We start from the raw sequence: 232026 nt of genomic DNA, 5'->3' as shown, positions 1-232026 counted from the left end.
CCCGGCCTCGCCCGTTCCGCTTCCGTCATGTGAGCGGAAAAAGGAAGCGGGTGAAGCGGCGGCGACCCCGGTGGGCGGTGGGGCCGCGGGGGTGGAGGGTCGTGCCGGGGGCGGGGGGTCTTGCCGGGGGCAGCGGCACAGGCACCGGCACCGCTCTCAGCCGCGGGCACGGCTGTGGCACCAGCGCCGTGGGCGCTCGGGGTGGGTGTCACATCCCCCTCACTGGGTACCGCCCCGTGCGGCGCTGCGGGCAGGGACCCCGCGCTCGCCCCGCTGCGACAGCGCCCGGTTCCCCCGTGCCGTCCCTGCGCTCACTCGTGTTCGCTCCCCCTGCGCCCTGTCAAACTTTTCTAACTTCATTAGTGAAGGTTCCAGAGAGGCGCGGCAGAACTGGGGCCAAACTACAGCGTTTCCCCGTGCTGGGATGGGGGGACGTGCAGGTGGAGAGTGGGAGCGTGTTTGGGGCATGTGGGAAGTGTCGGGGTCTGTGTGCGGGAGGGACAGAGCCGGGCGTTGCTGTGTCTCCCGCACTGACCCGGGTGTGTTGCTGTGTCTCCCGCACTGACCCGGGTGTGTTGCTGTGTCTCCCACACTGACCCGGGTGTGTTGCTGTGTCTCCCGCACTGACCCGGGTGTCCTGCTGTGTCTCCCGCACTGCCCCGGGTGTCCTGCTGTCTCCCGCACTGACCCGGGTGTCCTGCTGTGTCTCCCGCACTGACCCGGGTGTGTTGCTGTGTCTCCCGCACTGAGCCGGGTGTGTTGCTGTGTCTCCCGCACTGAGCCGGGTGTGTTGCTGTGTCTCCCGCACTGACCCAGGTGTCCTGCTGTGTCTCCCGCACTGCCCCGGGTGTGTTGCTGTGTCTCCCGCACTGCCCCGGGTGTGTTGCTGTGTCTCCCGCACTGACCCGGGTGTGTTGCTGTGTCTCCCGCACTGACCCGGGTGTGTTGCTGTGTCTCCCGCACTGCCCCGGGTGTGTTGCTGTGTCTCCCGCACTGAGCCGGGTGTTGCTGTGTCTCCCACAGCCCTGAGCAGCCATGGAGAGGATGCAGCAGGTCGTTGGGAGGGCGAGAGCCGCCTTCAACTCGGGCCGGAGCCGCTCACTGGAGTTCAGGATCCAGCAGCTGACGGCCCTGGAGCGGATGGTGCAGGAGAAGGAGAAGGATATCCTGGCAGCCCTCCATGCGGATCTGCATAAGGTCTGAGTCGGGGAGTTTCTCCCATCAGCTCTGCACAGACAGCTGTCAGCCCCCAAGGGAAAGTGGAAAGACCAAGGGTTGCCTTTGCTGTGCCAGGTGGCTTTTGCTCTTGTTCCCCATGGCCCTGGCTCCCACTGTGGGCTGCCAGTGTCTGCTGTCACCATTTTCAAGGAGGGGTAGTCTAGGGCAGGACTGCACAGACAGGTTCTGTCTGTAAGGTTTTGGTTTCTGTGTCACGCTCCCAGACTGAATGTCTTCTGCCAGGGATCCTTTGGGGCAGCACTGCCAGTGTCAGAGACCGAGCCAGAAGAATTTACCTTTTTTCTCCATGGTGGATGTGGGAGGTGGGTGCCTTTGCCATCCCCTCCCCAAGCTCCCTGTCATTGCAGGGTGGGCCCAATGCGTACAGCCACGAGATCCTGGGCGTGCTGGCAGAGCTGGCACTGATGAAGGAGAAGCTGCCATCCTGGGCAGCCCCTCAGCACGTGAAGAAGAACCTGATGACGATGCGGGACGAGGCCTACATTGGCTACGAGCCACTGGGAGTGGTGCTGGTCATCGGGGCCTGGAACTACCCCTTTGTCCTGGTCATGCAGCCTCTGATCGGGGCCATCGCAGCAGGTGGGGCGCGTGGCTTTGGGGCTGTGGGTGGGTGCCAGGGCAGAGGAGTTTGGGGGCTCAGGGGCTGTGCTGTGTCTGGGTTGTAGGCAATGCTGTGGTGGTGAAGCCGTCGGAGGTGAGCGAGAACACGGCTCAGCTGGTGGCTGAGCTCCTCCCACAGTACCTGGACCGGGTGAGTGTGACTGTTGTGATCTGTCCTGCTTCCAGAGGGCTCCTGCAGGTTCAAGTCAAAGCAGTGACTCGCTCTTTTTAAAGGAGCATAAGCAGGAGGCACAGGAAGAGTTTAATACTGTTAAAGTACAAAGGTATATTGACATATTCTTCCTGTGTTTGCATAACCTGATGTGCTTACATTACATAATGCTGCTACAACATGATAGTCTGACAGTCATGACCACATGAAGAGGTGTGTATGTACTTCCCCTGGCCACAGCTGCTCTTTTGGAGCTGTGCTGGGGATGCCCCTAGGTGAGCACAGCTTTGTTGGAATGCTGGCTGTGCCTGACACTTCCTGAGAACGGGGCACCCTGTGATCCATGGCAGCACATCCAGGGCTTTCATGTCCTGCTGAACCACACTCGTAGTAGGATGTGTTGTTTCTCCTCCACTTGCCTGAGTGTTCTGACATCCATTGCACTGTGTCACTGAGATATTATTGCTTTGACAGCTGTGCAGTTTCCTCCAGAGAATTAATGCACTCTCTAGGTGGGAGGCAATAGCAGAGGAAGGAGACAGTCCGTGGGAGAGCCTGACGATGCTTTATGCTGTAATTCTTACTGTGCAGGAGCCTGACTCAGCCCTGGCTTTAACCTCAATTTCTTTTAGTCCATGTGGCACAAAGTGGGAAGTGAAACTTCATTTCAGAGGCAGGAGCAGAGCATGTCTCTGTTATCACTGTCTTTTAGCCAGATTCTAAGGTATCTGACAAATAATCCTACACTCTGCCACGTGCAGAGCTGCTGCCTTGATATATGTGCTTTAAATCAAGGTAACTGTAAGGCTTTTGTTTGCCCTGCAGGAGCTGTACCCCGTGGTCACTGGAGGGGTTCCTGAGACCACAGAGCTGCTGACACAGAGGTTTGATCACATCCTCTACACTGGCAACACTGCAGTGGGCAAAATCGTGATGGCAGCAGCTGCCAAACACCTGACACCCGTCACCCTGGAGCTGGGTGGGAAGAGCCCCTGCTACATCGACAAGGACTGTGACCTGGCCGTCGCCTGCAGGTCAGGCCATTGCACCTTGAGTGGGACAGGGACCCCGTGAGGCAGGAGAACATCCCCAGCTCAGGTGCTGTCAGCTGGGCTGTGGGATGTGGAAGGGACTGACTGTGGAGAAACCATCTCCCTTTTCCTGCAGGCGGATAACGTGGGGGAAGTACATGAACTGTGGGCAAACCTGCATCGCCCCAGACTACATCCTCTGTGACCCATCCATCCAGGACAAGGTGGTGGAGAACATCAAGGCAACTCTGCAGGTGAGGAGGGAGTCCCTTGTGCCGTGGGAGTTGTGTCCAGTGTGAGTTGTGCAGGTCTGAGTTCCTGGAGCTGTGGCTGCTGGAAGGTGTGCTGAGCACTTTGTTTCTGCTGTGCCCTTTGTCAGGAATTCTATGGGGAGGACATCAAGTCATCTCCAGATTATGAAAGGATCGTCAACAAGCGTCACTTCAAGAGGGTCCTGGGCCTGCTGGAAGGGCAGAAGATCGCTCACGGAGGAGAGGCTGATGAGGCCTCCTGCTTCATAGGTGCTTCTGGCTGCCGTTGGGGAGGGGAGGTGTCAGCAGGTGCCCTTTGGGATCTGTGTGTCTGTGGCTTGCTCAGGTCACGTTGCACACAGGCAGTGCAGGGAGGTCCTGTGATGGACCATGGTCTGCTGTCCTGCTCATGCTGTTCTCCCGCTCTCTTGTTTGCTGCAGCACCGACCATCCTCACAGACGTTTCCCCGGAGTCAAAGGTGATGGAGGAGGAAATCTTTGGACCTGTCCTTCCCATTGTGACTGTAAAGAGTGTAGAGGAAGCCATTGAGTTCATCAACCGTCGGGAAAAGCCCCTTGCCCTGTATGTCTTCTCCAACAACAAGCAGGTGGGTCTGGACTGTGTGAGAGAAAGTGAACACAATGGCTTATTGTCTTGTAGTTCCCTTCCCAGTATCCTCACATACATGGTCTGATCTCTTCTGGAGCTTTGTATTCTTTTGTTTATTTTGTTTTCTTTTTCTAGTTAATCAAAAGAGTAATCTCGCAAACCTCCAGTGGGGGCGTGACTGGAAATGATGTCATTATGCATTTCTTCCTCTCAACCCTGCCCTTTGGTGGTGTGGGTAAGTTACTGCAACTTTCTGAGCATTAGAAATTGCTGCAGGGTGTGACCCAGGGAATAAATCGTATCCCTGTGCCTGTTGCAGCCCAAGGGCCTCTGTGAGGCAGATCTTGATAATCGTAATCCATTCCGGGAGTGCATTAGGACAGGGGCCAGAAAAGGGAAAACCTTTGGGTGTAGTTTTGGAAAGATCAAAGCATTTCGTACAGACTGATGTGAAAGGTGCATTAAAAACATTAGCTGTAATCAGAATGATTAGCAGTAATTGCAGGTGCAAGGGGTGGGAATTCAGCTGGGAGGGAATTGGAACAGGTTATGGATTAGCCCATGGAAGCTTTGCAGAAGAAGGTTTGGGGATGTCAGTGCCCCCGGGCTGGCAGTGAACCACTGTGAACAGCACATGCTGCCCTGGAGTGGGAACACAAAGGGGTACCCTGCACAGCATCTCAGGAAACCCTTCTCACAGCACCTGTCAGATCCCAGAGCCCTGGCACGGTGCTTTGAGAGGGACCTAAATCCAGGGAAGAGCTGGAAATACCTCAGAGGCCCAGGGATCCCAACAAAATACTGGAGAGTGTGTAGTGAAAATGAGATGGGAAAGAAGGGTGGAGTCCAGATGGACACTCAGAGACTAAGAAGTGCTGTGGGGAGGAAGGGTCAGTTGCCCTTAAGTGGCTAAAGGTTTGAGTGGCTGAACCCATGGGTGACCTGCCTGGGTTGTGTCCCTCAGGTCACAGTGGGATGGGCGCCTACCACGGCAAGCACAGCTTCGAGACCTTCTCCCACCGCCGCGCCTGCCTGATCAAGGACCTGAAGATGGAGAGTACCAACAAAATGCGGTACCCACCTGTCAGCCAGAAGAAGGTGGATTGGACCAAGTTCATCATCTTGAGGCGGTTTAACCGGGGCCGAATTGGACTGGCCATCCTGGCCCTGCTGGGGGTTGTGGCAGCGGTGATGATGAAGGTGAGTTTTGGGTCTCTGCTCTCTATGTGGGTGCACATGCAATTCACCTCATCTGCGAGTTCACTCATGGCAGTTGCAGCCCTTTCTTAAAGTCTGACCTCTTTTTCTGTCTTGAGACTTATGATATCTGTCCCACCTCAAATTACCAAGATCCTCTCACTCGTGCAAGTGGTCTGTAGAACAGGAATGTCCTCAGAGATCTCCCAGGCTGCTGTATTACTTGTTGCACTGCTCTGGTAGGTGACATCTGTGGGATACTCCCTCCAGAGGCAGAGGTTGGTAGTTTTGGACAGGTTAGGAGTGGTTTCAACTCCAGGGTTTCCTTCAGCAGGGTTTGAGCTGCTTCCCAGCCCTGGCAGCTGCACTTTGTGCCATGGCACCTGGGAAGGGAAGCTGTGTCCCAAAGCCTGGGTCTGCAGTGATCTCTTGTTCCTCATCCAATTGCAGCCCCTGTCTGACCTCAGCTCAGTTATTCCCATTGCCTCCCTTATTTCCAGCTGGGTAGTGCAGAAGGGTGGGATGTCCTCCCCTCGCTGCAGGAGGCAGAGGCCTGCTGGTGCTGGCTGGAGGCCTCAAGATGCCTCCTGAGGTGGAGGAGGAAGATCTAGATCTCCAAGTATGGTCACTGTTGGTTCTCTGTGTCTGACAAACCAGGTACTATGTGTGCCTTCACTGGCTGCTCCTCACAAGGCTCAGCTGTGCATCCCTGGGTTTTAGTGAACTTAAGGGAGCAGCCCAAGGGGACAGGAGGTGGCAGTCTGTGTTGTTACTGCTGTGAGGGGATGCACAGGAGCCCAGCAAGCCAGGAAAATAACCTACCCACATATTCCAGGAGATGTAAAAGCCAAGAACTGGCTCAGGCTGAGAGGCATCAGCCAGGGAGGCAGGTCCTGTCTAGGTGAATGAGGGGGGAAACTCACAGCATCTTGAAATCATTTGGGTTTCTCAGAACCACCAGTCTGTGCTGAAGAGAAAAGCCCTCTTGGTTGTGCTGGCTGTGCAGAGGCTGGGCAGGCCCAGCGGGTGGTAAGGAGGAGCAGGTTTCAGAGCACTGCTGTGGCTGGCACAGTGAGGTAGGAGCCTTTTTCTTCTCCTGTGTGTAGACCTAGTTTGAGATTGGGGAAAGCTTTGTAGAGTAGTGAATGTGGGGCTTGGAGAAAGTTTTCCGTAGAGCCAGAGCACAAGGCTTTCCCTGGCAGTGCATGGAGCTCGTATGGCATCCAAGATAACCATCCAGTGCATGCTGAGGGGCAGGAACAGGGGAGCTGCACCCTGGGGAAGCCACCGAGGGAAGAGGCTGTGCTTCAGGTGTTCTAGAAAGGGAATTGGTTTTGTCTCACAAATCCTTCACAGGACCTTGGTGTTGTTTTGCTTTCACAGGTGGTTTACTGATGAAGAGAGGAGAAGGCACGTGTGCAAGTTGTACTCTGGGTGCTTGCTTTGTGTCTGTTTCCTTAAGCTGGGAAGTCATTATTTTCTTTTGTTCTGGGTGATTTCAGTGAGCTGTCGAGCACACAGAGTAGCCTTAGAGAGGCACTAACCACGAGAAGGCTCAGACTCCTCTTTACTAAAAAGCCATGCTGGAACAGAACGATCTGAGGGGACAAGCTCTCCGAAGGAGGACTGCAGAGCAAGAAATTCCAGTCCCTCTCTCCGTCCCAGTGCTGCTTCCAGGGGCACACCAAACCATTGCCTTCCTTCAGTGACCGACAGGAGCCTCAGTTTCAGCAGTCCTTGGTTTGGCAGTGTTTTCCCTACAGATTTTGGGATGGCCTGTCTCCTGTTGTGCTCTGAACACCCTCCCTCTTGGTGACAAGTCTGAGACAGGCCGTGCTGGCTGATGCATTTGACCAAGAGTGATGGTTGTGAATAAACCCAGAGAGGTTCCCCCTTGCCATTTAATTGAGGTGAAATATTCATGGATCTCTGCAAACTGGAATCATCCACAGACGGTCAGGGGATGCAGACTGGTGCCTTTTTTGGGGGGCTTTGTGTTTCATCATATGGCTGTAACAATTATTTCACAGTTGGAAAATTACAAAGGTGATACCTGCACTGCCTGTATTGTGCCAATGAGTGTCTTACGCATGTGCAAAACAACTTTCAGGCCTGTTTAGAGAAGTGGGAATTACAAAGTACCTCATGGGTTAGCTCAGCTCCATGCAGTCACTCCCTTATTCCCAGTGGGGTGGGAAGACAATCAGAAGAGTGAAAGGGCGAAAACTTGTAGGTTGAGTTAAAGATAGTGAAGTGAAAGCTGGGCATGCAGGCAAATTAAAGCAAATTAAGGAATCTGTTCATTAATTCCCCTTGTCAGGCAGGTGTTCAGCCATTCCCAGCAAGCCAGGGCATCATCACACCTGATGGTGACTTGGGAAGACAAATGCCATCATTCCCAATGTCACAAATCCAAAAAAGTACCATCCTACTATGAAGAGACTTAGTGACTATAATGAAAATTAACTCCACCCCAGCCAAAGCCAATGCAAAGCTGTTCCTGGTCAGACTTCTCAAAGGGAAAACAATTACTGAAAGAGTGTGTGTTCCTTCGTGTTTGAACCTCTGGGGCTTCTGGAATCTTGCAATGAGGGATAATGTGGGACTTGTTCTAGCTTGGGGGAAGAATGCTGAAGGAATGGAAGGTGAAAGAGCCTTAGAAATATTAATGTTAAAATAAGGCAAATTAAAACAATTACTACTAAATACAATTAATATAGAGTAGAAAATTATATTTACTGTGCAATAAGTAGGATTTCTTCATGTCTGGTGAAAATCCATGTGCTAAGCCTTTTTGATGATATATTTTGCAAGTACTAAATAAACACTGAGAATTTAAGTAATAGACTGAGTGTGGTAAGTCCTTGGAGTCTGGAGGAATCTTGCTCATCCTCTGCCACTCCCAGCTCTGGCCATGGCTTGGCCAAATGTCACACATGTGTTGTGAGATGCCTCTGCTTGGGTGCAGGAGGACATGTTCCTGTGACAATGACCTCCCTGCTCGTGGGGAAGGGTCCCCAGAGCTCTGGCAGGCACTGAGATGTGCCTGAAGCCAGGCAGGGCATGGGGTGAGCTGGGACTGAGGACTGGCAGGTAGCTGGACTGCTTCTCATGCACAAAGCCATCCCTGATTGCCTCCCAGCTGCAGGCACTGCTTGGTTGGGGTTTGTTCGGATCCTGTGTCTGTGTGTTGGCTCCCAACAGCAGCTGTGGCACGTGGAAGGCGCTTCCTCAGCCTCGTGCGCACAACATGGCCAAAGCCACGTGGTCTCTCTTGCAATGCCTGAGCTACTGCTCCAGCTGGATGTGGAGATCCAGGGCTTGTGTGTTCACAGCAGAGGATATAGCTGGGTAAAGGGCATGGTGTATCCAGCAAGAGTCCTGAGCCAAGGCCAGCGCGTGGGAGGAGGGACCGCCCCAGCCATGGCAGGGGAAGGGCTTGCACCTGCTTGCAATCACTGCATGACACTGGTGGAGAGAGGAGCTCCTCTGCAGGTAACTCTCTTTTTTCCTTCATTTTTTAATGAGTTAATTGCTTTCTTGAACGGGACCAGGGGTGTGTCAGGCAGCTGTGGCAGCAGGCTGGGAAGGGCAGATTTTAATGGTTATAGGGGAACCTCACCTCTGGTTTGGTTGTGCAGGGATGCAGATCTCTGGTCCTGGCTAAAACATTAAATGCTGCTCCTGGGAAGGAGGTGAAACCCCTGCAATTTTTTGTCATTGTTTCTTCAAAGCCATGAGAGGGTCTTGGAGTTATTTATGGGGAAGTTGGCTGCAGACTGACTCTGGGCACACAGCTCTGCTTCAGCCAGATGCCCACCCAGGCCACGGTCATCTCCATGTTTTAGCTCTTTGGGAGCATTCCTGTGAGCAGAGGGTGGAGTGGACAGTGGGTTTGAGGGTGTCCCAAGCTGAGAGAAAGCACCCACAGACTGCTGTGAGAGGTGCCGTGTCAGACCCTACACTGGTAGGACAGGGCTCGGAGCGTGTGAGCCCTGAGCAGGGATCTTGGGGCAGGAGCTCCTCTCCAAGGAGGTGAACATCTCCCAGCCGTGCCCTGGGTGGGACATCTCATGGCAGTGGCCCCACATTAAATGTTCCCTCTCAGGGCTAAGCAGCCCTCGATTGCTCTGCACTGAGCTGGGTGTTGCTGTGTCTCCTGCACTGAGCTGGGTGTTGCTGTGTCTCCCACACTGAGCCGGGTGTTGCTGTGTCTCCCACACTGAGCCGGGTGTTGCTGTGTCTCCCACTCTGAGCCGGGTGTTGCTGTGTCTCCCACAGCCCTGAGCAGCCATGGAGAGGATGCAGCAGGTCGTTGGGAGGGCGAGAGCCGCCTTCAACTCGGGCCGGAGCCGCTCGCTGGAGTTCAGGATCCAGCAGCTGAAGGCCCTGGAGCGGATGGTGCAGGAGAAGGAGAAGGATATCCTGGCAGCCCTCCATGCGGATCTGCACAAGGTCTGGGTTGGCAGGGGGGCTCTCCCTTCTGCTGTGCGTGTACAGGGGGCAGCCCCAAGGAAAGCAGGAATGCCCTTGCTGTGACAGATTTTTTGTCATGTCCCCCACCATGGATCTGGATGACTTTGCTCTGACTCTTCAGGCTGCCACAGTGGATGTAGGAGGTGGGTGCCTTTGCCATCCCCTCCCCAAGCTCCCTGTCATTGCAGGGTGGGCCCAATGCGTACAGCCAGGAGATCCTGGGTGTGCTGACAGAGCTGGCCCTGGTCATAGAGGAGCTGCCATCCTGGGCAGCCCCTCAGCATGTGAAGAAGGACCTGCTGACAATGCGGGATGAGATCTTCATCAACCCTGAGCCACTGGGAGTGGTGCTGGTCATCGGGGCCTGGAACTACCCTTTTATCCTGGTCATTATGCCTCTGATCGGGGCCATCGCAGCAGGTGGGGCGTGTGGCTTTGAGGCTGTGGGTGGGTGCCAGGGCAGAGGAGTGTGGGGGCTCAGGGGCTGTGCTGTGTCTGGGTTGTAGGCAATGCTGTGGTGGTGAAGCCGTCGGAGGTGAGCGAGAACACGGCTCAGCTGGTGGCTGAGCTCCTCCCCCAGTACCTGGACCGGGTGAGTGAGGCTTCATGATGGCCCTAAGGTTTCTCTGTGCCAAGGGAATGTGCTGGGTTGGGGTCACCCTGATATCCTTGTCCTGCAGGAGCTGTACCCTGTGGTCACTGGAGGGGTTCCTGAGACAACAGAGCTGCTGACACAGAGGTTTGATCACATCCTCTACACTGGCAACTCTGCAGTGGGCAAAATCGTGATGACAGCAGCTGCCAAACACCTGACACCCGTCACCCTGGAGCTGGGTGGGAAGAGCCCCTGCTACATCGACAAGGATTGTGACCTGGCCGTCGCCTGCAGGTCAGGCCATTGAAGCCCTGATAGGGCTTCAACAATGGGGCAGGGACCCTGTGGGGTAGGAGGACATCTCTGGACCGTTGTCCCCAGATCACAGATGTCATTCAGGTGCTGTCAGCTGGGCTGTGGAATGTGGAAGGGACTGACTGTGGAGAAACCATCTCCCTTTCCCTGCAGGCGGATAACATGGGGGAAGTACATGAACTGTGGGCAAACCTGCATCGCCCCAGACTACATCCTCTGTGACCCATCCATCCAGGACAAGGTGGTGGAGAACATCAAGGCAACTCTGCAGGTGAGGAGGGAGTCCCTTGTGCCATGGGAGTTGTGTCCAGGTCTGAGTTCCTGGAGCTGTGGCTGCTGGAAGGTGTGCTGAGCACTTTGTTTCTGCTGTGCCCTTTGTCAGGAATTCTATGGGGAGGACATCAAGTCATCTCCAGATTATGAAAGGATCGTCAACAAGCGTCACTTCAAGAGGGTCCTGAGCCTGCTGGAAGGGCAGAAGATCGCTCACGGAGGAGAGGCTGATGAGGCCTCCTGCTTCATAGGTGCTTCTGGCTGCCGTTGGGGAGGGGAGGTGTCAGCAGGTGCCCTTTGGGATCTGTGTGTCTGTGGCTTGCTCAGGTCACGTTGCACACAGGCAGTGCAGGGAGGTCCTGTGATGGACCAGGTCTACTGTCCTGCTCATGCTGTTCTCCCACTCCCTTGTTTGCTGCAGCACCGACCATCCTCACAGACGTTTCCCCGGAGTCAAAGGTGATGGAGGAGGAAATCTTTGGACCTGTCCTTCCCATTGTGACTGTAAAGAGTGTAGAGGAAGCCATTGAGTTCATCAACCGTCGGGAAAAGCCCCTTGCCCTGTATGTCTTCTCCAACAACAAGCAGGTGGGTCTGGGCAGTGGTGTCTCTGTGCAGTTGGATCCTGAACTTGGCTGGTCCCAGACACTGCTTCCTTCAGGATCCATGTCAGTTCCTTTTCTGTGTGACCCACATTGTTTGTCTTACGTGGTCTGTGAGTCTCCCCAGAGCTGCTGGAAGCTCCCAGTCTCCTGCTGAAGGGCTCTGGGTTTGCACATCTCCCCCCACCCTTTGGCTTGCTGCCCACGCAGGTGGGTGCTGCTTCCTGGCACGTCTCCTGCCCCCGCTCCAGGCTCTGTTATGCCAGTTCAGGAATTCAGGTCAGGGCTTTGCTCTGGCACAACAGCCCCAGCTGGTTTGGGTGGGAGGGCTCAGGAGCACCTCAGGTTCCGGGTGGATGCACCTCTGCCTTTGACCTGTCCCACTGAGATGGAGCCTTTCAGGTTGTGGCTGTTCCAGCTGAGCAGATCTTGTGCTTAAGTGATGTAAACTGGCCTCTCCTATGGAATGAGGCACAGCCTGTGCCCTGCACAAAGTGGGATGGAAGTACCACCTTTAACTCTCCCTGCTCTGGAACATGGTGTTGTGTCCCATCTTGATTTCCCCTTTCTCTGTGCCATCTCCCATTCTGGGCAGGTGATCAGACGGGTGATAGCAGAGACCTCCAGTGGTGGCATGACAGGCAATGATGTCATCATGCACTCCGTGGTTCCGACTCTGCCTTTTGGTGGCGTGGGTGAGTCCTTGCACCTGGATTCAGTCTCCCAGCATCAGCCTCTGACCCAGGTTCTGTTGTGCCCCTTTGGCAATCCAAAAACTTCCAGCTGCATTTTCCCATTAATGTTATTTTCTGTGCTTTTTTCCTGTTATTATTTTCTGTTTGTAAAAAGGTTTATTAGTGTTTTGGTTTTTAGGCCTCCAAGTGAGAGAGGAAAACCCTCTGGCACTTATGTGAGCTCTAGTTCTGTGCTGAGGCATGGGATGAAATTGCCTATGGCCAAGTGGCTGGTTGAGTTTCCACCATCACTGTCAGAGTCATTTACCAGAGACAACCTGGCTGTGGGCAGAGGGCTGAGGTCTGGGGTGTCACTGATGTCAGAATGCTGAATGTCCTTCTTGTGTCCCACTCCTTGAAATCATGGGCCCAGTTCCCCCTGTCACTGACCCCTCTGAAAATTTTGTGGGAGAAGCGGGATGGCCCTGGGGGGTACAGAACTGGTGCCATTAACCTTTCAAGGGTGGGTGCACACAGCCAGCCTGAGCAGCAGTCCAAGGCAGTGAGCAGGTCCTCACTTATTTCTGGGCAGTTAATACAGCTGCTCTTTGCTTCTCTGCCCTGAAGAAATAGAGCAGTTGCTTCAGCTGTGAGAAGCAGCATGACCAGGCTTTCTCTGTGTCCAGGAGGCTGCCAAACAGAATATAAGAAACACAGGAGTCCCTGTGCATGATGTGACCTGCCTGGGTTGTGCCCCTCAGGTCACAGTGGAATGGGTGCCTACCGTGGCAAGTACACCTTCAAGACCTTCTCCCACCACCGTGCCTGCTTGATCAAGGACCTGAAGATGGAGGCTATGAACAAACTGCGCTACCCACCTGTGAGCCAGAAGAAGGTGGATTTGGCCAAGCTCTTCCTCCTGAAGCACTGTCAGAAATGCCGAGTGGGGCAGTTCATTTCGGCCCTGCTGGGGGCTGTGAAAGCAATGGTGGGAAAGGTGAGCTCTGGGTCTCTGCTGTCTGTGTGAATGTGTGCTCCCAGCTCTGTCCCCTGAGCCCCATCTGCTCTCAGCTTCCATCACCATGTTCCCTCGGGCTCTGTTCCCTCCCTGAGGGTCTCATTCCCTTTTTTTGTGCCTTTCCAGATATTATCCCCGCAATGAGAGGGGTGATAGGCAGCCAGCAGCTTCCTGGCCCCAGAACCCGCCACTCACTCCGGGCAGTCCTAGTGCTGAACTTTGCTGCAATTTTGATTCTTCCAAGGCAGCCAACACTGAAGAGGTAGAAGACAACAAAAAGTAGCTAAAGCAGAGACACCCCAAGCTGAAGGCTCCAATTCCTGCTGAAACAGGAATTGATCAAGACCTAGGCCATGGGTCATGCCTGAGCAGTGGGTGGCAGATGGAAGGAAACAGCATCCACCCTTCTTTGTAAACAGGAGCTTATGTAAAAACTCTTGGGAATGGGGGAGTGTTTATCACAAGGGTATCTGAACAAAGCCACTTGTTGCTGATCTTGTTATCTCCATCATGCCTGCCTGATCCACATAGGAAGCTGGCTCATTACAGCAATAAGCCTAACAAATTGTGGATCTCCCTGCAGGGGACAGTCCAGGCTGCTTGTCCCTGGAGCACAAAGAAGGAGCCTCAAAGAAACTGCAGCATCCCGTCCTTTACGGGATTCACATCCGAGTGGGTGATGCTCATTGCGGAGGAACCGTCTTTAGCCATCCAAGGTGTGCAAAGGCCACCTGAGATGACAGTAAAGGCTCTCTGACCTCAGTTAGTAGTGCAGCCAGGCTGTCCCAAGGACTCAAGGAGTGCCATTGCACTGTTGCTGCGCTGCTTTTGGGGCTGCTGGGGCAAAGACGGGGCATTGCCGTGACCTGAGTGTCAGGTCTGGGACATCTTTGGCCAGAGTGGCAGAGCAGCCAACCACCTCATTTGTAACTGAATTTCAGGTTTTCATTGGGTTTTGGGTAGTCTTTTACCTCCAAACTTGTCACTGAGAGCTGACCTTGACCTTTGCTGAAGAAAATCTTTGTTTTACTGCAAAGGCCACCTGGAGGAGGGCAAGACCCAAATGTGCAGCCCCTCCCCCCAGCATCAGACCCCAGCCCCGCCCTCTGCCTCCATACAAAGGAGCCAGCAGAGACTCAAGTTGTGTTTATTCTTTATTGGGCATTTGTCAGGGAGCAGCCATGTAAGCCAGGCTGTGCTCAGCTCCCATTGGCTCCGACCATGAGCTGGAGGGGGTCACCCACATGCTCAGCGTGTGTCAGGCAGCCCAGAGCAGCATTCTGGGTGTTGGATATGCCACAGGGCCCATTCCCAAGCAATGTTGGAGCAGATGCTGCCAAACACTGATGAGTGCCCTTTGACTCCTGTAGGACAGTCCTGTGCTGAATTTTCTTGCTGGCTGGTCTGTGCTTTTAACATCTGTCCATCAGGAAGGGGCTTTCACCACAAAGACAAGTCCCCAGAGTCCCTGGTATAAGTCAGTGTTTGGTGGTCATCAGTTTTATGACAATGCCAACCGCAAGTACAGCGATGGCTGCGATCACGGCCAGCCCACGCTGGATGATCAGCCCCTTGGTGATCACGGGGGTGCGCCGAGAGGAGGTGGTGGAAGTGGCTTCCTGGAGCTCCAGCTGGTACGTGGATCCCTCTGTCCTGGTGATGCACGTGAGCACGACGTCGCTCTGCACGTCCATGCCTGCTGCAAGAAGAATGGGACAGCATCACTGGGGGCTTTGAGAGGGGTTTCTTGGAAGGGTTTTGTCAGAGGGATGAGAGCAGGTTAGGAGCAGCACAGAGTGTGGAGATCTGCAGCTCTCAGCAGAGCTTTTGTAGGACCTGGTGTCTGCAAGGTGAGACCTCCCCAGGGTACCCTCCACCAGCTTCCCACACACCCCAGAGCCCACATTTGTAATTACTGTTCTCTCAGAAACAGAGAGCATCACCAGCACTACAGTGCACTACCCTTTTGTGGGTTCGTACCTGGCTTATGTGAATCCTTGGGGACCCTTCCTGGACCCAAACCCTCCACTGCACACAGTGCCCACCTCCTCCTCCCTCCCACCATGCCCAGCTCCTGGCCATACCAACAGTCCCCAACACCACTCTGGCAGGGAGGTAAGTGTGGGGCTGGGGGGCTAATCCCACATCAGAGGGAAGCTCCTTGCAGGAGGGTTCAGGGCCCAGGTTCGGCTCCTCCGGTGGTGGCTGCGTCACTCCTGCACGGCGCTGAGCCTGGGGAGGGACCGTGCTGGGGTTAGCTGGTGGCACATGGTGTAAGAAATCCCCACTGAGCAAAGCCAATGTGCTGCCTCTCCTGGGGCTCAGGTGGGACAGAAGGTGATGCTCAGGGATGAGGTAGCCTAGTTCACACCATCTGCACTGTGCTTCATGACCCCCAGAAAAGGGTGGCACCAGGTGGTGGGACCAGGTGCAGAGGGAAACTTTGAGGCCATTGAGTGTATGTGCTGAATACAGGGATGTAGTCACAGGAGCACTGGGTTTTGCTTGGGGCACTGGAGGACAGTACAGGCCCTCAGACTGAGCCTGTGCTGCTGTCTCATCCCACTGCAACCACAGCCAGGACCTTCCTGCTGGCAGGCCATGGTGCTGGCAGTGCCTGGATTACCTTCTCAGCTGCCTTCTTCCAGTCCATGTGGGAGATGTGGACGAGGAAGCAGGTGCAGAGGATGAAGACACAGACGAGCATGCTGAGCCACAGGCCTGCAGAGGGCACGCCTGTGTCAGCCAGGGTGAACCCAACTGAGGCAGCATCTCAGGACAGCAGGTCAAGAACAGGGATGTCCCCGAGGTCAGCAGGGACACAGCGATGGGTGGTCATGGGTGCCTGCTGTAGGGCTGACTGGCACACCTGGCAGCAGTTGCTTTTTCCCAGTACAAATAAAAGCTCTCAGCAGTTGCAGGGGCCAAGCCAGCAAACCCCAGTGTGCCCTGTCCCCAGGAAGATCCGAGGGAGGGCAGGGCCAGGCATGAGGATCACAGTGAGCCATTGGGGGAGCTGTATCTGCCCCTGAGGGATTTGGGGGCGTGCAGAGCTGCATGCCCGGGGCTCAGTACCTATGACACCGATCTTGACCACGAAGAGCAGCACAGCTGCCAGGGGCATGCCCACACCGTAGTAGCACACGGCATTGAGGATGGCTCCAAATTTCTGCTTCCCGATGCCTCTGAGAACCCCACCACAGGCGCCCTGCCAGGACAGGGAGAGGGGCTGGGGCAGGGAGTGCCAACTCAGCTGAATTCAGGGCTCTGCTGCTGCCTGGAGATGAAGCAGCTCCCCATCTCTGCCCAGTCCTGTGCGTCACCATCTTTTTGTGCGCTTGTTTTCTGAGGGATGACCCCAGCTCTACAGGGCCCTGGTGTGGGTACCAGTGCTCACCTGCAGCCTGAAGGACCCCTGACTGATCTGCAATGCTACTGCTCAGCTACTGCTACTGAGGTCCCCTATGGAAAACAGCAGCATTCCCTGGGACTTACAGTCATGGCTTCAAACAGGTGGAAGACAACATAGACAGGCATAACCCACGCCACCAAGTCAACAATCTCCCTGGGGAGAGAGAAATGACAATGATCACTTTTGGGAACTGGCCTCTGAGCACGGCCATGAGTTGGGAACACTCACTTGTCATCAGTGAAGATGTATCCCAGCACATTCTTTGTGGAGGCTAAAATGATTCCCACAGCTATGCAGAACACCCCTGAAAACAGAGCAAAGTGCTGAGCCCAGCCTGGCCACGATGGAGAGGTGCTGAAGGGAGAGAGTGCAGGAGAAGAGGCAGGCAGAGGACTTCAAATGCTCCTTGCTCCTGCTCTGCCTGGAAGGAGCCCAGGCAGAGGCCTTCAGGATGTTGTGGACTGACCTGTGCAGAGCAGGCTGGTGGTGGAGGATCTCTTGGCCGTCTCGAAGTCTCCAGCACCCAGTGCGTTCCCCACCTGCACACTGGCAGCTGTGCCGAGCCCCAGGGGGATCTGCAACCACAGGGCTGAGACTGGTAAATGTGTCTGGATAACTGGGCTGTCACAGTGACAGTGGAATAATGACCCAGGAGAGAGGGGGATGGAGTTCAGGATTTGATTTTAAGCATCTCTGAAGGAGGGATAGGCAAGGCAGAGAGAGGATTAAGTGCAGAGAGGGAAGATGGAGGTTTGCTGAGCTGATTTTTGCTGGGTGCCTGTCTCAGGATGGTCCCCAGGGAGCCCTGATCTGTAATAATAACCCCAGACCTTACCATGAAAGCAACAACAGACACCTCATAGATGATGGACTGAGCAGAGAGCTCGACAACACTCAGCAGGCCTGGGGGAGAGAAGGGGGGTCAGTGCTGGCTGTGGGTGCCCAGGGAGAGCTGCTCTGAGCCCCTGCCTGGCCACGTCCTGGCAGCTCCCTTCTCCCCTGACCTATCAAGAAGCTCCCGATCTCGTAGGTCCACCACTCAATGCACATCATGAGCATGCTGGGGATAGCCAGGGAGGTGAAGCTGTTCCACTCCAGCAGGCACTCACTGGACCAGCCTGCAGAGAGGAGAAACATCACCTGATGGATGACCAGACTGGACATGTGTTACATTCCTGCTTGAGCCACCAGGGCAATGCTCCTCAGCCCCACAGGACCTCCAGCAGCACAGTGTGCACCTACACACTCTCTGATGCTGTGCTGTGGGCACAGAGCATGCAACCCTCAGCCCATCCCTCCCGAAGCAGAGTGTCTAAGGACAACCTCATGCTTACGTCTGTGCTCCTCCGGCTTTGGGGCTGAACCCTGAGAAGCCTCAGCAGAAAGTTTCCTTTCTCAGGAATTAATGTTTAGTGCCCAGCACAGAGCTGTGCCAGTGCTCACGCATGACGTGCTGCCACCGAAGCAGCTCTGGGGTACCTGGGGTTAATATTTCACCATCAGGATGAACAGAGTTTGTCTTCTCTCAAGAACCCTTGATAGAAGTGGTGGAAGGTTTATGGACACTTGGGAAAAGCGGGAACTGGAGTGGGGGAGTTGCCCTTACCTCCCCAGGTCTTCACGTGGAGTTTCTTGCCTATGATGTACAGGAACAAGAAAATGGCTTGTGAATACTGAGCAATGGTGTTGGCCCAGGCAGAGCCCCTGCAGAGGAAGTGAAAAAGGTTATCTCCATCCTGCTTATGCCTCCCTGGCCTCAGGGTGATGGAACATGATGTCCTGCCATGCCCCTCTGAGCACTAGATGCTCAGTGTTCCCTTGCCATTGCCAGGAGCCATGTTTTGGCCTCTGTGGGACACAGGTGCTACTCACCTGATGCCAAAGTGGAACACATAGAGGAAGATGCAGTTTGCAACCACGTTGATGACATTGCCAATCACCCCACTCAGCACCAGTGGCCACATGATCATCTGCAAAGAAGAGGAGATGGGGCTATTGGTGTCTTCACAAAGGCCTCAGGAGGGAGGTGTGAAGGTCCCCCCCAGCCCTGCACTCAGCATCTGTCCCAGGCAGAAAATAAACTTCCAGTGATGTTGCCTGGTTGGAAAATGAATGTGTTTGATGTAAATCCCTGATGTGGGGAAGTATGAAGGAAGGTGAATGGATACACCTGGTTGTGGGATGGGGTGATATACAGGGTCAGAGCTGGTTTGGGGCACTTGGGCAGTGGTGGGGACAAATGCTGCCTCGTCACTGGGAATGGTGAGCATGGAAACCCCTGGGTTCATAGTGGAAGGGAGCACTGATTCAGGGCTGACACTTTATGGGTGTGAGGACTTCAGGACCTACCTGGTTCTGCAGGTATCTCGTCTCCAGGTTATAGAGAAAAACCGCCTGCAAAGGAAATTGGTGGATGAGATGAGCCAGTGCTGAGCAGGAGGAGTGGGATGGCATCCAGGATGGTATTCAGGATGCCCCCAAGAACTCACCGGGAGAGCAGGGACAAACGCCATCACGTAGTGCTGAGTTAACCTGGGGGCACACAGAGACAGGGTTAGGGAGGGCCATGGCCATAGCCACCCTCCTCTCAGCCACACCATGCCGAAGAGAGACAACAGGCCATGGAACCACCTGACCTAGAGACCTCTGGGTCCTGCTGGATCAGGAGCATTAACTGCTCAATGTTGATGAGGATAGCACAGCAAGGGAAGCAGCAGAGGAGGATGATGATGGTGGCACGCTGCAGGATCACCCCCACACGCAGCAGGTTCTTGCTGCCATAGGTCTGCAAGATGAGAGGGCAGTGGTGAAGTCAGCAGGTGCTGGGGGACAGGCACCCCACAGAGCATGGAGTAGCCCTGACCACCATGAAGACCACCCAGGAAGGATTTGGAGCATAGAACTCCCTGTTATGGGATTGCTACCTGGGGACAAGTTTTCCCAGCTCACAGGAGCAGCCAGAGCTCCGTGGGGCATCATCAGCTGATGCTGGAAACCCCCGTGTCTCCAGGACAAGTGCCAGCATGTCTTACCCACCTGTGATATCAAGGTGTCACATGCCGAAGTCAGACCATAACCTACAGAGATGGCAGTAACATTTATAACCTGAGAATGAGAGTTAGGAAAATAAAGGGTGAAGGTGAGCATTTAAAACTTTCAGGAAGGGAGAGGGACTAAAAGGGAGAGTCTGAGATCTCCTGTCCTTTCCTGCTGCCGTTCCTGTACTCCCATATCCCATCCCAGTGTCAGTGAGGGTGAAGCTTGTGCCCAGCCCCAGGAATGCTTACAGCAATGGCCAGTGTGACAGAGGCCAGCTCAACCTTGCCCAGGTGGCCACAGAATATGGAGCTAACAAGATGTATCAGGAAGATCAGCAGCTGGATCAGGATCTAAGCACAGAGAAGAGGCAAAGGTTAGCGACAGAGGTGAGCAGGGGTGATTGTGCTGGGGGGAGTTTCTCCTCCTAGTTCCTTACCAGTGGCCCTGCCAGCACCAGCAGCTTCTTCACGTCCTCCCAGAAGTTGTCCGGGACCAGGCGTCGAATCCAGTGGCGTTTCTTCTCGGGGCTCCCAGGTGTGAGATTGTCCTGGCCAGTGGCCATTGCCTCACTGAAGCCATTCTCCTCAGGGAAGTTCTCTGGCTTTGTGCTGCCATTCTCCTCAGGGAGGTTCTCCAGCTTTGTGCTGCCATTCTCCTCAGGGAAGTTCTCTGGCTTCATGCTGCAGCTCTGCTAGGGGAGTGGAACAACCCCTTCCTCTGTGCTCTGTTAAACCACGGTGGGGTGAGCAATGTGTAACCACGGTGGGGTGAACTTCAGCCGGGGCTGGATGGTCCAACCCAGTGTTCCCTGCTGCTCATGGGAAGTGTGGGCAGTGGGTCAGGGCAGGGCACAGAGTTGGGGAGCCCAGGAAGGCAAAAACTGCCTGCCCTGGGCCAGTATGGGGGCTGAGCCATCCCAAATCTGTCCTGCAAGCCCTCATACCTCTCTCCTACTTCACCACAGCTCCACTGGCCAGTGGGCTGGAGGGTCGTCTTCCTCTTCCAGCAGCGATGGAGGATTCTCGGATCTGTTTGCGGTCTCTGGTGAGCTGCTGCCTGTCTCGGCCCCTCTCATTGCAGTGGCCAAGACAAGACGGCCCCCTTGGCTCCAGCTGTCGGCCTGGCACAGCCCCACCGTGTCGGGTTTCACTGGCACAGCTCCCCCAGGCCAAATATAGTGTCCTTGGCCCACGGGTGGGAGACAGGCAGAGGGAGCTGCTGCTGCAGCTCAGACCTGCTCCTGCATGGAGGTGAACTGGGCCAGCTCATGGGGCACAGCAAGACTCCCATCCTAAACCTACTGGGATTCTGAGCAGGGCAGAGTCTGCCACATCTTCCCAGAGCTGGGCAGAGGCCATGGGTGTTGGGGTTGATGGCAGTTTCAAGCTTTATATCACATCTTTTCATTCTCAACCCCCAGGTCACCAGCACCCCAAACCAGGAGAGTTGTGGGGTGACAGGGAGGTGCTACTCATCTGCTTTACATGGGATTTACCTCCAAGAGCCCAGCACGAGCCCCTTGGCAGTCACTCAGCTGCAGGTAAGAGCCTGGGACAGGGAGAGGGCTGGAAGGACCCAGTGCTGAGGGCAGGCACTGATGGGGTGTTTGCATTATGACATAAGGCAGTTCTTTGATGGTTCAGGAGGGTGGTGTAACATACCCACCCCTCTTCCGTGGCACTCAACAACAGTGCAGAAAGCAACAGAGGAGCACAAATTCTGCCTTTGGACCTGAGGGGAGCAGAGTGATAACACTATATGGAGCCAATCCCAAATCTCAGGGCTAGAAGCCTGAGGCTCTGCCCTCTGCAAGCCTGACCTGTGTCTTTCCTCTTAACAGCACAGCCATGCCAGTGACCAGGGTCATACACACACCACATTAAACAGCCTAACATTTACTCAGAAAACTTTATTGTATCAAAAACCCACCTTACAAAAGTGCCAAGAAGAGTTGCTTTAGGCCCTGTGCCTGCCCCACCACAGGGTTAGCAGGGCCAGGGGCCAGCACCCAACAGCAGTCAGACACCTCCCAGCAAAATCCACCTTGCTCTGCGCTGCCACAGCAGCTGTGAGTGGGCTCTGCCACAGCAAGATGCTGGCACAGGCTGGTGTGTGAGGAAATGTGCTGTGGGCAGCAGAAGCCTCTGCCATTAGCAAATGGTATGGACAAATGCCCCCAGGGAGCAGGGCAGCAGCAAAAGAACTCTGTTCCATCCAGGGTCAGCCCCAGGATATGCTCCCACCTATCACAAGTGACATCCTGGTGCAATGCAGGAGAGGAACCAGCTCTCAAACACTTTTTTCCTGGGTGCCACTTCCTCACCCCCTTTAAGAACTGAGTGTGGGATAAAACATTGTGAGTTTACCAGAAACTGAGCAAAGAGGCTTTTCTAAAAAAAATCGAGGGGGAATTCCTTCCCCGCTCCACCCTCCTGGGCCATCACCACGTGCCCTCCTGCTCTGTGTGCAGCTCCCCAGTGCCACTGGCTCTAGCCATTGCCAGTCAGGAGCCGGAGCAGGATGCCCACCAGCAGGACAGCAACAGCAGCAGCAGCAGCCAGCACACGGCGGATGATCATGGCCCTCCACGCCACAGCAGGAGGAGCAGGAACAACAACAGGCTCCTCTGGTGAGATGAGCTCGTGGTCAAGTTGCCTCTCACCCACCACGATGCCTTCAGGCAGGGCCACAGTGTCCACAGTGGCAACAGAGGTGTAATCTGTGTGACAGAGAGGCCAGTGCTGCAGGGAAACCAAGCTGACAAGTCAGGGGCTTCCAGCCTGATGCTACACAAGAGCCAGTGATAGTGCTGGGGGTCCTTTCTCAAGGTTTGGGATACTGGGACATGCCACAGCAAATTAGCAGCTGTTCCCAAGTGAGGCAGACATAGGTTGGCAGCCCAGGCTTTTCCCTGGAGCAGTCAGAACAGTGACATAGTGTCTTGTAACCCATTACTATGTGCAGGAGAAGGGCCACCAGCCTGGGACCAGCACCAGGGACTGTGCTCTTTCCAGCCATCTGAACCTGTCCATCCAGACATGGTTGCCACGACTGGGAAGGAAAGGAAGGGGTTGAGGGGAAAACTTGGGCTCCCACCCTGGTGTCAAGCCTGGTTACATACCCACAGCAGATGTTTTGTTAGCAGTTGTGCCATTGGAATTCACATCTTCCAGTTGTACTTTCGTTCCAGCTCGGACTTGAGCCTAAAAACACAGGGAAGAGTTGCTTTTCTCAGGGCCAGGGTGTCCTGTCCAGCCTAGAAAATCCTCCACTCTCCCAAGACAAGCATGCTCAGGAACAAATTGCTGCTCTCTGCTACAGGGGAGGGACAGATCCCAGTTTACTCTGGCCTCCTCCCAGAGGCCTTCTGCATTATACTGGGACAGGAACTCACCCAGCACAAGTCTTACCTCCTCTGCAGCTTTCTTCCAATCCATGCGGATGACAAAAGCCAAGAAGGAAAGGGCTTGCACAGAGATGCAAACAATCATCCCAACCCACAGACCTGCAGCAATGGGAAGATACTTCAGGGAGGGCTTGAGGAAAACTTGCCTTTGTCGGCTACTGTCAAAATGCCCAGGGACTTCAGTGAGGTTGGAGCACTGCCCCATGTCCAACCCAGTCTTCAAGGGAGAGGAAACAGCTCCTAGAGCAACTGGGAGCAAGCCTGGATTTACTGGGACATCTTAGCCCCCATTTGATGGGAGATACTCAGTGCCTGCCCCAAACACATCAGTGTGCAACCTAAACCCACCGGTCCAAAGGAAGATCTGGGCACAAGTTCCAGGGCTGAGCCTTTGCTCAAGGCAGCCCATGCAAAGCCAGACAGAGGACACACATACCCAACACCCCCATCTTGGCAGCAAACATGAGGGAGATGCCGATGGGCAGGCCGATGGTGTAGTATCCAATGGCGTTGGCAATGGCACCCAACTTCTGCTTGCCCGTGCCCCGCAGCACACCCCCACAGGTCGCCTAAGGAGAGAGGGCAGAGGGATCCCTGTCAAGGCACCACCATGGGAGATCTGGGGCCTGGCACAGCCCTAGGAACAGGGGAACCTACAGCACTGTCCTGCAAAGCCACATTCTGGAGCACGTGGTGTGGAGCTCCTGTTGCTCCAGCTACCAATGCCAACAGGCAGCACTAGCAGATCCCACAGAGCTTCCCACACTGCCCACATTCCCTCTCCCCAGCACGTGACTGGAGGAAACAGGCCAAAATTACTATCTAACGAGTTTATGAGCACTGCCAGGATGCTGGGAGCACACAATATCTCTGAACACCCAGCTGCTCACTTGTGTTGCTTTGATAAGCCAGTAAAAAGCTGGAGCCCTGCTGGGGAAAAGAGGAGGAAAAACTGGGTTGTTTACAGCAATGCCAAGGGACAACTACAAGCACAGGGGACACCAAGATACTACAGGTATCACAAACAGTTGCTTTGACAGCTTATCAATTGGCTTCTCTGCATTCACTTTAACAGGTCAAGAGTGAGCTACAGGCAGCTTTGCACCTTCCACAGCACCCCAACCTGCAGAGAGGAATCACTCCACATGCTGGAATACTCACTGCTGTTGCATCAAACAAGTGGAATGGACCAAAGATGAGCATCACTTTGGACACCACGGTAACAATCTCCCTGTTGGGAAGACGTATATACTGATCAGGGGAAGCAGCACCACCTGGTCCCAAGGGACTCTGGTTCCCACATAGCTCCCTCAGCCAGCTGCAAAGCCTGATCCCAGCCTGCTACCATGGTAGTGTCTCAGTGCCAGAAGCACCTGTGCTGCTCAGTGACACCAGGGAATGGGGAGGAGCTGTTTTCCAGCTGGGGAGTTTATGAACCCTTATCTGTCAGCAACTTCTGGGATATAAATAACGCCCTCCAAGAAGGTAACAATACTCAGAAGAAAGCTGTTAACACACTTGTCATTGGTGAAGATGTATCCCACAACATTCCTTAGGCTTCCCAGTAATGTTGCAACCAGCACAGCAAAAACTCCTGAAAGAAAAAGAAATAGTCAAATTCAAGGGCAGCACATCCTGCTCCTGACCCAGGCACAGACCTCAAGAGCTTCTTGTAGTAGGGATTGGACTTGGCTGACCTCCAAGTGATACTGCAGCAGAGGACAAGTCTGTTTGCCTTATGCTCTCCCCAGATACTCCCTCTACCTTCTGGAGGTGGAGGACAGAAGGCTAAATTGCATTTTTAACTACTACAGCCTTTGTGCCAGGCTTGTAACAGAAAAGAGGAGTCAGGATCTTTTGTCTTGCTTGAATGGTCCAAACAAGCAGGTTTGGGTTCCTGTGGAGGAGTCCCCAGCCCTGTGGGAACTGAACCCTTTGCTGATCATTGCCCTTTATTCCGCTGGGCTCACTGGGCTCACCTGTGCACAGCAGTGCAGTGACGCAGGAGGTCTTGGCTTGCACCACATCCCCTGATCCCAAGGCATTGCCCACCCTGACATTTGCAGCCACGCTGAAGCCCAGAGGTACCTGAGCAGGAGACAAGAGGAGGTGAGTGGCAGCACAGCCTGCAGTGACAACACAGCCTGCAGGGATTTTCTTCTTCCCCAGTGGAGAATTTGGGACAAACTGGCGTTGCTGCAGTAAAGGGGTTTTCCATCTGCAGCATACCCTGGATGTGCAGCTGCAGGGCAGGCCTGAGAGGCATTACCTGCCTGGTACTGACCCCTGCTTCCCACCTCAGCTTTGATCCACAGGGCCATTGTTTGGGGACTGCTCCCAGGCTGTTTGAGGTTTCACACACCCAGCCCTTACCATGTAGGCAGCACACAAGAGCTCGTTGATGACAGACTGTGCACCCAGCTCCACCACACTGAGCAGCCCTGGAAAAGATTCATCACCTCCTTCCATTGCTGACAAAGAGGCAGTGACTACAGGGTTCCCACTGAACAGATGGGAATACCTGCAGTGTCCTCCAGACCCAAACCTTAGGGTGAAGAGGCTGCTGCCAGGAGGAGCTCTGGGGACACACTCAAGAAGCAGCCACAGCTGGAAGGTGGTCTGTTGAACCAGAGAAAAAAGAGGATTGGGACTCACCAGACAAGAAGATCCCTATCTCAAAGGTCCACCACTCAATACACAACATGATCATGCCAGGCACTGCCAGCCAGATGAAGGAGCCCCAGTCCAGAAGGCAGTCCCTGCTCCAACCTGTAATGAGGAGGTAAAGCAAAATGAACACATGTTCTCTCTCTCTGATCCAAGGAGGAACCATATGCTCTTCTGGACACTCTCTGAGGCCAATCATCAGGGCATCTCACAGGACATCCCCCTAGCATTGCTGCTGCACCATGCTGCATTCCTGAGACAGGATGTTCAACAAGAATGTATTTGGAGCTGCAGTAAAGGCCTTAAGGACATGGCTACAGCATCTTCCCACCCTGAGGGGATGACAATCCCTTTCTCAGAGGCTGGTGACAATGCCAAGTTCCCAAGGCCAGAGAGTGGTACTCTGAAGGATTAAGGTGTAACAGTACCTCCCCAGGTCTTCACATGGATCTTCTTCCACCACACATAAAGGAAGAGGAGGATGGCCTGGGTGTACTGAGAAACAGTGTTAGCCCAAGCAGAGCCCCTGCAGAAGGAGACAGGCAGGTTACAAGTGACATCCACCCCCGTCTCCTCAGCTACAGCCAGAGAGACCCACTGGCACCCACACAAGCCTTGCTGTAGATACAGGGCAGATCCCTGCAGCCTCATCTTTGCAGGCTGGTTGTCTTGGGGCAGAGGGTGGCAGAACTGGGCCCCCAAGACAGCCCTGCCCTTCCCCCTCCCCAAGCCCTGAGCACCCAGGGAGAGACTGACCACCCCTGCTCACACTTACACCATGCCCAGCTTCAGTGCATAGAGGAAGAAGGCATTCATGACCACATTGAGGATGTTGGCTGCAATCCCAGTCAACACCTGAGGCATAATGATCTCCTGAAAGCCAAGGAGAGACTTTGGAGTTTGCTTCCCCAATGCTACTCAAGCCCCATCCAGTGAACACAAGCGAGACCTTCAGTAATGCCCAAGGAGAGAGCCAAGAATGCAGCTCCTGTTCCAGGTAAGGCTGGGCTGTGTTAGACATGCAGAAGGTGACATGGAGGGCTTAGGATCTGGTACAATCCATAAAACACAGTTGGGAAGAAGCACTGGGGAAATGGAGCCAGCTAAGGGTGGTTCCTCTGTGCTCTCCCAGGGCCAGCTGGGGTGCTGTGCATCCCACATTCCTTAGCCCAGCTCTCTCAAGAAGGGAATGAACTGAGAAGCCCAACTTCATCCATGTTCCTGGGAATACCTTTAATCTATGGCCAGACCCAGCTAGTTATACAATACCTGACTTAGTAAATATCTTGTCAGCAGCTGGTACAGAAACGCCGCCTGCAAGACACAGAATTCAGTCCATCATCAGACTTCAGTTCAATAACCATCAAACACTGACACATCAATCTCCCCACACACATACACCTTCCTGGGGTGCCCCAGCCAGCACCTGCCTGACACCCCATTCCTGTGCTTTGGCTGAAGTGTGGCACCTGCCAGTACTGCACCCAAACCCAAGAGCAACAGAACCTCCCATTCCCACTGGGAAGAGAGATCAGTCTCCAGAAGAGACATCTCCTATGCTACCTCATCACTGTGAGAAAGCCTGGAAAGCTTGGAAGAAAGGATAAACCTAATGTACCCTTATTCCAAAGGGGTACTGCTCCCTGCCTTAGAGAAGTCAGAGCAACCAACCAGAGCCCAGGAGCTGTATGTGAACAACAAGCTCCAGCCTTTATCTGGAGAGATTGACCCTGGAGCCCTTGGTTCCAATGTTCATCACCACTTCTGTGGCCCCAGCAAAAGCCTTTGCACGGGAAGATGAGAGGCCCCAGGTTTGGTGGTCCAGCAGCTGCTGGCCAGTGCACATCTGTTAAGGCACAAGGTCAAGGGGCACACTGTAAAACCCTAAACCTGCCCTGTGAGCCACACAGCAAAGGCTCTCCCTCCTTTCCTTCATGTTACTAAGGGACACAGAACTTCTAACAGCTTCAGCAGAGACTTACAGGAAGTGCTGGAATAAAGATCATCACATAGACCTGAGTTAACCTGGAAAGAGAGTTGTTTCCCCAGTTAATAATACAAGAAAGCAAGAGCCAAGCCAAACAGTGCTGTACTCAAGCTCCAGAGAGGCTTGATTTCAACACTACATAGCAACCCACCCACAGCCAAAAGCCTGATCCAGAAGGGCTGGATCTCACCCCTGACCTGGCAACCTCAGGGTCCTGTCGGATGAGCAGGAGGATTTGCTCAGTGTTGATAAGGAGTGCCCAGCAAGGGAAGCAGCACAGCAGCAGGATGAGGATGCCCCGCTGCAGGATGGTGCCCACCTGCTTCAGGTTCTTGCTGCCATAAGTCTGAGTGACGAGAGAGGATCAAGGTGGGGGTGAGAGAGAGTCAAAAGGTCTGGGCAAACTCTTAAGGCAACAATAGGTCGATTCAATGCCTTTCCCACACCCTGCAGCAGCAAATGCTACCCCAAAGGGACCCAGAGCTCCCTGGGGGAGCTGCAAGGAGGGTGCAGACTCCAGCCAGGGTGTCTGTAGCCCTGTTCCATCTGGGAAGTGTCCCTCTCTGCCCTTTGTGCCCAGATCACACTTCAAAGGAGGCAAGACAGCGCCAGGCAAACCCCATCAGGCACTGGAAAGCTGGAGCTGCTACTGACCTGGGTCATCAGCGTGTCACATGCTGAGGCTAAACCAGAACCGATGGAGAGGCCCGTCACGTTGATAACCTGAAGAAGAGACAGGGAACCTGGCCCAGAGCACTGTGGCCCTCCCAGCTGGGTGGGTAGACTTCTGCTACAAGTTTTTGGGAAGTTTCCAGCCCTTCTCTATTTCTCAGAATAACAAATCTTGTTAACTAAATAGCCTCTTCTTCCCTCTGGTGGGGGAAAGGATCCTCTTGGAAGAGGTGAGAATCTAAAGCACTGCAAACAGTGCTGCTCCCAGCCACATGCTCAGGTCTGGTGGGTTCAGAGAGCTGGTCAGAGGCTCCAGCTTCCTGCTCAGGTGCTGGCCTTGCACTGCCACAGGCGCTGCCTGCTCAGCTCCCTTCTAGTGCCTGTGCTCAGGGTAAAAGAAAGAACAGTTTGGTGGATCAAACATCAGGCTGTACTGATGCACAGTCTCCCCATATACATGTTCCTACAGGTTTGGGGTTTTTTTGGTAATACATAATTTGTGTGTTTTAAATCCAGGGGGAATTGGAGTAATACATACAGACACAGCCAGCGTCACGGCATCCAGCTCAGCTTTCCCCAGGTGGCCACAGAAGATGGAGCTGACCACGCTGATGAGGAACCACAGCAGGTTGGCAAAGAACTAGGATGAGAGGAGAAGGATATGGTGAGATGAGGACCCATTAGAGCTGGTGGAACATCACCCCTCCACAAGGAGTAGGGCTAGGAACAGTCAGGTTTCCTGGTGTTTCTGTCTATGCCTCGAGGCCAAAGCTCTGCTGTCCTGGGACCCTGCCCCTGCTTGCCAACACTGCTGGGGCAGAGGAGGCAGCTGCAGGACTCACCCAGGCTCTCAGTGGCTTTGTCTTGCAAGGCAAACACCTACCTGCCCTGTGGTATTTTGGTGTTACACAGTCAATCTGCCAGATGACCTCATTTACATGAGGCTTAATTGCTTCACTAGAAATCCTCTTTCCCAGGATCAAGGTTGCATGGAGAGGAAAAATAAAACATCTCTATGCTTTTTCACATTTGCATGCATCTCTGAAACACCATCCTCCAAAACCACAACACCTTCTCCTGGAGAGATACCAAGGCCAGTCTGTGTGTTCCTCTCCAGGGCCTACAGCAAAGTGTCATGATGCTGCAGCACAGATTGCATTTCAAACCTCATTTTCCCTTGGCAAAAGGACATCCTCCCTACAGGCAACCAGGGGCAGAGTCATGGCACAGCACAGCTCAAACCAGGTGGTAGGAGTTAGACATTTACACCCACTGAGGGGTGGGTACAGCTGGAAACCATGCCCAGGGTCTGCTCATGTTCCTTTCCACCTCATAGCTGGCAAGCCAAGAGCCAACTGCTGGAGAACCATCTCGGTGTGGTCAGAGGAAGAGCAGAACAAACCCTTCTCCTGTACAGATTTCCCACTGCTGCCTGCAGCTGCAGTCCTGCTGCCAGGCCTGGGCATGTTGGACCTGCTGCTGTGAGTAACCCCCACAGGAGGGGTCTGGTTTGTACCTCCATGATCACCCCAGCACAGGGTTTGACGTGAAATGATCGTTAACTAATGGCAGCTGTAGGTTTAGGTTTGAGGTTGTGCACGTGGAGGAACAGGCTGTGCTGCAGGTGGGATGCTTGAGGGGAGTGAGGGGGCTCGATGCATTCAGCTACAGAAACTGAAACTAATCTACATTTCCTCTGCTGGCAGTGCGTTGATGTCAGGGAGGGTGTCTCTGACAAGTTGAACGGTTGGCAGTGATTTACTAAATAAAGCAGAAGATTAAAAGCACAAAACTTCATGCACAATTGATTCAGACCGGGGCTGTGGTGCATGTTTCGCTTTGCAGAAGCCTCTCCAAAACGTGTTCAGCACAGTCCGTGCCGACTACCAAGGGGTGCATTTCCTTCCGGACAAGCGACAAGTTCCAGTCCGGGGAGGATTTCAGGACAGCAAGCCCTAAGGTACCTTTGCACCCAGAGCCGCCTGCAAAGGGTGGCCAAGGGTCTGGCACTAAGCAAAGCCACTCGCTTGTCCCCCAGGGGGTAACGTGGCACCCACCCCCGAGCCCACCGCGCCTCCTCCCCAGCCGTATTGCAGGGCACCGGGGACCACGCTGGGCAGCAGCGGGAGCCCCTGGGGCGAAAAATAAGCATCGGGGAGCCCAACCAGGCATGAGGGGTGGCGGGTTAACCCTGGCTGTGCCTGCAGCAGCTGCGGAGGCACCGGGCTGGCCCCGGCACAGGCGGGAGGAACATCCCCGGTGGCGGAGCCGGGGCCGGGGGCTGAACGCAGCCGAAGCACGGCCGGGCAGCGCCCCGGGGCCAGCCGAGCCCGACATCTGTCTGCTCCGCATCCCAGTGACCGCCGCCCAGCTCCAAGAGGCCGCGTCCCACCGCAACCCCCGGCCCGGCGAGGCCGGCCCGCTTCCCTGGCGGGAGGGCAGCGTATCCCCCGCGTGTCCCCCCTGTCCCTTCCCGTCCCCGCTCTCACCACGGGCCCCGCCAGCCGGGCCAGCTCGCAGCACTCCCGCCGGGTGCCCGCGGGCAGGAGGCTCCGGGCGCCCCGCAGGCACCGCACCACAGCCCCCGCCGCCATGGACCGACCGCCGGGACCGCCCCCCCCCACCGCCCGCCTTATGGGCACGGCCCGGGCCGCATCCCGCCCCCCGGCTCGCGGGGCTGTGGGCGGTGCGGAGCGGCACGGCGGGGGGTGGCACGGCACGGATGGCACGGCACGGCAGGGTCGTGCCCACGCTCCGGCTCAGCCCTGGGATGCTCCCCCGACCGGGAGGGGGAACCCACCGGCGCGCTCTGCCCACGTGTGCGGAGATGGGGACTCGCCGCGCACACGTGTTGGCCGGAGCCAGAGCGCACCGTGCGGGTTTGGGGGCGTTGGGGACACTGCCATGGGGGAGCCATGGGCTGGGGCCCCTTATTTATGTTAGCGAGGGATTTGAGGATTTGGTGTGCCGGGAGCCTGTTCATAGACATCTGCAGCTCTCCTGCAATCAGCTGTGCGATGGGGACTCCCTGAGGAGCCCTCACAGGTGTTGAACAGGGGTTTACCAGAGGTCCAGAAACCCCCAGGTGGTGGCGACAGATTGAGGACCTCTTCGTGGGGCTTTGTCTTGGGACCCCCTAATGCCGGCTGTGAGTTCCAACACAGGGGTCTCTCACAGGCAGGGACATCTGAGCACCTGCTCCCGGACCAAAGGAATATCCCCTCTGCCATAGTAACTGTGGCAGGCAGCTGGCTCTGGGCAGCCTCCCCTTTAATGTATCCACCCACCAGTACGCCAGGAGAAGGTTGACCTGGGATTACCTCCCCATCAGGGATTCCCACTCAGCAGGCCAGCGCCCAGTGGTGCAGTGATGCAGAAATTGGAACAGCTGGGCTGGGGTGCCCATGGCTGTATTTGCCCAGCATCTGCCAAGAACATTTTTTGGGGGTAGGAGCTTGGGTTGTTACAGGAGTGAAATTCTACCTAAGTGAAGGTGCTTGTAACTAAGTAGCTGTAACCAAATCTTTTGCTAATGCACGGAAAATGACAGTGGAAACTGGGGCTTGGTTTTCCAGCTGTTTGAATGCTGCCCTGGTGCCTTGTAGCTATGCTGTCATCACCCAGAAATGTAAAGTCTAGTTAATGTTTCACTTTTCCCCTTGTTCCTTCAGGTATGATGTGACTTCATGGAAAATTGTATAGCAGTAGTGGTGAGTCATAGTCACACTCATTCTGATTGCATGTGCCATAGTGAAGTCAGAGTATTTCAGGACAAAAGGGTGCTCCTCTCCATGATCCTTCCTTCCCCTGTGGCCAGCAGATCAGTGGGTGTTGGGTGCATGTGCCAGAGCCTGTGCTGCCTGTGGGATGGTGCTGCAGGGCAGCTATGAGGAAACAGAAATAGTTATTGGTAAGGTGTGTCCTGGCTGGTGGTGTGACTACCACCAGCCTGGCTGTGAGATGGCCAGAGGGTTCCTGAGGTGCTGTTATCTCCTGTGGAGGCAGAGGGGAAATGATAAGACCCAGATGGTACCATTCATGCTCCCTCAACAAGCAGCACAAGTGTGAGTCCCTTTGAAGTTTACTGGTGATCCTGCTGAGATCAATACCTTGGAGCTGGCAAAGAGTGGGGAGAGAATCAGGCAGAGCCCTGGGGAAAAGGACCTTGAAAATAAAAAGCCATGTCTTTTCAGGCTCAGGGGAGAAATGTTACCCCCCAGTTACAGATCCTGGACTAGCCCCCAGAGAGCCAAACACACATAGAAGGGCTGTGATTGAAATCCCTCTCCTTGTGTTTTGCTGCTGCTGTTTGAAACCAATGCTATTTGTTTCAGAAGTGCTTTTTTGTGTTTCTGTGGTGACATATGAATCCCAATCTTGCTGGGAAGCAGCAGAATGAGCTCCCCAGGACCTGATCTGATGTGCCCTGAGGCCTCCCCTATCACTGGCAGCACAGACCTGGGGCTGCCTCAGCCTCCCCCCTCTCAGATAGGCCTGTGAGCTGCCAAGGGAGATGTGGATCTGTGCAAACTGTCAGGCTGAGCCCTGCCCTGGCACTGGATGCCCCCACATTTGTCCCTTCCCTTTCTGGGATGGGGACAAGGACCTTGTCAGCTGCCTGGGCTCATCTGCTGCAGTCCCCAGACAATGAGGAGGGTCAAAGGTACCACAAGCTGCCCTCAGCAATCCGGATATGAACAGGGTTGCAACACCAGTTAGAAGAATTTGAAGGGTCAAATTCCACTGGAGTGTAACATTGTTGGACTCGGTCATTTAGAACTCCAGCAAAAACGGAGCAGCATTCTGAAGTGTGATACCTTAACACAGACCTGTTTGAAGGAGTTAATGTGTGACTGGCCACAAACCAGCTGGAGCAGGCAGATGGCTTGCCCTGCTGGAGCTGGTTTTTGCAGCTGGGACCCTGTGCCGTTCTCAGCCATGCTGATGTGAATCCAGAAGAAAGCAGCTGAGAGGAGAAGGACTGCAGTTGGCTTGCATCATCTGCAGGGCAGGATTAGGCTTTTTTTTCCTGTAGATTTCCAAAAGGATGGCTACCCTGGGGTTTCTCTGGATATGTATGTCCATATTCTGAAATGCAGCCAACGTCCTTCTACTAAAATAAACACCACAAATGCACCATGTCTGGAACCATCACAATTAAGAGCTACCAAATAAGAAAAAGGGCAGGACACAATGGATTTATGTCAAACACTGAACTGCTGAACTGTTTGAAGTGTGCCCCTTTCCTTTAAGAGACCCTACTGCTGGCTGATGTCCAGATACCACAGAAAATCCGCTCCCCTCTGTGCAAAGTGGAGTTCAGGATACAGCTAAATTAAACACTAAAGGGTCTTTTGCAATCAAATTGGTTTTTATTTAAGTGTCACACTACAGAGTTAGATGATCAGAGCCATCAGTGGATACAACACATGGCTTTGGGGCTTGTCAACACAGAGAACAAACTGGAATAGTCATCTTAAATAGCTGTTCTTGCGTGATAGTCTGACTGCAAAGGAAGTTACTGTGTTCTGGAGGAGTAAATGCATTAGCAAAAGATGCTAATGCCCTAAACTAACTATAGTGACCCTGCCTGCAGTAAGGGTGCCCTCTCTGCTGGGTACACAGGAATGGTTTTCCTGTTTAATCCCACATAAGTGTTCTCAAGTCCATCCTTATGATTGATGTGGCTTCCTCAGACTCAGGAAATCAGTGTTTCACTGCTGCCTGCATCTCCAAAGTATAATTACTATTCAGTAATGTCAAAAAAAGGTACTTTCAAAAAACATCATGTCTAATAATGTTTTAAATGGTGCTGGCTGGTGATGCAGCCACTGGACTGAAGTGGTAACAGGACCTGCAGTTACCCAGCTGCTGGAAAGGTTGGATTCAGGAGTGGGCAGCTCTCAGTGGTCTCTAATCTTTCTGGGTGTTCTTGTTGCCCATAACCACTATTTTTTGGTGTGGCCAGTCACATAAACAGGACTGTTCACACCATTATTTATCCCAGCTGTTTAGAACAGACATATCTCTGTGAGAAAGATTAGACAGATGCTCGAAAGTGGTGTCTACTGTGGATGGAACTTGTCAAAAAGGCAGTCTTCTCTTTAGAACCAAAGCGAGGAGAAAGTGTAGCATCTCCCTGGCACCCGACAGCCTGGGAGGGCCTGTGTGTCTCTGCACAGCTGCACATCCATCGCTGGGCTCCTCTCTGCTCTGGGAAATAGGGCTTTTCTTGGATGCCTTCTTTGACACTGTGGCTTTAGGGTAGCTCAGCTGTTTAAACAGCCCTGAGCATAACTTTCTTTTCTGCTTTTTGCTGCCATGATGGATTTGCTCAAACTAATGAATGTACATCCCCCAGCTCGGTGTCATTGGCGTTGGGCAGAGGCCACAAAGCTGGATGAGCTTGGAATCACAGAATTATTTAGGCTGGAAAAGCCCTCTAAGAGCGAGTCCAATCATTAACCCAGCACTGCTGTGTCCACGAGTGCCACATCAACGTGTTTTTTGAACACTTCCAGGGATGGCAACTCCACCACTGCCCTGGGCAGCCTGTTCCAGGGCTGGACAAACCTTTTGGTGAACAATTTTTCCCAAATACCCAACCTAAACCACTCGGGGACATTTCCTCTTGCTCTACTACTTGTTAGCTTGTAGAAGAGACTGACCCTCACCTGGCTACAGTGTCTTTCCAGGTAGCTGGATAGCGCGATAAAGTCTTCCAGAGGCCCCTTTTCTCCAGGCTGAGCCCGCTCCAGCTGCCACCCCGGTCCCTCCCCGGTCCCGTCCCGTGCCCGGGCGGCTCCGCGCTATTCGTGCGGTGTCCCCGGCAGGTGGCACTGGAGCCCCGCAGGTCCCTCCAGGCGCTCCCGCAGCACCGGGAGCAGGACGGGAAGGGATGCAGGGAGGGATCCGGGTCCCCTTTTCCAGCCGTTCTTGTCTCCGCCCTTCGGGCTCAGCACTTTGACCCTGCCTCATTCCGTCAGTATTTGTATTTTTCCGTGACAAGACCCTAATAAACACCGGGTGTTCAATAAAAATCCAGGGAAATGACAGTATTTGCCAAATATGTGCCAAACACATGCCAAATATTTGGCAAATGCGTTGGAAAAATGTTTGCTAAGTAGTGAAAAATGCAATATATACTATTCAAGAGGGATGCAATACAAATAAACGGTACTTAGAAAAAATAATAGGAGTTAGAAAAATGCAGATGGACACTGGTTCTGTATAGACAAGAAACTGCTTATTAAAAGCCCTGGGATGTTGTCCTGACTCTCTCATTCCAGTGTCTCAAGTTGGCTCTCAGATAGGCATCCTGAATCCATGATTCTGCTGTGGCACCAGCACCTGGGCAGACACACACCCACCATGGTGTAATCTCAGTTCAGTCACACCTCACCTTGGGATATTGTTCAGTAGTAACAGCTGTTTCCTCATTTTGTTTCATTGTTCTTTAAGAGAGAGAAATGCTTTTCACTTGTTCTAAGACCATCTTCCTCCTGCTTTGTTTACTAAAGATGGGGCCAGACATATTAACTGCCGTCGTAAATACTATTTTTACAACAGAATATTTATCTTCCCGCATGGGTTGATCGAGTTCAGGGCTGCAGACTTAAAAAACAGCTTCCCTGCCCTGAAGAGCCCACATACTTAATTAAGGCAGATAAGGCAGGGCAAATAAAAACAAGACAAAACTCCTCTTGCTTTGAACCACCTCTAGGGAGCAGGTCTTGGCAAAAGAAAAGAGAGATTGTAAAGCTGTAATAATAATAATAATGATAATTAATTGTATTTATAAAGCATCCCCTAATGGCTCTGGATGCTACACAACGATTTTAAACACAATTGAAAGCAGCAACCATTACGTGAAGCCAAATATGGAAGGGCTGGAAAAATAAAGGTGTTTTTTACAGTAGATAGTAAGGTGCTGGTTTGGGGCTCTCCTGCAGCATGGACACACAGATGTCGGTCAGAAGAACCTGAGGATCCTGCAGTGAATTCTGTGGGCTTGCAGATAATGGACTTTGATTGCAAGCAGCAAATACACTTACAGCTGGTTTGCATGTCACCGTCTCTGCTTTATTTTCTTTCTGTACCCAGCCAGCCAGACTGTGTAACTCAGTGCAGCCCAATTTACATTTATATTTCTGGATTGGCTTCCAGGTTTTTCTGCCCTCATTTATTTGTTAGGGGTAAACATGCCTTTGTGTAAGATTTTGGAAACAAAGAAGGGAAACACTTGTTCTGTTGGCTTTGGGAAGGCACATGTCACAGAATGGTTTGGGTTGAGAGGGACCTTACAGACCCTCTAGTACACTCTGATTATGTGTTGGGGCACCTTCCTCTATCCCAGGTTGCTCAGAGCCACATCCAGCCTGGCCTTCACTTCCAGGGATGGGGCAGGCACAGCTGCTCTGGGCAACCTGTGCCAGTCCCTCACCACTCACCACTCTCCCTAACATCCCATCTACCCCTGCCCTCTGGCAGTGTGAAGTCATTCCGCGTTGTCCCGTCACTCCAGGCCCTTCTCCAAGCCGGTCTCCATCTCCCTTGGAGCCGCTTTAGGTGCTGCGAGCGGGACTCGGGGAGCAGGGCGGGGAGCGAAGCCGGGAGCGGTGCGGGGTGGCCGGGCCGGGGAGGGAGCGGTGGGGGGAGAGGTGCGGGTGCGGAGGGGCCGGGGTGGATTGTCGCGGTGCGGGTCGCGGTGCAGGGAGGCCGGTCGCGGGACGGGTGCGGAGGGGCCGGGGCGGGGCGGTGGGGGTCGCGGTGCGGGTCGCGGTGCAGGGAGGCCGGGTCGGGTCGGGGTGGAGGGTCGCGGTGCGGATCGCGGTGCAGGGAGGCCGGTCGCGGTGCGGTGCAGGGGGGCCGGTCGCGGTGCGGGTGCGGTGCGGTGCAAGGGTGCCGGTCGCGGGGCGGTTACGGAGGGGCCGGGCCGGGGCGGTGGGGGTCGCAGTGCGGTGCGGAGGGGCCGCGCGGGTCGCGGTGCGGGTCGCGGTGCGGGTCGCGGTGCGGGTCGCGGTGCGGGTCGCGGTGCGGGTCGCGGTGCGGGTCGCGGTGCGGGTCGCGGTGCGGGTCGCGGTGCGGGTGCGGAGGGGCCGGGCCGGGGCGGTGCTGCCCGGGGCGGGCGCGGGGGCGGGCGCGGGGCTCGCGGCGCAGCAGCGCCCCCTGGCGCGGCGGGCGGGGCGGGCGCGGAGCGGAGCGGGGCTCGGAGCGGGGCTGGCAGCGGCAGCGCAGCCGAAGCCGAGCGGGATGGCGGGCGCGCTCACCGACCTGCTGGGGGACGTGCTGGTGGCCGCCGACGGCGAGGAGGTGGCCGTGTCGGCGCTGGCCGCCCGCGGGGTCTCGCTGGTGGGGCTCTACTTCGGCTGCAGCCTCGGCGGCCCCTGCGCGCAGCTCGGCGCCAGCCTGGCCGCCTTCTACGGGCGCTTCAGGGGGGAGGCGGCGGCGGCCGCCGGGCAGCGCCTCGAGATCGTGTTCGTGTCGGCCGAGCAGGAGCAGCAGCAGTGGCAGGAGGCGGTGCGGGCCATGCCCTGGCTGGCGCTGCCCTTCGCCGACAAGCACCGCAAGGTGAGACCCGCGGGGGGCGCGCCCCGGGCTTTGTCTGGGGGTGGCGGGGCTCGGACGGCCGTGGGCGCCTTCCAGAAAGTTCCCCGGGGAGCGGGGCCGGGGTGTCGGCTGCTGTCCCGCGGGGCGACACCGCCTCGCCCGGCTCCGCCGGGGCCCGGGAGCCGCAGCGTCGGGGGAGCCCCGCGGGCTCCGTCATGCACGGTGGGGGGCGAGAAGCCCAGGCTGCCCAGGCTGCGGGTCGGGGCTTGGGGGGGACAGGCGGACCCGCTGGCCTCGACGGGTCCCGCACAGCAGCGGGGCTGCAGGAGGGGCTGCAGGAAGGTCGAGCCCCGAGCCCTGGCACAGCGCACTCGGGCGGGCGCCCGGGGACACCAGAGCCTGGCATGGGCAGGGGACACGGTGCCCTGCGGGGGTCCGCACAGAGAGGGGCCGTGGCCCCACCGGCCGTGGTTGGACACGCGGTGGGTGAGGAGCGAGCCCGGCTGTGCTGGGGCTGCCAGTTCGGGGATGGGGTTCGTTGCTCTCGCTTAGCACTTGGTGTGTTCAGATACTCTGCGAGTTACAGCCTCTCATCTGGAGAGTTTAATTAGAGAAACAGACAGATAATGGGCTAAAAGCACTGTAAGACCCCAGGCACGGCAGGCTGTGAGAGACAGGAAGGCACAGGATGAGCCTCCAGTTCCCAACCAGCTCGAAAGATTCGTAGTTTAAAAAAAAAGAAAGCCCTCTTTACAAATCTAATCTCTGGAAGCAATTGAGTAAGAATTGAAAAGATGGTGCCCCACAGTGCCATTTTTAAACACCTTTCTGGTGGGTTGCTGCGGCTGCTGGTTGGAAGCAATAGGCAGGATCAGGCTTTGGCTTGGCTTTGGCGAGGCACGTTCTGCGCTTCGTTAGGACTGGGGTAACGCGGTACCCGCGGATCGGAGGCGGCTGGACCTCCTCAGGCATCTCCTGTGTTCGGATGTTGCGAGGTTGGGTTGGGATGAGAGGGACGACTGCTTCCTGAATGGGTCTCTGAAGCCCGCTCTGCCAGCACTTGGCTCTGTTCAGGAGGCAGAGGAGTCGTTTAAGGAAAAGTTGGCTGTTGTGTGGCAGTGCCGAGTGATGTCCCTGCTGCTGAGAAGAGACGTGGCTTTGAAACCGGGATTTGGCTTTTTTTGCTGCAGTGTTTTGTCACTAAGCCCCCAGTTCTTTAAAAGCTCTCACATGGTTAATGCCGTGCACCTGGATGACGATGTTGCCGAAGGGCCCCAGTTTGCCCCTTTGAAGTCCAGACACTTCTCCCTGGGAGCTTGCCCAGTGGTTGGGATCTGAGATCACTCTCACTAATCAGAGGAGTGCAACAGAAGCTTCATCTTTCAGAGAAATTACAGTTTAATTCAGGTTTCTTTAAAACCAAGCCCTTTTCCTACAGGGACATGAAAAGACTGTGGTTCCAGTTAGTAACTTCCCATTTCCCTACTGAGCATTTTAGATTATTTAGATGGTGGGACTTTTGCTTGCCATATTTGCTTTCAAAATTCCACTGCAACGTAGTTAAATGGTTGGGAAATCGTAGAAGTGGAAGGTGGCATTAATTTTACATGCTGGCCAATGCTTCCATCTATTAGATTGCAAGAAAACATGAAATAAAAAGATTATGGGGTCTTAAACTCTTATTCCAAGAAGCCCTGAGTTAAATTCAGGATTACTTTTGTGTGGAGTGTAAAGTAATTGAAGCTCATGCTGTATATTTTCAAAACTAAGCAGATGTGATGTGGCTTTGGAGGAAGCTTAATCTACGGATAACAGAGAACCTATTTGTAAGTTGTAAGGGCAATTATGTCAGGATATCAGATTTCTAAACAGGAGATTTATAACCTGCAGCTCAGGCATTTAGAAGTTTCCTTGTGTAATAGGCTGATTTTTTAAATAGTCGGGTTAATGGTCTGACTCTCCAGAAAAGCACAAACTTTCTATTTTTCAAAAACATGCCAGGGAGAGCTGGGGATATCGAGCATATGTTCAGTACCTCGCAGGCTTAATTTGTTTAAAAACAAAGGCATTAGAGGAATGTAGGCAGTGCTTTTGAGTTATGGTTCCTTTGCACTAAGGGATACTCCTAAACCCCAGTGAATTATATAGATTTATGGGAAGAAGGGGATATTATAGATGCAGAGTAGAGGGAGTGAGTGAGTTGGAAACATGGAGGGCTGAGCTCCCTGAGCCTGTGGAGCGCCTGTCTTGGAGATGACAAGGCTTAGCTGGGAGAAACTCTGCCCAGCAGGGTCTCCTGTGGGTGATGCCACAACTCAAAGACCTCCAGAAGTCCCTTCCAGCCAGTGCTTCCCATTGTGGGCTGGTTATTTTATCTGCTGAGGTCATGGAAGCTTTGAGGAAAGATGATGGCTTCCTATCCTGTATTTGCTGTAGCATCACTTTTGTTGCTCAGAATTATTGAAAAATGTGGCTACTTATCATTGTGCAAACTCTCTCTCTGGTGTACTCTGCATTTCTCTACATTTCTCCTTCTTCCAAACCCCAGTCATCAAACGTTGATAGATCTTAACAACCAGGCTCCTTTCTGGGTTTGCAGTAAAATTCCCACAGTCCTAAAAGTAAATTAGCATCTTACTCTCATGGTTATTGGGGAAAGTAGTATGAATTGTCAAAGCAAACAGCCACTCTTGTTGAATGCCTCAGTAACTCAATAATGTCGGGGTGCAGTTACCAGGGACAACCAGTTCAATTTGAGTAACTTCAGCATACAGCAATTTCTGTCTCCAAACCAGTAATAAAAGAGAGCAGTACAAGTCAGCAAACATCTGGACGTGGGGAAAGCCTTTGATTAATGAGGAGGATGGCATTATGCCTCCGTCTGAGCCACAGCCAGACCTATTATTGGGTGTTTTTCTTTCAAGGACAAAACCGTAACGTGCCAAATGAGATTGAAGGCCTTTAACTCGTGATACACGTCCCTCAATTAAGCTGTTTAGCTGCAGATTTGGGCAGCTCTCTGTAGCTGTTGGTAATTGATTTGTCTTCTGATAATGCCTGGCATTGCTGAGGAGAACACAGGGCAGAGATGTTGCCCCATGCCTTTGTTCATTTGGGGTTTTGGTTTAACATCACCCAGTTGTTATCTGTTTGCATGAACATCTGCTCAAGTTCTGGAGGGTTGATTTAATAACAGCTTTAATTCCTGATTGCTACTGAGAGACTCAATAATGTAAACAGCCCCCATCTGTCTACGTGCCCCGATGTCCCCCAGTGGCCACAACAGGGTGTCTTTCTTGCTGCTGTCGGAAGGATCCCAAAGTTCTGGTGAGCTCCAGACCATCCCTGCTGCAGAGTCCACCTACACCTGGGGTGAATTTGGGTGTTGTTCAGGGGCTTATGGCACACAGGAGGGCAGAGCGTGCTGTCCTGCTCTGGGGCTGTGGGACATTTTGGTCATCTTTGCCAAAGAAAACTAAATTGGCCACATTCTTTGTTGAATAGATCCTCTCACCCAGCTCTGTGTAGGAGTGGGAGAAAGGAGAGTCAAGCTGGAGAAGAACAAGCCGTAAACTGGTCTGCACTGGGAAAGCAGCAGTTTATCTTTTGCTGTTTTTTGTCTTTGCTCTTGTTTTTACTTGTTATTTATTTGCCCCAATTGTCTTCCTCATTCCTTCTAATCTTGAACTTTCTACTGATGCTTACTTGGTGCATCCATGCAGCACTGCAGTGGTGAAGGATCTGTGCTTTGCCTCTTGTTTTGTGTTTGTTCTCCACTGATGTGTTTATGCATCTGCTTGAGTGTTGATCAGATTCTTCTTGGGAAGCAAACCCAGCCTTGGGAACACTGAGATACTTCTGTTCCGGATTTAAATAAATTCAAAACATGTTGGTTATTTTTCTGTGATTATTCAGTTAAGTATCTGAAAACAATTTGAGGACCTCTCTTTGCTCAAGCTGGTAAATACCCTTCAGCTGGGACAGTTTTCCTGTATAACAGCAGCTGGATTTGTATATTCTCCCATGTTCACCAGGGATAAATGGTGTGACAGGGGCACATGATGTTTCCCTCTGTGTGAAGATGTTTTGTTCTGTCTCGCCCAAGGGATGGGCAAAGGATCAAGTTGGTAGTTCTGGATTTTGTAGTTTTAGTGGCTTGACTGCAGGGGTGGGTGATCCAAGTTGGAACAGAACACCCCTTTCTGTGCTGGGGGTTTTGCTCCTCAGCACTGCAAATAAAACCATGGTCTTGAGATTGATGCATAAAATGTGACAAACCTTTTGCTTGTTGGCAAATATATCTGTGAAGTCTTTTACAACAAATACCCACTCATTCTTTTTTTGATTAATTATATTCTCTTCCCCCCCCCCCCACATTCTTAAGGAAAAGGTGTTTTCTTTCCCTCTGCCTAAAAAGATCATGCACTGTAGGAATCTCTCCTAATAAGACACTGAGTACTAATTTTGTGAGTAGCTTGTGCAAGATGTGGTGGGGAGGGGATAGAAATGTCATTAAATTAGACTGTACACAATTATTTTGTGGAGGAAAAATCCTAACCCCCTTGCTTACAGTTTAAGATACACCCTGATATTCAGGAACTCAGAGCTTCTCTGCTTGAAATCGCCATCTGCTGAGATCTGGGAGGCGAGTGGTCAGCACAGATGTGGGATTTGTCTAACAGAAGATTTCGTAAATCACTTGAAGCAGCTTTTGAATTTCATCATATAAAAATATCTAGGTAATCACTTTCAGCTGTATTCCTGACTTTGTATTTCTGGGGTGGGAATGTATATGAAATCTTTGGCCCACGGAGCTGCAGATTTGAAAAATATGGTCTTTTCATGACATAAGGCTATTGAGTAAGAAGCAAGGCATTAGCAGCACCAACTGATTCTTTGTTTGCTTTGAAACTGGCTGGTTCTGAAACGTAAGAATGGGAGATGTATGAAAGGAGCAGAGGGAAGCCTGTGTGCTGTTTTTCATTGTGGCATCTTAATCCAGATGTTGAAATGAAAACGTTTGTTTAAAAATGCACGTTTGACAATTTCATTTGTTACTCTCAGGTTGCAGAACTCAGCAAAGGAGCTTTGCTGTGTAAAGTAATCAGTGCATAGTTCTTTTCCAAAAATGCATTCTTTAGAGGCTGAACATGTAACAGCTTTGCAAAAGAAAGTGCAGAACAATGGAGCATTTTTCTGTGTGATTTTGCAGAAGTGCAACAGCGAGCTTCAGTTATGACTGAGGAATAAGCTATTCAGTATTTCCACACCATGCAGCTGACATAGAAGCAAAAACATTTTGAATTCCTGTTGGTGTTGATGCTGCTTTTCCGAATTGCTGCTGTGTATGTTTTACACAGCTTTGCAATGACCATCCATACAATTAGCAGTCATCTCTCATGCCAAAACCCTAATCCTTCAGTGAAATCACTGTGTCTGTAGACAGCAAGTCTGGGGACTGTCATGGTCCTGCCAGAGCTGCAAAAATACCACTGAAGTCCTTGGAGGTTGGATTTCTCTGTGTCCAAACTGTGCCCTGCCCAAGTGCTTTCCCTGGGAGAGAATTATTCTTTTAAAAAGTCTTGCTGACATGTTATCTCTGTGGTGTTTATTGCATCCTTCAGTGGGTGATTTCCCACTTTTGAGCCCCTGCTCTGAAAGTCCTTGGACATCTTTCCATTATCAAATTTTCCCAGCTCTGGGGTGGGAGCTTTTGCTGATCACACAGTTGGTTCATGAACTGGGCTCTACACGTCCCATCCCAAAGGCTGACATCAGGTTTGTGTTCCCTTTGCATGGTGGCTTCTTCAAGTGGTTCAATAATAATAATAATTAATAATAATCACACTAAAATTTAGTTTGAAATGCAGTAGCTGTCTCCTTGTTTAGTACTCAAAACAATCTTTCTGTGCTGTTGCCCGTAAGTATTTCTCGGTGCTGAGAGAGTTAGTGTGAAATTCATGGTGAGTTCACTGCTAGCAGGTTCAGGTTTTGGGGGAGTCCAGGATGGTTTGGAATGTTTTGATCCTCTCTCATGGACAAGCTTTTAATGTTTCAATGGTGGGATTAACTTGTGTGACTGGGCTAACATTTCACTCCTCCTGAATTGTATCTGGGTAGAGCTCTCTGTTTTACATTCGTGTTTTTTCCAGCCACTCTCCCAGCATGTGAGTTGGGGTATGGCTTTAATCTAAGTCAAGTCAGAAAATGTTGCACTTTTTGGTGACCAGACCAGAGGGATTCCTGCCCCAACACTTCATCCCAGTAATCCAGATTCAGCTTAGTGATTCTCTTCCTTATTGTTAGAGTTTGAGGCAAGGTGTAGGGATATAGGAAAACTTAAGAGGGTACAGGAGGCAGTGATACAGCAGGCTGAGCTTTAAATTCAAGAAAAGAAATTTGAGCAGCATTTGCCTGCACATTTGGTTGATGAGAAGCTCATTGGTGTGTGTGTGTGGATTGCTTCCTCCTCCTTCTCCTCCCCATTTTTTATCAGGGAAACGAGTTCCAAGCAAAATATTCCAAAGTGATATTTAATTACTCTTTAAAATGCAACTATTTGTCTTATCAGCCATGTGGATTTCTATTTGCTGCTTTGATTTGACAGTTAGTAGTTTGTAATTTTTAAAAAGCTTACACGCTCCAGGAATCTGTGATTTTTATGCTTTTGAAAGTCGAGATGTTGAATTAACTGCAGCTTTGAACTATTCACGGATAATTTCAGGCCCCCTGCTTTCAGCAAATAACAAGCTGACTCCTGAGCTTTCAGGCCGGGTTGAATACTGAATAATCACGACTTTATAGCTGCGTGTGTTCTCTAAACTGGTTCCATGGCACATCACAGCCTAATGCACGATAGGTTTGAAATGTTTTTCAAGACAGATCACTTTGTGCTCGTGCCATCTCCAGATAATAACGATTAGGAAAGGAGGGAGTACTGTCAGCCCGGGGAGGGTACTTGGATTCATCACAGCTTGGGCTTTGGGTACATCAATCCCCCTCTCTTCTTGTGTTAGGAGACCTGATGGGGGTTTAGGGGTGTTTTGGGGAGAGGGCTTTGCCTGGCACTGCCTTGCAGAGCAGCTCCCTCTGTGCTGGTTGGAACTGCTGCTTCTCTGCTGATACTCTGCAGGAAAAAAAACACAGAGTTAAATCTCTACACTGTAAATTAAAGACAGGGTCAGTGCAGTGACTGAGAGCGGGATGAGTTGACGAGTTATCAAACAGACATGTTAAATTCTCTCATGGGAAGGTGAATTATACAATTATTTCAGATTGCAACACGAACATCTTGTCTGAAAGCTGACTGTGTTTTCATAATCCTGGTTTTCCAAAGAAAATGTGGTGTCTTATGGATTTGGCATGGAGTACACACAATTAATGGAGGGGTGGAACTAAAAAGATGCAGGAATTTCTGCATACTCTCATGTCTGTCTTTCAGCACTGTGAACAATTGCAACCAACAATTAATATGTAAAGAATTTGTGGTCTTCATTTAGTGTGAATGTCTGACTGCTCAGTTGTGTCAGGGCGTTTGCCAAGTGTTTGCAATCTGATCAATCCCCTGTTTGGAGCTCAGCAAGCCCCTCTGGCCTCAAAGCAGAGCAATGGCAGCCCCTGACAGGGCAGGGTAGTGGGAGGGTGTGCAGCATCCCCACCTCAGTGGGGAGCTCTGCACATGCCATGGAAGGTCTGGTTCATAAAGGATGCTCTCTGAGCAATAGGTGCTGTCACAACTGTGGCTAAATCCAACTTGACTTTAAAATATTTTAACGGAGAAAAGATGCAAAGGTCCCTGTTTCAAATGAATTTTCCAAGAGTTACCAGAGTTTTATTCCATGTCTGAGGCATGAAGAATAGCTGGTGGCATCCTCAGCTGTGAGCGAGGGCACAGCGTGGCTGGACCCCAGGGAGTGGGTGGTGTCCGGCACAAGGGGTCAGATCCCACCAGGAGGGATCTTGGACAGGCTGGGCTTCGACAGCTGAGAAGGAACATTGTTTTATGTTTCAGAGCAAGGATTTAAAAATCTGGGTGAGAATTAAGTAAGGTTTGCAGAAGAGTGTAGAAGGCAACTGAAATGAATTACAACTGCGTGAGTGAACTGGAGAGAGAAATTCTAGTTCTCCCTCGTTCCCAAGAGATTCCCACTAGAGAGATGAAGTCATAGCCATTACTTCATTAGTGTTAACGTAGGATGCTGACAAATGAGCCCTCTTGATTTGTGCTGAGCCAGTTGAAGAGAATCCCCCATCTCTGTCCTCATGCCTCAGCACTCTCTGCCCTTGCCATGACGTTGGCAGAAGCACACGCTGATTCTCCAGCCAAGCTGAGCCAGCTCAGCATTCCCTTTTGAACTGCCACTGCTTCATCCTGCGTGCCAGCTCTGGGCTGGCTTTGATAATTCCTGCTGTGCAGAAGACTGAGGGATGGGTGAGCAGCAGCCTTGGACTTGACAGACCTCTCCATCAACACCCCAGCCTGTGCCCAGTGTGGGGAGCGTTAGTGGTACCCAGTGGTCTGGGTCCTGCTTCCAGAGCAAACAGACGGGTGTAGGATCTCACCCTCACAGTGTTCCTGTGGGAATCCCTCCTGGAAAAAGTGTGAAATTTATTGTAATACGTGCTGAGGATCTTATGGCGGATCTGAGCTGCTAAATCCTCTAAACCTGAGCCTGCAACTTCATTGACAGGGCCTCTCACTTCACTCAGCTCCAAGCTTATGGTTTCACTGCTCCAATATTTTTCCATACATGGAAGCATTCCTGCCCCAGCCTGGGCTAATCCTGACATGCCACTGCATCTGGATGTTAGCTCATTTCTCGCAGCTGACACTGTGCAAAGGCAGATGTCTGACCTTACTTTTGTTTAAAATAGATGTAATTCAGCCAGCAAAAGTCTCACCTCATAGATAAGCAGGGGAAAAAAAATAAAAGGAAAGAGGGGGAAAAAAATAAAAAAAGGTGGTTTTCTATTTTATGAAGCTCTCAGGGCTGCCAGTTGGGTGAATTGACCCCCAGTCAATGCCATGCTTTGAAAGTGTATAGTGTTTAAATTGCAGGGGGGTAACAAACCACAGGTCTGTGTCTCTGGCACAAGGCAAACCTGTCTCCTTGCTGTGGCTCAGTGGGTGGATAGGAGCCCCTACCCATCCCATTGGATTGTGCTCCTGGTCTCTCCACCCCGCTCTGCTGGCTCTTCAAAGGCTCTGAGCTGTTTGATCTGTTCAGTGGCTCCGAGAAGCTGGGGCAGCTGAGCCAACGAAAGGGCTGCATGTGCTGGGGAGCCACTGCCTGGGCTGGGGGCCTGTTTGGAACCCCTTCCTCAGTGGGGTGGGCTGTGAGTTCTAATTAAATGTCTGTGAGGTGCTCTGCGATCCTCTGCTGAAAGGCCCTGCATGGGGGCAGTGCCTTTGAATGAGCCTGGAGACCTTTCCCACCCGCCAGGAAGGAGTCGGAGCCGAAGCCGTGAGACCGGAGCTGTTGAATCTGAACAGATTTCAGTCCTCGCCCACTTCGACAGCTCAGAAGGATTACTCGGCCTCTCCCAAAAAAAGGAGAAACTGTGATTTTGCTGATGTTGCCAGGGATTTGAACTCCATCCCCTCCTGCTCCCTGCTAGTTAGAAGGTTGCTTGCTGGGCGGGAGGGCTGTGTGGAGAGTTTTGGGTTTGTGCAGAGTTTTGGGTTTGTGCAGTTTTGGGTTTGGGCTGTGCTGTAGTGTTTGCCATTGAGCATCCACTTGTCTGGCCCTTGCTGGGGTTGCCAGTTGTGAAATGGGTCCTGGTTTGTCCTCTCTTTGCTTGGCTGCTGCTGTTGTGTGCAGGAGTAAGACAAGGTGAACTGAGCCAGGGTAAAAGAGGATTCAAATGAACCAAGCTGTGTGATGGCGTGGGAAGGAGATGACAATTTCCAGATCTGCTGTCAGATCTGTGAAGCAGATGAAACCTCCTTTGTGTGTCTCTGTCAGCCCCTGAGAACCAAGCGAGTCACTGAGGTCGGTGCTGCCCCCAGCCCCACCAAAGGACCCCCATCCCTCTGTTTGCCCCTCCAAGTGCAGCTCAGAGTCTGAGCAACAGCAGCACTCTGGTCTTTGTGCCCAGCCTTGGGTCTGATGGGATTTCAGCATCAGACAAGTCACCAGGGCATTAGAAATACTCTTCCCCTTCAGAACTACTGTTCTGTTGCTCTCAGAGCAAATCAAAGGGCACCAGGCTACAAATCCTGCTGTGCAAGTACTGGCTGGGTGTTTGGCTTGCAGGATTGCTCCTTTTATCAGCTGATATCTGCTGTTTTAAGAGGGCAGGGAGCAATGCTTATTTGCTTCTCAGAGGCTGATGACTCTACAAGCTGACTTTTTAGGATGCTCCCTTTTTAATTCAGGTTTGTGACTACAGGACAGAGGTCCCTGTGCTGTTACATTACAAACTGCTTCTAATGTTCTCTTGCCTGTAATCTCTGTGCTCCTAGATTTGCAAATAGCTGCATTCATTAGGGAATTCCTGCTGTCTTCATCCGATTGGCAGGGAAACAGAGGTGAGAGGGCTCTGGGGACTGGATGAGTGACCAAAGCCAGGCTTTGCTGCTGCCAATGCCATGATTTCCAGGTCCCAGCACTCCAATCTCCCTGGAAAAGCCCCATCTCACCAGCCCCACACTGCACATGAACACGACCCCCAGGTCGTGCTGAGCCTCCCTGCCCACCACAGCCTCAGCCCGTGCCATTGCCCCCCTGCTGCTGCCGCCGTCCTGCCTTGTGCTTCCAAAATCGGTTCGTTCCAGGGTTAGAAAAGACCCATTTTTGTGTCCTAAAGCACTGGATTTCACAGCTATAGAAGGGGAAATGCCTGCAGCTTGATGTGCTAATCCGAAAGCATGGGAAGTAGTTCATAGGAAGATTTGCTGCCCAGCTTTCTCAGTGCGAGTTTGCACAAGTAGGGTTTGTTCCTACAATGAGTCGGAGCAGCTGGATGCCTCCCACCAAGATTGCTGATATTTAGGCCTTTGATTTTGGCAGAGACACACAGCAATAAATTAAATGAGTTGGGGAGTTTCAGAGAGTAGTACAGATGGTGGGAAACTGAGGGTAGGGACTACTTAAGTGCTAACGTATGTCACAGCTTTGATTCCTTTCTTAAAGGAATGGAAAATGCTCTGGGCTGCTGCACCACTGATTTTGTCTCCCTCTTGCTTTCAGAGACCTGTAAGCCACCTCTATGGCAATGCTTTCTTGATGGTCAGGAGAGCAGTGCTCCTGTGTGTGTGTGCTCCTGCCTGTGGCACAGCGATGCCCTCCGTGCCTTCCTGTCCCTCTGCAAGCCTGATCCTGGCTTGGTGCACACTTGCATGCTCTGCCTTTGTTTTTCTGCTTCTCTTTCTGAGAAAGGCAACTGTTAAATGAGATTTCTTGCATCTTTGTAAGTCTTGTGCTTTTTTCCTCCCTAGGTCTGACCTGGTTTAGGTTTTGTACAGCTGTGGAGTTTCAAGTGGAACCATTTCATTTCCTTATCCACCTCTGTCTGCATTAATTCACTGTGTCTCCCAACTGAAGGTTTAATTACTGTGCATGACAGGAGCACCCAGGGCCTCCATTGGCAAAAGGTGATTATCTCTTAGGTGGTGCACAAAGTAGATGTTTGTCACCCTGCTTGGTCCCAGGACAGGTTTTTGCCTAGAAAGGCAGATTCCAAACCAGTTAATTGCCACGTTGTGAAGCAGAAGGGTAGGTGGCTGTCCCTGCCTTTCCCTGCAGGCATATCCCTGCTGGCTGTGTGGGACCAGTGGCTCTTGAGGTGGAAAGATGGTGATGTGGTAGGTTGGGAAGAGCTTCCTAGGCTGGGAAGAGCTGTCTTGCAGAGGGATACTGAGTGTGGGAGAAGCAGGATGATGGATGGATGGATGGATGGATGGATGGATGGATGGATGGATGGATGGATGGATGGATGGAGAGAGGCATGAGGACCAGGCTGAAGCAGGGAGTGGTGCCTTACCTGGAAAGTCACTTTACTCCAGACAGCCCAGATTTGAATCACAGGAAGGCTCCAGGTTTTACTCAATTTTAAAAATTAAACACACTCTGAGCCCTGTAGATTTTATGTTGGTTTTTGTTTCCAGCTGACCGAGCAGTGGCCTTGTGTTGAGCCACATTCACCATCCTGATTTTTATGTTTGTCTCCATGAGGATTTGCTGCAGGCTTCAGAGCTGAAAAAGTGGAGTCATCTGCATAAGGTCCATTAAGTCTCTAGGTTAAGAGGCCACCAAATACCACCCCTCTCTGTGGCCATCCCTCTAATTATTAAAATAATAACCCCAGGCAGAGCTTACGGCCCTGCCGGTGGCTCAGGGTCTGTTGTGCTGGGTCCTGTCCAGACAACTGCATTAGAAAGGGACAGTCCTTACCCTCCAGCTGGTTATCCAGGGAAGCATCCTCTTCACACTGAGGAAAGGGTGGGTGCCTCACAGGCAGGGACAGGCCAGGCTTGATGCCTCCTGCTTTGTGGACACACAGGTTTGGGATCTGGAAGGGGAAGTGCAGAGTTCCCACACCTCCTCTCTGTGCTGCCTTCTTGGGGCTTGAAACTGGAGATGGGATTTGCCCCTGGCATGTGGCTGGGGGTGAATAAGTTCCATAAAAGGGGAGGCTGCCATCTCTGGCTGAGTGCATCTTCATCTGTTTGCTCCCCTTGGCTCCTGAGAGCCGGAGTAGGGATTATCCAGGACAAATCCTGTTACCCAGCTGCCTCGTTAGTGAAGGAGCACCTCATGGAACATAAATCTGTTAACAGATGACAACACAGGTGAAGATTTTTAGGGTTTCTTTGCCAGAAAGGGGCAGTGTTGATTGCCAGGCTTAGTAGTGAAGAATTTGAAGCTGTGATTCATCCCTCAATATATGCCTTAAGTATGCAGAGGTAAAGCTAGGAAAATCTGTGTATGTATAAAGTGTTTCCTCTTAGGGAGCTGAGAAACCCTTAGGTGCAGCAATTACTGTTTTACTTAATTGGGATTGAAATACCAAATGCTCAGAATACGTTTGTTGTGGGGAAAACTCGGTTGCTCCAGAGAAAGGTCTTTTGATCCTGCCACACTGAAGAGAAAGTCTATTGAGTAGAAAAATTCCTGACATTTTTTGGTCATCTGCTCAAATGTCCATCCTGGCCCATGGAGGTGGTTCTTGGTGGGGCAAGTGTTTTGTGAGAGGCGGCTCTCAGGAAGGAAAGTGGTACTTTGCTGATTCTCAGACTTGTGGTATTTAGTTTCGTATTTTCCTTTTTAATTACTCCAGCAATTAGCACAGTCACAGATTGTGTCTTGCCTTTGCTGATCTATGTGTGCTTCTCACATGGCTTTTGCTGGCCCTGAGGATAAACCAGCCTTGTACAGAAGCCCATTGGTGTGTGCATGGGAATCACCATCCCTGTGGATGTTTGCTCCGATGGAACTGTGCCTGCCCCTGAGCAGCTCATGCACAAATCAGTGCTTTGCCTGTGCTGCCCATGTCCACCCACAGCTGCTTAGTGCCACACAGCTGAGGGGCAAACAAAAGCTGTGCCAGCATTTTCCTCCACTTGTTAAATGATTATAATCAGCCCCACAGTTCTTGAAGACCTGACAGAGCCATCAGTGGTGTGTGGGGTGTTGGTGCTGTGGGCTCATGGCCAGAGCGATGCTGAGAGCTGGAACCTTGTAAAAAGAAATTAAACTTCTTCAGTAGCTGAGCAGTTTGGACACTGTGCTGCAGAGGTAGAAGATAAAAACTCCTGCCTCACATGAGCTTGGGCAAACACTTTTCTTGCCATTTTGGTTTTTTTCTCCACCATTACAGCATTTGCTTTGTTCAGAGCTTCAAGCTATGTGAAGTGGTGTGTAATTCCCCTGGAGGGTGCATTGCACTGACACAGGGCTGCCAGACACCTTCTGATTCTGAAGTGCCATTTACTCACACGTTTTCAGTGTTTCTTGTTTGTGCTGGTGAAAGCAGCTCCCGACAGGGAAATGATATTGGTGTGAGCAGCACCCGCTGCTGCGCAGAGCCTCTTAGGCTGTCGAGGGAATGAGCAGTGTCATTTCAGCTTCCCTGATAAGAGCTGCTGAAGAATCCTGGAGGGTTCTTCCCACCTTGCTTAGCTAAATGTTACTGAAGAAAGTAAGTTGAACCAAGTCCAGACCTTTCCACAGAAGTTGCCATGCTCTTCTGCCCCATGTGCTCTCCTTCCCCTCGTGCTCGCCTGTTGAAGAGCCTTGTTTGCCTAATGGGGCTCAGAGATCCCACAGTGACTACCCAAAGAAAAGAGTGAAATCCCAATGGTCTGCCTGCTGTCCCTCTGCTCTCCTGCCTGTTGCAGCCCATCTCAGAGCACTTTCTGCTCAGTTACGAGCTCACCTTCATTGTGTTTATGCTTCACTTACCAGAAGAGGCTGGAGTCAGATGATTTTTCTGCAGATGATATAATTTCATTGGAGAGAAGCAGCAGTTTGTAAAACAATCCATGGGATCGGTGGCACCTCAGCCTCTTGCACAATATTCCCACCCCCTTCTTGAATATTATTTCTTTGAAAGCTGAAATTTCCATTGCCCTGCCAGGCACTCCAGCAGGATTACTTTCCCTTGGATGCAGTTCAAGAAACCATCTTCTTTTTCTCTTAGCATTTGTCATCAAAGCAAGAGGAGTGCCTTCCCTTCACTGCCCTGCAGGAGTAGCCCTGGCAAGATTAGACAGCCATGGATGTCCTTCAGACCCACCATGCTAGAAATGTGAATTGGAGGTTATTTTGGTGGCATGGAAGCTGAAGCAGTCATGTCCTCAAGAAAATATACTTAACCATTAAGAAAAATGCAAACCAAAGTCTGTCCAGGATACCAGCAGAGGTGTTGGTTAAAGCCTGTGTGTGTCAGAGGGGTATCTTTAATCTTGATGTGTTGTTTAAGTAGAATGTGTTGGGTAAACTGGTGTGTGTCTCCTTCCTGTATGTCCACCTGATCTGCCTGACCTCTCCTCATCCCCTACCTTACCTTGTCATAATGAAACTACAACAGGTTTTCAGCTTGGTGAGGAAAAACGCCTTTTCCTAGAGAGAATATAAAGGTTTGGTGGATTTTCAGAGAAAATGTATGAGCCAGGAGAACTGGCCAAGCAAGTCAGTGGTGGATTTGAGATGTTAGCTTTGTGGCTTTTGTCTACCAGAGCCTGAGCAGTATTTGATGTGTAGACATGTTTTCAGACATTTCGCATAGAGAAGGTGTTGGCAGGTCTGTTGTTAACACCCTTGCCTTTAGGCCAAACTATTGAAAATTCAAGTTCAGCTTGAATCTCATTTCAATGGCTTGGAAGGCTGCAATCTGATGGGCTGAAAAATCTCGTCCAACTCCAACCCTTATTAGGAGCTTAATCTGAAGCGCAGCCAAAGCCCAATAAGGGAGAGGGCAAAAATAAAAAAAAAGGCAGTAAAATGGAACAAGAAATGTGCATCCAATTTACAGTATTCCTCTGCAACCTTAATTCATCCCCCTGTATACATTACGATACCGTTTCTAATTACAGGAGCACATACAGTTTTTTCCATGGCACCCCTGCCCTCGCTGCTCACAGAGGTGGCCCAGTGAAGGATGGGGCTCCACGTGTAGGGCCCTGCACCTCAGGATTGGGAGGGAAGGGAGTGAGGCAAACCATGGAAAATTAGCAAGGGGAAAGTGCTGGTTAAGGAGATGGGAATTCCTGCTCTGCTCTGCTCTGCCGCAGGGCTCGTGTGTGGAGCTGGGTAAATTGCTTTTCATGCACAGCAAGGGACTTGATTTCCCGGGTCCCCAGGCTGAGGGCTGGGTTGCAGCAGTGCCGAGAGCTCCTGCTGCAGATGATCTCATGGGAAGTTGTACGTCAAACGTTTAAAATGCCGCTCGGTGCTATTTATTTTTTTAAAAGGGAGCTGTGGGCTGATTCTGGAACTGGATGCCCAGAGCTTCTCTGTAACTCTTTTCTTTGGCTGTAAACCGGAGGTGTTGTGAATGTAGTTCTCTAGGATTTTATGAAAATAAATTCAGTATCGTTTGAGAAGTATCCCAGTCTGCAGTGGCAAGACGCCTTCATTTTTGCCTTGGAGCAGCACATGAAAAGTGTGAATTGAAGAGAGCTGAGTGCTGTGCATGAGCAACCCAAAACTGAATAATTCCTTGCTTGTTGAGCATCTATTCTTGGTACTTACTGCGTCAGGAATGTGTGCACACATGCTATGTGGCCCTCCTGTAAAGACCCTGTGCAAGTGGACCAGATTAAAGCTACAGAGACAACACATTTCCAGCACATCCTGGCTTTTCAGGGCTTGGCAGCTGTACTGTTTTCTTAATGTAGCCCTTGGGATACAGTATGGTATAAATTACAGCACTGGCTGAGCAAGGAGTTGTGTGCAGAGGGTACAGGCATCACTTTGTAGCAAACAGTAACAGGAAGAAGGTTGAACAGCTTGGTTCAGAAGATGGTAATTCCTCTGCATTTCTGACCTGCAGCATAAAGTGGAGGTTTTTGCATCATCCAGGAAGTGTGTAGTTTAGGCTGCTAATGCCAGATGTCTGCTTTTGGCTTATCTGAACGTGGGTTGGACCTGTGTTGTGTATTGGAGCCTCACTTGCAAAATAACTCCTCTGTCCATCGAAGAAAGAGGTTGAGAAGGGTATTTTTTTTCTGTGGAACTCTGTACCGTTGTCTGTCTCTGAGGAAGATGTGACGCAGGATGGCTTTGCAGCTGTGCAGCTGATGGAGAGGCACATACATAGCTGTGGATCTGCCACAGGGATTCTCCAGCAAGAGGGCTGGGAGGTGGAGAGGCAGCTGGCGTTCCTCTCCCTGCTTCCCTTTGGACTTTGCTCCAGCTCAGCTCCTTCCTCTCAAAGCATGGATTAGAAGCTGCAAGGCTCTCTGCAGGAGGGGCAGCCTGGCAAGAAGAGCCCCACAACCATGCCATTGGGAGGCAGGGCAGTGCTCAGCCCATGCTCCTCCAGGGCCGTGCAGGGGTTTGAACACAGCTCGCTTCAATCAGCAGATGTTGTCAGGCGTGCACAGGCAAAACCTTGCTCTAATTCAGTAATTATAAAAATTCCTGGCAGAAGCCAGGAGTGTGTGAGTCAGCTACAGAAAAATTACTTAGGGAAAAAAGAAGTTTATAGAATTAGGCCGACTTTAGCACACAAGAAGGGAAGTCAGGGCTTTCTGTAAATCCAGTTGCTGCTTTAAAGCTGGGCAGCTTTAGCCCACCGTGTCCTTTCCTAGAAAGATGTGATGGGAGAAGCAGAGCAGTGAAAGCCCAGGAGCTCATCTTACCCTGCCTGAGTGGTTCCCTGAGGCTGATGGAAGGGGATGGATGGATGGATGGATGGATGGATGGAGAGTTCCCTTTCCACTGCCTCAGCAGGGCCAGTGTCCAGCCTGGCTTGTGAGTAAGGGCAGGGCAGCCCCTTCCCTGCCAGTCCTGAGGACAGGAGGAGGCAATTGCTGCCTGCACAGCCTTTGTCTTTGCCTTTCCCCTCACTGCACTCACCGACTGGCACAGAGATCCCAGGAAGCCTCAGACAGCTCTTGTTTTATCTGCAAAGGATGTTCACAGCACTGTCTCCTAGGGAAGCTGCCTTTTTTTTGCTTCGTAAACATTGGATTTCGTTTTATTTTTGTTATAACCCACATAACTAATTTCCCTTGGAATCTTCTGCAGGCGTCTGCTCTCAGTGTGTTTTGGCCTCGCTGCCCAGTGCTGGTTTTGAATCCCAGTCCCAGTGGTGGGAAGTTTTTAGAATGAATGCCAGTTGTATTTTTTTTTCAGTGGAATCACAGTGTCTGCCTGTGGTTTTTAAACAAGTATCATGCTTTTATGTTCTTCTTGCAAGTAGCCAGTATCCAAAGGGTGTGTAGGCAACTGCAGTGATTCGGCGAGGATGCAGCACTTCCCCTTTGTCAGAAAGGGCTGTATTTTTTTTCTGTAGCCTACAATGCACCTCCCTGACCCTGCTGCTGGGTCTTGTTCCACCCACTGCAGCAGGCAGGATCCTGCCTTTGCGTGGGGCTGTGGTGCAGGCTCCCATGAGAGGTGTGTGACAGTGAGTAATTTAAAATTACACCTGGGGAATGTGCAGTAGGAAACAGTCCTGCCTGGTGCCTCTGGGGATGGATGTGTCTTCACAGGGTTGACTTTTCAGGTGGGCAAAATAAATTTGCTTGCACTTGTGCTGAATTTTTTGTCTCCACTGGTTCCTTTCTCACTCCTTTACATTTAAGATGTGGCTCCCAAAGCAGAAGATAATTTTTCAGGATGTAGCACCATCCTTTTGATCCCTGTGTTTCCTTTTCAGGATACCTTTTACAGCACAGCTTCCCTGTGCTCCCTCTGCTCTCCCTCCCAACCTGCCTGCTCAGGTTTTGGCCAGAGAGTGAACATCCCCACACATGGCTGTGCCAGGGCATGTCCATGAACACTGGCATCCCTCCTCCGACAAACACCAGTGCAGCCTCTCCCGACTGCCCTGTCTTGCCCAGGAGCAGCTGGAGTGCAGGAGGGCTGTTTTCCCAGGAAAGCACAGCTTTGCTGGGGCGGGTGGCAGGCTGTGGCCAGCCCCTCACAGCCACACGTGTGTTACAATGTCTCTGTGGTTCAGGTGCTTTTCAGCATTTCCATTATAAAATCTGGTTTCAGCAGCACTAAGTTGTCTGCAAAGTTGCTGTTGTTTGGGTTTGAGGTTTTATATTTTTATTTTTTAATCTTTTTTTTAGACACCATTCTCTGATGAGCTTTTAAGAAGATGCAGCTCCTTCGTGTCTCCAGTGCAGAAGTGACACCCGTAGTACTCATCAGCTTTACTTTTTATAGTCTGCAGTTTTCATAGTCCTTTTCCCTTTGATGTTGGTCACTTCAGCAAAGGGGTTTGAAGCTGCTCTGGTAGGTAATAGCTGATAGGTATTATAAAGTATTAGTAAAGAAATAGGAAGTGAGCAGAAGACCGTGCAGTGGTGGCAGCAGCAGGAACACCCAGTGAAAATAGTTGATTTTAAGTGTTGAGGAAGGTCAATATAAACTTGTCTTTCACCTGAGGTGCGAGAGGAGGGAGGCAGAGATCCTGAGAACAGATTTGTATCTGAATGAAGCTTCCATAACTGAAGAGCTGTCTATATCCTAGAAGAGGCTTTTATTTATTCCTTGGAATCCAGAGTTTTTAGAGCATGTGTTGGCCATGCAGACTCTCAGCTTTGCCATAAATCTGTGTTTTGGCAGTGCTTGTCCAAATGCCATATTATCCAGAAAGGAGTAGGTTAGGGATTAAAGCAGAATCCTTTTCTATTTATGGACTCCCTTGGGGAATACATTGTAATATTCTTTTGAATGGGCTAAAAGGTAACCACAACAACCCAAAGCTGCACATGCTAAATCTTCCCTGTGGCCCTCCTGTAGATCTGCAGGGGGAATGGAGGGGGCTATCTCATCTTGCTGATCTGAAATAACCTTGTTCAGCCTTTAACGATGTGCCACCTGCTGATTCCCTGGGATTCAGAACAGAATCTGGGACTCTCACTTATTTATTTTTTTTTTACAAATGGGCTGGGTTTGGAGCTTTAAATCTCTCTTTTCCTCAGCAAGTGCAGATTTGCCAAGCATTCATTGTTTTGTGCAATGTGTGGAAGCATCTTTCTGTAGAAGCTGCTGAGCCTTTCCCCCCTGCTCGGGAGCTGCCGTAACAAACGCAGGTCCTGCGTCTCCGGGTGTCCCTGTTGGCACGGGAGAGGAGCGGGCTGGGTGCCAGCCTGCCAGACGGAGTCTGCAAGCATCCAGCCAAGCTCTTGGCTCACTCTGTCCTGACACCCTGCAACAAACTGAGCAGCAGGAACATACCAGAGAAGGGCTTTTCTCCTCCTTTTGAAGTCGTCAGTAATCCAAAGTGCCATGTATTGTGTGCCCAGAGTTTAACCTTTTGGGCTCCAGCTCTGCCCCATGGAGGGAAATGGTGCTCAAAGCACAAAAGACCCAGTCCAGCTGTGTTTGAGTTCTGTGCTGCTATAGAAGGGTCTGTGCAGGTGGATCTCTTCCCTTGACTGCTTCCTGGCAAGCAGCCCCACCAAGGAATGGGCACCTGGACTCTCAGACAAGCTTTCCTTTGCCCACTACCTTACAAAACCACGTGAGTAGTTTGTAATATGCAGAGTGAACGCCATGAACTGTGTAAATTGAAGGCAAACAAAGATTTTGTATAGGGGTGCAGCTTTACAGACCAGCTGGTTCTGGTTTGGTTTCTCCAGGCTTGGGAATTTCCTGGGTTTGGGTGTTTATCCCATCTGCTCAGCCCCAAGCAGCCCCTGGGGTGTGTCTGCAAGGGGGCCAAGGTGTGCTCCTTGCCTGCTCTGTGGTGGGGGAGAGCAGTGCAAAGGCTGTGAAATGCAGGTTTCTTTTACAAAACTCTTTTGCTTTTTCATTAGGAGCAGCAGGTTTATTCTTGGAGAAGGGAACACAGCTCACATCCTGCATCCATTTCATTCAGGGCTTAATGTGGCCAATTTTTGTATGTACTCACTGAGAAACACCACAAAGCAGGAGCAATTGGATGGCCAGAGCTTTCCCTCTCCTTTATGTACCTGTTTAATTGGGTACTATACATGCCTTAGCCCAGGGTTTGTTATGCCATTAAAGGTGGATTTTTCCTGGCTCTTGCATGCACAGCATGTAAAACAACACAACTCAATACACAGTCAGTGAGTGAAGCCTGATGCAACCAGGGAATTCAGGCTGTACTTCGATGCACCCCATTGACATCACCATTGACATCAGTTTTGATGATCCTTCTGGGTCCCTTCCAGCTCTGGATATTGTGTGGTTCTGTGCTGTGATTCATTGCTCGGTGTCTGTGTTGTGCCTCTGTGACTGGGAAGTTCATCTCTACCCATGCTTGTAGCCACTTGCTCTGCTCACCAGCACGCAGGGGCTGCTTTCAGATTGTGTTTCAGGAAGTTAGGAGCATTTGGGTGAAGAGCTATCTCTGAGGTATCTCTGTCTTTATCAGTGGACCTGGTGAGTTCTTGGAAACCACAGGGAAGGGGCTCTGCATCTTCAGATGTTTTTGGTGTTCCCTTTTAGTACAAACAACTTGCTGCTTAATCTCAGGATGATTTTTGTACCATTTTCCTTTAGTTCTGCGTTTCTGAGCCCTTATTTCCTACCTAGGGAAATAGGCTTTTTTTTTCTCCAGTGCATCATAATTCCTGGATGATTCCCATAATATATCGATGGTAGCTTGTCAGCAGAGACTTGGAATAAAAGGCTTTGTAGTCTGCTGCTTAGCTGGCTGTATAAACATGAAAGTACCAGGTTTTTAACTGCTTGCTCACATGGCTTCCCTTTGCAAAGCTTTAGCCAAAACACCTCTAGATAAAAGGATGCTGAGAAAGCCCAGGTCAGGTGGAGATTGTCTGAGAATGGGATATAATGTTGATCTTTGGGATAGTTTTATTTCTTGTAACCTCTCAGTAAGAGCAGGGAATGAGGATAAATTGTTTTCATCTCTCGGCGGGCAGAGATTAAGATGGATGAGGCAGTGGGTTGCCTGGAAGAAGCTGTTAAGTAAGAGCCTGGCTGTGACCCCTCTCTCTTGCATCTTGGATGAAGCTGACTTCATGCTTCCTGCTTCCCAGGCGCCCTTCCCCACGCTCCTCCTTAAATATCCGAGCTGGTGAGTGATTGCTTTGAGTTTTCTGAGCTCTTTGAACTAGAATAAATGAGAAGGGCTCTGGGGATGAGGCCTCTCATCGGTCACTTGCCTCTCACCTCTGAGGACAGGGGTTTGCATCAGGTGTGCCATTAAACACGTGGGGTTTGGTGCTTCTGAGGTCATGTCCTGCTAAGCCTGCCTGAGCTGCTGGTGCAGTTCTGAAAAACCAAGAGTTTTAGATCTGAGCATTGTGCTGTAAAGTTTGAATAAAGAAAGAGTGAAGGAGGCTTTGAACAAGAGGCAGCTTGGTGTTTGGGTTCAGCCTCTGGGTTTCCAGGGTCTGTTTGCCATTCTTTGTGCAAGGTTTCATGGAACAGGAATGTATCTCGTCAGCATCCTGGATTCAAATCTGCTGGAAGAGGTTTCCAGGAAACTTTGGCTGATACTCATCCCACTTTTGGAGGGCACAGGAGAGCTGTACCATTGGGAAGTGGGATTTTCAGGCTGGTATCCGTGGGAGCAAAGACACTGTGCTTATGGTGGAGACTGTACCACAGCAGCATCATTGTGCTTTAGGTATTTAGTGAATTCTGGTTTTATAATGGAGTCATTTCATCACCAAAAGTACCTGCAGGGTTGAGAATGTGAGACCCTTTGATACAGCAAATGTGTCTTCTGGAGCCCCAATATTTGGCCCTGTGCATGAGGAAAAAGCCCAGTTCGAGGTGCAGGAAAAAGGTGTTGTTGTTCAGCACTCTGGCAGTGTAATTAGGGCTCACTTTACATGGGAGTCGTGAAGGTGCTTTGCTGGGGCAGAGCAGGAATGGAGCTGGCCCTGCCCAGCCCCACAAGAGCTCCTGTCCCTGCCCTGGAGCGGCCCTGCCTTGGCAAGCCCTCCCTCTCCTGCCCCTCAGATCAGTGTCAGCCTCTCGTGGGTGGTGAGAGGCCCCTGGCACCTTGTGCAACGCTCTCCTAATGTTGTCCTCATTTTGTTAATGAGCTGAAGAAGATGCTGGTTAGATCTGAGTGGGGCCTTGACAGTCTGGGACTGCGCTTTGGTCCCTCGGGTTCTGCTCTGAATGTTCAGGCACTGATGGGGAAGGAATGTTGGAGAAATGCTCAGCTTTGCACTCAAAGAACAGGGCTCCCTGGGGTGCTGCAGTAGCTTGAGTTGAGTTCTGAAGCCCCAAGAGAATTCCCTACAGAAACACATCTCTGCTGTTTGCTGCTGCTGCTGCAACTGCCCCTGGTCAGCTTCTTTCATGCTGTCACCAAGGGGGGACCAAAGCTTGAACAGGATCTCTGCCCTGTACCCCGAGCCAAAGGGGTTTTGGGAGGTGGGAGGTGCCGGCAGGTCGGGCAGGATGCTGGGCATGGGCTGCCTTCCTGCCTTTCCTGTGCTTTGATGTGCTGCAGGGTATGTAATGAGCATCTGCCCTCTAAGAGAAAACAGATTTGAGTTCTAAAGTTGAAAAAAGAGGGAGCAATTTTGTTTAATCATTTTCACACAGATCCACAGGCGTTTCTGTTAAGACTGAGTGGCATCTGGTTCAAGGGCAGCCTTGGCTGCTTTGAGCTCTCCTGCAGCTTCTGCAGTCACAGGCAGAGATTGATGTTCCAGATGCTGTTCTCAGCAATCCGATCAATGACGTGTTTATTTAGACTTTTCATTTCATAAAGGAGAAAAAAAAGGTAGATTATTCTTTTTAAGATCATCTGAAGTATCAAAGATCTGTGAAGTTTTTTTGTTTTGTTTGTTTCCCAGAGCAGAGCACTACAAATTCTTTCCCTGTTTGTGAACACCACTCAGAAACAAGAAGTGAGCCTGCCTTAATACCTGGGTATTCACCCATTCCCTCCCTCCAGCTTCTAGTCACTGCAAGAAATACAGGATTTTTTTATTCTGAACACAGAGCATTCATTTCAAGGAGAAAGTACTTAAATGCAGTAATGCCCCTGTGCCCTGCAAGCTGCACAGGCTCTCCTGGTGTGTGTTCTTGGGTGTCTCCAAACCTGTTTGTGTGTGTGGGAAAATTACTGAGTGACAAGGCAAGTGCTGGAAAGCTTTGGGGATTTGATTTAAATCTGATGAAAAGCCTGGTCAGTTTGTCAGCTGCCAGCACCCGTTGGGGTGGCTGCAAAAAGGGCTGCTGTGAGTTTGCTGCTGTGGTTTGTCAAACCCAGGCTTGTTATTTCCCATTTCCATGGATCAGGTGTCAGTGCTGCCTTCCCAGAGCCTTGTGGTGGTCGGTGTGTTGTTTCAGAGGTGAAGAGGGCCTGGGAGGGACAGATGTCACCTGCCAAAGTCCTTGGATTTGGCAGGGCACTCCCTGTGCTGCCACAGCCGTCCGGTGGGAATGAGAGTCCTTAACCACTGCCCCAGCTCTTACCTGCCACCTTGGCTGATGGGCTTTAATTACTGAGATCATAACTGCTGTGTTTTTCTTGGGAGGCTGTGCAATGTTTGGCTCCTGGCATACCCTTGGGCTGTCCTGGCATGAGAGTCTGATGGTCCCTAAAAGCTGCTCACCAACATCAACATCATCTTGTCCATCTCAGAAGAGTTTGGCTTGTCTGCTGGGGTGGACCCTGAGGTCCATGCTTGGCTCTTGGTTGGTGGGATCATGTTGTGTCTGAGCAGACCTGAGATCTTGGCCAGGGTAGATGTCACAGATTAATATTTGCCCCTTCAGTTCTGCTCACAGCATGAGATACAGAAAAAAAATCCCACAAAGTAAACTGGAATTAAGCTGTAGGTTTTGTTCTCATTAGTGTAAAATCAGAAAATCTGGTGTTTCTGAGGCCTCTAAGGAGAGAAGGAGAATTAACTCCTGGAGAATGTAACCAGAGGATACTTAAAAGGCAAATTGTTCGCATACTTTCTTTAAAATTTGCATGAGTGTAGCAAAAGGTCATCGCAACTGCAGTCTCCTCCTCAGATCCTGCCTGGCGGTGACTGATTGCAAGAGCCTGTTGCTAAGTGTTCCTGGAAACGGAATAAAGATGAAGCAAGATAGTTGAACCAGAGGAGGGAGAGGAGGGGAAAAGCTTGGAGCTCTCAGCGGAACCGCAGGGCTGCCAAACGACATGAGTGTGTTGGAGTTTGCTCCGTGGCTGCATCCAATCAGTTCTGACCCAGGGGTGGGGAAGGGGTGACTGAGCCTTAAACTTCATGGCAAATCCTTGGGAAAAGTCACTTGGACACAAGTGGATGATTTGCTTGTGTTTCCTGTGGCTCATCCAACTCCAAACACTTTGCTTCCTAGCATTGAGGCTGGAATGGGAATGGGAAGACAGGCCGTGCTCCCACGGTGCTTTGTGCTCTTTTCCTGGATAAAATCTCTGTTCCTGCAGCATGGATTTAGTTAGCCTGGGATCATCTTCTGGACAGTCAGTAGTCATGCAAAGCAACAGGATAAAAGAAGAATTCAAACAGGCAAATCCAACGCTTGTCTAAGGCAGAAATCCTTCAAGTCCATGTGATCTGAAGATTGTCTTCTGTCCATCTTAGGTCAGGCTTCCCTCTGAGGAAACAACTGATGGTGTTTTTTTATTTTGCAGAATCAAATAAACTCCTGATGCAGCTTCTTTTTACTGCTGAAAAGACAAGGAAGCAAAACTTCCCTCCTTAACTTTGGTCTTTCTTTAGTTGAGGCTCTTGTAAAAACACCAGCCTTTCTCCATCTCCATGGATTGATTTCCTGGAAACATTTTTAGTAACTGTTTCTGGAGTGATTTTTATCATCCCGGAGCATTTTACAAACTGAATATAGTAACAGCTGAAATACAGCCACATTTGAGGAAAGTCACTGCCAGCACACAGAAGTCTTTGGCATTTTATGGAAGAACACAAGATTGGCTCTTCCTTTGGCACAGAACCTCTCTTATTCTCACCAAAAAGATGAGGCAGCCCTTCTGCCCCCCAGCCCTGTGTGTCACCTCCTGGTTCACCTCGGCAGCAGAGGGGGTGTGGGGCATCCTTGGCTCCCTGCAGAGTCCCCAAGCCTCCGCTGCAGCTGGGGCTGGCTGTCAGCACAGGGAATTAATACACCACATCTTAGCTGACATTTTGAACACCCCCATGGGATTCACGTTTCATCAGTTCTTGGCAGCAGCTTCTTGTCTTGCCACAGCTGTCCCTGTGCCATGCTCGGGGTGGCAGGAGGGACACAGCACCCAAGGCTCTCTCACACCACCTTCCTGGTGCTGGATTTCATCTGTGTGCTGACTCACAGGCTCTTCCCCTTTGGGAAACGATGTGTTGTGTGACTTCCACCAGTACAGGTTTCGACCTTGATTTTTCACCATCCTTGTTCATCTTTTTTAATTGGTTCAGCAGTTGCAAGACACGCTGCTGCTCAAGCCTTAAAATCAAGAAAGGGGTGGCCCAGCCTTCTGTCCCATTCCTGCTGAGTCGATGGCTCTGGAGCTGGGAGCTCTTGTGTCTCAGGGCTGGGTTTCTTGGGATGGATCAGGTTCCCTTGCTTGCCCTGCACCTGGCCCACCATGTGTGTGTGTTATAAACCCCTCGGCCCCATCTGCTGGGCCCCTCCAGGCTCCCCCCATACTGGTTGTCCCTCCCCTGCCGCTGTGCCCAGCCCATACTATGACTGTGCTCCTTTCCCTGTCCCTCTGCTTTATCCTCACAGCTTTGCTGAAGTGTGATGGGAAAGCTGCTCTGCAAAGCAGCAGTTGGGTGAGGAAATAGCTCCTCCAGCTTGGCTACTGCTGCCTTGTGCTGCTGTTGAGGTGTTAGTGCATCTGAGCTGTGGGCAGCTTTGTTCTGCTCTGGTTTTAATGTGCACAGGTGATTAATGGCAAACATGGGACTCTCAGTGGTGTTTTCCCATTTAAAGGTCATTGGCTCATGTGGGTTTATGTTTCCAGCCCTTGTGGCCTTCCTGCTGAGGGGCTGAGTGTCAGTTTGGGGAGCGGGAGGAAGATGAGAAGTGCTCACAGGAGAGGGTTTCCCAGCAGCCTGTGTTCCCTGTGTCCTGCCCGTGTTCCCTGTGTCCTGTCTGTGTCCCATGTGTCCTGCCTGTGTCACGAGTCAGTCTCATGGTCTCCCCGCAGGGCACACGCTGCTGGCTCAGGCCGCCGTGACTCTGGGGCTCAGCTGTGCTGGTGAAGTGTGTTAGCAGGGCACAGAGGCCCTGAAAGCACCTTGTTGTCAGTGGTTTAGCCCAGAGCAGTTTAAGTGGTGTGATGTTTGTGCGGGATGGACTTTAAGGTTCCAGAGGAGAAGTTCCCATGAGCGCTGGGTCTGCACAGGCTGTGGGATCCCTTCCTGCCCAGGAGCCAAGGAGTGGGATAACTCCAAGCTGTCACTGGCAGGGCTTGCTCTTTCCAGCTGGAGCTTGGGAGCACCTGGGTCTGGTTAGCTGCTGGCTTGTTCTGAGCTGTGGTTCGAGAGCGAATCCCTGGAGCTGTGCCCCCTCCGAGCTGCGAGCACAGCCTGTTGCATGCAGAGACCAGAGTATGGGCTGCAGGTATGGCCTTCCCAGCTGTGTAATCTTTGCATGAAAATCCTCCCAGGGTTGCACACCAGGAGTGCTGCCAGACAAGATTCAGTGCTGTAGGCTCTGAGCTGCCGAGGTGGATGCAGCTGTAGGGAGGGCCAGACCAAGCAGTGCACCTCTCCTGAGATCTGCTGCAGAAAAGTGCTTGTTTTTAAATGGTTTGAATGTTTGCAGTGATGCAAGTGCCCTGTTGAGTGGAGGGTTTTGCAAGAAGCATCAACAGTGATGCGATGGATGAGCCCAGGTGGCCAAGAAGGCCAGTGGGATCCTGGGCTGGATCCAAACTAGCGTGGCCAGCAGGCCCAGGGCAGTGACCCTTCCCCTGGACTCTGCCTTGGGGAGGCCACACCTTGAGTGTTGTGTTCAGTTCTGGGCCCCTCAGTTGAGGAAAGAGATTGAGGGGCTGGAGCGGGGCCAGAGAAGAGCAACGAGGCTGGAGAAGGGACTGGAGCACAAGTGCTGTGGGGAGAGGCTGAGGGAGCTGGGGGTGTTTAGCCTGGAGAAGAGGAGGCTCAGAGGTGACCTCAGCACTGTCTGGAACTGCCTGAAGGGAAGTTCTGGCCAGGTGGGGGTTGGTCTCTTCTCCCAGGCACTCAGCAATAGGACAAGGGGGCACGATGGGCTCAAGCTCTGTCAGGGGAAATTGAAGTTGGAGATCAGAAAAAACTTCTTTGCAGAGAGAGTGCTCAGGCATTGGAATGGGCTGCCCAGAGAGGGGGTGGATTCCCCATCCCTGGAGGTTTTTAACCTGAGCTTGGCCATGGCACTGAGTGCCATGATCTGGTAAAGAGACTGGAGTTGGACCCGGGGTTGGACTTGTTGATCTTGGAGGTCTTTTCCAACCCAATCCATTCTATGATTCTATTGCATTTTAAAAGATGCTGTGTAATGAACAGGTTTCCCGTCCATCCATTGGGTACCTCAGCAGCTGTGGGCACAAGAGGAGGGTGCCTTGGTAGTTTCACAGGGGTGTCCCATGTAGCTGGTCTGGGGAGTGTCCCTGGTGCTGGCCTGTCCTGGGGAGGAGGTCACTGTTCATGAGGCTCCTGGCGCTGCGGCATCCTGGAGCCCGCACTCCCCGGGGAGTGTTACAGTGCTAACAAATACTCCATTGTTTTCCAGGATTTTGCTGGTCTGATTGTGTAAGGTTCCCTTTCGGATGAACCACTGAAAACAAAACAGAAACCACACTAACACCTCATTGTGTGCATTAAACAAAAAAAAGAAACACCCAAACAAAACACCAACAAATCCCGATTTCCCTGCTGATTTAAAAGGCTTTTGTGTTTGGTGGGAACTCTGTCTAAATTCAAGGCTTTTCAGAAGTGTTTTTTTCTTAATGATCCGGGCTTGGGAGGTGTTTGACCTCGAGATTACTGCCAGGACTCCATGCCTGCAGCCTTCAAGTGAACAGTAGCAGCAAAGGCGAGGGCAGTGGGTGGGAAACTCTGGTTCTGGCAGCCATCCTGCTTCCAGTGACAGATGAGACTTGGGATCAGGAGAGGCCCTGAACTTTGATTCAATGTCCCTTACTGCCACCCCACCCCTTGCCTTTCCTATGAACAGATGGAAAAATATCCCTTCCCCAAAGAGAGAGAAAAACTATTATTTTTTCTTATTACCTTTCTGTTTACAGAGCTATTTCTTACTCAGTGTTAGTCATTCAGAGGTGTAATTTATAAAGGCCATGGTTGATACACTTCTACATGTGTCTGAAATTTTTCCCACAGACACTTTAGCTCCCGCTGTACTCACTGCTTTTTATGTGTTTGTCTTTCTGTCTTACCTACCAGGAAAGTGTGAAAAAATGCCAATGAAAACAGGTTAACAGGAGGTGGGTTCCCGGTGCTGGCAGACCCCCTGAGATCTGCACCTGTTTTTATGCCCCATTCCCTAGATGGGTAAAAGGACAGTGCGTGGCTCAAAAGAACTACAGGGAGGAAAGATGTGTATGAAATATCTGGCTCACATACAAACCTACTTTTAAAAGATAAAGCAAAGTGTGCACATGGGGAAAATCCCAACATATATTGTAAATGCATGGAGTCCTAGTTTTGGGTATGGTGCTGCATCCTTAAATTCTGCATTGTCTTTGGGCAGTTGATGCAATTGAAGAACACCTGGAAAAAATGATGTTTATAAAAGACATTCTCATAGTGTTGATAGACCAGCCTGTCTGGTGGCATCCTCCCTGCTTGATTTCCTCCCTTTGTTATTATCTGTATGTTTAGACAAGTGCTGCTTCACCCTGATGCTGGGATCGAATCAAGCTGCCAGCCCAGCACCTCTTAGAAACCTGTGAAACATCCAGCCCAGCTCCCATGTCTGCCGCAGGCGCTGGGGCCTTGCTCTCCATAGATCATGTTAAGTCTCGTCAGCTCTGCTCAAATTAAATGTTTTCCTATCAGCTGTGGGCTGCAGAGGATCCAGGCTGTGTGTGTGTCAGGAGGAGAGGAGGCAGCCTGTGCTCTGAGCCAGCCATGTGCTGCTCTGCCCTTGGACGAAATGCTCCTCTCGCAGTCCCTTGGACGGTGTAGCCACGAAATCACAGAGTGTCAGTGCCAGTGCTGGGCGAGCAGGGCGGTGAGGGGGAGGAGATGGGAGGAAGCAAGGGGGCCAGGACGTGAGGTTGGGCTGGACCAGGTCCCTCACCCTGGGGCTTGGGCTGTGGAGCTCCTCAGGGGAACAAAGAGGAGCCTCCGCTGGTGGCTGCCGTGCCAGAAAACCCCATGGAGAGGATTTCCTTTTGCTTCGTTTCCAAACCTTCTGCCGTTGTGTTCCATGGTCAGGAAGAACAAAAGCCCGAGGTTGTGAGCTGGCTCCTGCCAGGGTCTCCCCTGCCCTCCCACTGGCTGGGGGTGATGTGGGTGGCCACAAGCTGGTCTGTGCTGTGCCAGTCTCCTACCACGGAGCCGCAGCAAGGAGAGGGTGGAAGTGACAAGCAGGACCTGCGGGTTGATTTTTTAAATTTTTCGCTATGACTTTGCACCAAGTCATGTTGAGGCAGGGCAGCATCCACAGCAGGTGCTGCCAGGCTAAGTGCCAGGGAAAACTGCTCCTAAGGTTGGTTTTAACTGGGCTTTCAGCCACTGCAGACAGCGTGCACGCAGAAGGGAGTGATAACACAGCAACCCGGCTGCTCACTGGTCCTTATGGACCAGCAGCCCCAGTAGTGCCCTGTGCTGTCTGTCTCAGCTGTTCACATCAATCTTGTTTATTGCAATTCCAAATCCTCCCTCCTCAGCTCATTAACGTTCTCAGCACAGACATGTCTCTTACCATTGTATTTTGTAATTAGATTTTGATTTACTTTCAGAGGGAAACAGCAGCACAATAGCCATTAATTTATCCCAAGCCTTGCTCGATCTTCTCTGTGTCACAGGGTCAGACCTTGGCGTGCACCATCTGGTCTCCCCCCAGTATTTGGCTGTGTGTTGTTTCTGCACCATATCCCCCTTTTGCTAAGGGGGTTCCCTTATGCATGAAGGGAAAGGAGCAGCGAGGGAGGGCAGGAAGAGGAGCCTTTGCCCAAGCTGAGCTTGAATTGCAGGGACAGGCGTGAACCAGATTTAAATCGGCAGAGCAAGAGAGCAGCCTGTTGTCTGCAGAGCCTGGGTGGCCCCTGGTGCTTGTAAACCCTTTAAGGCACAATGTAAAAGCTGTGGTTCAACTGTGTGAGTGAGGGAGGACAGAGGGGTCCCCTGCAGTGCCAGGCTGGGGGCAGGGAGCTGTGGGAATTGCCGTGGATGTCTCGCCAGCCTGTGTGGCAGAGCTGGAGGCAGAGCTGGGCAATGGGCTCTGCTGGTCCCTGTGGCCCTGGACCACGGGCACTTTTCCACCCAGGCACTGCCTGTGTGTTCCTCAGACAGTCTTCATGGCTCTCAATTGAGAGACCAGCCGAGCTCATGCTGTAGTGGAAACCCTGCTGTGCTCTCACATGGTCACTTGTGGGGCTGTTGGAAAGCAGGGTCTTTCCAGTTCCTCACTGCAAGAATGGACCAGACTCTTTGAGGGTGTTGCCTCTAAGAGTGGAATTTTAGAAAAGTGGCATCACACTTGATTCAGCAGGAAAGCAGCAGGCAACCACAGCAGGAGTATTTTCATTTTCTTACTGCTTTTCAGTTTTTGAACTGGCTTTGTCTGGTTGTTGCTGGTCAGGGTGGAAGCATGGATTGCAATATGAGCAGAGGCAATGTCTACCCTCCACATCTCCAGGCAGAGTCTGCTTCATGCCTATGGAAAATGGAAGCATGAGACCTTTTATGGTCCAGTTTCACACAACCACAGAGAAATCCAGCCCCCAAGGAGGGCAGCAGGACCACTTGCCCACTGGCCAGGGCTCAGTGCACTGCAAGCAGTTGTGCTTGATCTCTGCCAGCATTAACTGCTGCAGTTCAGGATGTGTGTTAGTGACTGAATGAGACCAGGACTGATAAATCCATCAGCACAACCCAAAATAGCGCTCTGCAGCTGCTGGAAGTGGGGGATCCCTTCCCCACTACTACATGCAGAGCAGGAGGGGATTTCATCCCCCCCGGCCGGGTGCCAGCCCTGCGCAGAAAGAGCTGTGGGCTGCTGGGGAGACCTCTCGTCTGACACCTTTATCTGGAAAAATTACTGCGGCTGTCTGCAAACTTCTCTCCAAGGAGTGTCTCAGCCAGGCATTTCCCAGTCACCAGGGTGGGGGGAATAGCTGAGGCAGGGCCAGCATGGAGAGCAGCCCTGTGGCCAACACCGAGTGCTGCTGTGTGGCCTGATGGCTGGGGATCACCTCAGACTCAATCATGAGTGATCTTCTAAAGCCTCTCACAGCTGGTTGTGGATGGAGTCATGGAGGGGAGCCCACAACTGCAGTTTCCAGTACAGCGTGGTGATGCTTTTGTGTAGGGATAAAGTTACTGGAGTAATCTGGTGACTCTGGTTTTTCCACTGGATGGCTGCTCTTAACCACCTGCACAGGAGCCAGGGAAGTTTCTGTAAAGCTGATCAGCCTGTTTGGTGCCTTGCAAAGGGGTTGTATTTCCTTCTCCATTGGGTGTCCTGGGGTGAGCACTGAGTGTAGCAGGCGTGCAGCCTGCACCAGGAGTGAAGGGCGCTCTGAGAGGATCAGCTGCTTTCAGGCTGAATGGTCTGTAGATTATTTCCACATCTGTGTTAGCTTTGGCTTGATCCCACAGATTTGCAACAGCTGTTGGGAAGCAGAGCAGAGATCCCCTCTTTAAATGGATGATCAAATCCTTAGAGTGTGGAGTATGTTATTTCTGTGTCATCCTCTTCACGGCAGGAAAAACAGCTTTCCAGAGTTGCTGAGGCAGCACTCTCCTGCTGCCTGAGCTATCATCCCATCAGCCTGCGGTCTCAGAGCGAGTTGTAATTTGCTTTCTGCATCCCACGCCCAGCCTGACACAGGAGCCTTTGTGAGGTGTGTGGTTGTGCAGGTACCTGTACCAGGGATGCCTTTTTTCTCCTGGACTCCCCTTCCTGCATGGACCACAGCCAGTGAGTTTAAGCCAAGTAGGACCAAGGAGGAGCTTGTCCTTTTTCCAGAACCTACATATGTGCAAATCCCTGGCATTTTACCCTGAGAAAAACTAACGAGTTTGCCACAAGACAGGTTCGGTCATCCCCCTGTTCAGAGGCTTTAGGTGGAGATCAGATGTCCTCGCTGGAAGCTGCAGTAATGGTGCAAAATAGTGGTGTAGTGTGGGAATCCCCATGGTGAGCTGTCTTATTCAAAAAGCCCAGCCAAAATGAACCAGGCTCTTTCCTATCAAGGTTCTGCTCTTTCAGGTCAGACCTGCACTAAAAGGAGCCACCAGGCTTCCTTCAGAAGTGTCTGACAGGCTCTGGAAAGCAGGTCTGGCTGACGGAGCCGGGGCAGTGGGAATGGTGGTAGATCCTGGCGCTGATCCTGCAGCACGTGCGTTTCTCATTCCCCATCAGCTTTTCTAGTGCACAGGAGAATCATCAAACCAAACTGCTCCTGCTTTAGACAGCACATTCTTGTACAGAATTAATATGGTTGGTGCATCGAGACCAGTAATTTCCAATTCCAGGCTTTTATAACTAGGCTTAAAATGGCAGTTCCAGTCGTCTTACGTGCAGTTGCCGTGTTTGTTGGTGCTGTGTGATGGGCTTCAGTGATGACCCAGGCAGCAAATCTACTGCAAATAGGAAATGCTGCTCAGCATCAAACTTAGTTTGGTGTTACCTGAGCTGGTGGGTTGTGTCTGGGAGCAGCAGCTGTTGCACAGGTGCAAAGTAAAACCTTTCAGTCTGGATTGCTTTTTCTTGTTTGCCCAAGGTGTGATTGAGTGTGACATGATGTTCCTTCGGTTCAGATTTCAGAGCCCAGAGATGGACGTGCTCTCCCAGCAACAACAGTTGTCACATTGACCTCTTTTGATGCTCTTTGACCTATCTGACACACACCTCACTTCGTGCTTGCTTGGGGCATTCTCCCGTGGACCCTCAAGGATGAGTTAGAAGTGGCAACCTCCCACTTCATGGGGTCACAGTGTCTGGACTGGAGATTACTTATGCCATGAATGTGCCCCAGTCTGGGGCAAGTGGGGCCTGACGGCTTACACATCCTGAGAAGATGCAGGACCAGTTGTTGGCAAGAGTTGCCATGTCTGCTGGACCCTGTAGACTGGCTGGAGCCAGCCATGCCCTGCTTGCTCCAGTGCTTTGAGCAGGTTTGGTTTGGTGTTATCCCCTTATCTGGGGTGTTCCAGCCCCTTCTCTCTAAGCACAGCGAGTGGATGCAGCCTCTTGGCTCCCAAGTGCAGACCCTGCTGCTTCCACAGCCAAGCAAAACTGCCAGGGCCCTCTGTGATGCCCTGGGGGAGCTGCTTCTGTATACAAAGGACTTGGCAAAATGAAGTGTAATGTAAGCAACTATTTAAAGACAGCGATCCGATTGCTAGTTGTAATTTCCTTATTGTTTGCAGCACCCTGTTAAATGCCTGTGATCCTTATAAAGAGCTTTTACCCACCCTTTAAACTTCACAGAAATGGATTTTACCTTCTGTGTTTTGAATGCACTCATTGTGAGGTTTGCACTGAGTATGATTTCTTTCTTCTTTTTGTGCCCAAGGCCATTTGGTTTGAGAATCCATTGTGAATGAGTTGGCTTGTCCAAGAAATATATCTATGGAAATGGAAGGCTGGGAGGTAGGACACAAAACCTCATCTCTCTCTAGGTTCTGGTAGATGGAGGTTGATAGAGTCTTTCTAGATCAGTAGCAACACTTTCTTTGAGACCCAAGAGCAATTTGCTAACACCTCTTGAAAGCTGACTGACACTGTCACTCATCCAGATACAGCTTCTATAGAAAGGTGTTGGAAGAAATATTTAATACAGTGACACTGAAAGCTGAATGTGGATGTGACTTCCTCCCTCAGCTGGATCTCTGGTGAGATCTGCACCTTGCATCCCTTTCCTGCCCTTGTGGCCTGGTCTCCAAATATCCCCATCCAGTAAAATGGGTTTGCATCCCTTCACAAATCAGGAACAGTGATCTGCAGAGTCACAGCCTCTTCTCTGGAAGAACACCTGGGTGCTGTTTCTGTGTGAGATAATGATGGAAGCAACAAGCTGTTGTGTGATGGTTTCTCTGGCTCTCATGCTGGCTGACACTGGTGTGGTCCCTTTCTGTGCTTCTCCCATGGCTGGGTTTTACTTTCCAAACCAGAGCAAGTTGTAAACACACAGCGCCCAAGGGGCTTTGCAGAGCAGAGCTTGATGTTAGGGGAAGGTGGTGATTAATTTCCTTCCCCTCTGGCTCTTGGCTATGATTTGGCTTTTGTTTGAGAGTTTGGTAACTCACCACTGGCCTGTTAAGGGTGAAATGCTTGGAGAAGTGCAAGGAAACGTGGTGATGGCAGCAGCTCCTCCATGTGTGGTGGGGATACCAGCTCCTCCAGCACAGCCACCCCTCACTTGCAGGCTGGGCTGTGCCAGCAGCTGTCCTGCCTTGTTCCTCCTCATCCCAACAAGCTTCTCTGTGCCTGAGTTAAGCTCCAGTTTATCCTGTGCCAGAAGCATATGCTGAGAAATGCCAGCCCAGTTCTTTGTGACACCCTGGGCACTCAGTCACCAGCATTGTGCAGAGCTGAGCTCGCTGCAAAATGTATCAACCAACAGACAGGACCAACCAGACCAGGATGCCCAAAATGTGGCCATCAGCCTGCATGGCTTCTGCCATAGCTGGTGGGGACCATTGCAAAGCTGGCAGTGCAGGTTGGATGAGCTGGGCTACGTGGCCCCTTGGCTGATGTCAAAGCCATTAATCAGCTCCTGGGAACAAACCTGGGAAGCCTCAGTTGCAGAAGAATAATTTTTTTGTGTGTTGGCCTTGTGTTCAGCCTGGCTGTGTCTTGGCAGGGGTTGCTGGTTTGTTAATCAACACTGAAATGGGAGGGGAGGAAACAGCCAGGGAAGCATTACAAATTGCTTCAGAACAGTGACATTAAAAGTATTTGTGCTTACCATGTCTTCTAAACAAAGACTTCAAAGCATGGCAAATATCCCCATTTTACTTGCAAAGAGGTAAATGCAGGAGGAGAAGCAGCTTTACCTGCACCCACAGGCAGGTGTGAGTCACATGGTGGTCTGACCTGAGGTACTGAGGGATGGTGGTGATGGTGAGGGTCTCTGTGGGCGCTGGAGGTACAGGCTGGCCCAGCAAATCGTCCTCAAGTAGCTTCACACTCATTCCTGTAGTACCAGCTCTGTTTCTTTGCTCATACCTGACCTCTGCTCTGAAAGATGTGAATGCTCCAAAATCTTCCTCTTCACACTGCTAAGTTTCCCTTTCTTCTCTCCCTTCCCAATCTCTTACAGCTGAAGCTGTGGAACAAATACAGAGTCTCCAACATTCCTTCCCTAATATTTATCGATGCCTCCAGTGGGAAGGTGGTTTGCAGGAATGGCCTCCTGGTCATCCGAGATGACCCAGAAGGTAAGACTTGGAGTCTGGTGTGCCATGGAAACATGGACACACTGCTGCCTTTTCATTTCAGTTCATTCTGAATTGCCTGGGGGGGAGGGAACAAAGAACTATTGTCATTAACTATTCAAAGCACTGTGCTATTTTCGGTGTAAAATTTTCTGCATCATTCCTGCCAGATCTTGTGTTTTGGTTCTGCTTGTTGAAAAGAACAAAGAATTTCTCTCCAGGATTTTTGTCTGGAGTGCTGATGAGGAAAAAGTTAGGCTAACTGAAACACTGGGTTTGGATTTTTTCCCTGATGGAGGCACATGGACAGAGTGAAGGCCAAGACTTTCCATACCTTGGGAGCAGAATCCTTCCAGAACACTGAATGGGACTTTATCTCTGGCATCACACTCTGTTGGGTTAATGAATTGCCCATTATTTACAAATGAAACAGAAAAATGCTACCCTTCTCCCATGCTGAGGTTTACTCTGCTGGGAGCTGATATTAAATCCATCTTTTTCCACTTTAGAAGAAACAAAAGGAGCAAAATATGTGCCCTGACTCATAAATCCTGCAGACCCATCAGTCAACTGCTGCAGTTGTCCATCCACACATATTACTGGCTCATTGTTTCTTCTTGCAGCAAATACTCAATGTGGTGACTGAGTCTTTAATACAGTGGCAGGAGCTTTACAGTAAGAACGTGTTGTGGCCTGAGCCATCTGTGATGTTTCCTCCTCTCTGGCTGAACACATGGATTGATTGCTGTGGGAGCTGCCAGCAGATGATTCAGAGCATGTGTTTGTGTGTACACACACAGCTTGCTTTGGGGTGCAAAGGGTTAGTGTAAGATATATAGATATATGTATATATATATATATAAACACACTATCTTGTACACATATATATAGCTCAGGTTTTATAAATAATAAAAATATATGTATATATGTAAAAATACATGGTTAGTTTCAGTATAAGGGACATAGTCTGACTGCATTCCTGAGCATGTACCACCTTGCCCTCTGTTCTTAAAATAAATGCTGTTGATAAGAAAAAATGCCTCATCAGGCACTAAAGCAGAGCAGGCTTTGTCAAGGCAAAGGTTCTGGAACTCAGGCTGAGGTGCAGCCTATCTCTGAGAAGGAGCTGACCATGGCTGCACAGCAGAGCTTGGCTTCCCCAGCTTGGGGCATGGATGTTGTAGTGCCCAACAGCTGAGTTGGTCTGCATCCTCCTTGGATGGGAATAAACCCCAGTGGGATTCCATAGATGGACTCTATAGATAGACATAGATTCCCTGTGTCATTACAGAAGGTGAGATGGTTTTTCTAGCAGAACTTTCTGAAACTGGAAGCTACATGTACATGTTATTGTCTCATGTCTTCCTTCCACTTCTATCCTGACCCCATCCTCAGGTCTGGAGTTCCCTTGGGGGCCAAAACCCTTCAGTGAAGTTGTTGCTGGGCCTCTGCTAAGGAACAATGGCCAGACACTGGACAGCAGTGCCCTGGAGGGCTCTCACGTCGGAGTCTATTTCTCTGCGCACTGGGTGAGTAGCAGGTTCTGCACAGACCAGTTGGAGTGGGATCAGGGAGAGCAGAGACCCCAGGCTGGTTGGTATTGGAGGGTTTAAGATGCTCTGGTTATTCAGCATTGCAGTGGCCCTTCATCCTCAGCTGGCCCTTCAGAAGGGGAAGAGTGGCCAGCTTTTAAAAGTGGGAGAGGTTTTGTTAGTAACTTAGACCGTAAGCCCCAGCCACATTCAGAGCTGCTGCCTGGCGCTCCAGCAAAGATGTTCATGGTCACTGAGTCACCTGGGCCTGCTGGGTGTGGGTCTGGCCCTGAGGAGGTGACAGTGTCCTTATCCACGTGTTGTGTTTTGCAGTGCCCGCCGTGCCGAAGCCTCACAAGGGTCCTGGTTGAGTCCTACCGGAAAATCAAGGAGGCAGGCCAGAAGTTTGAGATCCTCTTTGTTAGTGCAGACAGGTGAGGCAGGCACAGCTGGCTGCCCCCAAGCTGTGAACATTGCTGGATTGATTTGGGGCAGAGCAGGTTGGCTTTGTTATCAGGAAGCTGAGTCCTTCACCTCTGCTCAGTGGTGGAGTGCAGGTGGGTCAGCAAGAGCAGAGGTGGGATGTGGAGCAAGTCTGTGTTTCACTTCGTGGCTCATGGCTTTGGGGTCTGAAGGATGCTTGAGCTGCTGCTTGGCATGGCATTCAGATGCTCCAGAGTGTCTGAAATTTTTATTGGGAAAAAATGCATTGTGGACCTCTTCTTGAGGGCCTGGGGGTTCTGAATTTCCTCTGGCTCTCCCCAGGTTGTGTCTGCCAGCACCACTTACCAGTGGGCTTTGATGGAAGGGATAAAGGGCTTTGCAGGCCAGGGTTTTAATGAGGAAAGAGCCTGGCAAGCAGAGGTGCTGTGCTCTGCATCCCATGCCCTGTTTCTCTTGCCCAGGTCAGAGGACTCCTTCAACCAGTACTTCAGCGAGATGCCCTGGGTGGCTGTGCCCTACGCCGACGAGGCCAGACGGTCGCGCCTGAACCGACTCTACGGCATCCAAGGTAGGAGAGGCTGCCCTGATGCCCAGATCTCCTCTCTGCTCCTTTTGTTGAGTATTTGTAATGTCTCCCCTTGTTTAACTAAACTAAGAAAACAGCAAAGCAAAGCACAGTGCCCCAGGCAGAGCCGCTTCATGTTTCTGCTCTCCACAAACTCACATTCCTACCACCTGCCAGGCAGCCTGTTAGTTGAAACAGGACTTCCATAAACAACCTAATTCTTCCTGGAAACTTGGAAGCTGTTTTTGGCTTGGATGTTTCTTGTCTAATTACTGATTTATTTATTTTTGCTTTTTCTTGAAGGTTTAAATTTCATTTTCTTGCTGTTTTGTGTAATGCAAAGGCAGGCCATAGTTCTGTGCAGGGGCTGAGGAAGATGGCATCTGGTTTATGTTAGTGACATGAATTACAGGAGAGTGTTTGATGTAAACCATGGCTTTGCTTTTACTGTACATGCCAGTGCCAGAATTCCAGCAGCCCCAGCTGCTCGTAGGGGCAGGGAGAGACTGTCTGGGTGGCTTCAAAGAGTCACGAAGATGATAAAAGCCACAGCAGCCCTCCTGGGGACTGGCATCTTGTTCTTTCAGGGGACAAACTGCAGCACAGAGGTGTGCAAGGGGACTGGCAAGGTGACTGGCTCTCAAGGTCTCATGTATGGACATGTAGTTTCTCCCTGTGGTTAAAGGGCCTTGCTGGAATGTGGGTATTTCTCATCCATGTCTGTGCAATGTCAGTCAGGTGGGTGCAGGGTGGCAGTGTTAATGTGGTCTGCAGGGAAGGAAAAGTGTTGCAAAGGTGGCCAAGGGCTTGGGAAGAGTGACAGGAGAAATAATCCCTCCTTGGGGTCCTTTCCAAACACCCTTTCTGGCGTGAGCTCAGGTGCTGCTCGGCTCTGTTCCCTGACCTCAGACCAGGGATAACCATTTGCCTGCTTTAAATAGCCATCAGTTTGCTGCTTAATTACCTTCCCATGGGGCAGGAGCTTTCCAAGTTCATCCGTCTTTTCCCGGCCTGCTCACAGACCTCTCCAGTGCTGGTTTCAGCTGAGCAGGGCAGGACTGCTGCCAGTTTCACTGGGACTTTCTGTAAATAAGGTGTCCAGGCATGGATACTTAAGCACCAGGCATGCTGTATCCTGGGAAACAGTGACAACAGCTTTTCCTCTAACTCCAGCTGCTGGCTTCTTAAAGGTGTCTCCTTCCTGTGTGCTGACCTGAAAATGTAAATACTGGCTGTTCCCCTGCACCCCAACTCCTTCCTCTGCCCAGTCAGCTCCCATGTCACCCCTGAATCCCAGCTCCATGCAGACTTTGGGGTTTTCTGTCTGTTTGCAGTCAGGCTTTTCACACCAGTTGTAACAAAAGCTTCCTGCAAACAGAGCTGGATGTGGTGGGCTCCGTTCGTCTCCATGGGTGGTTATTGCACTGAAATGAAAAATCAGATCCATGTAATCTTATCTTCCTTTCTCCAGACCACTCTGATGTTGCCACACATCTTCAAAGTTCCCTTTGGAGCTGCTCCCTTGCACCAGGGAGTGTGTAGCCCATGCAGTGTCCAGGTTACCATCCTGGTGGTTGGGCTGTGAGCACAACATGCACATGGGGAGGTTTTCTGCTGTTTTTGAGGGCTGGGTACTGAAACAACAGAAGAGCTTGTCTTCCCTGTCTGCTTTAAGTTCCTGAGTGGTGGAAAGCAGCAAGAGAGTAAAATCTCTTGTTGTTTTAGTCCTGTGTTGGCCCCTACAGCATTCAAAAACTCAGTATAAAAATGTAAGTTGAGTTATTGGCCTTTATTTGGGTTTACTTGAATGCCTCTATTCATAACTCACATGAAGTCAGAGGCTGTACCATACCACCTCTAGTAAATTACTTCTGGGTGCAGGACTGTCCTGAAAAGAGTCATGTCTTGTGTCGTGGCTGGTTAGAAATAATTCCCTGTTGTGTGGGCAGCTCCAGGTCTGTGCAGTCCTGCCTTCAGTGGAATCCCCTGGCCTCAGCTCTCCTTCTGATGGTATGAGGAGCAGTGATAAGTTTTATGTTTGGTTAGGAATTGCCCCTTGTTCTGTATCTTATGACACCTTTTGAGTTCCTGAATATTCCCCCTGGACTCCATGGTTCTTCTTTGGGATTTGCAATCCCATCCAAAAACCTGTCTCTCCTCTGCCCCTGCTTTAGCCCAGGCACCTACAGGAGGAGCCTGGAAGTCACTGTTACAGGAGATTTCTGGAACTTTCTTCTGAAAAGGTGATAAAAGAGCAATAAAACACACCACCCATCCTGTGGTTAGTGTGGTTGGTTCCCATGGACTGTGATTATGTACCCAGCAGACTTCATGCAGATGAGATTTCCATGTCGGGTATTTTGTGTAACATATTAATATGTAAATGTATTGCCAGGTTCAGTAACAAACCATTTGGCCCCTGTGTTTTCATAAAATGCTGGCCCCATGGGAGCCAAATCCATTTTCTAATGCATAAAATCCAACTGAGCTCGTCTATGCTAATTCTCATCCAGGCTTATACAATATTCATTGCAGTGTCTGATCGCTGATCCTTCTTGATAAGTAAATTCTGGTGTTATGACTTAAGGCAATTATGAAAACCCCCAAAAGGCAGCAAAATAACAAATAGTGGCTGGGATGAGCAGAGAGGGGAGCAGGGAGGGGAGAAGTATTTGAGTTAGCAGGTATGAATGAGGTTAAAGATAGTTCCCCTGATCCTACAGGTCTGTATCCCCTGAAAAGATGTGTTTGTTAGGGAAGCAGTCACAAAGGTGGCCTGAAAAGACAAGGCTGAGCCTGTGGGATGTCACCATGAGCCTGCTAATTCCATGTCCTGACCCCAGGGACTTGACAGGGTTGTGAATTATCTTAAAAACTCCTTTAAAACTACTGCGTTTTCTGATTCAGTTTTGTATTTGCAGTTGCAGGTTTAGTGGCTGGGTGTTTTGGGGGAAGGTTCTGCATATGCAAATCAGGTAAAATCTAGAGAAATGTTTTGAACAGTGAGTGAAATCCTTGGTGGCTGCAGAATCCCAACGATCTGTGTCTAACCTGAGCCCTTAATTTTGCCAGATCAGCAAAGCTTGTTTGAAAACTCTGCCTGGTTGCGCTGCGTGGTTCAGACTGACCTGAACTCAGAGTCTCTAGGATGTCCCTCATGTATAATGGGTGTAAAAGCAGGCATTTGGGATGGGGTTGGGAATCCTAAACGGATAAAGATCCAAATCATGTGGGATGCTGAGTACACTGTGCTTCTGGCGTCAGTAGCACTTTGTGCCTGTAAGGGCAGGGCCAGAGTGAGATTTCCCAATTCCTTCCAGTCTGTTTAACCCATCCCTGCCCTGGAGCTACGTTGAATACCAGCAGGTAATGAATAAGCCTTTTTGTGATACAAAATGGTTTTCTTGGCATACCCTCAGGATCTGCAAGCAGCAGCCATTGGGCGGGTTCCTGCGCTGCTGCTCAGCCCCAGCCCAGCGCTGTGCTCAGCCACAGCACAGCAGCAGGAATGCGAGCCCGGCTGGAATGAGGGGAATGCAGCCCAGACCTGCAGGCAGGCTGGGACAGACAGATGGCCGGGTATTTCCCAGGGAAATGCCTCGAATTCAGAGGGCTTGTGGGAGCGCAGAAGCCTGGCAGGGGCAAGGAAGCTGAGTGCCCCCTGCACAGAGAATGGCTCTGCAGGGTATTCCTGGGGAATGAGCTTTTAAATGAACCTTTGGAGGAGGCAAGAGGATTGGAGTTGCCTCGGTTTGTTGGTTGTGGTTTGGGGGATGTTGCTGCCCAGGGAGAAGACCAAAGCCCCAGTGATGAGCCCCAGACAGCAGCACCTGACTCTGACTCTGACCACTTCACATGTCCCTTGGGGCCTGATCCCAAACTCTCCCTTCTTCCTTCCTTCTGGAATGTTTCATTGTTTCTCTGATGACAGAGGAATGATGTGCTTTCCAGATGAAGTCACCAATAGGAGCTGCTCCTGTTGACCCCACCTGTGACTCTGTTGTAGCTGGAAAGCCGGTGCCTTATCAGATGGGATGGTCCCCAGCTGGTGTCCACCCTGCCCCACTGCCAGCTCCTGTATAAAAGCTTCTCCTTTATGACAGGGCTTTCCAGCCCCATAGCACAGGGCAAAATGCTGCTTTTTCCTTCCGTCATTGGATGTGCTCTGAGCCCTGTCTTGCCCAGTGCTAAGATCCTGAAGACCCTGGACATTCCTGCACAGCGTCACTAGTCTGAGGTGGGATGTGCTGTGGGAAAGGCTGGGCCATTAGGGCTGAGTGCTGGAGGGCTGTGGGGGTTCATGGAGGAGCCTGTGGCTGCTAAAATACATGGCATTCCTTCTGGGAAGGAACACACCCTGCTTCCTGGCCGCCGTTTGATCCACGTGTGTTCCTGGAAACCGGGACCAGGCTCTTCCAGCAGCAGCCACGTCTTGGCACTGGGATGGTGGTGCCCAGGTGGCACATGTTCCTGGCACTGTGCGGGAGGGAGCCTGGAAGCAGGGTCCCTATGAGGGATTGGTGGGGTGCACATCCAGGTACATGGGCTGGCAGTGCCCCCTGCCTGCACTTGGACAGGGCAGTGCCACAGCCTGTCCCTCTGCTTCCTGCTCTGGCTCCTGAGCTGCAGTGCTCTGCTGGGACAGAAACAGGATCCAGGGAGCCTGATCCCCACACCGTGAGCTGTGCAGAGGGAGCAGGCTCGCTGGGCTCCTGCCAGAGCCGAGGCAATAGGAAAAGGCCTTTCTCCCCACGCCCTGTCGCTGGCCGGTTCATGCTTTGGCTGATCCCACCTGTTTTTTTCCATCGCAGGCATCCCGACCCTCATTGTCCTGGACTCCAAGGGGGAAGTGATCACGCGGCAGGGCCGGGTGGAGGTGCTGAATGACATCGAGTGCCGCGAGTTCCCCTGGCACCCCAAGCCCGTGCTGGAGCTGACGGACTCCAACGCTGTGCAGCTGAATGAGGGCCCCTGCCTCGTTCTCTTTGTAGGTATGGAGCTGTGACAGCAGAGCCTGTGCTTGGGAAAGGCCCGGGCTACCTGCTCGTGTCCCGCTTCCTCCTATGTGCTTTGTGAGCAGCACACCCTTCTCTGCAGCGCTGATAACACAGCCTCGCTTCTTTCCTTCTTTCCTTTCAGATTTCCTTTTGACCCTGGTTATTTATTCAGCAGAGCGCAGCAGGGGATGTGAGCACAGAGCCAAAAATCCTCTCCTCACACGGGAAGGACTGGCTGGCCACGCCAAGCCTGATGGATTGGGGCTGGCGCTGCAGGCCGCTGGAAGGAGTTATTTTTATCTTGCTCTGAGCAAAGTTTTTCTGTCACCTTGCTGCAAACAGCTCATCAAGACAGCAGCTGGGGCTCTCCCTCGGCGATTTTGGGGATGGATGGTCTTGATGAAATCTGCCAGCATTGTGCTGGGGCAGAGATGCAGCTGGTGCTGCATCAAGGCAGACACTGGGGATGGGGACTCTTGGCCAGCCTGTGTCCTGCTGGGAGACCCCCCAGCAGACCAGTGCCTGTGTTCTCCCCCAGGAGAAGGCAGGCTTAGCAAGTGCTGGTGGTGAATAAATCCTGACCGATCTACATCCTTCCCCAGAGAGGTTAGGGCTGGGTTAGCCAAAGTGTGCAGGGCTGCCTGGAGTGCCGCCAGCAGCTGATGCTTGTAGAAAAATCAATCCTTGCAGACACCCCACAACTCCACATATTTATCACTGCCATGCAGGACAGATCCTGAAATCCACTGTCTCTGGAACTGATTTGCTTGGAGAAGCCAGAGAGGACAGGGATGTGTGGCGCAAGGGCAGAAGGCATTTTAGGCATGGGCATCACCTGTCCAAGACATGTCATGTTGGGTGGTTACATCAGGGACCATGAGAGCAGCACATGACCAGGAGACAAGCAGGAGACAAGGGACCTCTCTTCTGCCTTCTTCCTTTCTATTTTTTTTATGCTAAAAGTTGTCCCCAAATTGGAATTTTTTAATCCCAGTGCTGCTCAAGGACGCAGACTCTCCTCTTTCCAGCTCAGTATTTGAACTTCAGTGGTGGCTGGTGTTTGATTGATGTTGCCATCTCTTTCTACTCTACCTCTGTCAAATCAAAGCCGCCTCACAGCGCTGCTGCTGCTGAGACTTGAGCAGCAAAGCTGCTGATCAGCCATCCCGAGGCAGAGGGATGGTGGGTGGTGGGCAGGGGTGCCAGGCAGCCTCAGATCGGCATCTTCCTTTGGTCTTCAAAATATGCCAGCACTGCTCAAGCCTCAGAGCAGCTTTTTTGTGCCTGTTTGTCCCTATGCATCAGCAACAGCACCAGGGAGTGAGCACTGAAGTATTTGGGGAGCAGGAGTTGCTCTTCTGTTATGTGTTACCCTGTCTCACCTGAAAAGTGTTTCAGCTGCTCCCTAATTGCTGCAGAGCTGTGTGGCTTTGAAGTTCGTGCTGTGCATCCGGGCTCCTGTTTCCTGCATGGTGGTGCTGTGGGATAGCGCTGCATCCATTTGATCCTAACCTCCTTTTTGCTTTGCCTCTTTTGTTTTGCCTCCCCACCTCTGTGCCCTGCAGATTCAGAGGATGACGGAGAGTCAGAGGCAGCGAAACAACTGATTCAGCCCATAGCTGAAAAAATCATAGCCAAGTACAAAGCCAAAGATGAGGAGGCACCGTTACTCTTCTTCGTGGCGGGTGAGGTGAGTAGGAGGAGAGTGCAGGGCTGTGTCCTGCTGGGCAGGAGGACTGAGCTGGGTTGGGTGCTGCTGTTGCCATTGTTCAGGTGGGTGAACTGAGGCATGGAGTTACTGCAGGGCCCACAGAGCAAAACTAGACTTGAGGCCTGGCTCAGATCCTGCTCTGCTTGCTGGATATTACTTCTGTCAAAGGGGTCCCAGAAGAGATTGCTCAGAGGTGGAAAAGCCTGCTGGCAGGTGAGGGAGCTGCTGAGGACAAAGCAGAGTGGGGATATGGGAGGGAGCAGAGCCACGATGGTGGGGCTTCCAGCTGTGCTACCTACTGGCCCCTCTAGCCCTGAGACTGCACATGAAGGAAGGTGGCTGGGCAGGGGGAGAGGAGCAGGGTTTGCTGTTCAGCCTGGCCCAGCCTGTGAAACAGGGGCTGATTGCTGAGCTGGCCATGCTGTTCTTGGCTGGGATGGTATTTGGAGCATGTGCAGACTGCAGTTCTCAGGAGTCAAAGATCTGCTGAAGAGAATGGAAATGGCAAAACAAGGCTTTTGGCTTCCTTTTTCCCCCCTGTGCAGGCACTTTGCCCTGCTGCAGTTTGGCAAAGGAGGAAGGTTTTGTGTAAGGGTCCGAAAAGCTCCCAGTACCCCCAGGCCTGCAGTTCCCCTCCTGCAAAGCTGCTGAGGGCCTGGGCAGGTGGCAGCGGCTGCGCCTGCTCGGTCCCTCCACGCCCACGTCACAGCCGCAGTGTGCCGTGAGCAGGGACCTCCGGAGCCGCCCTGCGACAAAAGGGTCCCCTCTGCCACACCCCAGGAGAGCCCCCAGTGCTGCCTCCCACTGCCCTGTCGGTCCCTCTGCGCAGGCGCTCCCGCTCCCACTGCCGTAACGGGTCTCTGAGCATCCCAACTCGGCCCCACACCCTTGAATAAGTCCCTTGTTGGAAAGGCTATTTTGGGAGGGTCCAGGACCTTCCCCCCTCCCCCAGAGGCTGCAAAGCATTTTCCTCTTGCTTGCTGGCTGTAGCTGAAACATTGCTGCTATTCATCCAGCTCCCGACGTCCCTGTGGCCGCCGGCACGAAGAATGGGGAGCGTCCGGCACGTCCCATTCATCCGTCACCTCAATAGCCGGGAGCTCTGGCCCCGGGTCTCCGCTGGCCTCCACGCACAAAGCAGCCCGGCCATGGACGGAGCAGGCGCCTCCCATTCCTCTCCCAGCACCGTCTGGACCGATTGTGCATTGATTCAAAATGTCCCTTGGTCCCTTTGTGGCAGATAAAGGATGGGGCATCCCGACACCTGGGCTGGGAGGCGGGAAGGGTGGGGGGCGAGTGCCGAGGCGACGGGCCCAGCCCTGCTCGCCCTTCCAGCCACGTGGTCCGGCTGCGCCAGAAACCCCTGCAAAGGAAGGGGAGGCGCGAGCAGAGTCCCCTGCACTGCCGCCATGCGCTGCAGAGCCCTGGCCGCCAACCAGGTGGATGGATTCTCTTCCTGCCCCTGGAAAGGGGTGCGGAGGAACGCCCAGTTTTGGATGCAGCGCATCGTGGGCTTGGCTGGGAGTGGGAGATGAATGGCCTCAGTCTCGGCTTTCACACTGCACAGCCCTGGCAGAGGTAAATAGTTCCCTGAGCTCAGAGCTGTGCCGTGCCTGGCCGAGAGGAGAGCAGCCCACTCCCCTGCAAGCAGCCTGCTGTCCTTGTGCATGCCGAGACACTGGGACTGCCAGTGGAGTCGTGATGTTAACTCAAAGCACAGGTCTTCAGCCCATTCCTGTTCTCTGGTTTGCTACAGGTTTCCACCCAGGTCCTTTTAATTCCCACCCCCTGTGAGTGATGAGGCCACTGCTGTGCTGGCAGTTGCCACATCCATCAGCTGTCCCCAGCTCCTTGAGCTATGGATGCTCCAGAGGCTCCAGGATCAGTCTGGGGATGCTGGGAGTGGTGCACTGCATGAACAGGGTTGAAGGAGTGCATGTCCCATTCCAGCCTGGGATAAATCAGCCAGGCTTGGTTTTGACACAAACCATGAGCACCAAGGCAGGTGGTAGCTGCTACACTTGTGGTCCTGTAGCTATGCTGGTGCATAGCTCAGTCCCTTGTGGGCTGGACCATGCTGTGGAAGCAGCAAACTGCTCCTGGTGTCCTGGCTCTGCTGATGACTCTCCTCTTCCTCTCATTTTGGCCTCCAGGATGACATGACTGACTCCCTGCGGGATTACACCAACCTGCCTGAGGCTGCACCCCTGCTCACCATCCTGGACATGTCGGCCCGGGCCAAGTATGTGATGGATGTGGAAGAGATCACGCCTGAAATTGTGGAAGCCTTTGTGAGCGACTTTCTAGCAGACAAGCTAAAACCTGAGCCCATCTAAGGGGGCTTCTGCGCCAACAGACATTATTTAAAACTAGGTCTCTCTTCCGCCGCTTGTGGATTCTCCAGCGTGTCCTCACGCCCGACCCAGTATCCAACCTTCTTGTGGTGCCTTGTTTTACGCAGTGAATCCTTCTCCTAAGCAAACTCCTCGAGATGCACTTTCAGCAGGGAGTTGTTGGCGTTTGGAGACTTCGCTTGTGCTTCATGGTGATATATTCTCTAATAACCAGGCCAGAACTGTTACCGTATCGTTATTTTATACGTGGCACTAGCTAGCAGGCAGATCTTTTTTTGCATGGTGTTCTTCCCAACGTATGCATCAGGCAGTGGATGGGGTTCTTGGGGCTCTTTTCTTCTCTTCCCCCTTCCTCCCTTTCTTACCACCCCTGCTGACTAAATGATTTCAGGAAGCAATAAGGAAACTGTCCCGTTCACCCCTGGCCGGTCCTTCTCTCCCATGCAAGTGCCCTGATGAGGCCAAGACAAAGTCTTAACTGCTGACAACCTCTGAAAGACCACGGCACAGCCAAACTCTTCCTCCTGGGGGTGAGACCTCTGGCTGGGTTTCCCACCTCCCACTCCAAGCACCGACAGCCTTAGGCAGCGCTGGCTGTGCATGTCAGGGTCCATCCGCCTGTGATGGGTGGGTAATCCCTTTCCCTCCCTCTCTGAGCCAGGAGGAGGATCACCACCGGGCTGCCCTCACCTCTAGTCTCTCCCTTGTCCTCTCCTTGTCCCCCCTCTCTGGTATGAATTGTCCTGTCCCCTCTATGTTAGTTGATTGAGCTGTTTTTTGTAGGTGTGTCCCAAACAACGTTAATGGTGCTGTTCTTTAAAAAATAACAAAAAAAAAGAAAAACCATAAGAAAAAAGAAGTAAAAAATCTCTCCCTAACCCAAGCAGCACAGCCAAGCCCCTGAAAAGTGACATTGTAAAAACTGTACATGGTGATTGGAACTTTGTAATAAAACTGTTACAATGACCTTGTCCCTGGAGGTGCCAAGTACCGTGTCCTGCTGTCGCAGAGCTGGGATCGTGTGTTCCCCTCGTGGGCTTGCACAGCCCCTGTCTGTGCCTGCTCTGTCGGGGACTGGGTGGGTTGGTGCTCCCCAGGAGGGAGGGAGACATTTGGCAGCTGCTGGGGTGCTCCTAGCGTGCTGTCTAATGCCTGAATAGCACGTGTTGTGCAAGCCACTGCCTTTCCCTTTCAGCTCATTAGTCAGCCATGGCAGGATTATGGCCTCCCCTTGTATTGTGCTGCAGCTTCCCACCCAGCCAGGAGCTGGGAACAGCCGCCAGCTCGGCCTGTATAAATCCACCCTGTGTTTGGCACATTTCAGAGGTTCAGCAGTGATGAACTGAGTGGTGAGCAGTTCGAGAGCAGCCAGGAGTGCTGGAGCTCAGACACCCCACAGCACACCCAGCCTGCCATGGTGCAGGCACCCGTGGCGAGGTTGGAGTGCTTGTTAGAAGACAGGGTTTGGGTGAGCACAGGCAGCACCCATTCAGGTGGCAGCAGCTGGGCCCTTCTGACCCCAAAACCACAAGCAGCAGCCCGGCTGAGTGGGACACATGCCGTCAACAGCCTCCTGGCTGGGCCAGCACAAACGTTGCTGTGGCAACTGCACCCTGGCCCCGCCCTGAGGGATCCGAGGCCTCCCAGGATCTGCTGGCTGAGAAGGGCCAGGCAGGGAGCAGCCTTTCCCTTCTCACGAACATCACTCTTCCCTTCTCACGAGCATCACCGTGTGGCCGCCGTGCCACGGGGAGCCACACACTCATCCCGACACTGCTCCAGCACTGCCAGAGCCTTGAATACTAATTTACTGCAAAACAAACAGCCTGAGCTGCTCTTTTATTAACATTAAGGGAACCAAAGGGGAAGGTGCTCCTTCAGCACCCAACCCGCAGCAGTTCAGCCCAGTTCAGCAGGGAACTTCTGCCTGTTGTCCTCCTGCCTGTGCCTCTGCAGCAACTGCCTCTTGCCCTCGAACAGCACAATGGCAGCAGCAATAGCAGCATTCAAGCTGTCCACACCTGGCACCACGGGAATGACCAGTCTCTTCCCCCCGGTGCTGGCTGCGAGGTGAAGTGCATCCACACTCAGACCGTGGGTCTCCCCACCGATCACCACGGCCACTGGAGTCCGTGCCCAGTCCTCGTAGTAACACTGTGTGGCCAGCTCTGGGATACCTGCTGCTCCCTCCTCATCCTCGTGCTCAGGAGCAGCGTTGGGTCTGGATTTCACAGGAGCTTTCGGGTTGCCTGGAGCAGAGCCGGCCCCACCAGCCTCTCTTAGCACAGATGTGGTCTTGGCCCGAGCGCCTGGGTCTTTGTTGTCGGCCACGCAGACCTGGACACCGGCAGGGAGGTTGCTGGGAACAGATTCCCAGTCCAGGTTGGCAATGATGGGCAGACGGAAATGAGCCCCCATGCCTGCCCGGAGCACCTTTGGCTCCCATGGATCCACACAGCCTGAGAAGGAAAGGAGAAAAACGGTGACAGTGCAGGGACTCTCACAAAGATGGGATTCAGCAGCTGCTGCTTCCTGCAGCCAATCACATCTGTGCCAGGCACTCCTTACAAACCCTTGGGAACATCTTCAAGGACCTCATTCCCTTCCTTACCCCCACATTACTCAAGGCCAAACTTTCTCTCACCTTTGGTGACCAGCACTTTCTCACAGCCTGCTCCTGCTGCAGATCTCAGAATAGTGCCCAGGTTTCCCGGATCTCGGATGTTGTCACAGATGAGGAGCAGTGGCAAAGAGCTGGTGAGCTGAGCAGCAGGGTAAGTCATCTTGGCACAGTCAGGCTTGGCAAAGATGCCTGAGGACACAAAGTGTGACACGTTTCTGACTGACCCACCCCATGGAGAGGGCTGGCTCTGAGTTAGTTGGCCCAAATCTCTCTGGAGGAAACGTTAGGAAAACTACCACCTCAAAGATGTTTGAGAAGAGTTTGTCACTTTACAAGGAAAGTATTTTCCAGCAGGGCTGAAGCATCATGTTAAGAAAAATGAGCGTTAGTACCTCTGGGAGCCACATTCAGTTACCACAACAGGCCAAATAAAATGGAATTCTCCCAAATACACGACTCTTGACACACCATCAGAATGTCTAGGGAAAGGTTATAGAGAGTCATTATCCTGAGTATGACACATTTCCCTTGAAGCAGCATTGTGACTGTTCCCAAGGCAACTTACCTAGAAGCCCCTGAGGAGTTACAAGGTCAGACCAGATCTTAATGTCTTCAAATTTCACCTTAACCAAGCTGGCTCGTTTTATCTGTGCCTCAGGCAGCTCCTTCAGGTGTCCCACAGTGCTGAAGAAAAGTGTCTGTGGCACAGCTCCTGCCTCCAGTGCATCCTTGATCAGCCTGAGACCTTCCAGCAGAACCTTCCCATGATTATCCCGAAACTTCTTGGACTTGGCAATAGTCACCACTTTTCTGTGGAGAAGTTAATCAGAGAGAATGGCTGTGACACTGACAACTCCTCCAGTCTGACCTTTACCAGCCCCCAACAGCTTCACTGGGAAGTCACAGAGATGATCAGAGGGATGGAGAACCTCTCCCAGGAGGAAAGGCTGAGAGTTGGGACTGTTCAGCCTGGAGAAGGCCCCAGGGTGACCTCAGGGCATCTTTCAGTACCTGAAGGGGCTCCAAGAGAGCTGGAGAGGGACTTTAACAAAGGGCCTGGAATGACAGGACAAGGGGGAATGTCTTCCCACTGCCCGAGGGCAGAGTTAGGTGGGATATCGGGAAGGAATCCTTCCCTGTGAGGGTGGGCAGGCCCTGGCACAGGTGCCCAGAGAAGCTGTGGCTGCCCCATCCCTGGGAGTGTCCAAGGCCAGGCTGGACAGAGCTTGCAGCAACCTGGGCTGGTGGGAGGTGTCCCTGCCCATGGCAGGGGGTGGAACGAGATGTTCTCAAAGCTCCCAACCCAAACCACTCTGAGACCCCCAGGTCCCTTCAGGCCGTGGGTGTCAGATGACCCCAGCACCCCCACGGCTGGGAACGCCCTCCCACCCCGCAGACACGGCCCCGGGCCGGTCCCGGCTCTCACCCCAGCCTGCGGTCCCCGGGCGCCGCCTTCTCGTACCACAGCCCGGGCCCGGCCGCGCTCCGCTCCACCGCGGGCTGCGGGGGCCGCTCGCGGGGCGGGTCCGGCCGTGCCTCGGCGGGCTCGGGCCGCTCCTTCTTTGGCGGCAGCACCCGCACGGGGCTCCTCCGGAGCGCCCGCACCCCGCGGCGCCCCAACCGCGGCAGCGCCGGCAGCAGCGCCCGGCACATGAGCGGCCCCAGCGCCGCCATCGCCGCCGCCGCCGTGACGTCACTGCCGGCGCGGGCACGCGCGCACACGTGACGTCACGGGCCGCCATGGCCGCCCGCAGAGCGCTGCACTTCGTGTTCAAAGTGGGCGACAGGCCCCGCACGGCGCGGTTCTACCGAGAGCTGCTGGGCATGAGCGTGAGCGCCGGGCAGGGACGGCAGGGAGCGAGCGGGGTCCGGGGGATGCGGGACAGCGCCGGGGCTGCGGCCCTGCGAGCCTCCGAGGGAGGGGGAAGGGGACCAGGAAGGGGAAACGGGGACAGAAAGGGGGAAAAGGATGGGAAGGGGAAATGGGGACAGAAAGGGGGAAAAGGATGGGAAGGGGGAAAGGGGACAGAAAGGGAGAGAAGGATGGGAAGGGGAAAGGGGACAGGAAAGGGGAAACGAGGACAGGAAAAGGGTTGGGGAAGGGAAAACGGGGACAGAAAAAGGGAAAAGGGGACTGGGAAGGGGGAAAAGGGGAGGGGAAAAGGTGACAGAAAAAGGGAAAAGGGATGGGGAAAGAGGAAAGGGGAAATGGGGACAGAAAACGGCAAAAGGGAACGGGGAATGGGAAAAGGGGACGGGAAAGGGGAGAAGGACAAGAAAGAGGAAAAGGGGATGAGAGAGGGGAAGAGGGGATGGAAAAGGGGAAAAGGGATGGGGAGGGAATAGGGCCCACGTCCTCCCCACACTGACCCCTGTCTCGCCCAGCTCAGCTGGTCTAGTGGAAGGTGTCCCTGCTCACCTCAGGGGGATTGGAAGGGGATGATCTCCCAGGTCCCCTTCCCACCCAAAGTGTTCTGTGGTCCTGCAGGTGCTGAGGCACGAGGAGTTCGAGGAGGGCTGCAAGGCCAGCTGCAATGGGTGAGTGCCCTCTCCTGTCCCATGATCCCATAAAACACCTGCCTGCCATGACCAGCCATGTACCAACCCTGCACTGTTATTTCATTGGGAAGCAGGTGTTGGGTTGTTGTGTTGGTTTTTTATTAAATTACTTCCTTTGGAACCAAAAGACCTAATTTTTGTGTAGGAGTGGTGCTTACATTGTACACAAATATTCCTGTGTTGCACCCATAGACTGATACTCAGCTTCATTAAATTATTTCTAAACTTACCAAGAATTGCTATCAATTACATTGATTATTTATAGGCATGGGGCTAATTAAGGTCTTGAGTTAAAAATCCCTCTTGGTAGTCCCAAAGGCTCTTGTAAAGACAAAAGAATGGAAGAAAGAAGGAATAAGAATGTATTTCTTTCTGAAATGAAAGACATCTTCCAGTCTGGTGCCCTTTCCTATTCAGCAATAAGGAAGTGCTGATGTAATTCCAGCTAATGAGCAGCCTGTGCTCTTAGACTGTGAGCTGTTAATGAGGTTGAATTGCTTTTGTCACAGGGTGATGAATGACAGCCCAGGGTCAAAACTGCCCGTTTTTTTACTCTAAAAACACTAATACTTGCTGTTCTTGATGGTTACTTGTAATGGTCATGATAATTAAATATGGATATTCCAGCCCTTATGATGGAAAATGGAGCAAAACGATGGTGGGCTACGGGCCAGAGGACAATCACTTTGTTGCAGAACTGACCTACAATTATGGCATTGGAGAGTATTGCCTGGGCAATGACTTTCTGGTAAGTACCACTCCCAGCAGCAAAATATTCTGATGATGAGCTTATTTACTTTAATGATTAAGAGTCTGTTTGCCATATAGGTTGTAGCAGCTGCTTTTTTTATGCTGTTTGGTGCCTTAAACATTTCATTCTTGCCTTTGTGATTGTCTCCGTGTTGGAAGAACAGAAACTAGAGCAGATTTTTGCTCATGTGTGGTCCAGGAAACACTTCCTTGAGCTCTGCCTCTGCTGTGTGTTGTGGGACAGCTGGTGTTTGCTGCCAGATCAGTTTGGAATGGTTTCCTGTAGGAAAACACATTTATTGTTACTTATTTTTTTGTGATTTACCTACTGACAGCAGATGGAGATCTCATGTTTCATCTGTGAAAACATGTGATGTCTTTGCATCCATCCCATGAGTTTTGAGTGTCTGTTCTGTCCTCACCAGGGCATCACACTTGTGTCCAGCCAGGCTGTGAGCAATGCCAAGAAGATGGGGTGGCCCCTCAAAGAAGTCACAACTGGAGTCTTCGAAGCTGAAGCCCCAGGAGGATACAAATTCTACTTGGAAGACAAGGAGAAGATCAAGCAAGGTGAAACATTTACCCTCACTCTTACTGGTGTTCAGGAGACATTTACCAGTGGGATATCAGAATGGGCTGTGTTTGCCTCTTTGGCACTTTATGAAACAGAGCAGGTTTTTGTTAATTTTTTTGTTCCTTCTCATGAAGGTAAAACTGTGTATTTAAAACCACCATGTATTTGTAACTAATTCCCAATTATTGCAATCTTCAAGATCCCGTGCTGAAGGTTACCCTGGGAGTCTCAAATCTGCAGGAGTCTCTTAACTACTGGTCTGGTTTGCTTGGGATGAAAATATATGAGAAGGATGAGGAGAAACAAAGGGCTTTGCTGGGCTATGCAGATAACCAGGTCAGTCCTTGGGAAACTCATCATACAAACTTCTTGTTTCATGAGAACAGAATCTTAAAAGCAAAGAAGCTCTTAATTAAAGCAACTGTGTGCTTAATTCTGAGCATTTTAATTGATATTTATGTCCACTCAACAACATTTCTGAAAAAAAAAAGAAAACTGTGGTTTGCTCTGGTAATTCTGGTTGGTTGGGAAATGTGTGAATGGGGGATTTTGAAATAATCCACATCTTGAAGAAAAAGCTGGGCAGAGAACAGTGTCCCTACAAGTCAGGCTTGCCTTCTCCCTGTCCCAGTGTAAGCTGGAGCTGAGGGCTGTTGGAGGAGCAGTGGATCACGGGACAGCATTCGGACGGATCGCCTTCTCCTGTGCCAAGGAAGAGGTACCAGCCACATTTCCCTTTGCCCTTTCCTTACCCAGACCTGTGGAACTCAATTTCTAGTGTTAACAAAATATCTCAGATGTGAACAAAATAATAAGGAGCAGATTGTTTATTTTTCTTGCAGTCAGAATACAAGGTTCATTTCTGTTTGTTTTCTGTTTAAGTTGCCAAACATTGAAGCACTGATGAAAAAAGAGAATCAGAAAATTTTGACACCTCTGGTTAGCTTGGACACGCCTGGCAAAGCCACAGTGCAAGTGATTATTCTGGCAGATCCTGTGAGTAAGATTGGAAATAATTCAGTTTAAATTTATCTCTGCCATTTGTCTAAATGGCCTGTTCTTAAACTTGGTTTAGGATGGCCATGAAATCTGTTTTGTGGGAGATGAAGCCTTTAGAGACCTGTCCAAGGTGGATCCTAATGGTGACAAGCTGTTGGATGATGTAAGTAATGCTGCCTGCACGTTGAATTTCTTCCTGATTATAGATACCTGTAGAATCTAATTTTCATTCTGTGTTGAGTTTTTCTGAGAAGCAAATTGTCCAGGCTTGGTAAGGAAAATAAGTCAGTTTTTAAAGTTCAGTTAGTGCCCTATATGGAGTTTTCCAGCCTCACTCTCTGGGCTGCTGGGTGATGGTGTGTCCTGCTGGAAACATCAACACCACTTCGGTGTGAGTTACTGCAGAAAGAGATTTGAGCTGCAGTAGCATCAGTGCAGATGGACATCCCCTGGAGGCAGAGGGGCCCTGGGATGGAGTTCTGTGGGAAGGCTGTCCCCCACCTGTCCTGATTTGCTCATGTATCAACCAATCATTATTTATTTGCTGTGGCAGAGAACATTTGGTTTCAGTGTCTGTTTTCCTTACTAGTAGCAAAAAACTAATTTGTCCATCAGAATAGTTTTCCTCCTGCTCTGACCACATCCACACTTGTCTTTGTGCAGGCCATGGCTGCAGACAACAGTGACAAGTGGTTTGCTGAACATAAAATGAAGAAGATTTCTGCTTAGCTGGAGGAAAGGACTGGGCTGCTCCTTTGTGCCTTGGATTTCATCTGAGAAAATGCCAGTCAAGTGTAATGTGTTGAATTGCCCTCGCAGTCTGAGGGTACTGGAATGTTGGTTGGTTTGATTTAAGCTGATTCCTCTGCTGCTCTCTCCTTTCAAGCAAATGACATGTTCTCCTTCCAAAGAACCAGGCTGTGCAGAAAGGAGCAGGCTGAGCATGTGGCTTCAAGTCCAGGGACCATCAGTTTTTCAAGAAAACCTCACGTTTTTCTGTTGTTGTTCTACTTGAAAAAGAGATTGATAGATGCTTTGTAATATCTAATTTTCTAATTAATTTGCTGTCCTGGATTTGCAGCTCAGAGAAGAGATTTTCAGGTAGCTGTGGCTGTGGGGACTGCAGATACCCTGCTCCAGTGGCAAAATGTGGGGCTGTGTATGGAGAACTGGAGCAGTTCAGCTCTCAGAGTGCATCCCTGTTCATTGGGAACAAAGAAATGATCTTGCCAAATTGTGTGAATATTCTAGCCCTTATTTTCACTCCAAGATGTTTCCCCAGCTTTTGAGGTGAAATGTTTGCTTGAGAAGCCCGTGTTGTGTTTCTCACTGGGATCTTATTATTGATGTGGTGGTTTCCACCCCTTCCCAAGGAGCCCTCCACATTTTGGAGGGAGCTGGGGCTGTGCTTTGGGATGTGCAGCAGCACTGGGCTGTCTGCTGGGGTGCTGGGAGGCATCTTGAAATAAATGAATTATAGTTTTACAATAGCTTTTGATGAGAAATTGCCTTTGGGAGTAACAGTTCAGGGTTTATTCTGTTGAAATGAAGTCACACTGCTTTTGCTGGAGGAATAAGGGCTGGGAATACAGAGAGTCATTCCCAGCATTTTTCACACCTGGCTTGTCATTTTCTTGATGAAAACCTTGAATAAGTTTGACAGAGAAGAGCAGGCAGGATCAGCAGTGCTGGCAGTCACCCCAGCATGTCAGCACTTGTGGTCAGTATTCTGAGCTTAAACTGGAAAAATTCCTTGCTGTCATCTTGTTTGAGCTTTTTGTTCAAGTTTAATGATGGTTTGTGAATTGTGCATCCACCACGTCTAACATGTCACAGGTGAGCTGTGCCCTGAAACGAGTAAAAGTGGCTGGGGAGGGTGGTTTGGGTGCCCACCTGCTGTGCTGCCACATGGGGGGCTTCCTTCCCTGGTAATTGCACTGTTGGTATTGGGGCACAATAATAAATTATGTAATTATTGTTAAAATTATTAAAATATAAATATAATGCATTATAATACCGTAGACATAATTACATGCTATATATTATATAGCATATACTGCATTATAATACATAAAAGTACAGTGGAATGATGTAACTATAGATAAAAATAATTAATTAACCGCCCACCGCCGGGGCGCCAGGGGGCGCTGCGGACTGGGGTGTGACGTCAGAGCGGGTGCACGAGTGACGTCAGAGCGCGCCGCCACCATGGAGCCGGGTGAGAGCGGGAGCGGGGAGTGGGATATGGGAACGGGACCGGGAGCGGGGAGCGGGATAGGGGAACAGGACCGGGAGCGGGATAGGGGAAGGGGAAAGGGGAACAGGACCGGGAGCGGGGAGTGGGATAGGGGAACAGGACCGGGAGCGGGGAGTGGGATAGGGGAACAGGACCGGGAGCGGGATAGGGGAAGGGGAAAGGGGAACAGGACCGGGAGCGGGATAGGGGAAGGGGAAAGGGGAACAGGACCGGGAGCGGGGAGTGGGATAGGGGAACAGGACCGGGAGCGGGAGCGGGATGGGGTGCGGGAAGTGGAATGGGGAACGGGGACCGGGCCCGGGGCCCGGGCCGGGCGGCAGTAACGGTGTGTCCCGCAGGGCCGTGGGCCGTGGGCGAGCACACGGCGATCCTGCACGGCGGGTTCCTGCTGGCCGCACGCCTGATCCAGCCGCGGCCGCTGCGGGAGCTGCGCAAGGCCGACTGGCCGCTGGCCGGAGTGCCCATCACCGACGCGCTGCGGGAGATCGGCGAGCGCTGCCCCTCGCCGCGGGAGCACGGCCTGTGGAAGAGGGAGGCCGTGGCCATCGTGTGGGCCAAGGCGCTGCTGCCCGCGCCCCCGGCCGCCTCGCTGGAGTGGGGCTGGAGGGACGACGGCTTCTTCTCCGTGGGCGCGATGCTCCCCGACGTGAACCACACCGCGCTCTTCGAGCTGGTCAAGGTGCTCGGCGTGCCCCGGGTCTTTGTGGAGCTGCTGCTGGCGCTGCCCCCGGAGCTGTGCCGGGCCCAGCTGGAGCGCTTGGTGGAGTATGTGGCCAGTGAGACGTCCCCGTCGGACATCAGGCTCTTCCTGGATGTGTGGTGGGAGGTGATGAAGCACAAGGAGGGACAGGAGGACACGACAGTCTCTGCATTCAGCACACTTGTATGTCAGCACGGCTGTGAGTCCTCGCTGGACGATGGTCTGCAGCCCCCAAAGAGGTTCAAGGGTGACCCTGTGACTATCCCCCTTACTGCCCCTGGCCTGTTCATGGTCCTCATGGAGGGGTTAAGGCAGATCCACGGGAGCATCGCCCAGCCCCGCATGAAGTGCTATGCCTTGGCCAACCTGGCTGAGCTGCTCTCTGTGTTCACTGAGCTGGAGCCAGTGAGCAGCCCCCTCCCCATCACAGAGTACCTGGACAAGGTCAGTGCCATGGTCAGCCTCTGGACCAGCGACAGTGACAGCCAGTACCACCAAGGTGGCCTGGATGAGAAGGTGAGGGAAGCAGAGAGAACCATGAGCCTTTTGTCTGTGACCAAACTCTCTCGTGAGGAGCTCTTTGTTGGCTTGGACATTCTCTGCAGCTTGTTATGTGCCTGGGGAGAGGAGCTGCAGGACACTCTGAGCAGCCCTGAGGAGCTCTGCTATGAGAGCTACCGGCTCCGGGACACTCTCACCACTCTTGGGAAGAACCTGGTTTGCTTCTCGGAGACCAGAGACCTGAGTGAGGATGAGGCACGTGTAGTGTTACAGGTGACACAGATCACCAAGGACTTTCTCAAGGAGATCAATGCCAGCCCAAAGAGTAAGGATTTGCCCACCAGCCTTGTGTCTTCAGTTGCCATGGCAATCATTGCACAAAAGCTGGACCGGCATGTGGACATGTGCTCTGTTTTTGCATCTGAAAAGACCTGGGCCTTTTCAAAGGCCTGGCTTGACTGTCTTGTGCAAAACAAAGCTCTCTTCCAGACACCAGAGCTGGTTTTAAAATTGCTGGAGACACTGGTGAGCCTTGCTATGTCCCACCAAGAAAGGGAGGCCCAGGAACTGCAGATGCAAGTGACTAAAGCCATTGTGGAGTGTTACAGTGAGCTGCCATTAGCTGACAAAAACAAAGTGATCTCAGGTGTCCTGGCATCCTGGGGTGGATCAGGGCTGTCCCTGAACTTGCAGGTTGTCAGGGAGGGGTTCCAGGAGGATCTGAATGTGACTTTCAACCAAATCACAAAGAGTGTGTCTGATGAAGGCCTGACCAGGGCTGTGGCATCTGTGGCCAGGCTCACACTGCTGTGCCCTGAGGCCACTGTGAGGCAGGTTTGTCATCTTGCTGTCGTCAACCTAGGAGCACACCAGTTCCTTGCACAAATCCTCTGCTCTTTCCCAGCACTGAGCTTCTTGGAGACCCATGAGGATCTGGGCAGGCCACACAGCCTGGTGGTGAGGTGTCTGGAGGAGGCAGTATGGGGGAAGCTTTCCACTGTAAGGGAAGAGGAGCAGTTCCTTCAGTTCCTGGCCTTTCTCATGCAGCCAGATTCAGCCACCCCACTTGTGTCACGTGCAGAGGTGACCAAAGCTTTTGTTCTTCCCTATTTGAAGTCAGACTCTCCTCAGGTTGATCTGAGCCTGCAGATCCTCAGTAAGGTTTTAGGAATACAGTCCTGTTCAGAAGAGCACTGGATCAAATCCTGCCACCCATTCCCACTTCTCCTCTGCCTCTGCAAACTTCTAGATGGTTACACCAGGTACTGGCATCAGCCTGGGGAGCAGGTCTTCCCTTCACTGGAGACCAAAGACCTGATTCTGAACATCCTCTGCCAGCTCTGTGAGATGGTGGGACCAGAAATCACCCCCTCCCCAGAGCTGTGGGTGCAGTCACTGGCTTGGCTTCACAGGAAGGTGGCGTCACTGGACTGGACTGTTGGGCTCCGGCTGAAGAAGCTTTATGGAGACCACTTCAAGAATGAGGTCCCGGCGACGCTGTTTGAGATCTGCACACTTCCTGAGGATGAGTGGACATCCCAGTCTTTGCCAGCCTATGGACCGGGCAGCGGGCTCCTGGCATGGATGGAGTGCTGCTGCGTGTCCCCAGCCCTCAGAGACACGATGCTGACGCTCCTCACCGTCAACGTGGATAACCCTGAAGAAGTGAATCTCTTCAGCAAAGGGTTCCTGGTGGCCCTCATACAGGTGCTCCCTTGGTGCAGCCACAGCGAGTGGAAGAGGCTCGTGCACGTGGTGGAAATCCTGCTGCAGAGGCAAGTCCTACACGTGCCGTACACACTGGAGTATGTGCAGTACATGCCCCTGCTCAACCTCCGCCCTTTTGCCTGCTACCTCCAGCTCTCTGTGCTCTTCCTGAGAGGCTTCCAGCTCCTCTGCAGCTCCAGCTGTTCCACCTGGCTGCCGCCAGAGGCTTGGCTCCACGTGGTCCAGCTGTACTGCAGCAGCCTGACAGACCTGCTGACCTCCATCAAGAGCACTGCAGGACCCTCCTTGCACCCCTCAGAGGACGGGACCTCCACGCAGGAGGTGTCCTTCGTCTGCATCCAGATGTTCTGCCACCTGCTGCACATTGCTGCCATGCTGCCGGGCGAGGGCTGTGGTGAGCCCCTGGTGGTGGTGGCACTGGAGATCCTCTCGCAGTACGAGACGTTCAGCAACGCCGACACGTCCCCCAGCAACACCCTGCGCAGAGCCAACGAGAGGCACTTCCTGGAGGCCATCACAGACAACGTGGGGGACAAGGCGCTGCGCAGCCCCCTCCTGCAGAAGCTCAGCAAGCTGGGAGCACACTCGGCTGAGGACCCACATCAAGGAGCTGGAGAGGGTGACAGAAGAGAGCACTGACCCTACTGCAGGGTACCCTTACCTGGATATTGTAAGATCTGTAATAAACCCTATTTTTCACTTTTGTTTCCCCCCTGCTGTGTTTTTTCCTGGCCAGCCCAATCAGTGAAGGGGCCATATAAAGATGGGGAGGAGGAAGAACTTCAGTTTTCTGTGGGAGTAACTGTGGACACAGCTGTTCCTGAGCTGAGCTGCCAGTTCCGTGGCTCCAGCCTTGCCTGCTGGCAGTCTGGATTTACACAGAGAACCCAGTAGCCGCTGGCATCAGGAAAATTGCTTCCTTCCAGCTTCTTTGCCACCAGCCCTCTCCTAGGAGGATTGCTGGGTTCACCACGTGCTGCCAGAGGCTGGGAAGCAAGTTGGAGGTTGGGAAGCGAGTTGGGTGAGTTCAGGACAGGCAGGAACCTTTAGAAATATGCGTGTGTTGCTCCTGCCCGGAGGTGGGGGTGCAGCAGTAGCCCTGTGTGTAACACCCCAACCCAGAAATGAATGGCACGTGGGAGAGTCAGCCAGTGGTGTGACTCAGAAAGGAAATCTTTATTAGTCTCCTGACAGTAAATAGGGCAGTGTTAGTGCAAACTGAGATGCCTCATTGGCTGGGCTTTTTTCGTCCTTACATAAGGCACGTTATTTGCAATGAAAACAGTGAGATACAAACATCTGTAATGAGTTGCAAGCGGTTTATAACATCAGCTGGTCTCGGTGGTTAATCTGACAGCGGCGTTTCCGCAACAACTGGCCCCACGTTGGAAGAGGCCCTCTTTTTTCACTCAATCCAGAACAACAGCTATGGCTGGGATGAGATCCAGCACCTAAAAGATCCAGGTCTTCCAGAGCTTGGCTGCTGGTTTCAGACAGAACAAAAGGCACAGGGTGGTCACAGGTCTCCCAGGCACGGGGACTACTGGGGCCGTGCCAGGGCCCTGCTGAGGCCATGCTGGTGCAGTTCCCTGCCCTGGAGCAGGCACAGGAGGCTGTGGGGAGGAGGTGGCTGCCCTGGCTTGTGCTGGTGGCTGCAGGGAATGAAATGAACTGCACTGAACCACTGTGGTCTGATTGCACACACCCACAGGGCTCGTGAATGCTGGGGCACAGGATGAGCTGGGGAGCCTGTACCCATTTTGCTGCTACTGAAGCTGGAAATGGGCTGAACTGCTGAAGGAAGACCAGCTCAGTGCCCTGCTCTGAGGTTGCTGGTTCCTTCTGCACTGCCCTAGTTTTGTTCCTGTTCCTTGTGGGGGAGTCAGATGATGCTGGAGGAATGGACTATACAACTGGAGCTTGGGCTGTTCCACAGGTGCTGCCAGGGCGTGGTGGTGCCAGCTGGAGGGCAGAGCAAGGCACCGTGTGCCAGATGGTTTTAAATACCTTCTCAGAGAATTCGAGGCAGATAAAAGCAGCTGGGGTTAGGGAGGGAGGTGAAATTTGCATCCTCTGCCAACAAAGGGCTCTGCATAGTGCCATGTTGTATTGGTGAGATGAGGACTTGGCAGGTTCCCATCCCCATCCTGCCCTTCAGCTATGGGCACCCTGCCCTGCCAGAGTTGCTCTGAGGCAGTGTAACCATTCCCCTGTCCTGCCATGAGCTTCTTCCCTCCAGCCCTGCCGGGAACACTGGAGCCCTCTGGTTCCAGGACTGTCTGACAGACATCATACACTTGTAATGAAAAGCACCTTTGGGTTAAGTGGGGCTTTAAATGAGCTTGAGCCCAGCAGCAGGTTCACGTGGGAGGTCAGAAGCTGAACAGGGCTGTAGTGTGGAGGTGAAGTCAGTAAGGGTCAGGAACAGCTCTGCAGAACTGTGCTGCAGCTCCAGGCCTGGCTCTGCTCTTGGCTGGAGGTTGAGCAGAGCTAGAGCAGCGAGTTAGGGCTGCGGCAGGTCCTGCACACGGCTCCCCATCCCTGCTGCTGTGAGGGCTGGATGCTTCAGGATCTCCTCCTCTGCCTGCAGGCTCCTCCACAGCGCCGTGCCGGTGTCTGGTGTCAGCTCTGGAACACACCGCGGGGGGGTTGGAACAAACCCCTCTCGTGTAACCGTTAGTTCTGTGCTGCAGTGTTCAATCCCAGAAGGAATGTTGTGCTTCCCGTGTGGCTCCCACCCCGGCACCCGCGGGTGGGTGGACACAAAGGCGCTGGAGCGGTGTGGGAGGAAAGCCTTCCTAGCCCCGGCTGGTGCTGCCTGGCACGGCGGTGCAGACGTGAGGTGAGGCTGCTTCCAGCTGGAACAGCCCGGCGCTATCGCTGCTCCTGCTCCGATCCCCGCAGTGCCAATGGGAGAGCCGGGGGGGCTGAGCCTGTTCCAGAACCTGGCAGGGCTGACCCCGTTGCAGCCCCCGGCAGGGCTGACCCCGTTGCAGCCCCGGCTGGGCTGGCACGGCCCGCCGTTATCTGCTGCGGTCGGCGGGCGCGCGGCCGTAGAGACGGGCGGCTTTGCGGCAGATGAGCCTGAACCAATAGAGCTGGGGGGCGATGAGTGAGGCGTTGGCGATGTTGCAGTGCAGTGGGATGCGGAAAGGCACCAGGTAAACGGGGATCCCCACCTGCCTGGCATAGGCCGCGTACATGAAGGGGAAGAGGAGGATGCGGCAGAGGAAGAAGGTCACCAGGATGAGGATCCCGTTCACCTTGTGCAGGAGCGTGTCCTGCATTTTGAGCTGGGGAAGGAAGAAGGCCAGCATGGGGGTTAGCAGCAGCCCATTTCTCCTTGGGCACTGACTGTGCTGGGGCAGGGAGATGAGCATAGAATCATAGAATGGATTGGGTTGGAAAAGACCTCTGAGATCATCGAGTCCAACCCTTGGTCCAACTCCAGTCCCTTTACCAGATCATGGCACTCAGTGCCACGGCCAAGCTCAGCTGAAAAACCTCCAGGGATGGGGAATCCACCCCCTCTCTGGGCAGCCCATTCCAATGCCTGATTACTCTCTCTGGAAAGAATTTCTTTCTGATATCCCACTTAAATTTCCCCTGGCAGAGCTTGAGCCCGTGCCCCCTTGTCCTATTGCTGAGTGCCTGGGAGAAGAGACCAACCCTCACCTGGCTATAACTTTCCTTCAGGCAGGTTTGGAGGAGCTGGAGCAGGAAAATGGGGTGTGAAGGGATGGAGGAGGATAGGGAGAAGAGAAATGAGGGCAGAGGGCTGGGGTGGGAGTGAACATGGGACAGGGGAGGGACAGGCAAGAGAGGACAGCACCAGGCTCCAGTTCTGAGATGCCACTGGGCATGCTGCTTACTGGGGGAAAGGAAAGGGACACAGGGAGGAGGGCAGTACTGCAGGGGAGATTTGGGTTATAGCTGTGGGGCTGCCCCTCTCTGAGACCCCAAGCCCAGCTGTTGCATGAACAGGGGCTGATGAAGCCTGGGGCAGGGAAAGGGTACAAACTGCTGTGGGGTTCCCAGACCTGAGCTCTGTCCCTCCTCACCTACCTGCATGAGGATTTTGCCCAAGGATACGAAAGGCGTGCTCAGCTCTGCTGTGAAGATGCAGCCCACAAAGAAGTCTCCCAGCTCTCCCCTGAAGTGCTGTAAAGAAAGACAGCAGTGAGCATGGGGCTCTCCAGAGAGGTGTCCAGGAACCAACACCCAGCACCTCCAGGGCACCCTGGGCTCCTGCAGCAGCTGTGCCCAGCCCTTACCTGGGTGATGGGGGTGAGCACAATGAGGATGAAGAGGTGGTGGGTCACCATCAGCCGCTCCTGCAGGAGGAAGCTCCACACGCTGGCCAGCGAGTGCTTCTTCTCAGCAATTCCCTTTTCCTGGCTTTTGTGCCAGTGGCAGAGGTACATGACATAAATGTCATAAGTCATGTAGGGAACAAGGACCCAGACGTACTCCACAGCCAGCCAGTGCCTAGGGGAGGAGCAGCACACACAGAGGACTTGCAAGGGCTCCAAGCACCTCACAATGCTCTGGAAGGTGGAAGAGAGTCTTTAGGTCTGAAATGGCAGCAGCATGTTTTGAAGTTGATGGCAAACTGAAATGGGGCAAATTCTACCTTGATTTGGCTGAGCAGGTACAGACTGTCCCAGAGAAAAGGTACCTGGTATGTGCGGAGGACAACTTGGCACTGCCTCTGCTTCCCCCTGGGCTGTGCCAGGCACCAAGCTCAGCCTGGCCAAGCACAAACACAGCACTGGTGAGAAGCCTGATTAGCCCCACAGCCAAGTATTTGCTGCATGGGCCAGGGGCACAGCACTCCTCAGGATCCAGCACCAAACTGATGTCTCTGCAGCAGGTGATCTGCTCCCCTAAGCCTTGGGACCCTCAGAGCTGGTGCTTGAGGGGAGCAAAAAACTCTGCCCCTGGGTCCCTCCTGCCTGCCAAGCCATGTCAGGTGGCTGCCTAACCCAGGGAGGATTTGGAAAGCTTGTGGAGAACTCACAGTTAACTGTCGATGCCTGGTCTGGAGTTTAGAGAGTGAAGCGCAAAATATCCAATATAAGCAACAAACCCCCATCAGGCGTTTGTCAGTTGGGAAATAATTGCAGGCAGCTGCCTGTTCCCAAAGCATGTCGGAATCCCGGTTGCACAATCCGGGCAGCAGCAAGCCCTGCTCTGCAGGGACTCCAGCCTCCTTAAAAAGTCCTGGGTGAAATCACACTGATAAAAAAAGCCCAAACCACCCAATGCTGTTGCTTAAATAAATGTAGCTTGGGGCTCAGCTAGAACAGTTTTCGTTCTCCTGGCATCCCAAGAAAAATTTTGCTGCCTGCACTTCTGTCCCAGATAAGAAAGATGTCAGTGATGTAAAGCAGGGAGGGCAAGCGATTGTGTTTGCAAAACTTGCCCAGGGCTTTGGAGGGCAATTACAGCACTGGCAATATAACGATTGTCGGCCTCTGTAAATAAACTGGCAGTTTTACTGCAACCTTTGTGATGGTTCCTGGCGCACTGTCCTGCTGTCATTCTCCAAGGCCTTCCCTGCTGAGCACTGGGCTCTATTTCCTCCAGATTCAAAGAAAATCTAGGTCTCTGCCCACAAAGTGTTTGCACAGAGCCACTGGCCTTGAGAACACCCGGGCAAGCAGACAGCTCCGGGGGGAAGGAGTGCTGCTGGCAGCACCTTCCGTCTGTGTGGCTCTGGGATTCATCATCTGCCTTATCTGTACAGCAGAAATTTTACTGTAGAGCAAAAAGGTAACTCATAGACTGCCTGAGTTAAGCAGGACTGAGCAATCTGGATAGATCTCACTATCCAGAGCAAGGCAGGACACTTCACATCTCTGTATTAAAGAAAAGTCTGCAATGACCAAGGGGGCAGCCCTTCCTAAAAATCAGTGTGTGACAGTCAAATTCCAGCTCAGCATAATTATATTCTTGCCTCCTGCAATCTTCTCTGCTAGTCTGGATAATAGCTCTGTTTTTAAGTCTTCTGACCCAGATTGCGCTATCACTCCTCCTGAGAGCCACTTCTGGGCAGTTTATCTCTGAGGACAAGGCAATGAGATTTTCCTTCAGAGAAAACTCCATTCTGATTTTCTCATTTCTGGACTCCTCTAGAATCCCTTTGGCACACAGAAGGCGATGTACCTCTAAAATCAGTTCTTACTAGGTCTGCTTGACTCGGTAGCAATTTCAGCTTCCCGCAAGGAGACTCCCTACCCCTTTAGAACTGATGATGTCTATATTTTTTGCTCATATACAGCTTGTGTTGCAGCCTGTCCTCTGGAGGAGACTGTGCTGGCAGAGCAGCCCCGTCCGTGTCTGAGCACTTGGAACAAGCTGGTGCTGTTCAGGGGGGTGCACAGCCAGCACATTGCCCAACCCCTCACACGAGGTGGAGGAAAGAGGAACACAAAACTGGTTTTTCTCTCCCCTTTGTACATGCAAGCCTTTGGCATTAAACACTCCAGGCGGGAGCTGGCCAGGCATATCCTCCGTGCGTTCCCCGAGGGACAGCGGAGCTCTGGGGTGGGCACTGGGTGGGTTACCTGTCGTACACCACATTCTTGCAGCTAAAGACAACTGTGAGCCCTGACACTGTTGCCATCGTGGCTTGGACCGTTGACACCAGCCTGAAACAGAGAGGGGAAACAGTCACTCCAAATGGGACCCCAGAAGGGCCGAGGCACAGGACTGGCACCAGAAGAGCTGGTAGCACTTAGATGCCCACTCACAACTTCATCACAGCCAGGACACGGCAGGGGGGGCTGTGCCAGGCGCTGCCTCCCGGGGACACAGAGCAGGGGTTCTCACCAGGTGTCATCCCTTCCACCGCCGTGGGTCAGTGGTAATGCTGCCCGTTCCCCATGGGCAGAGTGAGCAACGCACTGGAGCATCCCTGCTCTGACAATGGGTACCACAGCTGGGGGGTACAGCCGGCCAGGGCTGCCTGTGCCTGGGGGGATGCCCACCCTCGGGAGCTGCCCATGCTCGGGGAATGCCCATCCTCTTGGAATGCCCACCTTCAGGGGCTGTCCACCCTCGGGGGCTGCTCTGGCCACCGGCCCCTGCTCCCCTTGGCAGGATCTGGGCTCGGCACAGCCGGGCTCCGGCCCTCAGAGCGTCGCGGGCTTGGGCATCCCCGGATGCGGGCTCTCGGTGCCCCTGGCCCGCCCGGATCGCCCCCGCTCCCGCTGCCGGTCCCGGTGGGTTGTTGGCCCGCGCCGCGTGTCGCCTCCCGCCGCCCCCGCCGTACCTGCCGCTGAGGAGGATGCGGTCCTTGAGGCTCCATCCCGGGGCGGCCCAGCGCAGCAACCGGATGCACAGGATGAAGAGCCCCGGGAAGAAGGCGGAGGCGAGGGCCAGCGTCCGCCACATGGGGACGGCTGTGCTGCCTCCCGCCGCCGCCGCTTGTCAATAGCCGGGCGGACGGCGGGAGGGCCCGGCTCGCCTCAGCTCCGCTCGGCTCGGCTCCGTTTATCTCAGCCCAGGTTGGCTTAGACCAACTCAGCCCAGCCCAGCCCAGCTCGGCCCAACTCGGCCCGGCTCGGCCCGGCCCAGCCCGGCCCAGCCCGGCCCGGCTCGGTCCGCTTCGGTACCGCCGGGACGCGCCCGCTGCGCCGGGCGGGAGGCCCCGCCCCTCGGAACAAACCACGCCCCCTCTGCCAGACCACACCCGTCTTTGCCCCGCCCCTCCCGCCGAGGCCCCGCCCCCCGCATCAGCGAGGCGGAAGCGGCGCGGCCGCCATGGAGGAGGACGAGCCGGAGCTGGAGGCCGGGTTGGAGGCGGCGCTGGAACTGGCGCCCGCCGTGCAGGCCGCCATCGAGCAGGTGCGCCGGGGCAGTTCCCCCCGCGAGGGGACAGCTGTGGGGCGCGGCCCGGGGCCGGCCGAGCTCCCCCGAGTCCCCACTGCGCTCTCCGGGCCTAACGCTGCTGGGCCCAGGGAGCTCTGGGCTGGCAGTGCCCGGCGTGCGGCAGAGCCCCGGCAGCACCGGGGGTGCGCTCGGAGTCCGGGTCCGAGGTTCTCGGGCCTGTTCTGAGCGGGTCTCCCCGCGTCCCCGCCGCTGGCGCGGGGTGCTGGCGGCTCTGCGGCAACGCGGAGCTCTGGCGCTGGTGCAAGGCCTGTTACGTGGGGTGTAAAGCACCTCAGTGCACTCGAATGCCTGTGGCTCGGTGGAAGCCAGTGTAATCTGAACGTCTTGGTTTGATTTGTGGCTGATACACAAGCCATTCTTCCCCCAGAGCGTGTTTGGACACTGAACAGGATCCCCGGGTCACAGCACCAAGCCTGACAGAGCTCCGGCACTGCTTGGGCGACGCTTTCAGCACGTGGTGGGATTGTTTGGGCTGTCCTGTCAGGGCCTGGAGCTGAACTCGATGATCTTCAGGGTATTCTATGGTTCTGTGTTCCAGCCCAAGTCCTGCAGGGTTCCTCAAAACCCTCTGTGGCACTTGGAGCCTGTCAGAATGCCATGAGAACCCGGGGTGAAACCATGTCTCTTGTCCTTTGTGAGCTGCACTGCCTGCAGCCAATCCTTCCATTCTGAGAGCTCTCTCCTGTGACAGAACACTGTGGGCAGCAGCAGCTGTCTCACAAAGTATCACTCAGATAAGTCTTTTCATTGTCTTGAGCGTTGAGGCTTGTAGATCACTTCTGGTGGGTCTGTGTGAAGAATTAGGGCAGACCCTGGGAGCTGGCACAGCATTCCAAGTGAGCCCAGCACTAGGAGGGGAGGAAGGCAGTAAAGCTGTAGGTAGACACTCAAATCCTGAGCAAGGAAGGATGTTGAGGATGACACCACCTGCTGCTTCCATCACTTCCTGAGTGTTCCTTCACTAGTTTTGGTCAAAGTTTGCCCAGGTTCAATGAGCAGAGCTGGCTCAGCTGACCTACCTGAGCAGGGTGGGGAGTGCACCAAACCTGGGTTAGTATTTCTGACTAATGGGTTATGACAGACTCCCAGAAGTAACAACTCCTTTAGCTGCTCCAGCTGATCCCTATCTGCAGTTTGAGTGGAGTTCCTGACCAACCTTTATCTTCCATCTCACCTCATTTCATCTGCTCTTAATACTTGTGGAGTTTATTTGAGTTGTGAGCAGGACAGGCCGGGTGTGATGCTGCAGTTGTGCTCTTACGATGGGCTGATGTCAGAGCATCTTCCTCACTCAACAACCTCATCCTCATGTGTGTTAATTTGCTCCCTGCTTCTCTGTGGCCACAGGAGTGACTGGCAAAGCTGCCCAAGAAGAGGCTGGTGCAGGGAGATGTTGCTTTCAGTTAAATGGTCTCACAAAACAACTGTTTTTATGCTGAAAAAATGTGTAAAACAGTGTCAGTGCTTCATGTGCCCGGATGGTGCAGGTTTATGTGAAGGCTTTCAGCGAGCAGGGTGATGCTGTGGGGTCAGCTCTGTATTTGCCAGGAGGGATTTTGCCCTTGGAGAGCAGAGCTGGTGGCTGTGTAAACATGGAACAAACATCACAGAGTGCTTTTGGTTGGAAGAGATCTTAGAGCTCATCTTGCTCCAACCCCCCCGCCACAGGCAGGGGCACCTTCCACTAGACCAGGTTGCTCCACACCCTGTCCAGCCTGGCCTGGAACATTTCCAGGGATGGAGCATCCACAACTTCAGTGTGATAGCAGAGAAGGGAAAGCACCACGTTTTAGTCCATGGGGACAAAAAGCAAAGCCTGTCAGTCATGTTTGTATCGTTTGAGCTACTTCTGAGGAGGGATGAGATCTGTTTGCACCACAGCTGCTCTCTTCTGTTTCCCTTGAGTAGGAATAACCATTCAGCAGATTCAGTTTCTCCCCCTCTTCTGTGAAAAGTGGCAAACCCAAGTCTCCAGAGAACTTGTACAACTACTTCTTAATTCTTCCACGTTTCCTATTACACGGCTGTGAAAAGCAAATCCTCTGTCTGTCACCACGGGGCCTTCTGAGCCCAGACCAAGAGAAGGGCAGAGCCTCAGCACCAGAGTTTGTTCCCAGACAACAGCAAAAGCATCAGGATGGTTTGGGGTACATGATTAATGGCTTGTGTGTGTTGGGAATTCCTTGATTGATGGGGCCAGGGCTGTATGTGGAAGCATGTGTGTAAATGATCTGTGTTTATGCAGGCTGATTTCCACAGGAATTTTTGTAGGTCAGAGACCTGCAGAGCACGTGGCTGTTGTACTCCTGGGCAAGAGGCCTGGCCACTTGTTAGAACAACATGAGATACAATCAGAAGTGGGTGCTGAAGTGATTAGAAGTGGTAGATACTGTGTAAAGTTACGGAAATTATCGGTGGTTGTTGATCTGTTTGTTTTCCTTCCTCTCTTCAGGTATTTCCCAGCCAAGATCCACTGGACAGAGCAGATTTCAATGCTGTGGAGTATATTAATACTCTTTTTCCCACTGAGCAAGTAAGTGCTCCAAGTACACCCCTCTCAGACTCTACTTTCATACTTTTTACTATCAGGTTTTGCTTTCACTCTTTACTTTTGGGGTAACCTGATAGTAAATGACTGAAAGTGTGTTTAAACCTGTACCCAAACCTTTTCTTTTAAACAGCAGCACAGGTAATAAAGCTACACCAATAATTTCTTCTTAAATTTGCATCTACAAGGTTTGGTGTCATTATGTAGTTTCTTTTCACCCAGAGTGTTTGCTGCAGTAAAAGTCCTTCTTTGATCTGTAGAAGTAAATTAGTTTCTATATAGATGTTTCTCCTGCAGTAAATGTCATAATTGGCTGTGTATGAATCACTGGTGAGTTCTCAGGGGTTTCAGCCAAGTCAGGCAGGTGTTGCCTGTGCAGTGTCAGGAGAGTCATCCATGTTTGAACCCTGTTGTTTCTTTAGAGATTTAAGGAATGAGATTGCTGTGGCCTCATATCTATACTTTGTCTTCCCCACATCAGCCTCAGGGGGAGTTTTGGATTAACTTATTGCAAAAAAGAGTTGTTTCTACAGCTGAAGACTCTGTTGTGAGGCTGCTCCAACATATACCATATTTACGATCCCCTGCAGCACTGATGTTTTCAGCTTTCAGCTGTTTCTAGTTTGCTGGTGGTGCTGGCTTGGCTTTTTTCCCTCTGCCGGTAGTGAAGAGCTGTTTCCTCAGCAGGAACTCCCCACAGCCTTCCCCAGCCCAGGCTCTGGGTGCCTGGGGTCTGCAAGGGGTCTCTGCCCAGGAAAGCAAAGGCTCTGTGCCCATCCCCGCTGCCCACTGGGGGTCACTGTCACACGGCTTTTGGGAGCAGTTCTGCGGGCAAAGGACAAGGCACAGCTCAGGGATAGGGGGAGGCAGGAGCCTTGGCCTGACCTGTCTCTTACTGCTCCAGAGAAGCCCCTGAGCTGTTGTGTGTCTCAGTTCCTCCATCTGTAAAACAAAGCCACTGCTCTCCTCTTTGTCAAAAGCCACAAGGGATAAAGTGTTCAGGGTCACAGCTGACATGTGTTGCTGTAAAGCATTCACCATTTCAGTTCTCTCTCTTTTATTTTTTATGTTTTAGTCTTTGGCCAACATCGATGAAGTTGTGAACAAAATCAGATTGAAAATAAGGTAAATATTTTTCTATTTCATTGCATCTCAGGTGGCCAGTGGACTTCATAAATGCAGCCTTTGCCCTGTAGCTGAGAGAAATTAATGGCTTGAAAGGCATGAGTAGGCTCAGCCTCAAGTCTAATACTGGCACAGAGACAGTTACTGTAATTCTTTATATTTCCCCTGCATTGTACAATACATGCCCTTCATGTTATTTTAGCTGCTGAGTTGCAAAGTTTATCGTTTCAAAAAGTACCAAATTTTTCAACAGTTTGAAGACTGAGAGAACAAACTGCCCAGAAGACTCAGTTGCCATGAAATTATGTTTTGTTATGGTGCTAAAATACCAATTGTAAAAACTTGTGTATTTTTTAATCATCATTATTGGTCCTATAAATGTAAAATAAATACAAGGGTGAAGGAAATGCTTACATTTTCTGTGCAGTCTGACATTACCAACCTGCAGTGATTGAGACAGCACTTTAATATGTGGAAAGTTGAAATGGAAACACAAGGGAGAGCTGACAATATTGCTTAAGGGAAGAGAAATGCAAGAAGCACTGATTAAATTAGGAAATTGATTTTTATTTTTGCAACAGGAGTTTTAAATTATATAAGATAGTGACGTCCAGTAGAGGGGCAGGGAGGGCCAGAAAGTGAGTTTATCATTGGTAGCATTGGTAGCATTGGCTTTTTAATTTAAAATTGCTTCTGAAGCTCTCAGGGTTCCCCCAGTTGTTTGGGTCAGGCACAGAGAGATGGAGTTTGACATTCTGGGTTCTTTTTTGCAGGAGGTTGGATGACAACATTCGAACTGTAGTGAGAGGACAGACCAACGTGGGACAGGATGGCAGGCAGGTACGTGCATCTCCTCTTGGGTAATGCCAGTGGTTCTCATCTTGGGCTGCTAAACTGGGGAATGGCCCTGGTAGGTAGAAAGCCTCTCCTGTTAGTAAGATGTTTCTGTGCCTCTTAGACTGAACAGCTGTTCTGAGCTGCTCTCCCATCACCCTCTGAGGGGAAGGGAAAGAGACATTGATCTAACAATCGAAAGCACCACGAGGCCTATGGTTGTGCCACTCTGAAGCTAATGATAAAATGAGCAGCATTAAATAGGTACAAGTACATTTGCTGTTGGATAGGGATCAATAGAAGGCTATTTGGCTTTTTCACTAAGTTGTTTGCTGAAGTATCCTGAGTTGCTGGTCACTGTGTTGGTGACTGGCTGCCGCTTCCTCTTGCATCTCCTGTTCAACTCTTGGGGTTTCAGTTGTCTTTTGCTTGACAGATTGCTGGGAGTACAGTACTGATCAGCTCAGCCCTGGCTGCAGGGGTTGTGAGTGCTGAGTTTGGCCCATGTGTCAGCTGATTTTGGGGTATCACCTGGTGTGACTATATTTCCTGTGTCTGTCCTGGTTCAGGCTGGGAGCCCTGAACCTTGAACCACCAGTAATGTTGCTTTCCTCAGTGACTGTTGAATACCAGATTTAAGACTAGTTTGTTGGGATGGGGTAGTCACTCCCTCACCATGACTGGCTGTATTTTCCACCTCTTGCTGTCGTAGCAACTTGTATGTGTTTCTAATCCTACTTCTGCCCCAGAGTCCATGACCTCGAGTGAATTGTTTAACTATCTGTGCTTTTGTACTGCTTTAGAAAAGCATGGGAAATGCACATCTCTCTTAGCAGAAATGTTTAATCATGGTTGTCTGAGTACTGCTATTAAGCTGGGGATGTGCTTGGGATATGGCATACCTGGGAGTGGTGCTGCCTGTAATTACTGTGCAGCAATGAGACAAGGAATCAACTGGGGAGGCAATTACAGAAATTGAGGAGGGAGTGGAAACTAGTACAGTACTTGGAGAGTTTGTATATGATTGGAAAGCTGGTGCTGTTGAAGCCTTTTGGGCCCATTTGAGAGGATACAGTTGGAGAAGACCATGAAGGAGTGGGATTAGGTAGAACTGTGGGTGAGAATTTCCCAGAGTGCCTCAGGATTTGCAGAAAAGGGTGAACCTGGGGAGAGATGAACACAAACAGTGCCAGGGCCAGCTGTGCTTGTGGGATGACTGAAGTGTGTCTGCACTGTGGAGATTGGCGAGTTTTGTTTAGAGCTTTGTCCTGTGTCTGTGCTTTCTCATTCTTCAGTCCCTTTGAAGTTCTCTAAAGTACTCACAGATGGACCTGGACAGTGTCCTGCTCTGAAGCACCAAGGAGGCAGAGCTGTCTGTGCTGCCCTTTGGTAGTTTGGTTGTAAAGGAACCAATTAAACTCCTGATTAAGTAAAAACTTTAAAAGTGTGCACATGTGTGCATATTTCAAGTGGCCTAGAGCTGTAGTTAATCACAAATATTCCTGTATTTAGCTGTGAACTTCCCCATTTTCCCTCACGTTGCTGCTTCGCAAGGTAGAAGCAGAGTTTAAGACAGATTGCAGAGCTTGCAGTTGGAATATTCCTGAATATTCCCTGGGCTGAGGCCAGCAATCTCCCAGAAGTGTAACTGTTGTTTCTTACTTTGAGATCTTAACAAATACTGAAACCATTCAGTTATTTAAAGTGTTAGTTTTCTGGGAAGAAAAATAGCTTGAATCTGAAACGCTCTGGGCTTTTTCATTCTATGTTTTTAACCCAAACCCACCATTTCACACCTGTGTGTACTGCTGGAATCAGACTGTGGGAGTGGCAGGCCTTGGGTGGATCTTGAAGTTTAAAACAGTAAAAGAGCACCAGCAAGCCCAGGCCTTGCATATGAGCTGGTCACAGGGACCTGCAGCAAAGAAGGTCATCTTACAGTGCTGGGGAGTGTTTGAATTGCATTTCAGTTTTAGGTGGAGTTTTATATTTGTCTCCCCACAATCAGAGGAAATCTGGAAGAAGCCTGTGCTGCTCCTGTCACCCCTGCACTGTGTTCCCTGAGTTCTGTACCCTGTGTGCTGTCTGGGAGTGTGAGGCAGCCCTTTTCACATGACCACCCCACTGGTACCCCCTTGTGGGTGTGAAAACCTTGTTTTTCAGCTTCAGCTGCCTGTTCCTGTGCTGAAAAGTGCCTTTGTTTTACCAGCATATTCTCGGGGGAGTCAAGGCCACTTGTAAATGTTTTCATAGAGCAAGAGGCCTGGCTTTTCCCACTTGGAGAGGAAGGGTTTTATTTTTCAATGCATGGTAAGAAATTGTTTTAAAACAACTGAAAACAAGCTGTTAAGGCAAGTCAGAGCTGTGCTTGAAAAGGTCGGAGCTGCTGAAAGGGTCTCTTTTCCCTTATTTTCCTTTTCTGGTTGTAGTTTGGTCCCACAATAAAATTAGATTATTTCTTCTACTGATCTTACATTCTTATTAAATTTGTAGGAAACACATATCCTCAAGACAAGTATTTTTCTGCAAAATTTGATTGACAAATACACGTGGATAGATAATGTCATCCTGTGAGCCTCTCCCTTAGGAAGCCCAGGATGAAGATCATTATTGTGTTTTATCATAATAACCACAACTGCAAACCACCCTTGATTAGTAAGGAAACAGTTGGCAACAAGCTTTTGCAAGAGTTTTGAAATAAAGCTTAAAACCAGGCCCAACAATAAGTTTAATCTCCAATCTCTTCCCATTTGTCCTGTCTTTTGACTTCCATCCTTTGACACACTGAGATCCGAGAGGAAACGTGCAATCCATTGTGTCCTTGAAAGCCTGTGCTGTACATAAAAGTACATTTGATTTCTGATTTTGTAGCTGCTTGAATTTCAGTGGGAGCTCAGGATCCTGTGTGTTTAATTGCAAGATTGGGCCTGGAAGGTGTTTTGTAAAAGCACCTTCCCTTCAGTCACATTCTCTCCTAAAACCCCATGATCCAAACTGTGATCAGCACCTGCTGGCATTGTCTGACTGTAGTGTCAGAGCTGGGGAGATGTCCTTGTCTGATGAGTAAATAATAGTTTGAATAAACATCCTTTCAGTCCCTGGCTTCCTTCCAAAGGAAACATAAACCTTGGATGCAGTGGTAAAGGAAGAAAGTTCTTATTTAAGTAGAGCAGTCCAGGAGGGGGTTCCCTGCCGAGTCCCTGCTCTGAGTTGCCCATCCTGGTTGCCATCCCTGCTGCCCTCCCAGGTGAGGGTGCATTGTGTGCTTCAGGAAGCTCAGCCTTGGCTTTCCCTTCTCCTGTCAACAGTAACTGCCCAACAAGGGATTGGGAATCTCATGCAGGCAGTAGATCAAGTGCTGCCCAAATTGTTGGGGCCTGGGACCTGCCCAATCTCTTTTTTTTTGATGGTATGTTAGAGACCAACGATTCAGGCATGTTCCTAAAGACAAGCCGAGGGTATTTGTCTTTGACAGCCTGTTTTCTTTTGGGGGAAGGGGCCATTTACCAGCTGAGCCCAGCAAGGAGCTTTCCCTCTCTTGTGGAGGAGCCTTGCTGAGAGCTGCACCTTCCTGGCTGTCCAGGAGAGGGGAGCCCAGCCTTGGTTTTGAGACCAGGATAACGTTTTGCTGCTCATTGATGGTGAGGGAGTGCTGCCAGCAGAGACTTGTCTGAATAGTGCTGCATATTATTCACCCAGTCAGAACAATCCCAGTCCCAGTCAGACCCATATGTAGTCTGCAGTTATGGAAATGTTCTCTCCATGCTCCTTGAGGAAAAGGAGACCTTGAGGATACAAATTGCAGATCCAGCCACTGCTCCCTGAGATGGAGGCTCCTGTCCCGTCTGGCTGTGGCATGGCCGGGATAATGTCTGGGATAACACTTGTGTGTCCCACTGCCCTCGGAGATGATGGAGCAGATCTTTGAGGTGATTTGTGCTTATGAGAAAGATGTAAGAGTAGATTTTTATAGTCTATCAACTTTTAAACTGTTTCCCAAATACACACATGTTCGTATAAATTAGTGGAGAGGTGTCTGAAAAAGCAGATTCTGGACCTAAAAATAAAGGTGATCAAATAGATGTGGCCCCAAAAGAGTTATTTAAGCAGCTCTAAAGACAGGAATGCTCCCTTCTCCACAAAGCATAATGTTTCCCAGTTCAAAGCATCTGCCTTTTTGAAATTTTGCCCTAGAATTTCCTCCAAATGCAAAAGCCTTAAAATAGTCTGGCTCATTTGGCTTCCCCTTCCTGGTGCAATGTTTCAGTAAAATCTGCAGACAATTCCCTGAACCTCAGAAATTATCTCACTAATGATCCTTTTATGGGAGGAAACAACAGCCGTGGGTGGAACATTCCTCTGCAGGGCGTAACAAAATTTTCCTTGGGAGTCCCAGACTTGGACTATTTTGGATGCCTTGGGAGAGGCTGGGAATGCAGGAGCTGCTGCAGTTCGGTTGTAACAGTTTCTGGGGAGCCAATGCTATCTGATTTTTCCTCTGTAGGGTTTTTCTCAGAGCTGCTGCTGAACTGGAGTGTGGGCTGACCTTGCTGAGAGCTGCAGTCCAGTTGTGGCATAATTTCCCTCTGCCCTGGGGTGCTGTAGAAAAAGTTCTCATAGATTTTTCCACTGAGCATTTAACACACTCCGTACGGTTTGATGTGTCACTCTTTAGTTGTGTTTATTGCTAAAGCTTCTGCATGGGCTGGCTGTAATTTTTTTGACAGTTGCTGACATGCCTTTACTGGATGTTTGGCTGAAGCTACTTCACCTATCAGGCTTTTGTCCTTGTAATAAGTAGCCTCTGCCTTTGCTGCTGGTTTTAACCCATGACAGTAACTGTGCAACCAGGATGGGGTGCCTGAGTGGGTAATGGTGAAGTTATCCATTTTGGAAAGAATCAAGAGTTCCAAAAAGGTCCCAAGATCCCAAATGGATTTGTGGCTTTACAGTTTCAATCTCAAAAGGAATTCCTTCTTTCTGTTACCGTTGTCCCTCTTTGCCTTCCTGCCCTGTGTGCACACATGCATAAAGTAGGTGACTGAAGTTGCAGCAGTAAGGACTGTTTAAAAGAAAAACTTGGTTTATGGCTTTATGTATCTGACTGCATTAGGGTCTGGCTCAATTAGTGCTAAACCAAAGTTAAGTGTTAACTGGAAGAGCAAATGGATGTGTCTTGTCTGGGAAAAGCCTTGGATGTTTCTCATGGCTGGAGATACTGGCTGATAACTTGGATTGCTTTGGTTGGCTCCTTCTTCTTCATTTTGCTTCATGAGAACAGTGTTATATTTTCTTTTTCATAGCTCCAGCAGTATGAGAAAAGAGATGGCAGCTGTTGTACTTTAATATGAATATATCCTTGGTGGCCAGCCTGACCCCAGACAGTTCAGTGAGCCATCCCATCCTTTGGTAGCTGTCCTTTCTTCTGGCATGGGAAAGTAAACATCTGGGCTCTGCAGCTGTGGGAGACTCCAACTGCCTGCCCTGCCCTGTGAGTGCTGCAGTGTCTTGGCTGTGTTTGTGGAAGGAGTAGGATGTGTCAGGCAGAGAAAAATGCCCACAGGTTGTGGATTTGACAAGGTCAGAGATGGGAGTGTGTGAAATACATTTTTGGTTTCTTTCTTTAAGTAGAGATCAGGAAACACTTTGCAGAATCAATACAGGGAGGAAGACAGAGATGAAGATAGACAGTGAGCAGAAGAAGAGAGATGCAGGTGCTGCACATGGCAGAGAGCAGTGGGAGTGTGGTCCTCCCCTGCTGATGGGCTCATCCTGGTTACTCAAGTTTAGAGAGCAGTGTCCTAAGCCACAGGGCAGCTGGTGCACAGTGTCACTGGAGTCAGCAGCTTGTCCTCCCCAGCTCTGTGTGGGCTGGGTTACAGGCAGTGTCAGCCTGGCAGGCAGGGAGGTGATTTTGTGCTCTGTTTGCATAAACATGCTTAATAAGCAGCAGTGTTGCTTCAGCCTCTCTCCTTACCTGTTTATGTGGAGGTGGGTTTTCTGACTGCAGGCTGTGTTTCACATTAAAGTATCCTAGTCAGTGCTTGCAGATCTGCTACCATAGGCACTTTTCTGACATTTATTTAACAATAAATTGCAATGTTGCTTCCTTGGCCACAGTGCCCAGGATCAGCTCACCTGGCCAGTGTTGATGTGTCCCTTCTGCTGGGACAGCACTGACTGTCACAAGCTCTTAATAAGTAATTAAACCTATGTCTCTAAAATATTTGGGGGGCATTTTGTGTCACAATCCCTGATTTTGTAAGCACCATCTTTCACTTATATTCATTTTCTGCAGCCTGGCAAAGCTTTATCTCCTGTTTTTTTTTTTCTGAATGGGTTGTTATTCTGAAATATGAACATATGAAATATGACTACTGTTAGATTTCAATACGTTTTAAGATGGTGAATGGATTGGGATTAAATATTGCATTTTAAACTGGGTGATTTTATATATTTTATGAAAAGTCATGCCACATATTCTGTAAGACTTCAACTGAGTGATTAAAGTCCCATAATACTCTTTTGTAACCAATGAATAATAAGCAGGAGTTGAGCTGCCAAAATAAATCAAAAGTGAGTTTTTTTCAGAGTCACTTCCCTAGTGAATTGTGACAGTTGGACAATGTCCTTCCCTCCTAGAGACACAGTGAGCTTTCTCTAGGCTAGAACACGTTTAGTGAACAGGGTTTCAGGTGAATGGCATGCCAAGAAGAAACAGTCCTGTTTATTCTCATTCTGGCATAACTTTTGCCATCTGCTGCAAAGCCTGGTTCAAGGCAGCAGCAAGTCTGAGCTTGACCTTGCCTTGTGCTTCGGTGTGGAAAGGCAGTGATGTGTCTGTGGCTGTCCTGCAGCCTGGGGCTGGGAACAGGGTCATGTTTGTGCTGGCAAGAGACAGGTGTTGGTGCTGGTGGTGTCCAGGGCAGTGCCAGCTGCAGAGCACAGCCAGGCTGTCCACAGCCAGCCCTTCATGGGTGTGATGCCAGCAGAGCGAGAAGCCCAGTCTGAAAATAGAAATCCTGACAACAGGCAGGAGATTGTGTCTTACTGTGGATATTTTTTCCCCTTTTTTTGACTGTTATTTTGTTGTCTCATATTTTTTGTTGTGTGCATTAATGTTTATTCCAGCTGTGTTGCTTCCATGCTTATAGCAGGCAAACAGATGCTAGTTCTCCTTGCAAATCCCCACTTGTGGGGTTCCTGGTATGGTTGTCCATTCCACCACTTATATCTTTCCTTTAAAGCCTCAACCTGTGCTGGTTTTGGTTGTGGTAGAGAGAGGCCCACTGTGAAGAAAATTATCTCTACCCCAGCCCAAACCAGCACACAACCTGAATATAAGTTCATCTTGCAAAACCTGGTGCAACTGGTACCAATTGACAGGAAGCTCAACAGGAGCCAAGAGTGTGCTCAGGTGGCCAAGAAGGCCAATGGGATCCTGGCCTGGATCCAAACTAGCGTGGCCAGCAGGCCCAGGGCAGTGACCCTTCCCCTGGACTCTGCCTTGGGAAGGCCACACCTTGAGTGTTGTGTTCAGTTCTGGGCCCCTCAGTTGAGGAAAGAGATTGAGGGGCTGGAGCGGGGCCAGAGAAGAACAACGAGGCTGGAGAAGGGACTGGAGCACAAGTGCTGTGGGGAGAGGCTGAGGGAGCTGGGGGTGTTCAGCCTGGAGAAGAGGAGGCTCAGAGGTGACCTCAGCACTGTCTGGAACTGCCTGAAGGGAAGTTCTGGCCAGGTGGGGGTTGATCTCTTCTCCCAGGCACTCAGCAATAGGACAAGGGGGCACGATGGGCTCAAGCTCTGCCAGGGGAAACTGAAGTTGGAGATGAGAAAAAACTTCTTTGCAGAGAGAGTGCTCAGGGATTGGAATGGGCTGCCCAGAGAGGGGGTGGATTCCCCATCCCTGGAGGTTTTTCAGCTGAGCTTGGCTGTGGCACTGAGTGCCATGATCTGGTAAAGGGAGTGGAGTTGGACCAAGGGTTGGACTTGATGATCTCGGAGGTCTTTTCCAACCCAGTTGATTCTGTGATTCTATGAACTCGAGTGGTTGCCAAACGTACCCCCCACAGAAGTCAAGCCTGGCTCTGATGTTGCAAATACCCCCAGCTGCAGAGTGCAAACCCGTCAGCAGACAGATCAGCTGGAATCCCTCAGTCCTTGAGACTCTCCAGGTAAACTGAGTGTGCTTTCCTCCTGATCAGACAGATCCAGGCAGCTCCACGGTGGGGTGAGGGGGAGCAGGGTGTGCGTCATGGCTGAGGGCACTTGGTTTGCCTGCCCTGGAGGACCAGGTGTGTCCTGGGCACAGGGAGGTGCAGCAAACAGTGCAATCAGGGTGTCACCAGGAGTGGAGAGCAGAGACTCACAGCTTGGCTATTCCAAAATAGATAAGGGAAATAATAAGTGTCTGCACCTGAAGTTACTCCTGTGTGATAATAGTGTTTAAGGTGTTGAGTTGGGTGTGGGGGAAGGCTGTGGCTGTTCACCTGCCACGTGATGGAGCCATACTAACCCAACATGAGGTCATAATGAAGCTTAGTAACCCAACATGAGGTCCAAGCCTGATGAAGCTCTAAAAAGGCCTTACTACAGCATTGTGCAGCCCACACAATTAGTGTTTAAATGGCCACACCACTGTGTAAAACTCATGTAAATTTACTCACCAGAGCAAGACTAAGATTAGCTCAGTTGGTTAAAACTTGGTTGTAATAATGCCAAGGTCATGGGTTCAATCCCCTGTGTGGGCCATTGACTTGAGTTGGACTTGATGATCCTTGTGGGTCCCTTCCAACTCAGAATAGTCTGTGATTCTGATTCCGTAAAGACCACTCAAAGCACTGTCACAGCAGCACCACCTTTCTCACGGTGCAGACACCAGTGCAGGAGGTGCAGTACAAACTGACAGCTCACAGGGGTGTTGGACCAGCCCAGAGGTGCAGTTTGGGAGTTAAGCAGCAAGGTTTCCACCAGCACAACCTCGAAATCACCTCTCACTCCATCCCCTGTGTCTTTTGGTGTTTGTGCAGCTGTTCAGAATGTGGGGTTTGATTTCTGAGCACGATGTGGGGTTAAGTGAAGGGGCAGCAATAGCAATTCTGAGCTTCATGCAGCATTGGACATAATCTGCTGATACGAGGTATTCTGTGCAGCCTGAGTGGTTGGGATTGGCGCTGATGATACAAATCTCTCTTCTTCAGTGACAATTGTAGTAGTTATGTACTATTTGCTGAACTCCTAGGGTAGAAATCTGCTAAAATCAAACCCAGGGTGATGAGCCCTTCAGGTTTGTCTGCTCAGGGTTATCAGTGGTGCTGCATCGTCCTGCCCTGACAGACAAGGCCAGGCTTCAGCCACAGTGGTTTATCCCTGGCTGTAAAACTTGGAGGTTTTCTCTAAAATGAAATCAGTCTGAGAATCAAAGTATATTTCCACCCTTTCCCAATCTGAAGGGACTCATTTGTATGAGGTTTCAGCAGGAGAAATTGTGAGGCTGGTCACAGTGTGCTTGTGTTTCTTTGAAATCTCCACAGCTGAGGCTCCTCAGAGAATTGGGGATGGGAACTTATTTTTAGCCATGGGCTAGATTTTCATTGATCTGGGCTGTAAGTGTGGCAGCAAATGAAAGAAGCATTAACACTTGGTATTATTCAGGAGCATTAAATTCTCAGCATCCTGACCATAGCCCAGTTTGTAACATTAAAAATACATTTGGATGCTGTGAATTTGGCAGATGTCAAATGTCTATAAAACACGTAGTAGAGGGCAGCTCTCTAAAGTGAAAAATAACATTCAATTGAAATATATATTGGCTAGAATCAAGTAAAACTAACACGTTTCTAGCACAACATCAGCAAGCAAATAGAAACCATTGAGGTATTTTAACCATTACTGGGGAAAGAATGTGTTAGTTCAGTTAATCCCCAAGCTCAGGGTTTCCCAAGCAAGCAAACTTCTTCTCAAAATTTGTTTTTTCCACCCATTCAGTGACAATTTGTAGTAACACACAGGTCTCTTAATTCCTATTTGCATATTTCCTGTTATTTAAGTGTTTTCTTGCACAAGATTCCTGATAGGATGAACAAAGAGTTACTTAGAAATTAACACACCCACTAATGAGATGCTCTTGATAGAGTGATATGACAGCTCTGTACCTGGGCTGGGAGGGGAGGAGGAGGCTGTGTCCATCTGCAGTCCTGTGGGGATTTGGAGACACTGCCTGTAATTCACTGGACTTTTTTTTTTTATTTGGAATATTGTTGCTGATACTGCTTTTGTGTGTCAGCCTGACACTGTGAGTCAGTAACCTTTTAAAGAACACATCACTTCCAAATCTTATGCATCAGTTGTGGTCTTGTCTCACTCTCACTTGGGTTATTTTCTTTCCTCCTTTTGCTGCTTGGAAGAGCTCCCGTGAAAAGTTGACACAAGGAATGATGTGCAGACTGACCTTAGGAGTTGCTTGGGATAATGCCAAGGAAAGCCATTTTTCCGTCAGTCTTTTAGAGATTGATGATTTACCTCTGCCCCCCATTGTTTTACACTGGTGCATGTGGACTCTTCTTCCTGTCGCGTCTCAAGGTGAAGGAGGTTGAAGAGCTGTAGCTGATTCATGTGCTGTGTTTTTCCCTCCAGCTTTGGAGAATTTGATAAACACCCGTGTCACCCCCTGTGTGCTGAGCTTATCTGGGCTCTGGCTCTGAGCCAGACTTGGGTCTTCCCCCTCTTGTGTGTGGCTTCTCAACCTTCTGCTTTTTACCTCTCTGTGAACACAAGAGCAGGGAAGTTCCTACTGTGTAAATAGTGGCTGAGAAATGGGGATGGCTAAGAATACAACTGAGACTGGCCATGGCACTGAGTGTCATGAGCTGGTAAAGGGACGGGAGTCGGACCAAGGGTCGGACTTGATGATCTCGGAGGTCTTTTCCAACCCAGTCCATTCTATAATTCTATGATAGATCGTGGTCTTAAACTGGAAGATTCCCTTGTCATGGTCTTAAACTGGGAGATCTCCCATGTGTTTCTGCCCCAGAACTGTGTTTTGGGGACCTGCTTCTGTGGGCACTGGGGCTGCACCTTCCCAGGAGCTACCCATGGAGCTGGGCAGTGCCCACAGAGGCACCCCTGAAACCAGGACCCTCCACCATTCCCTGCTTCCCTCGTTCATCCAGAACGTGCGCCCAAGCCCACATCAGGGCGGGAGATCGGACACTCTACACCAGAGAAGGAGGAAAGTGATCCGTGGCCGCAGCCTGCCTCGTATCCAGCTCTGTGTCTGGAGTCTCTCACCCTGAGGCTGGTCCTGCCCTCCTTGCTAAATTTACAGCTGTCAGAGCAGGAGGGAGCCCTGGAGGTCAAACGCTACAGAAGAGCCTGGACACCGCTGACCGCTGGCTCTGCTCTCCCGGGCACTCCAACCCTCTCCTCGCCGTGTTCCTCAGATGGTGCCCAGCATGCAGGGACTCAGAGGTTGCATAAAGTTGAATAAATAATTCTGATGGGTTAATTGTAGCTTGCAGGCTCGGTTGTTGATTAGAGTCATATGGTGTTTTTTCCAGTACGTTGCAACCTTAATTTCAACATCCTTGTTTCGTATAACCACAACAGATTATGTATCCAGTCTCTTTATTTATTGGTGGTGCTCTGCCCCTGAAATGAACTGCTGTTGGACGGAAGGAAACGCAATAACGTAACTCCTGGTCAGTGTTTGGGGTGTGTGCATTTACATGTTTCCCAGTTGCACTGATGAGGAAACCCATAAATTAGTAACGCAAGGTGAACCCTGCGTGAGGCCACAGCTGTGAGATTGCTGCCTGTCCTTCCTCAGGGAAACCAGGGCTGCTGCAGGAAAAGCAATTCCTATTCTCTTGATACTGTTTTTGTTAGTATTTCTGTCCAAAATAAACATATTAATAAAATAGTAACAAAAGCAATAAAAAAATTTGTTTCAATTCACTGTTTCAGCAGGAGCAGAGTGTGAAGGGAAATGTGTGTTTTCCAGTGCAGTGTAGCCTTTAGCAGGGCTGTGGTTCCCCTCTCTTTACAGCTGAAAGAATAATAATTAGGTACATTAATAAACTTCCATATTACACCTTGAGCAATTAGACCTACTTTCATGTCCTAGATGTTGGGTTTGTATCCTTTAATAACATTTATTAAATATGAGGTGTTTTCTCATAATTGAAGTTTGTTTTTCCTTGGTTTTGCTCTTTGCTTTACTGTGACTTTACAGTGACCAGAAAGGCTTTCTCCATTATTGGTTAATTTTCTTTATTTCTTTCCTCCACATGCAGTATTTTACTTTCACATGCTACAGTTAGAATGTTACAGCAAAGAAGGTTTCATTGGTTTCTTTAAACTTTCTTCTGGTTCTTTCAAATTGTAGATTTGTAAGAAATAGCACTTTTAATTCAGTTCTGAACTTCCCACCAGATATTTCTGACAGGGCCCTCCTGACTCAAAAAAAGACAGATTTTCATGGAGTGTTACTTTCAGCAAATTTTGTGTCTGTTTGAAGAAATGTTTTCATCTCTGAATATAAGTCATATAATTATATATTCATTATATAAATATATATGTTAGATAATGAATTAGTGTGTTCTGACTCAAGGAATATGCGGCTCTTTTTCAGAAGAATAGATAAAGATTGATGACTTAATGACTAAGCAAATATTTGGAAGAAAGTTTATGAGCAATTCTGATTTACTCCAGTCTGTTAAGTTTGCTCTTAAGTTCCCCGTGTGGTTTTTTTTATTTTTCTGAGTTATGGAAATGTTTCCCCTCCTTTGAAAGATGCAATGCAGGACTTGAACGAGGCAGCAGCTGCTGTTCCCTCTCCCCCCATCCCAGCCTTGTTATTTCTCACAGCAGCAGGAGACCACAGCTCTTTAATTCATCAGTTCGGGCAGAGCACATGTTGTCTCATTGGTGTTTTTCCAGAGTCTGTAAAGAGGTAAAAGTTCCAAGTGTCAGGACCAGGTGATGACACCAGTTCACCTTATTTTTGGCAGTCTTAAGTGTTGGAGGACAGAGCCCCATTGTCCTTTGGTCACAGTTCCAGGGTGGTTCTTGGGTGGGGATTTTGCCCACCACTGCATGTGCTGGTTTCCACTGAGCAGCAGGAACACGTTCTTCAGGTGTAAGCCAGTTTTCTATAAATAGTCTCTGCTGGTTTTTGTCACAATATTGTTAAATAGCAACGTGACCTCTTAGAGAAATAAATTGAGTGTGGTTTCCTAACAGTGAGCAAAGAGAAACTGCTGATATGTGGGCAGCTAGAAATCCTTGTTGGGCTGTTATCTGGGGATAGGTTATGGGCAGTAACTTTGGAAAAGGTCTCTGTATTCAAGTAGATGATACTCTGCCTCATGAGGAAAACAGATAAGACAGTTCTCCCTTTGTGGATAGGGGTTCTAATGTAAAACCTGTGGGACCTGGAATCCTCACTCACAGCATTGTTTACTCTCAACTTGGTTGCCAAAGGCTGTCAAGAACAAAAGGTTTTGAGCTGCATATTGCTGATTAAAGTAGCAACTCAGATACTCTCTGCCTTGGAGACAGGTTAGAGATGCCACCCAAGGGGAAGGATTATGGTGGATGGTGGGAGGTGTTACAGTTCACCGTGGCAGTCATGCCATGGAGAGCTGCTGTGGTTATTGTGCAAGGCTGCATCTGAAAAGCCCTGGGAAAAGGGAATGGGTTCAGAGGTGTGTCTAAGAGGCATCCAGCACTCTGAGAATTTGGGGTGGTCCTGCTGTGTCTGTGTTGCTTTGTTGTGGTGTGTAGGACCTCCACCTCCTCTGTACATCCTCAGTACATTCCCTCCCTGTGGTCCAGCAGGCATGAGGTCTTAAGAGATACCTGTACCTGCAAGCTGGTTTGGGATGACTCGGTTTCTTTCAGTTGTCTTTGGATATGAAGGAGAGTATCTCTTCTTGGAGAATCTTTAATTGGCAGGATAAATCCTCATCTCTTTCTTTTGAAGAGTTCAGCTCTGTCTTCCCTGGGATCATGCAGAGAAATTACCATTTAATACTAGTGCTGAAGCAAAGGGAAATACAGCAATTGGCATCTGTGAAGAATTTCAGGCTGACTTTTTTTTAGTGCAAACCTATCCAAATCTCAGACTATGCAGGGCAGTTGCTGCTTGCTTAATAACCCACTTGAGTAATGTGCTGCAGCCTGGTCTGGGCCTGAGTACAGACACAGAGTTAAATATGTTGAAAGAAGCATTCTTTGCTTCTTTGGTTTGCACTTAATCTACAAACCTTTAAATGGAGGGGAAAATTTAATTCTAAAAGGTGGCCAGGCTGGAGACCAAGGATAGGGCTGGTGTGGGTGTTCAGTCCTGGGACAGCCATCCCTGCAGCACATTTGGTGTTCATGTCCCTCAGTGCACATCTGACAACTCTGTGGCACCAATCAGTAAAGTGTTAACTTTCACATGATTCAGAAGATATTTCAGAGGAGACTTTTTTTTTTCCTCCCTCTGGAAAATAAATTATAAACCATCTCCAACTTTTATACTTTTATTATAGCACAGCTATGTTCCAGCAAAAGCTCCTGGCAATAGTTTCCTCATAATTTCCAAATGAAGATGTGTTAAATTTATTTGCTGAAGGAACTCGTAGCTTGTGCTGTAACCTTGGTCATGAGACTGGATATAAAAACAGAGATAGAAGCCCACTTAACAGTGGGAAACAAAGTGGAGCTGGAGCTGGAAATGTTATCAGACTGGGAAGGCAAAACGTGTTGAATTACTTCAGAAGTCAGATTTTGGACATGTGATTTTTGGACATGTGGCTTCACTCATTGAATCCACATGTAGGTCACACTGGTGGTGTGAGGTCAGAGGGCACCATGGTCCTCCTGTAAGGGGGACCAGGTGCCCCAAGAAACTTGCACTGAAATAGCAGAAAACCACAGGTGAGATCCATTTCCTGGGCTCGACCCTCTTTACCTGTTAAACCTGTGCCCTCTTCTGTTCCTAGAAAGAGCCATTCCTCCTGTGGGTGGGTGGGAAGCTGAACTGCCCACTCTGAAGGAATGAGCATCATGTGTTCCAACAGGATAGTATTCTGCTAATTAAGTGAGGGGTTTATGCAAGCAGTCTGTGTTCTATATGTAATCTTGTGTATTTTTTAATTAGAAGTAATGATGATCATAGAGGTTTTGTGGAGGTTTCATTTTTCTGCTCTAAATATATATTGATCAGGAGTGAGCTCTACCTATTTTTCCACACTGAGTGCATCAAAATTACTCCAGTAACCTTAAACCTATTCATAGTTCTCATTGCAGAGCTGCTTTCATAGAATGTCTGTTAGATTTTGCTGTAGCATTATTGTAAAATGGATACTGAAACCCTGGTCCACTCAGGTTAAATATTCCAACATGGTACATTAACTTTTGTTGCAGTGATGATGCTTTCTTTGTAAGAAAACTGCTCCCCTCCACTGCCCCAGCCCAGGGGCTGTCAAGAACAACTGTGTGTTTCTTAGAAGGTGAAAAATGAACACAGATTTTCTTTCCACTCTGACCTTGTTTCTTTTCTAGGCTCTGGAAGAAGCCCAGAAAGCCATTCAACAGCTCTTTGGTAAAATTAAGGATATTAAAGACAAGGCTGAAAAATCTGAACAAATGGTGAGCAGCATTTTCTTTCCAGCTTTTGAAAGGGAGGGGACACTGACTTTTGCTGCCAGTTCGTGTTAAGAAGGGAACATTTTTGTCTTTGTTCCTGCTGACTGGTTGGCCATTTGCTGTCAAGCATGTGTTGAACCTGTACCCTTGAGTTAACAGGGATGCAGAGCTGGCATCTCTGTAGTCCCAAAGAGGGGAGAGAGGCTTCTGATCTCCTGAAAATTGTATTGTTGTGGCTTGGTATTTAACCAGACTCCTGCATTTTCCTTGTCTAGGTTAAAGAGATCACACGGGATATCAAGCAGCTGGACCATGCCAAGCGTCACCTGACCACCTCCATCACCACCCTCAACCACCTCCACATGCTGGCAGGGGGGGTGGATTCCCTGGAGTAAGTGTGGGAACTTCCAGTGGTACCTCAACAGCACTGCTGAGTTCTGCAGTTTGGTGCAGTGCCCTGAACGGGTCTGTCACAGCTGCTGGGTTTTGTGGAGGGAACTTTGTCTCACAGGCTGCAGTCGGGATTTTTGCTGGCAGATCCTTTCTGTGTTGCTCTGAGTGACCCTCAGCCCGTGTTGCTGTGTTTAAGTTTGCAGCATTGATTGCTTGAATTGCTGTGTTGATCCTTGGTGATAAGGAACAGTCTGGCTTCATTAAGGAGTAGGTCAGCCTGTGCAATTAGGTGTCCTCATTAGGGATGTGCTCTTGGGGATTTGGGAGGATTTTTATCACTCTCACGTCTTAAACTGCAATGAGTTCTCTTTTTGGTAAAGGTCTACTTTATTTTCCATTCTAACATGAGTTTAAAGGAAACCTTACAGCTTGTACTGTGTATGAATTGGAGGTTAAATATTGCTAATAATCTTTTCTGGGTTTTTAATGTACACACAGGCTAGAGAAATACAGTTTTTTAGATGTTGCATCTGTGAAGTTGCGAGACCCAGGCACCGCCTGTTCTTGGGTTGTAGCAAATTCTGCACAAACCCTGGATTGTTAAATGTCGAGAATAAAATTTTACTTAGGCTGCTGTCTCCATTGGAATGATCCTAAAGGATGACATAAAAATAAATTAACTTGATTTTCTTTTTTGCTGTCACTTCCCTGTGAAAGTTATTAAGAGAAGAGTCAAGGCTAATGGCTTTTCAGCATCGCTCTCCTCCCTGAGAAGCTTTAACTCACACTTTGTGTGTGATGACGAATGGCTTCACTCAGGTCATTATAGAGAAATAACATTTACTGCCTCCGGACCCATACTGGGAAGCGGATGCATTCAGTAGTTTACATGTTCTTTGCCAAGTGTTGCTTTTGACATTTATGCTTTTTTTGAGGCATTGTTAGATGTGTGCCAGATTGGTTTATTTTAGCATCAGTTAAGTGAAATTTTAATGCTGCATCGGAATGTTAATGAAGAGTTGTGTATTTTAGAAAAATAAATTTCAGTGAGGACAGGCATGACCCAGTGGGGATGAAGTAACATGGGCAATTGCCACCCAGGATTTTCCTTGCATCTGCCTTTGTAAATCTTTAATTTCCTCTACAGGGCTATGACCAGGAGGAGACAATATGGGGAAGTTGCCAACCTTCTCCAAGGTGTTGTGAATGTTTTAGAGCACTTCAACAAGTACATGGGGATCCCTCAGATTCGACAGCTCTCTGAAAGGTAAAAGGTTCAAACCCTGAACACTTACATTCCTGCTGGGAGGGAAGGTTAGGAAATGTATTAGGCAGATTCAGTCTCAAGGATGTGAAGGCTGAACGTGGCCCTTTGAGCTTCTTTCCAGCCAAAGCAAACATGTTAAAATTGGCCACAGTTTGCTCAAATCTTGAGCAGCCTATTCTGTTAAATAACAGTAATTAGCATGGATGTAATTCATGAATGTTCTGTGCTTCTCATTCACTGGTTTTTCATTTTCTTAACTGGAGAAATCTGTGGAAGTGCAAACTGTTTTATGTGATCTTCACATGCAGGTGTTTGTGGTGAACCCCGGGGTGATGCTTTCTCCTCTCTCAACCTCAGTGACAGCTCAGCAGCCTGGCATGAAGCACAGAGATGTTCATGCCCATGGTGGTGCTTGGGGCCCCTTCTGCCCTGCCATGTGCCAAACTGCAGTGCCCGAGGCCTTAGGCAGGCAGGATTTCCTTTGGTGCGTTTTCCTAACTCAGTTATTCTGAACACCTTGAGTTTCTTCTGCCAAAACCTGTTCCCATTGCCCAGTTCTTCTGAGATTTGAGGCTTATAGCCAGTCTTCCCCAGCTGGCATGCAGCACACCTGACTGCTCTAAACATTTGTGCTGTGCTTGTGTGCAGTCTTGATTTTCTGATGTGGAGGTACACTTGAATTTGGTGAGTTTTGGTGCAACTCCCACAACAAGTCCCCACCATTCTCAGCAGTAGCAGGTGAAGGCTCAGTGGTGACTAAGCCACCACATCTTGGCTTCCTTTGGGATGTGACAGCTGAGTGTCAGGGGAACAAGACCCTCCCTGTTCCAGGGGACATTGCTGACCCTGCCTGAGATGAATTTGCTCATTACAGAGGTTCTGGAAGGAGATTCCCAGGCAGACTAATTAATTTTTCCTGTGACTCCCTTTGCTAAAACAGCAGCTGGCTGGCTGTGCTGTTTAGTGATGGAAACAGTGTTTGAATGATTTGTTTGTAATGTTTTCATGTAAATCTGTTGGACTTTCTTTTTGGTATAGATCCCTCTTCCAGAAACCACAGATGGAATCCATGAGGCAGAGCAAAAGAAAAAGCCACTCTAAATCTAGAGAGAGGGATGGGGCCTTGTTTTAACAAGGCATTTGACCATAAGCATTTGCTTAAATGAACATGAACATCAATGAAATGTAAACACGTGTCAGTGATTTTCTGAATTTAGGCTGTTGTCTATTCCAGCCTCATGCTCAGAAAGATTGCTCGCTTCATTTTCTTCCAGAGTGGTAATGCCCTTTGGGCAGAAACCTGCTGTCACTGGCCATTTTAAGGCCAAATACAGTTTAAAGCTTGGTCCAGAATTCTGGCTGGTTTTCCCCTTTCTGGTGGATGATTATTTAATACTTTTGTAGTTGCTGATCATTACAAAAACGAGTTCAGTCTGCTGCTAAAAGGCACAGTGGTTTCGAGTCACGCCAGTCTTGGATGTGGAGGAAAACTTCTTTTGTTTTATTCTCCCTTCAAGATAAGGATCTGAAAAGCTCAAGAAAGTCTGTTCCTCCTATTTTTAGAATTGCCTCGACAGGGTTTTCCTTCCAGTGTTTATACAGGGAGAGTTGCACCATCTGGTAGTGATAGAGGTGGCTGCTTGTGGGGCAAAAGGAGCTGCACTGGGGTGCTGCTGGGAGCTCTTTACTGCTCTCACATCCAGGCAGAAAATTCCTACAGGGAGGTCCGTGGCACTGTAATGCTGCTTTGGAGTTTGACTGCATGTATATGTATTAGGGCCTGATTTGGATTTGATTTTCTCTCTCTTTTGCTTGGAAATCCTTTCGTGATTCATGAAACATCAGAGGCAGTTTGCCTGGCTTCTTGCAGTGATATTTTTAGACTCTGAAATCTCTGGGGTTTGATATCTCATGGATTTCTTTGAATGGTGCAAGTGAAGCCTCTGGGATGTTTGGGAAGGCAAGAAATGCTTTAGTAGATATTGGCACAGATCTGTGACAGTAACCAATGTCTGTTCTATACAATAAGTCTATTATATACACTGCTAAATGAGCAGATTCTGTTGCTTTCTGTAATAACGAGCCTCTCTTTCTTGGTGTGAATGGAGTGAAGCCAAGTATGAATGGGAAACCATGGGAAGGAGAAGTGCCTGCTCAGTGGTGTTGGATGTGCTCTTTGTCATGGGGTATTCAATTTAGCTTCCTGCTCCTGGATGCTGTGAAAAGTCATGATGTGTTTTTAATGTTGTTTTCCACCTGTTTTATCCCTTTGAAAATAACAAAAAAAAATCCCACTGTGTTCATTGGAAACCTGGACTGCACTCCCAGTAACTGGTTTCTTGTGCTTATCCTGTTGAGTATTGACGTAAAAATGTCACAATTCACGTCCAAATGTAAATATTTTCCTAATAGTGCTCCTAAACCAACTTCTAATGTGATGCATTGGAAGTTGTTGTAGTAAATAGGAATATTTTCTTATCTCTCAATCCTCTTCTGTTTTCTATCTGCAGAGGGAGGTACAATTAGTGACCACAAACCCACCCATGAAAAGTGGTCGAGCAGGCCCAGCAGATAGTGGAAAAAAGCCTGGAAAGTATTTAGGAGAAAGATGATTACAAGGTTGCCACAGAAAAACAGGCTGGCTCAGCCTCTTTTTATCTTAGCAAGCTGCCAGGCATGGTTTAAGATTTCTGGTAGCTTTGGCTAAAGGAATTGTGGTTTCTAGTAATTTAATGTCATTTGAAACATAATGTGGGTTTTCTTGTTTTTATTTTTTAAAGGCAGGGGAGTTGGAGGAATAAAAGCCACGAATAATAAATCAAAAGGCAGAGAAACAGAAATCATTAATTTGGATAACCAAAGGGTTTGGCAGGTGTGAGCAGCCCCAGGAAAAGGCAATTCCCTGCTGGGTGGGATGCAGGATGGCTGCTGGGATACCCCAGCATGTTTCTGGGGGAATCCAGTCAGGGAAAGATACCCTTGTCAAACCGACCTGAGGCTCCCAGAGATCCTAAATCTGTTATCTGGGATTGCTGAGCCTTAGTGGGCAATTCACTTTATACAAGTGGTTAAACACACACACAGACACGTGCAGGAAGGTCCTTCAGTGGTGAATGTGAGCACAGCCGCTGTGGGGTTGAGGTTTTTGTCACTGCAATTTCCATTGCATGAGGGTTATTGTGGACTGTTGAAAGGCTCACAGCTTTCCATGGGGCAGTAATCTCTAGAGGCTAAAGCAAGTGGTCCCTGTGTTCTCTGCCTGAAGCAATCGTGCTGTAAAGGGGCAGCAGAAAGGTTTTCATGTTTCTGGTGTGTGGTTGTAGGGAAAAATGATAATTATTGTGAAAATAATTGTGTATGTCTGAGTGTGTTCTTACATAAAGGGTGGTACTTACTGGGGGCTCTGTCCTTGCTCACACCTAAACCTTTGGCTACTTTGATGGCCCTGCCCTGTCCCTTTCTTACAAAATATGAAGGAAAAAGAAAAGGTTAAAACTCCTTTTTGCTGTTTGCTTTTGAGAGATTGTGAAGCAGGACCTATTTTTAAAAAATACCTACTTTTAACATCCCACTTCAGCAAGGCATTCCTGCAAGTTTCTTAATTTAAGGATACGAGAATCCCCATCAAGACTACCCTTAAGTACTTTCCTGAATCAGAGCCTAAAACAACAAAGCCTGTGGACAGGGCTTTTAACTGCTTCTCAGAGCCTCTTTTAAATTTGTTGAGTCTTTAGGAATCTGGCTGCTGCTCTATTCAGTGCCTCCACTGTGCTGCACTGCAGCTGTTGTCAAATAGGAAGCTCCCTGCAGCCACTAATAAGGAAAGTACCACTACTAATAACTTCCAGTTGTTTACACTGCTCATTATACTCATTATTTTCTGTATTCTGACTCCTGATACATAAGATTTCTTGGTTCTCAGTTATCTGAAGGATAAAAATTTTCAATCCATATTTACTGTCTTTTTTCTCCTTTTCCCCTCTTCTTTTTCTGAAGGGTCAGAGGGTTTGGTTCTGTGATGCTTTCTCACATCAACTAGTAGTTTTTTCTTGTACAATTTAAACAGGACCAAACCTACAGTTGTGGCTGCTGAGCTGAGTTCCTTCTTACTGCTTAAATATCCCACTCCTATTTCAACATATTAGTGAATCCCTTTTGTTTCACAGTTATGAAGGTGTTAACTGTGGATCTTTACCTGGAAGAGCAGAGGAGTTTCTGAACATTCCTGTGAACCAGAGAGCTTAAGTGAGAATTATGTTTGACATTGCAGGCAGGAAGCTGTTCCAGCAAAATCCCCATAAATAAATCGTGGGTAAGGCAGGTCGTACATCCAGTTAAATCACAGATATAAAGTTATATTTCAGCTGTCACTTTTAAAGGACTAGAATTTTCTGCATTTGGCACCATTAAAGAATCCAGTCTTTTCTCCAGCATTGTCAGGTCATCTCATAGTGTTTTGCTGCTAATGGAACTCAAATGGGAAGATTAAAGAAGCAGATCATTCCTTGATAAAGTTGAGGAGTCTTAAACAACCAAAAGAAAAAAAAATCCAAAGTCTTCTCCCCACAGTCTGAGCAAACATTTTCCCAACACTAAATGTCACCACTCTTGCTAACATATCAATCTCAGTGGAAAAATCCACTGCTTTGAATGATCAGTTTAGAACCGAAAGCATTTCCAGTATAATAAAAACTGATGGAAGAATTCAAGGGCTGCAGAGGGATATAAGTGCCTTGCTGTTTGCTTTGGCTTTTTCTGGTGTGTGTAGGCATTTCCATTTCCCTAGAAGTATCAATTAAGCTGTATTGACTTTTATTTCTGGCAATTGGAAGCTTTATTCTCTGAGCTAAATAAAGAGCAAGACTGTGGTTTGTTCAAAACTTTGACACCCATTTCATACCTTTGCTCTTTTATGCTTCTTAAGACATGGAGAATTTATAGGATAAAACTGCAGCCAGCAGTACATGGATGCATTTAAAAATAGGTCAGTACACCTGGAACTGTGACCGGTTCACAGGGAAGACTGAGACATTGTGAAGCTTTTTATGTGTTAGGAGCATGTGCTTGTTGAAATGTGATCAACATCCCTGAATGTAAAGGTAGATTGATCACACTGGCTGATTAACTGGCCCTTATTGAAATGCTAAATGGCAGCAGGGCAAGAGAATCCAGGGCACGTTCTGCTACAGCTGAGGGGTCAGTGCTGTAGAGAGCTGTCATCCCAGCGTCATTCAGGGAGAAAACACTCACAGTTCTGACACACAGACCCTTCTTAGTGTGGATGTTTTCTCTTTAGCATCCTTTTATCTCTTAAAAACCTTCAGGTAGCTGTCAGTGTTTCGGTCGACATTGCAGTAATGTTTGCAGGCAATGAATCAAAGAGGTGCTTGAGCCACCCCCAGAGCCCTTCCTTCTGTTCTCCTTAGGGTGAAGGCAGCACAGAACGAGTTGGGACAGCAGATCCTGGCTGACTTCGAGGAAGCCTTTCCTTCTCAAGGTACAAAGGTAAAATTCTCACTTTCCTTCTTCCTCCCATTGAAAAATATTGCTGAAAACTATTCAATGTGATTGCCATTAGTTTTAGTCTCATTTTAAATCTAGATTTGATCTCTCTGTTTCATGAGTTAATTTAGAAAGCAAGAGGTGGCGGGTGTATTCCTGCTGAGTGAAGGTGGGAGAGAAGTGACACCTTCCGCTGTCACACTGACACAGTCAGGGCAGCCAGTCAGGGAATGCCCCAAACAGTTCATGTGAGGCCCTTCAGACCAGAGTGGGGTTCCCTTGGCATCTCACCCAGTTACTGGTTATGTGCTTGTGACAAAAGGTTCATGTTGTGTTCAGAGAAAGCCAGGCACAGATTGTCTGTTGATGTGGTGCTACCAAGTTCGTCTGGTGTACTCAGACAGCACAGACACAAATCTGGACCAGGGCTAAGGCACCAAATGTGCTTTCCCAACAGTGTACATCCAAATGTTTGCAAACAGTAAGGGAGGTAGTTGTGAATTTGATTTTACTGCAAAGACAACACTAGTGCTGTCTTTCAAGTACCAGCTCTGCTGGTTTCTTCATAAAACTTGGAAGTACAGAAATGAGGAAACTCTTTGAAGCAGTTGATGAAGGGCAAGTCTAAGTCCATGTGAAGCAGCATTAAAAGAGCATTTTAAAAAAAAATTCTGTCTTCTCTAATATTAAACAACTTCATAGCCAGTGAAATGGGAGCAGCTCAATTTTCATCCAAGAGAAGGAAGATGGAGCGATAAGAGTAGCGGCAGAAGCATTGAAAAGAGAATAATGGGAAAGGATAAAACTAAGATAACCTGGATGCAGTGCAGTTTACAGTCACCCCCTCAACTATTCAACCTTAAGTAATTTTCTTCCTGTTTATTTTGATAGAGGACGGGTGGACCCAGCAATGTTCTGCGTGATGCGTGTCTGGTCGCCAACGTCCTGGATCCCAGAATCAAACAGGAAATCATCAAGAAATTTATTAAACAACACCTCTCCGAGTATCTGGTCCTTTTCCAGGAAAACCAAGATGTAAGGGAAGCTTAGCAAGCCACATTTGGATTTCACATTTTGCTCTGCTGGCGTTCACAAAATTCACACTTCCACAGGTTCCTGTGGTGAAAAGTTTTTATCCCAAGGGCTCAGAATCAGAGACTTGTGGGTGTGATAGGGCTGATGGGCTGGGAGTCAGTGTCCTCTCTGCCAGGATGGCTTGTTCCATGTATCATCACTAAAAGTGTTTTCTCCTCATAGAGTAAATAAATAATTTCATGTCAGGTGTACTTTCTGCCCTGAAAGAGGTTGAAAAATTGTACCCTGAAAATTGCAAACCACCTCCCCCCAAACAATAAAACCTGCAAGATGCTTAAAAAGCCGTGGGGGAGGGATTTCCAGGAAGTTAATTATCTTTGTAGCTAAGTTTTTAATTTCCTGTCCTGATACTAACAGTTTTTTAAAATGTAAGATAATCTTCTTAAATTTGGAAAAAAATCCCCCACAAATCAAAACCACCTTTAGATTAAAATGTATTTTATCAATTTCAGAAGTTTGACGAAGGAAAGAGAAAGGCTAAAATGCTTAATTTTAAATAGCATATTTCTGTCAAAATTTTTTGGATTAATCTTTCTACTTTTTGACCAGAAAGCTCTAATGTTGGGAAAAAATCTTACCCTGCTCAAGTTGTAAGAATTGTTACAGAATTTTGAAAGTGAGCTAAATGTAAGAATCCAGAAATTCCTGCATTCTCTTCCCACTGTTGACTTTAACCTCTCTGTCTGTGAAACAAAGAGGGTGGGATCAAGTGAAATATTATTGGATTGAGTTTTCAATAATACCTCTATGATTTAGGAGTACTGTTATCCTCATTTTCAACAGAACTTGCTCTCTTAATTCACACAAGATAGGATTTTCAGTCTGGCATGTGTTTAAGCACTTTGAATCACAGAATCATTTAGGTTGGAAAAGACCTTTAAGATCATTGATTCCAACCATTCCCCAGCACTGCCAAGTCCATCACTAAACCCTGTCCCTAAGTGCCACATCCACACATCTTTTAAATCCCTCCTGGCATGGTGACTCAGCCGGTTCCCTGGGCAGCCTGTTCCAATGCTTGATAACCCTTTCAGTGAAGGCATTTCCCTAATACTCAATCTAAACCTGCCATGGCTCAATTTGAAACATTCAGAATATTACAAATAGAGGTGAAGTTATCTTTGAGCTCCTCTGCAGAACTACAGCAGAGCAGCCAGGCTGAATATTAGGAACTGCTGCTGGTGAAGGTGATGTTGTCCATCTGGTGCAGGTGGCCTGGCTGGATAAGATCGACAGGCGCTACGCTTGGATCAAGAGGCAGCTGGTGGACTACGAGGAGAAGTACGGGCGGATGTTCCCGCAGGAATGGTGCATGACGGAGCGCATCGCCGTGGAGTTCTGCCACGTCACCAGGTGAGCCTCCAGGGAGCTCCTGCTGCCTCCCAGCACACTCACCTTCCCGAAAACAAAACACCAGCTTGTCTTCTGTCACATTGGTCATGTATCCATCAGGCTCTAAATGCAGTCTTCAAACATCTCTGTAGAATTGTCCGTGATTAAAACCAAGTGAGGAGCGAAAACCCTGAGATGTATCACTGGAAGGGCAAGAGAGATGATGTGGAAATCAATTTTCAGTGTAACAGGTAAAAATCAGTCACATTAGAGGCCAAGTGAAGTAGTGTGAGTTGACTGCGGTGTGACTGCCTCACATCAGGCTCTTTGTCAGCCAGAAACACCTCCAGAGGAAGGTGGCAGTGGGAGTCCCAGAAGCACCATTGCCTTTGGTGTGGGACCCCAGCCAGAGGCACTGTGCTTCCCAAGGTTTGATCCTGTGGGCTTTCCCAGCAGCAGTGTTGTACTGGCTGTTAGGAGATGGGGTCCTGTTACCCACAGAGCTCTGAACAACTGTGGTTGTGTTTGAAATGGGATCTGCAAAGCAGTTTTATGTTAGAGAGCATCTTAAGAACCAGCCTGACTTTTGTGATGAAAGTCTCTCTAAGGAATAGACCAAATCACAGTGTTAAGTTTCAGATCTTTATAGAAAAAACACATTTGTTTTTTCTATTTCCCCTCTCTCTTCCAGGGCAGAGCTCTCTAAGATCATGCGTACGAGAGCAAAGGAGATTGAGGTGAAATTGCTTTTGTTCGCAATTCAGAGAACAACCAACTTTGAAGGATTCCTGGCTAAACGCTTCTCAGGCTGCACTCTTGCTGATGGGACAGTGGTAAGAGGACTTCTAAAGAGCATTTAGATCTCTCAAGAATATGATTATTTTTTTAAGGGCTCAGTAAAGCAAAATATGGGTACAGCTTTGTGCCAGAGGGCGGGCACAAGACAGATTGTTCTCTAAGGAGCTTCCTCTTTTTCAACAGAAGAAACCAGAAGTGCCACCTCCCTCCACCAACCCATTTCTGGAGGATGAAACTGGGACAGAGACAGATGAGATTGTGATTGAGAAAAGCGATACAGACAAAGTAAGTCTTTGAAGTTCTCCGGTTGTCAGTGAGACAGTGTCTCTGTCAAAATCTCCAGTGGTGCCTAAGCTTTTCCCATCACATTGATTTGAAAGGTTTGTTTTCACAGCAATTAATTTACTGCAGTTTTGATCCTTGTGCCGCACAGAGGCTCCCAGTACGACCATGGTTTGCTCTGCCTCACTTCACTGAAACCAAAGCAATCTTCATTTCAGTTAATAGTGCAGAGACAATCCTGCCACGTGAGAGTGAGTTGGATTCTGTTATAGCCTGTACAGCAACAGCTTAAGTGTAACTACAGGATTTCTGTCAAAGAAAGATGAACTAGCACAGTTGGCCTTTCAGATCCCAAAAGAAGCTCCTCCACAAACAGTTGCAATTCATATTTTGCCCTGTCAGCCAAGCAAACTGTCTGGAGTCACCAGGCAACTCATTGAACTTTCAAGTGTCAGTTTTAGATTTGCACTGCAGATAAATTACTTCTGGGATTTTTATCTCTGTAGTGCTTTTCATCCATTACCTCTGCAAGGCAGGCAACACCTAATGGCTTGTACAAGCTCTGAGCTTCCAAAGCCCTCTGCAAACATTAAAGAAGTGAATGGTAAATGCAATTGTTTTGATTGGCACCAATATCAAAGCCTATAAGCCCCATATTTTTTTATTCACCAGGTGGATGTTTTCTAAATGTTTGATGGTAAGTTGTTTGAGGCTGGTACTCTTTCCTTATTTAGGGAGTTTACAGCCATGTCAATGGGCCATGTACAAGTGTATCCTGATGGATGCCCAGGGCCCCAGGACCTACTCAGATCCACACCCCTGGGATATTAGGAGGTGGTTCTCCATGAGCATGGTCTGGTGCACCTCATCCCCTCCAGGTTTTCACATGAGCAGGGCAGCCCTGCCTTCCACCCCAGCCAAGGTCCTGAAACCAAATGATTTAAATGAAGTTTTGCTCTTTTCATTAAAATACAGCTTGGGCAGTTGGTGTTGGCTGGACTTGATATCAGTGAAACAGAGACTGGGAACTCAGGGAGACACATATGATGTATTTTTTGTGAAGACCTTGCTTTCCATTATCTAGTGGCTGGGAGAAGGTTGGCTTTGATGTGCAGTGTTGGCATGAGAGGATGTCCTTGGAGAAGTCAGTGTTGCTAGAAGGCAGATGAGAGATAATTGCAGTAATTAGTGCTGAGTTCATTGAAAAGCAGAATGCAGTGCCCTGGCCAGAAGCAGTTCAGGAGCTTCTGGGGAAGGAGGTGATGTGCTTCCTGTGCCTGGGGAGGCTGGTGCAAAGCCATCCATGGATTTATCCCTTGAAATGCTGCAAGTGGTGAGGTTGCCCTCTTCTTTTGGGAATTCCACATGTTAATGCTCCCAGTGCAGTGCTGGGCTTTGCTGCAAGGGCAGCTGCCCTTCAGGCTTCTCTCTGCCAAGTGGGAGCCCTGCTCCAAGATTTTGTTTTATCAGTGCCAGCAACTGGTGAGTAGTGCTGAGACTTCATGTTGGAGGTCTCATCATCTGCATGGAGAAGAGAAGGGACAGAAAGAGGTGAAGATAAAGGATTTTCAGTGGAAGAGCCCTTCCAGGATACCAGTCCTGAGAATTCAAGACACTTGGGAGTGTAAGAGGGAGCACAAGAGTTTGGGGGGGAATCCATGTTAAAAAAGCACCTCTTCTAGCAATCCTAACAGTTTGGTTTAATCTGTTTACTTTGGATAGTAATGAAAGGAAACTGGGCCAGCTGCAGACCTCCTTACTGTGACAACAGTAACCTTTTATTATTTCCATCAAACTGGAGGAGGAAATAGCTTAAACATCTGCAGCTTTTGGACAGGATTGCACACTCAGAAATACAGCTTCAGTGCTACTGTTAAAAGATTTAGTATTCTCCCCCCAGACACGCCGGGAGCAGCACGATGCGGAGACGCACACAGAGAGCCAGTCCTGCTTTAGGAGCTGGCTCTTCCAGCCTGGTAAATGGTAAACATGGTGAATGGCAGCCTTGTGTTGGCACTGCCATGCTGGAGACTTGGCCACTGGGAGGTTTCTGCTTTTACCAGCTATTGTTTTCCTCCTGGCTCCGACGAGCCTCTGCACCGGCAGAAATGGGCAGGCCCTGGCAGAGGGGCTGGGATGCAGAATGCTGGGAGTGCTGTCCCTAAGCTGTTAAAGCTCAGTCAGTTCTCCGCTCATGCTCCTGGTGAGAAGGTTTATGAAGCCAGGCTCACAGAGGTGGTCTGCTCTCCAGAAAACCATTTGCTCACTTTAGGTTTGCAGCCATTCCTCAGGATTCACTGTGTCTTTGGGGCTGAATTATTGCTCAGAAATTTTGGCCTTGTCATTCTCTTCTATTTCTGCCAAAGACTTAGTGCCACCTCTTCTGTTTAGGAGAGAATGTCTCTTGTTTTGCTTTTCTTACACTAAAAAAAAATTCAGCTGGAAAAATTCTTATCTTCATTGGCTGGGAGCTGTTCCTGGCTTTTTGTGGAGAGAGAAGCAAGAATTCCATTCCAGAGCCACTGCAGCCCTTGCAGCCAGTGAAAAATTCTTGTTTTGTTGGGAAGCAACAAGAAAAATTGTCTATTAGTGAAAAAATAATAAAAATTGAGCCTTAGGGAAAAAAGAGCTTAAAGGCCCTGCCCAGCTTGGTACTTAAACATTCACAAATTTGAGTATCTGAATAGTCCCAGTGGCCTTGGTGAGCTGTGCTTGGCCATGGTATAGAGTGCAGCACTGAGCTAAAATGAGGCTAAACCGGATGGCTCCCAAATGGCACATGTGCTTAATGCTCTAAATGTAATTTTAAAATAGAAATCTTTGCATCCCCAGAAACATGTTTCGCAGTGAAAGCAGACCTGTAGTGTTGCCTGTATAATTCTGGCTCCTCCAGTAATTACATGCTGTGTATCTAAATAAAATTCATCCAGATGAAGTCTGTAACTTTGAGTTATTACCCTTGATATTCTAAAATGTAAAGATTTTTCAATCTGGCTTCCAAATAGCTGCTGCATTTAATTTCAGAGGAGACCAGTGGAGTCTTGTTACTGTTTGAAGGATTCAGCAAGGTTTTCTTTGCAAACTGCATTAAGATTCTTTTACTGAAATCTGTTTGCATGGACCAGGCTTCTCTTTCAAGATGAGAGTATTTTACAAGTGGAAAGATAATTTCTTGGATTGCCAACAGCTCTGTAAGAGCGGGAGAAGACTCTGATACACTGTCAATTATATGCTTTGATTATTTGACAGCAAATTTCTGCATTTTAATGTCTCCAAAGACTTACATCCTTCTGTGCTGTTGCTGTTTCTTCAAGTTCTTAAAGGGCCGGTTTGAAAACGACTCTCTGAATGTTTTCTTACAGCCAAAGAAGCCAAAGGTCCCCGACAATCCTTTCCATGGCATTGTTTCCAAGTGCTTTGAGCCTCACCTTTATGTGTATATTGAATCCCAGGACAAGTGAGTAACCAGCTCCTCTTTGGGGTTTGTTTGCTTTTGAACGTGTTGGGTTGTACTGGATTCTGTGCTCAAGCTGCAGAAAATTAATTTATTGCAAGTCTGCTTTTTGATTTCATAAGGAGCAGTGTTTGTGGTTCAAGAAAGTTTTAGTGGGACCTTTGCTTGGGCAAAATGAGTGTTCAGAGGGCTGTGGATGTTGGTTTCATGTGTAATTGCAAAGGCCTGCAGGAATGGTGCCTGCTGCCTTTCTGCAGAAGAGGCTTAGTGTTCCTGAAATTACTTCTGTTGCCTCTGCAATTCCCACTGCAGACATATGTCTTTCTTTCATCTTGTGTCTTCCACAAATAATAGGTTTGGGTTTTCTGTAAAATACACATGTGGCTTCGTGGCAGAGGAGTTTCAAGGTTTGCATTATAGAAAAAAGTTATTTGAGATCCTTAGATGAAAGCTGCTGTAGATGAGCTGGCTGTAAGATAACATTATTATTGCTCACAGATTGGGACTTGTCGGGGCTTTAATCCCTGGGACCCTCCTTCATCTGCCTCTTTGACTTGCAGCAGAATAACTCGAATGAAAGGAGCTTTCAGTTTAGAGCTCTACCAAGTTTTTAGAGCTCTCCCCACACTTCTTTGTGCACCTTGTTTCACATCAGGGTTTAAATAACATCTCGGTAACAACTGCAGTGCCACCTGGGAGAGGAGATAGTTGAAAAAGGTTCAGTTTAGTCTTTTAGCACAGATTAGTGGCTGGAAAGGAGAAGGAGGTGCTGCTTCTTCTGTCTCATCTGTGTGTGCCTTCCTGTCTTCAAGGACTTAGACGTGAGAGAGTGCATAACTTGAGACTCGTAGTGTCCTGATTTTGTCCAATCTCCACAATAACCATCTTGAAAAAGCTTTTCTGTGTCACATCAACCTTTTATGCTTTAAAAAAAGTTAAATAACTGAAGCCTTGCACAATGGGCTGTCATGCTGGGCTTAGGTTCCACTGTGCAGTGTAACAAAGGGAAACTGATATTTCCCCCTGCCCTCAGCCAGCTGAGCACTGACTTGTTTGAATATTTCTTCCCTTTCTCACTGGGGGCCATTTTAATCCCCATTTTGGTAATTCTACCCCACTGTGCTCCTAGCCCTTTCAGTTGCTTTTTCTTTTTTTTACTTTTCTTTTACAATCATGAGATGTTTTATATTAGCTTTATAGCCACAGGCTGCAAGGAGTCCAAAGAGAAACTGCCACAGTATTCCCCATGCTGCCCCTGTCTGCCAAAAATTGCTTTCCTTCACGATTTTCTCTCTTCTTCCCCCTGAACTTTTGAGGAATCTGTTGCTGATGTCTGAAAATGAGATGTTGCTTAGATCATTAATTGTATGCTTGGGCTCTGAATAGTGAGAGTAGCATGGTATTTTTGTTCAGAAGTCTGTGGCAGAAAGCTGCCTGGACTTTTTCTTCCAAGAGATTGTTTCCATACCCACTTAAAGAAACACATTCCTAAAATCTGTAGCAGTTTAAGAGGAGACACCTGAAAGAAAGACTTTAAAGATGCTGCTCTCCACCCTTAGCTGCAGAGTCAATATCAGATTCCTTAACAGCGAAGTGGATTTCATTTCTGCCCCTTTGGGGATGTGTGTCTTAGCTCATCTCTGTGGTCAGTTGTGGCAGGGGGCACACAGCCACGAGCTGAGCTGGAGGAAGGAAGGACTGTCAGGTCTGCAGGGCTGTGTGTGTGCAGAGCTGTGCTGAAATCTGCTGAAATCTGCTGAAAGGCACGTCTAAGTCCAGGTTGTTTGGAAAACTGGCACTTTGTCCTGTGTGTTTGCAGCCTCAGGGTAGAGTGGCTTCCAAAATACCCAGTCCATGGAAACCACTCTACAATGGTCCAGGTGTCTCAGTGCCATTGCCCTTTTTCGGTGCCCAGCAGATGCCACTGCTCACATCACTGGGCAGAGCAGCTTCCTGAGCACTGTGTTGTTCTCTCATGCTGCTGAGCCGTTGCCTGGTTCCTCTCATGATTGCCAGAGGTGGAAAAAAGCCTTGAATAGGTTACGTGAAAGGAAAAGGGAGAGGAATGCAGGAATGAAAAGGTTTAAGAACCAGAATATAATTCCTGTTATACAATTTCATGTCATACTTTCTCTTGGTTAGATTTGGTGAGTTCTTCCTCCCAATAAATATGCTACTGTTAGGAAATACCACATCTGCACTACCAGAGAATTTTCTTGGAGCTTTTCCACAGAGTCTATGGAGAAAATACTTATTTTCTGTGGCTCCCCTGCCTTCTTCGTGTTTCATCTCTCAGTGGATTTTTCTGCCAGATTCTCTGTTCCCATTGTACCACACAAAGGTTTTTAGCCTTTGTATCATATTTGGACAACTGAGACTAATGGGAAAGTTTGCCATCAGCTGAGGTGTGCATTAATGATATTAGTTGTCTTAGTGCCCAGTATCCTGATGTTTTGCTTATACCAGTCCCATGCTGAAATAAGAGCAGTCTCACAGCCTGGCTTGACAGGCAGTTTGTGCAGGTTGGGATCAGAACAAGCGTGAAGCCCGGGCACTGCTCTCCCAGCTCTTTTGAACAGCTGCATTTTCTCCTGCATCCCTGTTGACAAGACCTTGGGGGACCAGGAAAATACAGATACATTTCACTTTGCCTTGGAGAAGAGGAGAACATGTGGACTAAGCATAAAGAAACAAAAGCCATTGACATTCCTGACCGTGTCTTGAGACTGAGAGAATGAAAAAACCCTGAAGTGACTGGTGACTGCTAAGAAAGCTCCACTTTGTTGCCCAGCTGGAGCAAAGCACAGATGCAGAGGTGGAGATGCAGCTGTTTAATTTGCCAAGGAGTGAGCCACGTCCGCTTTCCTTGAGAACCTGCAGGAATCTGCAGCCTGCAGCACGTGTGAGCCCTCCTGCAGCTCCATCTGTTTGGCTCTCCTGTAGCTACAGGGGAAGGAAATTTTGCTTCGCTGTGGCTGAGGACAATCAATGCTTCAGTTCAGCCTTCAATTGCTCCTGCCAGTGTAGAGATTTATCACATCAGTTGAGCAGCCTGATGTTTTCACAGTACTTGTAACACAGCCGAGAAACTGTGTGGAGCTGTGAAATCAGAGCTATGTGCAGTGCTCAAGCAATAAGCAGGAAAAAAGTGGGCTACTTGTCTGTGTAACAGCCTGGCTAAAGCCAGAGGGCTTTACTCCATGACTTAAAGCCCTGATACTGCAGACACATTTCTGTAGATTAGTTTGGCCCAGTGGATCACCCACGGGAGGAGCTCATCTGTTCTGGAACAGCACTCTGTAAGTTTATCAGGGAAGAGACCTGTGTGGTGTTGTGGATTCTTTGGTAAACTGCAGTCAGAGGACTTTTCTCTTTCAGAAGGGGAAAAGAACAAAGGCACAGAGACTGGGGAAAAGTCATCATTGTTGGCGGGATTTTCCCCTTTCACTGGCAGAGGTAAATGAGAATGTGCTGAAGAGTCTCAGCCACTCTCCTCAGGATTTGGCTTTCTACTTAGATACCCCAGAACATGGCACAGCACAGCCATTACACCCTCAGCAGGGAGAGGCGTGAAGGCTGTGCCAGGGAAGGAGGAGAGCTGGGGGAAGTGGAGCCAAGACAAGGAACTCCTTTTGGTCAGCAGTGTGCCACTCTGTTATCAGAAAGGCCTGTGTATCCTTCAAAGGCCAAACTTCCTTGAAGAAGGTTGTGTGTGTCGGGGGGAGGGGGTTTATTGTTGTAATTCAGTTCATCTGGCAAAGGTTACCCCATGGAGCTGAGCTCCAGTGTCCTAAGAGCTGATCTTGGTCACCAACGTGGATGTGCTGTCTCTGGAGCCATAGGACCAGAGGAACCCCCTGTGATCAGACTTCTCTGATTCTGTGTTCCTGACTCTGGCCCTCTGCCACACTAAAAACCTTTTTGTCATGGTGAAACGACGGAGGAAAGCTTATCATTGTCTAAAACCCAAAATATTTGAGTAAGGACCAGACTATAATGAATCACTGGAGACAATAGGAGGGCTTTTTGTGCTTTTAAAAGGAGTTTAAGTAGGAAGTGCACTTTGTGCTCATGCTAAATAAAACTTCTTTAAAGGATGTGTGAAGTTGTGCAAAACCAGGTGGTATCCAAATGGGACAAAGAAATGGCAAAAGGCTCACCATTTTGAGCACATCCCTTTAAAATCCATATTCCCCAAGGTCTGCTCTGGAGGCCGCTGAGATGGGAATCCTGACTGTTACTTTTCCTGGTGCCAGGAATGAAACTCGAGCACACACTTTATGCACTTGCATCAAATGTGCTGAACCCAGTCCTGGCAGACTTGGGAGCTTTTCTGTGTGACTGGAGAACAGATCGAAGCTGCCACTTAAACTCTTGAGCACACAAGGTCGTTACTGAGTGTCTGGTCTGTGCTGTTGTGTGAGCTCTGTGCTGGGAGGGTGGGATCAGAAGGGACTGGGGTACCCACCTGCCATCATCTGCACATGCTTGCTGGTGTCACAAGACAGGGCATCTCATTTTAAGCATTGTTATCTTTATTTCCTCCCCTAACAGACTAAAATACCTTTCTGTTGTTCCCGTCCTCAGGAATCTGGGGGAGCTGATTGACAGGTTTGTGGCTGATTTCAAGGCCCAGGGTCCCCCCAAGCCCAACGTGGATGAAGGAGGAGCAGTCCTGCCCAGCTGTGCTGACCTCTTTGTGTACTACAAGAAGTGCATGGTGCAGTGCTCCCAGCTCAGCACCGGCGAGCCCATGATAGCCCTGACCACCATATTCCAGAAGTACCTTCGGGAATACGCCTGGAAAATTCTCTCTGGAAACCTGCCCAAGTGAGTTTCGCTTCCCAAATGCTGCAGCAGCACCGTCTGGTGAGACATTCCAGTGAGGAGCAGATGCTTTGTAAAGATAATTAATAAGTACATCCTTGTGAGCACTTATTTCACTGTCAAAGACCTCATGTAGCATCAACATGACTACATTTGTTTCATGATTTTGCAAAAGGTCAGTTTGTTGCACTGAGAAAAAGCAAGAGAGCAAGAGACAGTCACACATTGTTTCTCTTTTAAGGGCCCCTGGAGAATAGCTTCATATTTGGCTTTGATGAGCAGCCAGACTTACAGTTTCTTGAAGTTCCTTTTGAAGTGCCAGCCCAAGTCTCTTCAGAGAGGTCTGGCTTTCAGAATTGCTACTTGGGTAACCAGTTCACACTGTGATTCTTTGCTGCCTCTGCTCAACATTATATATATGATAATTTATAATGAAGGTTGTTCCTTTGTGAGATGCTGAAGGGCTCACCTGTAACTCCCTCTGCTCTGAAACATTTTATCTATATATAAATAAAATATGTAGATGGAAAGTAAAGGAGATCATTGTGAGTTTACACCAACATGGATAAATGTACAGGCTAAAGAAACTCCTAGATATTGCCAACCTTTGCTGCAGATAATTTTATATGCTATTTACCATCTTCAGTTCGTTTCCCTTGTAAACCTGGGAGCAACAGAATGAATTTCTGAAACCATTAAAGTCTTTTACAGATGGAAGGGGAGAGGGTTCCATCCAGACAAGTGGAAAGATAAATTTAATGTGCATTCTTTATACACATTTTTTTGCATGCCCCATTTTTGCTTCCAAGATAAATATCACTGTCCTATTTTTTTAATGGATTTGGATTATAAAGAGTTGAGAGGTAGGGAATTTCCTGAATCTAAACTGTTCTGAGTCTTTCTTTGTTTATACATGAATGTCCATAATTGGAAGATGGTGGAGAGAAGGCACATCTTCTGTAATTTACTTTGTTGATACCATCAGCTTTTAAAACAGGTTACCAAAGTCTCAAATGCATGTGGACAGCTGTTTAATGCTGTGGAGATAAATATGACAAGTTGCCTGATAGTTCTGAGATTTTTCTGTAATCTTTAATTAGATTTTGAATGACTGGCAGTGAAGGTGAAGCTGAGTGGGAAGGGCTGTGTTCCACTTGCATCCTAATCTACCTTTTTGTGGATGAGTGAGCTGTCCTTTGCCTGGTGACTTGATACAAAGCTCTGTTTGTCTTTTCAAAAGGTATTCCTTCACCAAAATAACAGGTGTGGGTTTGATGTAGGATGACACTGACCTGTCTTGCATAGGATGTTGGGCTTGTGGTCATAGGGGCTTTTTATGGCATTAAAATCCAGCATTAGTAATTTTGCACTGTGTGTCTGTACACCACAAACCTTACAGGTTTTGTCTGTTTTTTTCCCCAGGACAACCAGCAGCAGTGGTGGGCTCACCATCACTAGTTTGCTGAAAGAAAAAGAAGGTTCTGAAGTGGCAAAGTTTACTTTAGAAGAACTCTGCCTCATTTGCAGCATCCTCAGTACTGCAGAGTATTGCTTGGCCACCACCCAGCAGGTGAGCTTTGTTCTGCAGCACCTCTGAGCTGGCACCCAGCAGCAGCCCCTCTTCTGCCATGCTATTCTGTGCTGCTCTGGAGAATGGCAGAGTCAAAAGTACTGAAATATCCATAGCAGAGTCAGCTCCACATTGATTATTGAGCTCTACATTATTAAATCTGTATTTCAAAGAAAGAAAAGTATTGATTTTGCTGTTTCTACCTGAGAAAAGTAATTTGCTTGTAATCCTCCTTTACAGTGTCTGTTTTGGGTTCAGTCCTTTTGTTACATAATTTGTTTTGGATTGGGGACCAAATTTTTCAGGAGAAGACTCCTTGGTTCATGATCTCCCTTTTATAAAAACAAGAACAAAAATAATTCAGAATAGGTTTGGGAAAATGCTTGCATGCAATATTGGGGCAGTGTGGAGTGAAGAGAGCAGGTATTTATGCTGATATGATTTGCAGCCTCATTGCTTGTTACCTTCAGGGGCTTCCAAAATGCCACAGGTCAGGAGATGAGCTGTGATGTTTGGCTGTATCAAGGCCTCTCCACCAGTAGATCTGGCATTCCTCCTCCTCCTGCTCTGCAGTTTGGGCACAGACAGAGTGTTGAAAAACATCTTTATTAGCAGGACAGATGCCACGGTGTTAAGCTCATATGGTCATGTCATGCTAGAGTTACATATTTGACCTTGGAGGTTTAATTCTTGAGGACACACAGTCACCATGGCCCGTCCTGGCAGATCAACAGGTCTAGAATGCCAAGAAGAAAAGATTTCCAGTGTCACTTGCTGAGTTTTGGATATAGTTTGGGCACAGATTAGGTTTTAATAAGCTGACTTTTCCAGGACATAAGTTTTCAGGCATGGTCATTTCAAGTAAGAAATCTGATCTCTCTGTTGCTTGTTTTGTTTCCTAACAGTTGGAAGAGAAACTCAAAGAAAAAGTGGATACAATTCTAGTGGAGAGAATCAACCTGACAGGAGAGATGGACACTTTCAGCATGTATGTTCAGCAGATACATCCTCCCAGAATATATCAAACATCCCTGTTTGTCAGCCAGATGGTGCTGGAGTAATACAATCCCAAGATCCCAGTGTCACAGGAACCACCCAGAACACAGCCCAGGCACAGGCATTTCCCTGGTGAAGGAATGGTCATCCCTGGGCTTTCCAAGAGCAGCAGTAGTACAGGCTTTAGTTGTTCCCCATCATCCAAGCCAGAGGAACAAGAGCACTGGAAAAGGGAAAGGAAACAGTGAGTTTCCATTTGAAACACCATTTGCATCTTGGCAGCTCTGCGAGGTGGCTGTTACATTTCAAGAAAGGAAGCTATTTCAGTACATTCCTTCCTGCTCTAACTTCCCCCTGTTAATCAGCAGCCTTGTCAGTATGATCAAACCCCATTTCAGATGACATAAAAGACTGATCCAATCTTATATTTGGGGATTATAATTGAGAGAAGATTAACATTCATTAAAATAACTTTTCATGTAACGATGCTAAGAATATTCTGCTCTAACATCCTTCCCTCTCCACCACTGACAGACAGATTGAATATTTTTTTGAGAGAAGAAAATTGAGGCAAAAAAAAGTTGTTTTGCCTCATATCGGACAAAAGAAAGTCTTGGCAAAACTGGGAAAATAATCCCTATCAGCAGCTCTCTCCCTAAAACTAAGCTTCAGCCCAGAGAGCAGTAAGATACTTTTTTTAGAAGACTTCCTGCCTGTGATTCCTCCTCTCCTGCTGCAGTGGACAGGCTCCCACTGAGTCTCCATCCAGGTTTTTCACGTGGTCTCAGGCTCCGTTCCAGGCTGCAGAGACTCCCTTCCCTTCTCAGACCTCTTTAAGAGTGAATCCCTGACCCAAGGCTAGGGTTGCTGTGTCCACTAAGCCAAAGCAAGCAAGGCAGCAGGGGAGTAGAAATGAAACATGCCCTGTGATAGGATTTTCTTTACATGGACAAGTGGAGGGTGAGTTTTGCCAGCAGGAACCAGCAACCTCGAGCCACTCCTCAGTTCCCAGTGGCTGCCTCACGAGGCAGTTGGTTGCAGGCAGCCAGTGTGATGTGTTTGGGGAATTATTTAATATATAGTTCACGTTTGCTGTTTTGGACAGCTTGAAAGTCAAACTGACAGGGCTGATATATCTTGTAACAAAGGCTTTTTAATTGACTTTCATTCTGTTCCAGTGCAGCGCTTTGTCCAGCCTTCTGTCAGTGTAAGTCATAGCTATAAACCTCACTGGCATTCACTCATTCAGCATCAAACAACTTGTCTCTTCTGGGATTTGATATCTTGTTAGGCACAGTCATAAAGTAAGTGATAAAATGCTGTTTATGCACCTTGGAAAGTGTTTCTTCTTTCATGGAAAGACAAGTGCAGAACCACCCAAAATGTATGTAAAGGTGAGGGGCTTATCCCTGGGCTGGCAAAGCAGTTTTTTTAGGAAATGTGGGAAAAATTATGAGCTCTTCTTGAAGTTCAACAGAAGAAAAGCTATTGTCATACAAATCCAGAAATCCATCATTCCCACTTCCTGCCCTGTTGGTCTCTTGTGGGATTGTGGGCAGTGTTCAGAGACTCTCTGAAGGCCTGAAATGTTGGGCTCACTTATTGAGAACTTACTGTACTAGGACTGTACTGCTCCTTCATGACTCAACTTCTCAATCTATCAGCCTCTGTGCATGTCTGGGATTGTTGAGGAGTCACCCACTGCAGCTGAAGTACTTCATGTGCTGCCTGGGGTAAGGGTTTGAAGTGTTGTCCTGTAGAACCAGGATCCAAGCTCTCTTTTTGCAACACCCTTCCTGCTGCACCATTACCCCTCCACAGCAGGTGTTTATTTTGAAGTGCAGACAAATGGGCTTCTCTCCCTGTTTGCAAACTGGTGGTTTTTAGGTGAGAGCTTGCAGTTCTGATCCAGCCTCAGACAGACTCCTGGGGCACAGGCACACCAGTGATGGGGTCACTTTGCATCCACTCAGAGCATTGTGTTTCACTGGTGCTGAACCACAGCTCGTCCCACCAGTGGCAGCAGGTGCCCTGCAGGAGTCAGCTGTGCCCACAGGATGGTTATTTCAGTCTGGCTCCCTTGGCATTGCTTGGGCTGGTGGAATCCCCCAAGGGAGTCAATTCTGTAGTGCCCAGCAGAAGCAGAGGTACCAGCAGAAACATTCACAGGCTTTTTTTAACCCAATGCAAGTTTTAGATCCTGTAACTTGAAGCCAGTAGTCACTTTGTCTCCCATACTAGTTTTTCCAACTAATTTTGGATGAGTTTGTCTTTACAAACAAATTAATTGCTTAGAAGGAAGTTGCATCCTGTTCCAGACTTTGTGTGCTGGAGCTGTAGGAAAGAGAACAGGCAAACTTTCTGGGTCATGGTGAAGAACAAGACACAGATCAGAATTAAGTGTGGGTGAGACCACAACTCAGTGAGGAGGTGGACACTTAAAAATATTTTGAACAGTGAACCCCAGAGGAGCATCCAAAACTTCACAAAGGCAATGAGGGGGAGGAAGGATGGTTTGAAGAAGCCTTGGTTAGATTTCTCACAGTTCTGTGATTCTCATCTGTGCTACCATCATGGGAAAAAGCAAAAGTAAAATCCAGTTTCTTGCAAATATAATCCTGAGGTTGTAAACAGGCATCTGTGGCAGATTTAAAGTTTACACTGTTTTTAAAAGCTGTACTTAGTGAAACACAGTCAGTTATTGCTTCTAGCAATGTCTGCAGTGTGAGTGCTGGTTTCGTGCCCATGAGGGTGGTCTGAGCTGCTGCTGCTTCTTGGCTGTTGTTTTAGGATCAGTTGCACCTTTATGCACATCGTAATATGGTGGCATTAAATATGTCTCTAAGCAATATCATGCTGTTTAAAAAAGAATAAAGGGGGATGGAGGGAAATGAAGGAAATGCGTTTGACTAATGTGTCCTTTAGTCTGGTATATGTCTCAGAAACTCAAACAATGGATGGCTGCAGTCCTAGACATAGTGTAAATAAGACATCTGCCTTCATCTTCACACATGGGAGACACAGAACTCACACAGATGTAATTTTTAAAATCCTCTTTGCAAGTTCCTATAAGCAGTAGAGTATTGACTGTGAAGAAATGGAAAGATGATAAAATGTTGGTGTTATGCAGACTGGATTAAATTTGAAGCTGAATCCCAGTCTGGTCTTGGTACTCAGGGGTTTCTCCTCTTCCTCATCTGCCACCTTTGATCTGCAGCCCCTTCTACATGTCTAAACAGAGAAAGGTCAACTGTGAAAACATCCTCTCTGCACTGAAGTCCATCCTGTTGCTCCCTGCAGAAATTCTCAGCTTCTTTTCAGCACATATTGTAGCCATGTGGATTCACATCACAGTGCTACTGTCAGCCAGTAGATGATTTCCCTCCTTTCACAGTCAAATGCTCCAGTTCTGGCACTCAGATACTCAGTATGATTCTAAAACTTCTGTGTGATTTTTTTTTTGCAGTGTGATCTCCAACAGCATCCAGCTGTTAGTGCAGGACCTGGATGCAGCCTGTGACCCTGCCCTGACTGCTATGAGCAAGGTAAGGGGTGGATTTTTGGGAAGAGGTTGCCTTAAGTTCCATGTGGAGTTCTTGTATGCTTTGATTGCTTGATTTTACTATTGATATATCATTTTACACTGCCTTGAGATTTAACCATATATTGATTTCGTGCTTCTAAGAGCAGCAGTTGCTGTATTTATATATCCCTCACTCCAAACCCTCTGATTATTCAGAATAAAGCTTTCAGGCTTTTGCAGCACATTAAAACACAGGGACAATGAAATACATTCAGTAAATACACAAGGCTTTCTCTTTCCATTCCTAATGCCAGTGAGAGCATTTAAAATTGGGAAAACTTTCTGTTAGCATAAAATTTCAAGTACACCTTCATATTCACTCTTTTCTTTGTCTTCCCTGGCAAGTTTTACTGGCCTGCTTGTTTGTGGCTGTTAAATGGAGGTACTCAAAAGGTGATATGGAATTGATATTGAGCCTTATTGCTTCTGTGATCCTCTCAAGGACATATGGAGCCATTCCTGGAGAGGCCCCTGTGATTGGAGCTTAAGGATTTTGTTGCAGTTACACTGCTGGCTTTTATATGTATGAAATGCAGAGCTGTGTTTTCTTGCCAAAGTATTGTGAAAACCCAGACTGCTTTAGACAGAGGTGAAGACAACAAAAGTGGATTGAACTATTTTTTTTTAATTAGAAATATTAAACATAGAGCTCCATTTTTGTAGGATCAACACACTGTCTCGCTGCCATGAATTTTAATGGCTTTCTGCTTTATGATGTATTCCAGCTGTAACTAGCCCAGCCACCCCCAGCTAATATTTGAAGTGGAATGCAGCTGGTAATAGAGCTTGTACAGGTTCCAAATGGAAAGAGGGTTTTTTTGCCCAGTAAAATAACACCGTTAGGAAGGGCTCGGCACTTCAGGTGTTGCCTGTGAGCCGTGTCAGTTCCTCACATCTCCTGAACCTACAGAGTGTGGTAATATTTGAATCACTTAGCTCTGACTGTTTATACCCCAGTAAACCACAACCTTGAGAAAGCAGCAGCTGGTAGGCCATTTATTTTTGTCTTTGGAACACTGGTAAAATGCAGCACATGTGATGGGACTGATGATATATAAACAAGTTAAGTGTTATGAAATTAGCTAAATAAATACTTGTCACTTGTACACACACTCCACTATTTGCATCAGACAGAGGCACTCCTATGTGATTTTTATTAGACCTGGAATTGGAGCAAGAGGGGTTTTTTTCACCCTTCTCCTCCCTTTCCTTCAGGGTTAGGTTATTACTCAGACACTTGAATAAGAAATGCATATAATTGTTTAAATGCAGAACTAGTATTTGGAAACGTAAAATTTCAGTCTCTGTTAGAGGAATAAAGACACTGTGGCTGATCCATTCTAGTTCTGCTGTCTCAAGATTTATACTCCATTAGGGCTCTTCCTTTGTTTAGCTTCTTTTCATTTACTTCACCCTGTTGTCCTTCAGGACATTCCCAGTCCTTTGCTGGAGTCTGGCTTTTGTGTTTTTTTCCCTTGCAAAAATATTCAGGAACTATGGAGGTAAATTATGAAATACTTAAACCTCTCAATCCACTTTGGCTGCAGGCCACTTTCAGAGATTTAACACAGCAAATGGCATCGGGAATATTGCTTTCAGCTGGGAATGGTGCTCAGTTTCCATCATTCTTTACCTTGTGTGTTCTGGAAGAAATGGTAAATGATGAGAAGGCCCCATATTACAAAATTTATAGGTGATAATCTTTAATCAAACTTTACAGCAGGTGTAGAATGATTAAACGTGGTTGTAAGACAGGGAGCTGGGATGTGGGTGGGAGAAGAATTTGCCCTAAACCCCTGTTGTGATATTCTGGATAACAAAGTACAGTGAATGTGTTGTACTGATCAGGAACAGGCACTTATATTGCCTGGTGTGCTTCATTTTTAATTGTTGGGATGAGTCTGCGTGGGATATTTTTGCCCCAATTAAGTTTATGGATTGCACTGGATACAGCTTGATTTAGTTGCTGAATTAAGCATCGATTTATATGTAAAACTCTGCTTGTAAGTGGGACTGGGGGACATTTTAGTGACTCATGTCAGTCACTTGCTGGCTTTTTACATTTTGCTAAACCCTTTTGGCACAGCTGCAGTTCCCTGCTCCTTACAGCCCAGTGGACATCAGCAAGCGCTTGAACACGAAGCTTTAATCATTTCTCCAATACACACATGGAAAACCCCGAGAGCAGAGTAATCAGAGCTGCCAGCTGCTAATTAAAAGTCCCCAGGAGAGCGCTTTAGCCCTCAACCACGGTGCAGAATGTGACAGTGCAAAGCCCAGCTCGTGGCAGAGAACACGGGGGCCATTCCCAGGCAGCGATATCTGCTCCTGGCAGCTCCCACCGGCTTTCCTCTCCCCTCCCACCTCTTCCTGTGGGAGCAACACAAGGTCAAGGGAGCAGGTGCTGGTCTGATTAGGGATGCTCCCATGCCCTGTAAGGGCCCTGTAAGTGTGGAGCCTGTAAGGATAAACTGGCAGTGGGATGGTGCCAGGAACAGGGAAACTTGGAGACTCAATCACGAAGCAGCCCCTTTGCTGGAGACCCGTATCAGTGCTGAGCAAGGAGGAGGGATCTGGTGGCTCCTCAGCTGAAAGTTCCTGTGCTAGCTCTTTGGGAACACAGGGACATGGAACCCATAGCCAGGCAGAGCCAGGAGCAGTCTTGAGCCTCCACCATTCCCAGAAGGTAGCACAGCTCTTGTTAGGTGTCAACTCCCCCAGGTTTGCTCCAGATTTCTCTTTTCTCCTCCCTTTTTTAAGAGCCCTAAAGCCATTACAGAGCTGTGTTTTTGTTGTCAGAACCAGCTCTGAAGGTGGCACCAGGTCTTCAAACCCAGGTCCTGCCCTTGCAGACTCTCTGTCCTCACAGTGCACAGGTGCCTTTCAGTGAGGCCTCGATGCTGCTGTTCTTTGGACTTGTTTTCAGCTTGTGTATGTAAACTATGTGGGTATCCCAAGAAAAACACAGGATGAGGGAAAAGGAGGAATAAATTTAAAACGGCAGGAACAAAGCTGTACCAGCAGAATTGGGCTCATATTTCTTTTGATGACTTTTCAGTATGTGTGCTATTTCTTTCACTGCAGCTACTGGGTGTTTTTTTCGGGTGAAACACACCCACATCCACACACACAAAGGGTTATTTTTACTGTTCATGCTTTAAAGGTTTTGATTGTAAAGTATTGCTTTTGGAATGAAGACCAACAAAATGAAAAAGCTACTGTTTTATTGTTGGTGCAATAACTCAGCTCAGCAGTCCCTTCCCACTTTCTGGCTGTTCCCCCTCGAATGGGGATGGTGTGTTGGTTGAGGGTCCACTGTCTGTCAAGAAGGGCCAGTGCTGGGAATGTGTGAGAAAGACATGAAGTATTTTCTTTGGACATGACCAGTCCCATGAAGAGTAGGAAAGCAGTTGTCTCTGGTGACCTCTGGCAGGACCTGAGGAAATGGCTGGAGCTGTGTCAGGGCAGGGTTAGATTTGGGTATCAGGAAAAGGTTCTTCCCCCAGAGGGTGGTGGGCACTGAACAGGCTCCCCAGGGCAGTGGGCACAGCCCCAAGGCTGCCAGAGCTCAAGCAGCATTTGGACAGTGTTCTGAGGGACAGGGTGGGATTGTTGGGGGTGTCCTGTGCAGGGCCAGGGTTTGGACTGAATGATCCTTGTGGGGCCCTTCCAACTCTGCATGTTCCGTGAGTCTGTGAGAACTTGGGAAGCAGGTGATGAGAGAGATGTCCCTTGTAGCTCCCCAGCTGATGTGAGATAAGCAGGTTGGGGATTGGTTGGTTTGGTTTAAATAAAGACAGCTTTGGTAGGACATGTGTAGACTCAGACACTGTGGTTTTGCAAAGAATTTGGCTTCTCTTTCTGACTAAATCACTTAGACTGCATGTTGTTTGGATGGAATTGAGTCAACGGAGTTGCAGGGGGCAAAGTAGCTGTATTAAATTGAATTAAAACCAGGAATAAAAAAAACATTTATATGCAAAATCCAGAACTTGAGAAAACAAGTTTGAGGGCAAACAGCCCCACAGAAAAAACCCTCATCTTCCACATGTGCCCAGTTTCCTCCCCGATTTCCTGTGTGTTTTTCTTCTGTCTCAGCTCCAGCTTGAGGAACAAATCTCCAAACAGTTATTGGGAGAACATTGCAGAGTGTGTAGTGTCTGAGCCATAGCAGAACTGAGTGTGCTTTTCTGGATGCTCATATTCCTCAGTGAGATTCTGTTCTATAAATGCTGCTTGGCCAGGCCATACCCAGTTACCTCTTGTTTTGGTTTTTCCACATGACTTACACAGGGGGTACCCTGTGTACTGCAAACAAGGCTCAGAGAAAGCCAAGGGAGCCACACATCTGGCTCACAGGGGCTGTTCTGTTGCAGTTCTGCTGACAGTAAATGAAAACAAAATGGGAGGCTGAGTAACTCTTCTTTTGTATTTTTACGTGTATTTGGAAGAGCTGAAGTTGAGCATCCTGGCTTGTACACCAGCAGTGTTTTCAGTGTGCTATGCTGGTGTACAGTGCTTTGGGCTTTAAGACTGTTTCTACCTCTTCCATCTATCTGTCATCAGTCTTACCAGTATTAAAGTCTTGGCTGCCATACAGGCATCCAGACTTTGCAAGCTTGCAGATATTTTCGTAAATGCCTGTAATCTGGATTTATGTGGGCACTTCATCCTGGCAAACTGGAAACTGTTACATATTAAAGCAGTCTGGTGTGCTACAAAAGCTTTTTTAATCCTCATGGTCCCTGGTTGTGTAGGTTGCTGGTCACAATCTCTCTCTGCTCTGATGCAAAAAGAGGCTCTTCTGGGTTTTTTTTGTATCTTGTGGATGGGTTTTGCCCAGTTGATGTAGTGACGAAGAACTTGACCTTGGTGGTTAATTGCAGAGGCAGTCTCTTAATGATTCCTTAGAGATCTTCTGGCAGGAAGTTTGTACAGTTTTCCTTACCTGTTGCTTGAATCTTAATGAATTAAACAGTAATTTTGGTTGTTTTTATCCCTGCAGATGCAGTGGCAGAACGTGGAACATGTCGGTGACCAGAGTCCTTATGTCACCTCAGTGATTCTCCACATTAAACAGAACGTCCCCATCATCCGTGACAACCTGGCCTCCACGAGGAAGTATTTCACTCAGTTCTGTATAAAATTTGCAAAGTAAGTTACAGCAGGGCACAGTTCATTGAGGTCTCTGGTTCTCTATCCATGACTGTCAGTGTCTGGGTAAAGACCCTGCACCCAAGGAGAGCCCAGAAGGAGCTGGGGTTGGGCAGCAAACACCAGCAGCTGCTGGCAAGGTTCATTTTCTGGTGTCAAGTTTCCTGCTGAGGCAGGTTTTCTGAGATATTTGTCTTATTGGTTCCTCCCTATGTGCCTAAACCATCCCCTAAAATAGTGTGATGGTCACAGTCTGGTGTCTGCCAAGTACAGAAGGCTTTGCCTTGGACATCTTTAAAAGACTTTGAATATCTGACTGTAGACACGACTCTTGCTGTGGGAACCTACTTTTCCCCGAGAGATCAGCTGTGGGCCTGCCAGGTACTGAGAAGTTTGGTGCATCATTTGCCTCAAAATGACATTTGTAACAGCTATAGCACTGTAAGGAGGGCATGTGTGAGGAGTCTGTTCTACCTTCATAGTCTAAAAGCTGCTTTTCTGTGCAAAAATAGTTCGGTAAAGAGGGGAAATATACACTTAAATTTTGGGGGATATTAGAGTGTCTTCCTGGCAAGTCACTTAAAAGTCGAGCAGCACGAAAGAACAGACAGATGAGACAGAAATGCCCTTGCCTGTGGATTCAGGATGCAGCTCTCCAGCATCTCTTGGATATCCAAACTTTCAGCTGTGGGTCTGAAACAAAAATTCAGCTCTTTGGGAAGATACTTGTGAGCTCTTCCCTGCTTGCCTGTGGCCAGCTGAGCTTCACATGGCAGCACCCCAAGAAAAACCCTGAGGAGGACTCTGCCAGTTGTAGCTGCTGCTTTTGGTGCCACATGTGACTGTGCTGGTTGACTTGTGAGCTGTAGCGTGCGTGTCATGTGTCACTCTAAAATACCTTAACGTTTCATTCATCTGTAATAAGGTAATCACCCTGAAATAAGCTGTGTGGCCTGGCAGTTACTGGGTGGGTTTGAGACTGGAGCTTCAACAGGGTGAGATGCAGCAGCTCTCCTGGGAACTGTAAGCTTTCACAGCAGGAAGGCTGGCCTGAGAGTTTCATCCCCCCTTTCTGTCTCAGGGTACTCATTAGTTTGCATTAAGGAGTAGTTACTGATAAATCATATTATGACATTGCCCATAATCACTGTTTGAAATGCTGTCTCAGGGAAAATTTATTGCATGAAAAGCCTTCTGTGTGGTTACACTTGAATTTTATATCACACAGTGGTAAATAAAAAACCCCATTTACTCAGCTGTTCACAGCACACTCTTAATACCTCAGCTTAGTTGCCTCCCTTTTAACTTTATTGCTAAGCACATACCAAGTAAACTCCAGATAAAAGACCCAGCTCTTCCATTTGAGAGAAGTTCCCATCTAAGCCGAGTGCCTTAATCCCAACTTGTTCCATCAGCACAGAAACTACTGATGTCTTCAAAACTTTTTTAAGACAACTGCAGCTCTGATCTACAGCACGTTAAAATTAAGACACCATCCTGAACTCACTGTGCCATGGATCAAGTGTAGAAATGAAGACTGGGTTCCTAAAGATTGTTTTTGCTGGATCTGTACAACTTGGTGTTGAGGAGAACTTTCCAGGTGATAAGGGAACACCGATCTTTTTAAAATGCTTATGCCATTTTAGTGCAAATATTTGTATTTTTTGAAGCTCTGAATTCTTATGGAATATGCTGGCCTGCCCACTATAAATACCTGGCCTTTTGTGTGCCCCACAACGCCAAAAATCCTGTTAACAAGCATTGTGCTTCTCCATATGTTAATGCCTGTGACTTTGTGTGCTGCCACTTCTCAGCTCTAATGGATTGTATAAAGCGTGAGTGTTGAGTTACAGGACCACAGGGGAGAAGGCAGCTAAAGTCACTAAATTTAAAACTGCAGGCTCTGAGCCAAGTCTGGAAGAAGAAAAATGGCCATCAGAAATTGCATCAATCTCTAACCTAATTTGTCATTTTTGCTTTGTTTTGACCGATGTGCAGCCCTCGCTCCCCTGGGACTGTGAGCAGCACTCGGCTCCCGGGGAGGCACTCACAGGCAAGGTGGGGGGCTCTGCTCTCACTGCACCTTATCCTGGGAAATCAAAAACCACAGCAGTGAGGCTGGGATATGTTTGGGAAGTCTGTGACCTGACCTCCATGAGGAAGAGATTAGAACTGAGAGGCAGGGAAAACAAACTGCTCTCGCCCTCACCAGAGGTGCAGCTCCTCTGTTGCCAACAGCCAAGCAGGGTGGGTGTTGCAGCACGGTCCTGCCAGGTGCTCCAGCCTAAAGTATGAGAGGAGTTTGGCAGGAGAAGGTCATGTTGAGGAGGCTCCTGGAGGTTTCAGGGCTGAGCTCAGCCTGGGCAAGAGCTGGTGATCACCTCGGAGGGTGGTGTAAAGCAAAACTTGCCTCAGCTGCAGTGACTCAGTGACACCAGAATGCTTTGAATGATGTCCTGTCCATCTCCCGTCAGACAGACAGACTGTGGTTGCATGTCTGTCTGCCTCATTCAGCAAGGCATTGTGTTTGATGCATCATCAGTGCAGGGGATTAGGAAAACTCAGGCTTTGGCAGAGCCACTCCTGTTGGATGGGAGCCTCTCAGATGCTGTGGTTTCTGTGCTTTAGGTTCCTCATCTGTCTTGCACTGCTTTATTATTACGCTGGGGACTTGTCTGCTTCTATGGAGGGTTTGCTGGGTTCAATTTTATAGCCATAACTGTAAATGAATTCTGGCATCCAATCTAGCTGTGAATGTGCAGGGAGTAAAGGCATTCAGAGCACAAACCTCGTGCAGAGCATTAGCACTGAACATGCACGTATTATTTGCATCAGGATTGCCTGAGAGCGCCAGGCATCGAGTCCAGCCTAGGCAAGAGGCTCAAGTGCATTTTTCTGTTAAGTGCAACTGCTCTTGATGGTCTCTGCTAGTCAAAAAAATAAAAGAAAAAGGGAAAAAAAATTCCAAAACAGCCCTTGGCTCTTATGGTTTGTCTTGTCTGTCCTGCTGGACTTGGGAAGCTGTTTCCAATAAGGCAGCGTGAAATAACAGGCATGTGGGGATGGAAGGTCACTTTACCCCTCTGCACTGATTGTGGGTGGCCATCCAAAGGGGCCTGGGAATTGTCTCATGGAAGACAGAGTGCTGTCTATATGAGACTGTGTGGCTATGTAGAAAATAATATTAAAAAAATGGGAGGGGAGTGGGGGTCTTTGGCTGCTGATCTACTACCCCTACAAGAAGGTAGGAAAGGCTCACCCTGTTTCCCCTACATAACATCAGCTTTAGCTCCATGCCTGACCTTGCAGAGGGAGGGACAGTTGGATCTACCTACAAGATCAAAGGTACCATTTATTTCTTGCACTGTTCTGCTTGTAGCGACTGCTGCATCCAGAGCTGCTGGCAGTTGATCATTTTCTAGGATCTCCAAGCTCCAGCTGTGCTCAGCACTCTCTAATTGCCCTCTGGGAATTAGCTACACACCTGAAAAATGGGCTTTTTAAACAGGTTAAATCTGCACTGTAATGCTTTTGTGCAAGAGAAGACAGGGCTTCTTTTTCTTCTTCTCTTTGGATTTTGTTGCCAAAGTTGTTTCTCTCACAGCCAAATTCAAAGCTTTTTGGGGCAGCCCAGTAGCTGGTTCTCAGCAGTAGTTTGAAATTGTTCTCCTTGACACCTCTCCAGGATAAAATGATTCACTGAGAGAGGTAGTGACTGTGTCTGAGGGAAGGGGAAGGGAAGAAGCCTTACTTGGAAAGGCTCTTCCTTGAATCATTTCTTTTAGTTTGCTCAGCATCTTGGCATGCTCCCTGCCTGAGTTACACTTTTGTCATTCTTCCATGAGAAAGGACAAAAAATTAATGTCCAGGCTTGGAAAACAGGTGCCAGGACAAACAAGATGCTCTCCGTGCTCCTTGCTTTGTGGGAAGGAAACAAATAGCTTAACAGATGCAAGGAGGAAGCCATGCTGAATTTAGATCATCATCATGAACACTGCTTCGTTCAAAAGGACAGAAAACAGACTGACTGATATGAGCCTAGGACACAGCCATTAAAGTCTAAGATGTGCCACCAGGTCATGGGCAAGGTCTTGGAAACATGAGCCCTGGAGGCATTTAGTCAAAGGAGGGCATGTGAAAGAAGCTGAGTACATTAAAAACTAGGCAGCAAGAGGAAGATGAGCCAGAGTGGTGCAGTCTTGACAGACAGTTTGTGTCACTCACACAAGACCCCTCTCCTCTTGTTCAGCTCCTGAGCTTTCCTGGTGCTGTTCATTGGTAGAGTGGGTGGGCAGGAGCTTGTCCTGCAGGTGCTCAGCTGGTGTTTCTGCTGGAAGGGAGCATCTGCTTCTCCACTGAGGAATGAAACTCTTACCTCAAAGCCTAAAATCAAGAGACAAAAAGCTAAAACCAAAGCTGGTGCTCTGGAGTACCGTGTGGTGAATATTGGGCTTCCATCCTCGCCAAGCTCTCCCTGGTTGGGTATATGCACCATAGTCATATTTCTGAGTTGAAGTCCATGTCAGTAAAATATGGTAATGGTATTTTCCTTTCCACAAAACTTTTTCTTGTCTTGATTGTGTTGGCCAGGAGCTTCCTGGACGAGTGCCTCTGTGTGTGTCCAGGGCCCAGCAGACCTCCAGCCTTGGCTGGACCTCAAGTTCAGTGTGTAATATGCATGTTATGGAATTACTTATATGCAGTAAAATGTAGGTTCTGGATACACTTAGGATACTTCCACTTGTGAATAGCAATGCTAATCCCGACATGTTGCTGGTTTTATTATGGACATTAGTTTGTTTGCTTGTTCTCGACCTTGGGCTGTAATACTTTTTACATAGTTTATAACAATTTGTTTACTTTCAGTATGTATGCAACTTCTCAATTAACTTTGAGATTAGTAGGGATTAAAGCAAAAGAATTGTGCCCAGGGGTTGGAATTTTTTCGTTTGGTATACTTAATGTGTCTGCAATCAGCTTGGGAAACAGGCACTTGGAGTGGCTCTGTGGAAGCCATCCTTGTTGGTTTAACCAAACCACTGAAGACTGTGTAACTGCAAATAAATACTCTTATGTAATCCTGTCATTTTGTATCTCTCCTCTGCAGCTCCTTCATTCCCAAGTTCATTAACCATCTCTTCAAGTGCAAACCTATCAGCATGGTGGGTGCAGAACAGGTAAGATGAAGTAGGTGCATTAGCTGACATGTTTTATGGCTTTGGGGTTCAAAAAGTGAGGCAGGGACTCTTTGTCTACCTCCCCTGCCTGTGGACTGGGATCCTGCTGCTCTGTGAGGATGAGGTTTGGGAGGGGCAGGCTTTCATCTGTCCCCTGCACATGCAGCTGCTTCCCTGTGGAAAAAAAAAGGTGGAATTGTCCCTAATGGGACCACCGTGAACTTCAAATCAGTGGCTTCAAAGCTGCTTGGGTTTTAGGCATCAAAGATGGGTCTGAGCAGTGTGTGTCTGCAAAATGAAACAGGAGCTTTACATCAAAACCTTCCTCTTCCTTAATGGGAAGCAAATGAGTGAAGCAGGGAGCCTGCTCGTTGTGTGTGATGAGCAATAACCTGAGAGTGATTAAAGGGAGAATTTTTTTAAATAAGCTTCTAAAGTGATTAACCAGCAGTGGGCTTGTGTCTAATGTTAAAAGGTTTTAATGTTTCCCTGTATTGGAATAACAGGCCCAATTTGCTTCTTTAAAGCAGACTGGGAAGGTTTTGATTAGCCTGATTCTCAGTGAACATATCTCATTAGAAGTGGGACATACCTTTCTGGGGTTAGGGATACAGAGGTCTCAGCAGCTGGTCTCTGTCTCTACAGCATTGGAGGACCCCAGTTGTCTTCACATCTTTTGAACCCTCCTGGTCACTCACCAGCATCTTTCCACGCCAGTTTCTCCCCTGGTGCAAATGTTGCTGGGGATTAAGCTTTTCTGGTCTTACCTGTCCTACATACAGCTTTTCCTGCTGTTTGCTAGTAACATGTTTGAAATCTGGGTACTGGGGCAGTGTTTATGGAGGTGTTCAGTGTGGGGAATGAGACCTGTGGGGTTTTGCTTTCTGTGTTTGTCTCTATGACTTAACAACACTCTGTCTCAGCAAGCATTCTGAATGAGTTAGTGATGCCCAGGACCTGGAGTGGATAACAGGGGGAAATGGAGGGAGGAGACAGAGCCTACAAAGGCTACAAAGTGTGCAGAACTTCTATTAGACATAATAGAGTTTATGTGGCAAAGATATGAATTCCCCAGCCATGGAAATATCTTTCATCTCTGGGATCCCTTGTAGACACAGGAATGACAGCCTGAGCTGACAGCAGGCTCCAGCATCCCAGGGTGCACAGAGCTGCTCATTTGTGCTGTGGTTTCCTGGCTTGCCAGGACGAGGTGGATGGCATTGGTTCTCCTCGTGCAAACCATGGCACAAACAGGATACACTGCCATGGATAACAGGCTCCAGATTGGAACTGGCCTGACCTGCCACTCGCCCTCCACAGCTCAGTCCTTTGTGTTCAAACTGAATTCCCACATGTGCTGAAGCCATTCCATAAATGTTCACATTGTTGTGGTGACTGCTGGGGCTTCTGCAGGGCCTATAATGTGGTGTGTCTCTCCAGAATGAGCTTCCACTGGCTCCTGAAAGCTCTTTCAGAGGAAATGCACTGGGTGTGCTGACAGCCCAGCAGGATTTCACACTCACAGCTGTGGGAATAAATTGTGCTGCTCTTCCTCTAGTCTGATTTCAGCTTTCTGTCCTTCACTGGTCTTGTCTCATCCCTTCAGACATACTTTGTGCAATCAGAGGAGTGCTGTATTTGGGGTAATTTTGCTCTAAGAAGCCCTTAGCCACAGCATTTTGTCATCAGACAGTGCTGCTCTGTCTGGGCTCAATTTCATGGCTGCTGCTTATTTATCTGCTGGTCTAGTAATAAACAACATCCAGGCTGTGAGTGTCAGTGTACTGGTGAACACAGGATACTGAGCAGTTCTCAGTGTAGCTCTATCCTGTCATAGTTCTGAAGGAACAAAACCCCAATCAGGTGATTGAGTAAATGCAGAAAAACCTGACACTGTGGGTGGCTGGGTGCAGGGGGAAGCTTGGCCTTAGTTCATTTGACCTTGCTATCTAAATCATGATACAGCTACAGGTAATCAAGATTGTTTCACTTTATACTGTCAAAGGGAAGGACTGGAAATCCATGCCTGATGTGCCAGATGTTGGGCTGCCATAAGTCATTTCCAGTCAGCAGAGCAGTGCTCTGTTAAAATCAGCCATGGTGCTGATATGTAGCTGTGGGTGATTGTGTCTCCTTGAAGTGTTATGTGGGTCGGTATCATGATGTGGGTAAAAGTCTCAATTACCAGGATTTTTTCCAATGTGGGAAGTGTTAAACTTCTAAGGATGTTGGATCATAGCAGCTAATGGATCTTGGTAAAAGGGGCCTGAATAACAGAATGTGATTAACTGTTGCAGCTGCTGCTGGACACCCACTCTCTGAAGATGGTTCTGCTGGATCTGCCCTCCATTGGGTCCCAAGTGGTGAGGAAGGCTCCTGCCAGCTACACAAAGATAGTGGTGAAAGGCATGACTCGGGCTGAAATGATCCTGAAGGTAACTCAAGACTTTTGATAACCTGCCAGCCAGACTGCTGGACTGGGAACCGGAGCGAGCGAATTCCAGGGGGCCCTTCCCCTGAATGCAGCAATGTGCAATTGCACATGAACCTACGCGAGCCCGTCCGGGTGCGCTGCCAGCTGTTCTACAGAGCTGGCTCATTCACCCTGGGTTTGCCTCCACTCTCTTTTAATACCACATTTGAGTTCTCATCCTCATTTTTCAAGGTAACCAAGGGCTCAAGTTCTGCTTACTAGGAGAGCTGGGGCACCAGGTTCCCTCAGGAGCTTGTGAAAATCAGAGCTAGCATCCCTGTCTGCTGCAGGGCAAACCCTGGAGTTCAGGTTACTCCAGGCCTTGTGCAGACTCCATCATGCAGGGGAGCCAAGCCGTGCTTGAGTCACCTGTTTACTGTCTAGTGTAACAGCCAGTGCAAACATGTCTGGGTTACTGTATTCACCAGAGCCCTTTTTCATTTTCCAGACCTGGTGCCTGGAAAATGACCCAAAAGCAGTGTGTTGTCTTCATAAAAAGTAACAAGCAAAGCAATCTTCCTTCCCAACTGGTGCTGGAATAAGAAGTTAGGTTTGATCCCAGGAGAAGCCATGGGAGCTGTACAGTTGTACCCTCCTCGGTAATGGGATTGTCCCCTGTTCACCAGCGATGCTGTGAAGACATTCCTGTGAGGGAATTAGTGGCACCTGTGGTCAGGCAAGACAGACAGCTGCCAGCCAGAGCCTTCTGTAAACCACAGCCAAGGCAAAAGGGGGTGAGGAGCCCAAGCTCTCAGTGCTCTCCTGCTGCTCTGTGTGGCTTTGCTCCCACGCCCAAGGTAATGTCACAGCTGAGTTTGCCTTCTGAATTCAGAAATTAGTTCTCCAGGTCCATGGTTTTGGAGTAGGATGACTGAGATGTTAGTAAATACATTAAAGCAAGTCTAAATTTTCATAGAAATGACCTGAAGAAAAATACCTTGGTTGTGCTAACGGGAGCAGAGAAGGTTGGTGCCTGTTACATAAAGAAACAGTTCTTTCCATGGAGCTTATGTATGAATCAGAAAAGTAATGGAGTTAATTTGCCTGCCCTTAACATCACATTGGTTTCACTGGGATGGAGATGAAAGCAGTGCAGGAGTGCCCGGGGCAGGGAGTGCAGGCTGTGCAGTGCTGCTGGTGCCAGGCTGTGCAGCAGCAGTGGCACTGCTGTGTCAGACACCCCGTGCTGGCCCTGCTGCTGCACAAAGCACTTCTGGCCCCAAGCGAGGGCTCTGTGTCAGTGTAACTAGTACTCAAACAGCAACACCCTTACGGCACTGGGTGTTCCACAGAGCCCAGTGGGATCAGTAGGGATGGGGCTGAAGGGTTGTGTGGGGCAGGTTTGTTAATTGTCGTGACTAAATTTATCACCCTGAGCCTTGGTGACCCACACACAGCATTTGGGGCTGGTGCTAGCACCCATCTCTTGGGTTTGGGAGGGGAGAAAGGCTCTCAAAGTGCCTGTTCCTGTTGGACCATCAGTATTTCTGTAGGAACGTTTCCTTGCAGGAGCCCAGAGCTGACTGATCATCTCTGGCCATTCTGCTTGCCTTGTGTGTTGTCTCTTTGTATCAGTGCTCACACTCTGCTGTTTCCAAATTGTACGTTAAAGGGTCTTTTCCCCAAGAACTGTTTCACCCCATCAGAAGCACAGGCCAACACGCTCCTTCCCACCAAGTACAAAGGTGTTTTTGAAGCGATGCCTCTCTTGCATACAACAATAGCACTGTGCAATTATGTGCCTGGGCTTGTACTGGAGCAGCTTATTCAGAAGAATCACTGAGCCCATGGATGGCATGAACAAATTCATTCAGCTGAGCCCCACAAAGCACAGATGCAAGTGGGGAGGAGGGCGTCAGGGCGTGCACATCCCGCAGAGCTCTTTCCCCTTCTCCTCTGGCTACGCTCTCTGAAGTTCCAGCTTTTCATCTTGGCAGAAGATTTTTACAAGGGCTGTAAATTAAGGATTTATAAGTGTATACATGGCTATGATGTTTCATTGGTCTGAAGTGAGGGGAAAGAAAGAAATGTCTTGGTGACAGAATACAGTATGGGGTGAGCTGGGTCAATGGAAACATATGGAAATGGTTTTGGAGACAGGGAAGAGTCTGGTCTTGTGCTGTTTCTGCCCTGAGTGTACATGCATTTGCATGCGCACACACACACACACTCTTCCCCAGAAAGATGGTTTTGCTGCCCAGCATTATCAAAAGATGTGTTCTCTGTGGAGTTCACTGCTTATGTAAGGAAAGCACACCAATGAGGGATCATTTTTCCAACTTTGAGGCTATTTTGATTTTTTTTCCTGACTTTGACCATTACTCCTGGGCAGATGTCAGTGAGGAATTCCCACGCAGCATCCCAGTCTCTCCAGAGGAGTGTCCAAGAGGAGTTGCACCCAAAGGACAGAGTGGCTGCGTGTGGTACTGCTCACCCATCGGGTGACATATCAGTGGCAGCAGGACTGCAGAGCAGAAAGCTCTGGCCCACACTGTCCTGGGGACAGAGGGAGTGACCACAGTGTTGTCACATTCCCCTGTGACACACTGTCTGTCCTGCCTCCAGACAGGAGGGAGTGAGAGGGATACACAGCCAAAGTGAGAAGCTGGACTGCATCCAGCCTGCCTGATCTCTGGGGACTTCCTGAGTGTCACCACCAGCACTGCCTTTGTCCCCTGACTGACTCCCCAGCTTGTCTTCCCCATGCAACACGATAAGATCTTGAGCTTTGACAATATGCCAGTGCCTGCCAGCCCACAGGCCGCAGACAAAGTCCTGCTGCTCTTTGAAACATGATGCACAGCCCCTTGAGTCTGAGCACTGCTGTGCTGAAAGAGAATCATCCTCCTCCCTGCTCCTTGCTCTGCTTCTCCTCACTCATCTTTATCGTTCTTACTAGCAGCATGTGCAGCCTCCTTGCTCCTTAAGCATTTTATTTTAGAAGCCAGCCCTGCTGTCACTCCTGAGCCCAAGTTGACTGAGCACTGGCTTTAACTCATATTATTTGTCTGATCTCTTTTCTCTTGTCTTGGCAGGTGGTGATGGCTCCACATGAGCCCCCAGTTGTGTTTGTCGACAATTACATCAAGCTTCTTGCTGACTGCAGCAATGACACATTCCAGAAGATACTTGACATGAAGGTTAGAACCTGTCCAGAGCTTTTGCTCATCCACCGAGATCATTGGTGACTTTATTTCAGTAGCAATGTAGAGGGCTTTGGGGGTGGGAAAAGCATTGTAAGGCAAGTATATTCTCTGTAAACTGAAAGTCTGTAGAGTTGCTGCTGAAGGAAAGCTTTTCAGTTCACTTCACATGCTCATACGTGCTCTGGCTCCTGGGGCCGAGCTCTGTTGTCTCGGGATCATCCAGAGGTTTTTGTACAGCTCTTGGTGGGAGAACAAGGCTGAGCTTTGAACTTGGCTCTCCTGCAGCTATTCCCATGCACATCCACTTCCAGATCCACGAATTCTGACCACCTCTCTTCCCTGTGCTTTGTTCCTGCAGGGCCTGAAGAGGAGTGAGCAGAGCAACATGCTAGACCTCTTCCGCCTGCGCCTGCCCGCGCCTCCTCCCGGGGGGGACAGCACGGGCTCCCTGTCCCTGAGTGCTCCCACACCCGAGCAGGAATCCTCTCGGATACGGAAACTGGAGAAACTTATCAAAAAAAGACTCTAAGTGAGCAGAAAGAAACTCCCTTGCTCAGGACTGGCTGCAGTGAGTGCGAGCAAAGCTTGTCTGACTTGTGATTTACAGTGTGCTGCTGGAAAACCCGCGTCCTGTCATTCCCAATCCCTGTGATCTCTTAACCATCCTGTACTGTGACACTTTCAGACCAAGTCAAAACCTTATCAAGGTGTTTGCCCTTGGCTTAGCAGGAGTGAAACCCAGGACATTGTCAGGTCCACATGGTGGAGAAAATAGAGTTATCTGAAGTCAGCAGCTCCAGAAACGGTTTAGGCGGATTCAGAGAATGTCTGGCTGTGATACACTTGGTGTCACAGCTTTTATCCTGGCTGAGCTCCTGCTGCAGCGCTGACGATTTTGCCTGACAGTTCTGTGTTACTGTTCACTCCCTGCTGCAGAACTGTTCCTTTGATAGATTATTTATCAGGGATGAACCAACCCCATACCATCACAGCCACCGAAAACCCCAACCCTTTAACAGCTGGGATCCAGGCCTGTGGAGCTCCACTGAATCAGTGAAATGCCCAGGAGAGAACCTCAAAGCAGATTTCCCCACTGCTCCCAGGTCAGGCATGCACAAAGAACCGTGAAACAGCAAGTCAAATCCTTCTCCCATCAGGAGGAAGGGGCTGAATTAATGCCTTCTGCACCTTGGCAAACCACCTGCCAGCCAGCCGGAGGCCTCGGTCGCTGTTACAAACAGGACATCTGTGGAGCCCATCTCCAGCTGCTTGTGTGCTGGGCTCGCCTGCTGTCCCTGATGGGAGTTCCCATCTGGCGTCTCACCCTCTCTCCACAAAGAGCTGTTCATGGAGCAAGTGTCAAACAGCACCAGCCCCTCGTTCTTAACACCATCCGGTGTGCCCCTTCGACATGTTCGCTGCCCTGCAAGGAGAGGTGCTGGAAGGGTTGGCTGTAACAGGGAGCCAGGGCTGCTTCCTGGGATGGGAGGCTTACAGCAGCCTCAGGGTTCAGGCACTGTCCCCTCTTGAGAATGGGCTGTTTCTCGTGGCTGGGGGAGGGCCTGGTTGTGGTCAGGTTTTGTAATGCTGCTCAGACCGACCTGCTGCTGCAGCAGGGTGTGCACTAACAGGTATGTTAACACAAACTCTTCAGGGTGTATTTCCAGGGGTCGCCAGGCTTGGCCCTGGCTGTGAGGGAGCTCAGCATAGTGTCCCTCCAGGGCAGCAGTAACAGCACCTATGGGGAGGGACAACAGTTTCTCATCACTCCAGTTTTACAAACATGCTGTTGCCTCATTTATTTCCTCTTCTGATTTCATGGTGGGTGACAAAAGAAGGAAGGATTGAAAGCACCTCAGGGGTCTGAAGAGCTGTTCCCCAAAGACAATTATCTCAAGGTGCGTGTGCAGGATGGCTCATGTGTTACCACATTGCATAGCTGGGAGTAGGGAACATGGGTTTGCAGAGATTCATTATTCCCATGGGGAGATGAATAATTTATTGTAAATGAATTTTTCTTTGCTTTGTCTAAGGATAAGTCTGTAACTGAATTATGAATAGCTGAAGACGATGTTGAAGTTATCATTGCGTGTCTTTCCCAAAGGCTTCCCCTGTTTCATTCTCTGCATTTCATTCTGTAGATAAGAGGAAATAAAAGGAGAAATGAATTTTTAGTTTCAGCCTTTGAAGAATGCTACAGGGCTGAGTGCTCAGAGTTCCTCTTTTAGAGAAAAAACCCACAGTTTTCTACCTTCATTGTAAGGGTTTTGTGTCCCTGGCTCTTGGGTGTTCATCAGATTTGACAGGTCTGTATGTGTGTGTTTGCTCTTTGGGGTTTACAGCTCTGCAGAATAAAGGACAATTATTTGTTTTCTGTATAAAATGCCAGTTTTTATGGTTTCAGGCCGAGGTGTAATTCTGGCTGTATGTTGGAGGGTGACACTAAAATGAATTAAATTCAAATGTTTACTGCTGTTCGTTGCTGGGTGTTTTCTGTAGCTCTGCCACACAGAAAGAGGTCTGGGACAGACCTCACCCAAAAGCCCCGTGTGTGTCTGCCCCGCTCGCTCCTGCAGCTCTGCTCTTTGCTGCCTTCTCCACCCTTTACAGATCCCGCAGCACTTGCAGGAGCTCCCTGCACTGCACGGGCAATTCAGCACCACTGACCTCGCACCCCTAAATAATCACATCATTTCTGGAGCCTGTAACTGCAGGAGAGATTTCTGAGATCATCTAATTTTTCCATTGAATTTAATTAACAGGTAGTGCCTTTTTCCACGCGCTGCATGACGCTGGAGCAGTTCCTTTCGCTTGGAGAATTAATGACTCATTTGCTTTTCTCCTGCCGGTCCTGCCCCCTCCGCCCTTGGGCAGGAGCAGCCTGCGCCGGGCCATGGGTGTTTATTCTTTCACCAGATTTACAGCCGGGATTTCAAGCATCCCAGTGACGATGTCCAAGCCTCCACAAGCCTTTTCTTGGCTCGTGGCTGGGTCTGTGAGGGCGGTGGTGGCAGGGCTGTAAAAGCTGATCAAACCTCAGCAACTTCAGCAATGTGCCGTCAGCGCTCATCCCTGCGGGGGGACCACTCCCAGGGCTCCCATCAGTCCCGGTGCTCACAATTCCTCTGTGCCACAGGCAGCAGCCTGGTATCTCCCATCGTTTGGAAATAACTTTCCATCATTGTCAAGTAACATGGGATCCTTTTGATTTGCTTCTCCCAGCGATGGCCCCCCCACAGCATCAGCATGTCTGGCTCAGTTGCTGATTAAGCTGAGCACACCCGTCCCAGTGGAAAGTCCTTCATGGAAGGAGGATCTTGATAAGAGACTCATATCTGCCCCATCCCACCTGTGCGTGGGCAGTTAAACAGTAAATAGTGTAGACAAACTGGCTACCATGTACAGACAGAGGAAAAGATTTCCAATGCCATCAGGGATGTCACAGATTGGTACAGAGTTTGAGAGGCTTAAAAACAGTCAGGCTTTCCAGGAGGGCAGAGTGCATGTCCTGAAAAGCAGGGCCCCTGTACACAGTGACTCAATAGTATTGGAGTTAGCAAGCAGTTGAAATTCTGGTTAAACACTTCCTTCACATCCTAGCAGGCTTGCAGATCTGGATGTTGGTGCTGCAGGAGATCCTCAGGTGGGCTGTGGAGCCCCCACAGCTGCTCAGACACCTCCATTTACCTGCCAAGTCCAGAAATGCGAGCCTGGAAGGGCACAAAAAATTGTCCTTTGTGTTAAGCCAGAGTGGGAGGTTTTTCACTGGTAAACAAGCAGAAAGATTTCCAGGAGCCTGTGGGGCTCTGCTCATCCCACAGGCACTGCTGGCCGCAGCCTCATGCAGCTCCCCAGGCACTGAGATCCCTCTCAGGCAGAACCCAATCCCCACGGGAGTGGCTGTGGGGGCTGCTGTCTTGTGCCACAAGTTCCCTCCCTTTTAAATTGCACTTAGTAGGTTGTTGGCAGCCCAGGTTTTCACCCAGGAGCTGCACAGCAGCTCTGAAATTATGATTGTGTTCATCTGGAAACTGCTCTAGTGCCTTCCAAGGCATCTAATTTCATAAAGGGCTTTTATGGGAGATTTTGGAGCGAGGAGTGGTCAGCTTTCCCATTGTTTGCAGAGTCCAGCATATCTTTTGGGGGATACATTTAAATCAAAAGGAAGAAAACACCTGTCCAGCACATTTGCTCAGACTTCAAAACTCAGACTCCTTTCAGTCAAAATTTTTAATGTTCTTTTTCTTTCCATCTGCATTTTTCAGCAAAGACAAACAGCCTCATAGTATTTCTTCAAAGGAATGTAAATTCCTTGAGGAAGTCTCCGGAGTTCCCAGCACCGCATAGCTGCAAACCACAGACGCCTACGGCTGAAAGTTCTCCTCTGCTTTTAATTTTGGGGCAGGGAAGGAATTTTTTTCAGAGGTTTGGGTTCACTTGTGCTGGGCCCGTCAGGCCAGACTGCTGGTTTCTGCACAGGGGAGTGTTGACTTTGGCCAGCTGCAGACAGTTCTTTCCCTCCACAAGAGTATTCCCCCACCAAATCTGATGACACGGCGCAATTATTTCATTAGGATTTTCCAAAAATGTTCCCTTGGTCTCCTCTAGTGCTAGAAAGACCTTTTCCTTCTGTTCTCTTATTTCAGCTTCAGCAGCTTTGCCTGAAAAATGCAATTAGGGGCGGCAGTGCTGCTGTCTGAGTCTGAATCCTCGGGAGTGGGGAGTGAGAAAGAGCTGCCTGAAGGGAAGACTTTGGGAGCTTAACCAGGCTGCCAAAACCCCCTGCAGACCCCTGCAACTGGGGAAAGCACCATTGGAGGTGCCCAGCAGGATCTGGCAGCTCTTTCAGGCACAGGAAAGGGCAGGCATGGGGATGGTGCACCGTGGGTTGGACCAGGGATGTGTCGAGGGCAGCCCAGCAGAGCTGCTTGCACAGAATCGATTAGGTTGGAAAAAACCGCTTGAGATCATCGAGTCCAACCTAGGACTGAGCATCACCTTGTTAACTGGCACTCGATGCCACATCCAGTCACCCCTTAAACACCCAGGCATGGTCACTCCACCACGCCTTGGGCAGCCTGTTCCATTGTCTAATTCCACACGGCTGGGACGGGGCGAGGGGTCAGCGGCTGGGCTGGGACACAGGACGGGGTTATGGGCATGGGGGCACCAGGAGGGCAGGGACACCGGGAAGAGAATGAGGCACCGGTGGGATACTGGGACACGGGTGGGACACGACAGCACCTATGAGATACTGGGACACGAGTGGGACACGGCGGCACTGGCGGGGTAGTGGAACACGGGTGGGATACAGGGGCACCGGTGGGGTACTGGGACACGGATGGGACACGGCGGCACTGGCGGGGTACTGGGACACGAGTGGGACACAGGGGCACCGGTGGGGTACTGGGACACGAGTGGGACACGGCGGCACTGGCGGGGTACTGGGACACGGATGGGACACGGCGGCACTGGCGGGGTACTGGGACACGAGTGGGACACAGGGGCACCGGTGGGGTACTTGGACACGAGTGGGACACGGGACGGGTCCCGCCCCGCCCCTGCCGTGTCCCCGCCCCGCCCGCGGCCGCCCCGCCCGTCGCCGCCCGGGCGCAGCCGGCGTAGGGAGCGCAGCGGCGGGACCGGGGCAGGGGCCGGGCCGGGGCAGGGACCGGCGGCTCCGCCATGGTGGGGCGGCTCAGCCTGCGGGAGGTGCCCGACCTCCCGGACATGAGGAAGCGGGGCGACTCGGGGCTCGACAGCCCCGACTCCGGGCTGCCCCCCAGCCCCGGGCCCGCCCCCCCGCCCTGGCTGCTCCCCGCGGGCAGCCCCGACCGCGCCGCCGCTAACGGGCTGCCGGAGCCCGACCCGCCCGCGCCCTCCGCCGCGGTGAGTACCGGCCCGGGCAGCCCTCCCGCTGTGGGACCCTCCACCCGGGGCCGCGGGACCCTCCGCCCGGGGCCGCAGCGCGGGGAGGGTGCGGGTCCCGCAGCTCCGCGCTCGGTCCCGCCGCGGCAGGTGCCGGGCCCCGGGGGAGCCGCTGCGCTTCGGACCCTGCCGTGGTTCGGACCCTGCCGTGATGCACCGCCCGGGACCACGGGCTGTCGGCTCCGGCCCCGCAGCATCCCGTGGGAAAAGGAGGGTGGAAACCCGCGGGGGTTACCGGGGGCTGGCCGGGGTGGGAATGAGTTGTAACAACCGCCCCTGGTTTCCCTCCTTTTCACCGACATCTCCGGCCGCCGTCGTATCCCTTGAGGGACCCGCACCGGGAGGGATCCCGCCGGGAGCAGGGGCAGCCGCGGCCGTGTCAAGGAGCCGGCCGGGCTTTTACAAAGCTCTGGAGTCGGTCCTCGGTGCAAGGAAATCCCTGTCCCTCCTGCCCCAGCTCGAGGTTGGGACAGCGTTGCAGTGTCTTTGAAAATCCTTGCAGAAATCCTTGCACCGTTATTCCACAGTGACCCAGAGTAGGAAATTTGTGTATAAACTCTCGTTTCAGTTAATAGTATCAGATACGTACGTGTTGGTTTTTTACCAAATGTTTTTTGGCTGTTGACACTGAGCTGTTGTTACAAGTACTTTGGAAACTTCAGATTTGGAGGAGAAATCCTTTTTCTCTAGGGGTGCTGCTGTGAAACTGGAAAAGGCCATAGGAGAATTGTGTGTTGAACCAAAAAGATGCTCACAGCCCCCTCGCCCCTCGTTAGTAAGCACATGTGCAGAGGTGGCTTCAAAAACACAAGCCCGTTGGGTTCCTTTCCTTTGGGGCACTTGGGTTTCCTTGGGCTGTGGGATGTTCCCTGGCCAGTGTCGGCTCCTGGCGCTGGGTGTCCAGGAGAGGAGCACAGGGAGAGTCCATGAATCACCGCTCAGTGGGAATGAGTTAATCCTTCCCAACGTGCTGGGTGTGAAGGTTGGATTTAATGCCGTCAAACAGGAGCCAGGGCGTAGCTGTGAAACGAGGAGGTTGCTCACAGGGAGATGCCCTGTGCTGATTTCCTGCTGCGCTCTGTCCGTGGGTGTATCGGATGAATCCAGCAAGGAGAGGGCTCTCATACACCCATATAGTGTTGGCTATAAATTGAGTGTGGGCTCATACAGGCAACAGACTGTAGTTTGTGCTGCAGGAGCTGTGCTGCACTGAGGGACTCTATCATTTCCCAGAATGGCTCTGCTGAATTAACCTCCCAGAGTTAGGACCTTGTCTTCAAAAAATGCCCCTTGCCACCTCTTGGAAGCTGTAGACCAGTGCAGAGTCAGGCCTGTGAGATACACCTGCAAGCACGTCTTGGACTGGCAGATCCTCCTGCACATAAAAGTGAACCTCAACAGCACTGTATCAAGGGATAAATACATACATTTTCTTGAGAATATACTAAATTATGACATAAAAGGAATTATTTTTGCATTTTTTGCAGAATTCCGTGTTCTCCCCCAGCCCTGTTCTCTCCAGCTGCCCTCCAAGATTGTGTCCTTTATCCTTTGGCGAAGGAGTTGAGTTTGACCCTTTACCACCAAAGGAAATAAGGTAAATACTGTGTTACAGGCACCTCGTTTTGAAGGAGTTAGAGGAGTTAGCATGTAAAGGAGCAGTTAGGCCTTATCAGTGCCTGTGAGTCAAGTTAATTTATTTGCAGAGCCATTGTTCACTGCAGCTGTACATTCCTGGACCTGGACATTTGTACAGGCTGAAGGAGTGTTCAGCCTCTTTTAATCCCACCCATATGGTTGGGGTTTTTTTCCCCAGGAAAACTTTCTTGTATTTTACTTTCCTGCTTTGACTTCCTTGCACTGCTCCAAAATGTTGCCTTTCAACTGATTAACCAGAAGGTAATCACGAGGGAAGAGCTTCAAAGATCTTCCTAGGACTGTTTTATTAGAGGAAAGGAATTTTGCTCTTGTAACCTCATGGTTTTCTAATAAACACTTTTTCTCTTAACAGCTGTGGCTGGTTGTGTGAACTAAAAGGAAAGGTAATATTCAGAGGAGAGCATAATTATTTTTTTAATGCGCTGCATTGCTTCCCAGCCTGTGAATTATTCCTTTGAACATCATGATTTGCAGTAATGAGAAATGAAGGCTCCCAGCTGATAACTGTGCAAGCAGAGCTGGCTGATAAAATCAAACGGAAGCCTAATGCAGGGGAGGGTAGGAAGAATTATGTCCTGGTGTGGGGAAGGAGCCCGTGCCGTGGCTGCCATTGGAAGCAGTTAGCACTGTAGAAGAGCCAGCACAGAGTTCTCCCAGTGTGAAGCAGGTGAAGGCTTTCTGTTACAATGCAGGCACAGAAGGTTTCCTCACCAGCAGAGATTGGTGTGCAAACTGCAGTGTTTTCCTGTCAGTTGAATCTTCACAAGACAGTTTGTCTTCAGAGAGTGCCCCGTGCTGGGAGTGATAGCAAAGAACTCCCACGTGACCCCTGGCAGAGCAAAAGTGGGAAGATAACGTGTTCTTCCATGGACTTGGCACTCCAAGGATTTAGGATGTTTATGTGCAGAGCCCAAATGTGGATCTAGGCCTCTGGGCTTAGGAGGTTTGTAGGTTCCCAGAGCTCAGGGTTAAAATGGTGTACACAAGGACTGAGAAGGTGCTTGTTAGTGCTGGAAGCTGGACTAGACAGTGACAGTTCTGGGTGTGCTGCTAATGTAAGTCTCTTTTCTCTTCCCAGAATTGTGTGAGTAAGACACCAGCAGACGTTTCTTGCATGGTGTGGCTGTTCTGTGTTGAGGTGGCAGGTTCAGGCCTGAGGAACCACCCTGGTAGCCGCCAGCTCTGCTTTCCAGCAGACAGAGCTGCAGCTCTGGAGCCAAGCTCACGCACGTGTCCCTTGTGTTCCAGGTACACGTCCTCCGTCAGATACGACTCGGAGAAGCACTTCATCGACGACGTCTACATGCCCATGGGCTTGAGCCTTTCCTCCTGCAGCCAGACGGTGATCTGTGTCCCCAACAGCACGTGGCGCAGCTACAAGTCAGAGGTGCACTTTGAGCCCCGCAACAAGCCCCGGCGCTTCACCAGCACCACCATCATCTACCCGAAGCACGCCAAGACTGTGTACACCACCACGCTGGATTACAACTGTCGCAAGGCGGCGCGGCGGTTCCTCTCCAGCGTAGAGCTGGACACCTCGGAGTACCTCGGGAACGACTGTGTCCTGGATGGTTGCTGACTGCCGGCCCCCTCTCTTGCTCTGATCCATCCCGGTCCCACCTAACGTACTGTGCTAACTCCACTAGCTAAAGCGGGTACAGACCCTCCTTCTCAGCTCTTAATTCCTGCTTAAGCCTCAGAATGGCCTGAAACGCAGTTTTTCTGTGGGAACATAACTTAGTAAGGAACTCCTTTCTTCACCTCTAAAGTCATGAGTTCCCTCCCCTTCCCTGCAGTGCAGTAAGCAGATGAAAATAACGGGAAGTATTTTCCCAGAGGGAAAATTGACAGGTAAGAAAGAATGTGGAATAGTGCCTGGCAGGTGGAGATCCATTTGATGCTTTAGGGGTGATGTGCAAAAATAAGGGCAGTTCACTCTCTTGCAGAGAATCTACCAGGTAATTTGGTTATAGACAGCCAGAGCTGTCAGTCATTTCAGTTTAGATTTCAGTTTAGATCAAGAGAGTGTTTTCTCTAGAAGGACAATCTCCTGCAAATTGCTGGAAAAAGCTAACAGAGAAAAATCCAGAATTCTTCATTTAACACATGCAGAAATGTTACCATATGGCATTCATGTCTTGTTTGAAGGTGTAATTTGGAAAGAAGAGGAATTCTGAGTAGCGCAGGAGATAAACTGCCTTTGCAGCTCCAGGCAAATTCAGTAATTCCAGTTCTTTGGATGAACAGCACGATGTATCCTCTGTGCTTACGGCAACTTCAGCAGCACAGTTGTCTGTGTAACACACTTACAGGACTTGTACCAAAGAATACCAGGCCAAAAATTATCCCTGTGTTGTTGGAAAGTCGAGCCTTGACAATGTGGAGGAGGAAAAACCACAAGTGCCTTGTTTTTACTGACACTGAACTGTCTGCAGTGAGGGAGCTGTAACCAGGCGAGTTTCAGATAATGCACCATGTTTATACAGGGACCTGGAATGGCAAAGAAGGTGCTGGGATCGAGTGCGAGGTGCTGTCATGGTGGGGGTTGTGAAGAGGCAGATGGTAGCAAAGGACAGGCAGATTTTTAGTGCATAGCAAAATCCAAAAATCCACAGTTGTAGCTCTGCTTCCCTGCTGAGCTTCTCATTGCAAAGGTCTGTGTCCTCGCTGGACTTTGGTATCCAGGGTGTCACTGCAATGGGGTGGCCTGTCCATAGGTGCCAAATAACCCCTCCAGTGCCAAGTGCATGATGAGTTTGGGGACCAAAGGGAATAGCTGCAGATACTATGGAAGTCTGGATGTTATGTGCATTAGTTTATTGTGTGTTTTGATGCAAATTAGACAGACAGGTTTCCTTCTTTTCCCAGACTGTTTTTCCTATACTGCCAGAGCACAGCGCAGTGTGGAGAGCAGATTCTTTGGGGAGTGTGGGTTACGATGGTGGCTCATGTGGTGCAGTCGCTCAGACACATCAGGTAGACTTGTCTTAGCTGGGCACAGCTTTTCCATGTGTTCCAAAGCTTCTCTAAGGTGTGTCAGTGCAACACCAGTCCTGGAGCTGCTTTGCAGAGGACTTGGGTGGTGCATAACCCTAAGGGTGAGCTTTTAGTCAGTGGTGAGTTCAACCTTGGGAACCTGTTCTTGAGCTGTACTTACTGTGTGTTTGTGCAAGTGTGATGAGTGGTGTGGAAGTGTAATCCAAGGAACTGAAACGACCTGAGAGATGAGGAATGCAGCAGGAAGGAAGCCTTGAGTCTGTATGGGTTGGGGATTTTTTGTTGTTACAGTTTTTTACTTATTTATTAGCTCAGAACAGAACATCCTTAACCTTTGGTACTTGCCTCAGAAAACCAGATCCCAAAACAGTCTCAGGAGGACAGAGGACACGGTCAGGTAGGCAGCACTCCGGAGTCAGAGCGGCGCGATGTTGTCGTTCCACATGTTGGTGTCAGACTGCAGCACTCAGGAGATGTGTCTTAAACACATGTGGCAATTCTGCCCTAAACGTTGCCCCAGGATGTACTTGTGGTGTAACAGAAGGCACAGCTCAGCCCAGAGCTTGTGGGGTTTCAAAGCTGTTGCACCATTGTTTTGCCATTTCGTCTGCTTTGCTCCTGGAACATCTGGCTGGACACAGGACACTGGAAGGACATGGACCCTGGAATGCTCCGACAACGCTCTTCCAGTGAATTCATTTGCAGGAGATCCAAAAGCAGGTTGTTTTAAGTTGTAATCATTAGTTGGCCCTAGTTAGAAACAAAATGGCCCTTATGCTATGATTTTAGGATAAAGCACCTGATTTTTATAAAGCAAGCAAACTTAATTGTGTACCTCTTGAAAACACTTTAATTGGTAGAGATACCTTTTAAATTATTTATGTTCCAACATTTGCAAAGCTCTGATTAGCTCTGTGCAAGTGTTCTGATGTCTGTGATGTTTCCCACTCCCTCCTTCTGATTTTCAATTTGTCTTTTACTTTATTGGTAATAAATGATCTGAAAACCATCATGCAGGGAAGTCTCTTTATTTTTCATTCAAAGCTTTTCAGTGTTTATTGTGGCAGTTACTTAGAAATAAATACCTAAAATGTCTTGGCTGTCCCAGCTCCACTCCTTCCTCTTCTGTCATGTGTTGCTGTTGTTTACATATTCTAGGAGGGGGTTTCCTATATAACACTGTCTATATTAAAAAAAACCCAAACCAGTGCCAAATGTTGTGGCTTTGTCAGTTTAGTAAGACATTGATTAAGTGCTTTGAAGACAGCTGAAAATCCCCTCCACTACGTGTTTGAGTCACTCATCTGGTATAGTTTTATTTTTAAAGAGAGTTTCTGGTATGGATTTCAGCATATCCTACAAGTGAAGAACTAATCTCTTTCAAATATAACACGTATTTAACCAGGCAGGAATTTATTTTTAAAATGTAGATGTTCAAATGCTACATTAGTAAATACAGCATAAAAATAAGGCTAAAATATGTTATGCATTAAACTTTATAAAAACAAAATAGAGGGCTATAAACTATTGTGTTGAGAGAAACACTGTGGTGTTTCTCTGGGTGCTTAATCTGCTCCTTCAACCTTTCCGAATTTGCAGGCGTGCTGATTTCGTTAGTGACTCTGGCAGAGCGAAAATGGATGCAATTGAACATCAGCTAATTAATTCCTAATGGGATTTTTTGCTTACTTTTTATTGCTCATCTGGTTATCTGCTTGTGAAAGCTCTAGAGTTGCACGTAATGACATTACTGGGATCTGGGGAGCTGTGAAGCTGCTGCTCCTGCGAAAGGCTGGCCGAGCATTTGGGTATCCTGCAGTGCTTAAAGTATTAAACAGGAGACAAGCCAAATATAAACATCAATTCTGCATAAAAGAGTCAATTGGAAGAGCCATAAAGAAGAAACTTTTAAAATCAGAGTAGTGTCCTTCAGGGAGGTTTCAGGGAAACTTTGTCTCCTTTCAGACATGTCACCCAACTTCCAAATACTTCCCTTAGCGTGGCCTGGGCTGTTTTCCTTAAGTATTGTCATAGCACTCAGTATGAAAGCTGCTCCTTTACTTTGAACATTTGAAGTATAGGGAAGTACAAGGCAGCTGACTGCTCAACATTATTTTTAATTTATATTGTTCACCATGTGGGCTTCTTGTTGCTTCGTACCACTGCAAGCATAGCCCTGCTATGGATGTGCTCTGTTTTTCTGGTACATACACTGTGCTTCTCCAGAAGTCACACCTGAGGGTCTGATACAATGAATTTTTATTAAAAAATACAATGCTGAACCTAACAATTGGATCACAAGCAAGGAGGTGAGGGCTGGATTCCCCTCCTGACATTGCAGCTGGCTCAGTTTCAAGGAAGGTAAGTCCATGTGCCTGTGAATCATTTCAGCCCCCAAGCAAAGTGTCTGGTCCTTCAGCTGCCCTCGAACCAGCAGGGGACAACCTGAATACCTGCAAAGCTCAGGTGTAATGCAATGACTACTGTTTTGAAATAAACTAATTGCAATAACTAGGGATACTCCAGGACAAACAGGCACTTCCAATCATTGGAGCAATCCATATTTTAACCGAAGGCTTGGTTTGGTTTTAACATATCAGTATCCTGTCCTCCCCACAGGCTCAGGCAGTGAGCACTCAGTCCTAAGCTGTGGCAGCTGTTGAAGTTTTGGGTGGCACTGCTGGTGCAGCTCAGAGGCTGTGCCAGCTCATTCAGCATTCAGGACCAGTTCACACTCACTTTTCCAGAAAATAACTGCAGCAATCTTCTGTACCTGCTGTGGGGAATGCCTGGCAGCTGGCACGGCTCAGCATGGAAATGCTGCTGCACATCCAGTCCAAGCATTTCCTTCTGTTCACCTCACAGACACACAGCCCATCCTCCTCTGCCTCGGGCTCCTCAAGAATCCCTCCCATTCAAAGGCTTTCGTTCAGCTGAGCTGAAAGATCTTCCTGTGCTTGACTAGAATCCAAAGTGGTACAAGTTGATGCTCCAACTTGCTTATTTCTGCATCTTCCTGATTCTCCTCTGCAGTGTTTTGGGCCAAGCCAGGGTTCCTCCTGGGACTTGGGGCTTTAATCCCTGGAGGGGAGTGGCCCCTCTGCTTTCTGCTTTTGTGGTGTGTTTGTCTGTTAGAGTGATAAATGCTGCTAGGAAAACTGCAAGCAGAGCCTCTGAGGCTTTCCTGCTTGCTTCATAAAAAGAATGATAAGAAAACTGCTTTCTGTGCCTTTATGTGGCCATTAATAAGAAACCAAATCTACAGGAAAATATTAATGGCCCCAAAATCTTAGTTTTAAGTGGGAAATATATATTTTTCTGACTGGCTAACGTAGTGATTCTCACACCTGTAAAATCTATTTATGGAGGCTGTTAATGCATTGATAGCACTTCTGCACTGGCATCAAGTTCACTGGGCTTGCCTGACTCAATTTAGGCAGGAAATTGATTCTTAGTTGTTGGGGATTTTTTTAAGCTGTTATCCATTAATACAGCAAGCCATGTCATTTTTTTTTAATAGTACAATTTCTGGAAACTCGCAGGCATCTTTGGTACTAAGATACTGGAAGTGAATGGAAGTATTCCTTTACATGGAAGATTTTTGAAAATTAACCTCCCCTTTCTGTAGTTTTAGCAACTACTCACCCCACTGATGGGAAATCAAATCAGGGCCATGACTCACGCCTGTGGAACAGTGAATATTTAAACAAATATATTGTAGCTCACCAAAAGAAAACCACTAAATATTTACAGCATCCCAAATCTCAGGCAGTTTATGAAATTTCCTACTTGGTGACAGATGCCTTATGCCTCCTACTGCTTAGGCCGTGTAGTTACACGTACTCAGCCTTTCTTTGCATAGATTTGTAGCTGTATATGAAATATGTGTATAAACAGGCTGCAGGTTCAGTAAAAGGTTTTAAAGCACCATGTGTGTTTTCCTGGGAAAGGCTGGCTATTCTCTCCAGCTCCCCTGCCCTCGTGGTGGGTGTTTGGAGGGGTGATGATGGAATCAGGCTCTCCCAGGCTGCTCCCCCAGGCTGCTCCCACTGTCGCTGATCATGGAATCATAGAACGGATTGGGTTGGAAAAGACCTCTGAGATCATCAAGTCCAACCCTTGGTCCAACTCCAGTCCCTTTACCAGATCATGGCACTCAGTGCCACGGCCAAGCTCAGGTTAAAAACCTCCAGGGATGGGGAATCCACCCCCTCTCTGGGCAGCCCATTCCAATCCCTGAGCACTCTCTCTGCAAAGAAGTTTTTTCTCATCTCCAACTTCAATTTCCCCTGGCAGAGCTTGAGCCCATCGTGCCCCCTTGTCCTATTGCTGAGTGCCTGGGAGAAGAGACCAACCCCCACCTGGCCAGAACTTCCCTTCAGGGACTTCCAGACAGTGCTGAGGTCACCTCTGAGCCTCCTCTTCTCCAGGCTGAACACCCCCAGCTCCCTCAGCCTCTCCCCACAGCACTTGTGCTCCAGTCCCTTCTCCAGCCTCGTTGCTCTTCTCTGGCCCCGCTCCAGCCCCTCAATCTCTTTCCTGAACTGAGGGGCCCAGAACTGAACACAACACTCAAGGTGTGGCCTCCCCAAGGCAGAGTCCAGGGGAAGGGTCACTGCCCTGGGCCTGCTGGCCACGCTAGTTTGGATCCAGGCCAGGATCCCATTGGCCTTTTTGGCCACCTGGGCACACTGTTGGCTCCTGTTGAGCTTCCTGTCCCTCAGTCCCCCCAGGTCCCTTTCTGATGGGCTCATTCCACAGCCTCAGCAGCAGGGCATGGTTAGTGCTGCTGCTCTGCTGCAGCCAGAAGGTCCCCAAAGCCCTGTGTGTGGATAAAAGCAATAGTGACACAGGGCAAAAGACAAGGAAAACGGCAACAGCAGTGATGGGATGTAAATAATTCATCCAGACTGAAAAGTGAGTGTGATATTTTTGGACAACAGCTGAGGGAAAGGGGATTACTTGTTGTTAATGACAAGTGGAGGTTGTCATTAATTTTGTTATGATAAAACCTGACTAGCCAGCCAAAATTAGAGCCCAGTGGGAGTGGCTGGCCTGGGCTACACACAAAGATAACATTCTGAGAGCTCCTCACTGGAATATCAGGATGGAGAGGAGCAATGTTCTCCTGGGTAACCTGCCCTTGCTGCTGCAGGAGGCCAGGAGGGCGCTGGGCTGGGAGGTGCCCCTGGCAGCAGATGATGATGTTCTGAAAGGGCATCATCCCCAGGCAAATCTTGGTGCACTTTTTTACTTCAAATGCAGCTACACAGAGAAATTCCTCTAGATTTCCCCATGGAACCAGTTTGTTGCCCAAAGTTCATCATTTGTACAGACCTGCCATATAGGCTGCTAAGGAAGCCTTGTGAAATGGTATTGTGGATTCTGCAGGCTTAACATGGACAAGGAAAGGGAATTAGACCTGAGCCTTGCCCTTGTAAGCAAAATGTGATCAGAATTGGGAATTATTCTTTAAAACAGGTTAAAAAAAAGCAACTTAATTTGCTCTGAGGCATCAGTATTCTTTCAACGTTTGCTTTGTCTTGTATCCTCGAGCAGGTGTGCCTTATAGACAAGATTTTTTTGGTTCAGATTAGAGATGGAATCATTGACATTTTTATTAAGGAATGGTAATTAAACAGACAAATACAAATTGAATCAGAGGATTGCAATCAGAGTACCAGCTTGGAAAAAATCCCTGGCCTTCTTGCTGTGAGTTGTGAAGCAGCCAGACTGAGCTGGAGTGGCCAGGGGGATGGGGAAGCAGTGCCAAGCAGCCCTGGCTGTGGCAGATCCTCGCCAGTTGTCAGCCTGTGTCCCTGGAAAATGCTCATTCAGAGATAAGCAACCAGCCAGTTTGGCCTTTGGTTCATCCATGTGTTTAAAGTAGTTCACAATTAATACTATTTGAGTATTCAAACACTAATTGACCACCTGAAACCCACATGCAAATGCTGAGCAGAGGATGAGCCCTTACCCGAAGGAACCTGCGACAAACCAGAAATTACAGTCAAGCTGTGGAAGCAGCTCAGCAGTCTTAGTTCTGACACAGCCAAGGATGAGATCCCAGTGTCCAAACTGGGAATCATCTCCTGGAGCTCTTCAGGACTGCTACATTTTGGATCATTTTTCTGTGCAACAGGGCTGCTTTTAAGCACCTGTAGCTCTTCTGGAGGAGACCTTCACACCTGCACCCACCATCCCTCCAAAAAGTGGTCTTTATTTTCCATTTCTTAAGCAACATGTCCAAGGGTGACATAGGAGGCTGTTCCTGGTGTGCCAGTATGTGCTGAGCTGAGGGGAGGTGGGACCAGCTCAGGGCATCCCTGGTGTCACTGTCAGCAGCACTGGGAGGCCTCTGAAGGAGGAGGAGGTTGTTGTCTGTCACTGTCCTTGTCACAGGAATATTAAAATCTCTGGCAGCTGTGATCTGGTGAATAATTCAGTGAAACCCATCATTGATAAAAGAAAGGTTTTGAAAGGTTCTTTGGGTGGAATTGGAAGTGCCTGCCTCCTGAGAAATGAGTATATTAAAATCTGACTTTGTGCTATGAAAGATCAAGCTTGTATTTAGCCTTTAAATATTTTTAATGTAATGTCATAATTATTCTCTGTGACTCCAGTTACCAAGGCCCAGCCTTGCAGTCAGACTGAAGCATCTGTGGTTCTGTGAGGATCTTGACGAGCAAATTCAGCAGCAGAAGGGATGCAGGCTCTGAGATGTGTCATTTCCCTGCCAGTACAGGTGGTTAAATAAGGTAATTTATCTTTTTCCTGAAGTTGGCTGAACCATGCGTTTAATTTATTTATATTATTGACTGTGTGGAGGAACTACCCTGGTGTGAAATGTCATCATCAGGTGCTTTCTTCCACAGAAATACAGGCTCTGTGTTCATGCAAACTGCTTCCTCTGATGTATTTTTCAACAGCTGCCTAAACCAAAAAGCAAAATATATGCTCAGACTTGAACTTAAGTGAAAGGTGGCTGAGGGTCCCTCAGCTCCTCCTGAGGTCTGGTGGATGTGGAAATGATGGGGCTTGTAGGGCTTCCAGATTTCCCAAGAGCAGGCTCTGAACTGGGAGTGAAAACACAGCCTAAGGATTTATTTTCTCTTCCTTTCTCTTTTTCTCCTTCCCTTCCTGTCACATGGTAAATTTACCCACAGCATCACTGGACACTTAGACAGTAATGAGCCTGAATTTCTGTGTTCTCAGGCTAATGCAAATGAATAATTGTGTTCCTGTGACTTTCTGTTGACTCACTGTAGGATCACAGGTTGCCTCTTCACAAGACCAAATTTTGTTGCTGTTACCAGCAAATGTGTTACTGGAATTGCTCAGCAGATTTGGGCCCTTCAGGTTTTAAAAGTGCCAAGTTCCCCGTGGCTGGCCCAGGCCTGGCAGGTCATCTTTTGTTCTTGCTTGGAACTGATTTTTAACCCTCACAAAGATCATTTTTGTGCTGGAGTTCAGCTTTGCGTTAATTTTTAATTTTTTTTTTTACTTCATAGTTTTGTTTTTGGGTTTTTGTTTGGTTTCTTTATAGTTTTTGGATGGTTTAGTTTGTTTGTGTAGGTTTGTGTTTTGGCGTTTTGTTGAGGTTTTTGTTTTCATTGAGGTTGTTTCTTTGGTTTGTTTCTGTTTTGAGGGTGGGGTTTCTTGTTATTGTTTTGGAGAATTTCTTATTTGGGTTTTTTGGGTTTGTTTTGGGATGGCCTTTCCTTGTTTATAGTTTGGTCCCGGGTTCTTACTCTGGGACAAACATGTGGCAGTGCCCACAGCCCTGCTCTGATCCCAGCGAACATCTGGTGGTGCCCAGAGTCCCGCACAGGTCCTGGTGCACATCTGGCTGTGCCCAAATCCCCACTCTGCTCCTGGCACACATCTGGCTGTGCCCACATCCCCTCTGGCCTCTCCCAGTGCACATCTGGCTGTGCCCACAGCCCAGACAGCTACTCCCAGTACACACACATTTGTTCCCAGAGCCCCACTCTGCTCCCGGTGCACATCTGGTCGACACATCTGGCAGTGCCCACATCCCCTCTGGCTGGACTCAGGGCACATCTGGCTGTGCCCGTAGCCCAGACGGCCACTCCCAGTACACACACACATTTATTTGTACCCAGAGCCCCACTCTGCTCCCGGCACACATCTGGTCGACACATCTGGCAGTGCCCACATCCCCACTCGCTCCCGGTGCACACCAGGCAGTGCCCACATCCCCGCTGGCTCCCGAGGCACACCAGGCAGTGCCCACATCCCCGCTGGCTCCCAGTGCACATCGGGCAGTGCCCACATCCCCGTTGGCTCCCGGCGCACACCGGGCAGTGCCCACATCCCCGCTGGCTCCCGGCGCACACCGGGCAGTGCCCACATCCCCGCTGGCTCTCGGCGCTCCGCTCGGTGCCCGTGGCCGGCAGGGGACGCGCAGGGGCCGCGCGGGGGGCGGGCGGGGGCGGTCCAGGTGCGCTCCGTTTCCGCCTCGTCCCGCCGGGGCAGCGGCTCCGCGGAGCGGCCGCGACCGGAGCGCAGGTGGGTACGCGGGGGCAGCTTGGCTTAGCTTAGTTTAGTTTAGCTTACCTTGGCTTAGTTTATTTCGGCTCTGCGTTGTTCGGCTCAGGTGGGCGCGGCTCAGTCGGGGGTGCACGGGCGCTCCGGGCGGAGTTTGAGCAGAGTTTGATCGGAGTTTGGAGCAGAGTTTGAGCAGAGTTTCAGCGCTTGGCACGTCCCGGCGGTCAGGGCACCTGAAAGGAAAGCGCCCCTGGGTACGGGCGGGCAGGGACCGGGGGGCTTTGGGGCGGGCCTGGGCTCTCAGAGCCTGAGCTCTACAGGTGGGAGAGCACCCCGGGAACAGCCGGGTAAGCTGCTGCTCGCCTGGATGTGTCCTGTGCAGCCTGCTCAGGGGGTTGGGTGGTCTCCAGAGGTCCCTTCCCATCCAGCCATTCTGTGGGTTTAGGTGGAATTCAGCCTCCTGAAGGGAACTGGCTGGAAGTGGCAAAGGTGTGGAGGGAAACAAGCCAGAAGTGGGAGGTTGAAAGCCACATGCTCCATGGAAAAAATTGGCAGCCACGTTGAGCTTTTGAGAGCTGCTCCTGGGCTCGTGCATGTCGCGTGGTGGGGACAGCCACCTGCACATGATGGTGGCTGGATTGTCACTGTTCTTGAGCACTGTGCCATGGGATGATGGTGCTGTTGGATGTGCCTGTAACAATGATATGCTGTGCCCACCCTCAGGGCTTTTGTTCTGCTTCACATTGGGTCAGATATTCCATGATCAAAAACCATGGCTTTCTTTTTGCTTGTACTACCAAAGGATGGTAAAGGTCTTGTCAAGACCATATTTTTGTTCTCATTCAAACCCTTCCTCGGATGCCTAAACCCAGTACTATTCCTTAAGGATGCTGAGAAAGGCTGTTTCATCCCTCAGGTGTGTTGGCAGGCCTGTGGCTCAGAGCTGTGCTGGATAGTGAGTTTTTGGCAGGCCTGAGGTCAGGCTGCTCAGCAGAGTTTCTCCACTGGCCATGAGCTGTGCTTTTCCTGGTTCACTTGAGGTTACCCATGAAACAGCCTGGCATGTGGTCCTTCTGCAAGGGATTCCTTGACAAACACTGGCCTGTGCTCAGTGCTTCTCTGATATGTCCAATTCTTTCTAAGAAACCTGATGCTTCTCAGGAGGCTGGGAGGTGCAGTTTGCACGAGCCGACCTTCAGCTAAGGCCTCCTGAGCTTTTTAGCATATCAGAATAGTGAAATGAGTTTCTCTAATTGGCCATTTAGATGCTAATTTGCTTCTCCTAGGCCTGTGCCAGATCAACCTGCCCCAGTATGTGAGTCAGAAAGAGCCTGCTGTCTTCATGAATTATTCACTTTGCATAACGCACCTGCCTGGCTGCGGATCAGGAGGAAATAAGTCCAAAGTCTGATAAATAAAGATACACCTTGGCAGGTGGAACAATGCTGGCTTTTCTCTTCAGCATTGTAGGGTGCTGGGGTGCTGGAAGACAGATTTTCTGGGGCAAAAAGTGGGTTTTTAAAGCTTATCATATATCAAGTAGCCACACTAACAAGTGCCTCTCATTAATAAAGGATTTTTGTTACTGTATGTCACCTTTCCTGTGGAGCTGATTTTATCTTCCCACTTAGAGGACTAAGGGCATTGTACTTTATGAGCTCTTTATAAGCTCCATCTTAAAAGCAGTTTGGCTTCTTGTCTGTGCTGCCAGGATTGGGAAGCAACTCTGGTGCATGGGAACCTTCTTTGTTTTCCCCTCAAACCTCATCCTCCCTTGCTCCTTTGCCAGCTTGGCCTTACATGGTAACAACACCTCCCAGCTGCCGAGTGCTGTAGCCAGTTGGTGTTTCATCTGGCTAGGGCCAACAGGAATTGAATGAATGAGGCTTTGAATGAGGTTGTGCCAGTTTTCCTGGCGCTGATACTGCTTAGATGGAGCTTTCATGATGAGACAGACTGGAAAAAGTCTGTCTGGTTGGGTTCTTAAGTTGTTGTCCCAAAGTTTGCCAAGGCTTTGTGGTGTTTATTTGGACATGGTGTTTTGGCCCAAGCTGCAGGTCAAGTGTGATCATATTGGATTCCTTGTGTTGCTTGGCTCTCCCTCTGCTGCTGAGGGTTTGTGCTGTTGTGGGGCTTTGTAAAAAATGGCAAAAGGCTGTTCCTCAGCTGTGCCCCTGTGCCCAGGAGTCTCCCTACCTGAAAGCAGCAGGCAGGAGATTATGGGCATCATCTGACTCCACGGATCTTGTGCTTCCTGCTTGCTTAACCCTTATAAAATCATAGAATCAGTTGGGTTGGAAAAGACCTCCGAGATCATCAAGTCCAACCCTTGGTCCAACTCCAGTCCCTTTACCAGATCATGGCCACAGCCAGTCTCAGTTTAAAAACCTCCAGGGATGGGGAATCCACCCCCTCTCTGGGCAGCCCATTCCAATGCCTGAGCACTCTCTCCGCAAAGAATTTTTTTCTGATCTCCAATTTCAATTTCCCCTGGCAGAGCTTGAGCCCATCGTGCCCCCTTGTCCTATTGCTGAGTGCCTGGGAGAAGAGACCAACCCCCACCTGGCCAGAACTTCCCTTCAGGGAGTTCCAGACAGTGCTGAGGTCACCTCTGAGCCTCCTCTTCTCCAGGCTGAACACCCCCAGCTCTCCAATTTTATAGCATTTTATTGATGCTTTCGGCAGCCTCCTGTGCCGCTGAAGGGGCCGGCAGACTGCTCGATGTAGGTGTGAATGGGCAGTTCAAAGCGACTTGTGTGTGAGAAGCGCTTGTACAAAGCCCTGAGTCAGCCACTCTTGTACAGCCACAGTGACCGCCCTGCTCTGGCTCCCTGACTTGGCCAGAGCTTCAAAGTCAAGTGCGCGTTTTCTGCCACACCTCGAGGGTTATTCTACCCCTTCAAAACAGCGCTGTGCTTTGAGATACAACTGTGTCTCCGTACAGGGGATGCGTAAAACACGACGGCAAGGCTCGTGTGTGGAGCAAACAGCCTTTGGTGCCCGCTCGACCCGACGTGTGTGAGAAGCGGGGATGGCGGGGGCGGGAGGCAGGGCTGGCTCAACCTTATCGATCTCCGCCAGTCGTTCCTCCTCTGTCATAGCAACACGAGCAAACACTCACTTAGTTGCCACGGTTCCCTGGGGATAATGGGGTCTGGTGTGCGGAGCAGAGTAATTACAGCGCTGCTGCTTTGAGCGAGCAGCCGCTAAAAGGGAAACCAGCCAGCAGGTGCCTGGTGCGAACTGGGACTGCTGGGGAGGCGACGCCCGGGAAACAGGAGAGGTAATTACACCGGCACAGCTCGGCTTGGGAATTGGCAACTTGGCTCTGGCCAAATGTTTAATTTTGACTTTTTTAAATGAAGTATTTAAAAAAATTGCCTAATTAATTTCCCATGAAACCAAATTAATACAGACACGAGCTGTTCAGCTGAAATAAGCAGGCAAATGAAAGCTGACTGGAGAGCTCCTCGTGGGCCTGTACGGGATATTTCTGTATTTGCAGGGCTCTGAGGAATGAATGCTTGGTGGGCACCTGGAGCCAGCCCAGCTGCAGGGGCTGCTGCAGGCTGTGCTGTCGCTGTGTCAGGAGGTGTTTCTGCTGCAGTGACTGCCTCGATGTCAACAGGGCCCTTCAGTTTTAACTGTGATGTAGTCAAGGTAAAGTCAAACTGTGTTTGAGATGGGGAAGGGACGTGGTGTATGTAGTGAAATGATGCTTCAAGTACATGAGCTGGAGAAGCAAGCTGATGAATTTGGGACAGAAAAATGTTAAGGGTGGCTCACAGAGTGCATGAGCCAGGAGTCCCTGGAGTCTGGGAGGGTGTTCTGGATAAATATTGCTGTGTTGTGCTCTACTCTTACACTCTTGTGTATCTGCTCTGTAACTGCTCAGATGGGAGGTACTGTGCTCAGTGGGCCTTTGGCAGGGCCTGCCGTGACTGTGTTTTGTTATTGGGGTAAAGATTCATGGTGTTCATGTTGCTGTTCTGCTAAGAAAGATAGCCTTCTTTCACAGAAGAGCCTGAAATTCTTTGAAGTACATCATGTCAGAGAGCCGTGTTTGCGTTTCCTTGTTCCCATCGCTCAGATCCCACTGGAAGACTTTTCCCTCACAGACTGAGGTTGTGTTCTCAGGTGCCTTGTTCTGTGGCTGAAGATACAAGTCCTGTTATGGGGAGAGCAGGAGCAGAGCTGTGTCAGAGCTGCAGGCAGGGATGTGCTCAGTTCTGCATCCTCCCAGCTGCCCCTGGCCGCACGGGAAGGGTTGGCTCACTGCGGGGCACCACTCCCCTGTGTTTCTGTGTCAGGGGCAGCCAGGTGGATTCAGATTTAATGAGGTTTTGTTTCACATGGCTTCCTCCATCATAGGAAAGGAACAAACAGGTGGAGTGGTTTTAAAGCAGGTCTTAGAATTTCGATAGGAGCTCTCTTTTAATTCTGAATTCAAGTAAAAAGCAGAATCTTGGAGTGTGAAGTTTTCTTTCTGTAACACTAAGTAGTTGTGCCGCCCTTTTTTTCTGTAGGCAGTGTACTTGCAGGTGGGCCAGGAGCTGCACAATTCTCTTGCTCTCTTACTGGCTGCATCTACCCTTTGTTAGGTTTGTTGGGAGGAGGACAGGGAAGGGAGGGCTCGGTGAGGTAGGTGCTAACTGGAGTATTTTTTAGAGAGCATGAAAGAGACTGCAAGAGAGGGATGTTTCAGCACAGCCCATGGAAATGATTCCCCAAGCTGGCGTGGTTTTGCTATCTTGCTGTTTCTGATTTCACTGTACTTTTTGTCCTGTATGGAGATAAGGCTGTTTCACGCTTTCCAGATACTGGTACCCTTCTTCTGGCATCATTTCCACGCACATGAGAGATAGTCCTTTCCCTCCAGTCCTGCTTCTGCCCCAGCAGACTCTGTCCTGTTCTCATTTCCTTCTCTGAGGTGGTTGTGTCAAGCCCCACCAGGCTTTTTGCAGAGGCAAAGGTACAAAGCCAACTGCAATGCCAGCTTAGGTGAGAGGAAGCAGCACGTCCCAATGCCGCCAGAAGAAAGTGCCCATGGAAATATTTTAGGGTATAATCTCTGAGGACTGTTTTGGGATATGATGGCTCTTTAGGCTGTGTTTTGTATTCTTTCTCTTTGTGCAGATGCTGCTCAGGGAATGGTGGAGAACAGAAAGCGTATGCTGAGTAACAAGAGGCAGAAGAGCATGACATTGCTTGTTTTTGTTCAGTCGCGCTGAGCAAAGCTCACTGTGCTGTGAGGCTGGAGAATGCATCTAGGTCTCTCCTGAGAAAAATGCTCAGCTGATGTGCTCCATTCTGACTCGCCTTCAGCTCTGTTAGAGCAGATAAAGCTCTGCTGAGGAGTGGCAGATGTTTTCTGCACAGCTTTCCACCCTGAAAGCACAGGGGCTGGCAGAGCAAACTCCTCTGCCCTGACTGTGATGTGGGGCTCAGCTCCAGCTTTTATGCTAAACATCCATCCCACAGCCACCAAGTGCTGCTCATGGTGTGGCTGTGTGCACTGAGCCTCGCCAGTGGACACAGGGTGTGGGCTGTGCAGTTCTTCAGGTGTGTGTGAGTGGGAGGGAGGAACACATTGTGTAGGTGAAGAGTAATTTAATATATGCAGATGTGTGGGGGCTACATGTGCATATAATCCTGTAACCACACATCACAAGCTTAGAAAATCTCTGGAAAATCCCAGTTCAGCCATTCTGTGTGAAATTGTAGCTTCTCTTCTTCTAACCCTGGTCTGGGGGCGGGAGATGCTGTATTCCTTTGCTCTTCAGGCTTGATTGCTCCCCTGGGTGTGAGCTGCTGTGGGATGTGTGTGGGGAGGGACCGTGTTCGCTCCTCACCTGAGATCGTGAAGAAGATGAAAAGAGCATGAGGCATTCTAAGACCAAATGGAAATGCAAGCATGCCCACGGCATGTGTGGCACTGAGCAGAGTAGGGAAAGCAGTTGGTAAATTGAGGGCTTCAAGAATTTCTTCTAGGGATGATCTTTTTAAAAAGTAATCACCTTAACTTATGTAGTAAAGGTTTAAAAAATTGTGAGTGACTGTTCTGTCTGTTCTTCCTGTTTCAACCCTCTTTCCTGCAGCTTCCTCTCCCCTCCATGCCTCACTTTGCTCTACAGTTCAGGTTGTGTTGAGCCTTCACCCTTTTCATAAATCTGCCCCTTTGCACTGAAAGAAATCTGTGCTCCCTGTGGAATTGCCCCTCTTCTCTCCTGCCTGTTGTAAACACTCAGTTTTCAGACTCCAAAAAATGGGATGGTCAGAGAGGAGGGAAGTGGTTTGGCTCTCTGTGTTCTCTGACACAGGTGAGTGTTTCTGTGCTGGGGTGAGTGTGGCATGTGTGGCTCAGCCCAGGGAGGGGAGGTGCATGTGCACAAGCCATGTGTGTGCCTGTGTGTGACAGGGCCAAGGTCACCAGCCTGTGATGCCTCCGTGCCTGGCACAGCAACAGAGAGCTCTGTGTGTGTCAGCAGAGAGAGCAGGGGTGGGTGCAGCACTGAACCACAGGCACTGCTGGGGAACTCTGCTGTGGATTGAGCCTGGAACAAGTGTTTGCTCGGGAACTACAGCACAGCTGGCAGGTGATGCACCTTGCCTGCCATTGTATCTGATTTCTGTTTGCCTACCAGCATTAAACACGTTATCTCTGCCCAGCAAGTATGGTTTCAAAGCTGGCAAGTGTGTGTTCTGGGGAAGGTAAGTATTAATAACTGGAAATTTATGCATTAGGGCTTGTGAGAGACTTGCTCTGCTGGAGAGCAAATCCAGCTGGTTAAAAGCTTGGTACATCAAGTCTAGTTTTGCATCCATTGAAATCTTTTGGCTGTGCCTGTCCCCTGGTGCTTTCTGTTCATCCAAGACACTGGTAGGACTCAGACCTGCTTAGTGCAAAGTCTCTTTTGGGAATGTTTCTCCCACGAGCACATGGAAGTTGCTCTTGCTACCTTTGCTGATCAGTTCAGTGAAATAGTCACTGAACACAAGGAATCACTGATGTGACCATGCCAGGGACAGGAGCCACAGAAGATCTGCTGCAAGAGGTGCTGTCTTAAGCATCAGGGAATGCAAACAAGCTGCTATTGTAGGCTCTAGTTATAAATATCAGGCTATTATGGAGGCAGTTTTAATGAACGAAATGACTTGCCACTATTCATACTGATTGTAGCGTGGGTTTTTGTTTGTTACCCCATTAAGAGGTAAAAAAAAAGGCAACTGTAGCTTCTTTGTGTCCTTTTAGCGTGGCTTTCTCTGTCAGAACTGCAGCGTTGGGGCTCTGGAGGTGGGCAGGCAGAGATTATTCTTACAGACAAGGCTTTTCTCTAGTTTGAAATGAAAAATCAGAACTGACAGAGAGTGTCTGGCTTTTTTTTGAGAGTACCATAAAATCTAAACTTCCAGGCTTGCCTTCAAGGTATTTCAAGGTATTTATTACCTTATATTTTATAAGGATAATGGTATATTTTTATGGCTGTCTGTGGGGGAGTCTGTCTCCTTCTCTGGTGTGAGATGCCAGCAGATCACCCACGCTTGGTTTGCTGGAAGAGTGGCCCTTTGGGATGGTTATTGAGGCTCTGCCAAGGGCTGCCCTGTGCTGTCTCAAGGGTGGAGTGACAGCTGTGCTCAGTGGTGGTGTTTGCTCCTTCTAGGTGTGATCCCGTGCCATGGCTGACATGATTTTTGGGAGCGGGACGGGCCAGTGGGTTTGCCCCAACGACCGGCAGCTGGCACTGCGAGCCAAGTGAGTCCTTGTCACCCTCCTCCTCTCTCCTTCCAGCCTCAGCAATGGCCTGAATCCTTTCCTGGGGTCTGTGTGGAGCACTGCTCTGCTGGCCTCATGCAGAGCCCATGTGGCAGGCAGGGGTTTGCCTGTGACACAGGCCCCTCTGTGCCCTGTGTGGTGGCACAGGAGCCTGCTGAGCTGGGGCTCAGAGCTGCCAGCCTGCAGTGGAATCTGCAGCGTGGCTGGTGGGGGGAGCCCACCCCACCAGCCCTCCCCTGGCTGAAAGGAAGGGCTTAGAGGCAGGCTGGTGTCTCTGCAGCACCCTAAATGTATTTGATAGCATCCCCCAGCTGCCAGCAGCACTCTTTTGTTTTAGGAACTTGTCATTTGATCTCATTTTGCCCTGAAGTTAAAAATACTGCATAACCTAAAGACTAAAAGGATGGAGATGAGTCAAGCACTAGAACTGCATTTGAATGCTTTCCCTCTCTGGCAGCTGGTACCATGCCACTGCCACCTCTGCTCTTGCCTGAACCCCTGGGGTCATCCTGCTGCTGCAGTGTTGGAAAATAGGAGGGCACCCCATGTTTTAGGGAGAGTGCCTGTCTGTGAACAGTGCACACCACTGCCACTTCTCCAGCCTGCACCTGAGAGCCTCAGTGAGACAGTTGTGCCTGAGAGCATCCTACGTTCTGCTAGCAGCAATAATTTTATCCAGTGACCTCTAAACCCCTCCTGAATGGTAATTAATTGAGCTGTGAAAGCTCCTGCCTGTTGCCAAGTGAGCCAAGGAGAAACATCAGCTGCTGTAAGTGAGGCACAGAGGGAAGTGGTTTGGTAAAGTCCTCATGTGAACCTGGGTTAGACCAAGGGAAGTTGCCAAATTTATATTTCCAAGTGTGCTCAGTGATTTGTATGTTTGAACTGAGGACCTTAGAAATGTGTGATCTGGAGGGAGGAGAGTGCAGGTAATCCCTGTGTTTGGGAGTCTGCTGCTGGCATTTGTGGTGTGTGACATCAGCACCCACCTCTGCAAGGTACCCCCAGGAGAGCCATCCCTACCAACAATACTTTTCTTTCTGGGCAGAGACAAACAGGAGTGAGGGCTTGGAGTGATAAAATACAAACTGGAGCAGAGAGGGCAGGGAGAGTCAGCACAACACTTGGGATGCTGGAGGAGTGAAGTGGTCAGTGAGAGGAGATTCCTGCTTTGGGTGTTAGTCATGGAACAGACTTTCCTGAAGGAAGGCTGACATGGATCTGTGTGCCTGGCAGGTTTGGGCTGTGGAGCAGGGCAGGGGTTTTGTGCTTTCCTTTCCCAGCTGAATGCTGCCCTCCACCCCCTCCCACAGGCTCCAGACGGGCTGGTCGGTGCACACATTCCAGACTGAGAAGCAGAGGAAGACGCAGGCTCTGAGCTCCAAGGAACTTGAGGTCATTCTGGAAGTGATCCGCAAGGCAGAGCAGTTGGACATCATCGAGCAGCAGCGCATCGGGTACAGTCACGTTCGTTTGTCCCCTTCCCTCCGAAGGAGAGGTCAGCTCAGACAGGAGTGGCTCTCCTGGCTGCCTGAGCTCAGCCTCCATCAGTCAGAGCATCCCTTAGGTCAGTTATATTCCCCTCCCTTGTTGCTTATTTGGAGGTGATGAACATTGGGAAGGGTGTGATGTTTTCCCTCTGTCCATGTGTTAAGCCTTTCTCATGCCTTTTATGAGCCTTGGGGCTTGCTGAGGTTGCAGCCCTGACCCAGTCCTTGGAAAATGCAGCCTGTGCTGAGGCAGCTGCCCAGTGGCTCTGGAAGAGGCTGAGAAGATGCCAAGCTGTGCCCAGTGCTGGTGAATGGACGGCTCTCCGACTGCTGCTGGCACTGCAGTCAGGTTTTTCCTTGTCCACACCAGTCCCCTGGGATTTTGCCTAGAGCAGTCAATGAGTTTATGTTCTAGTTGGCTGAGCCCTCTGGATGGGTTTGCTAGCTTGAATTATTCAATTTACAGGCATCCTTTTGCTGCTGCAGATTTCCATGTGCTTTCAGTCCTGCTGGAGGTCTGGCCTCACCTGTGTCTGTGATCGTCCTGCACTACCTTAAAGCCAGGGAGCTGGGCAGTCCTGCAGCATTTCCCAGCAGCTTTTGTGCTCATGAGACAGGAAAGCCCAGTGACTCCCAGCCCATGTCCAGCAGGCCCAGCTTCCTGCCCTTCCACTTCTCTGTGCAGAGCATGTTAGTGAGGGCTAATGAGGACTGACAGTGATGTTTGTGTGCTAAATGGGAGACCCCAGCAGCAGCCAGTGACCCTGAGGGGCCGGTTGTTCCTCTGTGGTTGTTGGTGTAGCTCAGCAAGTGATAGCCTCGCTGTTCCCATGCTGAAGTATTCTCTGAAATGCCTTTATTAACTCCTGAGAGTTCTCTTGTGCCCAAGTCAAGGATCATAAATCCAGTAATGATGGCTCAGTCTGGCTGTGCAATCTGACCTCACCACCAAGGCAGTACCTCTTTCAAACAGACCTTGCCTTCCTCTCAGCATGGGGCTTGGTGGGTGGGACATTAGTAAGGATGGGATTGCATGGATAATAGGATTGCTTCCTCCCTGGGCCTCCTGCACTCTCATGGCTGTGGCTGGTCACTGCCTCTGATAAATGGCCTGGTTGTTACTGTCCCCATCTACAAATGGATGCCTGAAGGTTGCCAAGCAGTGATCTCAGCAGCCTTGCTCTGCATGCTCTCCACATCCTGCATTCTGGTGGCTTGTCCTGTCCTCCTTCCCTTTCCTAGTCCTGCTGTTATGGAGATTGTGCATACATATGTGTTTCCTGTCTCCCAGGCGGGCTGGGAATGAAGCAGGGAGAAGTTCCTGGCGTTCCTGTTCTGCAGCCAGGCTCATTTTGGTCTGATGGCTTCAGTGTGGCCTTCCTGCTTCTAATGGGGTGTGGGCATGTCATGTGCCTGCAGTGCTGCTGTCAGGGAGATGTGAGAATGGAGAGGGCTTGGCAGATCTAACTCCTCGGTCCTTTCCTGGTGCTTTTTGACTTGCCCTGATCTGAGCACTGAAAGCTTTTTGTGCTCTACAAGCAGTCCTTGTGCTGAGACTGTGCCCCAGTGACACTGAGCTCCTGAAGCATTTAGGATCAAGCTCTTTGTGTGAGCTCCCTGCCCTACACCCACTGGCTGAGTCAGGCAGTTCACTGGTATTCCCAGTTTGACTCTTCTGGGCTTGCTGAACACTGGTAGATGGACGTCCAGGGGTTTATATCTCCTGAAGACCAAGAGCCAGCTGATAGGAACAGTGAGTGCAGAGCTGAAGTGAAAGTACATATGGTCCCAGCAAGGGGCCCAGAACTGTGCAGAAGAGGCAGAGGTAGGCTGAGTCTGGAGCACATTCTGCAGCTTTTTGGCAAGCCTCAGTACCAGGTGCTTCCATTTCCAAGGTGAGTGCTGTGACCCCTGTTCTGGCTCTCCCCTGCAGGCGCCTGGTGGAGAGGCTGGAGAACATGAGGAAGAACGTGATGGGGAACGGGCTGTCGCAGTGCCTGCTCTGCGGGGAGCTGCTGGGGCTGCTGGGCAGCACGGCTGTTTTCTGCCAGGACTGCAGAAAGGTGCGTTTGCTCACGCAGGTTCCTGCTGCTCTGGGATCAGATCTGTCTAGGAAAGGCCACCAGGCCTCTTGGAAGCTGGAAAGCTCTGCAAGGTTAACTTGCTTTAGCCCCACTTATCTAGGTCGGTGCTGTCAGACCATCGGATTTTCTCTTATTACTTAGGATCCTAAAGTGCCCAAACTGCACTTAGTCCTGGGATGGTGTGTCTCAGCCCCTCCTGCATCTCCCACTTTGGGTTTGCAGAGTGGGAGAGGGGACAGGAATGCACAGTCATCGAAACCAACTCATAACAGAGTCTGTGAGCTTTGAGGTACCATTAGACCTTCCAGTCACATCTATCTTTGAGAACTCAAGTCCATCCTGAAGTTCCAAACCAGTGTGTTTTCCAGTCCTGTGCCACAGTGACTACCTGTGTAGTGTGTGTTATTAACAGGACTTGATGGGTGCTGTTTGGGCACCACTTTTCAGAGTGATGCTGCTCTGCCAGCCCCCCAGGGACGATGGCTGCTGGTCTGGGCTCTGCAGCCAAGTGGTTAATCTGTATTGCTGTGGAGATGATGATCTCCAAGGCAACCACCTTGCCCTGCCTCTGCTGGGAGGCTGGTTTTGCTGCACTTGAAGCCCATCTTCCCCTGGGGAGACACCTCTGTGAGTTACTCATCTCAGCGTGTTGCTTGTGGAGAGGTGAGGGAACCTGCTGGGTGCCGCAGTGTTTCTGACTCCATGGTGGTTGGGTGGAAGGGAGCAGCCTGTGCTGACTGTCCCTGTTGGGTACTGGCATCAAGGAGACACTTACCATTGTCACCCACCCTGTCACTGACGAGGTGTCCTGTGGAGCCCACAGGACAGCACTGAGTTCAACCTGCTGCTTTACTGTGCAGTGCTGCGTGTTGGCACCTCTGTGGTTCAGCAGCCATGCAGGCCATGATGGAGAACCTGCATTGCTGGAGTTGGTGAGATGCAGTTCTCATGCAGAACAGGGTGCCAAGCTGGGGCTGCGCTGCTCTGTGGTTGCTGCAGCATTGCTGAGCTTAGAGCTCTTGCAGGAGAGGGAAGGGAGGTGGGTGTTCCATGCAGTCAGACTTGAGGTCCCAGCATCCTTCCACCACACTGGTTGGGCAGGGAGCTGCTGGGAGCTGTGCTGCCTTTGCTGTCTAGTGGGTTTCTCCACCAGATCCAGTCTGCAGAAGTAGCTTGACTGATGCAGGGATTATGTAGAAGACTCCTTGTAAGGCAGTGTCTGGGAAACGAAGTGCAAATCTTTGAGCTCCTGGGTACTCAGCCAGGGAGAAAGCAGCTTTTGAGGAAGGGGTGGGGAGGAAGCAGCACCAGAGTGCTGGGAAGTGAAAGGTCTGGTTTGAATGGGAGCCACAGGCAGCTCTGAGAGGAACTCTGAGGTCTCTGTGCATGTGGCCTGTGGGGAGTGGATGACAGACAGGAGACGGCAGGTGGCTTCCTGCGTTCCAAGCATGTGGAATAACAGGATGTGCTGTATTCCTGCCTTCTTCCCTTGGCAATTCTGCTCTCACCTTGTCAGAAGCCAGCTAGGTCATGTTGCCACAGGGCTTTCTGACCTCCCTCCTGTGAGCCCTGTTCACTTCTGAGGAGGCAGAAGGTGTTTCAGTCACTTTCCAGCCCTTTCCATTTGCAGCTGCAGGTGGGAACCCCCAGCTGGTGGGACAGCATAAGCCATTGGGAAGGCTGTGACCACAAAACCCCCAAGAAAGGCTGGTTTTTTTCCCTTTTTTATGGTGATTCCCTTTTTGTCTGGAGTCTGTTGAGCAGTTCAGAAGCATTCATATCCAGGTGGATTTAAGGTGAGCCCCTGCCTTTCTAGTGTGTATTTTTCAGCTGTGTGCAAGCTGAGGGCAGTGCTGCCTGGGTGCCCTGGGCTTCTCCCCTTCCTGCTTTTTGATGTTGTGCAGTACACTCAGGGAGCACTCAACCCTTCAGCAGAGCACAGAGAGTGAACTGCTACTTTAAGCTTGTTCCCTCTTGTCCAGGGCCATCCATCACTCGTGCAGTGCTGTATGCAATAAGCAATTTGTCAGGGAATTATGGATTTTTAAAGTTCCTATTTTTCTTGCAGGCACTGCTCTGTTACCGTCTCATTGCAGCCTGTTTAGTTCAATAGCGGGAACTGTAATGATGTATCTGAAACATACCAAGGAATTTACCCTCAGCAGGTCCCTTCTCTGTGTTTCTTGCAGCCTGATGATTTTCTAAGTGCCACATTCTGCTTTATGAAGAATGCCTTTAATATTAGTTTTTACTGTCTTAGAAATTAAGGCATTATGGCAAGATAAAGATGTGTGCAACTCCAGATGTGTTATCACAGTGGGTAGACAAAGCACAGTGTGCCATTTACCATGCAGAGAGTACCGTGTATAAAAGGTGAAGTAGAAGTAGGAGAAGAAAGTGCTTTGTCTTGTATTTAATGAGAAATGGGGCTGAATTTAACATCCTTGATTTTTACACTTTCTTCTGAGGGGTTGTGAGTGATGCTCAGCTTTCCAGCTAGTCTGCAGAGAAGGCAGGAGGAAAGCCCCGTTTTGTATTGGGGTTTTCAAAATTCATGACTAGGAGTAAAATGGGTTGGAAACTTCCACTAGAGGGAGCATTTGAATGTGCTATTGGTGTGGGGATGGGGATCTTTGAGGGTATTCCAGAGTGAGCTGCTCCCTCAGATATGGGCTGAGGAAAGGAGGGAGAGTTTGGAGTAGTTCATGTGCTGTCTGCCAGCTGAGTCTGCAAATGCCCCTTGGCTTGGTAGCACCATGTTGAGTTTTGATGCACCACACCCAGTAGGTTGTTCCTTATTTCCCTGGGAGGATGAGGGCAGGAACAGCAAGATGTAGGAGAGCATCAATTTTTATGGGGTTTCTGGTGCCTCCCTGATTTCTGGGACCAGACCTGCCTCTGGGCTACACTGACCAAAATAGTTGGGTGTTTATTCATGCAGTGATGTCATTGCCTCAGGTACCATCATTCTGCCACTCTCCTCCTCCAGACCTGGGCACTGAGGGCTGAGTGAGCCACTGAGACCTTTGTCCCTGGACACAGACCTTGTGGCTCACAGGAGGAGCAGCCTGGTTGGGGGGTATGTAAATCCTTTCCTGGGGGTATCAAATTCTCATGTATTTCTCAGCAAGGTTTTGCTCTCCAGAGCCCTCTTGTGAGTGGCTTTTGCTCTGTGAGGATCAAAGAATTCATCCAATTTCTCATTCAAGCTGTCTGCCAAGGCTGATAGGCATCAGCTTCATTATATAATATTAGGTGATTCAGGTTGTAAAGTGCTTGTAATGCCAGTGCAGACATGAAAGTTCCCTTGTGCAGCACTAAGGGCTATCAGGCATTCAGGAAATGTGTGTGTAGCCAGGGCTGTGCCCACTTCCTAAACAGCCACAAATCAATAGCAACTGTGTGTGCTGAGCTGGAGGGGAAGCCAGGGAGTTGAAGATTGTGAGGAGAGGATTTTCAGTCTTCTGCTTGGTTACTGCTGCTCCCCATGCCACAGAGGTTGAGGGTTTGGATTTAGAGGAATAAAAACCACTGCTCTGGAAATACACCCACAGGTTATGGTGTTTAATTTGCACTGTCCAGTTCTTGCCTTGGAGTCAATGACTGTGCTGTAGATTTGCCTTTGTCTCATGTCCGTATAGACCTGGAGCAGCTTCCTGCAGTGAATAAATAAGAACATTGTACCATGTTTAGGTTTCCAAGGAAAGCAAAACAGAGCTGTTGGGAGAGGTGCTTCTCAGCCTTCTCTCTCCCAAGGGCTCTGTGGCTGTGGGGAGTTGCTAAGTCCACCTCTTTTTTTTTTTTTTTTAATCTCTCCTTGTTTCAGAAAGTTTGCACCAAGTGTGGAATAGAAACCGTCGGAGCCCAGAAACGTCCTCTTTGGTTGTGCAAGATCTGCAGTGAACAGAGAGAGGTAAAATCCAGCTGTGGGGAGAGGGGGCTCAGCAGCATTCACCTGCCTGCCCCAGATCTGTGCAGGGCGTGCCTGGGCTCTTCCCTGTCCTGGACACTTGGGAGGCTTGGCTGGGGGCCAGGCAGGCTCAAACATCCACAGTGGTGACACCTTTGGTTTATGAGGGGGTGGAGGGGGAAAGCTACACCAGCACCTGGAGCCTGTATGGCTTTGTGGAATTTTTCTAGCCATGGCTATAAAGAGTCTGTTACTTTACACTCTTTCCCTCCTGACTCTGTGGCAAATAAACTTGGCTAACTGGTTTTTTTTGATACAGCTTCAGAGATGTAGAGTATAACTGCAATATTTGTCCCTCTAAAAATAACTAGGATTGCAGCTTTTAAATCTGTTTTCCTCCCTGCCTGCAATATCCCATAACTTTCCAGCGTGAGACTTATAATGCAGGTCTCTAAATTTTTATATCCTTCATCCTCAACTTTACACTGCAAAAACGTAATGGGCTGCCTCCATTCTTGTCTGCCAGCCACCATCCACCAGCAGCAGGGCTCACTGCTCTGTGGTGAAGTCTGTGAATTTGTTCTGCGTTTACAGACAGATTTTCACTTGTTCCCATCAATTTATTTTGGGCTCTGCATGTGGTCCTTGAGCATCACTCCAGTGCAGCTTTTTCTGACCAGTGCAGCCAAGTGTGTAACCTGCTTGCTCTGCTAAATCAGTTGTTGAATTGTAATGAGGGCATTTGTGCAGGTGTTAGAGATGCTGAAATGTTTTTATACTGGTTGCAGAAAATTAGTATTACTTAAGTTTTCCATTGGAGGGGATTGCTTGTGTGGGAGCACTCACAAGGTCCATGTTCAGGTAGGATGAGGGATGCATAACTTTGGAACAGGAGTGTGGGTTGGGCAGGCACAGCTCCTTGGATTTTGGTAATAATGTGATACATTGAATCATCCAGATGTTTTGATTCCAGATAAAGATCCCAAAATAGCAAGTGAGGCTGTTGGAGGTATTTTCTGTGATCTGCAGGGAAATGGGTATGGGACTAAAATTTGCTTTCTTTATTTTATTCTGTTTTTATCTCAGTCTGTACAACTGGGTTTTTTCTGAGATACAACCAAAATGTTTTCCTGATGAAAATGGATGGAACTTTCCTTCTTAGACTAACTAAAATACAGCCTCATCTTGCCTCCCAACTCTGAGCTTCTGCTTTATTTTTCAGTTCTTTCTAAGGTCACTTCAGGTCTGTCTCCTTTCTTGTTTGTGGCAGTGCTGGTGCCCCGAACAGGAGAAGGTTGGAAGGGTCACAAATGGGACACACAGCGAGACATCAAGTCATACATCCCCTCTGTCTTCCCCCATGCTCTGCCTTTATTTTGAGGGAATTGGGAATTGAGAAATAGCAGAAGCCTTGAGGCATGTCAGACAGGGCAAGGAAGTTGAGGCAAATCAGACTAAGTGCCTGGAAAGTGACTTTGATGAGTGGCTTTGGTCTTCCCTCAGTGTGTGAGGAAGAGATGAGGCTCTTGGGCCTCAGGCTCATGGCTGGTACAAGTGGAGTCCCTGAAGCTGGTTCAGATGTCATGATGTTCCTGGGCATGCACTAAATTAACAGGTTTATTTTAAGGGCTTGTGTTCACAACCAGTTCCTTGCTGGTGTCTCTTTTTGTGGTCTGGCTCTGTCTCATGTTGCCATCTGCTCTGGACCAAACCCATCTGGCCATGCTCTTTGCTGCAGGTGGTGTTTGCTATCAATGAGTGCAGGTGGATGTCTGCTCTTTAGGGGCACATAGTCTCTTTTCTGTCTGACCTCTGAATCCCATGTGTGGTGATCAGGTATCAGCCTTAGGTATTTCATTTTCTGGAATCCAGGCAGAGAGGTTCAGGAACACGCTGGAGCACTTATGGTCATGTGATGGAGTAACAAGCCAATATAGCCCTTCTTCTCTCCCCTTCCCAGTTCACAGCATGACCGAGCAAGGTTCTCCTTTAGCCAACAAAATATGTACTTAAAGAAGGCTGATCCCAGGCCACAGAGCTCTGGCAACACCTCTCAGCTTCTCAGACTCCTAAACTTGCCCACCTGTAGTGGGTGAGAGTTTGGTGTTGGTCCAGAGTCCCCCTCCCCAGGTGTGTGATGAGATGTGGTGTTTCCAGGTGAGGTGATTCCCTCCACATCAATGCTTTGTTCCCTGTCTAATTTTCTGAACCACTGCTCAAGCTATTTGGGCATGATATTTGTGAAGCTCTTGACTCTGTTAGGGAGAGACTGCCAGGCACACAAGTGGGAAAGGGAGGTCATTTGGAAACCCCAGCAGACTAAATGATGTTGGCTGGAGTTAATCAGTGTCATCTGGCTGGAAGGAGAGCCTTGGACTGTAATTGTCTCCTTTGGTCTCTGCCACACACTATGTGAGAATGTGAGGTTTGTGTCCCACCAGGATCTGGGGCTGGGATGGTGGGGTTGGACATTCCCATGTTCTAACAGGTGCAGTGTGGGGCAAAGCTTTCATCCCTCCACCTTCCTGGTTATAATTTATCCCTGCAGGCTTGAATGAAACTAGCAGATGTTTAGTGACATGTGGGGGTCATCTGCCCCTTTTGCTGTGTGGACAGAATCTGAGCTGGCTTCAGGTATGATTAAATCATCACTTTGTCTGGGTCAAAGTGAAGACCTAAGTAACAAACTGTTGCTCAGATCAGTTCTTGAGTGCCTGGTGTCTGCAGATCCCTTTGGGACTCCCAACCTCAGCCATTTGGAGGTGTTCCATGCTGCTTTCTGCTTCCTTGAAAACCTCCACTGGGAAGGCTGTGCTGCATAGTGATGAGGAACAAGCTGCTCTGGCACTTATTTCTGGAGCGTGGAGGCGATGAATGGGCTGTGCCTGCTGCTTGGATCCCAGTCATGCAGAAACACAGCAGAGCCTGTGGCAGCGCTGGAGATGCCACATGTGATGGGCACACACAGGGTGAGGGTCTCCAAGGGGCCAGGAGGAGCTGGGAGGAAAGAACTGTGTTCTAAGGACCTGACAGAGCTTGGATGTTCCTACTGGCAAAGAGAACATCCCCAAGGACCAGCAGACATCCCTGCATCAATAGTGCATCTCTTCTTCCTGAAATAAGATGTAGCTCACCTGCTTTAGGCCAGAACTGACCTGCTGGAGATGCCGCTTGTCCCAGGTGTTTGCAGAGGCAGCTATGGAAAACCTCTTTTGTTCTTTCAGGATTGTGTGGTTGGTTTTCTTTGCAATGTCTTCAGAGGGCAGTGGAATTGAAGCAGATGTAGATTGTGTTTTGGTGTTCCTGCATGCGAGGGTAGAAGCAAATTCAGTCAAGCTTCCATTCACTTCTGAGGGCAAGACTTTCCCTTCTTTCTTCCCTCCTCCATGTGCTTCATTGCCTTTCTTGGCTTTGATCTTGCTTTGCCTTTCTGAAGTCGGCAGGGAGGGCTGAGACTCCTTGGGGCAGTCCTGTTCCTGCATATGTATAAAATCCCGTGGCATGTTTGGGGTGCTGATCCGTGACTGCAGCACACACTGGCTGTGGGTTCCTGCTGAGTCTGTTGCTAATGTGGCAGTGAAAACCCGTGGGAACGAGTGCAGGGCAGGAAGGGAGCAGGTCCCTCCAGTGAGACAAGCTGCTTGCAGCAGCTGTCAGAAGAGCAGCACTTGCCTGGGAGGAGCAGTGCTGGATATATAAACAGCTGGAATGGTTCTCTGCTGCCAGGCCCCTGGCAGAGCACGTGAGCTTGATACCAGCTTGGGCAGCAGTGCCCATGCTGGATTAGACGTGTGGCTGAAGTCTGCCTGTCACCTCCTGGCCTGAAGGGAAAAAGGGACCTGCTGTGCTTTGTCAAATCCCTGCCCAGCCATTTAACTCTCTGCACAGCCTTGTTTTGACTGATACCACCAGGTTCTGCAAAGCACCTTCTGAATTACCCCTTTTCATATATATATATTTTTATATATATATATCCATAATTAGTGATGCTATCATTGTAATTAAAATCCTCTTGGAAGCATTAGTGCACATTTACATTTGAATTGGCACATCCAAAATTGTAACAATAATGAAAGCGGCTTCATAGGGTGGGGGGAGAGAGGGGTTTTTTAAACCCCATCGAATATGAAAGAGAGTGTCAGCTATCAGGGACCTGTTAAAAGTTTTAATTTGCCCCCTCTGCTTCACTTTCCTTTTAATTTCTTCTCCTTCACTAAGTGGCATTTTCATGGCTGGCTGCATTTCTCAGTTTATCACAATAAACCATGCAGGGAAAGACATTATTGCACTGGAGGAACGGAGTTTTCTCCTCCCCTTTTGCCCCCAGGGCTTCCCTTTTCACATATACACTCATACCATTGTGAACATTATAAAGCAACATAGCCCAGGGTTATTCCTGCCTGGCATGATGATTTTTTGGCAAAACACCATCCTGATGGAGAGAAGTGTTTATTTTGGGTGACTCTGGATTGAATCGAAGCGATGTGCACCTGTTTGCAATTGAAAGAACTCATCAATAGCCTCTGCCATATTATTTTGGGGGTGGTGGCAAGTAGTTAGACTCAAAATAGTGTCCTCTAGAATAGAGCCATGGGGGAAAAAAGAGGCCTGATTGAAAAGGGAATGATAAATCGTTGAAGGCTGGCAGCCACTGCAGCTTGAGAAACGTCGGGGTCAGGGGTGCGATAGATTTTGCTATTCTGGAAACAAAGCTCCGAAGAGTAATTCCACTGCCTTTTAATTTTCTTCATCCTCAAGTGCTGAATGTGGGAGTTGACAACAGATTGCTGTAAATAATGTAATTGGAAATCTCTGTGTTATGAAGAAGCAGATGAATGCAAATAACGAAGCTGAAGAGCGCTCGCTCTCTCTCCCTGCCAGTGGTTTGCAGCGTGCCAGAGCTGTGGTGGAGGGCTGGGACAAAGGCAGTGTGTGGGATGTGCTGCCTGCAGGCCAAGGCAGCCAGGTCCTCCCAGGGTGGCTGTGTTTGCAGGTGCCTTTCTTGTCATTGTAGCCCACAAGAACCTGTTCCCCCACCTTCTGGGAGCTGAGTGGGGTTGCTGGTGTCAGCATGGGAAGCTGAAGGTAGTGGTTTTCCTCTCTCCAAGCCTGGGTTGCTGTGTAGGAAAGGGCTGCAGGAGGTGGTAGAGCAAAATGTGGCTTTGCAGCAGTTCAGGAAAGATATTGGGATGCTGGAGCAGGGCCAGAGAAGAGCAACAAGGCTGGAGAAAGGACTGGAGCACATGTCCTGTGGGGAGAGGCTGAGGGAGCTGGGGGTGTTCAGCCTGGAGAAGAGGAGGCTCAGAGGTGACCTCAGCACTGTCTGGAACTGCCTGAAGGGAAGTTCTGGCCAGGTGGGGGTTGGTCTCTTCTCCCAGGCACTCAGCAATAGGACAAGGGGGCACGATGGGCTCAAGCTCTGCCAGGGGAAATTGAAGTTGGAGATGAGAAAAAAATTCTTTGCAGAGAGAGTGCTCAGGGATTGGAATGGGCTGCCCAGAGAGGGGGTGGATTCCCCATCCCTGGAGGTTTTTCAGCTGAGCTTGGCCGTGGCACTGAGTGCCATGATCTGGTAAAGGGACTGGAGTTGGACCAAGGGTTGGACTTGATGATCTCAGAGGTCTTTTTCAACCCAATCGATTCTATGATTCTATTCTATGATTCCATTTAGGGGACATGCTTTGGTGAAGGGAACTGTGGGGGGCTACAAGTGTTAAGATTCCTTCAGCTGTGCTCCCACCCCTTCATCAGCAAGTCCTAATGTTTTGCTTGTTTAGGAGCTTGTTTTAGCACTTGTATGCTCAGAGAACATGTGTTTCACCAGGGCCCAGCAATTCTCTCTCAGGTCCCATGTAGGCTGCACCTGAAAGTGCTTGATAAAATGCACATCTGGTTCTTCACTTCTCATCCTACAGCTGTCATGACAGTTTGATGCAACTTCAGTGAGAATATAATCAGGGTTATAAAAGGCATTGAGCTCTCTGGACTTGCCATGGCCATGGCTGGTAAATTGGTTTAAAGTAATGAAAAAAAGGAGCGTGGTGCTGAAGTAGCTCCCCTGCCCTACTTTGCTTTAGGTGCCAGGGAGGGCAGAAGGACAAAGAGGCTGAAGGGGGTCAGTATTTAATGTGGATTTTGATTGTGTTGGACCTGTTTGACTGCACTGGGCCATGGAGAGATGGTGAAGTGGCTGCTTTGTTCTGAGCCACCGTGTCTCCTGATCTGGGGTAATGCAGACACTGATCTTTAGTCCCCTCTGTCCAACACTCAGAGAAAGGGATGGTCAACGTTCCTGTAAATTGGGTTGTTCCGAGAGACTGGAAGGGGCTGACTGGAGAAATTCCAGCTCCACCCAAACTCAGGCAGCCGTGGGTAATAGATTTCACCTTAACATGCCAATGGGACTGGTGGGAGCAACATTCTCTCCTCCTTGGCAAGAGCAAACTCTGCTAATAAGAAGGACTTTTATTCTTGAAGCGCTGCTATAGATTTATTAATTTAAAATCAAGCAAGAACTTTGCTGTCAGGCCACTCTTGAGATCAATCAAAGTGCCATCAGTAGCAGTCAGCAGCATCGATCTGTTTTGAGCACAGCACTAAGACTGCCCCGTGTGCCCATGTGCAGAACAGAACGTGGCCCGTGGTGCTTTGGGATGGGCTGTGCTGCTCACCTGGGGGAGCAGAGGGATGGAATTCATACAGGGGAGAGCATCTTGCTGCAGCTATTTTGGAGCTGATCTCAAAACAATTTCAGCACTGCTGTAATAAGACCAAACTCTATTAGAGGCACCAATTTAAAGAGAATATGTATGCAGAGAATCAATTTTATACTACTGTTACCCCATCAGAGCTGAGTGTATTATATCATTAACCCTTTCTATAATGACTTGCTTTGGGATAGTGAGAAACCTGGGAGTGACCAGCCTTTGTTGCAGCAATCATGCTGTGTCTGATTGGTTTTATGGTGTGCCTAAATTGTAGTTCAGCTGAAGATAATGGGTCTCTCCAGTGCTTCAAATTAAATTACAGATGTTGCAAGGTCTGTTCAGAGAATGACAGTACCAAAGGGTTGTTTCCTCCCCAGCAGTTTATGCAGGGAAGGTACATGTGCCCAGCTACCAGTGAGCAGCAGGGGATGGACAGCCTGCCCTCCTCAAGCCATGGCACTGCTCAGGGTGCAAACCCTGTCCCTGCCACAGTCCCTGTGCTCCCACTGCATGTGCTGCTGCTCCCAAGGCCTCCAGACTTCCTCACAGGAAGGAGACCAGGTCCTGGGTCTGCAGGGATAGCAGAGCCTGTTCCTCCAGGGTCTCTGTGCTGCACTGACACGTGCTGTTGTACACACTGTACCAAATGCTGTGCAGTCCCAACATGCTGGCAGGGGGGACAGAAGGAGTTGTGTCAGCTTGTGACTTGACTGGCTGGGTCACTGTTTTGGCTGTTGGCACCATGGTGAGAGCTGGTAAAATGTCCTGCCTGCCAAGACTCCCTGTGTAGAAAAACTTGCAGTCTTGGGAAATTGGCTTCCCAGCTTTTTGCGTGGATGGCAGACTCAGCACCCTGCTGTGTTGTTACCCAGCAGGAAATTTAGGATGCTCTCATCTCCTGGTTTCTGGATCCTGTTGTGGTGCACGAGTGTCTCTCTTGCACTGTTACAGTAACTGATGTATGTGCTGGGTCATAGCAATGCTCTGCTTTCTTCTGCTGGGTCCTGTTCTTTTAAAAACCTTACTACCAGGTTTCCCCTGAGTTCACATTGCTTTTACTTGGCTTTCAAGACCCCAGACACAGAGATTTGAGCTCTCTGTGTTAATAGGTCTGAATGAGAAACCAGGCAACCTGCTGAACAATCTACTCCCACCAGTGAAATGGGGCCTCTGCTGTCCTGCTTTGTGTGCCTGCATGAGGAGAACTCCTGAGTGCCAGTGTTGTCACTGCCCTCTGCTTTCATTGAGGTCTAAATGCAATTTATAAATGTATTGCTGCAATTAGAGGTCTCTGCATTTGCACCCATTGCCATCATGGTGAGCCTGTAGGCAAAATGCTCTGGGAGCTTGGAGTGAAAACTCTGATCTTCACTTGGAACAGAAGTGCAAGGTTTCTACCTCCCTGCATAAAATAGAAAATGATATTTTTACTATTTTAACGTATTTTTGCCCTGCCTGTCTCATTAGCTCATTATTAGGCTCCTGGAAGGCACGAAAGAATTAGGTTTCTAGAGGCCATTTCTCCTTGTCTGAGCTGCCACCCTTTTTGCTTCCTCTGGCTCACATCAGGCTGTATATTAAATATACTTAATAGAGCATCTTCATCATAAGCTGCATTAAAACTAAATTGAAGAGGAGAGGCCGTTCTTACAGGAGATATTACAGTTTAGTGCCCACAGTCCATTTCCTGCTGCAGGTTCAGGTTATTTGAGTGGTGTTCTTCTCATTCTGGGATTTTCAAACTCATTAAATGGTCTGGCTTGGCCTGAATTGCTCTGTGAGATGAACACCAAGGTTTGGTATGACACGAGGGGACTCTTGGGCTGTCCCATTCTCCAACTGCTGCCAGTCTTTGACTCTCAGAGGTTGAAGCAACCCAGGCTGAGGATCCTGGCCCAGGAGGAGAGACTTGTTGGGCGTTCTGCTCCTTCAACCTATGCAGGACTTGTTTCACTCTGAGCAGATCATGTGCTTGGGGCTATTGCCACCCGTGGCATCTGCCTGCTCTCTCCAGGAAACTTTCCTTTTTGTGCATTCCCAGTGGGAGGGCAACAGATGCAGAATCTGAACTGCCTGCTGCTTAGTGCAGGACAGGGAACTTCATCCCAATCTGGTAAGCCTGGAAATGTGTGTTTGACTCATGGCACCAGAGAAACGCCCAGTGGTGACCTGGAGAGCATCAGAAGCTCTGCATGATCACCTTCTGCTTCTCCTTCAATCTGTGCCTGCTGCTCATTCACATTTGTCCTTTTTCAGTTGTGGAAGAATGTTTGGAATAAAGCTGGACTGACAAGGATTGGGAAGGAATTTGGGATGCTGTGGTAGATGCAGAGTGCAGGGGAGCTGCTGGGCTCATGTTTGAGTGGGGTCAAGGTAGTTCAGGAGGAATGGCTGGGCTAAACTTGGTGGGGAGCTCATTTTGTGAAGGTTGTGCTCTCTTGCTGTAAAACCCCAGGCTTAAGGTGTTGTGTCTCTGTCTCTGGCAGGTTTGGAAGAGGTCTGGGGCATGGTTCTACAAAGGGTTGCCCAAGTACATCAGGCCTTTGAAGAGCAGCAGCAAACCCATGGAGCTGCACCCACAGCCATGGCAGAACGAGCCAGCCGTGCCAGAGCCGGAGAGTGTCGGGACCAGCCGATCCTTCACCTGGGCCAGGGGAAAAGGTTGGTTGTCTGTTCCGTGCCCAGGAAGCAGGTGGAAGAAGACTCTGTTCTCTGGGGGAGACCTTGATTGAAGCAGACCATTGTATCACACCTTGGATCTCTGCCATGTCAGATCCCATTCACAGCCCTGCCTTGTAGGGCTCTTTTCCCCCTTCTCTTCCGTCTGCTCACCCAGTTGCTGCTTGTACAGCCACCCCAGTGCTTGCCCAGAGCCAGCTGTGGGGACACAGGAGCTCGGCATCGAGGAGCTCGGGGTCATCAGCACAGCAGTGTCTGAATGCTGCAGAATTAGAGCTGCTGCCAGTCTGCTTTGATTTCTCTTCCTTTCTTTCTGGTGCGGATTAGCAGAACTGTCTGGCCTCTCTCCCCTTCTGTCTTTTGCTGTTAGATCCCTTCAGCTGGAGGAGTCCTCCTCAGTGAATCAGCAGCATGCACTCTCCCACTTACCAGTAGTGCAGAGGGAAATAACCTTTTAATAAAGAGGGCGCTGGAGATTTGGGTTTACAAACCTTCCCTTCAGGCCCTAGCTAGGAAAGCACTCCCAGTCCTGCTGTAACTTTTGTAATTAAAGACGAATTAGATCAACATTAGATGGTTGTGCTTCCCTCCAGGAGATGCTTGGAAGGAGCTGTCTTAGCAAAGAGACTGATTGATGAGGTTATTTTTTGTTAACATGTTACAGAAAACTTTACAAGTCGAAGCTGTTGAGCCCAGACCTGACCTGCTGTTTATTTCAGCTTTTTAGTTGAGTTTAGATTTTGGAGAAGGCCTCCCCATAAATACTGGCAGGAGCAGGGGGAGGACTGCAAAGTGACCTTTGGTAAGCTTTGATGTGGGTGACGATCTGCCTTTCTCCCTGCCCTGTGGTGTTTGTCTGGCTTCTGTTTTATAGGTTGAATAATACTAAACTATGGCTTTATTTTCTGATGCTTTCTTTCTCTGTTGCCCTTCTCTGTTAGGCTGCCTGTCCTCTGGAAGGCTTTCAGTGGGCACTGGGGGCTGTAATTCATCTCTCGAGCTGGGAGCTGGTACACCTCACCCCTCCACTCTTTTCCACCTGCCAGTGCTGGGGCTCCTGCTGTTTGTCATCCCAAAGCTCTGCCTCGTGCAGGGCAGGCGCCGTCCCCTGCGGAGATGTATATCCATGACATTGCTATTGTGAACCTGCCACTGGGCCTGGACTGAGCTTTCTGAGGCTGTCACCAACCAGACAGCCTGCCTTAGCCCTACTGGTTGATGGCATCTGTCACCTCACGCCTTGTACACCCTTGTCCAAACACATCCTTTCGTGCTCATTTGGCAGGATGTTCTCGGGAATGAGCTCTGGCATTTCACATGCCTGACTCTGACAGGCTGCTCTCCGTGGGATTTCCATTATCTTGGCCAGCCATTCTAACCCCTCCACTCACCTCCAGTGTGCTGCCTCTGAGCTACTAAGGGATTCAAGTTAGGTGGGACCAGCACAGGTGTAGCCACAACCTGTGGACATCCTCTATGCCAGGAGCTGCCTTTCAAGCAGTGGTGGCACAAACTCCAAGTGCCCCACTCCCTTCTCAAAAGCAAGGGATCAGTGGCAGGCCGTGGGTATTGGCTGCTCCTGCTGCAGGAGGGTGGGAAGGCAGCAGGACCAAGGCAGTGCAGGAATGTGCCTCTTGGGAAAAAAGCCAACCCTGCCAGGATGAAGTTTTTTATTTTGCACACCCAAGTGTTTCTCTGGTGCTCACTGACACTGGGATTTGCTGTTGCCTATAGTTTTTCTGTAATAAACAAGCAGTTGCTATGGGAACTCTGCTATTAGTTAAGACACAATTGTATTGTCACAGGGAGAACAGCAGTAATATTTCTTATGCTGGGGAACAGCTCTGCTCCATGTGGTGGAATGTGGGTGGGATTCTGCATTGGGTGGGGCAGGACGGGGTGCCAGGGGGTGGGGAGCAACAGCAGCAGGACTTTCCTTTTTCCAGTCTCTTGAGTTCTGCAGAAAAAAATAGAAAGCCTCTGGGTGGAAGAAAGAAGTGTGATCCCTGAGCTGTTGTCCTGTTTGGCGTGAGGGCTGCGTGCTGCTCTGCTGGTTTCTCCCTCTGCATCGTGTTGCCAGGCAATGCAGCCTGCGGGCTCGGCGCTGCCAGGGGCGCTGGGCAGTGCCTGAGCAGGGGGATGCAGTGTGTTCCTCTGCTCTCTGTGTGCTGGAGGCCAAATCCTTGCGTGGTGGAGCAGAGAGGAGCGTGCTGGGGCATTGCAAGAGCTTTTCAGGCTGCCAAGGGGGAGTCATCCAACTTACCAACAACTTTGGACAGTGACAAAGCTGCAACTTGTGCTGCTCCTGAAAGGGAGAGTGGTTGGATCCAAGCCCTTCCTCCTGCCTGGAGATGTTCCTGCATCTGTGGGCAGTGCTGGGCGTGATCTGGTGCAGGAGCTGCCCTCAGTGACACCCTGGGTTGCAATAATACTCATCATCTCTGACTCCCACCCACGGTGACCAGGAGGTTGTGTTTGCCAGTGGTGCCGGTGCCACAGCGGATCCATGTGCTTGGATGCCCTCTCACCCAGTGCCTCTCGGCTGTGCTGGGTGTGTGTGACTGTTAGAGCTGTTGCTGCAGGGTGTCCATGTGCTTTTCCTGTTTTTCTGACAGCTGCAGGAAGTGCCAAGTGTTGTGTGTGCCGGGGCTGAGCTCTGCCCTGTGCTGGGCAGCAGGAGGGAGCGTGGCTGGCTCTTGCCAGCGCAGCCGTGCCCGTGCCAAGTGCACACATTGATCTCAGAGCTCAGCCCCAGCCAAGTGCTCCTTCCTCAGCCTCAGCACAGCTTCCCCACGTGCTCTGCTGCTGGGGTTAAGTGCAGCCAGAAGCCCTCCAGCATCCCCTGTGGCTCTCTGGGCCACAAGGCTCTGGTGCCTCTGGCTTGGAGGTTGAACCATGTGTCAGAGGGGTCGTGGACTCTGCCACAAGCTGCAAGGCTTCAGGCCCTCACTGAGTGACCCATTCCCTGTGGCAATAGTGCCTTTCTAGCAAGTTTAATCTTGGCATGTTTTTTCATGAGTTTTTTTCAGTCAGATGGAGATAGAGAGGGATGAATCTGTTCCCTTCTCTGAAAGTACAGCTGTCCAACGACTCTTATTGATATATCAGCAACTGCTGGAACACCAGATTTAATACTTCTGGGCTCTGCAAAGTGCCAGCAGAAGGTCTGGAAGCTTTGGATGAAGAATTACCTTAAAGGGAAACATTGGTGCAGTGAGTAAAATACACTCTTATTGGCAGCAGAGGAAATGAAAGCAGACAGGGCTGCTCCTGTGGTGCAAGCGCCTTTGTGTCATTAATATTTTCTTCCTCTTGTGCTGGCTCTCTCTGAACTGCTGAATGGCAGAAGGGCAGGCAGCTAAAGTCACCTCCACTGATTCACTGGGGCCTTCTCCAAATAAATCCTGGCTTCCAGCATTTTGAGAGGATTCATGGAGGAAGGAGCTGTTCTAAAGCAATGGATTTTACGAATCTGTGAGGCCAAAACAGGATAATGACCAAGTGGAACGGGAGTTCATTTTCTGAGGGAGTTGAGCAACAGGATGGGCAGAATGATTCTTACAGCTTAGATTTGGATTTTGTAGTAAAAAAAATGGATTCTGGTACATATGGATTGTTATTAACAGTAATTATATATAATCCCCCACCTCTCCCAGGAAGTTTTGGGGGAGGAGTGAAACTGTCTGTAAGACGATAAAGCCAAACCTGTGCTTTGAGGACTCTTGGGCAGCATTTCAGCCTCCCAGTTTGTAACAGGTCTTCACTCCTTGCCCAGCTCAGCTCCACAGCCCCTTTCCCAGGTGAGAGGCCCCATTCTTGATGATGCCAGGAGGTGAAGGCTGTGGGTGCAGGAGGAGCCAGTGCCAGGGAAAGGCTGCACAGGAGTGGGTGTGCATGGGGAGCTGCCTGCCAGGGCAGCTTCAATAATGCTTTGCAATAACACTGGCAGCCAACTTTAATATCCTCAGAGATGTTAACTCCAGAAAAGCACTACTATAGGTATTTAATTCTTTTTTTTAATAAAATATTTTGTGTAGTACAGATTGCTGCCTGAATACAGGAGTGTTTGCAAAGGTCCTTGGAAGAAATATTTGACAGCTTGTGCTCTGTGCAAGGCAAGGGATACCTGTCCTCCTGCCCTGGGGAGTGCTAAAGGGTTTGTGAACTGCATGTAGAGAATTTTAGGGCTGATCCATAGAGATGAACTGACAGCTCTGTTACCCCATGATTGTCACCTTGTACCACTGCACCCACGTCCCTCCTGCACTGTGAGTAACACAGAGCGGGGGCAAAGTGGTTTGTTCAGTAGCAGAACAAGGAACTCGCTTCTCACATGAATGTGAGCTTAAAAATATATACTGAGGAGGATAAAAAATAGCTGGGGCTTCCTTTTCCTGCAGTAGAGGCTGTAGGTTGCAGTGTTGCCTGCTCTGTGTCCCACATGGGCCACTGTTGTGCTTTCTGCTGGGAGTTGTGAGCTGCTGTTTGAAGGACTGCTGAGCTGCCAGGGGAGCTGCCTGGGCAGATGGAGGAGGGCTGTAGGTGCAATTCCTCAAACCAAAGAGACTTGTTTTCCCATTACCTTCCTCCTCAGCCCCATCATTTCTGTTCTGAGATCAGGCCATTACAAAAACCCAGAGGCTGAGAAAACACCTTTCTCATTTTATCCAGAGCAGCTGGCAGTTATCTTTTACACTGGTATAAGCAGGAGAGGTGCTTGCACAGTCACATGGAAAAGTGGGAAGAACCTCCCAGTTTGGGAAGCTGTGTCTGGCAAAAGGAGGTACTTCAGCTCTTGTGGAAACTGTGGAGGATGGAAAGCAGCAGGATCAAGGCCAGGATTCAAGGAGAAGAAAAAAAGTGGCTTGGAAATGGGAAAACAGTCTCCTTGAGGACGAGGAGTGACTGTTGCCTTTTAAGCCTTGGGGATGTAGGAGTAACAGTTCTGAGCAGTGTGATTATAAGGATGACTTGATGTGCTCAGTATTTATCTGGGGTTTCCTTAGATCCTGGAGCCTCCACAGAGGCCCTGCTACACTGGAAATGCAGCCTGGAGCAAGCCAACCCCTCTCCCCACATTACCCAGGCGTGGATGCTCTTATGGTGCAGCCAGGACCTCTCTACCTGCAGATTAGCAGGAACCAGCATCATACCCAGCCTTAGAGTGTCACTTTGGGAGACAGCAAACATCAGGAGGAGGGGACTCACTGGGGTGCCAGTGTGGGGTCAGGAGGAGCTGAGCCCAGTGCCTGGACCAGCCACACCACAGGAATTTGGCTTTGCAGCAAAATGTGGCACAGGAGCACTGTGATTCCCCGTGGCCATGGTCAGGTTTAGGAGGGAAGCACTGGTGGTGTGTGCATCTGCTGCAGGTGCTGGCACCACTGCAGTGTGTGCAGCAGAGTTGTAAATCATCTGTAGGAAGTAAAACCGCATCATTTTGAGAGAAAGAGTGAACAGCTGTGGGGGAACTGCAGGTAGGGCTCCTCTTGGAGGGGGAACGTGATTAGGAGTCAGCGTTTGTTCATGTTTTATTTGGATCCATCTGGCACTCTCTTTGGTAACTGTTATGAACATTGTGAATAACTGTCTCTCTCCTCTCCTCCCCCTGATCTTCCCTGCAGTGGTTTCCAGTGACAGTGAGAGCGACTCGGAGCTCAGTTCCTCCAGTCTGGATGACAAGCCCATCCCCGCAGGGTCAAAAGGCTCACAAGGGAGAAAGCTCCAAGCAGGACTTGGTGAGAAGTTGCTGTTCCTTGTGGCTGGAGGGTGGGAAGTGTGAAGTGCGAAGTGCTTGAATGTTTGGCTCTCAGCACTGGGGGGTCTTGGCTCAGCCACTTACCTGCCAGGTGAGGATCTGATCCTTTCTCCCTGGACTAGTAGCAATGGGTCAAAGAGGTGGTGGGTCATTCCATTGCCTGCAGCCCTTCAGGGTCTGCCCTTCCATTTGGAGCTGCTCCCAGCTGCACATCTCTGGCCAGCTCCTCACTCCTGGCTTTACAGCCATGGAATTTCTGGTGCCATTTTGGGAGCAGAGCACAAGAACTGTGTTTTGACCCTGCTCCTGAGGGAGCCTGGCTGGGACTGGGGAGGCTGCTGCTCTCTTGGGATCTGGCCCAGCATCTGCACCCACGTCTCACTCAGTATCATCTCTGTGTCCCTGCAGCGCCCGCCAGGGAGCCAAGCCAGGCCCTGGGCAGGGCTCTGGGCAGCACCCACTCCCTGGCACTCTCGGGGAGCCACAGCAGCCTGGGCAGCGAGCAGGGGGCTGAGCTCAGTGCCACGGAGAGCTGCCACAGTGACCAGCCAGCCTATGGGCGTGACAGTGACACTGCCACCAGAGTGCCCGGTAAGCCGAGTCTGCTCTCTGGGCACATCCCTGATTTGGGGCTGGCTTCCCTCCAAGCACAACTTTCTGTGAGGCACACCTGGCAAAGCTGTAGCTCAGGATCACCTTTCCCTGCTGCTGGTTTTCATGACAGATGCTGTCACAGCCTTACAGCTCCTTCCTTCTTCCTCAAATGCAAAATCTATTCTGCAAGATGAGTAATTGTGTGGGTGGGAGCTGCACCCATGTCCAGGGGCAGTCAGAGCCTGGGTCTGTCCCCCTGCAAAGGCCCAGAGCTCCTCTCTTTCCTGTGGAGCCAGTGGAACAGACTGAGCTTCTCCTGAAGCAAAGGAGTCCAGCAGCTTTATGAGACTGAATAACATTTTTCCTAAAGTAAGGTGGCTCTTTAAGCCAAGCATGGCTCTTCCCAGAACTCTGCAGTGCAAAAAAAAAAAAAAGACTTTTTTCTCCCTCAGAAACCTCAGAACAATTAAGTGATTGGGAGAGCAGAGGCTGCTATCACATCTGATTGGGAGCAGCTGAAAGAGATGCAAATGTGTTCTCTCTGCAGTTCCCACTGATTTATTCACTAACCCCTCAAGTTATCGTTTTATGCTGCTCCCTCCAAGCATTCCTACCCTCTGAACTGCCTCTCCTGTTGTTCCTGAGCCTGGTTTGTGCTGGGCATGTGGAGGCATAAATTGGATTAGAGAGAGCAGGTTTATCCTTCAGTGCAACATGGAGTAACAGTCTCCCTTCCCAGCTTCCCAGCAGAAATAGCCAGCATGAAATTGTTACTCTGCTCTTCCCTCCCTCCCCAAGGTTCAGAGATTTTCAGTTTTCTTCACTTTTAGTTTTCACAAAGTAGATCAAACAAGGGATACTTCTCTTCTGTCCTTCCTCCCTGTGGATTATAGTGCTGCCCTGGGCTGGGCAGTTTATTTTAAGCTCCTGTTGGCTGTGGCATTAGAGACAGTGCATTCCTGTTGTGTCTTGGCTCTGCTGCCTGTGGAGCAGAGCAGCAGGTTGTCCTGTGGGATTGAAATGGGTGTTGGTGGACAGCTGGTGTGACCCTCTGGGTGCTTCTTCTGCTGGTGCTACTTGGCCATGCCAAAGGCTGGGTGGGTGCACTCAGTGGTGTGTTTGTACTTGGCACTTCAGAGCTTCTCTCTCTGCCTTTGGAACCAACTTCTGCCCAGCCATGGCAGTGCAAACAGTATTTCAGAGACAAAAGAAATGCCTTTTTCCTACTAAAAAACTTCATATGCAAAGCTTGGCACAAGGGGTCAAAGCTTTCCAGTGGGATCTCTCCATGTAGGTGGGGCAGAGCTAAAAATGACAGGCAGCATGGACATATATTTAAAAAATGAAAACTGTAGCAATCTCATGAGCCCAGTTAAAGTTGTCCCTGAGGTGTGGAGAGGATCCTGCAAAGGAAAGGTTAAGCCAGGTTGGCTGGCTAGGGAGTAGCTGTGAAGGTCTTTATTATGCCTGGGGTCATTTATTTCCGAGCCTTCCTGCAGAAGGAGCTGCTTTGTTCAGACAAGAGCCCTGGTACAAGGCTGTGTGGCCCCTGAGCCAGGGAGGGAGGCAGCAGTGAGTGCTTAATGATGGATCCCTTTGGGTGCCACTCCTTGCCAAGAAGCAGAGGCTGCTCTTGCTCTTGGTTCCTTTAAGGAGTGGCAGAGGTGGTTGGTGCTGGATGTCAGGACTGGCAAAACTTCCCAGCATCTCCCTGCCTGTGGGGCAGTCCCTAAACTCAACCCTGACCCAAAAGCAGAGCAAAGCACAAGGATCCTTTCTCATTTAAAGTGCTGATCCTTAGCTGCAGAAGAAGGACATTAAAAGAAGATTTTGCTGTAGTTTCTCAGAAAGAGAAACTGCATCTTTGTAGCGCTGTGTCAGGAGCAATTTTTGCTTCATATTATCACCTCAGGTGTTGTTCTACTGGTGACTTTCTTTTCACTTCTTTTTCTCACCTCTGCACTAATTTCGCTCTCAAGTGTGACTTTGCAGAGCACTTTAGCATCCTTAAATCCCAGGCCACAGCCAGAACAGGGAATTAGGGACTGGTACTGCAAATGCAGCTGCTCTTACAGTCCTCAGCTCTTTAAGCCTGAAGGCCAAGCCGGCAGTGTGGTCGTGTGGCCAAGGGAAAACAAGGAGCTATTAAGAAGAGGTTTGTAGCTTCCAGTGCATTGCTCTGGCTGGGGTTTGGTGAGGCAGATAATGAAGCCTGGGGTTTGTCAGAAAATGACTCATTGGCAGAGCTGCGTTGGGATTTGGGAAACCTCAGCCCATGAGCCAAAGTTTCAGGAGAGTGGTGAGTTGAGAGGCTGCCAGTTTTATTATTTTTTTTCTAACCACCTGCTCTCAAAGCCTTTCAAAAAGCATCTTTTTCTGAGGGACTGTTGTTTCTTCTTCAGAAGCTGCAGTTCCTGGAGGTGCCTGCTCTGACATGATAGCTTTTAAGAGGAAGGTCACACACTCATTTCCCTGAAGAATGTTTTATCCTAAAGAAAATTCAGTTTGCACATGGGGAAGAAGCAGAGCCTTCCTTTTTCTCCTTACTTGCTGCCAGCTAGGAGAGGTGACTCACCTTGTTCTGGCTGTACAGCTGGTGTTAAGAGTTAAAAGAGAGCAAAATCCTCACTATTGTTGATTATGACATTTTGATTAAGGAAAGGGAATATTAAGCAGAATGAAACAAAGAAATAATCAATATCTTACAGTGGTTTTCATTAGCCCACAGAGAGCTTTTAATGGAGATAACATGTTTGAGCTTGGGCCTGCTGCAGGGGGTAAATTAAGACATGTCTCCTCAGACCAGTAGCAAGTTCTACATTGATGGGTCCCAGTTAATGGGGTCCTCGGTGTCTTCTGAGGGTCTTGTCCCAGAAATGAGTCCATCCTGTTTGCTATTCCATGGATCTCCTGATCAGCTTGCTGGTAGGGAATGGGGAATGAGCTTGACATGGGCTGTGGGGCTGGGGAAAACTAATTTCTGCTGAAAACAGATTTGAGAAACAGCCACAAGAGAAGCTAAGGACTGAGTGCAAATCACAGTCTCCCCATCTCTGCTGGCTTGCCAATGTGTTGTCTAAATCATTAATACTTAAAGAGCAATGCAGCAGCTGGCAGTTAAACAGAGCCATGTTAAACAGTGCTGGAGCTGAGTCTGGGAGCTGAGACAGTGACAGCAGTGCCTGGTGGGGAGTAAGAAGTGTTGGGGGTTGCAATCACAGGGTGAGACCTGCTGGAAGGACCCCCAGATGTCAGTGGGTCCAGCCTGGACCCTTCTCTCAGGGTGCTGGAGCTGTAGCTCCTGGATACCTCCCTTTAGCTGCTTTGTAGCTGTCGTGCTGGGAGAGGCTGAGCAGAGCTCCGAAAAGGGCCTGGAGCTGAGGGAGAGGGACAGGGAATGCTACTTCCAGCTTTCTTAATTTTGGGAGATTTATCACTGTCCTTCAGGAATTGTCTGGATTTAGAAATGAGGTGGTGTCCCTCAGTGGCTCAGGGCCTCCCCTGCTGAGGGAGGCATCCACTTTTCTCATCAATATGCAGGCTGTTAATACATGAGACAGGCAGAGCCATTCAGCATAATTTTTGTGGCAGGAAATTCTCAGGGCATCTTTGAAGTTAATGCTTTAACTTCTATTTTCCCATCCATTCTGTTTCTCAGATGTCTGTTTTGCTCCCTCGGGGACAATGAGGAGGTAACATTTTGCTTCAATGGGTCTGACTACTCCATTCCATGTGGAAAAAAAATTGTCCTAACAGTAATTAGGCTCTAAATGGTATAGTAATTTCTATAATGACTTTCTTCATGGTAGTCTTTGGGGAGCTGACTTTTGTTTTCCTGTGCTTGGTAAGAAAGTTGCTTAAATGTACTCAGACTGCTCAATCCCTTATCCACATGATCCACAGCCAGTCTGGTCTTCCAGAGATGGAAGAGGTGGGTTACCCCTGTTCTTCCTCCCTCTGCCTTCAGCCTCTGCCAGCACTTAGGATGTGGGTTAGGAAGGACAGAGGGGTCAGATATGGAGGAGAGACCCTCACCCACACCCAGCCTCTCCCCTCCATGCCTCTGCCTCCTGCACTGGCTGCCTCAGCAGTCTTTGGGCACCACTCCTTGCTGCCCCTGTTTGCTCCAAGCTTGCTGCCACTGCCATGGGATTGAGCTTTCCTGCTGCCACTGCCATGGGATTGAGCTTTCCTGCTGCCAAAGAGGATAAGTTGTCTGTCTTCCACAAAGTGAAAAAAATTGAATTGTGCTTCCATGGCTGAGAGGCTTTGAGCTGTCTCTGCCTCCTCATATTGGTACTGCAGAGCTGCGAATGGTCCTGCTGTATTTATAAATAAAACATGTCTTTGGGTAGTGACAGTGTTAGGAAATGATTCAAGGTTTGCATTCCAGATACAATGCATTTGTAAATATGAACCTCAGGAGAAGCTGTGCCCCCTTCCGTGTTTTAGGGAATTAAAATATTTTCATCCTCAAGTGGTAGAACCAAAACATTTTCAGCTCTTTTAAGCCCGCCTTGAAGTTAAGTGAATAAAGACTGGAGCAACTAAAAAATAAATTACTTTCCTGATTTCTGTAATTCTTTATGGAGTTTTAAATTGAAGGCTTTTTCTTGAAAATAGAGGGATGACAAAGATGCATTCTCTTGCCTCTTTCACTCAATATATCTGGAAACAAGTCTGCTGCTGAAGATGAAGCTCCTATTTTTGTGTCTTCTTTCACATTGCAGAGGTCTGTTCTTTGGTCCTTGATCAAACAGCCTGTCTGGCCTCCTGCCCCCACCTCCTTAGACTTATTCTCTGCCCTTTGCAATACATTTACTCCTCATGCTTCCAACTTTCTATTGAGCATTTTGCACAAAGCACCAAGGGCAATAGTTGATGTCGTCTTTCTAAACAAAGCATAAAGGAAAGAGCAGGGGAAGTCAGTAATACAGAAGTTAAAAGTCTGGAACTTGGAGTCTTTGTAAACACATGGAGAAGTTTTATGGCTTGGGAGGTTATCTTTCAACTAGGATGTCAGACAGCAGCTGGTGGGAGGAATTTGTTGGACTCCTCGTGCCTTGAATATGTCACATGAACACAGTGACTGCTCTGTCCTTTCTCCAGGAGGACAAGCAGCGTGTCCCAGCAGAGCCTGAGTCTTGCCAGGGGTTCTGATGGGATCAGCTCAGGTTTGTTTAGTTGGCATGTGCCCCAATGCCTTCAGGAGCAGAGCATGGCTGTCCTGTGCCCATCCCCAGCTCCTGTCCATGGCCCAGGCATGTGGAGAGTGGGAGAGCCACGTGGAAGGTCTGCTCTGTCATCTGGTTTGGAAACCCTTGAGAGCTCAGGCTTAGCTTTGTCTGACCTGGCCCCTTTGAGGGACGCACATACCGGAGGAGCAGTTCTAGCAGCACAACTCCATCTTTCTCCTTCTTCCCACATTTCTTTCCCTTGCCTTTTCTTTAATCAAATTTAATGGGCCCTTACTGCTGGCAGAGTGTGGACTAATGATGCATAGATGTTCTCTTTATTATTTTTAGGAAGCTCTTAGAAAGGCACTGAGCATGCAAAAGCAGTGTAAAATAACTTTGTCAAGTCTCTCCCCATCACTGCTTTCCAAACAAAACTTCTGTCTTTATGTGTTTTGAAGGCAAACGGTGTGTCCACACCAGAAGACGATGCTGACAGAGGTGAAGAAGGAGCTGCTTTGCCTGGATCCAACACTCACCCCTTGGCCACTCCTTAGACCTCACCCAGACAACGACTCCTGCTGGTGGTGACTTTATGATTCCAGCTCTTCCACAGGCATTACCAACACAATAACACCTGGGAAAGCACTTGCCTGTCCTCCCTGCCTCACTAATCTGGTCTGTGGCTTGGTCTGGTGTCCTCTCCTGCTGGCTGACACCACTTTGGGATGCTGCTTGGAGAGGGCTGCCCTGCTGTGCCTGTGTTTGCTGGAAGGGATGCACCAAGTGCCCACTGGAGTTGAAGAAACATGTGACATCTCTGCTGTTCCTGGCTTGCCAAGTCCAGCCCTGGGTTCAGCTCCTGTCCTTGCAGGCCTGTCTCTGAAATCTTCAGGAGAAAGGGAAATTCACCACTGTGTCCCTGAAATGAGGAGACTGTGGCCCTTGTCCTGCTTCTCAGCCTGGGGTGATTTCCCTCTGTGAACACCAACAGTGAGACTGGGGCTCTGGTCTGCACTTGACTCTCGTGGGCAGGTGTCACCCCTTGTGTTTCTTGTTGTTGCTGTTCTGATTGGAGTTGGTATGAGCTTGGTGGGGGCACTGGGGACATTTGGAATCAGCCAGTGTGGTTGAGATCCTGTTCACTTCCCTCTGTGACAGGGCTGTCTGCTGAGGGAGACTGTGGAGTAAGGAAAGAAATGCTCAAAGAAATTTGCTGTGAATTTTTTGGTCCTCCTGCTGTGTGTGCACTGGGCTACATGTGCTGTGTGAGGGGGATGCTTTGGCAGTGGGATCTTGGGCAGTGTGTGTTTGCTGCAGCTGCTGGGGGGAGAACACCCCTCACATCACGGCCCAGTTGGCTGCCTGTGGAAACCCAAATTGGATAAAAGCTTTCAAATTACTTTATCTTGTTAAGCTCTGCAGATTCTCCTCCCACGTACACACCTTGTCATCTTTGCATGAGCAGGGGCCTTTCTTTTACCTTTTTCCTGCAAGTCTTGAGCATCTGGCTGACTGTGATGGTGTCATCATGAGTCAGGCTGTTGAAAACCGAATGCCCTGGTCCTGCTTATTTTCCAGGATGGACAATTTCCCTCTAAGTCCTGACAAATGAGAAAAATCAAATTACCTGACATCTCTAGAGCAATTAGATCTTTGAAGACCTGAACAAAACCCACAGTAGGCTGGTAGGAGTCAGTGGATTTTATTAAATGCTTTGGAGCTGACCTGTCTATTATGAAGAAACAAAGGATTCCAAAAAGTTGCCTCTGAAATCATGGAGTTAAAGGCAATTTGTGCCCATTAATGTCAGTTTTTTCCCTTGGTTATTACTCTTTTGTTCTGTTCTCCTTTGCTGCTGGGCACTTCGTGTGCATGTAGTGTATGTTCTTACAAATGGCTGCAGTATGAAGATAAATGAGATTGGATGCTGGAACACTCTAGCAGGAGATCAGAAATCAATCCTTGGCTTTCTTTTTAAATGAATGTGGTCCAGCAGAGGACCATTCCCTTGCTGCTTTTCCAGTTAATGTGCCAGGGCAGTTCGCTGGGAAAACACTTCCAGCTCTTCCTCTGTGATCTGTTTCTGCCCTTTTACAAATGAAAACAAAACCTTTGGGCAATGTGGGGCAGCAGAGAGAGAAACCACTGAATGTGGGCTCCACAACATTGATGTTGGAGAGAGCAGGGGATGAGGTTGTTTTCCACTGGGGGACACTTCATGGCGTGGTCTGTGTTGTTAACCTGGCCATTGAGACTCGACCAGCTGCATCTCTGGAAGGGGTAATGCCACAATTACTGGCTGTTTCTGCAAAAGTAACTCCAAATGTCAGCTTTTGCTGAAGTGCTGGTATGATTTCAGAGCTGCAGTCATGCTGTTTCTTCTGAGAGCTGTAGGGTCTTCAATTTCAGAAATGTTTTCCCACCAAAAGAGTCCTGTTTTGCCTTGAAGCTTTTGACAGTCCAAGTGAGGCTTGTCTTGCTCACACTGTCATTACTGCAGTGCCTCAGACAGCCTGGCCTGCCTGCCTAAGTTAATTCTATGGCAGAAGGAAAAGGAAAAAGACATTTCAAAATTGACTCTATTTTCTTTAAACCTGTTACTTTCTCTTCTAAAACTCAACAGTGAGTTGGAAAGAGTTTTTAAAATTGAGCCTGTCATTTCTAACTCACGTGTTCCTTGTGCTTCATTCCTGGGCAGTGCAGGCAGGTCAGTCATGTCTCCAGTCCCACCCTGGCTTCCCACAGCCATTTACCACACTGTGGGTTGCCAGCTCTGCACAGGAACCTGGCAATCCTCACTGGCTTGCTGTGCCACTTTGAGGCATGGGCTTGATTTTTAACTGAGACCAGGTTTTATAAAACACTCAGAGATGACTTTGGGATTGCTCTGGTAACAGTGAGACTGGAAACCTTTTTTTTATTACCTGGATATTTTAACTCCATGGGGTGATTCCACCAGAGTTCAAACCAGAACTGTTCAGTCCTCTATGGAAAGACTGTTCTTGGATCGAGGGAAGGATCTGGCCCTGGAGAATGTGATCCAGCCACATCTGAATGTGGTAGAGGAACATTTGCAGCTCTGTGCACTATTTGCTATTAAAGACCACTTTTTCCTTTGTGATGTCACCCTTTGTTGTGTTTTGTAGCTTTTGTTGGGACATTATCCTAAACCTGTACCAATTGATTGTGTTTTGAGTTGGCTCAATGTGGGCGAGAAAGGCTCAGTGAATGTGCTCAGTCTGCTCTGGTCATTTGTGTTTATTATTTTCTTGTTCTCGTCTCCATCTCTTACAAGTTTTATGTAGTGTTTTACTACTGGAAACAATAAAGCTTTCACTTAGTAACAACTCTTTGCCATTCTTGAAAGAGTAGAAAGTTTTTTCCATTCCCAGGTTGCAAATACTCTCCAAATCCTTGGGCTGGCTCCAGCAAGGAAAGAAAATAATCCAGCCAGTGATTCATGTGGCTGGAGTGTAATTGAATTCTGTACTTGAAAGTCGTCTTTTGTCTTGCCTCTCTTTAGTACCTCGTGCTGGCGATGGCAGCGGGCACAGGTCTGCCCTCAGCCCTTCCATGGAAGGTTTTCCATGCTGTAACCACGATGCATAAAGCAGCACAGATTGTCTTTCTGTCAAGTGCCATCCCCACTGCCTCCCAAGGCTCTTCACTCGCTCTGGTTTGACAATCAGGGTCCATTTGGCTTTGCCTACAGAGAAGTGTCCCCGCATTGTTTGCCGAGCACGTGCAGCCCTGGCTGCTCCGTGTTCCCTTCCACTCTGCTTTCTGCTTCAAGGTTTCAAATGGCTTTTTAATCTGTTTTTGCTTCTCCCGTTTCAAAAGCGCCTCGGTAATTGCTGTTGGGATTGTTTTGCTGGGGAGCTGCCATTAGTCCAAGGATGGAGTGTGTCAAGGACTAACCACCTCTTACATTGTTCCTTCCCCGCTCCACTTGCCATGACAACCACCTCTCCACAGGAAAGTTGGCTGTGGGATCTCTCCAAGTCAAAAACACTGGCCATGAATTGCTGGGTTTCCATGTTTTATTTTTACAGCTGTATTTTGAGAGGAAAGGAAATGCTTCCTCTGTGAGAGCCGTCTGTACATTCAAGGTAGCCAAAGCAAATGGGCTACCAGCTGGTGTTTAGACCTGTGTTTCTGGCCATTACTGAATTGGACAGCACAGGCTCTGGAAAGTCAGCTGGAGAGCTTGGACAGTGACAGAAAAGGGCAGAGTTCATTTGTAAAAGACAACTTGGCAGCAGTTGCTCTTTCTCCTCTCCCAGAAGATGATTCTGTCAAGAGGAGAGGGTTGTTGGCAGCAATGCCTCACCAGTCCACCTCTCCCATTTCTTCTCCCCTTCACTCTCTTCCTCTCTACACTGGAGACTCTTCTTCTGACCATAACACCTTGTAATGCAGGTGGGTGTGATTGATGGAGACTTCAGGAAAGTTTTTTAAGGGCTGGTTCTGCAATCACATAATGAGACTCAGCAGGCACAGGATGGCTGGTGATGGGTGAACATCTTTTGGAAAACTTTCATTGTGAGCTGCTTGTTGAGATTCCTTCCTGTCTACTGCCCCTTATTAGCAGTATGTTCAGGTAGCACTGGAAATGCCTGCAGTGCCTGGGGGGCACAAGATGAGGATCTTGCTGTTTATTGCATGGCAGCCTGGATGGGAACAGAATGCTACATGGCATCTCCTCCCAGGTTACTCTGGAGTTGGCCAAATGCAGCAAACAGGCATCGCCATCTCCCTTTCTCATCAGTTCTCCTACCAGCCTAATCACTGGAAGCACTTATTATCAGGCTGGTGACTTGCTGCTAATCAGAGCCTTATCAGGGCTGTCTGGGCAAGGGGTGCTGGCAGAGACACCTTCCCCCCTGAGCGTGACTGATTTCTGATTTCAGAGGTAGCTCTGACTAATCACAGAACTGTGGCTGCTTTTAATTATTTGCAATTATATACCTCCCTTCCAGCTATCCTGTCCCATCCCATCAGAGCAACCTCTCTTGTGGGAGCTGCCCTGCAGCAGCTACATTCTGGGCTCATTTTTTGGGGCTGGATTTGGGAGCTGGGTGGAGAGGTGATATCTCTCAGACTGGTTCTTAGAGTGGTTTATAGTAACAACCCTGCACTGCATCCCCCAGCTCAGCTGCTGGTACTGGATATTTCTGAGGTTCATTCACCCCCAAAAGAGTCTCCTGACTGGTCCATACCCAGCCCCTGGATGGGGACAGGAGCTGGATCCCTGATTGTAGCTGAGCCAGGCATTATTTATTTTTCAGATGGTGAAGCCAAGCCCAAGAGACCAAGAAAATTTGAGTGAACAGCTGAGTCCCACTGAGGGAGAGCAGGGGGCAGGAGCTGGGCCTTGGGTGAGCAATCCTTGAGCTGCTGACGGGGCAGACCTTCATCTTCAAATGACACTCATGCAACATTAAACTCCTCCAAGCAATCACACCATGGCTGTTAAAACGGTGCCTTGGAGGGAAGAAAAATAAACTGAGAAATGCAAATTAGGGATGTAAATCTTTCTGGCTATGTCTGGGAGGTACCTGTTTAATTAGCATCATTGAGAAGCCTTGATGTAGTAAGTGCTAAGTAGGAAAATTGACAAGTTTCCTCTGTTTTGATAGCAGGTGACTTGTGTTCTGTTTGAATTTCCACCTCGTGATTGTTTTTCTGTACTTGCAGGAGTTGTTGTGTTGTCTGTAGCATGAGGAATTGGCTGTTGTCACCTGGGCTAATGAGATGCTGCTGCACTGAGGAGGAGCTGAGACCCATCCTGAGCCCTCTGCGTCCTGGGCATCTTGGCATCAAAGGCCAAGGGTTTGCAAAGCTGCTTCAATAAAGTGGTGTGTCTAATTGTGTTTTGTGATCCCTGTCCTCCCAGAGCATTTGCCACAGGGAAATTTTAGAAGGAGACAGGGCGCTTTCCCTGCTGCCTTGGAGGAAGGGTGGGGAGTGAAGACAAGCTATGTCCCCTCCAGAGGACTCAGCAAAGGGGCCAGGATGCAAATCCAGCCACTCTCCAAAGGTTGAACATGATGGTTGCCCCGTGTTGGGTTGCAGTGAGCTGCTTATGCTTCTCTGCACTGTTTCCAGTGCTGCCTGGGTGGGCCCAGGTTCCAGGAAGAGATGCTGAGCCCATAGGGAGCCACATGTGTTGGTCCTGTGTAAGAGATGACACCCAGGGCGTGGAGGAGCCTTCTGCCCTGTGTGCCCTCTTGCACAGCTCTGTGGTGGGCTTTAGGGATTTATTCATGTGATGAATATCTGTGTGAGGGTGTGGGTTAGGGAGTTAGGGAGTTACTCAGCCTTTGTTTCTGTCTGTCTCAGAGCACATTCCAGCCCTCTGATCCTAATTGGTACCAGCATAACATGAATTTTCTTAACACTGCTAACGTTTGTTAGTTATTGAATGCTTGGCCTGGACCTGCCTGGGAATTGCAGGGGAGACATCCCGAGGTGCTGCCATCCCCCAGGCATTGCCTGGCCAGGTTTGCATCCTGCCTGGGTTCATTTTGGCAGCCTCTGGATCATGCTATTTAGCAGATCGCTCTTATGGACCTGTCACTGTGGGAGACGGTGGGATTAGGATGATGGAGTGGTTGGAGAGGATAAACAATAATGATGCTATGTTGGTGCAGCCCCAACAATGCCTTTCACTTTCATCTTTTCTTTTTCTGTCGCTTTCCCATTCAAGTGTAATAAGATCAGTGCAGATAATTTCTGTATTCATACAAAACATAATTTTCCCTCCTGTGCTTTACCAGCTGCAACTGCGGTCAAAAAAGGCAAATAGGCACTTTGTTTTGCATGGTTATGAATGGGTGCATCTGTTCCTCAAAGATAGGGAAAGGAGGGTGAAAGGATGGGGAAGAGAGGGAAGAAATCAGATGCAGCCTGTTTGGTTACCTCTGTGGAGTGGGAAGTGTACGGGAATCAGAGCGTGGGCTCAGTCCCACACTGATGTATTGAGGAGGTGGGTGAGACACCAGCATGTGGGAGAGGCAGAAAAGGGGGTTTATTCCATGGGGCAGCGCACCAAGGATGCCCCAGGGAGCTCAGCCCCACCTTGGTCAGGATGTGTGAGCCACCATGCCAGGACAGCCAGAGCAGTGCATGGGACTGGAGCCATGAACTGAACTGGGCTGGGCTTGCTCTGCTTCTGTGGAAATCACACCTGCCTTGCTCCCTGGGCTCTCAGAGGCTACATCCTTCATCCTGCATCTCCACATCCCTCAGGCTCTTCTCAACAGCCCTTACTGAAGATCCAACATCCCCAGCAAAGGCTGGAGGAGGCGCAGGACTAGAGGTTGTTGTACAGCAGCCAATCTCATTTATTGGGCTTTCTTTCCTCCCTCCTTCCTCTTTCCTGAGACAGGCTCACTAGAGAAGCAAGAGGAGGAAGGAAAAGGAGTTTAATTTTCTCCTGTTTTCTGGTGTCTCCAGCTGTGAGCCACCCTGACAGCCCGGGCTGATCAGGTGGCCTCCATTCAGCATCCCATCTATGTGGTCATAAATAATGGAAGGGCTGTGCCCCTGCCCAAGCCCAGATCCTGGCAGCAAGGCTCCAGCACGTTCCCTCCTCCTGCTGCCATCGTGTTGGGCTCCTGCCTTCATTGCTTGTGGCATGGAGTCATTAGGCATTAGCAGTTGGCTTTGGTGCTTAATGACACAGTTATCTGCAAAAATGTTCTTCCTCCAAGCAGGATCGTTTCAGCCAGAAATTCTGGTGCTGTCCCTCCCACTGAGGTGGGAGTCCTTCTGACCTCTCTGCTAGGTTGTTTCTGTGTGTTTGTGAGTCCAAAAGTGTCCAGACATGGGAACTGAGCAGTGAAATACAATTCATGCCCCTTAAAAATAGGGATAAAAGTTTTCCAAAGCCACTGGGAGCTTCTCTGCTGCCTTCTGCCAAGGGTCTTGACGTGGCTTTTACAAGTTAAAATGTCCCCATTTAACAGCCTAAGTGATTAAAGCAGAGATGTGCTAAATGTCAGGCTTTGAAGCTGAGTGGTGGAAGTGGTGGGTGGGAGCCGAGCAGGGCAGGGACAGACTGCCTTCCTCACCATCTTCACCTTCCTCTCATCTTCATCTTCTCTCCATTTTGCCAGCTCAACCCAAGACACATCCACCAACACTCTTCTTAATGCTTCCTTTATTTGCAGTTCCTTCAGCTGCAGGAAGCAGCAAGAAACCAAGTGGCTGTGGGTTGGTTTGGGTGAACAGACCCTGAAAATACCAGATGGTCATGGATGAGCAGTGCTTTTACTGACATGGCAGCATCACTGTGTGCACCAGCTGAGGGGAGAGAGGGCTGTTCCAGCTCACACCATCCCAGCAAACTTCCCATCAAGCTCCCTGCAGAATTTGCTGCTCTCATTGCTGCTGATGGGTTCAGTGATTGGGGGGACTTATTAATTGATAATGTTATTAATCAATATACCTATCATAGAATTTGCTTAGTAGTTCTTATAAAAATCACTGTATAGCATGTGGCAAAAATCACAAGGTACAGACCTGTCCTTGAAGATGCCATACCAAGAGGCCCCAGAGTCTCTTGTACTAATTACAACAGCCTGGATACCCTATGAAACAAAGATAAATCAGAAGATATGTCAAAAGAACAGGATAAGTGAAGAAATTCGCCAATTAGACCAGTTACAGTTGCCAACAAATCCGGTTTGAAGCAGTTTTGAGCAAAAGGTAAAAAGTTTGTGGGGGGAAGACTACAAACTTCATCCCTAAAGACCACCAGAGACCCCCACCCCAAATTACCAGAAGGAAAAGTGCAGACACAAGAAGGAGCAGCATGGGACAGAGAAAATGGAAATCAGACTTGAAACTCATTATAATAACTCTGCCTTTTCTAAGAAAATAATGTTTATGCATGAATAATGAATATGTATAACTTACTTGCATATAAACCAGTTGTTAACTCGACCAGGTGTGCATGTTTTTTTGGAGGAGCCATTCCCCTGCACCTGGGCCTGGAATTAATGTACCTCTCTATAACCTTACTGGATAGAGAGTTTTCTTTCCACAAATCATCAGGAGTGTTTAATCCCAAGGGCACTTTGGGGTTTAGCTCTTTGCGTCTTGCAGGGCAGCACTCGGAGATAAATCCCTATAATTTGCAAAGCTTTCAGTGGTAGAGAGGCCTGTGGTTACTCTGAGTCTTGCTGGAAATGGTTTGGACACCCTTGGGCTGGTCCTGATGTCTGTTTTCATGACAGCATTTGGAAGGAGCAAAGCAGCAATTTCTGGGCCTGGAGATGTCCAGGGATGAGCATGCACCTCTTGGTCACTCCCAACTTGTGATTCCTGGGTTGTGAAGGGACCTGGTGACTCCCTGAGCAGCTCTCCATTAGGAAAGCACTCAGAGATATGCAGCCAGGCAGCTGCTGCCAAACACCTCTCACCCTGTAATTTTG

General features: G+C 49.6%; 12 protein-coding genes across 21 annotated transcripts in view; 8 read left to right on the top strand and 4 right to left on the bottom strand.

Annotated features, from left to right (window-relative positions):
• LOC139681627 (aldehyde dehydrogenase family 3 member A2-like) overlaps positions 1–7945 on the top strand; it is an 8545-nt gene extending 600 nt beyond the window's left edge. For 3 of the 7 annotated variants that reach the window (XM_071575139.1, XM_071575138.1, XM_071575134.1), the window contains exons 2-12: positions 1024–1197; positions 1587–1818; positions 1905–1990; positions 2837–3045; positions 3179–3296; positions 3422–3563; positions 3735–3901; positions 4039–4138; positions 4868–5103; positions 6053–6176; positions 6484–7945. In XM_071575139.1, coding sequence (XP_071431240.1) covers positions 1036–1197; positions 1587–1818; positions 1905–1990; positions 2837–3045; positions 3179–3296; positions 3422–3563; positions 3735–3901; positions 4039–4138; positions 4868–5103; positions 6053–6133 — 1533 coding nt within the window. In that variant the 5' untranslated portion in view covers positions 1024–1035 and the 3' untranslated portion in view covers positions 6134–6176; positions 6484–7945. Of the gene's footprint in view, positions 1–3; positions 71–121; positions 202–1023; positions 1198–1586; positions 1819–1904; positions 1991–2836; positions 3046–3178; positions 3297–3421; positions 3564–3734; positions 3902–4038; positions 4139–4867; positions 5104–6052; positions 6177–6483 lie in introns of those variants that run through there. The other 4 variants (XM_071575135.1, XM_071575137.1, XM_071575141.1 and 1 more) reach the window with 4 other exon arrangements.
• A 541-nt stretch (positions 7946–8486) lies between these two features.
• LOC139681628 (aldehyde dehydrogenase family 3 member A2-like) lies at positions 8487–13548 on the top strand. The gene is made up of 11 exons (XM_071575142.1): positions 8487–8595; positions 9382–9555; positions 9765–9996; positions 10083–10168; positions 10257–10465; positions 10640–10757; positions 10869–11010; positions 11181–11347; positions 11957–12056; positions 12797–13032; positions 13180–13548. Exons 2-11 carry the CDS (start codon positions 9394–9396, stop codon positions 13195–13197), a joined length of 1470 nt encoding a protein of 489 aa, XP_071431243.1. The 5' UTR covers positions 8487–8595; positions 9382–9393; the 3' UTR covers positions 13198–13548.
• Positions 13549–14194: 646 nt separating this feature from the next.
• LOC139681625 (multidrug and toxin extrusion protein 1-like) lies at positions 14195–20537 on the bottom strand. Of its 3 annotated transcripts, none has more exons than XM_071575131.1 (18): positions 20448–20537; positions 19941–20228; positions 19753–19854; positions 19502–19570; positions 19102–19250; positions 18955–18997; positions 18815–18859; positions 18338–18435; positions 18072–18169; positions 17470–17583; positions 17301–17368; positions 16932–17040; positions 16694–16769; positions 16549–16618; positions 16129–16261; positions 15680–15774; positions 15138–15285; positions 14195–14752 (listed from the first exon to the last, which is right to left on the bottom strand). In XM_071575131.1, the coding sequence occupies exons 2-18, from the start codon at positions 20181–20183 to the stop codon at positions 14532–14534; spliced, it is 1881 nt and encodes a 626-aa protein (XP_071431232.1). In that variant the 5' UTR covers positions 20184–20228; positions 20448–20537; the 3' UTR covers positions 14195–14531. The 3 variants fall into 3 exon arrangements, with proteins under 3 accessions (XP_071431232.1, XP_071431234.1, XP_071431233.1); XM_071575133.1 differs by having other exon boundaries at positions 14195–14749; XM_071575132.1 differs by lacking the exon at positions 20448–20537 and having other exon boundaries at positions 19941–20262.
• An 856-nt stretch (positions 20538–21393) lies between these two features.
• Positions 21394–30849, bottom strand: LOC139681591 (multidrug and toxin extrusion protein 2-like). The gene is made up of 17 exons (XM_071575066.1): positions 30726–30849; positions 28775–28876; positions 28219–28287; positions 27762–27910; positions 27560–27602; positions 26847–26891; positions 26353–26450; positions 26006–26103; positions 25566–25679; positions 25284–25351; positions 24890–24998; positions 24429–24504; positions 24072–24141; positions 23347–23479; positions 22915–23009; positions 22626–22707; positions 21394–22223 (listed from the first exon to the last, which is right to left on the bottom strand). Exons 1-17 carry the CDS (start codon positions 30828–30830, stop codon positions 21994–21996), a joined length of 1686 nt encoding a protein of 561 aa, XP_071431167.1. The 5' UTR covers positions 30831–30849; the 3' UTR covers positions 21394–21993.
• A 6560-nt stretch (positions 30850–37409) lies between these two features.
• Positions 37410–86510, top strand: NXN (nucleoredoxin). The gene is made up of 8 exons (XM_071575234.1): positions 37410–37806; positions 73822–73939; positions 75332–75465; positions 75802–75902; positions 76374–76480; positions 81289–81468; positions 83040–83164; positions 85339–86510. Exons 1-8 carry the CDS (start codon positions 37489–37491, stop codon positions 85519–85521), a joined length of 1266 nt encoding a protein of 421 aa, XP_071431335.1. The 5' UTR covers positions 37410–37488; the 3' UTR covers positions 85522–86510.
• Positions 86511–87364: 854 nt separating this feature from the next.
• Positions 87365–89849, bottom strand: MRM3 (mitochondrial rRNA methyltransferase 3). Its single transcript, XM_071574916.1, has 4 exons — positions 89589–89849; positions 88728–88972; positions 88184–88351; positions 87365–87998 (listed from the first exon to the last, which is right to left on the bottom strand). Exons 1-4 carry the CDS (start codon positions 89834–89836, stop codon positions 87439–87441), a joined length of 1221 nt encoding a protein of 406 aa, XP_071431017.1. The 5' UTR covers positions 89837–89849; the 3' UTR covers positions 87365–87438.
• Positions 89850–89873: 24 nt separating this feature from the next.
• On the top strand, positions 89874–94534 carry GLOD4 (glyoxalase domain containing 4). The gene is made up of 9 exons (XM_071574917.1): positions 89874–89992; positions 90651–90700; positions 91349–91469; positions 91897–92041; positions 92245–92381; positions 92677–92763; positions 92928–93041; positions 93121–93207; positions 93708–94534. Exons 1-9 carry the CDS (start codon positions 89903–89905, stop codon positions 93771–93773), a joined length of 897 nt encoding a protein of 298 aa, XP_071431018.1. The 5' UTR covers positions 89874–89902; the 3' UTR covers positions 93774–94534.
• Positions 94535–94633: 99 nt separating this feature from the next.
• GEMIN4 (gem nuclear organelle associated protein 4) lies at positions 94634–98914 on the top strand. Its single transcript, XM_071574915.1, has 2 exons — positions 94634–95262; positions 95640–98914. Exons 1-2 carry the CDS (start codon positions 95253–95255, stop codon positions 98867–98869), a joined length of 3240 nt encoding a protein of 1079 aa, XP_071431016.1. The 5' UTR covers positions 94634–95252; the 3' UTR covers positions 98870–98914.
• Positions 98915–99382: 468 nt separating this feature from the next.
• Positions 99383–105892, bottom strand: TLCD3A (TLC domain containing 3A). Its single transcript, XM_071575119.1, has 5 exons — positions 105507–105892; positions 104800–104883; positions 102505–102718; positions 102296–102391; positions 99383–101523 (listed from the first exon to the last, which is right to left on the bottom strand). The coding sequence occupies exons 1-5, from the start codon at positions 105626–105628 to the stop codon at positions 101254–101256; spliced, it is 786 nt and encodes a 261-aa protein (XP_071431220.1). The 5' UTR covers positions 105629–105892; the 3' UTR covers positions 99383–101253.
• Positions 105893–105972: 80 nt separating this feature from the next.
• VPS53 (VPS53 subunit of GARP complex) lies at positions 105973–169792 on the top strand. 2 transcript variants are annotated; one of them, XM_071575050.1, is made up of 22 exons: positions 105973–106081; positions 108579–108659; positions 109750–109799; positions 110573–110639; positions 126186–126272; positions 126545–126660; positions 127810–127929; positions 133356–133434; positions 134323–134466; positions 135737–135879; positions 136550–136691; positions 136843–136941; positions 140301–140395; positions 144980–145222; positions 146642–146789; positions 147695–147777; positions 151252–151330; positions 156374–156522; positions 161630–161699; positions 163997–164134; positions 167208–167312; positions 167677–169792. In XM_071575050.1, the coding sequence occupies exons 1-22, from the start codon at positions 105998–106000 to the stop codon at positions 167845–167847; spliced, it is 2493 nt and encodes an 830-aa protein (XP_071431151.1). In that variant the 5' UTR covers positions 105973–105997; the 3' UTR covers positions 167848–169792. The 2 variants fall into 2 exon arrangements, with proteins under 2 accessions (XP_071431151.1, XP_071431150.1); XM_071575049.1 differs by having other exon boundaries at positions 136840–136941.
• Positions 169793–172926: 3134 nt separating this feature from the next.
• On the top strand, positions 172927–178911 carry RFLNB (refilin B). Its single transcript, XM_071575206.1, has 3 exons — positions 172927–173207; positions 174734–174843; positions 176154–178911. The coding sequence occupies exons 1-3, from the start codon at positions 173004–173006 to the stop codon at positions 176482–176484; spliced, it is 645 nt and encodes a 214-aa protein (XP_071431307.1). The 5' UTR covers positions 172927–173003; the 3' UTR covers positions 176485–178911.
• A 7474-nt stretch (positions 178912–186385) lies between these two features.
• Positions 186386–225927, top strand: RPH3AL (rabphilin 3A like (without C2 domains)). Its single transcript, XM_071575147.1, has 9 exons — positions 186386–186434; positions 194075–194166; positions 195501–195644; positions 197611–197740; positions 201588–201674; positions 210865–211039; positions 216682–216795; positions 217224–217406; positions 223045–225927. The coding sequence occupies exons 2-9, from the start codon at positions 194090–194092 to the stop codon at positions 223077–223079; spliced, it is 945 nt and encodes a 314-aa protein (XP_071431248.1). The 5' UTR covers positions 186386–186434; positions 194075–194089; the 3' UTR covers positions 223080–225927.
• Positions 225928–232026: the final 6099 nt, after the last annotated feature.

Source organism: Pithys albifrons, chromosome 21 (genome assembly GCF_047495875.1).
Source record: "Pithys albifrons albifrons isolate INPA30051 chromosome 21, PitAlb_v1, whole genome shotgun sequence".
In the NCBI taxonomy this organism is placed as follows: Eukaryota; Metazoa; Chordata; class Aves; order Passeriformes; family Thamnophilidae; genus Pithys; species Pithys albifrons.
This window is presented reverse-complemented; position numbering and strand designations above follow the sequence as displayed.

Bases quoted from the DNA above. Each gene is read 5' to 3' on its own strand.
- LOC139681628 (XM_071575142.1), top strand. From the start codon at position 9,394: ATGGAGAGGATGCAGCAGGTCGTTGGGAGGGCGAGAGCCGCCTTCAAC. The intron at 9,556-9,764 runs GTCTGGGTTGGC...CTGTCATTGCAG, and splicing joins TCCATGCGGATCTGCACAAG to GGTGGGCCCAATGCGTACAG. The intron at 10,169-10,256 runs GTGAGTGAGGCT...CTTGTCCTGCAG, and splicing joins TCCCCCAGTACCTGGACCGG to GAGCTGTACCCTGTGGTCAC.
- LOC139681625 (XM_071575131.1), bottom strand. From the start codon at position 20,183: ATGAAGCCAGAGAACTTCCCTGAGGAGAATGGCAGCACAAAGCTGGAG. The intron at 19,855-19,940 runs GTAAGGAACTAG...CTCTGTGCTTAG, and splicing joins TGGTGCTGGCAGGGCCACTG to ATCCTGATCCAGCTGCTGAT. The intron at 18,170-18,337 runs GTGAGTAGCACC...CTTCCTCTGCAG, and splicing joins GTGTTCCACTTTGGCATCAG to GGGCTCTGCCTGGGCCAACA.
- LOC139681591 (XM_071575066.1), bottom strand. From the start codon at position 30,830: ATGGCGGCGGGGGCTGTGGTGCGGTGCCTGCGGGGCGCCCGGAGCCTC. The intron at 24,142-24,428 runs GTGTGTTAACAG...TCTTCCCAACAG, and splicing joins TACATCTTCACCAATGACAA to GGAGATTGTTACCGTGGTGT. The intron at 23,010-23,346 runs GTATGTGTGTCC...CCATTGCTGCAG, and splicing joins TGCCAAGATGGGGGTGTTGG to GTCTGTGGGTTGGGATGATT.
- NXN (XM_071575234.1), top strand. From the start codon at position 37,489: ATGGCGGGCGCGCTCACCGACCTGCTGGGGGACGTGCTGGTGGCCGCC. The intron at 37,807-73,821 runs GTGAGACCCGCG...AATCTCTTACAG, and splicing joins TCGCCGACAAGCACCGCAAG to CTGAAGCTGTGGAACAAATA. The intron at 76,481-81,288 runs GTAGGAGAGGCT...TTTCCATCGCAG, and splicing joins CCGACTCTACGGCATCCAAG to GCATCCCGACCCTCATTGTC.
- MRM3 (XM_071574916.1), bottom strand. From the start codon at position 89,836: ATGGCGGCGCTGGGGCCGCTCATGTGCCGGGCGCTGCTGCCGGCGCTG. The intron at 88,352-88,727 runs GTAAGTTGCCTT...TTGTGTCCTCAG, and splicing joins AACTCCTCAGGGGCTTCTAG to GCATCTTTGCCAAGCCTGAC. The intron at 87,999-88,183 runs GTGAGAGAAAGT...TTTCCTTCTCAG, and splicing joins GAAAGTGCTGGTCACCAAAG to GCTGTGTGGATCCATGGGAG.
- GLOD4 (XM_071574917.1), top strand. From the start codon at position 89,903: ATGGCCGCCCGCAGAGCGCTGCACTTCGTGTTCAAAGTGGGCGACAGG. The intron at 92,042-92,244 runs GTGAAACATTTA...GCAATCTTCAAG, and splicing joins CAAGGAGAAGATCAAGCAAG to ATCCCGTGCTGAAGGTTACC. The intron at 93,042-93,120 runs GTGAGTAAGATT...AACTTGGTTTAG, and splicing joins TGATTATTCTGGCAGATCCT to GATGGCCATGAAATCTGTTT.
- TLCD3A (XM_071575119.1), bottom strand. From the start codon at position 105,628: ATGTGGCGGACGCTGGCCCTCGCCTCCGCCTTCTTCCCGGGGCTCTTC. The intron at 102,392-102,504 runs GTAAGGGCTGGG...CTTTCTTTACAG, and splicing joins TGCTCACCCCCATCACCCAG to CACTTCAGGGGAGAGCTGGG. The intron at 101,524-102,295 runs GTAGGTGAGGAG...TTCCTTCCCCAG, and splicing joins TGGGCAAAATCCTCATGCAG to CTCAAAATGCAGGACACGCT.
- VPS53 (XM_071575049.1), top strand. From the start codon at position 105,998: ATGGAGGAGGACGAGCCGGAGCTGGAGGCCGGGTTGGAGGCGGCGCTG. The intron at 126,273-126,544 runs GTGAGCAGCATT...TTCCTTGTCTAG, and splicing joins CTGAAAAATCTGAACAAATG to GTTAAAGAGATCACACGGGA. The intron at 161,700-163,996 runs GTAAGATGAAGT...TAACTGTTGCAG, and splicing joins GCATGGTGGGTGCAGAACAG to CTGCTGCTGGACACCCACTC.
- RFLNB (XM_071575206.1), top strand. From the start codon at position 173,004: ATGGTGGGGCGGCTCAGCCTGCGGGAGGTGCCCGACCTCCCGGACATG. The intron at 173,208-174,733 runs GTGAGTACCGGC...CATTTTTTGCAG, and splicing joins CGCCCGCGCCCTCCGCCGCG to AATTCCGTGTTCTCCCCCAG. The intron at 174,844-176,153 runs GTAAATACTGTG...CTTGTGTTCCAG, and splicing joins TTACCACCAAAGGAAATAAG to GTACACGTCCTCCGTCAGAT.
- RPH3AL (XM_071575147.1), top strand. From the start codon at position 194,090: ATGGCTGACATGATTTTTGGGAGCGGGACGGGCCAGTGGGTTTGCCCC. The intron at 201,675-210,864 runs GTAAAATCCAGC...TGTCTCTGGCAG, and splicing joins TCTGCAGTGAACAGAGAGAG to GTTTGGAAGAGGTCTGGGGC. The intron at 216,796-217,223 runs GTGAGAAGTTGC...GTGTCCCTGCAG, and splicing joins AAAGCTCCAAGCAGGACTTG to CGCCCGCCAGGGAGCCAAGC.